This window comes from Hypanus sabinus, chromosome 10, assembly GCF_030144855.1.
Source record: "Hypanus sabinus isolate sHypSab1 chromosome 10, sHypSab1.hap1, whole genome shotgun sequence".
Lineage (NCBI taxonomy): Eukaryota > Metazoa > Chordata > Chondrichthyes > Myliobatiformes > Dasyatidae > Hypanus > Hypanus sabinus.
The window spans coordinates 21,016,795-21,305,152 of NC_082715.1; the positions used below are offsets into that span (position 1 = coordinate 21,016,795).

General features: G+C 41.2%; 1 long non-coding RNA gene and 3 other non-coding genes across 4 annotated transcripts; 1 reads left to right on the top strand and 3 right to left on the bottom strand.

Annotated features, from left to right (window-relative positions):
• Window positions 1–108,544: 108,544 nt before the first annotated feature.
• On the bottom strand, window positions 108,545–223,206 carry LOC132400259 (uncharacterized). Its single transcript, XR_009514198.1, has 4 exons — window positions 223,034–223,206; window positions 162,194–162,293; window positions 135,481–135,617; window positions 108,545–109,137 (listed from the first exon to the last, which is right to left on the bottom strand). It is a non-coding gene; the product is annotated as an uncharacterized LOC132400259 (long non-coding RNA).
• On the bottom strand, window positions 125,018–125,089 carry trnac-gca (transfer RNA cysteine (anticodon GCA)). The gene has a single exon. It is a non-coding gene; the product is annotated as a tRNA-Cys (tRNA).
• Window positions 186,984–187,145, bottom strand: LOC132401413 (U1 spliceosomal RNA). Its single transcript, XR_009514572.1, has one exon. It is a non-coding gene; the product is annotated as a U1 spliceosomal RNA (small nuclear RNA).
• A 44,639-nt stretch (window positions 223,207–267,845) lies between the features above and the next one.
• trnac-gca (transfer RNA cysteine (anticodon GCA)) lies at window positions 267,846–267,917 on the top strand. Its single transcript has one exon. It is a non-coding gene; the product is annotated as a tRNA-Cys (tRNA).
• The last annotated feature ends 20,441 nt before the right edge of the window (window positions 267,918–288,358 follow it).

A 288,358-nucleotide genomic window follows, 5' to 3' on the forward strand; every position in this document is an offset into this window, starting at 1 on the left:
AATTGTAGAATATTTTTCTAGACAAGACCCTGAACTTACTTGAAGGCCAATATTTCATTAAGAGTTTGAGAAGATTATGTCTATGACCTAAAACACTCCAAAACTGTTGCAGATGTGTCGTGGAGAGCATTTTGACAGGCTACGTCACTGCTTGGTATGGGGGAACTACTGCACAAGATCAAAAAAAGCTACAGAAAGTGATAAAATCAGTCAGTTCCATCTTGGATTCTAGCCTCTGTTGTATCCAAGACTTCTTCAAGGAATGGTGACTCAGGAAGGCTGTGTCCACTTCTAAGGACCCCCATCACCCAGGACATACTCTCTTCTCATTGTTACCATCAGGAAGGAGGCACAGGAGCCTGAAGACACATACTCAGTGATTCAGGAACAGCTTCTTCCCCCCGCCATCTGATTCCTAAATGGACATTGAATCTGTGAACACTACCTCACTTTTTTATTATTTCTACTTTTGCACTATTTTAATGCAACTATGTAATATACATATATACTTATTGTAATTGATTTACCTACATATTTTTTTCTATATTATCATATTATCATGTATTCCATTGTACTGCTGCCACTAAGTTAATAAATCTCACGACACATGCCGGTGATATTAAATCTGATTCTGATTTTACAAGACAATCAAATTTTTTTTGAACTACTTTGTGGCTCACCTGTAAGAATTTGGATTAATTTTATTTTAAATCATCACATATGCAATGCTTACAAAGATTTGAACCCAGATATTGATTGTTTATTTTCGAGGTCTACAAAACAATTCTGCACAGTAAAATGAATGAAGAGTTACAGTTTTATTACTTATTCAAAGAATACAAAGGATTACGCACAAAAGCAATGCTGGAAATCAAAAGCAATGCACACAAAATGCTGGCACCAGGTCAGGCAGCATCCATGAAAGAATTTATAGTTGACATTTTGGGGGAGTCCCTTCTTCAGGATCTTGCAAGCCTACAGTTTCAATTATATAATTTCCTCCATAATTTCCAATAGTGGAAGTATTGCTTCTCTAAATGGCATTAAATATGTATTTGAAATATTCCGCAAATAAAAGAAAAATTATCAAATAGATGAGGAGGTTCTCTTCCAGAAGTGGTGGAGGTACCTACACATTTTCTGGTACTGAAAGAGAGAATGCAAAGCAGAGTGAAAAGGGTCTCCATTCAAAATAGAAGCAAGATAGGAACATATAGATAAAATTGAAAGAAATTCAGTATCGTCTCTCCTCCACATTGCCTTTCCCATGTTTTTCTTGCAGATTTTCTTCTTTGTGTGAAGGATGTTAGGCTGCCCCAGTCTCTTCTAATCGCACCATCCTAAAAGAAAGAAATGAGAATATTTGCACCACTCTTGCTAGATGCTTAGTGCTCAACACTGGGATGATTGCAGAGTTTTCATGCGCAGAGCAACATAGGGTCAGTGTAAAAGTGAGAGTTCCAAGAGTGGAAAGGAGAAGGTGATTGAAAGGCGTGGTGACTGTAGAAGAATAAAGTGAACCAGGTAGATGTACAGTGAATAAGAACATTGGATTCTTGCTTTGGTCATTCAAGATTCAAGATTGTTTATCGCTATTCTTCACAGAATTGTAAAGTAGAATGAACTGATTGTTACTCAGGATCTGTTGCAGCATCAAAAACATATTAAACATAAAAACGCAATAAATATAAAGCAATCTGTTGAACCTATTTTAGCAATGCAGTCAGAGCTCAGGATCTAAATCCCAAGAATTAACTTCTAGTTGAACTTGTAGCATTGGTATGGAAGCATTGCTTGGATGACTACAGTTGCTTCCGGGAAAGAAAAATATCCTTTCTGTTCTCAACATCCTACAGCACAGCATCCAATACAAACCACAGGGGTTGGAGGGCCTTTCTGAACCTCCTGACAGTTCTTAATTATCAGTAGCTTTCTTGCTGCCTACAGCCGTATTATATCAAGAGATGCTGACTATTTTTAAATGGCAATAATGAGTGGTGTAGATGTTTGAATCATTTTAATGAGGTCACAGTATAATATTAACATGGACCATGAGACGTCACATTTTTAGACATGTCTAAACTACAATGATTTATAGAGATACCCAGCACCAAGTGGACAATGTAGAGTCCACCCAAGGTCCCATTCCTGCAATTCTGTCTGTTTATCAGCTCAAGAGTTAAACCTGACACTAATTCCAGCTTTAAATATGGAAGGATTGCGTGCTGTGAAAATTAAATCAACATGTACATTTTCTTTAAACAGCCTCTTAAATAGTTACTGAACAAAAATTCATATACCATACTGGGCCTTTTATAAGATGTGGTAGGAATGTCCACTGTTGTAAAAATGCAGCAAAGCATAATAATTGCACAATTAAAACTAATTCACAAAATCACTGTACCTTCATGAATAATATTGATTTGACCAGTCAGAGGTTAGTATGATTTTTTTTTGCTGATCACCTGGACATTTTGCACTAGGAGAAGTTTAGGATAGCTCAGAACTGTTTCATGGATATGCATCAAAGATGCTAAAAGAAAATCTAGAGAATGAAATTTGTACTGAGGGTTCCCTTGTAATAAATAGGTCCCCTTAAGGCAATGAGGCCTTATGAAAGATTAATTGTACAAGAAACTCTGACAGAATTTAGAATAGCCAGAAAATCTTAGTCTATTTTGCTTTCTGGGAAAAAAATTCCATTCATGAATAGTTATCAAATGAAATGCAATCTCCTTTCAAACCCTGCTGACCAGCTGAATATTTCTCCTATAAGAAAGGAGTGAACTCTGATGGGATTGTGCTATAGGTTTCCCCATATAGAACAAAAAGGAGAACTGGCGTAATAGGACCCCTTATAGATCAGTGTGGTCATTTATGTGAGGAACCAGGGAGATGGGTGAGGTCTTAAGAATACTTCTCACCGGTATTTGCTGTGCCGAAATTCACGGCTGCTCAGAAATTTGACTCAGAGAAGAGCGATGACCTAACTCATGGATATGATATATAAGAGGTGTTGTCTTTCTTGAGGGTGGATAAATCCCAGGGGCCAGTTCCTCCACCCTAGGAGGATGTGGGAAGTGATACTGAAGCCTTGGCAGAGATTTTTTTTAAACTTCCTTAGCTACAGGCGAGTTCACAAAAGATTGGAAGTTGGTGAATGTTGTGCCTTTATTTAAGGAGACTTGCAAGAACAAACTAGGAAATTACAAGACCATAAGACAAAGAAAAGATTTTGGCCATTCGTCCCACTGAGTCTGCTAATCAGTTCCATCATGGCCTATTTATTATCACACTCTTTCCTTCTCCTGCCTTCTCCCCATCCTTACTAATTAGGCAGCTATCGACCTCCATTTACAATATTCCCAATGCTTAGCTTCCACAGCTATCTGTGTCAATGGATTCACTGCCCTCTGGCTAAAGGAATTCCTGCTCTTCTCTGTTCTAAAGTGATGTCTTATTCCGAGGTTGTGCACACAGGTCTTAGACACCCCCACCATAGGAAACATCCTCTCCAAGTCCACTCTGTCTAGGCCTTCAATATTCAAAAGAGATCTCCCACCGCACCGCCCACCCCGAATTCTTATAAATACCAGCGAGTACAGGCCCAGACTCTCCTCGTTTCCAGGATCATTCTTGTGAACCACCTTCAGACTTTTTCCAATACCAACACATTAATTCTGAGATAAAGGGCCCAAAAATGCACATAATACTCTAAGTGGTCATACCGATGCTTATAAAGCCTCAGCATTACATCCTTGCTCTTATTCTTTAGTTCTTTTGATTCAATGAGCCTAACATCAGTGGTGGGTAAGTTGCTGGGTGGGATTCTGAGACAAGATCTACCTGAGAAAGAAAAGGACTGATTGGAATAGTCAGTGTGGCTTCGTGCCTGGAAAATATTGTCTTGCAAATGTGATTGTATTTTTAGAATGCTGACCAAGAGGACCGATGGGGGAAGGGTGGTAGATGTTGTCTACATGAATATTAGCAAGGCTTTTGACAATGTTCTGCATGGAAGGCTGGTCCAGAAGCTGTGATCACCTGGGATCCAGGGTGAGGTAGACAGCTGCATAAAAAAATGGGCTTGATAGAAGGAATCAGAGGTTGCTAAGTGCAAGATTGTAGCCAATGGTGTTCTACATGGACCAGTGTTGGGTCTCCTGCTTATATCATAAATAGCGATGATTTCAATGAGATTGTAGGTGGCATGATTAGTAAGTCTGTAGATGTCACTACTTGGTGTAAAAGACAGTGAAAATAGTTGTCTAAGATCTAGATCAGGTGGGAAAGTGGACAGAGATTACAGATAGAATTTAAATTAGATAACTGTGAAGTGATGCGTTTGGGAAGTTAAACCAAGGCAGGACTTGCATAGTAAAGGGCAGGGTCCTGAGGAGTGTACCACAACAGTGAGACAAGTACTGAACGTAGTTCTCTAAAAGTGTTGACACAGGTAAACAAAATGCTGAGGGAAGCATTGGCATAGCTTCATCATACAGGGCATTGAATACTAACATCGGCATGTCATGTTACCACTGTACAGGTTGTTGATGAGACTACACTTGAAGTATTGTGTGCAATTCTAGTCACCCAGTTGTAGGAAGAATGTTGTTAAACTGGAAAGGGTGCAGAGAAGCTTGAGAAGGATGCTATCAGGACTGGAAACCTTGAGTTATAAGACTGGATAAGGCTGGAACTGTTCTCCCTGCAGCAAAGGCGGCCAAGGGATGAGCTTGCTAAGGTTTGTAAAGTCATGAGTAGCACAGATAATAATGGGCACAATCTTTTTGCCAGCATAGGAGAATATAAAACTAAAGAGCATAGGTTTATGAAGAGAGAGGGAAAAGGTTTAAAGAGGATTTGAGGCAAGTTTTTCCAGAGGGTTGTGGGTATATGGAAACAGCTGCCAGTGGAAGTGCTAAAGGCAGGTATAATTACTGTCATGGTGAGCACTGGCAGTGGCTGTAGAGGAACGATAGGCTCCCATGTTGAGATAGAAGCAGGAGGTTATACATAGAAATTCCAACAGATTATCAGTGGCACGACTGAGTAACACTGTGAGACAATTCATTCTCAACACAAGCACCCACAACAGGGCTAAAAAGGGGTCCACATTAAATAATCATAGCATTTGAAAACCCCATGCCAATCACAATTATCTTGACAAGATTAACAGAGAGCACAGGAGCTTAATGACGGTAATTAGGACAACAATTAGTAAATACATGCACTCAAGAACACTAGCATTCCAACACTCTACCACTCGCCACAAAGGCTCAGCAGGGCTCATGACAAACTACGATGTTTAAAAGATATTAAGGCAAATTCATAGATAGATAGAGTTTAGATGGATATGGGCATCATAGTCTTCCAAGACATCATAGTCTTCCAAGAGTTTGAGCCGAAGAGGCTGCTTACAGGCTGTATAAGTTTCTAACCTTATGATATCCTTCTGATTTTATTTCACACTCTCACACCACTCCCAATGATGAACTGGAGTTGATTTTGGACCAACTGCTAGCTTTTCTTTGGAGCTTTGAAAGAATCCCATACACATAACCCAGCAAATAACCCTTGCATTGAGAGTGTATTTCAAACATTTCTCTAGATCTGCTCAAGAAGGGGCAGATTAGAACACAGAGGAGAGAGAAAAAGAAACACAATAGTCTGAAAGCTACTGATGCTGAAGTTGTAGTGGATAAACAGGAAAAGACATCTCAGTTTGAAACGCAGAAAACCTACAGCACAATACAAGCCCTTCAGCCGACAAAGTTGTGCCGAACATGTCCCTACCTTCGAAGTTACCAGGGTTACCCATAGCCCTCTATTTTTCTAAGCTCCATGAACCTGTCCGAAAATCTCTTAAAAGACCCTATCGTATCCACCTCCATCACCATTGCCGGCAGCCCATTCCACGCACTCACCACTGTCTGAGTAAAAAACTTACTCCTGACATCTCCTCTGTACCTACTCCCCAGCACCTTAAACCTGTGTCCTCTTGTGGCAACCATTTCAGCCCTGGGAAAAAGCCTCTGTCTATCAACGTCTCTCATCATCTTATACACAAACTTTTGCAAGAAAGTTAATTTATGGTAAAGAAGGCAAATGCATTGTTGGCATTTATTTCAAGGGGAATAGAACATAAAAGCAAGGACATAAAGGGGTGACTTTATAAGACAGTAGTCCAGCCCCATGCGAGATTTCATAGGAACCTACCGAATGCTGAAAGGACTGGATAAGGTGGATGTGGAGAGAATGTTTCCTATGGTGGGCACAGAACCATAGGGCACAACCTCAAAACTGAGGTGTGATCTTTTAGATCCGAGGTATGGAGGAAGGTTTTTTTTAGCCAGAGTGTGGTGAATCTGTGGAAGTTGATAGATTCCCGATCAGTCAGGGCATCAAAGGTAATGGTGAGAAGGCAGGTGTTGGAGTTGAGTGGGATCTGGGTTCAGCCATGATGGAATGGCAGAGCAGACTCGATCGGCTGAATGGCCTAATTCTACTCCTATGTCTTATGGTCTTAACACAAGGAAAAGAATATGGTGATTATATTGTGATGTTCCACTACATAATAATCCACCTATACTCGAGCAAAACCCACTGCTTCCTCTCAGCACACACAACTATTATAATCAGCAGTATTCTCTTAATTTTAAAGGCTCCTAGGTTATCAGGAGGACACTATCATACTTCATGAAATCACCTAAATGCTGGTATTTTGCATAACATAACCCTGACACAAACAGACATACGTGCATCAACCCAAGACCATGCTAACCATGAGCTGCATTAAAAAGATGCCACAAGCTCACTAAAATATATAGGCCTTGTAGGAAGCCTCGGTGAAACTGCTTTTGAACAGAATTGTGACCAGTTATCTAAGAAATAAATGAGGAGATGTGGAAAGACCTCTTGAGAAGGACTGTGAGAAAGATCATGTTAAAAGATGGAGGTGTTGGGGGAAGGGGTGAAAATGAACATCTCCTGAAGTTTCAGTACTGTTTAAACTGTGATTCTGCTTGTGACAATGAGAGAGTGATGAGTGAAGACAGAAGACTTACAAGGAATCTGAAAATGAGATAAGATGATGGATGATTTATGCAGTAAGTGCAGAGGAATACAGAGCAGGTAGAGAGACAGAATTTGCCGGTGACTTCCATTACACCGGAAAAATTAAACTTGATTTAACTTGCAGAAAAGAGCACAGACTGAGGAGAACAAAGGAATGCCTGTGATAGAGCAGAGTCTGAGAGCCACTGAAAGATAGATATTGGGGCAGTGCTGGGTGAAGGAAGGTGGAGGAGATATTATGAGAAGGGGTAGATTAGAAGAGGGAAGAGAGAGGAAAAGATGCAAACAATGTTAAAAAAATGTTGGAGGTCGAGGATATGAATTGGAAAAGCAAAATACTAGAGATGCTGAAAATCTGAAATAAAAACAGAAAATTCTGGATATACTAAGCAGATCATGCAGCAGCTTCAGAGAGAAAAAGAGAATTAATGTTTTCACATTGATTACCTCTCAGAGCTTGTTAATTTTGATATAAGCTAAAATGACTTCTTATGAAATGGTTGAATCTGTTGTTAAGTACTGAAGTACTCTGCTGGATTGGAAGGTTCACATTCATTTGGACACCTATCTACATGTTTAGTTTTCTCACACCGTGTTGTCCCAACCATGGTGATTTCTATGCTATTCATTACATCTATATGGCGCTATAAATGTCAGAGTGATGCATTGTTCCAGTCCTTAGCAGGGATAAACAGAATGTGTCTGTGCTGGGGTCAAATGGACACATTTAGCTGAGCTAAATGGAAGCTGAACCTATGAACACTACATTTTTAAAAATTTCTGTTTTTACACTACTTATTTTAATTTAACTATTTAATATACAAATATATGCTTACTGAAATTCTTTTTTTTTTAATGTTTATCTGGTATTGTATTGCACTGCTGTCACTAAGTTAACAAATTTCACTATATGCGCCAGTGATAATAATTCTGAATCTGATTCTGATTTACCTCTCTTGGAATGCACAAAACATCTATTTTTATGTTGCCCTAATGCAGCAATTCTAAACAATTATTTGGCGAACACTGGAAACAAAACTTTTTCATTTGTGCTGTTACACTCTATTTGTTTTCCCCTCCGTTCACAATAAATAGTTATTTTGTTGGAAAATAGATCTAACACATTGGCAGTAGCAATCTCTTCAGAGCTACCTCAGGTGCTTTTGAAGTGGCTTTTCACTTTGGTGTTGCTAAGATACTTCATGAAAGCCGTTATTTCTAACACATAAAACTGACAGAATCACTAGCCAGTTTTGGAGGTTTCTACCCTGTGCTCCAAGGATGACAAAGGAGCATTGAGTCAGTTGATTTTGGTAAGCACTTCCAGGAACATTACACTTCATTACATTCCAGTGAGCTAGATTTCCTGACTATGAAGGCGTCATGATAGCTCCTAGGGAACCTTGTCAACACTTCTCTCGGAATCACTTCCCAGGATTGCATATTTTCTTGTATACTGATGAAACGTATCAAAGTAGTTTGTAGCAACACACACAAAATGCTGGAGGAACCCAACCGATCAGGCAGCATCAATGGAAGTGAATAAACCAACCGAAAGCCCTTCTTTGGATTTCCCTCTTCTGCAGAATTACTCGTGTTTTTCATGGTTTAGGTACGACTTCTGCTTTTAGCGGTGGGGCTCAGAATGCAACACACAATGAAATTGATAAGCACTCCGTATTTGAGAAAGCGATACAAATTTGACTTTTTGGTCATTGTAGCTCTTGGCTTCATCGTTTAAATTCTTGAAACATTATGGCCTGGTACATAATTCATTGGCAGCTTGTTTACAGCAGGATGTGAGACACTAACCATGCTCCAGTAGCTCCCAGATAGAACAAGAGGAGAAAATATAGGTGGCCATAATAGATAATGAAAATGGCCACATGCCTCGAAATTCCCAGATCATTCCTGAATTTACAGAAACTCAGGAGACATGCAGTGTCCTGTGTTTGTGGCATTTGTGATTGGATGTCATCCTGGAAGCAGGTCAGCTTCCACAGAATCAGTAGGATTCAGTATAATTTACCAGAACAGTGATTCATCACTGACACTGATCCCTCTAAACTGTGTGGGTGCACAGCCTCTGAGTAACTGAATTGCTCCCACACATATAGCCTTTATTCCCAAGTAGCTGGACATTTTTATACAATGTTAATTTTGAAATTATGTTAATATAACTGTGAAATACCCAGTAATTAATTATATATTATTGAATGTAATCCAGAGTGCTAAGGTTTGCTAGTGCTGCATGAAGGAGTTTAAACTGGGACTCCAGGGGAACCAGAGCACCAGGGTGGATTTGAAGAATAAGAGAGGTATGACCATGTTAATGGGACTATACTATAGACCACACAACTGTCCACAGTTTTTAGAGGAGCACATTTGGAAAGAGATTGCAGACTGTTGCAGGAAACATGAGGTTGTTATGGTAGGTGATTTTAACTTGGCACATATTGACTGGGATTCCCATAATGTACATCAACTAGAAGGGATAGAGTTTGTCAAATGTGTTCAGGAAAGTTTCCTTAATGAGTAGCTAGAAGTCCTAACAAGAGGATGTGTGACACTGGATCTTCTGTTAGGGAATGAGACAGGGCAAGTGACAGAAGCTCATGTAGGGGAGCACTGCATCTAGTGATCATATTGCCATTAGTGTCATGGTAACTATGGAAAAGGATAGGTCTGGTCTGCAGGTTGAGATTCTAAACTGGAGAAAGTAATTTTGATGGTATCAGAAAGGAACAGGCAAGTGTGGTTTGGGATAAGCTGTCTTTTGGCAAAGATGTACTTATTAAGTGGGAGGCCTTCAAAAGTACTATTTTGATAGTACAAAGCTTGTATTTGCCTGTCAGACTAAAAGGTAAAGATAACAGGTTTAGGCAACCTTAGATTTCAAGAGATAGTGAGGCCCAGGTTAAGAAAAAAAGTGTATAGCAGGTATAGGCAGGTAGGAACTAATGAAGTGCTTATGGAGTAGAAGATATGTAAGACAACACTTAAAGAAATCAGGAGGGCTAAAAGTGTCATAAGTCAGGTGTTGAATCAGGACTCAAATGCAAGACACAGACACTGTAGTACCAGGAACTGGGCAGGACAAGGGATAGGGAAACAAGGAGCCTGGGGTAGACTCCAAGCCCAAGACTGGACAAGGACCCAGAACCTGGATCTTGCCTCAGGGTCAGACCCCCAAACCCAGGCAAGGGTGTGACAAGGCTTGGCTAGGGACTTGGGGTCTTGAGGCTTGGCTGGAGGCTGCAGTCCTGGAGATTGGGGAACTTGGAGGCTGGAGATAGGGGCAGACTAGGAACTTTACATCAACATGGAGCCAGGACTTATCCTCCAACAAGCCAGGACTCATCTTTGACAGGACATTGACATGAGACAGGACAGTACACAGACATAGCCAGGACTTATCCACCAACAAGCTGGGACTCATCCATAACTTCACATCAAGGTGGGGCAGGACCATCCATCAGGTAACAGCAAAACAGCCTGACCTCCCCAACAGAGGCAAAGACAAGACAGATCCCCCCACAAGGCAACAGCAGAACAGCCTGACTTACCCCACAGAGGCAAGGACAGGAAGAGACAAACACCAAAGAACAACAGACAGCTCCACCTCTGCATCAGGGCATCTCCAAGTAGCCATTACAGCCAGCAGCTTTGGATGGCTACAGAAACAACCAGATCCCCACCTAGCTCAGAGTGGCTGACAGCCACCCAGCTGGCCCAGGAAACAGCTGAATCCATAGCACCATGACCACTCCAACTACTACCAGAAAGGCTCCCAGAAGCCATGGTTCTCCAACACAGCCCCAAGGATGGCAAGAATCCATTCTAGCCTTCCACCAGCCATCTGTACCATAAATCTCTTAACAAGACAACCCCCAACCACACACAATACCAAGGCCACTTATATTCCTAATTACAACATGAGCCTCAGGTGTTTCTAGTTAAGTCCAACTGCAGCAAGGGACTGCCAGAAAACCCGGAGTCCAGACCACAGACTTCGGACTGAACTATCGCAAAAAGACATGAGGACGTGAGGACCCGCAGACAAGGTGAAAGAGGCTCCTAAGGGATTCTATAAATACCTTAAGAACAAAGAGATTGCAAAGGTTAAAATTGGTAAACAATGTTTAGAACCAAAAAAGATGGGAGAGATCTTTTGCATTTGCATTTATTAGGGAGGCACAGAATCCACAGAAGCGAGGCAAAGCAGCAGCAAGGTCATGAACCCTACATATATTAGGAGGAGGTGTTTGCTGTCTTGAGACAAATCGGGGTGGCCTGGCAAGGTGTTTTTTCAGACTTTGCTGAAATTGCTGGGGTCCGACCAGAGATATTCAAATCATCCTTAGTGACAGATGAGGTACCAGAGGATAGGAGGATAACAATATTGTTCCTCTGTTTAAGAAAGGCTCTCAAAATAAACCAAAAAAAATATAGGCCAGTGAGTTTGAGATCAGTAGTGGGAATGTTACTGGAAGATATTCTAAAGGAATGGATCTATGAGGATTTGGAGAGACATGGATTAATTAAGGATAGTCAGCATGGCTTTGTGCGTTGTAGGTCATGTCTAATGAATCTTAAAGAGTTTATTGAGGAAGTTACCAGCAAAGTGGATGAAGATAAGGCAGAGGATGTTATCTACAAGGACTTCAGCAAGTCCTGCATAGAAGGTTGTTTAAGTAAGTTTAGTCACTTGGAATTCAGGATGAGGTAGTAAATTGGATTAGACAATGGCTTGGTGGGAGAAGCCAGACAGTGGTAGTAGATGGTTGCTCCCCTAGCTGGAGGCTTGTGACAAGTGGAGTGCCTCTGGGATTGGAGCTGTGTCCATTGTTGTTTGTCATCTATTTCAATGATCCAGTTGATAGTGTGTTTAACTAGATCAGCAAATTTGCAGATGACACAAAGATTGAGGGTATAGTGGACAGTGAGGAAAACCATTAGAGCTTGTAGCAGGATCTGGAACAGATGAAAAATGGTTTGAAAATGCGAAATGGAATGCAGACAAATGTGAGCTATAGTTCTTTGGGTGACAGAGTACAGAGAAAATTTACAAGGTTGTTGCTGGGACTGAGTTAATTGGAAAGATTGAATAGGCTGGGACTTTATTTTTTGGAAGGTAGAAGGCTGAGAGAAGATTTGATAGAATTATACAAAATTATAAAGGGTATAGATAGGGTAAATGCAAGCAGGCTTGTTCCATTGTGTTTAGGTGGGAACTAGAGGTCATTGGTTATGTATGAAAGATGAAAAGTTTAAGGGGAACATGTGAGGAAACTTCTTCACTCAGAGGGTTGCAAGAGTGTGGAACAAGCTGCCAGCACAAGTGGAGGATGCGAGCTTGATTTCAACATTTAAGTGCAGTTGGATGGCAGGGGTATAAAAGTCTGTGGTCCCAGTGCAGGTCGATACAAGTAGGCAGCTTAAATGTTTTGGCATGGACTAGATTGGCTGAGGGGTCTGTTTCACTGCTGTACTTTTCTATAGTTCTATGATTTCATAAATTTTCTAAATAATAAATATACCACAACCTTTACTTTAAAACATTTTTGAGCTTCAATGTATTTACATCATCAGTGTTTCAAATTGCAACAAATTGTAACAATAAACACAGAATGGTAGTCAGTAACTCATCGTTAATAAATCACTGGGCCAATGAACATCGATTGGGTAATATGCATATTACGAAGACAAGCATTTCAGGCCGTATATAAATTTCCTGTTTAGATCAATGGTTGGTCTGCACAGCTGTAAAAAAATATTGCAGGGAATATTGGTCACAGGACAAAATATTCAAAAACCTACATTTAAAAATCCCTTATTTCCTCTGTGTGAGCATTGAAAATGTGGTTTAATTGCAGCTGAAAGGCTGCTTCCTCCATTTCTGGCAGCACAGATGGTAATTTGCAACAATGTAAATTCAGCACACATCCTGTTTCACAGGTCCCAATAATACCACAGGATTTCTGGTCTTTTTAAAAACTTTGCAAATGTGACATATGGAAGAGAAAACATTTTAAGAACTTGTGAAGCTAAAAAAAAAAATGGAACTACAGCTTCGTGCATCTGGTCGTATCAGCCTTGAGCTGAACAATGAATAACCTCTGGCCATCATTGCATGTACAGTAGCTACTTGCATAGAACAGCATGACCAGCAATGGCTATTGATGTCACTGACAGTTGAATCACTTCCAGCTCAGTTCATATTTAGTTCTGGATGAAACATCTGCTCTAGTGTGTGGAAAAGCTGAACTCTTTTAAACCTCTCCTAGATAGGTTTCCTGCTGTTTAACCTTAGACAACAAAACATTTGCCAAAAACGAGGAAGCTTGAGTCTGACACCTGTTGCATTTAGGCTACCACTGAATCTGTCAGGAGTTTTTACTTCAGTGTTTCGTGTACAGGTTTCCCCCGCTATCCGAAAGTAGAGTGTTCCTATGAAACCTTTCGTAAGCCGAAATGGCGTAATGCGAAGAAGCAATTACCATTAATTTATATGGGAAAGTTTTTTGAGCGTTCCCGGACCCAAAAAATAACCTACCAAATCAAACCAAATAGCACATAAAACCTAAAGTAACACTAACATAGAGTAAAAGCAGAAACGATACAATAAATACACAGCATATATAAAGTAGAAATAATGCATGTACAGTGTAGTTTCACTTACCAGAAACGGGAAGGTTTAGCCAAAACCGATTTGTAGAAAAAAATTGGCACGTACATGCATGCGCACACACCTGCCTGCGCAAGGCTTCACGGTCATGGTAGTCTTTCGCGGGGTAAACACAAGTGTAAAGTGATGCCTTTTTTTTGTAAAAGTGAAAACCCTCTTCGGAGGTGTAGCAGCTGCTTAGCCCCTCCCCCACCACCCCCGATCAGGTCACGTACAGCCATAGGAGCAGGCGGTGGATGGTCATATGAGCAGCTGGTGCATATCACAAGGTAAGATTATGTGACCACTGACACAAGGCAGACAATCACTGAAGAGTATTGATTATGGCTGGGGTTACTTGTCTTCTAAGGCACGGCCCAGAAGAAGGTAATGGCAAACCACTTCTGTTGAAAAATTTGCCAAGTACAATCATGGTCGTGAAGACCATGATCATATGACACGACACATAAGGATGATGATGATATGTGTAGCTTGTGTTACTAAAATCACAACTGCATCCATCATTGATGCCCCAGCAGAACAATACATCACTAATGCTTCAGAGATTGAAACAGGTTCCTGCACAATTCAGTAACATCTCCTGTTTGTACTGAGATCTGTGATATCAGCATCCAATAGGGAAGTTTTCTTCCATCGGTCATGTCATTTCAAAGCCAACATTCCAATGCTTTCCAGTCAGTATGTATGCAGAAACCCTTTTGGCTGATTTGGTCATTTTGGTAGCACTTTATACATTTCACGATCATCAATATTTTATGACATAGCTGCACAACCCATAACAGTATTACATGTACAAAATGCTGGTAGAACACAGCAGGCTAGGCAGCATCTATAGGGAGAAGCACTATCGACATTTCAAGCCTAGACCCTTCGTCAGGACTACAGTATTACATGTTCTTGTTTTAATACTGGTATAGCATTTGCTGGCTGAAACAGAATTTATTCTCCATCCCTATTTTCCCTTGAACTGAACGCCTTTGCAAGATATTTTGAACAGCAGTTGAACTCAGTGCTGTGTATCGGGGGTTCATAAATAATACAGATTTATGGCAGATTTTCTTCCTTTAAAAGATGAGTGACCAGACAGGGGTTTATGACTATCATAATCACTAGAGGTTCTGCAAATGCTGGAAATCTTGATTAACACATGCAAAATAAGGCAGTTAGCATGTTACTTTCACAGCTTGGGGTTCGGAGCATCCCAAAGTTGAATTCTGGCATCAAGCTGTGGAAGTGTCATGCTAATTGCCATGTAAGGAGTCTCTGTACATTTCTGCCTGTGTCCCCATAGAATGGGTTCCTTCCCACAGCCCCAAGACGTACCAGATAGGGTAATTGGTAATTGTAAATTGTCCTGTGATTAGGTTAGGGTTAATCAGATTTGTGGGGTTTCTGCGGTGGAGTGGTTTGAAGGGCCAGAAGGGCCTTCTCTGCTCTGTATCGCTATGTAAAGTAAATAAATAAATCAAATACTTGAACTCAGCAAATCATACAGCAACTCTGGAAGGAATAAACAGTTGATATTTCAGTCTGAAGCTATCACATATTATTTATTTTCTAGTGGTTTCATGACCACAATAAGCACCTCTCTGCATCTCACTCGGTAATTCCTCCTCCCAGCGCACTCCTACTCAATATTTCCAATCCGAGCACATTTCCAATTGATAATGTAAGATCCATCTACAACACAGCACATGCGCACTGAAGGACTCTACCTCATGAGCCCCATCTCTAGCAGTTTAACCTGCCATGGTGTTTTCAAATTGCCTCATCCCAACAACCCTAATCCTGTCTTACCTGAAACCATTGCAGGATGACTGCTAAGAAACAAATTGGTGGAAGCCCATAAGACCATAATACATAGCAGCAGAATCAGGCCCATTGAGCTTTCTCTGTCATTTAATCATGGGTGATTTTTAAATTTCTTCTCCTCACTCCCACTCCCCGGCCTTTCCCCCGTAACCTTAGATGCCATGGTCAATCAAAAACCTATCAAACTCCTCCTTAAGTACACCTAATGACCTGGCCTCCACAGTAACAAATTCCACATATTCACCACCCTCTGGCTAAAGAAAATTTTCCGCATCTCTGTTTTAAACGGACGTCCCTCTATCCTGAGGCAGTGCCCTCTTGTCCTAGACTTCCCCATGGGAAGCATCTACACTGTCTGGCCCTTTCAACGTTCAAAAGGTTTCAATGAGATCCCCCCTCATCCTTCTAAATTCCAGTGACTACAGACCCACAGCTATCAAACGTTCCTCAAATTATAAGCCTTTCATTCCCAGAATCACCCTCTGAACCATCTCCAAAGCCAGCACATCTTTTCTCAGATGGTAAGCCCAAAACTGTTCATAATACTCAAGGTGAGGCCTCACCAATGCCTCATAAAGCCTCAGCAACACATCCCTGCTCTTGTATTCTAGACCTCTTGAAATGAATGTTAACGTTGCATTTACCTTCCTCACCACTGTCTCCACCTGCAGGTTAACCTTTAGGCTGTTCTGCAGAAGTATCACCAAGACTCTTTACATCCCAGACTTTTGGATTTTCTTCCCATTTAGAAAATAATCTGCACATTTGTTTCTTCTGTCAAAGAGCATGCCCACGCATTTTCCAGCATTGTATTTCATTTGCCACTTTTTTGCCCATTCTCCTAATCTGTCTAAGTCCTTCTGCCTGTTTCCTAAACACTACCTGCCCCTCCACCATTCTTCGTATCATCTGTAAACTTGGCAACATACCCACCTATTTCATCATCTAACTCATTGATATACAGCTAAAAAAAAGTAGTCCTAACACCAACCCCTGCTAAACACAACAAGTCACTAGCAGCCAAACAGAAAAGGATCCTTTTATACCCATTCACTGCCTCCTACCAATCAGCCAGTGCTCTAATCACGCTAGTAACTTTGCTATAATACAATGGGCTCTTAGCTTGGTAACTTATCAGAGACCTTCTGGAAGTCCAAATATACAGCATGCACTGCATCCCCTTTATCCATCCTAGTTGTAATCTCCTCAAAGAATTCCAACAGGTTCATACGGCAATAATTTCCCTTAAGGAAACCATGCTGACTTTGCCCTATCTTGTCCTTTGTCACCAAGTACTCCATAACCTCATCCTTAACAATTGACTCCAACATCTTCCCAACCAAAGGAGGTCAGGCTAACTGTAATTTCCTTTCTGCTGCCTCCCTCCTTTCTTAAAGAGTCAAAGAGAACATGCCAAATTTCTTTAGCCTCCCAATAAAGTACAGCACATTGGTGTGTATGTGGTTGGATCAGGATGGGTCATTAGTGATGTTTGCTCCTAGGAACTTGTAGCTCTCAAATGGTTATTGATGTAAGCATGTGTACTGCTCACCTTCCTGAAATCAATGATCATCTCTTCCATTTTTCTGACAATGAGGGAAATATTGTTGTCATGACACCATATGACTAGACTCTCTACCTCCTTCCTGTATTCCGACTCATCATTATTTGAGATTTGGCCCACTATGGTAGTATCCTCTGAAAACACAAGAAAATTTGCAGATGCTGAAAATCCGAGGCAAAACACACAAAATGCTGGAGGAACTCAGCAGGTCAGGCAGCATCTATGGAAATAAATAAACAGTCGACATTTCGGGCCAAGACCCTTCATCAGTCCTCAGTCATCAGTCAGAACATGTTCTGGGAGCAAGGGAGGATGACTGCTTAGGGGTTATAAATGATTACTGTCACTACTTGAAGAAAGGAACAGGAAAATAAAATCAATGTACACCTACACCATTTGTGGCCACCTTTGGAAAATGGATAGGTAGCTGTGAGCTGTCTGAAACCATGGTGTTATTCATTTTAAGACACTTTGGTGATGAAATACATCAACCCCTGTCTGAGAAGTGACTTGGATTTGCTCTAGTTTGCCAATCGGCACAAGTCCACAACAGATGCCATCTCATTGACTCTTCACTCAAACCCTGGAACATCTGGACAGTTAAGATGTGAAGATCAGGGTGCTCTTTATTGACTACAGCTCACCATTCAATACTAACTTCCCCTCAGATCTAATCAATAAGCTTCAAGACTTTGGCCTCAATACATCCTTGTGCAATTGGATCTTTGATTTCCTCACTTGCAAACCCCAGTCAGATCTAATTGGCAACAACATCTCCTCTGCATACTCTGTCAGCACAGGAGCATCACACGGCCATATGTTCAGCCCCTGGCTCTACTAGCTTTACATTTATGACTGTGTGGCTAAGCACAGCTCCGATGTCATATTCAAGTTTGCTGATGACACCACCGTCATTGGCCAAGTCTCATTCAATGTCAGCAGGACCAAAAGCTGATTATTGAATATAGGAGGAGGAAACCACCATGACCCAGTCCTCATCAGGGGATCAAAGGAGGAAAGGGCCAGCAACCTTAAATTCCTCAGAGTGTTATCATTTCAGAGGACTTCCATAGTAGTGTGGTGGAGAGTATACTGATTGATGGTGTCACAGCCTAGTATGTAAACACCAATGCCTTTGAATGGAAAACCCTACAAAAGTAGTAGATACAGCCCAGTATATTAGAGGTAAAGCCCTCCCCTCCATTGATCACACTTACATGAAGCATTTGTCGCCGGAAAGCAGCATCCATCATCAGTGACTCCCACCACTCGGATCATGCTCTCTTCTCACTGCTGCCATCTGGAAGAAGGCACTGGAGCTTCAGGACTCACATTATTTAATTCAGGAACAGTTATTATCCCTCAACTATCTGGCTCAGAACCAGCAGGGATACCTTCATGTGCCCCATCACTGAATTGGTACCACAACCTATGGACTAACTTTCAAGGTCTTTTCATCTCATGCTCTTTTCATTGATTCTGTTATGGTTCTTGGATTTACTGAGCATGACCACAAGAAAACTAGTCTCGGGGTTGTATATGGTGACGTTATGTGCTTTAATAATACATTTTCTTTGATTTACTTCTATTTCCATTTTGTTATTTAATCTGCAAATGTTCAAATGGTTGAATAGTTCCATTAATTATCAGAGAATGTACACAACCTGAAACATTTAGTCTTTGCAGACATCTATGAAACAGAAGAACCCCAAAAGAATGAATGACAGAAAAATGTTAGAACCCCAAAGCCCCCCTCAACTTCCCCCTCCCCCACCCATTTCAGCAAAAAAACATCAGCCCCCATCACCCACCAAGCAATAGCAAAGCACCTAAAGAGAGACCCTGATCTAAAATCAACAAACCTATTGCTTACCCGACAGTTAGACATGCCACAGTCTCTCTCTCTTAACAAGAGACAGAGGGATGTCACCCATTTCACAGCGAGTGGGGAGATTAACAAGTCACTGTACAACGTCAGTCTGCCATGCCACTTTTTATTCCGAGATCCTCAGATTCGAGAATCAGCAACTTTTCCCCACCATCGAGAGAGAGAGAGAGAGAGAGAGAGAGAGAGAGAGAGAGAGAGAGAGAGAGAGAGAGAGTATGCTCAAATTTATATCAAATAAAAATATTTGGCATTTAAACTGTTTTCAATTCTCCTTCCATGAACATGAGTGTATAACTATAAATATTATTTTGAATGCTGCATCATGACTGATAAATGTTTGTTATGAATAGCCATTCATAAGTCTAGTCATTTTTAAATTGGAGATACATACATCAAGGAATGGGTACTCATCTACCCTTGTTTACTTACTTAGATCTACTCTGGCTGATACTTTCTCAAATAATTCTAATAACTTTTTCCCTCCTGAAGCCAGGCCTACACTTATATAAACTATAACTTTCCAGATGTTCTGCTATTAGCTTCATAATAATTTATTCTAACAGTTTTCCAATTATTGTCTTTAGGCAAACCAACTAAAGTTCCAAGATTTTGCCTCCCTCTTTTTGAATAAATCTTTTACACTGGCAGGTTTTCAATCTTTTGGCATCTCTCCAGAATTTAAGGAATTTTGGAAGAGTGTAAGAAATACAACATTATCTCTGCAGCCGTTTGCTTCTGTCAGGATCTAAAGATGCTAGCTATCAGGTCCAGGGGACTTTGCGACCTTTTACACCAAAATCTTTCCCAACACTAATTCAATGGTGATGGTGACAACACCAAATTCTTCAGAGCCCAAAAGAAGTCTAGATGCTGGAATCTGGCAGAACGAACAATCTACTGGAGGAGCTCAGTGGATCAAGCTGCACCTGTGGGGGGAAAGGGATTGTTGACGTTTCAGGTCAAAGCTCTGTATCAGGATATGTTGACAGGCCACTTCCTCCCACAGATGCTGCTCAGCCTGCTTTATTCCTCCAGCAGACTGTTGGTTGCTCTGTCTGCAGTTTTTTATATTGCTGGAATGTTATAAAACTACAGCAGAGCAACAGGCTGTTTGGCTCAGCTAGTCCATGCTGAACTATTATGCTGCCTTGGCCCCTTGTCCCATTATTCTGCACCCAGACCATAGCCCTTAATACCCTCCCCCCCCCACCCCCATTCTTGTACCTGTCCAAATTTCTCCTGAAATCAAACCAGCATCTACCGCTTCCCTGGCAGCTCGTTCCACAATCTCACCACACTCTGAGTGAAGAAGATCTATTTCAAGTTCCCCTTGAACATTTTGCATTTTACCCTTAAACTCATGATCTCTAGTTCTAGTCTTACCCAATCTCAGTGGAAAAAGCCTGCTTGCCTTTACCCTATCTATACCCCTCATAATTTTGTAAACCTCTATCGAATCTCCCCTCATTCCCCTACCCTCTAGTTAATAAAGCACTAACCTATTCAACCACCCCCATAACTTAGTTTCACAAGTCCTGGCAGCATCTCATAATTTTTTTCTGCACTTTTTCAATCTTACTAGTATCTCTCCTGTAGTTTCTTGACTAGAACTGCACACGGTAGTATGAACACTGATGTAAAATATCAGTTTAACTCCTCTGCCATTTCCTTGCCATTTTCTTAAAGAAGCCATATAAAGCTGTCAGACATGTTCTCCCCCTTATGAAGCTTTATCGACTTTGACAAAAGTTATGGCTTTCCAAGTCTTCTGCTGTTAACTTTTTAAGAATACCAATTTCCCCAGCAAATTCAATTTGAAATTTCAAACATGAGAACATCTACAATTACTGGAAATCCAAAGCAACGCACTCAAAACGCTGGAGGGACTCAGCAAGCCAGGCAGCAACTATGATGAAGTGTCTTGGCCCGAGGCGCTGACTGTTTACTCTTTACTATAGATGCTGCCTGGCCTGCTGTGTTCCTCCAGCAATTTGCTCAAGTAGAAGTTTCTCAGCTCGTCCCTCACATTGTGCCAAATTAGTATCTGATCTCCTGTCCCCCTTTTCATGGCGTGGCCAGAAACTACAAGTGTTGTTGTGCTGTAGCTATGGAATCCAGTACTGTGCAAAAGCCTTAGGTGCCCCAGATTTTTTAATATGGTTTCGGATGGTATGGCCTCCACACAGCTCTGATCTCAACATCATCGAGGCTGTCTGGGATTACCTGGAGGGACAGAAGCAGGCAAGGCGGGCAAAGTCTTCAGAAGAACTCTGGCAAGTTTTCTAAGATGCTTGCAACAGCCTACCAGCCGATTTTCTCATAAAACTGCATGACAGTGTAACTAAGAGAACTGATGCTGTTTTAAAGGCAAAGGGTGGTCACACCAAATATTGTTGATTTGGGTTTTTACTGTTTGCTGCTGTTTATAGATTATTTTATATAGTTAGGAACTTTTCATTTGATTATTTTTGAAAGCATCTTTGCTTTTCAGAATTTCTTTTGTTTGCTTAAGACTTTTGCCAATCCCTTCAAAGGCCCTCCAAATCACAAATATCTGAGGTAAATTTCACAGCCATTATGGGGTGTGTGTGTCATTTTCTCACATATTTGCTCTAGATCTTCAATCGTTCATTTCTTACTTTCAAATTCAGCACTTCATTGTTAAGCAGAGTTTCGAGATCACTGCATCTACACTGGTATCCCCATCTTCGAACATGTTTCACTCAATGGTTCATTATGAGCACCTACCCATGCTCACTGGATTGTTTGTATCTTGAAGTTTCTTTGCCAATGCAAGTGTGTATCTGAGAGAACAACCTCATATGGGGAGAGTATGGGAATGTATGTTAATTAGTTATGTGCCATATCGAATGATGTGGGCGATCACGATCTTCCCATGACCTTGATAGTTCTTGGCAATTTTTTCTACAGGGTGGTTTTCCATTGCCTCTCTTGGACAGTGTCTTTAGGTAGGATGTCTCCAGTGATTAGCTCATCACAAAAGAGCATGTGTAGGTGCTTGTAACGAGCTCAGATTTTTATCGATTGTAGTGCCTTTGTCAGGATGTACAGTACTGTGCAAAAACTCTTAGGCACATATAATAAATTCTTTAAAGCAAAGATGCCTTCATAAATAATGAAATGAGAAGTTCAGAGATTGTCTGCCAGGCATCAGTGGTTGCATAACCAGGACTTGTGATATGCACCAGCTACTCATACAACCATCTACCTGTTCCCATGACTTCATGTGACCTTGATTGGGGGATGCTAAGCTCAAGGGTAACCTGCAGGCTAGTGGAGGCAAGGAACACCTTATACCTCCTTTGGCAGATGTGTATCTCCACCCTGCCACAAAGAGTAAAGGATACAAACTTTAATAATGATTTAGGTATGTAACAGAAGCACACACAAGACATTTTAGCTTATATCATTTGTAATTTTGTAGCCCTTTAAATCATATATGGTACATTGGAAAGTTTGTTATGTACTCTTGGCAGACAATGCTCCTGTCACAAACATGCCTCATGGGCAATTGAAGCAGAGTTTTCCATTGTGTATGTGGCATGATATTAAATGTTAGACTAGGACAGCTGTGATACTTTGCTTTTTACAATGTTGTTCCCCATATGGAAAGGAATGAAAAGAGAACCTGGTTGACGTGGAACAGTGTTATAACCTGCGGCCTGGGCTTAATGAGTCAATCAGGCTGTTTTTTGTATTAACTTTGGTCCCATGCCCAAATATTACATTAAAAATCAAAAGGACTAATATTAAAGTGCAAATGATTTTGAGATGGGCTTTTATAACAACATCCTGCATTCTCCATCAGTTTTATGAAGCTGTTACAGCAATGATATAGTCCACAGCCAGAGACAGCAAGTGAACCATGAGGGTAAAAAAAACTAAAACAGCACTATAATAAACACAAGAGATTATGCAGATGCTGGAAATCCAGATTAACTGACATAAAATGCTGGAGGAACACACCAGGGCAGGCATTATATCTACAGAGAGGAATAAACAGTCAACGTTTTGGGCTGAGACCCTTCTTCATGACTGGAAAGGAAGGGGAAAGAAGCTGGAATAAGAAAGTGGGGAGAGGGGAAGTAATATGACCTGGCAGGTGATAGGTGAAAGCAGGTGGATGGAAAAGGAGAAGGAGGAATCTGATAGGAGAGGAGAGTGGACAATGGGAGAAAGGGAAGGAGGAGAGGGACCCGGGGTAGGTGATAGGCCGGTGAGAAGAAGTAGTAAGAGGTCAGAGTAGAGAAGGATAGGAAGATTCCTTCTCCAGAACAGATGTGGGGGCAGGTGAATTGGTGGGGAGGGGGATTCAAGTAAGAAGGTGGGAGGTGATTGTTGGAAAAGATAAAGTGTTGAAGACAAATTAGTCTGATAGGAGAAGAAAGTGGAACATGGGAGAAAGGGAAGGAAGAGGGGCACCAGAAGGAGGCGATAGGCAGTGGGAAGAAGAGAAGGGGGTTACAGTGGAACAGGAATAGGGGGTGGCAAAAGAGAGAAGGGACAGGGGGGAGAAATTACCAGAAGTTTAGAGAAATTGATGTTCATACTGTCAGGTTGGAGTCCACCCAGATGGAGTATGAAGATGTTGCTCCTCGAGCCTGAAAGTGGCCTCCTCGTGGCATTAAAGGAAGCCATGCACCTGCATAGTAGGTCAGAATGAGAATGGGAAGTAGAATTAAAATGGGTGGCTGCAGGGAAACCCTGCGTTTTGTGCCAGAGTGAAGGTGCTTAGCAAAGTGTCCACCAATCTACATCAGGACTCAGTAATGTGGAGGGGACCACAGCAACCTTCATGGTTAAAGGTAGCACAGATAAGTAATATAAGTAAAAACATAACTTTAAGATTATTTAAGATTAAAATAGTTGATGAGTAACTTCTAGAAATGGCTTAAAATAATTTTATGCCTTTTTTAACGTTGTACTGCAGATCACTGCTCTCTGCAGGAAGCACACTAATGGTAACCCAGAGATATCCCTTTCCTGTCTGGCCATGTGCATGCTCAGTTATAACAAAAAGGAAAGGAGCATTGCATAAACCAATATGAGACTGGTATAGCCATTATAAAATAACTAAATTGCTGAACTTTGTAAGAAAGTTCAGCAAACATTTTCTTTTCACTCTTGGATATCCCGTCCATTATAATTTTCCACCAAAACTTTCCCTACAGTAATAGGGAAATTAATAAAACAAGCCAACCTGGCTGAGAAGAGGCAGTCAGAGTATTTCCTGTTGATTGTGAAGAACTATTCTGAAGCTAACTAACTGGAAAGCTGTGAATTATTTTCCTCCTATTTTCTGTTGGGAACTTGCTGACTTCCTCGTTTCACATCTAATCTCTTGATTCACTTGGGACTGTCTTGTAGGAATTAAAATCAACAATATCAAGCACTACACCAGGCCACAGTTATAGACAGAAAAGAATGGAGAAATACACTCAGCCATCACTGCACCCCTACTTCTTAATGCAAATATCTGCTCAGCCAATCATGTGGCAGCAAGTCAATGCATGAAAGCATGCAGGCATGATCAAGAGGTGCAGTTGTTCAGATCAAACATTGGAATGGGGAAGAAAAGTGATCTAAGTGACTTTGACTGTGGTCTGATTGCTGGTGCCAGATGGGGTGGTTTGAGTATCTCAGAAACTGCTGAACTCCTGAGACTGACAAGCATAACAGTATCTATAGTTCAGAATCTGAATCAGATTTAATATCACTGGCATTTATCATGAAATTTGTTAACTTTATAGCAGCAGTACAAAGAAATACTTGATAAATAATATGTAGAGAAAAAAACTGAGTTACATTAGGTATCTGTATGCCTACTAAATAGCTAAGTTAAAATAAGTATTGCAAAACAAAAATAAAAAAAATAGTGAGGAACTGCTCATGGGTTCGATGTCCATTTCAAAATCAGATGGCAGAGGTAAAGAAGCTGTTCCTGAATTGCTGAGTGTGTGCCTTCAGGTATCTGTACATTCTTCCCGCTGCCTTCCTAAGGTATCACTCTTTGAAGATGTCTTCAAGACGACAGAGACTGGTATCCATGATTGGGTTCACTAATTCTACGTTTCTGCAACTTTCTTCAAACTTGTGCAGTAACCCACAGCCTCCCCCACCCCTGCCTCAATACCAGATGGTGATGTAGCCAATCAGAATGCTCCCCACGGTACACTTGTAGAAGTTTTCAAGTATTTTAGGTGACAAACCAAATCTCCTCAAACGCCTAATGAAATGTAGCTGCTGACTTGCCTTCTTTATAGATTTGTTGCGTCCATGTTAGGTCCTCAGAGACAGTGACACCCAGGAATTTGAAATTGCTCACTCTCCCCATTATGAGGATTGGTTTGTGTTCCCTCATTTTATCCTTCCTGAAGTTCACAATCAGCTCCTTGGTCTTGCTGACGTTGAGTGCAAGTTTGTTGCTGCAACATCACTCAACTAACTGATATATACCCCACTCCTGTATGCCCTCTCATCACCACCTAATTTCTGCCAACAATGGTTGAATCATCAGCAATTTTATAGCTGCTGTTTGAGCTGTGCCTACCCACACAGTTGCGGGTGTAGAGAGAGTAGAGCAGTAGGCTAAGCACACATCCCAGTGTTAATTGTCAGCGAGGTGGAGATGTTATTTCTAACCTGCACAGATTGTAGTCTTCCAGTTAGGAAGCGGAGGATCCAATTGCAGGGAATGGTACAGAAACCTAGGTTCTGTAGCTTTTTTGATCTATGAGATCACAGACATCGGCCTCCGAGATAGAGACCACAAGCTCATTGGATGATGCAGGGATCCTTATAGCGGTGGTTTTATTCTCCCTTTCAAAGTGAGCAATGAAGACGTTGAGCTCATCTGGTAGTGAAGCATCACTGTTATTCATGATGTTGGGTTTTGCTTTGAAGGAAGTAATGGCCTGCAAACCCTCCCAGAGTTGACGTGCAATTGATGTTGCCTCTAAACCCTCCCAGAATAGTTTCTTGGGTCTTGAAATAGTCTTTCACATGTCATACCTGGTTTTCTTATATAGAGCTGTATGTTGCCAGATTTAAAAGCCACCGATCTAGCCGTCAGCAGACGATGGACCTCCTGGTTCATCTATGGCTTTTGGTTTAGGAATATACTGTAAATTTTTATAAGCACACGCTCATTCACACAGGTTTTAATGAGGTCAGTGACAACTGTGTTATACTCATCCAGGCTCGAAGATGTCTCTTTGTACATAGTCCAGTCTACTGATTCAAAGCAGTCCTGTGTCTTCTTGATCCTCACTACTGGTGCTGCAGTCTTCAGTCTCTGCCTCTATTGCAGGGCATAGACATATAGCCACGTCTGTGACTTACCAAAGTGCGGGCATGGAATAGCACTGTAGGCACTCTTGATCTTAGTGTAATAGTGGTGTAACACTGTGTTATTTCCTCTGGCACTACAGATAGATAGGTACTTTATTGATCCAAAAGGAAATTACAATGTCACAGTAGCATTACAAGTGCACTGATAAACAAATATTAGAAGAGAAGTAAGAAAGAATAAAAAAAAGTTACCTCAAACAGTCTAATAGGAGAGGATATCACTTTCCTGGCTATAGGCTGACTCATCATAGAGCATAATGGCCGAGGTAAGAATGACTTCTTACAGCATTTTTTGGAGCAGATCATTGTCTTAGTCTATTACTAAAAGTGCTCCTCTGTTCAATCAAGGTGGCATGCAGAGGGTGAGAAATATTGTCCAGAACTGCCAGGATTTTCCATGGAGTCCTTTGTTCTACCACAGTCTCCAGTGTGTCCAGTTTGACTCCTATAACAGAGCCAGCCTTTCTAATCAGTTTATTGAATCACCTGTATTGATGCCCAGCATAGAAGATCGTACTGATGACACCAAACTGGTAGAACTTGTGAAGAAGAGGCCTGCATATTCCAAAGGACCACAGTCTCCTCAGGAAGTAGAGGTGACTCTGACACTTCTTGTACACAGCCACTGATTTGTTGATAATAATTATTTAGAGACTTTATCAAGCTGGCCTGGTTAAAATCCCCCAGAATGATGGTGAAAGCATCAGGGCATGTTTTGTGCATGTTGAGCACATCGCTCAGGCCCTCTAGATCCTATTTGACATTGGCCTGAGGTAGAATGCACACTGCTAGCTAAAAGATCACTGACAACTCTCACAGCAGGTAAAATGGCCAGTACATAATTACAAGGTATTCCAGGTCTAGTGAGCAATATTGGGACATCACTGACACATGAGTACACCACGAGGCTTTAATCATGAGGCATACACCTCCTATTGAAAGACTCGACTGCCCCATCTTGACAATGTATTGTAAATCTGTCTATTGCTGCATCTGGCACAGAAGGGGTTAACCAAGATTCCATAAAACAAAGGACATACACACTCCTAAATTCCCACTGATACAGCACTCTAGCTCTGAGATCATCAGTCTTATTTTTTACCAGAGACTGCATGTTTGCCAGCAAGATAGTTGGTATTGGAAGTCGAAAGCCTCGTTTTTTTTTAGCATGTCGATCCCTGTTTTGCGGGTGGCTTCTTACAGGGCCATGGTACCACACACAGTCCGGTCAAATTCTGTTGGTTTTAAGCAATGATAGATCATTCAATTGCATTAGAACTTCATCACTAACTGTACACATCATAGATGCAGTTATGGTTCTCAGCCATAACAGGCTAAAACAAAAATTTCTAATGTTTTCCATCGTTTTCAATGAGAGCTGTCACTTGGGGTGTCTGTGCTGTTGGCACCCTAGAAGAAAAGAAGTTATTTTTAACCATATAACCATATAACAATTACAGCACGGAAACAGGCCATCTCAGCCCTTCTAGTCCGTGCCGAATGCTTACTCTCACCTAGTCCCACTGACCTGCACTCAGCCCATAACCCTCCATTCCTTTCCTGTCCATATTCCTATCCAATCTTTTTTTTAATTACAAAATCAAACCTGTCTCTACCACTTCCACTGGAAGCTCGTTCCACACAGCTACCACTCTCTGAGTAAAGAAGTTCCCCCTCGTGTTACCCCTAATCTTTTGTCCCTTAACTCTCAACTCATGTCCTCTTGTTTGAATCTCCCCTACTCTCAATGGAAAAAGCCTATCCACGTCAACTCTATCTATCCCCCTCATAATTTTAAATAACTCTATCAAATCCCCCCTCAATCTTCTACGCTCCAAAGAATAAAGACCTAGCTTGTTCAACCTTTCTCAGTAACTTAGGTGCTGAAACCAGCTAACATTCTAGTAAATCTCCTCTGTACTCTCTCTAATTTGTTGACATCTTTCCTATAACTTGGTGACCAGAACTGTACACAATACTCCAAATTCGGCCTTATCAATGTCTTGTACAATTTTAACATTACATCCCACTCCTATACTCAATGCTCTGATTTATAAAGGCCAGCATACCAAAAGCTTTCTTCACCACCCTATCCACACAAGATTCCACCTTCAGGGAACTATGCACCATTATTCCTAGATCACTCTGTTCTACTGCATTCCTGAACGCCCAACCATTTACCATGTATGTCCTATTTTGATTATTCCTACCAAAATGTAGCACCTCACACTTATCAGCATTAAACTCCATCTGCTACCTTTCGGCCCACTCTTCTAACTGGCCCAAATCTCTCTGCAGGCTTTGAAAACCTACTTCATTATCCACAAAGCCACCTATCTTAGTATCATCTGCATACTTACTAATCCAATTTACCACCCCATCATCCAGATCATTAATGTATATAACAAAAAAACATTGGACCCAGTACAGATCCCTGAGACACACCACTAGTCATCGGCCTCCAACCTATCAAACAGTTATCCACCACTACTCTCTGACATCTCCCATCCCGCCACTGTTGAATCCATTTTACTCCTTCAATATTAATACCTAATGATTGAACCTTCCTAACTAACTTTCCATGTGGAACCTTGTCAAAGGCCTTACTGAAGTCCATATAGACAACATCCACTGCCTTACCCTCATTAACTTTCCTAGTAAACACTTCAAAAAATGCAATAAGTTTTGTCAAACATGACCTCCCACACACAAATCCATGTTGACTGTTCCTAATCAGACTCTGTCTATCCAGATAATTATATATACCATCTCTAAGAATACTTTCCATTAATTTACCCACCACTGACATCAAACTTACAGGCCAATAATTGCTAGATTTATTCTTAGACCCTTCTTAAACAATGGAACCACATGAGCAATATACCAATCTTCTGGCATCATCCCTGTTTCTAATGACATTTGAAATATTTCTGTTAGAGCCCCTGCTATTTCTACACTAACTTCCCTCAAGGTCCTAGGGAATATCCTGTCAGGACCTGGAGACTTATCCACTTTTATATTCTTTAAAAGCACCAGTACTTCCTCTTCTTTAATCATCATAGTTTCCATAACTACCCTACTTGTTTCCCTTACCTTACACAATTCAATATCCTTCTCCTTAGTGAATGCCCATTAAAAGAACTTGTTCAAAATCTCCCGTATCTCTTTTGGCTTTTTTTTAACAGAGAATAGTGCAAAAAACAAGAAAAAAATGGTGAGTGTCGTTTCTGTGGGCAATAGTGCCTTGTTAATGACTGAGGTCAGAGGAGAATGGCCAGACTGGTTCAAGATGGCAGGAAGCTGACAGTAACTCAAATAATAACATTTTCAACAAATGTGTGCAGAAGAACAACTGAATGAACAACTTATCAAACCTCAAAGTGGATAGGCTACAGCAGCAGAAAACTATGGATATACTCTCAATAACAGATACAAAATGCTGGAGGAACTCAGCAGGCCAGGCAGCATCTATGGAAAAGAGTAGTTGACATTTAGGACTGGAGAAAAAATGCTGAGGAGTAGATGTAAAAGTTGGGGGAGAGGGGAGAGAGAACCATCAGGTGATGGGTGAAACCTGGAGGGGCTGGGATGAAGTAGAGAGCTGGGATGTTGATTGGTGAGATGAGATGAGAGAGGGAAAAGAGATGGGAACTGTATAAAGGGTGGGTTACCGAAAGTTCGAGAAATTGATGTTCAGTTTGGAGGCTACCTAAATGGAGTATTAGGTTTTGTTCCTCCAACCTGAGTGCATCCTCATCACGGCAGGAGGAGGCCATGGATGGACATATTAGAATAGGAATGGAAGTGGAATTAAAAGGGGTGGCCACTAGGAGATCCCGCTTGTTTTGGCGGATGGAGTGTAGATGTTCGGTGAAATGGTCTCACAGATGTACAGGAGGCCACACCAGGAGCACCAAACACGTTAAATGACCCCAACAGACTCACAGGTGAACTGCCGCCTCACCTGGAAGGACTAATTAGAGCCTTGAATGGTAGTGAGGGAGGAGGTATAGGGGCTGGTACAGCACTTGTTCTGTTTGCCAGGGTAAGTGCCAGGAGAGACATCACTGGGGAGGGACGAGTGCACAAGGGAGTCATGTAGGGAGTGAACCCTGCGGAAAGCAGAAAGTGGGGGGAGGGAAAGATGTGCTTGGTAGTGGGATCCCATTGGTGGTGGTGAAAATTATGGAGAATTATGTGCTGGATGTGGAGGTCAGTGGGGTGGTAGGTGAGGGCAAGAGGAACTCTATACCTGGTAGTGTGGCGGGAGGATGGGGTAAAAGCAGATGAGCGTGAAATGGAAGCAATACGGTTGAGGGCAGCATTGATTGAGAAAGTACACTTAGTAACTTCTTTACCAGGTGAAGGAGATACCCTGAATGACATAGACACCACGGTCTTATGTGGTAAAGAATTTCACATGTGCACTGGTCTCTGAGTGTAACCAGAAAACACAAGAAATGCTATAGGATATCCATGGAAGAAAAATAGTTTGTATTTCAGTATTACTCTATTGAAGTCTATTGAAATAACCTATTTGAAGTATATTTATTATCACATTCTAAATGTTATTATAACTCAGATCTGAGAAAAAGCAAAGATAACATTACAAGGATGGCTGAACAATTTTATTTTCCTATGTACCAGTCCAAAGTAGATAGGGAGATGGGTTTCCATGGTTTATTAAACATATCATACAAAATGCTAAGTAACCCTTTGAGTTACTCTTTCTGGGAAGTTACCCAAGTTTGCACTGATGGTAGAGATTTTTGTTACCTAGCAAAAAAACCACAACAATCAGATGCAATGAAAAATATGTCTGATATGCTATCCAGCATAGTATGTGATGAAGGATAAAGTAGATATTTCTGGGGCTTCAGTAATGATCAGTGCAATTCCTAATATTTATTTAAAAAATCTGTTTTATTAAAGCAGCTAATTCATTGGAACACATTTCCTTCAGGGTTCCTCATGATCTTGATGCAGTGACAAATGCTCTTGTCTGCAGGATTAATAGTTTGCATTTTTTTTCAAAGGAGACAATGCTCTTGTCTGCAGCAATTAAAGGATTGCTTTGATGTTAGAGGAGTTTCTTAATTTGAAATTTTGGGCTGCTTCTGATGCACCATCAATAACTCACACTGAGACGTAAGGCGAGATATCGGCTTTTATTGACTGGAAGAAGGAACCAGGAGTGAGTGTCTATCATACTATGTCTTGGAGACTGAGGCCGAGCGTCAGGCCGCAGATCGCCTTTATACAGGGGCCTGTGGGAGGAGCCACAGGAGCAGTCAGCAGGGGCGTGTCCCGACAGGCACATAGTTCACCACAGCTTCAAGTTAAATTCAATCTCAGCTACCTCAGGACCTCCAGTTAAGGTGATGCAACCAAATGCGCGCAGCAGCTCTCTGGTAATTAAAAAGATAAGAAATACAACTAAGAAGATCAATAAAAATACCTTTTCTGAGGTATTTTGTGTTAATTTAGCAGGGAAGGAGTGAGTGATTACAAGGCGAGTCCAGGGGATGAGTGAGATGGTGTGTTGCAGATGGAGTTCTTGTCCTTACGATTGGCCCAAGTGCAAGGTTGGTTCGCTCTGGGCCAGAAGCTTATCTGAAGAGCTCGAGAACGTTTTTGGTTTGGGTGGTGAAATGTGGTCCAGGAGTAGGTCACTGGGCAGTGTGGTCTAGGCCCGGAAGCTTTTGCTGCCGCGGTGCCCAGGTTCCAGTGCGAGGTACGATCTGCTGCTTAGATAACTTAAATAATGGCCCAGATTGGAGCTGTTTTCACTGACTCCAGAGTGCCAGATCCTTTTACTGTCCATTGTTTGGTCAATTTAAACGCTGGCCCAGAAAGACTGAAAAGACAAGTTGTCGAAATCTAGGTCGAGAGCTGATTGTGTACGATCTCTGTGACCATCACTCCTCTCTCCATGGTGTTGAGGCTATGAAAACTGCCCCAGCTGCTGTGCTCCCCACCTGCTAATATGATGAACTGATAAGTGAGGCTTTGGGCCCACTCTGGGCTGCTCTGGGTTCAGATCTGAGGACTCAATTTTTGGCTTGGAATGTTGTTGCTCATTTCCATTGTTTGCATGATTTGTATTCTTTTTCATTCTTTTGGTCTTTTATTCTTATTTTTAATTTTTTTTTTCCAAATTAGGTTATTTTGGATTCCTTGCTTTTGGCTATCTGTGAGCAAACAAATCTCAAGGTTATATATTCTTCGGTAATAAATGTACTTGAATCTTCACTCATTCAAAGTTTAAAGTAAACTTATTATCCAAGAATGTATACCATATACAACCCTGAGATTAATTTTCTTGCACATACCTGCAGGCAAATAAAGAAATGCAATATAATCTAAGAAATACTGCAAAACAAAGCCACGGTCCCTGAAAGTGAGGCCACGAGCTGTAAAGCCAGCTCAGCACCGAGGTGAAAGAAGTCAGCCATGCCAGTCCAGGAGCCTGATGGCTGCAGGGCACCACAGTTACTGAACCAGGAGTATGGGAGCCAACACTCCTGCATCATCTGCCCAACGGCTCTAGTGAGAAGAGTGAGAGAAGGGTTTTCTGATCAAGTTCCCAGAAATGCGTTTTTGAAGTAATACAATCATACTTTTCCTTTTTTAGAGGATTTCTCTGAAAGCTTATTCCTGATTTTGCATCATACACTGGGCTGCTCTCTTCATTTACCTGATGAGGTAACCATGGCCTTTGGCCGGGACCAGATGTCATCAGGTGGTGCCTGACCTTCACAGAGTGTTTCAACCCTTAGCCACTACACTCTCCAGCTGGCGGGTCAGGAGTGGTGGTCAAGTTGGCTCCTGACTTGCAGCTCAACTCCTCTCACCTGTTTCATATCCAGCAGGAGGATCTTTCTGCTTCATTCTCCGTCCTGCAAGCTGCTCATTTCTTGCTCTTTTCATCAAGGCCTAGCACAGACAGCAACCTCCATGTCAACCTTGGTCATCCCTCTACAGCCAATCTCCACAGAGAATTGACATGTCTGCCATCCTTTGTCCCTGTACTCCTGGACTAAGGACTGATACTTCAGGGCCTTCTTCTTGTGGACTTCCTCACATCCTTCCTCCCACTGGTACTGTGAGCTCCACCATGGTGACTTCCCTGTCTCTGCCTTTAGAAAATAGTCCTGTAACCACCCTGTTTCCTCAGTACTCCAAGTGTGGTCTGCCCGATGCCTTCTATAGCGTTAGTGTTGCTCCTTGCCTTTGTATTCTAGTCTTCTCGAAATGAATGCTAACATTTCATTTGCCTTCCTTGCCACCAATTCATACCATCCTGCACGAAGGCTCCAACACCCAGAGTTTTGAATTTTCTCCGCCTTTAGACATTAATCCACCTCTTTATTTCTTATGCCAAGGTGCATGGTCATGCACTTCCATTCATTATATTCCATCTGCCACCTTTTTGCCTACCCTCCCCAATCTGTCTAAGCCCTGCAGCCACCCTGCTTCCTTATTACTGCCTGCCCTTCCACCTATTCCGTATAACCCTCAAACTTAGCCACAACACCATCGATCCCTTCATCCAATTCATTGAGTTACTATGTGAAAAGAAGTGGTCCCAAAACCGACCACTGGCATACTGGCAGCCAAACAGAAAAGGCACCTTTTATTCCCAATCTTTGCCTCCTGCCAATCAGCCAATCTTCTATCTATCCTGGAACCTTTCCAGTAAGACCATGGGCTTTTATTTTGTTAAGCAGCTTCATGTGCAGCAGCTTGTCAAAGGCCTTCTGAAAATCCAAAATAAACAACATCCACTGACACTCCTTTTTCTATCCTGCTGTGTTATTTCCTCAAAGAATTCCAACAGAGTTTTCAGGGAAGATTTCTCCTAAAGGAAACTCTGTTGATTTAGTCCTATTTTATCATGTGCCTTTAAGTACCCCAAAAGATCATCCATAACAATGGACTCCAACAGCTACTGAACAACTGAAGTCAGGCTAATTGGCCTACAATTTCCTCCCTCCTTTTTTAAAGAGTGGAGTTGACATTTGCTATTTTCCAGTTCTCTGGAACCATTCCAGCATTTAGAGATTCTTGAAAGATCATTACCAATGCCTCCACAATCTCTTCAGCCACCTCTTTCAGAACCGTAGGATGTAGTCTACCTGGTCCTAGTGTCTTATCTACCTTCAAACTTTTAAACTTCCCAAGCAACTTCTCCTTAGTAATATCAATGACACTCACTTCTGCCCCCTGACACTCTTGCATTTCTGGCCTTCTGCTAGAGCAGGGGTCAGCAACCTTTACCACTGAAAGAGCCACTTGGACCCGTTTCCCACAGAAAAGAAAACACTGGGAGCCGCAAAACCCGTTTGACATTTAAAATGAAATAACACTGCATACAACGTTTTGTTTTGCCTTAATGCTATGTATAAACAAACTATAATGTGTTGTATTTATGAAATTGATGAACTCCTGCAGAGAAAACAAAATTACATTTCTGCATGCAACAAAAACATTTTGAACTCCGAAAAAAAGACGTTGGGTTGAAGGTTACTTTTAAGTAAAATACTCAACGTCTATTTGAGTCCTTCTTGTATTTATGAAAAACGCCAAACTTAAATTTGCCGCCAGCAGCAAACCAAAAATAACGTCAGCCTGCTGTCAACCTGAAAAATAAAAGGACTATTTCACTGAACAATGAAAACATATGAATATACGTAAAATAATAGGCAATTAAAATATTTATCATACTTGGTCAGGTTGACTCACACCTGACAATGCAGTCGTATTCAGTAGGGATGGATCGATGCTTAGGGGAGTGACCGGGAAGGATAATGTGTTTTTTTCCTCTCTGAACTCACAGAAGCGTTTCCCAAACGATGTTTGCATTGCGATGATTGCAGAATGTAAATACTCCGAATTTATCATGTTGTGACCTTATTTGAACTCTCTCAAATTGGGGAAGTGAGACAATGTGCCTTTCTGTAAATCTCTGGCAAGCAACGTCAACTTGCGCTCGAATGCCAAAACATCCTCCAACACGTGCAGGGCTGTACGTCCTTACCCCTGAAGAGCTGTGTTCAGCGTGTTCAGGTGTGCTGTCATGTCTACCATGAAGTGTAGCTTTTCCAGCCACTCTGGCTGTTCCAGCTCAGGAAAGGTGGGCCCTTTGCTGCCCAGGAAAGTTTTCACTTCTTCCAGACACGCGACAAAGCGTTTCAGCACCTCCCCTCTGGACAGCCAGCGATAAAAACACGTTGTAGCGGTGTGCTACACGCAGTCAGTAAACTGCAGTCAAAGATAGCTTTATTCGAACTAAACAGCCTTGCTTTTAAGCCTCCCTCAACCCGCCCCCCATGGGCGCGGATGCTGCAAAAGACACGTACTCACAAACCCCCGTAGGCTTTCTCCCTTAGCCTGAACGCTGGCTAATTGTGAGCCGGTTCGGATGTGTCAGGAAATGGGTCGCTACAACGTCTTAATTAGATTGTACAAGATCACCATAATCTTCAAATTTAGAATTACATTTCAAAAACTAACAAACTAACATAAATACATTTTAATTAAATACTGACCAATTATTTCCCAAAGCAACAGGGAGCCGCAGCACAGACGTAAAAGAGCCACATGTGGCTCTGGAGCCGCGGGTTGCCGACCCCCGTGCTAGAGTCTTCCACAGTGAAGAGTGACTCAACATACTTACTAAGTTCCTCCACCAATGCTTTATCCCCATTAGTACCTTTTCAGCATCATTTATCAATAGTCCAATATCCATTCTCATGTTTCTTTTATTCTTTATATATCTGAAAAAATTCTTTTTGAATCTTCTTTTATATAATTGGTTAGATTAATGTTTCATTTGTTCTGTTTCTGTGGCTTTACTTTAGTTTCCTTCTGTGGGTTTTCCTATCCTCTACCTTCCCACTAATTTATGCTACAATATTTGCCCTCTCTTTGGCTTTTATACTGTCTTTGACTTATCTTGTCAGCCATGGTTGCCTCATACTCCCCTAGGAGTACATCTTCATTTGTTGCATGTATCTTTCCTGTGTCTTCAGAAACTCTGGACATTCCTGCCATCATCCAGCGAATGTCCCCTTCCAATCAACTTTGGCCAGCTCCTCTTTCATGTCTCTGTAATTCCCTTTATTCCACTGTAATACTGATGAATCTGATTTTAGCTTCTCCTAGGGTGAATTCTGTCATATTGTGATCACTGCCTCCTATGAGTTCATTACTTTAAGCTTTCTAATCAAATCTGGGTTATTAAGTCACACTCAATCAACAATTACCGTTCCCCTAGTCAGCTCAATCACAGGCTGCTCTAAAAAGCCATCTTGCAGCATTCTAGAAATTCTCCCTCTCAGGATCCAGCACCAATTGGATTTTTCCAAGCTATCTGCATTTGAAATCCACTGTGATTATCGCAACATTGCATTTTTGCATGTCTTTTATATCTCCCGTTGTAACTTGTAGCGCACATCTGGCTACTATTTGGGAGTCTGTATGTAATTCCCGTCAGGTCTTTTTATCCTTAAAGTTTCATAATTCTACCCACAAAGACTCTATATTCTCCGCTCCTATGTAACCTCTTTCTAAGGATTTGATTTCATTTTTTTTAACCAACGCAGTCACCCCACCTACCTGCCTGTCCTTTTGATCCAATGTGCTGTATATCCTTGGTTATTCAGCTGCCAACTTTGATCTTCTTTCACCAAGATGCAGAGATGCCCACAACATCATACCTATAACAGATCATCAGCTTTATTTTGCATACTGCATGCATTCGAATGTAACACTACCAGTCTTGGATTCATAACCCTTTTGGATTTTGGCCCCCTGTTACATTTTAACTTATTCCACTGAGTGAAATTTTGTCCTATCATCTGCCTGTCAAACCTCATGGTCTCACTACAATCTGCATACTTATATACCAACTGTCTTATCACTCCGGTTCCCATCTCCCTGCCAAATTAGTTTATAGCTTCCCCAAAAGCTTTAGGAAACATGCCCAAAATTATGCTGATCCATCTTGGGTTCAGGTGTAATTCATAAGATCACAAGATATAGGAGCAGAATTAGGCCATTTGGCCCATCAAGTCTGCTCTGCCACCTCATCATGGCTGATCTACTTTCCCTCTCAGCCCCAATTTCCTGCCTTCTCCCTGTACCCTTTATGCCCCGATCAGTCAAGAGTCTTACAACATGCTCATTAAATATACATAAAGACTCGGTTTCCTCAGCTGCTTGTGCAACAAATTCCACAGATTCATCACGCTGGAGAAATTCCTTCTCAGCGTTGTTCTAAAAGGATGCCCCTCTATTCTGAGGCAGTGTCCTCTGGTCTTAGACTCCCTCACCATAGGAAATATCCTCTCCACATCCACTCTATCAAGGCCTTTCATCCATTAACAGGTTTCAATTAGGTCATCTCTCATTCTTCGGCATCCTTGTGAACACAAGCCAAGAGCCATCAAATGCTCTTCATATGACAAGCTATTCAATCCTGGAATAATTTTTGTGGAACTCTTCTGAACTCTCTCCAGTTTCAGCACATCCTTTCTAAGATAAGGGGATCAAAACTTCTCACAATATTCCAAGTGAGGCCTCAGTAGTGCTTTATAAGGTCTAAGCTTTGCATTCTTGTTTCAATATTCTAGTCCTCTTGAAATTAATACTAACTTCGCATTTGCCTCCCTCACCACAGACTCAAACTGCAAATTAACCTTTAGGGAATTTGAATTCTCATGTTCGACATGGTTGTGTCATCTTGCTTTTAGAATACTTCTCCCTCTTTGGGATGTATATATCCTGTGCCCTCTGAATTGCTTCCAGACATTCCAGCCATTGCTGCCCTGCTGTCATTCCTGCCAGTGTTCTTTTCAATTAATTCTGGCCAACTCTTCTCTCATGCTTCTAATTCCCTTTACTCCACCTGCATCTGACTTTACCTTCTCCTTCTTAAACTTCAGGGTGTATTCGATCATATTATGATCACTTTCCCAAAAAAGGTTCTTTTCCCTTAAGCTCTCCAATCATTGCACAACACCAAATCAAGAATAGTTGATCCCTACTAAGCTCAAACAGGAACTGCACTAAAAAGCTATCTTGTAAGCACTCTAGAAATTCTCCTTGAAATCTTGCACTAACCCGATTTTCCCAAACCACCTGCAGATTGAAATCCCCCATGACTGTTGTATCATTATCCTTTTGGCATGAGTTTTCTATCTCCCATTACAATTTATAGACCACATGCTGACTACTTTTTGGGGGTCTGTATGTAACTCCCACCAAGGTCTTTTTACCCTTGCATTTCCTCAGCTTTATCCACAATGATTCAACACCTCCGACCCTATGTCACTTCTTTCTAATGATTTGTTTTCACTTCTGCCTTCCTATGTGTCCGTTCAATATGGTGTGCACCATTGGATAATAAGCTCCTAGCCTTTTTTTATGGTTCATATCTTCCCCAGAAGAGATTGCAATGATCCAGAAATCGGAACTCCTGCCCCCTGCACTAATTCTTCAGCTACACATTTATCTGCCAAATCATCTTATTTTTACCCTCAGTGGCACGTGACACAGGCAGCAATCCAGGGATAACTACCCTGAAGGTCCAGTTTTCCTGTATGAGTCTTTGTCCTATCTTTTCTTTATAGACATCTCAATCCACATCAATCTCTCACACTGTCTCAGCTTTCTCTTTAGATCCTTACGTACATCACTACTTGAGCTGAATGTGGCTACCTGCCTTCAGATTCAAATATGCATTGAAGATTAAATCTTAAATTCAGACCAGACAGACCAGGAAACAGGCACTTAACTGATTGTCTACAAGTGCATGAATCCAATCAACATAACCACTGCATGGATGCAACAGTAATTAACACTTGTTTTGGGTGTGATGGTGGCAAGATCCAGACATTTTAAACTGTTACATGTGTAGTTCAAGAAGGCATTGTAAATATGCATTTGTTATGATGCACCATCAATAACTCACTCTGAGACGTAAAGGCAAGATATCGGCTTTTATTGACTGGAAGAAGGAACAAGCAGTGGTTGACCACCATACTACATCCTGGAGACTGAGAGGCCGGGCCCAGGCCTCAATCGCCTTCATACCGGGGTCTGTGGGAGGAGCCACAGGAGCAGTCAGCAGGGGGCGTGTCCAGACAGGTATATGTAGTTCACCACATGTTGTCCAGCATTTTATTCGATCTTTAGCATATAAAATGTGTGTAGTGTTGGCCACAGGCAGACCTTTCTTGTCTTGTTGAATAAAAGAGGCTCCGTTAGGGTGCTCATAGCTACCAATACTTTTCTCCAGTGACTTCATTCACGCAACAACAATCACCATATGAAATCTTTCCCAATAGCCTTCAACTTTACATTGCTGACATATTGCCATGCCCTAAGAACCGCTGACAGATGTTATCGGTAATCTAATTGTCTCAGATTGTCTTCACCACTTGGAACTTTCTTTTTCCAACTCTTCTTCTTCACTAGTTGTGTTTCTTCCCACCCACTTTTGTGATACCTCTGAACTCCTGCCACTGCTTCTGTCTTCCTGCCATTGTTTCTGAGTCACGTACATCCAATGCATCTGTGTCTGCACAGCCAAAGAGGATGGCCAGAGATCTCTGTTTCTCATTTATGAGTCCTACCTATACCTACAATAATCACACTCAAGTTCCATCACTCACCTCCTTCTCAGATTGACAGCCATTTCTATACCGATTCCAGCTGTTATCCTAAGATGGAATGTTTCATCAGCTTCAATTCCATATTCAATCCTTTTCTTAAAAACTCTGCCTCCATGTAGTCCATCTTCTCAAACTTGTTTCATTTCTTTGGGCTACATTAATGACCAGAGTCTAATATAAACTTTTGTGGCTCCTTGGACTACACTTTTTACTTCCTATAAAACTGCCTTTCCTTGTTTCAACATGTACAAGATGCTGGAGAAACTCAGCAGGTCTGCCAGCAACTATGGAGGGGAATGAACATTTGATGTTTCAGACCAAGAGCCATGAAGGTCTTGGCCTGGAATGTTAACTATTCATTTCCCTCCATTAGTGCAGCCTGACCTACTGAGTTCTTGCTGCATTTTTATGTGTGTTGATCAAGATTTCTAACATCTGCAAAATCTGTTGACTCTCTGGCTTCATTCTTTTCAGTTTTATTCTCAGTTACATCTGTCTGATCTTCCTGCATTCCACAACAATGCATCTAATATACCTTTTGCCTCAACCGATGTTTTTCCTGCATCATCTTTGATAGGACCCTATCAAATTTCCCAGCACTTCCTGTCAGATTTGCATCAGTTACTGCATCGTCTGATGTACGTGTGATAAATAAGTGAATCTCAATCTATCATTTTAGCTTAAAGCATAATTATCAGATGTTCTCCAGTTTTATAATCCTAAGTTACACTGACTGCTGATGATATGGTTCCTTAAAGCCTTACAGTACTGTGCAACAGTCTTAGGTATGTACAGTATATATAGCTAGGGTGCTTGACTTTTACTGTGATAGTTTTATGTACTGCACTGTACAGCTTCCACAAAACATGAAATAAATTTCATGATGTATGAGTGATGATGGTTGGAAAAAGGGAAAGGGAGAGGGGAGGGAGTGGGAAGCACTGGAGAGACATTCTGTAATCAATAATCCAATAGTTTGCAATCAAATTACATTGCATGATGTATCAGGGCTGGATGTGTCTGCACCCATGCCACCACCTGCCTCTGGCACTCCTCATCTGCCAGCTGTCCCACACTCCTTCGCCATTCCCAATATCGTTTGCTCCCGTCAGATTACAAACTTGCACTCCGCTCCACATTGACAAATACAGTACTATACGAAGTTTTAGCACCTTAGCTAGCCTTACTTCCAGTGCTCCAGTGTAAGAGGATTCTGATCCATCCTCTTCGGCCTATTTGTCCGTTTACAGGCTATGCACAGTCTCGTCTTAAAACCGACAATTCCTTTCTTCCTGCAGATGTTTTTTGACTTGCTAAATTCCTCCAGCAATTTGTTTGCTGATCCGGATTCCTGCTTCTGCTGTCTCTTTGTGTCTCCTCAGGCAGTGGTCTGTCAAAATTAAATTTACAACCATGAAACTTAAGAATAACAGGTGCATAAACTTTCACGTTGCTACTATCTGGTTGAGATTTTAATCATGCACACACACAGTAAGTAAAGATATGGATCTTGAAAAGATAAACTTTGCTTGTCGTGTGTACATCGAAACAAATATTGATATGCGTCATTTGCGTCAAATCAAATCAATGAGGATTGTATTGGGGGATAGCCCATGTGTGCCATCATGTTTCTGGCAGCAAGAAGTGCTAAAATTCCTCATTGGGAGTGCTTGGGTGGCAGAAAATTGACTAGTGAGTTGTGTCTGTTGGGCTTTTACAGAGATTTTACAAAGTGGACCATCTATTGAACATTTAGACAGTGAATGGCTCAAGGTTATAATAACTCCCTCATTGTAAACCCTTCATTATTAATTCCTACCTTCACCACAGCCTAGTAACTAACCTTTGTTTGACAGAAAGAGAGTGATATTAACCCGATTTATGAACAAAAACCGCATTAAAAATTCCATTTTAAATTTCCAATATCTTTGACACTCTATTTACACAAGATTACATTTATAAACCACAGATGTTAAAAGGTATCAGGAGGAAACTTCGCCATTTGTTGCCAGTTTTTATTCAGATGAATGACCTAAATTAAAAGCTTCATCTCTGTGATAGCAGAAAAAAAGTGAGCTTTGAAAGTGTTTTCTTTTTCCAAATTGGGCTCGCCTTTGCTATTATGCCATAAATTAGAAAGCTGTTAGGAGAAAGTCAAATAAGGCAACAAAATGAGGAGTCTATGGAGACATGTCAGAACGAAGAGGATCAGCTGAGGAAACTATGTCATCTTCGGTATGTTGTTTGCTTTTCTTAAATTTACCATTTTGTTTCAGGTGCTGGTCGTCTTTGACTGTAGATATTATATTGAATTTGCTAGATTAATGCCACTGCAGAAGCTGTTCCATTGCTAAATATGTGTGATTCAGAGCTAGTCATCCATTTTGTATCCCAAAGTATTCCATACTCTGCACTTTAAATTTCATTATCCCTCCTAATCTGCTGATGATACGCAAATATTTTGAATGTTTTGCCTAAGACTCTACACTTACATTTTTATAAGACCACAGGTGCAGAATTAGGCCATTCAGCCCATCAAGTCTGCTCCACCATTCCATCATGGCTGTTTCATTATCTCCCTCAGACATTCTCTTGCCTGTAATGTTTTACTCTTGTGTTCTCCCCATAATTCTTGAAGCTCTTACTAACCAAGAACTGATCAACGTCCGCTTTAAATACTTGGCCTCCACATTTTCATTCCTGGTGTTCTTAAAGTTCTTTAATAATTGTAATTGGTAAGGTTAAGATTAGTTGTATTTGTCACATCAACAGTGAACCTTACAGTTGAATATACAGTACTGTTTGTGTCAAAGACCAACACAGTCCAAGGACGTGCTGGGAGCAGCCAGTTAGTGTCATCGTGCTTCCCACACTTTACTAACGCCGACCTGTACACCTGTCGGAATGTGGGAGGGAAAAGGAGAATCTGGAGGAAACCCATTCATTCGGAGGGATAACGTACAAACTGCTTATAGACAGCAGCAGGAATTAAACTCCAGTCTTCCGAACCTTGTGAAGCATCGTGCTAACCACTATGCTACCATGTGACAAAATTCCCATAGCAACTCTGCACCTCCAGATCTGGGGAGCAAAAACTTTAAATCCTCATCTTTTGACTTCTCGTTGATGTCTGACCTAGTTTACCGACGTTTAAATCATGACTGCCACTTGCTTCATATTCGGCTTACTCTTTTGCTAATGGCAACCGATCTCTGCAGGATTCATCACTGCTTTAAAGGCAAGTCTGCCTCCTTCATGCAGGTGACCATACCTTTTCTATATTTTGCATCGAAATACTGGAACTTGCAGAGAAATCTGGCATGACAGCATCTTCAGTCCCCAAAAGTGATCTGTCATAATGGAAGCTATATCACTGTATCCCTGCCCTTCTGAAATTACACGAAGTGCCCAAAAAAAAGTGATAAAACCCACTGGCAACAAATGTGTCCCAATTTCTTCTATGTTTGGATTTTGTTACCACACGTCATAAAACATGGGAGCAGAATTAGGCCATTTGGCCCATCGAGTCTGCTCTGCCTTTCAATCATAGCTGATCCTTTTTTTTCAGCCCCTCTTCCTGGCTTTCTCCCCGTAATCTTTGATGCCATGTCCAATCAAGAACCTATCAAGCTCTGCCTTAAGTACAGCAAACGACCTGGCCTCTGTAGCTCCCTGTGGTAATAAATTCCACAAATTCACCACCCTCTGGCTAAAGAAATTTTTCCGCATCTCTGTTTTAAATGTACGATCCTCTATCCTGAGGTAGTGCCCTCTTGTCCTAGACTCCCCCACCACAGGAAACGTTCTTTCCACATCTACTCTGTCTAGGCTTTTCAACATTCGAAAGGTTTCAATGAGATTCCCCCTAATCCTTCTAAATTCCAGCAACTACAGACCCAAAGCTATCAAATGTTCCTCGTATGATAACTCTTTCATTCCTGGAATCATCCTTGTGAACTTCCTTGGAACCCTCTCCAATGTCAACACATCTTTTCTTAGATGAAGAGCCCAGAACTGTTCACAATACTCAAGGTGAGGCTTTACCAGTGCCTTATAAAGCCTCAGCATCACATCCTTGCTCTTACATTCTAGAACTCTTGAAATGAATGCTAAAATTGCATTTGCTTTCATCACTACTGACTCTACCTGCAAGTTAACCTTTAGGGTGTTCTGCACAAGGGCTTTCAAATCTCTTTGCAACTCAGTTTTTGTATTTTCTCCCATTTAGAAAATAGTCTGCGCATTTATTTCTTCTACCAAAGTGCATGATCATGCATTTTTCAACAACGTATTTCGTTTGCCACTTTCTTGCACATTCTCCTACTCTGTTTAAGTCCTTCTGCAGCCTCCCTGTTTCCTTAACAATTACCTGCCCCTCCGTCAATCTTCGAATCACCTGCAAACTTGGCAATAAAACCATCTATTCTGTCATCTAAATCATTGATATACAGTAATAAGACAAGTATTCCCAACACCGACCCCTGTGAAACATCACTAATCACTGATAGTCAACCACAAAAGGATTCTTTTATTCCCAGCCACTGCCTCCTACCAATTAACCAATGCTTGGACCATGCCAGTAACTTTCTTGTCATGGCATGGGCTCTTAACTGGATAAGCAGTCTCACGTGTGACACCCTGTCAAAGGCCTTCTGAAACTCCCATATGTAATCATTGATAATATTTATGTGGGTTATTAATTTCCAAATTTTGTACCTGGAGAGGCAGAAGTATTTAAATTTTGCTATTCCTGCTTCATGGTGTTGGATTTTAAATGCCTGCTCAGTCCTGATCTCTAATTCTAACATTGGCTGTTTTGTGATGGCAGCTCAAGTGTAAACTGATCTCAAGAGAAGACAGGAGATGTAGAGATTAAGTGCAAAGATCTTCCCAATGGGACCAAATGGAGCTGAAGTATCAAAATGTAGCCTGTAAAATTAGGTCAGCAAGCTCATTTCATTCTTTCCTAGCATGAATTTGGCTTAAAAATGGCTTAAAATCAAATTAAAATTGACAATAGACAATAGGTGCAGAAGTAGACCCTTCGGCCCTTCGAGCCTGCACCGCCATTCTGAGATCATGGCTGATCATCTACTATCAATACCCGGTTCCTGCCTTGTCCCCTTATCTCTTGATTCCCCTATTCATAAGATACCTATCTAGCTCCTTCTTGAAAGCATCCAGACAATTGGCCTCCACTGCCTTCCGAGGCAGTGCATTCCAGACCCCCAAAACTCTCTGGGAGAAGAAGTTTTTCCTTAACTCTGTCCTAAATGACCTACCCCTTATTCTCAAACCATGCCCTCTGGTACTGGACTCTCCCAGCATCTGGAACATATTTCCTGCCTCTATCTCATCCAATCCCTTAATAATCTTATATGTTGCAATCAGATCCCCTCTTAATCTCCTTAATTCCAGCGTGTGCAAGCCCAGTCTCTCTAACCTCTCTGCGTAAGACAGTCCAGACATCCCAGGAATTAACCTTGTGAATCTACGCTGCACTTCCTCTACAGCCAGGATGTCCTTCCTTAACCCTGGAGACCAAAACTGTACACAATACTCCAGGTGTGGTCTCACCAGGGCCCTGTACTAATGCAAGAGGATTTCCTTGCTCTTGTACTCAATTCCCTTTGTAATAAAGGCCAACATTCCATTAGCCTTCTTCACTGCCTGCTGCTCTTGCTCATTCACCTTCAGTGACTGATGAACAAGGGCTCCCAGATTTCTTTGTATTTCTCCCTTACCTAACTCTACACCGTTCAGATAATGATCTGCCTTCCTGTTCTTACTCCCAAAGTGGATAACCTCACACTTATTCCCATTAAACATTATCTGCCAAGTATCTGCCCACTCACCCAGCCTATCCAAGTCACCCTGAATTCTCCTAACATCCTCATCACATGTTACACTGCCATCCAGCTTAGTATCATCAGCAAACCTCCTGATGTTATTCTCAATGCCTTCATCTAAATCGTTGACGTAAATCGTAAACAGCTGTGGTCTCAATACGGAGCCCTGTGGCACCCCACTAATCACCACCTGCCATTCCGAGAAACACCCATTCACCGCTACCCTTTGCTTTCTATCTGCCAACCAGTTTTCTATCCATGTCAACGTCTTCCCCCCAATGCCATGAGCTTTGATTTTACCCACCAATCTCCTATGTGGGACCTTATCAAATGCCTTCTGAAAATAGAGGTACACTACATCCATTGGATCTCCCTTGTCTAACTTCCTGGTTACATCTTCGAAAAACTCCAATAGATTAGTCAAGCATGATTTACCCTTGGTAGGTCCATGCTGGCTCGGCCCAATCCTATCACAGCTATCTAGATATGCCACTATTTCATCTTTAATAATGGACTCTAGCATCTAATTGAAGCTGACTATTTTTATTGTTCAGAACCTCAATTTGTTTCCATATTTCTAACACTTTGTATCAGTATCATGATCTCCAGGTCCTGTGGGCAGAGTGATAATACTCGCCTGACAGTCAGAGGTTTATGGTTTTGAGTGTATGTGTCCAAATTGGTGATAATATTCTTAAAAATTCTCTTGTGTAATTTAAAAATTCTCTAGAGTAATTTTGAGCCAAGATTATTATTGATTAATAAATGATACTTTGATTAAGGACTTTTTTTAAGAAACAGGATGAATTATGTTGCTTACTTGCACGCATTCATTGCTTTGCTATTGATAAACGTATAACAGAGACAGAGAGAAATACATGAAGCATGTAGAAAACCTGTTCAGAAATTATTCATTTTTAACCTGTTCAAAAGACAATTGAAAAATAAAAATTTTAAATAGTATTGTTATTATAACTATTTACTATCCAAATACTACTGTGTACACCAAATTTGTATAATCAAAAATCATGTGTTCTCACAACAGTTTAGTTGACGCCAAGCTGGTGCAAATTGTTTCTTGTGAAAACATTTCACCGCTCTTGGGTTGTAAAAAAATATTTTTCAGCTTCATTTAGCAGTAAAAATAATCATTATGTATCTTTATGTTATGGGTGGGTTTTAAAGAATTGGGGGGTGGGGGGTGGCACTGCATGCCATGCACCAATAAATGTTGTTCTGTGCCATCTTGGGTGTGCATGTCAGAGGTTTGACGGTCCGGGGTGACAGCCAGAGCACTGACAAGGTGGTCTTATTCTGAGACTGAAAAGCAACGTCTTGTCAGCCCTCCAAGCTGGTTGAAAAATCTTATGCCATTTTTTTGAATAGTAGTGATGTTATCCCTTGTACCCTTGGCTAATATTTCCCCAATCAATGTCAAACCCGTATGTCTCGATATCACTGTATAGCATTTGTGGCAAACAATGCTTCGAAAGGTAAGTTGGTGACACAAATTTCTTAGGTGCCAAGAGGCACTGAATGGTGCTATAGAAATACCCGGCTTACTTTTTTCTGGTGTTATTCCAGTTTTAAATGGCACTATGTGGTTGAATGTCATAGGCTAGGAATAACTCATTACAGTACAGTTCTCTGGCACATATGTTTACTGAGTCATAGTTACAATAAGATTAGTTGTGCTTGAATATACATTTGCAGGCCTTGCGATATCTATTTACAGTAGAATAAATACACACTTAGTTGCTGCTAAATATTTATGTGAATACTCTAATGAAAGGTCTTGGTCTCCAGATCCAAAAAGACAAGTCTTAGAATTCACAAGATGAAATATTGAATTTGACCACCTTAACTATTCTAGTGATCACCACAAAATTCTAAGTATTATATCTTCAAAGCAACACCAGTTTAGTTGAAGTGGTTCCAGATGTAATGCTGACTATTACCAGACAATCAGCGATTCAGATTCAAGGATTCAAAGTACATTTATTATCACAGTATGTATGCAGTATACAACCCTGAGATTCGACTTATCAGAAGTTCACAAGAGTCCAATTCACAAACTGTGTTGATGACACTTTGTCCAAGACCCAGGATTCCAGTACCATCGAGAGAGAGGGAGAGGGAGAAGGAGAGAGAGAGGGGGGGAGGAGAATGGTGGGGGGGGGGGAGAGAGAGAGAGAGAGAGAGAGAGAGAGAGCGAGAGAGAGAGAGAATCATTGTGAAAGCTTTTGTTCACATTCATCATCATCATTATGTGCCATGTTATATGACGTGGGCGATCGTAGTCTTCTGTTTGTTTTTAATCTAAGAAGTTCTAAAAGCTCTACAAAACTTTTGCCTGTCTGTCCCTTCCCTTGCTATAACTCATGAAAGTCAACCACAATCTTTTTCCATTAGTTTTCCTTGTCACTGCAAGATGTTGGCGCTTCCCTTTCCTCAGTGCAAGTCCCTGAGGTTCCAGCTGCTGTTTCCTGATTGGTGACATCAGCTCTCTTTTTATTCTGGCTTTTCGCAACAGTTCCTCATTTGTTGCGAATCTGTGGAAGAGATATCTGTCCTTCCACGTTATTTTTATCATTCTTCCCAAAAAACACATTTCTGCAGCTTTGAGTATTCCTTTATTTTGTTTTGATATTGTCCAACATTCACTTCCATATGTTAGTGTGAAATGAACGTACCACGGTAACTCTCTGAGTTTTGCACTCGTAGAAATGTTCACACACTCAAATGTGCACTTACCAATCCCAGTCCTTCTCCTAAGGACTAGCCTTCTTTGTTAATCAAACTGCGTAGTACAGTACAGGAGTTGGGATGTTATGTCTAAATTGTTTACGACGTTGGTGAAGGCTAATTTGGAGTATTCTGTGCACTTTTGGCCACCTACCTACAGGAAAGATGTAAATAAAATTGAAAGCGTGCAGAGAAAATTTACAAGAATGTTGCTGGAACTTGTGGACCTGAATTATGGGGAAAGGGAGAACAGATTGGGACTATTGCCTAGACCTTAGAAGATTAAGGGGAGATTTGATAGACGTATGTGAAATTATGAGGGGTGTAGATAGGGAAGTGTAAGCAGATTTTTTTTTCCATTGAGATGGGGTCAGACCCATGAGAGGTCATGGGTTAAGGGTGAAAAGTGAAATGTTTAAGGTGAACATGGTGGGGGGGACCTTCTTCACTCAGTGGGTAGTGAGAGTGTGATATGAGCTGCAAGCACAAGTGGTGAATATGCGTTTGATTTCAACACTTAAGAGAAAGTTAGATCGATACGTGGATGGGAGAGGTATGGAGGATTATGTTCCAGACAAGAACATAAGAAATAGGAGCAGGAGTAGGCCATCTGGCCCAGCATGACTGCTCCGCCATTCAGTAAGATTATGGCTGATCTCACCGTGGACTCATCTCCACCTGCTTGCTTTTTCCCTATAACCCTTAATTCCCCTACAATGCAAAAATCTATCCAAACTTGTCTTAAATATACTTACTGATGTAACCTCCACTGCTTCATTGGGCAGAGATGGCCTACTGCTGCTCCTATTTCTTATGTTCTTATGTTTTTAACTGGATGCAAGTTGATGGGACGAGGCAGATTAATGGTTAAGCACAGACAGGATGGGACATCTATCACGGCAAACTGAAATCTGAAGGTAATTGTGAATATTCATCAGGCTGGTTGCAGCAATTTAAGAAAAGACATGGTATTAAATTTTTAAAAGATTCCCCGATCACAAAGAATTAGCACCAGAACATGTTTATAATGCTGATTGTTTTTATACCTTACTTAATGGCCTTAAATTTTTAAAGGGTTGCTAATGAAAATCTAACATCAGAACGAATTTACAATGCTGATTGCTTTTATACCTTATGTAAAACTTTGAAAAGAGCAAAATACAATTACAGTATACTGTAACCTGTAAAAGAAACACAGTATCACAGGTGGAAAATAAAAGTCTGTGGTTGTTGGCTGTTGTTCAACAGTTGATTCAGGTATTCTCCCAAAGCTGCTGAGCTGCTTTTGTTATCCTGCACACATAATATTTTCATTATATAAGACCATTAGATATAGGAGCAGAAGTAGGCCATTAGGCCTATCAAACTTGCTCCACCATTCAATCATGGGCTGATCCAGTTCTTCCAGTCATTCCCACTCCCCTGCCTTCTCCCCATACCCTTTGATGCCCTGGCTAATCAAGAGCCTATCTATCTCTGCCTTAAATGCACCCAATGACTTGACCCCCACAGCTGCTCATGACAACAAATTCCACAGATTTACCGTGTTCTGACTAAAGTAATTTCTCTACGTTTCTGTTCTAAGTGGAGGTCCTTCAATCCTCAAGTTGTGACCTCTTGCCCCAGACTCCCCTACCATGGGAAATAACTAATCTGTTCAGGTCTTTTAACATCTGGAATGTTTGTATGAGATCCCCCTCATTCTCCTGAACGCCAGCGCTGCCAGAGTTTGTTACCGGTAACTTGTCCACCGATGCGGTGTGGATCACTTCTGCTGGGTCACAGTATGAAGATTTTTCTTCTACAGTTGCCAATAATGGAAGATGTGACAAGCCATCAGTGTTGCTGTGTTGTTTGGTTCCCCTGAACTCACATTTATTTTCAGTTTCCTTTGAGAGGCACTTCCTCACCTCTGTAGGTCTTTAGCATCACTGTGGTTTTCTCTAATGGTATCTTTAACAACAGACTGTTGTAGTCAGCCTCTGGAACTATAGATAAAGCTGAACCTGTATTTAGCTCCATTTTCAGTTTTAAACCAGGCACATCTATTGAGATCCAAATGATTTTGTGACCTGCTTCAGCTATACTATGAAGTTCTAAGCATGACAGTCAACTGCCAATTGTATTCACTTACCATCCATTAGATCCCACTGAGGGCAATAGAATCAAATGTGTGGAAGTTGTGCTCAACTTTTGGTCGATACCCTCTCCAAATATAATGTTTTGCTGTGGCTTGAAAGGAAAGCTGGTTCTTAAAGGCTCCAATTTATTCACTCTCCCAGAAACAAAATCCCTTTCCTCCCTTATCCTAGGGAAACTAAAAATATAGGAGTGGAATTAGGCTATTTGGCCCATTCAGACAGTTCTGCCATTTGGTTATTGCTAGTTTTTCTTTCTCAACCCCATTCCCCCACCTTCTCCCTATACCCTTTAACCCCCTTACCATTCAGAAACCTACCAATCTCTGCCTTGATGGCATCAATGGCATCCACAGCCCTTTATGTCAATGAATTCCTCACAATCCATAGATTCACACCTTTCAACTGAACAACTTCCTCATGTCAGTTCAAAAGGGGTGTCCCTGTATTTTGAGTCTGTTCCCTCAACTCTTCTGTTAATGGATGCATCCTTTCCACAACAGTAGGTTTCAATGAGATTGCTTTCTCTTCTGGAATCCTCTATACAGGCTGAGATACTTCAACTGCTCCTCACCTTTCAATCATTCTTGTGTACCTTCTCCAGACGCTCTCCAACGCCAGCACATTTTTCCTAAGATACAGGACCAAAACTGCACACAACCATCCAAATGCGGTGTGACCAATGACTTATCAAGCTTCAGTAGTGCATCCTTGTTCTTATGTTTTAGTCCCCCCAAAATGAATGCCTTCTTTACCAGCATCCCACTTTGCAAATTAACCAAGGGAATGCTGAACTAGAATTTCCAGGTCCTGTTTGATATCTGAATTCTAAGAAATAGGTTCCATCATTCTATCATCAAATAGCTCCAGAAACTGGCCTCTGTACTTCCCTCTGCAAATGGATCCTTTTCTTCCTAACCAGAATTCCACAATCTGTGCAGATTGGTAATAACATCTCCACTTTGCTGATAATCAATGTTGCCATACCTCAGGGGTTTGCACTTTGTCCACTGTTCTACTCTCTCTACACCTATGACAGTGGCATCTATAAATTTGCCTATAATACAACCATTCTTGGCAGAATCTTAGTTGGCGACAAGAGGGCACAAAGAATTGAGATATAGCAGCTAGTTGAGTGGTGTCATAGCATCATCCTTCCACTCAACATCAGTAGGACCAAAGAACTGACTGTGGACTTCAGAAAGGTAAGATGAGGGACGCACACTGGTACTCATAGAGGGGTCAGAAGTGGAGAGAGCGAGCAATTTCAAGCTCCTGGTTGTCAATATCTCTGAGGATCTAACCTAGACCCAACAGATCGATGCAGCTACAATGAAGACAAGACAATGGCTATACTTCCTTAGGAGTTGTGGAGATTTGGTATGTCACCAAACACACTTGGAATTTATTATGGACGTACGGTGAGAAGCATTCTAACTGGTTGTAAACACAAAGTACACTGCAGATGCTGTGGCCAAAGCAACACGTCCAACACGCTGGAGGAACTCAGCAGGTCGGGCAGCATCCGTGGAAATGAGTTGAGTTCCTCCAGCGTGTTGTATGTGTTGTTCTAACTGGTTGGTATGGATTGGGGGGGGAGGGGGGTGGAATTGAACTAAGCTGCAATTAGTTGTAAAATTAGTCGGCTCCATCGTGGACACTGGCCTCCATAGTATCCAGGATACCTTCAAGGAACGGTGCCTCAGAAAGGGAGTGTCTATCATCAAGGACCCCAATCACCGAGGAAATGCTTCTTCTCTTTGCTACCATCAAGAAGGAGGTACCGAAGCCTAAAGGTACAAACTCAGTGATTCAGGAACAGCTTCTTCCCTCTACTACCCATTTTCTGAATGGGCATTGAAGCCATGAACACCACAACACTACTTTTTATTTGCTATTTTTGCACTACTTATTTAATATAACTATTATATATATGTATATTTTCTCTAATTTGCAGTTATTTTTTTCATTATTATCAGGTATGGCATTGTACAGCTTCAACAAAGTTAACAAATTTCACAACATATCCCGGTGATATTAAACCTGATTCTAATTCTCATACAAGGTTGGACCTCTTCACAAGAAGTGTCCATAGGACCTGAATGAAAATTTAACACTTGAGCTTTTTTTGATTTTGATCGAAACCATCTATGGCCCGATAAAATACTTGATTCTCCACAGGATCAGTTATTTGATTGCTGTAAAGATCTGAAGCCCTTCGAAGCTTGAAGCTCTCAAACAAAGAAAGGTATGTTTTAAAATGTTAGTTTGAAAATCTGTTGAGAATGTAAAGGGCAGAATTTACAAGGTATGATGTAAGAGTAAATTTATCCATTATTCATTGGTGAATGAAAATAAAGTCTGGCCTAACAGCTTCTTTGGGGACCAAAAGATAAACAGCAGATTTTAGGATCTATCCTTTGTAATATATTATGGCCACAGAATAATATATAATATAGCATATTACTGAATATTATATATATAATATAATAATATTATAGAAAATCAACCATGTAATCACTTTCATTTTAAAGGAATAATTTGAAACTTTACTTTCAGTTTCTGAACATTGAACAAGTGCACATGTGTTAAATGAGAGAGTGCACTGTAGATTTTCAGCTCTCTGGTTATTGGAAGAAATAACAATTTCAGCTCAGAGTATTTCTTAGCATTACTGTCAGGAATACCAGTGTTTTCAGAGAGTTCAGTAAAAACTTCAAATGAAGTCAATAATCCTAGCTCTCTTATATTGCAGCTGATAATTTGTTTGAATTATCTCATAAAATCCCCCAGGTCCTAAGCCTACCACCAAATGAATGGTGAAAGACCATGATAAAGTGGATGTGGAGAGGATGATTCCTACGTTAGGAGATTCTACACTTTGTAAGACCAGAGGACACAGCCTCAGAGTAGAGGGGCATCCTTTTAGAATGGAGATGAGGTGGAATTTCTGTTGCCAGAGAATGGTGAATCTGTGGAACTTGTTGCCACAGGCAGCTGTGGAAGCCAAGTCTTAATGCATATTTAAGGCAGAGATTGATAGACTCTTGATTGGTCAGGGCATGAAGGATGTGAGGAAAAGGCAGGAGATTGGGGCTGAGAGGAAAATTGGATCAGCCATAATGAAGTGGCAGAGCAGACTTGATTGGCCAAGCAGCCTAATTCTGCTCTTAGATCTTACAGTCATATGATTGTAAATCATTTAGCATTCTGGAGCTTAGCCTAGCCATTTTGAATGGCCTAGATGTTATAAAAACAGCAAAAATCCATAAAATCTAGATCTCGATCAGCTGATCTTTTTGGTGCTGAAAAGCAAGTCAGGGTACCAGGAGAATTTTTTGCTCTTCCCTTTTCAAACAGTGATTCACTTGAACCGTGAGCAGAAGAGGCATCATTTTAATTTATAATCCATACTTAAGGCTTGCCATCCTTTGTACTGTTGTAAAGCTAATGCTGGATTGGACACAGCCTACTGCATTTTCTCAGTATAGTGTTACTGACAGTGTCATAAATAATGCTTACCACCCAGTACATGTTATTTGTGACAGCACCAGTAGCATTATACTGTGTGTATTTAACTATGTGTCATATATGCACTTTATGTCAACATCTTCAGGATTTTTTTATTATTTGTTAATGCTATTGTGTTAATATTATTTTATAGGCTTAATGTGATATATGTACTGTGTTTTGCACCTTGGTTCCAGAAGAGCATTGTTTCGTTTAATTGTATTCATGTGTATGGTTGAATGACAATAAAATTGAATTTGAGCAACTTGTACAAACCAGAACGACAGATGAATATTGAACCCTTGTTATTTTTCCTAATTCTCTTGGTCAACATTTCCACAGGATCTCTGCTCTACTGCCGTTACACCACTGGCATTTAGGGCAGCAATGAAGGTCCATTATCTCTGGCAGTGTTCAGGGCTTCCTTCATCATGTCAGTAGCTCAGTTTTCACTACCGGCAGTCATGCAAGTCCCAGAGGAGACTCAGGAATCCCATCAGACTCAGCTGGAGAGGTATTCGTCATTGCCGCTTCCGTAACAGTTTTGTTTTATCAGGATAGTTAGCTCGGAGCTGAACTCTCGAACTTAGAGGACCAATGGACCTCTCCTAGTCTGGCCCCTACCCTTTGACATGTTTGGCATGGGTGACCCTACCAAGAGCCAAAGCGTAAAGTCCAGACACAAACCAACATAGCTCTCCGGGTCATTGAGGCACGCAAGCCTCCAAACCCTACGACAAGAGTTTGGTCCTTTTGGAGGATCCACAAAATCTATCTAATAATTGATAATGATATTCTGTGGGTAACAATGACTTTCTTATTTACCATTAAGTTTGTAAAGGAAAATAAACACCAGAAATACAGTTAAGCACATAAAAAGCACATAGAAGCTAATTGCCACATCATTCAGCATTACGACTCCATAATGTTAACCTAACAGTCAGCTACTAACCTGCTTTGTATATGAAATGTAAATTCAAAGCTAAACTGAAAAGTCATCAGTTATAGATATCTTTAATTGTTACTGTAACATCATTGTAAATACAAATCACATTATGAAATGTTATTATAATCAATGACACCATTCTGGATAAAGCATTCCCTCGGATAAAGTTAGGTAAAGTTCCTCCCCATGCCAGTTTGGCACGTTAGGCAGCAACCTTGACGTTTATTTAGCATTTGCAAGTTTTACAAGGTTGAGTTGCTAACTCAATGCCCAACCCAGCACGAATTGAAGTCATCCAACGAACCTGCCGAATTCATACGCTGGATTTCTCGCTCTGATGTTTGGTGCAGATGCCACCACACCAGCGGCACAGAATTTCCTTCTGAAGGATTGGTGTATATTGGTATCCCTTGTTTCCAACCAAATTTCTAAAGTAAGTTACTATAATTCCATTCTATAATTTCCTGTTTCTATATAATAACAACTTTACAGTTTACAGTAGTAGCCACTAATTAGTTATACCTACACCAAACTGCTTACTTAACAGATTAAAGCCTTCTATTTATATGATGCTTTTTAGAAGCAGAAACTTCCCAGTGATCTTCATTCATAACCCCATCGCCCAGGACGTGCCTTCTTCTCGTCAGGGAGGAAGTCCGGGAGCCTGAAGGCACACACTCAGGTGATTCAGGAACAGCTTCTCCCTCTCTGTCATCACATTTCTGAATGGACATTGAACCCACGAACACTACCTCACTACATTATTTTATACCAAGAAATACAACAGAATCCGTGAGAAACTGTACACAGACCAGCAACCAGTGTGCAAAAGAAGAAAAACTGTGCAAATACAAAAAAAATACTATAAATAAATAATACTGAGACATGAGTTGTTGAGCCCTTGACATTGGGTCTATAGGCTGTGGCCAATTATCAGTTCAGTATTGAAGTGAGTGACGTTATCCATGTTGGTTCCGGAGCTTATTCATTGAAGGGTAGTAATTGTTCCTGAACCTGGCAGTGTAGGACCTAAGGCTCCTTCGTCGTGATAGCAGTAAGAAGGGAGAATGGCTAGGATGATGTGGTCCTTAATTATAGAGGCTGCTTTCTCATGGTAGCTCTCCTTGTAGATGTACTCAATGGTAGGGAGGGCTTTTTTTGTGATGGACTGGCCCATATCCATCATGTTGTGTAGGCTTTGCCATTCATAGAGATAGGGCTTTCCATACCAGGCCGTATAATTGATTCCGCTCAATAACTGAGCAATAGTGCAGAATTCCAAAGATTTACAGCTTTTTGTGTGAAGTAAAATAAACTCACATTTACCTGGCATTTATGCAGTCCAAAATTGTTGTGTATTGGGAAATAATTCTAAGAATATGGCATGATTTTTAAGAATATAAGCTCAAACTGTGAATATAATGCATTCTTTGAAGCTAAAGCAGGGCACAACTTATGCAGAGTCTTGGGAGTGTTTTTGAACAGAGATGCACAAAGTATATGTGAAAAGGCAATTTTAATTTATTTGCATTTGTAATGAATGGCATTGCAGTTGTTGGCTGGTTATCAACCACATCCTCTTTGAAGGCTTGTTGAGTACCGTCATTAATTTGATCCATTTTATACTAAATTCATTCAGACTAAAATAGAGAATTACCATGTATAATAATGTGATAAGGGTAAGTAGGTGGTATAAAGTTCAGCTATTTATTTAAATGTATACATAGAATATTTAATGTATTGGAATGCTTGATTTGAATGATTCCTATGCAAACAGCATAATCTGGTTACTTACCTCCTCCCCCTCCCATTCACCATGGTGGCTGAGCACATTAAGTAACTCATTCCCAGTCGGAATGAGAATGAGAATCAGGTTTAATGTCATTGGCATATGTTATGAAATTTGTTCTTATGTGGCAGCAGTAGATTGTAATACATAATAATTTTTAAAGAACTTTAATTTTCAGAAAGGATATATATATATATATAGTTATTTGAAAAGTTAAATCAGAATCAGACTTACTATCACCGGCATATGTCATGAAATTCAATAAGTAGCGCAAAAGGAGAGAATAAAAGTAATAAGGTAGTGTTCATGGGTTCAATGTCTATTCAGAAATCTGATGGCAGGGAGGAATAAGCTGTTTCTGAATCGTTCAGACTCCTGTACCTCCACCCTGATGGGAGCAATGAGAAGAGGTGAAGGAGGTTCTTAATGACTCCTATCTTGCATGCCTAGAGAAAGCTGTGTCTAACTTATCAAGTCCATAGAGAAGATATTGCATTAATTGCCTCAATTAAATCCTTTTATTTTTATTCTAAACTCCTCAGAGCCTGGGCAACTTTAGTCAAGAGGATCCTTGGAATCAAGTCTTTGCAATGTTGGATTCTTTGGGTAAAGAAATGAAAATTGCATAAACAGCTTCAAAGAGCAGAGTTTTTTTAAACGAGAATGGAAATTTTGCAAGTCAGCCTTAACCAGGTTTCAATACAATATTTATTGGAAGAAAGCCATGTTTTCACTTTGCCTTACAGTCACAGCACTGAATAGCGATGGCTATGAATCTGATTAGAAGAGAGGCCATTTGCTCATCCTTATGCCTGATCTTGTATTTTGATAAAGCTTCTGTTCTTTAAACAAATGTCCTAGAATAACAGCACACACCATTTCTGATGAATTAAAAGTTTCAAATATTTACTATTTTAATATCAGAGAATGTATATAGTATATACACTGAAATTCGAACTCTTCACAGACATCCACAAAACAAGAAACTCCATAGAATAATAGAAACGTCAAACATCAAAGTTTGGAATGGAGAAGAAGGTAAGGGAGATGATTGGGCAGTTCATCAGGTGGGAATAGAGGTTCCATCTGAAAGAGGGAAAACAAAAAGTGGAGGGGAGGGGTGAGTACAAAGTGGAGTGATTACTAGAAGTCAGAGTAATTGATGTTCATATCATCAGGTTAGAGACAGAATATGAGGGGCGCCCTTTCAAAACAGAGATGCGGAGAAATTTCTTTAGCCAAAGGGTGTTGAATTTGTGGAATTTGTTGCCATGTGCAGCTGTGGAGGCCAGGTCATTGAGTGTAGATTGATAGATTGATAGGTTCTTGATTGGACATGGTATCAAAGGTTATGGGGAGAAGACTGGGAACTCGGGTTGAGGAGGAGATAGAAAAAAAAGGGATCAGACACGATTGCATGGTGGAGCAGACGCGATAGGCCAGATGGGCTAATTCTGCTCCTATATCTTATGGTCTAAAACTGTTACGGAAGTAGTAATGAAGAATCCTTCTACATCTGAGTACAATGGTATTCCTGAGACTCCAGCTGAGACCTGCGTGACTGATAGTAGTGAAAACCATGAGGAAGCTCCTGACATGATAAAAGAAGCCCTGAATACCGCGAGAGATGGAGGACCTGCATTACTGCCCTAACAGGCAGTGAGTAAGTAAGTAATGGAAAGAAGCAACAAGTACAAAGGCAGCTAATTTTAAATCTGTTTGACCGGCCAGATATGCTGGAGTTAAATAAACCTATTACTTTTGCTTGTGCTTTCAACTTCTAACAGTTTAAATTTTTATCTATTCTGCCCTTTCTCTCACCATCCTTTAACTTCATTTCCCTAATTATCATTGTTGGAATGCCTAATCTCTCAAGAATGTAAAGCTATATCCAGGAGAGTGTTCATTACAGGATTAATTGACAAACGATTAGATTAGATGAGTATGATGAATTGGTGAAATAAAGGAGCAGAGCCATACTTCAGCAAAAGCAAAACAAATCCAGAGGCAAGTATAGAACGCAGAGAAACACTGCACAGTGTGGATGCAACTTATAATGAACTGCTGTCTGCCTGATATACCACTGAGGCCGAAATGCTAATTGAAAACAGCCGTACTAAAGTTCCTGGAATGTCGGCTGCAATACATCCTCCATGGTTTCTATAACAGCTTGAAAAAATACCTTTGCTAGGTACGCAATAAATTTATTATTCTTTACTTGATTTAGTATCCTGATATATAGAGACTTGGTACATTTCTCTGATTAATTATGGCAGTAAAATGGGACAGGGAGATAATCAAAGTAACTTTAGATGCCAGGAATACAAATTTTGTTCAAAGGCCTGATTACGCTGTGCTCTTACAATCTGTAGGTAATGGAAGTTCAGCCTTCATAACATAATGACCCTAATTTATGCAGAGGGTTCAAAGTATGTTTTTCCTGCAAAATAATTACTTTCACCAGGGCAAGAATGCTGTCCTGTTGAGGGTCAGTATCCAAGATGTCCTATTCAGGTAAACTGTTGGATAAAAGCGCGGCTAGTTTTCCTTGATACCATCTCTAGAAATGATTGAATTCAGTGTTAAGTACACCAGCTGTATTATGCCAAGCCATGCTTACTTTGAACTTTGCTGGAACAGAGTAAGAGGCAAAAGACAGGGAGGCCAGAATGGGAGAGGAATAGAGAGTTAATGTAGCAGGTAACTGGAGCCTATGTTTAAAATCGACTCAGTCTGCAGAGGCCTTGCCCAATCAGTATATAGAGGGTCTACAGTGTATGGTTTAGGAACAGCTCCTTCCCCGCTGCCATCAAAGTTCTGTACATTTCAGGAACTCATGAACACTATTTCATTATTCCTTTTTCTGGTACTATATAATTATTTTGTAATCTACAGTAATTTTTATGGCTTTCAATTATACTGCTGTAGAGATTAGTGGGGGAAATTGAATGGACAAGAGAATCCCTGCAGAAAACTCGCTTGAGAGAGAAAAAACAGAAAAGATTTAAAACAAGCTTGCTAACTGAACTGAACAGATGTACCCAGGACTGGGAGTGTTAGAAGGAACTCAGAATCAGGTTTTATGTCAAGTAAGTCAGTGATACTAAAGGTGATTCAGATTTGTCTTTAGTGATATTGAAGAGACGTGCACTGATTGCAGCAGTCTATGAACTTCAATAATCACTCTTGCTATTTTGTATGTGAACTGGCCATTCCAATGCGAGATCATCAATGAGAAATGATAACTCTGACTGTTTCTCTACAGATGCTGCCTTATCTGACTTAGTGTTTTCAGCATTTTACATTTTTTATTTCAGATTTTCATCAATATGTACCTTAGAAGTTGCAATGTTCTCATGAGACCACAAGACCATAAGATATAGGAGAAGAATTAGGCCATTTAGCCCATTGAGCCTGTCAAGCAATTTCATCAAGGTTGATCCATTTCCATCTCAGCCCCAATCTCCTGCCTTCTCCCCATTTCCCTTCAAGAATCTATTAATCTCAACCTTAAATACACTCAATGACTTGGCTTCCACAACTGCTTGTGTCAACGAATTCCACAGATTCACCACTCTCTGGTTAAAGAAATGTATTCTCTTCTCTGTTCTAAATGGACATCCCTCTATTCTGAGGCTGTGTCCTCTGGTCTTAGACAGCCCCACCATAGGAAACATCCTCTCCACCTTCCTCTATTGAGGCCTTTTACCATTTGCTAGGTTTCAATGAAGTCACCGGTCATTCTTCTGAAACCTAGTGAGTAGAGTCCCAGAGCTATCAAATGTTAAATGCTCATCATATGACATGCCTTTCATTTTTGTGAACTTCCTTTGAACCCTCTCCAATGCCAGAACATTGTTTCTTAGATAGGGACCCCAAAACTGCTCAGAGTACCCCAAGCGAGGCCTCACAGTGCCTTATAAAGCATTAACATTACATCCATGCTTTTATATTCCAGTCCTATTTTTTCCCATTTTTTTCTCCTCCTTTGTTTCCCATTTATCTTCTATTTACACAGAAGCTGATTACCAAGTCTTCACCACCCTATTTTAGTCAATAATGCCACTACATGCCATTGCACCTTGGTTATATGACAATAAACAGATTTACTTCAGTTTCTTTTTGTCCACTCTATCACGGACTCAACACATTTCATCCTTCCCTGCAACTTAAAACGGGTGAAATTTGGAATTCTTCATTTAGATAAAAAGCCTTGAAATGTTAAACTCCTCTTCTCTCGACAGATCCTGCATGAGATGATGAATACTTCCAGTAGTTTCTCTTTCTATTTCTATTACCAAAATATCCACTTTTCCCCCTTATGTATGTTATTACCCCAGACATCCGAACACAGAGAGGAATGAATTTTAACTTTCTCTCCCCTAGCCACCTTACAGTGACAATACCCGAAGAGGATGAGCTATCTTTAACATTAAAACCAAATGGAAGTGTTTACGTTATCATTACTGTTTCCAGTTTCTCCATCTAATGGGTTTGCCTAGGCAAGAGAGCCTTCATTCTTCCTCGTGCGCGTTCCTTGCTCGGTAAAGGTCTATATTTTGAGTATTTGTTCCGCTCAGTATATATTTGAGAAGCAAAACCAGGTTCATGAAACCTGAAATAAAAGCATAGGATGCTAAAAATACTCAGTAGGTCAAGCAGAAACAAAAAGAGCTATTGTACAGGTTGATGGTCCTTCATTGGCATACGAACATAAGAAATAGGAGCAAGAGTAGACCATCCAGCCCGTCAAGCCTGGTCCCCAATTCAATAAGATCATGGCTGATCTGAATATGGACTCATCTTCACTTACCTGCCATTCTCCATAACCCTTAATTCCCTTACTATGCAAAAATCTACCCAACCTTGTCTTAAATGTACTAACTGAGGTAACCTCCACTGAATTGGCCGGTTTTGTGTTCATGTTACAGCACCTGCTGCAGAATTATTCTGAACCTCTGCAAAATGGGTGGTTTCCTTAGATCATTTGCTGTTACCAGGAATGGGTCCCTGGGAGCTGCAATCCAGATCACAGCTGGCCTCCATCTGAGTGATGGAATGTCCAATAGACAGCACTGGTTTGACAGTCCTTAAGCTGCCTGCTGAGTTTGTCAGTTTTCAAAGCTAGCAAAGGGACAGTGTTTCAGATGTCTCTGACATGACAAACTTATGAACGTGTAAGAATGCTTCTTGATATACTTTAAATTATTAAATAAACACAAACAAAAACTGAAAACATCATACGACTGCTCAAAAAGCTTTGAAATGTTTTGAAAGTAAGTGGTGAATACAGCCCAGCCCAGTGACCATTGTGTACATTTGCATGGAGCACTGTCATGAAAAAGCACCAATCATCCAGCCATACCCTCTTCGCACTATTACCATTGAGCAGGAAGTGCAAAATCCTTAGGACCACACACCACCGGATTCAGGAGCGGTTATTATCGATAGGCTCCTGGAACCATGCAAGTAACTTCATTCACCATTGGTGATTGGCCATTTTGTCCAACGGTGATAGGAAACCTGTTTGGGAAAGTTTTTAAAGTGGAAAAGCCATTGACTGGTGCAGTTCTACAGTATCAACCTCAGAAGGCCAGGCCCAGTGGTACAAACAAGTGTCGCAAACTGGGGCTTCCTTGGTTACGGTGGATAACCATGACGTTTCTTGTGCCCTTTCATGTCCTTTGCTTTTCATGGAGTGTTGCAGTACTGCCTTTCTAGTTGTTGGATGTCATTGGAAATCACATCCGCCCACTCTGCTGGAGTTTTCTTTGCATGCTAGAACAGGAATGTTCATATCTCACCGGGTTTGAGGCTGCTGGCCCCCTTCATCTTGTTTCAGCGTGTCGAAGCGATGTACCGGGTTGTGGCCGCTGTCCCATGCAAACAGCTACTTGGAGCCACAGGTGAGAGCTGAGCGTCTGGTGGGGACCAGTGGTGAGGAGCTCACCCAGAATGGACATGACAAGCCCTTTCACCAGAGGGGATACCCCTCCCCATACACCCCATTACTCTGAACTAATTCTATACTTACAGATTCACTTTCAAAGACTCTTCCAAAAACTTATGTCCTCAGTATTATTTTTACTTTCATAGTTTACATATTGGTGTTTCTTGACCTTTTGTCTGTTCATGTATAGTTTTTATAAAAGTTATTGTATTTATTTTTTTCTTGTAAGAAAATGAATCTCAAGGTAGTATATGGTAACATATGCACACTTTCATAATAAATTTACTTTGAACTTTGAACCCTGCATACAAAGGATGCTAGGAAATGGATGTTGGCATGTTGTGTTTACATGCTACGTCCAATATGTTTCTCATAAAAATATAATGACACAGTTAAAGAGTCATAGAGCCCAGAAAGAGGCCCGTCATCCCAAATGGTCCCTGCTAATCATGATTCCCCATCCAAGTTAGTCCCATTTGCAAACATTTGGCCCATAACCCTCTGAACCTTTACAATCCATATACCGTTGTAGATGTGTTATGTTGTGTAACTTAAACATTAAACTAACTCAAAGGAAGACTTCATGTTTATTTTAAACGAGGCATGCATGTATTATGTGGTAGTTTGATAACAAATACAATTTCAGGTATTCATACATATAAGCCATAATTAATTATTTAAATGATCATGAATGCTTAATACTTGAGTAATATATATACAAGATTAGTCAAATGTTTCTTTTTTCTTTTTTTTGTAATTTATATTTTTATTGAAGTTCATCATTAAACAAACATTTCCATAAGATGTAGTTCAGACATTGTACTTATATATCATATAATTATATATATCACAAATCTCCACAAAGTATTTATCTGAGATATGCACTCATAGAAAAGAGTGGAAAGAAAAAACAAGCAGAAAGAAAGAACCATGTACAAGTAGGGAGTGATCTTTTTTTTACAACAGGTTCATTGATATCTGAGAATAAAATCAGGCCTATGAGGCATTATGTAGTTAAACCGTTTTTCCCAGTATGAATCAAATTGTTCCAAATTGGATAAAATTCTCTTACATTTGATTGGATTTAATAGCCTATTGACATTAAAAGAAATGAATTTTATCTTGTCCTTAGCCATCTGTATTTATCTGTCAATGTACCATTGAAATTAGAATAAAACTTAATCGAAACTTAATCATTTTTGTTGTTATTTGCGTTTCTTGGTTTTTATTTGTTCAGGGAGTCAAATATTTCTTAAATATTAAATATGCAACTGTAAGTTTTACATTTTAGCTGGTTTAAAGGTTGACTAAAACCAGTTAAATATTTTGAACTGAGTGAATTTAAAGCATACCCTATTAAATATTTTGAAATGAGTATACTGGAAGTATACAGATAGAAATTCAGTCTACCTTTCAGCTTCGTAGACATTTCTGTCCATTGAAATGAATGGGCTTGCTAACTTTGATCAGATTCAGCATACAGCAGGCAAATTTCCCAGCAAAAGTGACAAGAATTCCGTTGAAACTCACACATCCTGTTTGGAATATACACCGGGTCCGACAACAGTATGCAAAAGCCCTGTTAGAAGCAAATAGCCCCACAGGAGTTCAGAACTTCTACCTCTGCTCAGGAGTCACTAACTTCATGTGGATAAAAGCCGGCAATTGTGCACAGACCTGCCAACTTTTTAGTGGACATCTAGCTACAAATGAGAATCAGAAGCTGAATCAGGCTTATTATCACCGACATATGTTGTGAAGTGTGTTGTTTTGCAGCATCAGTACAGTGCAATACATAAATAATTACTATAGGTTATAATAAAAATATAAAAAAACAGCAGGGCAAAAAAGAGCAAAAATTGAGGTAGTGTTAATTGGTACATTGTCCATTTAGAAATCCGATAGCAGAAGGGAAGAAGCTGTGCCTAAAACATTGAATGTGTGTCTTCAGGCTCCTGTACCCCTCCCTGATGGTAACAATGAGAAGAGGGCATGTCCTGGATGGTGAGGGTCCTTAATGACAGAAACCTCTTTCTTGAGGCATCGCCCATTGAAGATGGCCTGATGGTGGGGAGCCTAGTGCCTATGATGGACCTAAATGTGTTTATTACCCTCTGCAGCTTTTTCTAATCCTGTGCATTGCCATCTCATTATCAGACAGTGATGCAACCAGTCAGAATGGTTAGATCAAGGATTAACCTATTTCTTAGTCCTCTTGTTGGTCAGAAAACAGATTTTTTAAAAAATTAATGCTGGTCCCAGATAATTGGACAAATTGTATAACAGCAAAATTTGCTAAATTCGCCATGATTGAGCCGACAGAGCACAAGACAGGTAGATGTCCATGTCTGAACCGCCTGCAATTGTATCCATAGGGGTCACACATCAGAGGTAGAGATGTTTTATCACAACACTTCTCTGTAAGAAACTTAAGAGAACTAAATGATTCATTAGAGTAGGCTGAAAAATTCTTAACAAACTTCCGGCATTCTCCTTTGGACTCCTTGTGACCACACAAAGATGTCTGTCAGCAGAAGAGACAGGAGCCAAGTGAGGAGGGGTTAATTCTTTCCCATAATATCCAGCCCTCTCAGCGGAGTAATGGTAGAAACTTAAACACTTGAAATTAAAGATTCGTGTAGAATTGACAAATTTCTTATTGTGGTTACTGATGAGCTGTATGTGAGGAGGATTATAGCTATTGTGACTCCAGAAATTGAAAGAGGCCAAATGATTACATGAATATATTCTGTTAATTATTAATCTGTGGGAGTCTGCCATCCACACAGGGCTGTTCAAGCTGATAATTTCTACAGAAGGAAAGGGAGACAATGTCCCCTTTACTTTAGTGAAGAGAGCCAGTGAGACTAACAGTGAGGGGCAAGTTTAGAACGACAGTAAAAACAGCAGAAAATGCTGGAAATGTGAAAAAAATTCAGAGAACATCCATGAAAAGAGAAAAAGACAGCCTCTGTAAGTGCTCACTGATCTTTCATGATTGGATAAATGTGACCCAATTTCAGCTGCCAGCTCACAAAACAAGCACTGCAAGATAAATGTCATCACTGGTGGGTACTAGGCACATACATTCAATGTATGCTGATGCAAATCACAACCCGCGGGTGAACTTATTAACTAACTAACAGACTAATTTATTTAGCCATTTGCATTCAGTGGGCACTTAATTAGGTATAGAAGGTCTTCAGCTATTGTGGCTCATCCACCTCAAGGTTTAGCGTTCTGTGTGTTCAGAGATGTTATTCTGCACACCACTGTTGTTATGCTTGGTTATTTGAGTTACTGTACCTTCCTGTCAGCTTGAACCAGTCTGGCCATTTTCCTCTGACCTCCCTCATTAACAAGGTGTTTATGCCCACAGAACTGCCGCTCATCGGATGTTGCTGTTTTGTTTATTGCACCATTCTCTGTAAACTCTAGAGACTGTTGTGCGTGAAAATCCAAGGACAGTAGCAGTTGCTGAGATAGTCAAACCACCCCATCTGGCACCAATAATACTTCCATGGTCATAACACTTAGATCACAATTCTTCCCCATTCTGATGTCTGGTCTGAATGCCAACTGAACTTCTTGACCATATTCCCAAATAACTGGGGTAGGCAAAGAAAGGCAGAAATGTGAGTGCATGCTAGCCAATAATATAAAGCAAGATACCAAAAGTTTTTCAATCCTACAAGGAGTGAAAGTTGATATTGGATCACTGGAAAATTATGCTGATGAGGAAATAATGGGGGACAAAGAAATGGCAGATAAACTTAATGGTTAGTTTGCATCTATCTTCACTGTGGAAAACACTAGCAGTGTGCCAGAAGTCCGTGAGTATCAGGGAACAGGAGTGAGTGCCATTGCTATTACAAAGGAAAAAGTGCTAGGCAAACATCTGCCTTAAGGTGGATAAGTCACCTGGGCCAGATGGACTACATCCCAGAGTCCTGAGAGAGGTTGCTGAAGAGATAACAGATGCATTGGTCATGATCTTGCAAGCATCACTTCATTTGGACATGGTCCCGGAGTAATGGAAGGTTGCAAATGTCACTCCACTCTTTAGGAAGGGAGGAAGACAAAAGAAAGGAAAATATAGGCAATTAAACTAACCTTATTTCTGTCGATCATTTCCCTGAGAACATCTGTTCTCAATTTATGCTCCCAAGTTTCTGCCTAATAGTATCATATTTCCCCTACCCCAAATAAGTGTTTTCCTAAATTGTCTGCTCCTATCCCTCTCCAGCTCTATGGTAAAGGAGATAGATTTGTGATCACTACCTCCAAAATGCTCTCCCACTGAGAGATCTGACACCTGAACTGGCTCATTTCCTAACACCAGATCAAGTACAGCCTCTCCTCCAGTTGGCTTATCTACATATTGTGTAAGGAAACCTTCCTGAACACATCTAATAAACTCCATCCCATCTAAACCCCTTACTCGAAGGAGAAGGAGATGCTGGTCAATATTAGGAAAATTAACATTTCCCATCACAGCAACTATTATTACAGCATTATTCCAGAATCTGCCTGCCTATCTGCTCCTCGATGTCCCTGTTACTATTGGGGGGGGGGATGCTTTAGAAGCACCCAGTAGAGTTATTTCCCCTTTCCTATTTCTGATTTCCACCCACTCTGACTCCAAAAGACCATAAGATATAGGAGCAGAAGTAGGCCATTCAGCCCATCGAGTCTGCTCTATCATTCAGTCATGGGCTGATCCAATTTTTCCAGTCATCCCCACTCCCCTGCCTTTTCTCCATACCCTTTGATGCCCTGGCTAATCAATAAATTATCTGTTTCTGCCTTAAATGCACCCAATGACTTGGCCTCCACAAACACTCGTGGCAATAAATTCCACAGATTTACCGCCCTCTGATTTCTCCATATCTCTGTTCCTTCTATCCTGAAATCATGCCCTCTTGTCCTAGACTCCCCTACCATAGGAAATAACTTTGCCATTTCTAATCTGCTCAGGCCTTTTAACATCTGGAATGTTTCTATGTGATTCCCCCTCATTCTCCTGAACTCCGGGAAATACAGCCCAAGAGCTGCCAGACATTACTCAAATGGTAACTCATTCATTCCTGGAATCATTCTCGTGAATCTTCTTGGAACCCTCTCCAATGTCAGTATATCCTTTCTAAAATAAGGAGCCCAAAACTGTACACAATACTCCAAGGGCGGTCTCACGAGTGCCTTATAGAGCCTCAACATCACATCCCTGCTCTTATATTCTATACCTCTCAAAATGAATGCCAACATTGCATTTGCCTTCTTCACAACTGACTCAACCTGGAGGTTAACCTTCAGGGTATCCTGCACAAGGACTCCCAAGTCCCTTTGCATCTCTGTATTTTGAATTCTCTCCTCATCAAAATAATATTCTGCCCATTTATTTCTTCCACCAAAGTGCATGACCATACACTTTCCAACATTGTATTTCATTTGCCACTGCTTTGCCCAATCCCCTAAACTATCTAAGTCTCTCTGCAGGCTCTCTGTTTCCTCAACACTACCCATTCCTCCACCTATCTTTTTATCATCAGCAAGTTAGCCACAAATCCATTAATCGCATTGTCCAAATCATTGACATACAGTCCCAACATTGAGCCTTGTAGAACATCACTGGCAACCGGCAGCCAGTCAGAATAGGATCCATTTATTCCCACTCTCTGTTTTCTGCCAATCAGCCAATGCATGACACATGCCAATAACTCACCTGTAATTCCATGGGCTCTTACCTTGCTAAGCAGCCTCAAGTACAGCACCTTGTCAAAGGCCTTCTGAGTACACCATGCATCTCCTTTGTCTACCCTGCTTGTAATTCCTCAAAAAATTGCAGTAGGTTTCTCAGGCAGGATTTTCCTTTCAGGAAACTATGCTGGCTTTGGCCTATCTTGTCATGTGCCTCCAGCTACTCTATAATCTCATCCCTAACAATCAATTCCAACAACGTCCCAATCACTGATGTCAGGCTAACAGGTCTATAGTTTCCTTTCTGCTGCCTCCCACCTTTCTTAAATAGCGGAGTAACATTTGCAATTTTCCAGTCATCCGGTACAAAGCTTCTTGAAAGATCATTGCTAATGCCTCCACAATCTCTTCAGCTACTTCCTTCAGAATCCAAGGGTGCATTCCATCAGGTCCAGGAGATTTATCCAGCCTCAGACCATTAAGCTTCCTGAACACCTTCTCAGTCATAATTTTCACTGCACACACATCACTTCCCTGATACTCTTGAATGTCTGGTATACTGCAGACGTCTTCCACTGTGAAGTCTGATGCAAAATTCACATTCTATTCCTCTGCCATCTCTGCATCTTTCATTACAATATCTCCAGGATCATTTTCTATTGGTCCTATATCTACACTCAACTCTCTTTTATCCTTTATATACTTAGAAAAGATTTTAGGATCTTCTTTGATATTCGTCACCAGCTTCCTCTTATAATACTTCTTTTCCTTCCTAATGACCTTCTTAGTGTTCTTCTGCAAGTTTTTAAAAGCTTCCCAATCCTCTATCTTCCCACTAGCTTTGGCTTCCTTGTATGCCCTCTCTTTTGCTTTTGCTTTGACTCTGACTTCACTTGTCAACCACTGTAGTGTCTTTCTTCCATTCAAAAATTTCTTATTATTTGGAATATATCTGCTTTGCACTTCCCTCATTTTTTGCAGAAACTCTAGCCATTGCTGTTCTGCTGTCCTTTCTGCTAGTGCCCCTTTCCACTCAACCTTGACCAGTTCCCCTCTCATGCCATTGTAATTTCCTTTATTCCACTGAAATGCTGACACATTGGAATTTAGTTTCTCCTTCTTAAATTTCAAAGTGAACTTGATCATATTGAGATCCCTAAGGGTTCCTTAACCTTAAGCTCTCCTATCACCTCTGGATCATTGCACAACACCTAATCTAGCCCAGACAATCCCCTAGTGGGCTCAACAACAATCTGTTCTAAAAAGCCATCCCTTACACATTCTACAAATGCTCTCTCTTGAGGTCCTGTACTGGCCTGGTTTTCCCAATCCACTTTCATGTTAAAATCCCCAACAATTATCATGACCTTGCCCTTCTGACACACTTTTTCTATCTCCTGCTGTAACTTGTAATCCACATCCTGGCTGCTATTTGGAGGCCTGTATACAAATGCCATTAGGGTACTTTTACCCTTGGTATTTCTTAACTCATCCCATAGAGACTCTACATTTTCTAATCCTATGTCATCCTTTTCTAATGATTTAATATTAGTTCTTATACACAAGGCTGCACCACCCCCTCTGCCTACTAACCTATCTTTCCGATAGACTGTATATCTTTGGACATTCAGCTTCCATTGGCATCCATCCTTTAGCCAAGTTTCAGAGATGGCCACAATGTTATACTTGCCACTCTAGCTGAATTTGCAAGATCATTCATTTTATTTATTATGCTGCATGCATTCAAGTATAACACTTTCAGTCCAGTATTTGTTGATTTCTGTTTTAATTGCACCATGCCTCTATTGCTCTGTAACTCATCCCACTGGCTGTGATTATGCCTTATCTCCTGCCTGTCCTTTCTATCATCTCTGTTGCATGCTGTCTTTGATTTATTTCTGTTTTCCCCTTCCTCAGCCCTATCTCTTCAGTTTCCATCAGTAAACAATCCCTCCATAACTTCCTCCTTTTCTGCAGCCTTGACACTATCCCTAATTAGCAATGCCTCACACCAACCTCTTTTGCCTCCCTCCCTGTCTTTTTGAAACTTCTAAAGCCTGGCACACTCAGCAGCCATTCCTGCTCCTGAGACATCCAAGTCTCTGTAATGGCCACAAAATCATAGTTCCATGTATTACTCCATGCTCTAAGTTCATCTGCCTTGCTTATGATACTCCTTGCTTTGAAATAGACTTACCTCAAACCATCAGGCAGAGTGTATCAACTGCTATCAACTGCCTATCCTTCCTCACAAACTCCCTACAAGCTGTCTCTACTTGTGCGCCAACTGTCCCATCCGCTGCCTCTTCACTTCAGATCCCACCCTCCTGCAAATCTAGTTTAAACTCTTCCCCAATAGCATTAGCAAACTTCCCCACCGGGATATTTGTCCTCCTCGGATTCAAGTGCAACCCATCCTTTTGCAAAGGTCACACCTGCCCCAGCAGAGATCCCAATGATCCATAAATCTGAATCCCTGCCCCTGCTCCAATCCTTCAGCCACGCATTTATCTGCCACCTGATTCTATTCTACTTTCTTTCTTTTTACAATATTTTTATTCAGAAGAAGAGGAAAAAACAAGATTTACAGAGTGCAACACATAGATACATCTCAACATAACTTATGTACATTCATATATTATGATAAAATTGATCAAAATGTTATAGCATAACAGATAAAGGTATACCACTCTGTAATCAAAAATTTAAAGATAGGTCATACATCATGAAAGAAATTTTTTATATAAAAAAAGTCAACCCTCTACCAACTACCAAAGAAAAAAGCTGATGGATGATAATGGATAAATTAGAAAAGAAAACATATTCGCTTAAGAAGAGAAGATGAAAATATACATAAAAGTCTGTGCACTGTTAAACTTTATAAATTGGAAAAGTAATTTAGGAAAGATCCCCAGATATCATAAAAATTTTGTTTTGAATTTAAGACTGAGCAGCAAATCTTTTCTAAATTTAAATACGACATAATATCACGTAGCCATTGAAGATGTGTAGGAGGGGTAGACTCCTTCCAGTTAAGCAAGATTGCTCTCCTTGCTAAAAGAGAGGTAAAAACTAAAACCTGCAGGTTAGAAGTATTTAAAGTTATATCTTCATCTGCAATAGTACCAAACAAGGCAGTAAGGGGATTTGGGTCAAATTGGACCCTAAAAAGTTGTGAGAAGGTATGGAATATTTCCCGCCAAAACTTTTCAATTTTAGGACAAAACCAAAACATTTGAATTAAAGAGGCATCAGCAGAGTTGCATTTATTACAAATTGGAGAAACATTCGGATCAAAACTGGACAACTTCTGTTTAGCAATGTAAGCTCTATGAACCATTTAAATTGTAGAAGAGAATGATGAGCACAGAAAGATGATTTCTTAACCCGTTTAAGAATTTTATTCCATCCATCATCAGAAATCTGACAATTTAGGTCATCCTCCCAAGCTTTTTTTATTTTATCTGAAAAGTCTTGTCTAGATTCAATCAACAAGCTATAGATACTGGTAATAGAACCACTAACAAAAGGTTTTAAATTTAAAAGATCATCCAGTAAATTTTTATCAGGACCTATAGGAAAAGTAGTTAATTGGAAACGTAAGAAATATCTAATTTGAAGGTATCTGTAAAAATGTGTTTTTGGGAGTGCAAATTTAGTTGACAATTGGTCAAATGAAGCAAGAGATCCTATTCCTGTACTTAATACTGTGTGGCACAGGCAGCAATCCCAAAATTTCTACCCTTCACGTCCTGCTTTTCAGTTTTCTTCTTTACTCCCTGTATTCTGCTTTCAGGATCTCCATCCTTTTTCTACCTATGTCGTTGCTACCAATTTGAGCAACGTCTGGCTGCTCACCCTCCCATTTCAAGATATTGTGGACGCGATTAGAAACATCACAAGCCCTGGCATCTGGGAGGCAAACTACCATATGTGTTTCTCTTCTGCATCCACAGAATTGCCTATCTGTCCCCCTAACTATAGAGTCCCTTAATACTGCTGCCCTCCTCTCCCTACCCTTCTGAGCCACAGGGCCAGACTCAGTTCTGGAGGCACGGCCACTGTTGCTTCCCCCAGGTAGGTTGTCTGTCCCCAGGCGTACTGAAAATGGACTACTTTTTGTTAAGGGAGATGGCCACAGGGGTGCTCTCCTCTACTGGATACTCACCTTTCCCTCTCCTGACAGTCACCCACTTATTTGTCTCCTGTGCCCTGGTGTGATTACCTGCCTGTAGCTCCTATCAATTAACTCCTCATTCTCTCTAATAAGCCCAAGGTCATCGATCTGCAGCTCCAGTTCCCTAACTCAGTCTCTTAGGAGCTGCACCTGGCACAGATGAGGCCGTCAGGGAGGCTGGAAATCTCCTGGATATTCCACATCTGACAGCCAGAACCGAAAACTGGCCTTGCAGTCGTACCCACTATTCTTAAGTCAGAGGGAAAAAAAAAGACATGAAATTAACGTACCTCCTCACCTTGCCTTGGCCTGTTCTCACTGATGAGCCGAAGCCCTACTACTCTGGCTCATACTCCTGTGACAAACGCTCTGCTAGGCAGAGTCCTCCTTCTATCCCGGAACCTTCTTAGCGGCATTGCTCGGTGACGAGCTCTGCGTCTGCGCATTCCTCCCAATCGAATCTCATTTAGCTGCATTCATGGGTGTTCAACGACAATTAGACTTGAATTGAATTGAATCCTGAGAGCAATGCCGTCTAGAGTTTAGCCATCTGTTGCTAAACTCTTGGTAGGGTTACTCATGGCAGGAAGAGTAATCCAACCAGGACCCTCAGCAGTGGAGCTGGTAGAAGAAGATGACACATCAGAATGGCTACGAAAGCAGAAGAAGGCTGCAGCAGGGAGGGTCCCCAGTCCATGCTACTGGACCCTGGCTCTGATCTTTCAAGGACCGTGTGGTGACTGCCCAAGCATAAGCCTTCCATGTTAAGCAAAGTCATGCATAGACATTCTTTTGTCTGGGGAATCCACCCTGATATCCTGGAGACAACCCCTTAGGCCAATGTCATACTCAACCCGAGTGTTCACAATACTCTACCAGCTCCATAAAGACAGCACCAGAAGTCTGATTCGACGTTTAAGGTAGCAGATCTGTATGCCAGGTCTGTGCTAGCTGTGCCACTAACCCCGTTCACAGAAATCCTAGCCTTTGCTTCCTTCTCCTTACTGTGCTTCATCATGTTTGTCCCCATCAAGTGAAAAAAAAAGCACTGGTCTCTTTTCAAGTCACGTGCGGCTCACAGAAATGAGTGTTTCACCTTGCAAACTTGTGTAAATCAGCTGACTCTCTGCAAGAATGCATAAATTTCCATCATGTGGAACATCACTAACAACCTAGTAATTCTAATTCTGATGTGTTATGAGAAACAGTAGTAGAACTGCTGGAGTCAAGTAAACCTCTAAACAGAAGAGATTCTTCAAATGCTAGAAATTTTAAACAACACATACAAAATACTGGAGGAACTCAGCAAGTCGGGCAGCAAGCAAACAGTTGATATTTCAGGCTGAGCATCTTCAATAAAACTTTAGTTCATTGATGCACAGATGAAGCCTACCTCTATTACCTTCTTCCTCAAAAACCACACCTGAACTTGACCATCTTGTTGACTCAAGGGAGAGACCAGCTAATTCCCATTCTCCCCACTTGCTTCAGTGAGGCAATTTATTTGGCAGCCGTGGCCCGCTGGATACGCTTAAACAAAACTAAAACTTAAAATGAACTGTTGTCTCAGACCAACAGGCCGGATGCTTGCTCCTATGTCTGCAAGTGAGATTTCTACCCTAGGATTAAACTTGTATAAGCAAGAGATTAAATAACTAGATTTTGGAACGAAAGCCTTAAACACCTTTGACGAAGGACTACACTTGAAACATTAATCTGTCTACTCTATATAGATTCTGTTTCCAGAATTTTGAGGTTGTTGAATCTGAATCAAATTTATTATCACTGACATATAACATGACATTTGTTGTTTTGCGAAGCAAAATAGAAGTCAATAAATTACAAAAAACAAATAAAAGGCATAACAAGGTAGTGTTCATGTGTTGGGCAGTTCAGAAATCTGATGGTGGGGGAAGAAACTGTTTCTCTATTGTTGACTGTGGGTCTTCTGGCTCCGCTACCTCCATCCCGATGGTAGTTAAAAAAGAGAGGGCAAGTCTGGATGCTAAGGATTCTTAGTGATAGATGCTGCCTTCTTGAAGACATCCTCAATGATGGAGAGGGTTTTGATAGTGTTGGCTGAGTCTCTAACACTGCAGACTCTTGCAATGTTATCATGGGTACTCAACTGATTATAATGAAGCACAAAGCAAAAGGGTGAGGTTGAAAGCCTTCAAAAAAATAGGTGGTTATAACTGAATATGTTCTTAACTGTTATCACTACAGACAGATCTGACAGGATGAAAGAAAAGTCTAAGAATAAGGGAAGATCATTCTCAATTCTCCATTTGTTTCAACAGGTGAATGGTTCTCATTTTTATTAAACAGATCTGTTATTCTCTAACTGGCCTTAAATGCCTTTGTATTTCTCAAATAGCAATTTACTGATATTCATTCAACATACAGTACTGTGCAACATTCTTAAGCTAGGGTGTATAGCTACATATACCTAGCTGTATAGCTAGGGTGCCTCAGGCTTTTGCTTGGTATTGTAGTAATTTTATGTATTTTTCTGTACCGCCACCACAAAAAAAACATATTTCATGACATAGGTGAGTGATTATAAACCTGATTCTGATACATGTCTCTGTTGAGATTGGGACGGGGGCTGACAGAGGGATCATGGTTGTGAAAAGGGGAGGGGAGAGAGGAGGAGAGACATTCTGTAATGATCCATAAACCAATTGTTTGGAATCAAATGGCCTTGCCTGGTGTCTCAGGGTTGGGTGTGACTGCCCTGGCACTCCTTTTCTGCCACCTGCCCCACACCCCTCCTGCACCGCCCTCATCATTCCCAACATCCTTTGTTTAACCAAGATTTATGAACTCGCTCTTCACTCCACATTAAAAACTGTAGTATTGAACAAAAATCCTAGGCACTCTAGATATATATATATATATTTGTGCCTTTTGCACAGTACTGTACATATAAATGTTATTTTCCTCTAAAGTTATATTGCTTTAGAGAAATACTAAATGCAAATATAACATAGTATAAGATCCCATTAAAATAATTGTATTTGACTGCAGCAGTAATTCTTCCTCTGCTGATGTTCCTGTCTTGTTTTGCCCAAGTTACTTACAGTCCCCTATAGATAATTCAAAAGTGACACCTATCACATTTATCTCAGTTGTATTGAATAGTTATTGAACAGCTGATTTGCCTCGTTCTTGATTTATGCAATTATGTATTATTACAATAATCCAGGGGATATGTGTAAGAACAGTTAAAACTAGGTACACATTTATCAGAATCAGGTTTAATATCATTGGCATTTGCTGTGGAATTTGTTGTCTTTACGGCAGCAGTACAATGCAATACATAATAATAGAATAAACAGCTGTGAATTACAGTAGCTATATACTGTATAAGTATTAGTCAAAGTTGTCACATTGTTTGTGGTCATAGGAAAAGACCTTATATCATTCATATGTGGTTTTTTTACTTGGGATGTAATACTCCTCAACTTCTGTGATCAGAGTGTCCAGGTTGAATCATGAATTTATTGATGCCCAAAGTATCTTCACCAATCACATGTAGAAAGAGAGACACTTCCAATTTCTCATCCGCCTCTCTGGCTCTACTCACCACTAAATATATATTGAACCTCTGTCTTAAGCATTTCCAGTCAGCAGTAGGATTGCTGGCAAACTGCATAGGTGTGGGAGGGCTTAGCTTCTCCTTGACAGACATTTCTCACCTGGATTGCTTGGTGAATTCAGTGAAACTGGAGCAACATGCTCTGTCACCACACTGACTGTCGAGCTCACTTGCTTCTGGTGCAGTTTTTTTTCCCCCCGTTGGAACTAACATCTTTCTCAGCCAAGCATGGTTCATTTACTCTCCGTATTTAGTCCTCACGCCGACTTCTGACACCATGTTATGCTTGTACTTAATAAAGACAAACAGCATGGGGAAAAGCATGAGCGCATATTCATTATTTACAGAACACTTCCATAATGGCTTCAGCCCAACACAAGTGTGCTGGACCAGCTCATGGCTTCAGCTCGACTCGAGCACGTACAACCAGCTCACCAACATCACTTCCAGTCCCGGGTGAATAGCCTGCACTACACACTGGGAAGTGAAGTTTCTTGCACACATAATAACACAGATGGCAGCGGGAAGAAGCAGTTCCTGAATCAGTGAGCGTATGGAGTGTATGAAAGGTGATGAATGGGCAGACGTAACACTTTGGATGCTGCAGGCATAGGTGCCGGGAGGAAAGTTAGTAAGGAGGGATGAATGAGCAAGAGAATCATGGATGAAAGAAAACCATGCCTTTAAAGAAAAGATCTGTTAATTAGAAAGAATCAGTCTTTGCACTAGTGCTATAATGTAAACCTCGTTAGAATCAGAATCAGAATCGGGTTTAATATACCTGGCACATGTGATAAAATTTATTTTTATGCAGTAGCAGTACATTCCATTCCATTCAGAAATTTGTTCTGAGATCTGATGGCAGAGGGGGCGAAGTTATTCCTGAATTCTTGGCTATTGCACACACAAAATGTTATTCACTGTGTTTGTCTTTTGTAAGTTCTGCAGCTACAGCACAAATAATTTTTGATCACATGCAACAAATTACGCAATGTATACTGCTCCGCCATCTTACTCAGAAATCAATTTTATGCAGCTTTTGATGCTCATTGTTTCTCGTCAGAAGTGGTACAGAGCAAAATCCACTGCATTTTTCCAAAATGTTTTTAATTAACTTCATTCATGACTTGAACTCCACATCCGGTAAAATCTGATTCATGTTTTTAACCACTGATGGTGGTAAGCTGTCAGCAGTTATAATCAACATAGATTGCAATAATTGTTGTTTTTCCTTTTTCATATAATATTTAACTGAATTACCCAGACAATTCTCATAAATTAGTCAACATTCATGCTAATGATTTACTGGTACTCTTCATTAAAACATTTAGAATTTTCCTTTTGTTAATTTAACAGTTAAGTTGGATGTTAATACATTTAAGGTTTAAATAGATAATCAGTTTATATTCCAGGATGAAGGAGATGTCTTCCTTTTTTTAAACAAAGGGGCTTCCCTTCGTCCACCATCAACTCTGCTCTCAAACGCATCTCTCCCATTTCCCGCACATCTGTCCTCACCCCATCCACCCGCTACCCCACTCGGGATAGGGTTCCCCTTGTCCTTACCTATCACCCCACCAGCTTCCAGGTCCAATGTATAATTTTCCGTAACTTCCGCCACCTCCAATGGGATCCCACTAGCAAACACATTTTTCCCTCCCCCCTCTTTCTGCTTTTCACAGGGATTGCTCCCTACGCGACTCCCTTGTCCACTCGTCCCCCCTATCCCTTCCCACCGATCTTCATCCTGGCACTTATCCTTGTAAGCGGAACAAGTGCTACACCTGCCCTTACACTTCCTCCCTCACCACCATTCAGGGCCCCAGACAGTCCTTCCAGGTGAGGCGACCCTTCACCTGTGAGTCAGCTGGTGTGGTATACTGCGTCCGGTGCTGCCGGTGTGGCCTTTTATATATTGGTGAGACCCGACGCAGACTGGGAGACCGTTTTGCTGAACACTTTCGCTTGGTCCACCACAAAAAGCAGGATCTCCCAGAGGCCACACATTTTAATTCCACATCCCATTCCCATTCTGATATATCTATCCATGGCCTCCTCTACTGTCAAAATGAATCCAAACACAGGTTGGAGGAACAACACATTATATACCGGCTGGGTAGCCTCCAACCTGATGGCATGAACATTGACTTCTCTAACTTCCGTTAATGCCCCTCCTCCCCTTCTTACCCCAACCCTGACATATTTAGTTGTTTGCCTCTTCTCCATCTTCCTCTGGTGCTCTCCCCCTCTTCTTTCTTCTGAGGCCTCCTGTCCCATGATCCTTTCCCTTCTCCAGCTCTGTATCACTTTCACCAATCACCTTTCCAGCTCTTAGCTTCATCCCACCACTTCCGGTCTTCTCCTATCATTTTGCATTTCTCCCTCCACCCACTACTTTCAAATCTCTTACTATCTTTCCTTTCGGTTAGTCCTGACGAAGGGTCTCGGCCCAAAACGTCGACACTGCTTCTCCCTATAGATGCTGCCTGGCCTGCTGTGTTCCACCAGCATTTTTGTGTGTGTTGTTGTTTGAATTTCCAGCATCTGCAGATTTCCTCGTGTTTGCTCTTAAAATCAGTTTATGTTATCCAGTGTTTCTTTCACCCTTAGCTTGCAACCTTAGCGATGATGAAAAAAACATTAATATTAAACCACATTCAATTCAAAACCACCAGCAATAGTTTACTTTTGGTGCAATATAATTAAACTTACTAGGATTTAGTAAACGGACGAAGTGCTAAACTGTGGGATCATCTGCATTATGGATATATAGAACCACACAGCAGTCCTGTGCTGCCATTGCTGTCTGTCAAAATTCAAGATTCAAGATGGTTTATTGTCATTCTTCAGTAAACGAGTGTAAAAGAGAACAATATAATTGTTACTCTAAACATGATGCAGCATAAAAAACACAATAAATATGAATATAAAAGCAATCCTATAAAATCCATCTGTTGAGTATGGACATAAGATTAGCTTATATACGTAGACTTATTGTATGTACATAAAGTGATGCTAGGTGTGGGAACACATGGTACTCTGTCAGGAAATGATAAAGCGACAAAGGCTGGAGGAACTTGTCTAGTCAGTAGTGCATGAGAGGATGAAGGGTGCCGAGGGGCTCATGTTGATTTAACAGTGCTGGGGTGAGTTAATGGGTGGAGATGTTGATCATCCTGACGCTGACACAAATAATCTGGTTGGTCATTTTGTTATTACATATAGGACATTGCTGTGCCAAATCCAGACATCTTGTTTCCTTCAAGAATATTACACTTAATTGGCTATAAAGAGTTTTAAAGACATCCTGAGGTAATGACTGCAAGCCTTTATTCATTAAACTGTTTAACATACCCTCTGCCAAGGTATAGTTTCTCCCTTTGTTTATATGAAATGAACATCACATCAACAACGAGGGCTGAGTACTTCCTGCTCCTCAAACTTAACTAGTCCTGAGGTATTGAATATCAATCTATTTGCCTTTAACTACTAACGAGGGAACAATAGTGATGATCAGCCATATAGGACTGGCAACCATCAAAAGTGGAAAACTTGTGACATTTGTTCAGCCCTATTTTCCAGAGGCTCGTGATAGAAATGCACTTGCACATGGGGAGGGATCTTTAGAACCCTGGAGTCTTTCAAATCAATAGAAATGACCACTTCATCTAGTAAACAGAATGACAAACAGGTTGAGAAAGGATTTATTAAGGATTGGTTTAATTCATAAATAAAGCCAGCTTTTCTTTGCTTGGTTGGTTTTCCACAGAAAATACCATTTTTTTTTAAAAGGATAAAATAAACCCACGCAACCAATTTTGATCTCTCAAATGGCAAAACCACCGAGACTGAGACCACAAATCCTCAAATGAGACAAATAAGCAATTGTAAAATCATGCCCTGACCTTAACGTCCTCCTCCTGTGTATGCCTCAAGCGAATGCAGGAGTCGTCATGTTGAGCTGTGGGCGGGAGAGAGTGGGCGCATGGGATAAGCATTTCTTAAAGGGCATCATGTTTTACAACAGGCACTTCAGCCCAATTTTTACAGACAGACCCAGATTTCTATTCACACTAGCCCTGTATGCCTCCATATCCCTCTAACCCTTTTCTGACCATGTACCTGGTTAAATGGTGCCCTGTAAAAGAGTCCAAAGTCCACAGTCAAGCAGTTTGCCATATATTTCATGGAAACAAATGACTACCATTTGAACACAAAAGAAGAGAAGAAGTTATAACTTTGTGACACTTATAATATGCATGGATTGCCATTGAGCCGCAGTACAGCCTTCTAAGTGCAATCATGTAAACATTTGTCATTTCAATGAAGGACGCAAAATCTGCTTGGCAATCTTCACACAACCAGTTAGTATGTACTTAATAAAATGCTATTGAGCAGCACACATAATAATATATTCCTTGACAAAATGAGAACAGGACCAATCAAGTGTGACAGTGGGAAAGTGTGTATGGAACCGAAGGGGATAGCAGAGGTACTTAATGAATACTTTGCTTCAGTATTCACTACAGAAAAGGATCTTCTCCCTATAGATGCTGCCTGGCCTGCAGCATTGCATCAGCATTTTGTGTGTGTTGCTTGAATTTCCAGCTTCTGCAGATTTCCTCGTGTTGGCAATTTAGGGATGACTTACAGTGGACTGTAGATATTAAGCATGTAGATATTAAGGAAGAGGATGTGCTGGAGCTTTTAGAAAGCATCAAAGTGGATAAGTCACTGGGACCAGATGGGATGCACCCCAGGCTACTGTGGGAGGTGAGGGAGGAGATTGCTGAGCCTCTGACAATGATCTTTGCACCATCAGCGAGGATGGGAGAGGGTCAGGAGGATTGGAGGGTTGCAAATGTTATTCCCTTATTCAAGAAAGGGAATAGAGATAGCCCAGGAAATTACAGTCCAGTAAGTCTTACTTCAGTGATTGGTAAGTTGATGGAGAAGATCCTGAGAGTCAGGATTTATGAACATTTGGAAAGGCATAATATGATTAGAAATAGTCAGCAAGGCTTTGTCAAAGGCAGCTTGTGTCTTACGAGCCTGATTCAATTTTTTGAGGGTGTAACCAAACACATTGATGAAGGTAGAGCCATAAATGTAGTGTATATGGATTTAAGGATATATAGTACATATTTATACATGCTATATATACTAATAAGTATACCTATAGCCCTCGATTTTTCTAAGCTCCATGTACCTATCCAAAAGTCTCTTAAAAGACACTGTTGGATCCACCTCTACTACCATTGCTGGCAGCCAATCCATGCACTCATCACTCTCTGCGTAAAAAACTTAACCCTGACATCTCCTCTCTAGCTACTCCTCAGCACCTTAAACCTGTGTCTTCTTGTGGCAACTATTTCAGCCCTGGGAAAAAGCATCTGACTATCCACATTATCAATGCCTTTCATCATCTTGTACACCTCGATCAGGTCACCTCTCATCCTCCGTTGTTCCAAGGAGAAAAGGCCGAGTTCACTCGAAGTGTTTTCATAAGGCATGCTCCCCAATCCAGGCCACAACCTTGTAAATCTCCTCTGCACCCTTTCTATGGCTTCCACATCCTTCCCATAGTGAGGCCACCAGAATTGAGCACAGTACTCCAAGTGGGGTCTGACCAGGGTCCTATATAGCTACAACATTACCTCTCAGTTCCTAAATTCAATCCCACAATTGATGAAGGCCAATGCACCATATGCCTTCTTAACCACAGAGTCAACCTGCGTAAAAGCTTTGTGTGTCTCATGGACTCAGACCCCAAGATCCCTCTGATCCTCCACACTGCCAAGAGTCTTACCATTAATACTATATTCTGCCATCATATTTGATCTACCAAAATGAAACACCTCACACTTACCTGGGTTGAACTCCATTTGCCACTTCTCAGCCCAGTTTTGCATCTTATCAATGCCTCACTGTTACCTCTGACAGCCCTCCACACTATCCACAACACCCGCACACTTTGTGTCATCAGCAAACTTACCAACCCATCCCTCCACTTCCTCATCCAGGTCATTTATAAAAATCATGAAGAGTAAAGATCCCAGAACAGATCCCTGAGGCACACCACTGGTCACCGGCCTTCATGCAGAATATGACCCGTCTACAACCACTCTTTGCCTTCTGTGGGCAAGCCAGTTCTGGATCCACAAAGCAATGTTCCCTTGCATCCCATGCCTCCTTACTTTCTCAATAAGCCTTGCATGGGGTACCTTATTAAATACCTTGCTGAAATCCATATACACTACACATCTACGGCTCTACCTTCATCAATGTATTTAGTTACATCCTCAAAAAATTCAATCAGGCTCGTAAGACACGACCTGCCTTTGCCAAAGCCATGCTGACTGTTCCTAATCATATTATACCTTTCCAAATGTTCATAAATCCTGACTCTCAGGATCTTCTCCATCAACTTACCAACCACTGACGCAAGACTCACTGGTCTGTAATTTCCTGGTCTATAAAATTATTAACATGCAAAATTATTCTAACTTCAAATTTTAGCTACTCAAAGGGCATCCAATTAATTTTAACAAGGAAAAACTTACTCAAGATGCAATTTTATTCCTTACATAGAAGACTAATTTGCAACTGATTTGGGTAGTTGAAGGTTCTGTAAAACAAGATTTGATAACTGGAATTCCAGAACAAGTATGAAACACCATTGTTTTCTGTTCAATCAGCAAGAAATTTACGCCTCAATTGATTTGCTCCATGAAGTTATATTTAGGCAAGTGACTAAGTGCGCCGTTACCACATCTGCTGACCAAATGATAACGTTAGGCATTTCCATGTGTTTTATGTCAAAACTGATGTAACACAAAACTGATTTGAGAAAATCATTCTTAGTAACAGACAAAGAAGAAATGATGGATGTTTTTTTTTTCCCAGATGGAAGGATCCAGAAATCTTGCATGGGTCTGGTGATGAATGAAGCTTGCTGATACATGATCAAAGCAGAACATACTGGTCCAGAAAATGTAGCACGATGATTATCAGAAACAGCCAGTTCCTTCCTTTATTTACATGGACAATAAATTTGTTAAATTATTCATTTGATGATATTAAGGAGTCAGTAAAAACTTACATTAAATAACAAAGGAAAATATACACATGTTGAGAGCTTGACATCAAAGCCAGAAAGTTCTGGAAAAGCACTGCAGGTCAGTTAGCATCTGTGAAGAGTATGGACAATTTATCATCTACTGTATATAGTTCATTTCTATCTTATCCTATTTTATATTATGTCTCTGGCTGCTAGCCATGGCTGATGAGCCCCAATTCCTGAAACAATGAGTTTTAAAGCACCAGAAAGCAGACTTCACCCCTTCCACAGTACCTGAGATTGCAGAGCTATCAGATACTGTGGTTAGCAGCACAGGGGCACTTCAGGGGACTGTCTTGTCCCCCTTCCTGTTCACTGTCTACACCTTGGACTTCAGATACAACTCAGAGTCGTGCCTCCTGTACAAGTTATTACATGATTCGGCAGTTGTGGGCTGTATCAGATAGGATCAAAAGGCTGAGTACAGAAAAGTTGTGGACAATTTAGTTGAGTAGTGTGGGCTGAATCACCTGCAGCTCAACATCACTGAGCCGAAAGAGTTGTTGGTGGACTTCAGGAAGGTGAAATCACCCTGGATTCCCACATCCAACAAGGGAACGGATGTGGAAGGTATCTGGGACTACAAATACCTGTGAACTCACCTGGACAATACCTGTACTGGGCTAGAAGTACAGGGGCACAGTACAAGAAGGTACAGAGCTGACTGTACTTTCTGAGGAGGCTCTGGTCATTCAGCTTCTGCAGTACCGTGCTGCAGGTGTTCCATCAGTTGGTGGAGGCCAGCATTCTATTGTACGCTGTAGTCTGCGGGAGCAGCAGGGTGAGAACAGCTAACACCAAGATCAATGAGCTCATTAGGAAGGCTGGTTCTGTTCTGGGGGTGGAACTGGATTCGCTGGTGGTTGTGTCTGAGAGGAGGATGTTGCAGAAGCTATTGAGCATTATAAACAATCCCTCTCACCCCCTCCATGACATACTGGACAAAACAGAGGAGCACCTTTAGTAATAGACTGATTCCACCCAGGTGCACCTCTGAACACCACAGGAGATCTTTTATCCCTGTGGCTATAAGACTCGACAACTTGTCCTGCTAAAGTACATAGGTATATGATTTCATTGCACATCTGTATTTCGCATTATTACTTTTTAATGCACATTTTGTATTTCTTCATATCTCAATGCTTACATTTTGTATTTTAAAGTATATATTTCTGACTGAGCCACCTTGCAACAGTAATTTCCTTTGGGATAAATAACGTTTTATATCAGCAGAAACAGTTCCGCCAGGCTTAGTAGCTAAGCCACACGTGAAGGCCAGGATCTAGACATGATTGTCAGAGGCTGTTTGAGACACACGCCAACGGGAGTATTTAATAGATAGTGGGAGCTTATTTCACCTAGCACCCCTGGCTATACTAAACTTACGGAACCATGTGGGAAAAAGGAAAACCTGCTATCACTTAAATTCTCTTATGAAAAAAAAACACCAATATAACTGGAGCATCTCTTGTGCAATATAGAAATGTTATGGAAAAAGCATTCATGCAAATTAATGTGAGAAAGGAAATGTCATGATGAATTACGATGTCTCCAAACAATAAAGTGTGATGTTCAGTTAATCCTGACAAATCTCTCAAAACAAAGTGCATCCCAATGAATCAGAGAACAAAATGAGAAAACAGGATGCGTTATTGCAGAAGCACAGGGGAGTGTGGCATTGAGAGCAAGAATACAAGGCAAATGCCAAGATGCAAGACAGGGTTTCCAGGAACTACTTGCAGCATTGCAAACAATATTTAGTAACCAATTCTTTTGAAAAGTCTCTCCTGACAATGGGAGAATTGTTTACTGAAGCAGAATCTTACTTTCAGGATCCAGATGCATACAAGCATCTTCCACCTAGAATAGTTGTTTTAAAAATGGATAACAATGAGGGGAAAAAAGTCAGGAAAACTTACCGAAATCAATGAAGATTCACAACAGATTTATTTCCCACATGTATATCAAAACTAATGGTGAAATGCGTCATTTCCTTAACAACCAGTACACCTGGAGGTGCTCTGGGGACAGCCCTGAAGTGTTTGGCAATATTATGGCTCCAGCATAGGATGCCCACAATTCTCAGCAGAGCAATACAGAACACAGCAAGCAACAAAACAATAACAGCAAAAAAGCACCTTTGCTCCCTCTCACCCACCCACCCACCTACACACATGGAAAATGAAAGTTCTAAATTTAACAATTGCAGAAACCGTTGACTGTATAACTTCAGCACTCTCGTGCAATGTGCAGGACTGTCCAAACATCTCCTGCTTCTACGATCCCTGTCTCCGTTTTGTCCACTTCCAGGTTTCTGACCATCCTCCCAGCCATTCCCAGGACCTTTCAGCTGTCCACCTAATTGCAGACTCTAGACGTGCCTGCTTCTGCAGCAGACCTGTGAACCAGACCGGTCACCCTCGTGGACTGGAGTAATGGACTTCAATCCATCCAGGGGAATTAAAAAGCTGAAACATTCTACAGGTTATATATGTTAACCGAAATGTTCAGAAAAGCATAACAAATGTTATATGGTTTAAATCGTAAACTGCCATCCCCCTTGTAAAGAATATGCCTTATAATCTTTGTAAATTACAGCAGTTTATAAAAATAAATATTGCTTCCCTGCGATTTTTTTTGTCTCGCTCATAACTCAGTTGCAATGTTTTGAAATTCACGCTGCAGCTAAGCTCCTTTGTGTAAATTAAGTTCAGCAGAGTGCAAGATGGATTGCAGAGATAAAGCTGTTTCAACATCCAGAGAACTAGGGCATTTATAAGGGAAGCACCTTTCCTTATAAAAGGTGCTCTTGCAACCAGGCTGTGATTTTACATAATGTGTATCAGTGAGGCTTGCAATTAGGAATAATGAATCCTGGAGTCCCACCTTCGAGCCAGCCATTTAGACATTGGTGCAGTGCGTTATCACAATGTGCATTTCGTGTTGTGCCAAACCATCTTCAGTATTAGTACAAGTTTATCTAGGCTAGTCCTCAGGCTATGATGGCCGTTCTTTCTAGGTACAGTATGAGACAGGTAGCTGAAATATTGTTGCAGTTTTGCCAATAGTTGTGCCCAACAGAAAGGGCAGATTCAGAAGCTCCATTCACAATAGTCTATAACTATTATCGAGGAAAACTTGTTCATGGTTCCCTGATGTGCATGACCAGTAGGCAATGCACCAACCTAGATTAATAAATACAGTCAATTTTCCTTCCATTGCCAATTTTTGCCCTCTTTTACTCTTACCCTTCTATTAGGTTTGCCCTTGACGTCTTCCACCAATGTACTTCTGTTCAAGCCTAGCTGTGAGTGTAGTAGGCCACTCATGTCATAGATGTCAAAACTCAGCGTGATATGTCTCCATCTAATATCAATACAAGGATTTTATGACATGAGCAAAGCCACTGAAGCTCAAGTATTCTGTTTAACAAAAATGAGCAGCAAGCATCATACTGAGACACTCTTGTAAGAAGAGGTCTCCTGACCAGACGTTACATGATATGTTTATATGCTAAACATCAAAGGTAACAGCAAAACAATTCTATAGTTACAGCATATCTACAATGCTTCCTTTGAATAGCATATAGTTTTCACGCACCTCCTTCTTCGCACCCACATGCCAGGTACTCAAAATTAACGTTAATCTCTACTGACTCTAGGCCGCATTCATGCGTATGCATACATCTGAAGTCTAAATGTTCTGAGATGTGCTTTAAATTCAATCTGCAAATATGAAGATTAGTAGCTGTTGAAATTAATATTTGCGAAATACCCTAATTCCAGAATACACCCTAACAATAGGGATTAGTGATAATGATCTGAAACAGGATCCATGACCAGATTTTCTTCTAGCAGTTCTTGCAAAATAAAAACTTACTGTGCACTCTGTTACGTACCCCGTAATTGGGTCACTTACCAGCAAAGATAGAGAGGTCTGTTGAAATCTTATTGTACTATTTTTAACAGTATTTATTGATAAAAATACACAAAAATAATATCAATGCAAACATATAGATAATATACGTCGTCACTACTAAATCTAAAAGTGTGGGTATAATAATAATCACTAAGAAGTAGCTCTGTCATTGTCTAGGGCAGGGGTCAGCAACCTTTACCACTGAAAGAGCCACTTGGACCCGTTTCCCACAGAAAAGAAAACACTGGGAGCCGCAAAACCCGTTTGACATTTAAAATGAAATAACACTGCATACAACGTTTTTTTTGCCTTTATGCTATGTATAAACAAACTATAATGTGTTGCATTTATGAAATTGATGAACTCCTGCAGAGAAAACGAAATTACATTTCTGCATGCAACAAAAACATTTTGAACTCCGAAAAAAAGACGTTGGGTTGAAAGTTACTTTTAAGTAAAATACTCAATGTCTATTTGAGTCCTTCTTGTATTTATGAAAAACGCCGAACTTAAATTTTCCGCCAGCAGCAAACCAAAAATAACGTCAGCCTGCTGTCAACCTGAAAAATAAAAGGACTATTTCACTGAACAATGAAAACATATGAATATACATAAAATAATAGGCAATTAAAATATTTATCATACTTGGTTAATGGGATTTCTGCTCCTGGACCTCAGCGCACAGCGTCTGCACATCAGGGCTGTATGACGTCACCTTCATCTTTACACAGGATCGCAAGCTGTCATCTGTGAAGCATGTGCGATGTTTGTTTTTAATAAAGTTCATGTTGGAGAACACCTGCTCACATACATATGTGGATCCAAAGATCGACAGGACTCCAAGCGCATACTTTTTCATGTTTACATAAATGTCGGGCACAGCATTCCATGTTTCAAACACAAGTTGGTCCGGATTTGGAAGGTTTTCAATATCACTCCATTTGTGATTCTGAGCAAGAACGTCCTTCTGACGGGCAACATCTTCAAGGTCTGCTGTCAAGCGTCTAAACTTGGACACCCATATGTCTTTGTCGGCTATGTCGGCCAGTTCCATCTCAAGATCAGGTTGACTCACACCTGCCAATGCAGTCGTATTCAGTAGGGAAGGATCGATGCTTAAGGGAGTGACCGGGAAGGATAATGTGTTTTTTTCCTCTCTGAACTCACAGAAGCGTTTCCCAAACGATGTTTGCATTGCGATGATTGCAGAATGTAAATACTCCGAAATTATCATGTCGTGACCTTATTTGAACTCTCTCAAATTGGGGAAGTGAGACAAAGTGCCTTTCTGTAAATCTCTGGCAAGCACTGTCAACTTGCGCTCGAATGCCAAGACATCCTCCAACATGTGCAGGGCTGTGCGTCCTTTCCCCTGAAGAGCTGTGTTCAGCGTGTTCAGGTGCGCTGTCATGTCTACCATGAAGTGTAGCTTTTCCAGCCACTCTGGCTGTTCCAGCTCAGGAAAGTTGAGCCCTTTGCTGCCCAGGAAAGTTTTCACTTCTTCCAGACACGCGACAAAGCGTTTCAGCACCTCCCCTTTGGACAGCCACCGGACTTTGTTGTGCAGCAGGAGATCAGAATATGCGCTTTCCATCTCGTCCAGTAACAAACGGAATTGACGGTGATTTAAACTTTTTGCCATTATTTTATTGACAATCTGAATGACAACATCCATTACTTCTGTGCATTCCGGAGGAAATGTTTGAACGCACAGTGCCTCTTGGTGCAAGATGCAGTGAAAAGTCAGCAGCTTTCTGTCCAGCGACTTCTGCAGTAAAGCCACAAATCCCTTGTGCATTCCCGTCATATTCGGAGCCCCATCAGTAGCTACTGACACCAGATGGGTGGTCTTTATTCCTTTGGCTCTTAAACAATTCAAGACAGCCTCACAGATGTCCTCCCCCCCGTGTTTGGTCTTTTAGAGGTATCAACTCAATCAGTTCTTCCTGTGGCCCGGCAGAGTTTACATACCGGCAGAACAACGCTATTTGTTCAATATCGCCTTTGTCTTTAGACTCGTCACAGGCAATTGAGTAGGCCACAGCTGAATTGATGTCTTTAATTTGCTGTCTTGTGATGTCTTCTGCCATTTTTATGGTTCTGTCTTTGACAGTCTTTGCAGAGAGGGGCATATCCCTGATTTTCTGCACAATTTCACTCTTGTTTTTAAAGTCCGTGAATAGATGTTCTGAAATCTTAATGAAAGATTCTTTTATATATTCACCATCTGTAAACTGCTTCCCGTGCCTGACTATTTCCTGAGCGGCAATATAACTGGCGTATGTCGTTGATTTTCCTGACTTCATCCATTTCTGGAAATGATTTTTGCTCAGATCAACCTTCCGCATCAGTTCCGAAACGGCTTTTTTTCTCTCATCTCCATCCGGATATTTTTGAGCAAAGGCTGCGTGTTTACTCTGGAAATGCCTTGCGACATTTGACTTTTTGTTGTTTGCTAGTTTCTCATTGCATATTAAGCATACCGGTAAACCAGTCTCGTCAACAGTGAAAGCAAATGAATCTGTCCACGTATCATTAAACGTTCTGTTTTCTTCAGTCACTTTTCTTTTTTTAGAATTCTCCATAGTTGGCTTACCTTGGATCGAAAAATTAAAGAAATCGCGCACTGGCGGGTGTCAGGTATTGGCAGTGGTGACGTATATTAATAGCGATAAAAACACGTTGCAGCGGTGTGTTCAGGCAGTCAGTAAACTGCAGTCGAATAACTTTATTCGAACTAAACAGCCTTGCTTCTAAGCCTCCCTCAACCCAGCCCCCATGGACGCAGATGCTGCAAAAGACACGTACTCACAAACCCCCGTAGGCAATCTCCCTTAGCCGGAATGCTGGCTAATTGAGAGCCGTTTCGGATGTGTCAGAAAATGTGTCGCCACACTTACATTGTACAAGATCACCATAATCTTCAAATTTAGAATTACATTTCAAAAGCTAACAAACTAACATAAAATACATTTTAATTAAATACTGACCAATTATTTCCCAAAGCCACAGGGAGCCGCAGCACAGAGGTGAAAGAGCCACAAATGGCTCGGGAGCCGCAGGTTGCCGACCCCTAGACTCTAGGGGGTAATGTATTGTCCGATGGAAATATAAAAGTCACTCAAGTTCATGCAGGCTGCAGCCTTTGGTTGGAGTCAAGAGAGAGAGAGTTTAAAACTTGCCCATTCCTTTTATGATGTCAATCCTTCGAGAGTCGTTGGGGCTGATTTCTCCTTTGTTTTAGCTCAAGCCATTCTTCCATGGTAAGGCCCACCAATTCCGAGGCAAATGGAAAAGGACGCACGTGGGCTTTCCACCGGCTGTCGCTAATACGCTATTATGGGATTTCTAGTGTTTCTTCTGGTGCGTCTAAAGGGGTTGTTCCCCAGATCCTCTTTTATCCTGACTCACAGGGTCTCAGATGTCAATCAGGTTGGAAGGATGCCACCTCTCAACCAGCCTGCTTTTAGTCATTCCCTGAGGGCTTCAAATAAATAGCACAGTACTCAATACACAATTCTGTCTCCAAGAGACAATGGCCGTTTCCCGTGGCTTTGTATCGCTGAGGGGCCAGGACATTCCAAGTGTCTCTCTCTCATTTCCTGGTGTCCTGATCAGAATTAATAGCGATCTTGCGATTCTCAAAAAGGAGGGGGCTACTTTGGACCCTTCAGCCCCTCGGAGTTGGGGCACAGGCGTAACAACAATTATTAATTGACATCAGATTAGGATATAGATGTTGTTGACATTAACAGTTGGAAATAATTCAGGATGTGTGTAGCTCAGCTGGTTGATGATTGGGTTGAGTTGTTCTCCGGTTTTGGCAGTTCATTTGCAAATGCGTTGTCACCATACCAGGAGGCATCACCAGTGTACAGTTAATTTGTGGCGTGTCCTCTGAATGCTTGGCCTTTGTATATCTGGCAGTCAGCTGATTGGTGGTCATTACAGAAATTGTGATGTCGAGAGGAGATCTTGTCACTGATCGGTTGCATGGTGCATTGTAGTCTGAAATTCCATCCACATTGGCTCATAAAGGTCTTTATATCTATTTACAGAATTGTTCATGGAAAACCATACTTCTAGGAATTCACAAAGAAGAGAAAATCTGCAGATGCTGGAAACCTTATCACCAGGTGGTTCTCCCTTCCTTCCCCCCACCTTTTAAGTCTATTCTTCAGCATTTTTTTCTCCAGTCCTGCTGTAGGATTTCAGCCTGAAAAGTCAACTACACTTTTCTCCATAGATGCTGCCTGGCCTGCTGAGTTCCTCTAGCATTTTCTGCTTGTTACTTCTAGGAATTCTTTTGCATGCTGCATGTTTGCTTGAGCCATGACTTTCACTGATGCCCAGTCAAATTTGTGTCCTTGATATTCATGGGTAGAGACTAGGGAGAGTTAGCCATGCTGCTTTACAGCTAGTTAATATTCACGGGTACTTGTGGACAGCTTTCTCCCAGTTTGTCCAATGTAATATTTGTTGCAGGCCCCTTATTAGATTCTGTAGACTACACTGGTCTTGTCCAATAGTTTGGATAGCTTGTCCCATGAAGATCAAGAGGGACACAAATTTAACTGGGCATCAGTGAAAGACATGGCACAAGCAAACACAGAGCATGCAAAAGAATTCTTAGGCTACGTCCACACTACACTGGATAAATCCATTACCAAAGCTTTTTCTCTTCATTTTTACCCTCCGTCCACACTAAAATGGTGTTTTCGTCCCCCGATACCAGAGATTTTTAGAAACGCCCTCCAGAGTGTGTAACTTTGAAAATGCCGCTTGGCCGGAGCAGTGTTGATGGAGTAACCAGAGAAATCTAAAAACGCTGCCATGATGTGCTGGAACAGATGGTGATGGCAGTGCGCCATTTCATTGTTTTCTTGAACGCAGCCTAACAATTTCAGAACAGACAGCAACGAGACTGAAGCCAGAAGAGTTAGAAATATACTCACCAAATACTTTGACCCATAACTTACTGAATAAATAAGTATACTCACTTTGCCCTGTTTTCTGTCCTTGCTCGTATGAAGGTGGTTTACCTATTTATGCAAGTACTTCTCTGACAATAGATGTGTAACAGCCCAATGTAACATAGTATGAAAATACAAGATAATACTGATGCAGACATGTTTTATACATTTAACAAAGGGTTTTATTAATGCAACAGAGTTCGTCAGTTTTTCAATGTTTGTTGTCAGCCGGGTCATATTGTCCATGAACTCCCTGTCGGTTGCCTCCATACGTTCCAGTAATTGTTCAACTTTTAAGTCCTCCTGTGCGAGAGCCGACAGCTGTCCGTCGTTTAAGTTTTTCTAGTCTGTAAGTGAACAAACACACACCAAATCTTTCACGGCGAGATTCAACACCAAACATTTCGCTTGTTTTCGGTAGATGTGTCCTGCGCATGTGCAGTAGGAGGAGATTCGCCGAAATACCCATTTTAATGTGGGCAGAGATATTTTTAAAAACACATATTGTTTTTACGCAAAACTGGCATTTTCAGAATTATCCGGTCTCGTGTGGACATTGCCTTAGAGGCATGGTTTTCCACAAACAATTCTACAAGCAGGCAAGCAGACCTCGATTCTATTTATGAGCCAGTGTGGGTAAAATTCCAGGCTACAATACACAGAGTTCGCCACACAACTGATCAGCAAGGAGATCTCTGCCCTACATCACAATCGAGTTCCGTTTTGAAAATTAGTTGATTGATAAGTACCTAAAGGCCAAGAATTCGGAGAACAGACCACAAACTGACAGCATACTGATGATGTCTCCTTGTATGGTGATGAAATGTTTGCCAACGAATTGCCAAGATCTGCAAACAACTCAGCCCAAATATGGACAGTAATCAATGCCTGTCATTGGCACAGATTCATGGTGAGCTGCTGCCTTGAACTATTACTGGCCCTTTGGTGAAAGTACTCCCGAAGTTCCACATGGCAAGCAGTTCTGGGGTTTAGACCCAGTGAAAATGAAGGATTCAAGCCTTACCAAATTGGGATGGCCATAGAATTATGGAATAACACAGCATGGACAGAGGCCCTTTGGCCCAACTGGTCTATGCCAACCGCAGAATTCTCCCTGTGAGTCCTGGTTGCCTTTTTGTGGCCCATAATCCTCTAAGCCCTTCTCTCCATATACAGTCATCATTATCATTATGTGCTGTGTCATTTGATGTGGCCTTGACCATAAAAAGCAAGGCTCCAGAGATCAAGACAACTAGGAGGTGGTTGTGGAAGCAGGGAAATGGTTGCAGAATTGCCTTGAGTCAGTGGACTGAGCTGTGTTCAAGGACCCATCGGAGGAGCTGAATAACCACACCGGGGTTATTACAGGCTTTATTAAAACAGCTGTGGATAAGTGTGTCATTGTGAAATTGTCCATAGTTTTCCCCAGTCAGAAGCCCTGGATGAACAATGAAATCCAGAACCTGCTGAGAGCCAGATCAGAGGCAGTCAAGTCTGGAGATCACGAATGCTACAAGAGGTGCAGGTATGATCTCCGGAAAGCCATGGCATGAGTGAAGTGGAGATTCCGGACTAGACTGGAATCAGCGAAAGATGCTTGATGGTTGTAGCAGGGTTTGAATGCCATAACCTCCTACAAACTAAAATCTTGCAACATAGGGGACAGCAGAGCTTCGCTTCCAGGTGAGCTCAATGCTTTCTATGCTCGTTTTGATCACCAGAACAGGGAGGAACCATTGTACACATCCATGTCTCCCAACGATCCTTTGATCTCAATATCTGAAGATGATATGCCGACTGCCTTCAAGAGGGAGAATCCAAGAAAAGCATCCAGTCCCGATGAAATACCTGGCCGAGTACTGAAGGCCTGTGCTTACCAACTAACTGGTCTGTTCACAGATACCTTTAACCTCTCGCTTCAGCAGTGTGTAGTACCCACCTGCTTCAAGCAGGTTTCAATCATACCAGTGCCCAAGAAGAGCACGGTAACCTGTCTAAATGACTGTTACCCAGTGGCACTTGCACCTTCAATGATGAAGTGTTTTGAGGGGCTGTTGTTGAAGGATATCAGCTCTTGTCTGAGTGGTGACTTGGATACGTTCCAATTTGCTTACCAAAGCAACAGGTCCACAGCAGATGCTATCTTGTTGGCTCTTCACACAACCCTGGAACATCTGAGTAGCAAATATGCATACATCAGGATGTTCTTTATCAATTACAGCTCAGCATTTAATACCATTATCCCCTCAGAACTAATCAGTAAACTCCAAGACCTTGGCCTCAAAACCCTCTTGTGCAATTGGATCCTGGATTTCCTCACTTGCAGACACCAGTTAGTTCAGGTTGGCAAAAAACATCTCTTACATACTCTCCATCAGCACAGGAGCACCATAGGGATATGTACTTTTGCTCCTGCTCTACTTGATTTACACTTATGACTGTGTGGCTAACATACAACGCCACATACAAACAAGATTGCTGATGACACCACTGTTCTGGGCTTTATTAAAAGTAGAGATGAATTAGCATACAGGAGGGCAAATGAACAATCTTTCACTCAATGTCAATAAGACCAAAGAACTGATCTTAGTCTTCAGGAGGGGAAAACCAGAGGTCCATGAGCCAGTACTCTTCAGAGGATCAGAGGTGGAGAGGGTCAGCAACTTTAAATTCTTGTGTGTCACTAACTCAGCGGACATGTCCTGGACCCATCATATAAATATAACTGTGAAGAAAACACGACAGCACCTCTACTTCCTCCGGAGACTGCAGAGGTTCGGCATGTCAGCAAAAACCTTGGCAAGCTCCTATAGGTGTGTGGCGTGAGGTGTGCTGACTGGCTGCATTACGGCCTGGTACGGGGACACCAATGCCTTTGAGTGGACAATCTTCTAAGTGGTAGTGGATTAGGCCCAGTACATCATGGATAAAACCCTCCCAATCATTGAGCACATCTACATGAAACATTGCCATAGGAAAGCAGCATCCATTATTAAATGCCATCAGGTGGAAGGTACAGGTGCCTCAGGACTCACGCCAGCAGGTTCAAGAACAGTTACTACCCCTCAACCATTAGGTTCTTAAACTAAATGGGACAACCACTCTCATTAAAGACTCTTACCTTGTTGTTTCATGCTCATTATTTATTGCCATTTATCTATATTTGCATTTACACAGTTTGTTGACCATTGATCTTGTTTACAGTTACTGTTCTATTGATATGCTAAGTTTGCCCACAGAAAAAGAATGGCAGGGTTATATGTGGTGGCATATATGTACAATAAATTTTATTTTTACTTTGACTTTTAATTGTTCTTGGTGAACTTTTCTACAGCAGTGGCTTGTCATTGCCTTCTTCTGGACAGTGACTTTACAATATGGGTGAACTCTGCTATTATCAATAGTTTTCAGAGATTATCTGCTGGCATCAGTGGTCGCATAACCAGGACTTGTGATATGCACCAGCTGCTCATACGACCATCCACCACTTCCTCCCATGGCTTCACATGACCCTGATCAGGGGCTAAGCAGGTGCTACACCTTGCCCGAGGGTGACCTGCAGGCTAGCAGAGGGTAGAAGTGCTTTACACCTTCTCCACCCTGGTAGCCCATCCCATGCACTCGCTACCCGCAGTGTAAAGAAGTTACTTCTCAAGTCGCTTTGAAATCGCTTCTCTCTTATCTTGTATCCGCACCCTCTAATATTGTACTCCCTGGAAAAAATGTTTCTGAGCAACACTGCGTAGCATAGCATACCATTGACTGAAGGAAAACATCTTTCTCATGGCATCTGTGCTGGTCTAAAAGAACACCACAATCTGTTCTCACATTTTAACAAGGTCTTGTGTCTTGCAGATCATAATTTTTTCAAATGTCCCTTCAAGAACCTTTTAAATCTAATTTTTATATCCCTCTCCTATTCCATGCAATGAATTCCAGGCCTTCCACACTACGGGTAATTCATTTGTTTATATGTTCCTTCCAACTCTTCCAAAATTTAGGACCCACACCAGCAGGTCCAGGACAGTTATTACCCAACAGCCATCAGACTCTGAACTAGTGTGGATAACTTTACTCACCTTAATGCTGAACTGACTGCACAAACCATAGAATCTCTTTGAATGACTCTACAACGCTGTGAGATTTGGAGTGGAATTTACAAGGTGGTTGCCTCCACACTCTTGAAGTCAATCTTTTTCTGGATCTCAGTTGGGGGTTCCCAACTTGGCATCTAAGGACCCCTTGCCTACTGGCTTTGATCCATGGCATAAAAAAAGGTTGGGAACTCCTGTTCTAGGTGATACTGTACATATCATGGGTTTGGGAAGTGTTGTTGAGGAAGCCTTAGCAAGTTGCTGCAGTTAACTTTGTACGTAGCACACACAGTAGTGCATCGGTGATGGAGAAAGGGAGTGTTCAGCCAGCAGGTTCGAGCCAAACAGGTGGTGTTCTGGACTGTGTAAAAAATATCTGTGTTTTGTTAGAGCTCCAGTCATCCAGGCAAGTGTACAGCATTCCATTACTCTCCTCCTGAATTATTGCTGGCAGACTTTGCCAGCTGAGATAATTAAACTCAGATTACCAAGAACTAATTTTACATACATAGCACCTTTCACATAATAAAATGGAAGTTCAACATTGAGGCGCTTCACAAGAGCACTCTTGTAAATTAATTGATACAAAAATACACAAAAAGGCCTGAGGACTCTTGACCAAAAGCTGAGGTAACATGGATGATTTGAAGGAGGAACTTCAAGGAGGAAACAGGAGTGAAGTGGATGAGAGATTAAGGAAAGGAATTCCAGAGTTTTGGGCCAGGCAAATGAAGGACTTTCTTGGTGGATATGGTTTACTGAATTGCTGTTTGAGCAAATTTCACTCAAACAGTCAAGAAAAGAGAAACATTTTTCGGTCTGCTTTTAATAAATTCAAGAGTATTTATTGGGCATACTTTTATGAGCCATTGCTCTCAGCAAGGAGCTTTGCCCATTAACGGTGCAAATTGAAACAAGAGTTCAAATTGCACTGGGTTTTCTGACTGTTAAAGTCAGCGGGCAGTACAGTCTCGATTTTTCAAATAAATTCCAGTGAGACATGGTTTCTGCTGACTGTGCACAATGAAGAAAAAAAAGCTAATCCTTATAATCCCTGTTGTCAAGTTAAGGAAAACATTGCCTACACGGTGAATGGGTGGCTGTATTATATCACTGTACAAACTGTAAACCATACCTTATCTGTCATTGCAAACAGAGCCTTAAAACAGATCCAGTTGCATCTCATTCAAATCCTATATTCAAAGCAGTTGAATGAATTCACTTTCATGTTGAAATTAGTATGATAGAATCATAGCATACTTATGGCTGAAGGAAAATATCTTCTTATGGTATTTGTGCCAGTCTAAAAAGAACAACGCAATCTGTTGTGTCCTAAGTTCCGCAGATCATAATTTTTCAAATGTCCCTCCAAGGAACTTTTAAATCTAATTAAGATTTATTCCCTCTTCCCCCCATTCCATACAATGAATTCCAAGACTCTCCTGCGCCCTAAGTGATTCTTTTTTTTGGTGTGTTTCTTTAAAACCTTCCAAAGTTTAGGTCCCACACCACTGGTTCAGGAACAGTTATTATCCAACAACTATTGGGACTCTGAACCAGCATAGATAACTTCACTCACCTCAATGGTGAAATGGTTCCAGAAACAATAGATTCACTTTTAGACCATAAGACATATGAGCAGAATTCGCCGCTTGGCCCATTGAATCTAATCTGCCATTCAATCATGGCTAATTCTTTTTTTCTCTTCCTCAGCCCCACTCCCTGGCATTATCCTGTAACCTTTGATGCTGTGTCCAATCAAGAACCTATCAAGCTCTGCCTTAAATACAACCAATGGCTTCCACAGTTGCCTGTGAAAATAAATTCCACAAATTCACCACCCTCTGGCTAAAGAAATTTCTCTGCATCTCTGTTTTGAAATGGAGGCCTCTCTATCCTGAGGCTGTGCTCTCTTGTCCTAGACTCACCCACCATGGGAAAAATCCTTTCCACATCTACCACGTCTAGGCTTTTCAACATTTGGAAGGTTTCAAAGAGATCACACCCTCCCCCATCCTTCTAAATTCCAGTGACTACAGATCCAGAGCTTTCAAATGTTCCTTGCATGATAACCCTTTCATTCCTGGAATTATCCTTGTGAACTCCTTCTGAACCCTCTCCAATGTCAGCACATCTTTTCTTAGATGAGGGGCCCAAAACTGTTCACAATACTCAAGGTGAGGCCTCACCAGTGCCTTATAAAGCCTCAGCATCACATCCTTGCTCTTACGTTCTAGATCTCTTGAAACGAATGCTAACATTGCATTTGCCTTCCTCACCAGTGACTCAACCTGCAAGTTAACCTTTAGGTTGCTATGCACAAGGACTCCCAAGTCCCTTTGCATCTCAGATTTTTGGATTTTCTCCCCATTTAGAAAATAGCCTGCACATTTATTTCTTCTACCAAAGTGCATGATCATTCATTTACCAACATTGTATTTCATTTGCCACTTTCTTGCTCATTCTCCTAATCTGTCTAAGTCTTCTGCATCCTACCTGTTTCCTCAGCACTACCTGCCCCTCCACCAATTGTTAACGATTCTACCACTGATGTTCTCAGATTTATTTATTTACTTAATTATTATTTGCATGATCTGTCCTCTTTTAGACATTGGATCTTTATTTTCCTGTAAATGCTTGGAAGAGAACAAATCTCAAAATTGTATGTGGTATACACACTTCAATAATAAATTTTACTTTAAACTTTAAAACTTTGAATTTTGAAAATTTGTTTTGTCTGTGTTCCTATTTTTGACTTATCAGCTAAGTGAAATAAATTCTATTGACCAGCCAACTTTCTCTTCTCTGTTCAAAAATAACGCAATCTCGGCTAATGTTTCCTCATTGCTAAAGTTTTCCAGTCCTGGTAACATTCTCATGGATTTGTGCACTCACTCTAGTGCTATCTCACCTTTGAAATGATGTGCGATCAGAAATGTATGCAGTACTGACACTTTGGCCTAGGGCATACAATTGCAGTAAAAAATTTCTGCTCTTATATTGCAAAAGAAACAAGAAGTATGTTTTTTTTAACCTATTTATCACTGTGACCCGTTATCTTTAGGATCTGTTAACTAACACACCAAAATTCATCTATTCCTTCAAATCTTTCAATAAGGTTCCACTTTCTGAATATGTTCTCCCCAAATGCATTACCTCACACTTCTCCAGGAGTTCCATTCGCCATTAATCACTCTTCAACTGATCTGTTCATCAATATTCTTCTGCAAACTAAAACATTCTTCTTCATGGTTAATGTAATTTTCACCAGTCGTTCTGCAATCTAAAACTATCTCCCTCATGGTTAACCTAATTTGCACCACTGCCAATTTTTGCATCACCTTTTGATTTCATTGTCACATGGAGCTCCTGCTTCTCAGTCTCAGCCATGGCAGCCTAGTGCTTAGCACGACACTATTATGGCTTGGGGTGTTCTGGAGTTTGGAGTTCAAGTCCGGCACTGTCCAGAAGGAGTCTGTACATCCTCCTCATGCAATGTGTAGGATTTCTCCATGTGTTCAGGTTTCCTCCAACCGTACAAAGTTGTGCCGCATATTGTAAATTGCCCTATTATTAGGCTATAGGGTTAATCAAGTTTATCAGGGGTTGTTGGGGTGGCTCAGTGGGTCAGAAGGGCCCGCTCCATTCTCTGTCGCTAAACAAACAAATAAATAAATAATTACAGTATTCCTCCAAGAGGACCACAACCTTGTCGTGGCCCGGAGGCTTGTATGCCTCAGCGACCATGTTTGATGGAGTCAGGACATTGTGCTTTGGTTCTTGGTAGGGTCACCCATGCCAAACAGGTCAATTGGTAGAGGCCAGACTAAAAGCCGTCCACTGGTCCTCCGGGTTTGGGATTCAACTCTGTGCGAACAACCCTGACTGGTAAAACTAAACTTCTATGAAAATAGCAATGACGAGACCAAGAACAGGCAGAGGTGAAGGAACTTCTACTGTTGTAATGGGCTGTAAGGATATACAGGACCAATTACTGGAAGAAAATGGAATTCCACTCCATTGTTCAAGTCTCAAAAAACACTCCACAGCTATTCCCTTGCTTTCTAAACTAATCTCTGATCCAGTTTTTGCTCACATCTCATGGGTTTTATTCCTTTTGACTTGTCTGACATGTGTGTGCTTGTCAGGAGTCATTCTAAATTCCATACAGATTACATCAAAGACACAACACTCATTTATTCTTCTGATGAACTTCCCAAAAATTCAAAAAAATGTTAGATATGATCTTCCTTAAAAACTCATTTCTGGCTGTCCTTAATTAATCCATGCATTTCTAAAGAAATTTTTATTCTAACCGTCAGGATGTATTCAAATAATTCATTTACCACTGAACCAAAAACAATTTGTCAATGATTAGTCAGTTAAATTCTTTCCTCCCTTTTTTAAAAAAGATACTACATTGGCAGTCCTCCATTGGATATCACCTGAGAGGATTTGAAAGTGAAGATCAGAGCCACAGAGCTTTCCTCCCTCACCTTCTTTAACAGTCTAAGATATATTTCATTAACACAAGAGATTCTGCAGATGCCAGAAATCCAGAGTAGCACATCAAAATGCTGGAGGGACTAAGCAGGTCAGGAAGCATCTATGGAAAGGAATAAAGAGTCCAGTCCTGATGAAGGGTCTTGACCCAAAATGTTGACTCTTTATTCCTTTCTATACAGTCTGACTGACCTACTGAGTTTCTCCGGTGTTTTGTATGGGATATACTTAATTTGGCCTTGGTGCTTCACCCACATTCACAATGCTGTTCATTTCATCCATTATATCACGTTATTCATATTTAACAATATTCATATCATCACCCTCCTTTTCAAAGACAGGTGCATAGTATTTAACACGAACCTCATGCATGTTTTCCATCTCCACATATAGCTTATCTTTTTAGTTTACTATTTTTATGTAACTTAAATGTCTTCTGATTTGCTTTGATTTGTCTGTGTCATTTTTCATACATCCTTCTTCAAAATTTCCCTTTTAATTTTATCCACCATTTTCTATATTTTACAGCTTCAAGTTCACATACAAGTTCAAGTTTATTGCCATCTGCCTGTACATATTTACAACCAAATGGAAACAACATTCCTCCTGACTAAGCTGCACCTGCAAATGTATATCATACATCATACCTAAACCAAAATATTACCATAAATAAGTCAATAAAGTATAATTCAAAATGTATGTTGTGTGCAACACAGGTAAAGAGTAAGCAGTAAACAGCTAGCTGCCCTAATGACGAGACCTTGGTGATGACAGGATGTTTATCAGTCTCACAGCCTGAAGGAAGAAGCTATTACTTATTCTGGCAGTCCTAGTCCTGATACTCCTGTACCTCCTTCCCGATGGTAATGGGTGAGGTGGGTGGCAGGGATCCTCAACAATGCTTTGGGACCTTCGTATACAATGTTTCCAGTGTATCAGAAGGACAGGCAGGTAGACAGAGAGAGTGGGGTAACTCTATTGGTAAAAAAAATTGAAATCAAATCCTTGGAGAGAGCTGCCATAGGACCAGAAGATGTATAATCATTGTGGGTAGAGTTAAGAAACTTGAAGGATCAAAAGACCCTGATGAAAGTTATTTACAGGCCTCCGAACAGTAGCCAGAATATAACTATAACTTACAATGGAAGATATAAATGGCACGTAACAAGGACAACGGGGTGATAATCATGCGGGATTTCAATATGCAGATAGATTGGGAAACTTTGATTGGTGTTGAACCCCGGGAATTGGAACTTGTAGAATGTCTACAAGATAGTTTCTTAGATCAGCTCTTGGTTGTGCCCACAAAGGGAGTGGAAATACTGGATTGGGTGTAATGTAGTGACCCAGATTTTAATAGGAAGCTTAAGATAAAAGAATCATTAGGAGGCAGTGATCATATTATGATAGAATTCACCCTGCAGTTTGAGAAGCAGATGCTAGAATTAGATATATCAGTATTACATGGAGCAAGGCAATTATTGAGGCTCAAGAAAGGAGCTGGCCAAAGTTGATTGGAAAGGAACACCAGCAGGGATGATAACAGAACAGCAATGGCTGATGTAACTGGGGGAGATTCAGAAGGCACGGGAGATATACCACCCAAAAATGAAGAAGTAGTCTAAAGGGAGGGTGAGGGAACCGTGTCTGGCAAGTGAAGTCAAAGACATATAATATAGGGCACAAAAATTAGTGGGAGGTTAGAGGATTGGGAACTTTTAAAAAACCACCAGAAAGCAAAAAGTATAACCATAAAGAGATAAAATATGAAATATGAAGGGAAACTAGCCAATAATATAAAAGAGGATGCAAGAAGTTTTTTTTTCAGGTGCACAATGAGTAAAAGAGAGATGAGAGCGGATATTGAACTGCTGGAAAATTACGCTAGGAAGGAAGTGATGGGGGACGCAGAAATGGAGTGAGCATTTCCTATTGTGGGGAAGTCTATGACCAGAAGGCACAACCTCAGAATTGAAAGACCCATTTAGAACACAGCTGAAGAAAAGTCGCTTTAGTTTTTGATTATTCAGGATGTCAAAGGTCGTGAGAAGATGGCAGGGGAATGGAGTTGATGGATATGATGGATCAGCCATGATGGACCGGCAGAGTCTACTCAGTGGGACGAATGGCCTAATTTTGCTCCTGTCTTATGGTCTTATGGTCATGCTTAAATCCCTTAATGCAGAGGCAGGTAGAATGAAATGAGAAGGAGAGAATAGGACAGAATAAGAAGTGATAGGTGGATCCCGGGGTTGATGGAGCTGGCACGGTGGGAGGGAGGGTGGAGGGAAGGTTGACAAATGATGGGCAAATAGAACCAGGTGATGAGGCGAGAGAGGACAGGAGGGATGAATAAAGAGAGAAGAAAGCTAAGTTGACAGGTGAGTGTGTGTGAGAGGAGCACGTTGGGGATGTGGGTTATGTTAAATTGGAAAATTTGATATCCATACTATTGGATTGTAAGCAAGCCAAGTGGACAATAATATATTGTTCTTCCATTTTGCATTTGGCTTCCCTATAGTGATGAACATGGCCGTGGACAGTGTAGCAATAGAAGAGAAACTCAAAACATCTTGTAACCCAAAGCTTGAAATGGCCATTGCAAAGAATGCTGGTGCACCAGATGCTCCCCAAATTGTCACTTAGTCAATGACTGGTTCACCTATGTAGCAGAGGCCCCACTGTGAACACTCCATGAAGTAGACCAGGCTGAAAGAGATGTAGGTTCTTCTAGAGGTGGTGAGTTGGGGGAGGGGGAGGATGGATGTTAAAACCTCCTTCAGTTGCAGGGGAAAGTGGCAGAGAATACAAAAGTGAGGTAGAGGGGAAGAAGGGTGAGTGAACCAGGAAGTTTGAAAGAGAGCAGACATTGTGGAAAGCAGGAAGGGGAAGGATCACATGGGAGCTGACAGGAGTGATGGAGATCGATGGGTAGAGGGTGATTGGTAGTGGGATCGCATGGGACCTGGCAGAAGTGTCAAAGAATGATGAGTAGATGCAGAGGCTGGAGGAATTGAAGGTGAGGACCAAGGGACCTTGGTTGTTCCTTTGCCCGGGGAGAGCTGATGGTTTTGGAGGCCAGAGAAATGGAGGAAATTTGTGCTAGGGCTCCATCAGCTATGAGGAAGCCCCATTTATGAAGAAAGGAAATATTTCAGAAGCTCTGCAGTAGAAAGCTTCGTCTTGAAAACTGATGCAAATCAATCCAATTTCCTTCTGTTGGAGAAGAGCCCAAAAACATTGATCACAGAGAGGTAAAAAAAACTAATGTTCTACATTTCTATGTAGATGTTCATGTGTTTGTGAATATATGTTTGAAAATGTATTTCTGTATGAACACATGGATGACTGTGTATTTGAGCATGTCCAATTAACTGTAATCTATTGGGCACCAGTGCCCTGACACATCATATATAATGGTTTGAGGCTTATATAGCAGTGCTCAGTTAATGCCGGAATGCGCTGTCAGTGCCAGGGTGGCCGGAAGCCAGTTAACTAGCAGGGTATTTCTGATTTTGATTGAACATTGTAAATGGGCGATTTAGTTTCAGCCACTTTATTAAGATGTTAAACAGTCGGGTGTGAAATTGCATTTTTTTGATATGTGACACAATTGTGCTCATTAACATAACACTTAATTAATAATGTCAATTATTCTTAACTTTAGAAATTCTGCCAAACACACCGATAGTGGCCTCGTCACTAACTGTTCTTTACTGCAAGGGCTAAAGTTCTATTGATTAAGATATTTTAAAAAGTCACTATGCATCTGGCATTAGCAATAGAACACACTGTTCTCTACTTTAAAAAAATGTTCATCCATTCTTTCAACTGTTTGAGTATGTGATGTTAATATCAAGTTGCTGAGTTGCCTGAACTTCTCTCGCTTCATTATACCAAGGATTTAAAATAAAATTAACCTCTTGAGAATTGTACTGCATAGTCAAAAATGTCGAACCAAAATTTTCAAATCTGAGTTAAGATTAAACATCATTCCAGGCATCCTCTTATTGCTTAAAGTTCCCAGTTACCTGGCGAAGCATAATAACAATTTACTCCTCAACTTGCTGTCCACTGCTTGATACTGGGTATGAAGTCACGTGATGCAATCTCAGTTTTTTAACAACCAATGCAAGGATACAATTTGGTGTCTGAAACAGGTAAACATGCATTAAAAACGAGCATAGCAAATTTTTATCAATGTTCAAAGTCCAAAGTTTTGATGACATTTCCTTTGATATGGATAATAGGATCATAATTCTCTCCTCCTGGAGAAGGTTCAGGAGCTTGAAGATTCGTACAGCCAGATTTGGGAACAGCTTCTTTCCAACTGTCATATGTCTGCTGAACGGATTCTGACCTGGATCTGGGCCATATCTTCCAAATATCCAGACCTGACTCTCGGCTTTTTTTTTGCACTACCTTATTTTCCCTTTTATATTTTCTATTTATGATTTATAATATTAAATTTTCATTATACTTACTATGGATTTGTACTCCAGAGAGCGCGAAGCACAGAAACAAATATCACTGCGATGATCGTACGCTCTAGTATCAATTGTTGGTGACAATAAAGTAAAGTAATAGCCTTTCCTTCCTCCCATTAGATGTATTCCTACTGGGAGAAGAAAACTAAAGCAATATATCTCGGTATGACTGGAGAAGGATCAGCAGAGCTCATATTTCTAGAAATGATATAATGACCTTACCTGACCAGAAAGGTAAAAATGAATTTCTACTGTTCTTAGATTTTCTGAGTATTCCTGCTGGAGAAAGTATCTCAGCATTGTATGTGGTAACTTGTATGTACTCTGATAATAAATTTTACTTTGAGCTTTTATCCTAACCGCTATGCTAACCATGCCCCTCCACCATTTAAAAAATTTAAAAATATCCTTAGTGAAGCTGTAAAATTTGACAGTGAAAAACTTCAGTCAAATCTGGGAAGGGGCACCTAGGAGATCCCATGATTCTGACCATCTTCAGGAATGGTAGCAGGTGTGACTGTTCTAACTACACAGCCGCCGGGAATTACTGGGGTTCTTGATCAGCTGAGTAAGTGGATAAGGAAATGCAAATGGAGAATAATTCATTTACATGTGAGATGTTGTATTTTGGAAAGTCAAACACAGATGGTTAAGGGTTGTTAAGAAGCTTTATGGAATGCTTGGTTTTATTAGCCGAGGCATTGAGTTTGAAAGTCAGGAAGTTATATTGCAACTTTATAAAACTCTGGTTAAGGCACATCTGGAGTATTGCATACAGTTCTGGCTGCTCCACTATAGGAAGGATGTTGATGGTTTGGAGAGGGGGCAGAAGAGGTTCGCGAGGATGTTGTCTGGTTTAGAGGGCAGGTGCTAACAGGAGAGGCTGGACAAACTTGGGTTGTTTACTCTGGAGCAGCGGAGGCTGACGGGAGATCTGATGGAGGTTATTAAGATTATGAGGGGCATAGATAGAGTGGACAGGGAGTATCTGTTTTCCAGGGTTGAAATATCTAATGTCAGAGGGTACACATTGAAGGTGAGAGATAAGATAGGTTCAAGGGTGATGTGAGGAGTAAGTTTTTTACTCAGAGTGGTGGGGGCCTGGAATTCACTGCCTGGTATGGGGGTAGAGGCTTTTAAGAGACGTTCAGAAAAGCACATGAATGTGAGGAAGATGGAGGATTATGGACATTGTGTACAAACAAGAGAAAATTTGCAGATGCAGGAAATCAAAGTAATACACACAAAATGCTGGAGATACGCAGCAGACCAGGTAACATCTGTGGAACAGAGTAAAGAGTTGACATTTTGGGCCCAGACTGAGGGGAGGCTGAGTGGAGATCAGATGGAGTGTGGGTCTCCACACGTCAACCATTTACTCTCTTCCATAGATGCTGCCTAGTCTGCTAAAGTTCCTCCAGCATTGTATATGGATATTGTGTAGGTAAGAGGGGCTAGTTTTTTAGTGTTTTTAATTTACTTTTTAGCTGGTTTAGCACAACATAGTGAGCCAAAGGGCCTGTTCTTGTGCTGTACCGTTCTATCTGACCGTCTGTCTTAATATCAGGTAGAACTTTCACAGTAAGTGGAAGAATCTTGGGGACTGCTGTAGAACAGAGGGACCTTGGAGCACAGATACATGATTCACTGAAAGTTGAGGCACATGTAGACAGGGTGGTGAAGAAAGGTCTTGAATATAAAAGTTGGGAGATTATGATGTGGTTGTTCATGACACTAGTGATGTCAGCTCTAACACTCATTTCTCAACCACCTGAATACCATAACAATCTCATTGAGAGTTTCATTTCTGTTATAATCCCTTAGCAATATCTCTAGTAATAACCTGATGTTCTCACTTCCATGGCTATTATTTCTGAAATGGAAATCTGTTTGGGTATTGCTCAAAGAACTGATTCTGTTCAACCATTAATTTGTTTACAAGCAGTGACCAATTGTGCTAATGCGGCATAAAATTAAAGAATAGAGCTCTGTTTACTGCCAGATTCAATGAAAGGAAACAAAAATATCTTGCCAGAAACTTCACGTTATTAGAGCTGTTTGTTTTGCAAGGGTATTAGCAACATTACAGATTTCAGTGAAGCTTTTCTTTTTTTTTGCTTGATTTCTGGAAATTTCTTTCATGCTGACCAATGTTGGCTCCTACTCAGTTTGCTATCAACAATCGCCAACCCCTACCCCACACAGTGACGAATGAGTGAATTTCTGTTTCTCATTTCTATGAGTGAATGATTTCTGGTCTCTGTCTCACTTAAAAAAAAACACTTAACAATTGATCTCAATAAAGTAATATCTGGAATCATTTCTATCAGCTACTAAAGAAAATATGTCAAAGAACTTGGAAATTTTTAATCAAGTACAGTATTGTACCAAATTCTTAGGCACATTTATATAGCTAGGGTGCCTAAGACTTTTGCACAGTGCTGTATTTGTCAAAGTGGACTGGAGAGCAAGTTTGTAAATCTGTTGTGAGCAAAGGCTCTTGGGAATGGGAAGGGTGGAGTGCTGTGGGAGGGGAGTGGGACAGGTGGCAGAGGAGGTGCGCCGGGGCAGGGGATGACATTGGTGCAGACATACCCATCCCTGAGACAGCAGGCAAGGTCATTTGGTTCAAAGCAACTGGTTTATTGATCAATGTCTCTCTGGTGCTTTCTGCTCTCTCCCCTCTCTTTTCCCTTTTTCCCAACCATGATTCCCCTCTCCCTGCCCCCTTCCTACTCTAAGTGCACAACAGAGACCCATATTAGAATCAGGTTTATCATCACTCACATATGTGCCCTAGCTATATACAGTATATGTGCCCAAGACTTTTGTACAGTAGTGTATACAGTATTGATAAAACAGTTCTTGATTATCAGGTTTTAATTTCTTTTACAACTTTATTGTTCTATTTTACATTAAGGTTTCCTCTCCCATTGTCAGTACAAATCTTCCAAATGGTTGTGTTTGTTCATAGCTTATACTTATCCCATCCTTTTTACACAACTGAAAAGCTTCTGTTTTTATCTACTATGGAAATACAGAATTATGTATTTTTGCAGTCTTTAATGATGAACAGCCAGAATTTCCAAGTGAGTAATTCATCTTGGTCTCTTCTTGTAAAACCAAGATGAATCATTGCAGACACCAACCTTTAACCAATTCAATTCACCATATTTTACATCAAGAAACAAGTATGAGCATCGGGCATTATAGGAGCTATGGGGTGTCCTAGTGCGGCATGGCAGTATTGTGGTTAGCAAAATGCTTTACAGCACTAGTAATCATGGTATAAATTCCAATGTTGTCTTTAAGGAGTTTGTACATTCTTCCCATGACCACATGGGCTTCCTCTGGGTGCCGCAGTTTCAAAGACGTAAGGATTAGTAAGTTGTAGGCATGCTTCGTCAGCCCCAGAAGCATGGAGTCAGTTGCGGGGTGAAGAATTACTTTGTTATGGATGATAACAAGGAGCGGGAAGCAGCACACTCATCCTCCTATTGCAGGTCTGACGGCTGACCACGGTCCTATTGTTGGGTGTTTTTCTCCTCTGGTTGTGGGAGCCTTAAAGAGAAAGCAAATACTAAGTGTGGATCAAACTTACTGTTGAATACAAATCTCAAGAGGCTGAGACAATAAAGTTGAAAGTCACAACTAATTTATTTTGAATGCAGTATTTTTTCCACAGAACAAAACTGTGAGAATACCCATGTGCTTCACAGGCCACTTTAATAGGTACTTCCTGTGCTTTATAAAGTGGACACTGAGTGTATAGTACTGTGTAAAAGTCTGAAGTACAGTACATGTTAAAAAGAACTGTGTAGCAAAGATGCTTTCAAAGACAATGGAATGAAAAGATTCTAAATATCAATACATTTACTATACAGAACAATAAACAGTAAAAACTAAATCAAATCAATATGTTGATACTGTGCTTTTAAAACTGCATCAGTAGTTTTAAGTATACTGTTGTGCAATTTCATAAGAAAATCGACTGGTAGGTTGTTCCAAGCATCTTGGAGAACTTGCCACAGTTTTTCTGTAGACTTTGGCTGCCTCACGTGCTTCTGTCACTCCAAGTAATTCCAGACAATCTCGAAGATGTTCCGGTCAGAGCTCTGTGGAGGCCGTACCATCTGAAACCATTTAAAAAAAACCTAGGATGCCTGAGACTTTCACAACGTATCAAATGTTTGTGGTGTTCGGCTGCTGTAGCCCATCTACTTCAAGCTTCAAAGTGTTTTGCATTCTGGGATTCTCTTCTGCCCACCACTGTTGTAAAGCATGTTTATTTGATTTACTGTTGCCTTTCTGTTGTTCACACCATTCTCTGTAAACTCTAGAGACTGTTGTGCATGAAAATCCCAGGAGATCAACAGTTTCTGTGATACTCAAACCAGCCAATTTGGCACCAACAACAATTCCACAGTCAGTCATTTCCATTTGATCTGAACAACTGAATCTCCTGACTATGTCTGCATGCTTTTACTCTTTGAGTTGCTGCCACATAATTGACTGATTAGATATTGATATTAATGAACAAGTATACTGGTGTACCTAATAAAATGGCCACTGAGTGCACTGTATATTTTTAAAATTGTTTAAGGTTAAGCCAGATCAACAGAATAGATAGTTGGTACATGTGACATGCATTGCTTTGGGCTGAATTTTCCCCTCAGGATGAAGCAACAAGAATGATTGAATGACTGTTGTAGCGAAGGTACGATTAATAGGTGAGATTTAAATGGTGTATCTTACCTTTGGATAATGTAAAATGTTGTCTTTATAGCCATTAATATTTTCGATAACTCAGAATTGAGCATAAACATCTAGAAACTGTTATCTGCAATACACGAAGGGTCTCGGCCCGAAATGTCGAGAGTGCTTCTCCCTATAGATGCTGCCTGGCCTGCTGCGTTCCACCAGCATTTTGTGTGTGGTTCTACAATACTCTACCGATATTGTAGGATCCGAGCCAGTAATTTTAATAATCCTAAAATTTGTCTGTTTCCCTCCTACTGAATGTCTGCCATGATTTTGTGGTAGTGCAGTTGAGCTTGTAATGGGATCATGATAATTTTCTTCATATGAAATAAATATTAGGTTTTATCAGAATATCCCATGTCTAGGATTTGGTATTCCAAAACAATAGTGTAATATTTAGTCTTCTTGTGCTCAGCAAAGAGGAGATTTTGGTGGTGTTAAAGCACATAAAGATGGATAAATCACCAGGGTCTGACCAAATATATCCTTGTGGGAAGCTCAGAAAGAAACTATGGAGGCCCTGGCAGATATACTTGCTTTGTCTTTACCCGGAGGTGAAGTTCTGTAGGACTAAAACGTAATGTTGTACAAATATTTAAGAAGGCCAGCAAGAACGAGCCAGGAAATTCAGGCCAGTGAGACTGATGTGAGTGAAGGATAAGTTATTTGAACTGATTCTGAAGGATAGGTGCCACAATGTGCACTGGCAATATCAAAACCCAAATGTGGAATAAAGGCAGACTCAGATGTAGAGACGGTGACCAGAATTTATACATGAGATCCAACAGAACTTCAATGGCTCAGCCAAGTGACACCACAAGACATAACACTCTCAAAACTAGGATCCTGCGATTAGTGCTAGTTGGGTGTTCACTTAAGTGAAACAAGAAATACAGAATCCACCAGCCTATCAAAATAAACTTAAGAAGTTTATACGTAAAACACCAAGAGACACCAAGAGACATTATAAAGAACGAGTCACTCAAGAAAAGTACAAGAAACTCTACAAAAATACAAAGGTGGCTCTTACTAAACAACAATCAAGCAATTCAAATGCTCTAGAACCTTGGAGCCCAATACTCTCTGGCATACTGCATGGGTGCAAAAAGCTCATTACAATCAATTCTATCAGCACCTGGGTGTTCAAGATTCATTAAGGATATTCAGGATGGCTTTGTGTTTAGGAAATTGTGTCTCACAAATATGACAGAATTTTCAGAAGTTACCCAAGAAGTAACTTCTAGGTTGAGGCATAGAGATAGGGAAAAGTTTGTTAGGTGTATCTAGGAGGGTTTCTTAAATCAATATGTAGAGAGTCCTAGAAGACGAGGAACTGTACTGGATCAGATGTTGGGTAATAAGCCGGGTCAGGTGAATGACCTTTCAGGGGCTGAGCAGTTAGGGAACAGTGACAAGGACTCCTTAAGTTTTAAGATAAATGTAGATAAGGATAAGGATGGACCTTGTGGTAGGGCAAATTATGAGAGCATTAGTCAGGAACTAGAGAGGGTTAATTGAGAAAAGCTGTTTTTGGGCAAGTCCATATCCAACATATGGAGGGTGTTCAAAGACCATCTGCACAGAGGACAGGACAGATATGTTCCATTCAAAAGGAAGGACCAGGATGGGAAAGTAAGAGAGCCTTGGATGTTGAGGGAGGACTTACACTTCATGAAAGTGGCTACACAATTTGATAGGGTGGTTAAGAAGGAATATGGCATGCCTGCCTTTGTTTGTCAAGGAGGTGAGTTCAAATGTCAAGAAGTTATGTTGCAAATTTATAAAACTCAAGTTTGGATGTATCTGGAGTATTGCAGACAGTTCTGGTTGCTCCATTATAGGGAGGATGTGGAGGCTTTAGAGAGGGTGCAGAAGAGATTTACCAGGACGCTGCCTTGATTAGAGGGTGTGTGCTATAATGAGAGGCTGGACAAACCTAGATTGTTTTCTCTAGAGCAGAGGAAGACAAGGAGAGATCTGATGGGGGTTTATAAGATTAAGAGAGGCATACTGTAGAGAGAGTAGATAGACAGTATCATTTTCTTGGGGTTGAAATGCCTAATACTAAAGGGCATGCACTGAAGGTGAGAGGGGCAACTGATGAGTTTGTGAAGTGTGCTGCCTGCAGTGGTGACAAACGCAGGCACATTAGGGACTTTTATGAAGTGTTTAGATAAGCATATGAATGTGAGGAAAATGCAAGGATATGGACATTGTAAAGGCAGAAGGGGCTAGTTTAGTTGGTCATCTGATTACGAATTTATTTGGTTTGGCACAACGTTCTGGGCTGACGGGCCTGCTCCTGTGCTCTACTGTCCAAGCTCTAATTGATTTGTCATCATTGTGACAATTAGAAAAGTATCATCAATGGAATGAATTTCAGAGGTAGATTGAAACATGCTGATTCTAATAGAGTGCATTTGGTGCTTCTGAACAAGAATGAAGTTTTATCAAAGATTTATTTAAGGCTTGGCAGATCTGAATGTAAGATAAGGCAAGATACATTTCATAAGAACTGAACCAGAAAATGTAAAATAAGTAATACAATTGCCTAATAGTTGAAGTATGTCTCTGTAATAATTGATCTAACTCTGGCATTCCTTAGAAGCCATGTGGTATTAGAGTCTGCTGAGTTAATCCTCTTTACCACATACTTGTTTCAACACTAATGTCAAATACTTAATTCATACCTTCACTTTAGAACAAAGAACATAGAATATTACAGCACAGTAAAAGGGCCTTTGGTCCAAAATATTGTGACAACCTTTGAGCCTCTTCTATCCCTTTTCTCCAACATAGCTCTCCATTTTTCCATCATCAATGTGCCTATCTAAGAGTTTCTTAAATACCCCTAATGTATCTGCCTTTACCATCTCCCTTAACAGGGTGTTCCACACAACCACTACTCTCTGAGTGTAAAAAAATGCCTTTCATTTTGTTCCTTTGCTTTGGCTTTGCTATTGAGAACAGTGAAACGTCTACCGTTCTACTTTCTGGGTGAAACAATGGAGCATCCAACAAACCACAACGCTTATGAAAACCTCACAGTGGCAGCAAATTTGTAATCTTATCATCAATTAGGCCAGACCCTCAATCAAAATAATAATAGTAGAAAACAATGGTTTTGGCTGCCGATTAGTGTTTGTTGGAACAGTGTTCTGTTTTCAACTGTGGATGGCATACAGAAGGCTAGAAATTGCCTTCCAATTTTTAATAACATTAAAACAACAATGTTACTAAAAGCTCCATAAAGATTGGGATCTTCAATTACAAAGTTCACTGGACAGTGCTGTTGGGGTTTCTTAAGTATCACAATGAAACTATGTTGTTCTTAGCACTGCCTGGAGTTTATATTTTATTTAGTGAAACAGCACGGTAACAAGCCCTTCTGGAGCAATGAGCCTGCACTGTCCAATTACGTCCATGTGTCCAATTAACCTACTAACCTGTATATCTTGGGAGGAAACTGGAGCACCTGTGTGGTCATGAGGAGAACATATGAACTCCTTACAGACACTGGTGGAAATTGACTCCAGTCAGCCAACACTGTGAAGTGTTATGTCATTATGTCACTGTGCCACTCAACTCTCACAGCTATGATCTCTCCAACCAGCTCTTAAAATATCAAACCACAATGCAAGCAACAGTCTTTTAACTATGGGGGATGTAAAGCAGATGCCACAGTGATGGGAAGGTGGTGGGAGAGTGATCCCAGAGAATCTGGCCGGACTAGTGAAGAACAAAACACACGGATCATCACACAAAATGCTGGAGGAACTCAGGCAGCATCTCCAGAGGGATTTCAACTGTCAATGCTTTGGGTCTGGACCCTTCATCAGGGCTGGAAAGAAAGGGTGAAGAATACAGAATAAGAAGGTGGGAGGCGAGGGAAAGAAAGAAAGGAAAACTAGTTAGATCATTATAATGCCATGTTCCCCTCCCTTCTGTAAGACAGAATGGCCATGCAGCTCTGTGAAGCATCTGAAAGTGCTTCTTGGCAGCAGACTCCAGTGCCCTACCTGGACTCACTGCCTGTGGTGCCCACCCACCTGTCTTTACATGAGGTGGAAGCAGTGAGCCTAATGCATGATCACCACACCCCCCCACATCCTGGACTCCAGGGCTACCATTTCAATGGTCTTGAACAGCTTCGTGAAGAGGCCCGACTAGCCCCCAGTAAAATCAGCGCGGCCGATGATAGATGGTACCCCCTTCCCTCTGGGTTATTAACTTCAGAATCAGAATCAGGTTTATTACCACCGGCATACGTCATGAAATTTGCTAACTTTGCAGCAGCAGTACAATGCAATAGATGATAAATATGGGAAAAAGCTGAATTACTGTAAGTATATTTATGTATATTAAATGTTAAGTTAAAATAAATAATGCAAAAACAGAAATTATGGATTCATGTCCATTTAGAAATCAGATGGCAGAGGAGGAAAGCTGTTCCTGAATCACTCAGTGTGTGTCTTCAGTCTTCTGAACCTCCTTCCTGATGGTATCAATGAGAACAGGGCATGTTCTGGGCGGTAGATGTTCTTAATGAGTGACACTGCCTTCCTGAGGCACCGTTCTTTGAAGGTGTCCTGGATATTACGGAGGCTAGTATCCTTGATGGAGCTGACTAAAGGCTGATTAATACTACGGGCTACGCCGTAGGCCTGATTTATACTTCTGTGAAGGCTCTGCACCATAGCGAGCATGCGTTGGTGGTGGGGTTTCTATGTCACTGTGTTGAGTTTCTTCGTGAGAGACGTGGATGAGGAAATGCATTTCAAACGTTTTCTCATGTTGGCGGGTAGATTTGATATTTGGTTCATCTATTTTGCATCGGTGTACAGACATGGTGGAGAAGATGCAACCGGAAATGCGTAGGAGGAAATGTGATGCTACCAAGTGGACCAATCACAGTTGTTGCAGTCTGAGTCGCCACGACAATTGAGTTAATTTTTGAGGAGGTGCATGTCACCCTACGGCATAGGGTATGCGATACCTATGATGTAGATGTGACGCAGAAGCATAAATTAGGCTTAATTTTACAACTCTTTGCAGCTTACTATGATCCTGTGCAGTAGCCCCACATACCAGACAGTGATGCAGCCTGTCAGAATGCTCTCCATGGTATATCTGTAGAAGTTTTCGAGTATTTTAGGTGACAAACCAAACCTCCTCAAACTCCTAAAAAAATATAGCCAGTTTCTTGCTCTCTTTATAGTTGCAGCAATATGTTGTGACCAGGTTAGGTCCTCAGAGATATTGACACTCAGTTACTCAGTTTTTTCCTCTTCTGATCCCTCTATAAGGACTGGTTTGTGTTCCCTCGTTCTACCCTTTCTGAAGTCCACAATCAGCTCTCTGGTCTTACTAACGTTGATTGCAAGGTTGTTGCTACAACACCACTCAACTGGCTGGTACATCTTGGTCCTGTACGCCCTCTCATCACCATCTGAGATTCTGTCAACAACAGTTGTATCATCAGCTAATTTATAGATGACATTTGTTTTATGCCTGGCCATACAGTCATGGGGGTAAAGAGAGAGAAGAGCAGAAGTTGCGCTAATTCTGAAGAAAAGTCGTAGACCTGAAATATTAATTTTGTTTCTCTATCTACAAGTGCTTCTTGACCTGCTGAATACTCCCACCATTTTGTTTTCAATTACTGACTTGTAATTGAAACGAAAGTCTATTGGAAAAAATGCTTGCCGAACCAATGTAATATCTACCACCATAATATAGCCTACTGTCAAAATGGACTGCATCTCTGCTGGTGGAATTGGAGCTACAGTCATTACCTCCATCACTGATAAAGCACATTTCTAAAATGTGCTCCCATATTTGGGAGGCTGCTCCAGAGAGTGTGTTAATTTTTTTGGAGCATCTCTAGTGATTCACAAGGCATGAAAAAAAACTTGAAATGTAGGGATAGCTATGAGGAAAGCAACTGAATTTAATGTTACTCTGATCTTAATAAGTATTAATTTCACCAAATAGTGGAGAAAATAGTTGCGTGATGCATTGAATACCACACATGAATGGGATTGAAGTGATTTATTCTTGCTCTGCATACATTTTTCCATTAGGGTGGGGTGTTGTTTATGACCATTGGGATTTGTTCTACCACAGTGTGATGCATTAGTATGGGCCAACAGTCAAGCCGGTAAGTTTTTCCACGTTTATCTACTCAAATTTGGATTACTAACAACTAAAATAACCTTTTTTGTACGTAGGATTTGTTATTTTTTTAACCAGGTATTTGGAGTTTGGACTAAATTTTGCTTGATGACACATTGTTCCAGTTCTTTACATCCAGAAAGCTGAGTTGGAAAAGCCAAGTAGAATGCCAGTCTGAGCTTTGTTGGTATTTGGCATTTTCCTATATGTACTCCCAGTCAAAAAAAAATACTGTTCCTTCACTTTTTCTGGATGACTTTACCATTCTAATCATGAGTGCATTATGAATGTGTGAATTTCTTCAGCGATTGGTTAAAAATGGACACAGTTTTTGCTACGTGCTGAGGAGTGCTATATTGTCAGGATGACTGAATAGCAAACCTGAGTCACAGACTGCTCAGGAATTATGACCACAGTGGTGAAAGTCAAGGCAGAGTGTTATATGTAAAATACTTGACCAAATATGCTTCATGAAATTCATGGAAGAAGAAAAATAATAATATAACACAGGAAATGGTGATGCAGTATATCATTCTCGTGCTGTCCAAACATGGAACTCCCCATGGTCTTGGTCTATATAGATAATGTATCTTAATTCAAAAAATCTAATCAAATTAGTCAGACGGCATCTCCTGTTAATGAAGTCATTCGGATTAACCTTAGTCAATCCTTGCCCATCGAGCTGCAAATAAACTTGACCCTTAGATTATTTGGTTATTTTTCTAATAACTTCCTTACCACTGATGTTACAATCAGAAATCAGGATCACGTTTATCAACACTGACATATGTCCTGAAATTTGTTGTTATGTGGCAGCAGTGCATTGCAATATGTAATAATAAATATTAAATAATTGCATACTATATGAGGTCATTCTTGCTCTGTGCACTTGTAAAGCTACTGTGACACCTTAGTTTCCTTTGGATTCAATGAGGTATCTATCTATCTATCTATCTATCTATCTATCTATCTATCTAAAAACTGTAAGTTATGATAAGTTAAATTTAATAACCAGTGCAAAATGAGAAAATAAAGTAGTGAGGTAATGTGCATGGGTTCAATGTCCACTCAGAAATCAGATGGCAGAGGAGAAGAAGCTGTTCCTGAATCATTAAATGGGTGCCTTTAGGATTTTGTACCTCCACCCTGATGGCGGCAATGAGAAGAGGGGATGCCTTGGGCGTTGGAAGTCCTTAATGGTGGCTGCTGTCTTTTTGAGGCATTTTTTCTTGAAGATATCTTGGATACTGGGGAGGCTAGTGTCCATGATGGAGATGTGAGTTCTGTCTCCTCCAACTTTTCAGGAAGTGAAATCCAGGTTTTCATGAAATCAAAAAAGAATTCCCAATGCTGGAATTTTCATTAATAATTGCATTTCTGTTCACTAACCCTTCCGAGCTATTTATGGGAAGATATTTCTTTTCTCTCTTGATTTCATTGACAGACAAGTAATCTTTCGAGTACTGGACTTTGGCAGCATCCCCAGCTTTCTGTGATTCAGGCAGCATTGACAGCAATCATATCTCAGAAAGGTCTTCCATTAATTTACTGAACAGGGAACATGTCCAATCCCTCATGTTCAGCTGACTGTGGATTTCCATTAGATCTCCCTTATGGTGAATGCCATGTCCTGGCTTACAAAGAGGATTTGTTCATCCTAAGCCAGCACTTCCAGGAGGGATGAATACATAAAACCATAAGACTTTGGAGCAGAATTAAGCCATTCAGTCCATCCAATCTGCTCCATCATTCCATTTCGTACCCTCTGTAACCTATTTTCCTGGCTTCTCCCTGTATCCATTGACACCGTTAGTATTTAAAAAAACCCTTCTACCTCTGCTGTAAATATGCCCAATGAGATGGTCTTCACAGCCATATACACCAATGAATTCCACAGATTCACCACCCTCTTGCTAAGAAATTCCTCCTCATCTTGTTCTAAAGGATGTTCTATTCTGAAGCTGTGCCCTCTGGTCCTTGACTCCCTCACTACAGGAAACATCTTCTCCATGTCTACTTTATCTAGGCCTTTCAATATTTATTAGGTTTCAGTGAGATCCCCCTCTCATTCATGAACCTCCTCTGGACCCTGTCTAATACCAACACGGCCTTTTATAGATAAGAGGCCCGAAACTGCTCATAATATTCCAAGTGCATTCTGACTAATGCCTAATCAAGCCTCATCCGTGGTTCAATGGCTATTTTCCAACTCCTTGGTTCCTGCAAACTTATTGCCTTCTTACCACTGCTGCAAGTGTCACTGAAGAGTTGCCAAAATGAGAGCAGCCATTTTTTCATTATGGGATGTAGACATTACTTGATGTGGTAGCAATCTCTAAAAACCCCTGAATAGTAGTGTGGGTCTAGAGTTACTACCAGCTGGACTGTGTTAGGATGACATATTTCCTTCCTAGTGTAAGAGTAACTATAATGACAAAACTAATAATTTGTTGCAGAAAACTATTATCATTTTATTTCCAGATTTATTTAATTTAAATTCCCATGTAGCTGTGGTGGGATTTGAACTCTCTGAATCAATTGTCCAGAACTTTGGCTGCTAGCCCAATATTTTAACCATTATGTTACTACACTAGAATTATTGTGGAAGTATTGCCACTGGTCTGAAAATGAGATTCCAATGCCTGCATTAGTCTAGGGCCACCCTGCAGTATATAGTCGGTTGTTGTAAGCTGTGTAGGCTAGCATTTAGAGACAACTGCTCAAGGAAGACCAGCCTTCAGCCTGGGATACATAGAGTATGAGCTGAAGAAAAGTAGGTGCAAAAAGAGTAGATCTTGCAAGGTAACAGAGATCATCCCAGCAGCCTCAGGGATTGCTTTTTCAATAATAAGGAGCCCAAAGCTCAGAGAAAGTGGCCCTCTCCACCTCCTGATTCTGAAACAAACATTGCCTACCAAAAGTCTGCTGAGAGAGCCCTGAAAGTGCATGCAAAATCACTCACACTCTCCTCTGCGGGGCGAACTGTGCTGATCTGAACAAAACAAATAGTGAATCCCTGATTCCATTATTATAATGAAGGAATGAATGAAATTAATTTATTTTGTTCAGTACAAACATAACAATGTCTTAGCAAAACTATCTTCAGTGATATGGAGCTCATGCTGAAATATTTTGAAAGGAATGTGGAATTTATTTCTGCTTTGCTAGATTGCATAAGGAATATCACACATTGATATGGTGGTTGGATTCACTATCTACCAGACTCTTCCTTTGGATCCCCAGCAGATTTTTTTGGCATACAGAACCATCTGCATGTAATTTATTTCAGTAATCATAATGCCAACTATTTTCCTCTAAATTTAGAGGCTCTTCCCCTCTCATGCAAAACCTTTGAATCTCTGGAAATAACTTGGAAAATGAGTTGCTTGAGCAGTTGATGGTTGGGTTGAATTGTTCTCCGATATATTATGGTGACAAGATGTTTGCAAATGGATTGCCATTATCACAGAGCAATTCAACCCAGCCTTTGAATCCTTGCCTGTTATCGGTGTGTTGTTGCTGCACAACTGCCACAGGGATTCAGAGGTCTACAGCCTGTTCTACCCATCCTTCCTCTATCTTCTTTGCTATTGAGAACCAACTCTTCTTTTTTGTCTTACAAAAATCTGATTAAAGCATCTGAAACATTAACTGCTTTGCTTGCAGAGTTGCTGCCTAACCAGTTGAATGTTTCCATAAGTTTCTACTTTTATTTCAGATTTCTAGCATCTGCAGCACAAAGTATTGAGTTTCATTTGAAATGGGGAGTATGCCTTTAAGGCTAGCATTCTCAGATTCACACCAAATTTTCAGAAGTCCTATCAAATTGAGCCTGGTCCATTTGGGACCTGTATTTGGGACCTTTATTGCTCGATTTTGGGTGTGAAGTACCCTTGTGATATTTCCATCATATTTTTGGCTAATTTCACCATCTCTTTTTGCTGGGAATTCTATGAAGTGCTAACATTTTGCAGAACTTATGTTCAAAAGAGGGTGAAATCATATTTCTGGGTAATTGTGTGAAAAGCTGAAGTGGAAGATAGAAACCATGTGGCACTCTGTACAGAACAGCTGGGATTTGATAGAACAGCTGTACACTCTCTGAATCAAGAGTAGTGAAGAAAAAAGATGTAAGCTAGAGAGAATGTGTCCAATGTGGCAAGAGGTGCAGAAAGAGAAATAAAGGGAGTGCAAAAATTAAATTGATTTTAATGTTTTAATTTTCAAAACATAAAAGACAGAATGGCACTCTACATTAAAATATTTAAATTTCAGGATCAGATAATGGATGGTTGACAGTGAATAACTTTTACTGGTTAATAAAAGTGCCTTCAAAATGATAAGTTCATCATGTAGTGAGATTATTTTGCATTATTGTTCAATTTGAGGACCATAAGAAATAGGAAAGAGAAGTAGGCCATTTCAGTCCCTAGAGCTGTTTATGTCATTCAGTAAGACCATGGCTGATTCAAATTTTCTCAGTCTAATTTCCCACCCTCTTACCATACACTTGATTCCTTTGCTGGTTAAAATATGTGCCTCAACTTTGAATATTTTCAAGGATTCACCTATGATTTCTGAAGCAAGTATTTTTATCTAGCTCATTACTCTGCCAGCATATTGTGAACCAGAATCAAAACCATATAAAAATATTAAATGCAAAGAAATATCAGAATAGAACCTCAGGCACATAACTCTTTGAAGGTGGTAGGACAAACTGATGAAGCTGTTAAACAGTTTTAATAAAGTGTCCTTGTCTTCATTGATATTGGCATTGAGTCTTCTTCATATAGTTCACTCCGAATCAGGATGCGGACTGGAAGGTATCATAGTGGGAATTCTGAACTCTTCCATGGAAAAAGCAGGGGAAGCCTGAAGGATTGAGAGAGTGGGTAGTTTGTGAGGTGGTCTGCTCCTTATGTAGGGCCTCTAGGCGTGGACTCAAGTTCCTCAATGTCATCCTGTAGATTGATTTTAAATTTAGAAATATAGCACTGTAACAGGTCATTTTGGCCCAAAGAGCCCGCTACACCCGATTGCACCCATATGTTGAAATCTGTATGCCTTTGGAATGTGGGAAGAAACCAGAGCCTCCAGAGGAAACCCACATGGTGACATGGAGAATGTACAAACTCCTTATAGAGAATGGCACAATCGAGTTTGCGTTGCTAGCTCTGTAATTGTAATACGCTGCCATGCTACTTTTGAAATTGCTTGTCCATGTTAGGAACGTATAAGCATATAGGGCAGGTATTATCTTGTTAAAACTCAGCAAGGGTATTGCTATCAGGGCATATTCTGTAGATGCAACATAGCAAATATTAATTTGACTTCAACAGCAACCAATCTCCAGACCTGAATATGGATTGTGGATTGAATTCAAACTGCAGCTCGGAACAATAAGATGCAAACCAGGGAACTCACAATTGACTGATATATGTTTGCATATGCATGAATGCAATCAACACCCCATTGCATGAATAGAACTCAGATGGCAGCACTGAAAGGAGATATCCAATTGACTGAGGCTACGTCCATACTAAACCGGATAATTTTGAAAATGCCGGTTTCGCGTAAAAACAAAGGGGCGTCCACACCAAGCGTTCTTAAAAATACCTCCATCCACATTAAAATGGGTATTTTGGTGAATCTCCTCCTATTGTGCATGCGCAGGACACATTAACAGAAAACAGGCGACATGTTTGGTGTTGAATCTCGCTGAGAATGTGCGCATTTGTGCAGTTACAGACTAGAAAAACTTGAAAGGAAATTGCCAAATGACAGACAGCTGTTGGCTCTTGTGCAGGAGGACATAAAACTAAAAAAAAACAAATACTGGAGCATATGGAGGCAATTGACAGGGAGTTCACGGACAGTATGACCTGGCTGACAACAGACATTGAAAAACTGATTAACTCTGTTGCATTGTTGAATGTATAAAACATGTCTGCATCAGTGTTATCTTGTATTTCCATACAATGTTACATTAGGATGTTACACATCTATTGTCAGAGAAGTAATTGCATAAATAGGTAAACCACCTTCATACAAACAAGGACAGAAAACAGGACAAAGTAATGTACTTTCTGAATACTTATTTATTCAGTAAGTTATGGGTCAAAGTATTTGGTGAGTACATTTCTAACTGCTCTGGCTTCAGTCTCGTTGCCATCTGTTCTGAACTTGTTAGGTTGTGTGGGGGGGTTGCGTTCAAGAAAACAATGAAATACTGTGCTGCCGCCACCATCTGTTCTGGCACATCATGACAGTGTTTTCAAAACTCGCTATTTACCCCATCCACACTACTGTACTCTGCCCAATTGGCGTTTTCAAATTTACACACTCTGGACGGCGTTTTAGAAAAGCTCCATTTTTGGGGGTGGAAAACACCATTTCAGTGTGGATGGAGGGTCCAAACGAAGAGAAAAAGTTTCAGTTACGGATTAATCTGGTCTAATGTGGACGTAGCCCAAGATGTCTGCATAGGGATGAATGCTATCAACATCCCATTGGATGAATGTGAATCAGAGACCACAGTAATTAACATTCATTTTGGGTATATTGGTGAGAAGACCCAGGAATTTGAAAACTACATGTATCTCAAAAGAAGCATTATGAGGACATTGTAACTACAAAAAGAAATTGATCTGTTACCTTTGTTCTTTAACATATAAAAATGTGCTCTAATGTTGGATCAGGGAACCTCTTTCTTGAGTAACTCCAAAGGCTGTCAGCTTGTGTGTGGGTCCCAAACAAAAGACTACTTTATATATACCAGCTGTGTCTCTCCAAAAACTGTGTTCATGTTACAACATCGCATTTCTTCAAGGACACTCTGAACACATTAAATCGTTTTTCTTTTTATCCACCTGATAATCCCTTCCCTAGACAGACTCAGAATGGTAGTGCCTGTCTTGGGAGCTTGATGTCAAGCATGTGAATTTTGAGACCTGCGTAATGGTAATGATTGAGGGTAACAATTATTAATACTGAGAAAGGAATACTGAGTGGAAAAGAAAAAGTATTATATTACATTTAAAGAACAGTTGCATTGAATTCTGGGAAACATTTTGGGACCAGAGAGAAGAGATTCATCTCCTGTAGTAGTATATGTCTATATGTATTTATCTTCCATCACTGTAGTAGAATTAGGAAGGATTTTCAATTAACGAAGTTGGTTCTGATTTATTTAGACCACATGTGGCTGATGTGAAATTTAATTGAGGTGCCCTGTATTATGAGGGGCTTGGGTAGAAATTAAATCCACCTATGTGGAGGTGAATAACCAGAAAACAGATGTTTAGCAAAGGAAAAATAGCTCCCCCAGCAAATATTTATGATCCAGAATGCTTTGCCTGAAAGGCTGGTGGAAGCAAAGTCAATAATATTTTTCAGAACATAATAGTGTAAAGAGAAAGTGTAGGTGGTGGAGGAAAACAAGCAGATAGTTAGAGTATTGGGATATTACTTTCAAGAGCCATTGGGTTCTCACTGCCTGCTTTTGTTCTCCGAGATTCCTTGTTTCCCCGAATCCATGATTCTGCTTAAACTGGTCCTCCAAATATCTTTACCTATGTTACATTTTCTCTGAAAGTCAAGATCAACCCAACAGTTTGCAGGGCTCCAAAGGACTATAATATTGTCATAAATGCAATGTACTCTTTAGCCACTGGATATATTCCACATCTGTTTTAAGTTTTATTTGCTATGCTTTGTAAGCAATATTCCAGTCAAAAATTAACAATTCCAGTTACGTATGAGTTGTTTGCCAGAACAAATTACACATGTTATTTAGCATTTATTTTGCTCTTGAAACAGCTGATATTAACTCAATGTGCCACATAATCAGCACACTGAATACAACTATAAAAGATGTCATTAGTTAACACTTCCATTTGTAATTTTAGACATCATCTACCTGTTCATATATCAGGAACACATATCTGTAACTTAAAGCAAGGGAATTGTTAAATCAGCATGGTATTTATACCCACTCTCCAGTCTGAAGCTGAGCAAATGCAAGAAGGTTTTACTCTCACTAATATATTTTATGCCCCTTTATATAATATTTCAAGCTAATGTGGAGCATGGAAGTAATGAGTAAAATTGCTATTCTTGTCATCACTGACTCAGCCGACATCACTTTATTCTCTAAGTGAAGTTGTGGGCTTGACTTCTGTCCAAAGAACCTGAGCACAAAATCTCCATTTGATTTTAGAAAATAGAACATAGAAAGTGGCACAGGAAGTGGCCTCTTGGCCCACAATGTTGTGCTGTGCTGAATCAGCTAAAAAGCAATTCAAAAACAACCAAACACTAACCCTCCTAACTACACAATGTCCATATCCCTCCATCTCCCTCACATTCACGTGCCTATCTAAACGTCTCTTAGAAGCCTCTAACTTATTTGCCTCTACCACCATACCAGGTAGCACATTCTAGGCATCCACCACTCTCTGAGTAAAATGCACACATCCCCTTTGAACCTACCTCCCTCAACAAATAAAGGGGGCACCTGGATTTGAACCAGGGACCTCTTGATCTGCAGTCAAATGCTCTACCACTGAGCTATACCCCCAACTTGCTGGAAGACTTTCAAAGTGCTATCTTACTAAAGGAACAATGCACACAAAATGCTGGAGGAAGTCAGAAGTTCTTGCGTTCATTACAGAAAGACACATTTTTCAGGAGGATGGAAAAGATCTCATTGCTTAGTTCAAATAGGAGTAGAGAATCTTACTGATGTTCTGCCCAACATTTATTCCTGAACCGGATATCCAAACGTGGCTACCGTGGTCAATAGACAATAGGTGCAGAAGTAGACCATTCGGCCCTTCGAGCCTGTGGAGGATATGACCATTTATGAATTAGCTGACATCTTTCCTGCTGCAGCTATTGAGAATTACATCAATGCAGGCACATTGCGTTAATATGTCCTGAGATCATAAAAGGTGCTTTGATAAATACAAGATCAGCTTTAATCTAGTCCATTGGGCCAGCTCTAACATTCAATCTGGCGAAAATAGATCTCAATCCCATTTTCTTAACTTCTCCCCATAACCTTTGATGCTCTTACTAATCATTACCATATCATGCTCTTTTCTCACTGCTGCATCCAAGTAGAAGATACAAGTGCCTCTGGACTTGTACCACTGGGTTCCAGAACAGTTACTATGCCTTAACCATCATGCACTCAGATAAAAGAGGGTAACTACACTCATTCTATTTCTGGTGTTCCCACAACCAATGGTCTCACTTTAAGGATGCTTTATCTTGTTATTTCATGCTCTCATTATTTATTGCTATTTATTTATATTTGCATTTGTTTAGTCTGTTGTTCTTTGTTGTTTAGGGTTATACGTGGTGATTGTATGTACTCTGATAATAAATTTTACTTTGAACTTTGAACCTAACAATCTCCGTGCTTAATATACCCTGTTCTCCATAAACATTGGTAACAATGAATTCTGCAGATTCATCACCCTGGTGAGCTAAGCCTTACTTCTCCCAGACAGAATGTATCCTATTCACAAAGCTCGTTTGCAAAGCAGGACTTTAGACAACATTTGTTTTAACCTCAAGGTGATTAGCTCTGGTCAGTTGCATTTCAAGAACTGAAGACTGACTTCCCCTTATGACCAGAGGTCACAACTGTTAGTTGGAAGTTTACCTATCTGTTTGTGATCTTACAAGTAGCAGATGCTGTATTTAGAAAGCAAGATTAGTAAACAATCAAGAAAGAGAATTAAATAGAAACATAGAAAATTGCTGCAGGGCCATTCGGCCCTTCGAGCCTGCACCGCCATTCAATATGATCATGACTGATCATCCAACTGAGAACCCTATACCTGCTTTCTCTCCATACCCCCTGATCCCTTTAGCCACAAGGGCCATATCTAACTTCCTCTTAAATATAGCCAATGAACCAGCCTCAACTGTTTCCTGTGGCAGAGAATTCCACAGATTCACCACTCTCTGTGTGAAGAAGTTTTTCCTCATCTCGGTTCCAAAAGGCTTCCCCTTTATCCTTAAACTGTGACCCCTCGTTCTGGACTTCCCCAACATCGGAAACAACCTTCATGCACCTAGCCTGTCCAATCCCTTTAGAATTTTATATGTTTCAATAAGATCCCCCTTCAATCTTCTAAATTCCAGTGAGTATAAGCCAAGTTGATCCAGTCTTTCTTCATATGAAAGTCCTGCCATCCCAGGAATCAATTTTCTCTGTACTCCCTCTAAGGCAAGAATGTCTTTCCTCAGATTAGGGGATCAAAACTGTACACAATATTCTAGGTGCGGTCTCACCAAGGCCTTGTACAACTGCAGTAGAACCTCCCTGCTCCTGTACTCAAATCCTTTTGCTATGAATGCCAACATACCATTTGCCTTTTTCACCGCCTGCTGTACCTGCATGCCCACCTTTAATGACTGGTGTACAATGACACCCAGGTCTCGTTGCATCTCCCCTTTTCCTAATTGGCCACCGTTCAGATCATAATCTGTTTTCCTGTTCTTGCAACCAAAGTGGATAACCTCACATTTATCCACATTAAATTGCATCTGCCATGAATTTGCCCACTCACCTAACCTATCCAAGTCACCCTGCATCCTTTTAGCATCCTCCTCACAGCTAACACCGCCGCCCAGCTTCGTGTCATCCGCAAACTTGGAGATGCTGCATTTAATTCCCTCGTCTAAATTATTAATATATATTGTAAACAACTGGGATCCCAGCACTGAGCCTTGCGGTACCCCACTAGTCACTGCCTGCCATTCTGAAAAGGTCCCGTTTACTCCCACTCTTTGCTTCCGGTCTGCCAACCAATTCTCTATCCACATCAATACCACACCCTCAATACTGTGTGCTTTAAGTTTGCACACTAATCTCCTGTGTGGGACCTTGTCAAAAGCCTTTTGAAAATCTAAATATACCACATCCACTGGCTCTCCCCAATCCACTCTGCTAGTTACATCTTCAAAAAATTCTATAAAATTCATCAGACATGATTTTCCTTTTACAAATCCATGCTGACTTTGTCCGATGATTTCACCTCTTTCCAAATGTGCTGTTATCACATCTTTGATAACCAACTCTGGCATTTTCCCCACCACCGATGTCAGACTAACCAGTCTATAATTCTCCGGTTTCTCTCTCACTCCTTTTTTAAAAAGTGGGGTTACATTAGCCACCCTCCAATCCTCAGGAACTAATCCAGAATCTAAGGAGTTTTGAAAAATTATCACTAATGCATCCACTATTTCTTGGGCTACTTCCTTAAGCACTCTGGGATGCAGACCATCTGGCCCTGGGGATTTATCTCCCTTTAATCCCCTCAATTTACCTAACACCATTTCCTTATTAACATGTATTTCCCTCAGTTCCTCCATCTCACTAGACCCTTGGTCCCTTACTATTTCCGGAAGATTATTTATGTCCTCCTTAGTGAAGACAGAACCAAAGTAGTTATTCAATTGGTCTGCCATGTCTTTGTTCCCTATGATCAATTGACCTGTTTCTGACTGTAAAGGACCTACATTTGTCTTGACCAATCTTTTTCTTTTCACGTATCTATAAAAGCTTTTACAGTCAGATTTTATGTTCCCTGCCAGCTTTCTCTCATAATCTTTTTTCCCTTTCCTAATTAAGCCCTTTGTCCTCCTCTGCTGGTCTCTGAATTTCTCCCAGTCCTCAGGTGTCCCCTTTTTTTTTGCTAATTTATATGTTTCTTCTTTGGACTTGATACTATCCCTAATTTCCCTTGTCAGCCACGGGTGCAGTACCTTTCCTGGTTTATTCTTTTGCCAAACTGGGATGAACAATTGTTGTAGTTCATCCATGCAATCTTTAAATGCTTGCCATTGCATATCCACCATCAACCTTTTAAGTATCATTTGCCAGTCTATCTTAGCTAATTCATGTCATAGCTTCAAAGTTACCCTTCTTTAAGTTCAGAACCTTTGTTTTTGAATTAACTATGTCACTCTCCATCTTAATGAAGAATTCCACCATATTATGGTCACTCTTACCCAAGGGGCCTCACATGACAAGATTGCTAACTAACCCTTCCTCATTGCTCAATACCCAATCTAGAATGGCCTGCTCTCTAGTTGGTTCCTCGACATGTTGGTTCAGAAAACCATCCCACATACATTCCAAGAAATCCTCTTCCTCAGCACCCTTACCAATTTGGTTCACCCAATCTATATGTAGATTGAAGTCACCCATTATAACTACTGTCCCTTTATTGCACGCATTTCTAATTTCCTGTTTAATGCCATCCCCAACCTCACTACTACTGTTAGGTGGCCTGTACACAACTCCCACCAGCGTTTTCTGCCCCTTGGTGTTATGCAGCTCTACCCATATCGATTCCACATCCTCCAGGCTAATGTCCTTCCTTTCTATTGTGTTAATCTCCTCTCTAACCAGCAATGCTACCCCACCTCCTTTTCTTTCCTGTCTATCCCTCTATCCCTCCTGAATATAGAATATCCCTGGATGTTGAGCTCCCAACCTTGGTCACCCTGGAGCCATGTCTCTGTGATCCCAACTATATCATATTCATTAATAACTATCTGCACATTCAATTCATCCACCTTGTTACGAATGCTCCTTGCATTGACACACAAAGCCTTCAGGCTTGTTTTTACAACACTCTTAGCCCTTATACAATTATTTTGAAAAATGGCTCTTTTTGCTTTTTGCCCTGGATTTGCCTGCCTGCCTGCCACTTTTACTTTTCACCTTACTACTTTTTGCTTCTACCCTCATTTTACACCCCTTATTAAATAAATAACATTAAATATTGTTGGGATACAGTGCAGAACGGGCTCTCCCAGTCCTTTAAACTGCACCACCCAGCAACACCCAATTTAATCCTAGCATAATCACAGGACCATCTATAATGACCAATTAACCTACCAACCAGTACACCTTCGGGCTGTGGGAGGAAACTAGAGCACCCGGAGGAAACCAACATTGTCGTGGGGGGAAGAACATATCAACTCCTTACAGGCAGTGATGGAAATTGAATCCCAGCTGATGGCACTGGTACTGCTAACCACTATGCTACCGTGCCACCCAAAAAAATGACAAGGCAAGGAAGTGAGGATCCATCACAACAGCAGCATTAAATGAAATCAAAATAAAGTTAAAAGCAATTGAAATAATACTTAAAATGGCACCAGAAAAATGTAAATTGAGACATAAAAATCACATTAAATAATGATGCATTAATTATGGAAACATCTCATGGAATAAATCATATATTCAAACAATAATGCTATGAATATTTTATTGAAGTTATCTTCCCATCCAGCTAGCCACATCTGATATTGCTATATGTAGTTTATTTAATATTTATATATTTGTGTCAAATGGTTGTTGTGACGTGACTAGTGCGGTAGTGTTGTGGGTAGGGCTTATAACTCTCACTTTTAGCTTCCACCGCTGGCTAGCACTTACAAAAAGCAGAGTTGAATGTCTAAGTCTCTCCCTGGGAGTAAACCTAGGCAGCAAATCCAGAGTGGACCCCCCAAGACAGCTGGACGTCATTGAACATCCTTTTGGCAGCTCCTGCAGCCAAGCTGGTGCCAAACATATTTATTCATAAGCTTTTATTTGGACTACACTGGTGAGGCCAAAAGCGGGATCTTGATGACAGGACATCTCAGGATCTCCAAACTTTTGGCCCAGGTTTGTGATGATGATGATCGTTCATTGTCCTTCAAGACAGAGAGATGCCACCCATTTAATATTTAAGTAACACATACTAAATGCTGGTGGAACACAGCAGGCCAGGCAGTATCTATAGGAAGATGCGCTGTCGATGTTTCGGGCTGAAACCCTGACAGTGCTTCTTCCTATAGATGCTGTCTGGTCTGCTGCATTCCACCAGCATTTTGCGTGTGTTGCTTGAATTTCCAGCATCTGCACATTTCCTCATGTTTGAATATTTAAGTAACATTGTTCTTCTCACTGTTACCTTCAGGAAGGAGGCACAGAAGCCTGAAGGCACACACTCAATGATTCAGGAATAGCTTTTCCCCTCTGCCTCCGATTTCTAATTGAACAACTGAACCCATGGAGATTACTTCTCTATTTTGATTTCTTTTTTTTGTACTTATTTTAACTTAACTATTTTATATATATATTTACTGCAATTCAGTTTTTTCTCCATATTTATTTATCATGTATTTCACTTTACTGTTGCTGTAAAGTTAATAAATTTCAAGATACATGCCAATGATATTAAACCTGATTCTGATATTGTACGTATATTCTTCAATTAAGCATTCTTTGTTTATATAATTCATTATGTGTAATTTATAAGAATGTAAAAAATACTGTATGTGAATGGCACACGTCATTACGTCTCCACGTCATATGAGAGTGGCTCACTAAAGAAAAACTAAGTAGACCATCCCAGCTCCTGTGCTTTTCTTTTGATTTGTATTTGGTTTTACAAAACATGGTAGTGGTGACGAGGAAGTTCCAAAACAAATCTGAGACACCTACTTACTTGTTGTAGCACACATATTTTTCTTTGGAAGTGGGGAGACATTGAAGCTTAAAAAATTTGGAGCATGTTTTTCATTAGAAGCTGTGACAGACACTCAAGTAAAAAAAGATGCAGAAAATGGACAAAATTAACAAGCAATATGTATTCATAAACATGGATGATGTACACTGAATGAATTGAGTAGTATTTTGAAGCAAATGAACTAGCTGATGAAAAACAAGTTCCAGAGTTGCTGCATGAAAGAGGTGGAAAAGCATAGTTTGCTTAGATTTTTAACTGGTTCAACCAAACCAGCTGAAACAAGCTCTGATGTTTCATGAACATAATACAGGAACATTTAGAGCCAAGGCCATTGTTGATTGCAGAACACTTTAGGTTTCAGATGCGGATTCAAAAGGAAGGAGTGTCCATTTCAGCATACGTGGGTGAATTGAAGAAATATTCTGAGCCCGGTCAGTTTAGTGATGAGCTTAATAGTGCACTGAGAGGTCACATAGTTTGTGAAACCTGACAAGGAAATGTTCAAAAATAGCTCTGAACTTTTAAAGAACAGATGAAATCATTGTAATGGAAACAGCAGCCACAGAGACAGTCAGGAAAGAAAGCGAGTGTGAACAAAATTGCTATGTCTCAATAGAAACCTGTCTGGCCAAACATATAGTGTTACCATTGTGGTAGGTCTCACATTCATCAGGCCAATATAGAATTAGACGGGAAACTTGTAGAAAATGCAACAAAGTTGGACTCATATAAAGAGCATGTTGGGCAGACAAAAATACATAGACTGCACAAGGAAGAGGAAAACATAAAAAGTCAAGTTGAAGTTTCAAAAAGAGCACTAATCTGCATGCTGTTGATGAAAAATCTGATAATGATGAGAGTAACGGACAACGGGGTAACCTTGAGAATTATATGAACATAATAACAAAAGAAATAGGAGTAGGAGTAGGCCATCTGGTCCATTGAGCCTGCCCCGCCATTCATTAAAATCATGGTTGATCTGTCTGTAAACTCAACTCCATCTACCTGCCTTTTCCTCATAACCCTTAATTCCCCTACTATGTAAAAATCTATCTAACTGTATCTTAAATATATTTAGTGAAGAAGCCTCAAATGCTTCCCTGGGCAGAGAATTCCACTGAGTCACCAATCTATGGGAAAAACAGTTTCTCCTCATCTCCGTCTTAAATCTTCTTCCCTGAATCTTGAGGCAATGTCCCCTAGTTCTAGTCTTACCTACCAATGGAAACAATTTTTCTACTTCTATCTTATCTATCCTTTTCAAAATATTGTATGTTTCTAAAAGATCCCCTCTCATTCTTCTGAAAACAAACAAGAGACAAGCAATATGAAGTAAGTGGTAAATTAATTAAACTGGAATTGGACACTAAATTAGCTGTTTCAGCCATTCCATAAAATGAGTTTAAACAACATTTCAAAGATACTGAACTGAGGCCTGCAAATACCAAATGAAGAACATACTGTATACTGGAGAGAAGATAACTCCTGTGGGAATGACATTTGTAATAGTGAAAAACAACAAACATCAACCAAAAAACAAGTTGCATTGGGCTTGTATGTGGTATCAACAGGAGGGTCAGCATTGTGGCGTTGTATTTTGCTGAAGCAACTAACACTTGATTGGAAATCCATCTTAAACTTACATGCCAAATTACCTGCAATAGAGTCAACTGAAAGCAAATTAAGAAAGATATTCAATGATGTCACAACAGTGTTCAAGGATGGTACAGGAAAACCCAAACATATCAAGGGTAAAATAGTGTTAAATAAAAATACCACAGCCAAGTTCAACAAAGCATGTCTAGTTCCTTACATAATCCATGACAAAGTAACCAGTGAGCTAGATTGCCTGTAGGCTGAAGGAATTCTTTCCCAGGTTGACCAATGCCCCTGGGCAATGCCAGTGGTCCCAGGAACCAAAGAGAATGAGTCTGTCAGGTTCTGTGCAGATTTGAAGGTCACTATCAACCCAGAACTGAAAGTAGATCAATACATCAAAAAAAAACGTGAGGTAGTGTTCATGAGTTCAGTGTCCATTTAGGAATCAGGTGGCAGAGGGGAAGAAGCTGTTCCTGAATCACTGAGTGCGTGTCCTCAGGCTTCTATACCTCCTTCCTGGTGGTAACAACAAAAAGAGGGCATGTCCAGGGTAATAATGGACATTGTCTTTCTGAGGCACAGCTCCTAGAAGATGTCTAGGATATTATGGGGACTGGTAATCAAGATGGAGCTGACTAATTTTACAACTTTTGTAGCTTCTTTTGGTCTGGTGCAGTAGCCCCCCCCCCCATTCCCCCCATGTCAGACAGTGATGCAGCCTGTCAGAATGCTCTCCATGATACATCTATAAAGGTTTTTGAGTGTTTTAAGTGACAAACTAAATTGCTTCAAACTCATAATGAAATATAGCCATAGTTTTGCCTTCTTTTTAACTGTATTGAAATGTTGGGACAAGGTTAGATCCTCAGAAATCGTGACATCTGACATCCAGGAAGTTGAAATTGCTCACTCTCTCCACTTCTGATCCCTCTATGAAGATTGGTTTGTGTTCCCTCATCCTACTCTTTCTGAAGTCCACAATCTTAGTTTGGTCTTATTGACACTGATTGCAAGGTTGTTAGAAATACAGAGACATAGAAAACCTACAGCACAATACAGGCCGTTTGGCCCACAAAGCTACACCAAATGTGTCCCTACCTTAGAACTACATAGGCTTTACCCATATCCCTCTATTTTTCTAAGCTCCGTGTACCTATCCAGGAGTCTCTTAAAAGTCCCTATCGTTTCTGTCTTCACCACCACCGCCTGCAGCCCATTCCACCCCTCCCCTCTCCTCATGTCAGGAAATATGTTATCCCACAAGAGTAAGAAATCCTCCACAGTGTTTAAACCTCAGGCCTGAAATGGGATAATTTACAATTTACTATGCTGTGGATGTCTTTTTGTAGTACACTTTATTTATATAACACGACTAGAGAGCAATACAGTATGTTACGTATTTGAGATGAGATGCGTTTGATATTGAGTTGGAGTTTATAATTCAGCAGGGAGGAGTGTTGTGTATTTAATATTTGAGTAATATTTGAGTAATATTGTAAGTGCATTGTTTGATTAAGCATTCTTTATTTGTTTACAAATGTCTAACTCACTATATCGCTATGCCATACAGCTGCTATATACATACAGACGTTGTCCCATTCAGGCATAAGGGTTTAATCACTGTGGAGGATTTCTTACTCCTGTGGGATAAAGTCTTTTCTGACAAGTGGGTGGGTGAGTAGGGGTCACTTTGATTATATAATTCTTTATAGGTTATATGTAAGAATTACGTGAAGTACGTCATTACACCACCATTTCATACGGGAGCACCTCACAAAAGAAAAACTAAGTAGACCATCATCCCGGCTCCTGTGTTTTTCTTTCTATCAGGTTTTGGAGTTACAAAACATAACACTATGCAAAACTGTTCCACAGCAATTAATCAAATGAATGATTGCTAAAACTTAGCAAATTCCATATATTATTATGTTACAATTACATTCCCTCAGAACATGTAAAACCTTATCAAGTAAATGTCGACACTGGAAGAGAGTCTCCAGAGGTTGGGCAGTGTGAAGGAAGGAATTTAAATCTGGAGGAAAGTGCATTTGTAAATGGATTGAGAATGATTAAGTATTTTAGAATAAGGCACTTCCAACCCACTGACATTCAGCTTAATCCCTCTATAAAAATAATGTTTCCCCAAGCAACATGCACACAATTCAGGAGAAGAGGGTGACGTTCTTATTGCATTTGTGCTGGGGGAGGGGTTTTTGGGACTGTGGTGTTAATGATTGTGTTGCCATTTTTTGTGTGGGGCTGTGGGCTTTTGTTGTTTCTCTTTGAACTGACCCCCATGATCTTCTTTGTTCCATGGTGGCTATCTGGAGAAGACAAATCTTAGAGTTGTATACTGCATACCTACTTTGATAATAAATGAACATTTGAACTCAACAGCTCAGGCAAAATATATGGAGAGCAATAAGCAGTTGACATTTTGGGCCAAGACCCCTCAGCCACTCCTAATGATGGGTGTCAGCCCCAAAAGCATTAGTGAAACAGATTCTTTTTCTGCAACAATCTCGTAGTTTTCTTTACTGCCAATGCTTAACATTTATGTTGCCATTACTAGTACGGACTCTTATTCCAGATGCATTTACTTTTTGAATTTGTGTTCCACAGCTGCTGCAGTGAATGCTTTTGGACCAATATATCAATTCATGTTCAAACTTAACGGTACAACTATAGATATCAAGGCTTTACAGAAGCAGCAGGAATTAAGAGAGTTGAACCAAATCAAAAGCAAGATAAAATTAAAGATAAAAAAGGAAGCCATGATGGCATAACAGTTACTGCAGGTAATCATTGATAGAGATTCGATTCTCACCTCTGTCTGTAAGAAGTACGTATGCTCTCCTCATGACCGCGTGAGTTTCTCCCAGGTGTTCTGTTTTCTTCCCACATTCCAAAGGTAGACACATAGCAAATGCAGCTGGCAGCAGGATCCTTCAACTGTGTTGATTGCTGACATGAAACAATACAGTTCACTCTATGTTTCTGTGTTTCAATGTACATATGACAGATCAAGGCTCATCTTTAATCTTTACATTAAATATAAATATTCAGTACTCAGAGCTGGTCTTTCATGTGTTAGAATTTAGAACATTTTAAAGGAGCAGATTGTAGTAAATTGGGGGCTTGCTGGGTGGCGTGGCACGAAGGGCCTATTATGCACTGTACCTCAAGATACAAATAACTAACACCGACAAGATATGATGGACTTTAATGAATGGTCCCATTCTACTCCAATGTATTTTTGAATATGGCATCATCCAGAAGGGATTTGTGGCATGAAAGGATATGACTGTGAGACGTGACACTGATCAGACAATCATATTGCAGAATTCTTTCAGATAGGTCAGCAGGGATTAAAATGTCACATTTTAATCATGGTACAGAAAATAAAATGCTGATTGTAGCTTGGACATAGGATTAAAGAAGATTAAAAATAATATAATGATTACTTATGATTTTAATAACCACCACATTTTCAAATAATTTTCATAGAAAATTAAACTCTATAAGATTTGGGTGGAAAGGTGAAGATACATCTTTATCAAAGGAGGTGTAAGATGCTAGCCTGCAGGTCAGCTTCCAGCACCTGTGTAACACCCCATGCCCCTGGATCAGGGTCATATGAAAATACGGGAGCAGGCAGTAGATGGTCATATGAGCAGCTGGTGCATATCACAAATCCTAGTTATGTGATCACTGACACCAGGCAGAGACTCTCTGAAGAGTGTTGATAATGGCTGTGGCCTCTTGTCTTGAAAAGGTGCTGCCCAGAAGAAGGCAATGGCAAACCACTTCTGTAGAAAAATTTGCCAAAAACAATCATGGTCACTGTGAATGCTTACGTCATATGATGGTGCTGATTTGTAAGGTTAGTTTTCAAGGCCTGAGTAATTATTCTGCATTTATTATACTATTGGTAAAAATCCATTTAATCTGGATCAGGTATTTAAAACATTTTATAATAATAATGTTATTCATCAGCATAATACGTTTAAACTCACCTAAAATCACTTGATGAATTGCAGCTGTAAATATTATGGGGAAACAGGCAGTGCATAATAGCAGGTTCTGGAAGAAGGATAGCAGAAGCAGTTGCTAATTTTGCATAGTTGTGATAATGAAAGATGACTTCTGGCATCACTAAAGTGCAAATTCTGGACCAATGTCATTTGTCAACACATCAAAATTTAAATGAGTATTCATGCTGTGCTCAGAAGAATTCTTTCATATTTAGTGCCAAGTTTTCACAAGTTCCCACTTTATATTCTGGGCACCATGGCAGTGTGACGCTATTACATCTGAAGCAATTCTGGAGTTCAGAGTTCAACATCAGTGCTGGTCTGTAAGGGGTCTCCCCTTGGAATGTATGGATTTTCCCTGGGTGCTCCAGTTTCCTCCCACAGTCCAAAGATATAATGGGTAGGTTAATTGGTTACTATAAATTGTCCCGTGATTAGTTTAGGGTTCATCTGGTTTGCGGGGCTGTATCACTAAATAAATTAATAAGTAATTTCATTCCCGATCAATAAAAAAGCATGAAAATAATAAAAAAAACAACTCAAGCAGAGAAACCTCAGAAAATCCTGTAGTAAGTTTCTGGCAATAATGCTCATTGGTTTCATTGCCTTTCTTTTCAAATGCTCAAATATTTAATCTTATTAAGAAGTTATGCAGCAGATTTGTCTTCGTCTGTCTCTACTGACGACCAATTTTGCCTCTTTTTCTACACTGTTAATTTGTTCAAGCAGCACTGCGATCTTGTGATTGTTTAATGAGGTGCGATAAATCTCATAATTATCCAAAATTCTTTCTAGCCTATTTCAATTACTTGCTGGATTACCTGTCAACTCTGTTTTGCTGGGATTTGCAGAACTGTACAATGGCTGCATTCCCAGAGTTTTATATTCTAGTTTTTCCATTGAAAATGACGCAGTCACACAGACTAGGAGACAGCTGAGCAAAACCAGCTTAGCTGTCTGGAATTTGCATGGGGGTTGTCTGGCAAAAGGCTGGTAAAACCCCAAGAGAAACAATTTAAGTAATGGCAGGAGATCGTGGAACTGCAGGACCAAGATCTGTTTGATCAGTTTGGAGTAAGGTTAGTTGACAAACATGTGACATCGATTGTTAGCTCATTTGCCTTCAACTTTTCCTCTTAATATATAAAAAAAACATTCTGGCACATTCAGAGCAAGTTGCTTTTGATTTCAATACTTTGCAACACTGGATACTAAGATCATAAGGAGCAAGCAGAGGAAGATTTCAGAGCTACAAAGGAACAATTGGATTAAGGACAAACCAGGTAGAAGTTCAGAAAAGTATTCAATTTCTCAGGCTCCTTCTTCCTTTCAGGTAGGTTGTGGACAACCTGTGCCTCAACTTCACTGTAACACATACAGTACACAATACTGGAGGAATTCTGAAGGTCCAGCAGCAATCTATATGGAATGTCCAGACCTTTGGGCCTAGACCCTTGATCAGGACTGGAAAGAAAGGGGGAAGGAGTCAGAATAATAAGTTGGGTGGAGGGGAAGCAGTACGTTAGAAAGAGATAGGTGAACTCAGGTGGGTGGGGGAGGAGGGATGAAGCGGGAAGCTGGGAGGTGATAGGTGCTAAAAGTAAAGGGCTGAAGAAGAAGGACTCAGATAGAAGAGGATAGTGGCCAAGGAAGGAGGAGGACAGCCAGGGGAATGTGATAGGTGGGTGAAGAGAAGAGGTAGGAGGGGAACCAGAGTGGGGAATGGAAGAAGAGGGAAGGGGGAGGAGGAAAAATTACCCGAAGCACATCAACTCCATTTGCAAACATGAGGAAATCTGCAGATGCCGGAAAGTCAAGCAACACACACAAAATGCTGCTGGAACGCAGCAGGCCAGGCATCATCCATAGGAGAAAGCACTGTCGACATTTTGGGCCAAGACCCTTCATCAGGACTAACTGAAAGGAAAGATAGTAAGAGATTTGAAAGTAGGAGGGGAAGGGGGAAATGCAAAGTGATAGGAGAAGACCAAAGGGGGTGAAGTGAAGCTAAGAGCTGGACCGGTGATTGGCAAAAGGGATACAGGGCTGGAGAAGGGAAAGGATCATGGGACGGGAGGCCTCGGGAGAAAGAAAGGTGGAGGGGAGCACCAGAGGGAGATGGAGAACACTTTTAGCTTCATCCCGCCCCCTCCGGTCTTCTCTTATCATATCGCATTTCCCTCTCTCCCTCCTACTTTCAAATCTCTTACTATCTTTCCTTTCAGTTAGTCCTGATGAAGGGTCTCAGCTCGAAACGTCGACACTGCTTCTTCTTATGAATGCTGCCTGGCCTGCTGTGTTCCACCAGCACTTTGTGTGTGTTGCATCAACTCCATTAGTTGCTTTTTGATAAACATCCTTTGACATGCACCTATTAATCAACTAGTGACATCAATACTGAAATATTATATTGACCCATCATAAACAGTCACCCAGGAGTGCAAACGTGTTTTCCTCCTTCACTACCACAAGGCCCAGCTCTGATCCTGGAGCTCTGAATTTACCTGCCAGAGAAATATTCTTTTGTGTCTAAATTGTTGATTCCCCATTGAAATTTTAAGCACCTAAATTGGAATTTGGCTCTCTACGTTCGGTGAAATAGAATCCAAGTTCATGTATCCAGTCCAAGTAATTTATTCTTTCAACCTTCCGAGAAGTACTGCTGATAAAAACAGTAAGTTATTTGTGGTACAACTGGTGCCACATGAAGGCATTTCACTTTGCCAGTACTTAATCAGCTTATAAGGGAGTTTTCTACATTGGAGGTTCAAGAATTATGATTAGTCTAGAATTCCTCTTCTGCATTTCCATTTCAGCTCTAGGACATGCCATATGGCATATTCCCCTTAGCTTTTAGAGGAAGCTCTGTAGTGAAGCCAAAGTCATGAAGATCTTTAACATGGATATTCTTACCATGTAGCTGTTTGTTGTATGAGGCCATCCCCATTAGGCTACAGCATAGAATTAAAACCCTGGTTGGAAGTCTAAATATCCTCCTGGGTATTGCTTGTCAGTGGGAGATTGAGGTATTCACTGAAACTTTTTAGCTAAATACATTAAGCTTTTAATCATACAAAACATCTACAACGAAAAGAACGAAGATAAAATAACTGATATCACACTAATACTTCAGCTAAAAAAAGACCAAGATATAGGAGCAGAATTAGGCCATTTGGCCAACTGAATTGGCTCCGTGATCTCAGAGTATTACTTTATCCATAATGTTGTTTCTGGTTTCAGCTATTTGATATTAAAATTGGCCTCAGAAAAGGGCAACATCTTTGATATGCTTAATGTAATAATATTACAGAGAGTGGATAAAATACGAATGTAGTTTTTGTTATGGATGCCATCTACTTACTCTTGTAGCAATATTGTTGTAGCTTCATATCCAACTGCATAAATGAAGTTGGTCCCTCCAAACCAGAAACAATATTAAATTTTACTTAGAACTGGAACTCAAAAATCTATCTCTTTTGACTTTTATGAGCTGCCTCCCAACTTACTTCAACTACTTTAATTAGCATTTTTTGTTCTAATATTCTATTTTAGACTTCATCTTCCTGATTTAAAAAAATGGTTCCATGTTCTTCATTCAGTTACTTCTTCAGAAAATAAGTAACATTGCACAAGAAGTAACTGAATGAGTGGGTGGTGGGTGGGTGGGGGGGGGGGAGCTACATCCCTACCAAAGGAGATAAAGGCACTCCTACCCTCCACTAATCTGTCAACCACCCTTGGGCAAGGTGTAGTATCTACTTAGCCACACCACCCCCGCCCTTCATGTGAAGCCAAGGGAATAGGTAGTGGATGACCAGCTGGTGCATATCAAAAGTCTTGGCTATGCAATCACTAACACTGGGCAGACAAGCTGAAGGGTATTTATCATGGCTGGGGTCACCCGTCTTTAAAAGGCATTGCCCAGAAGGCAATGGCAAACCACTTCTGCAGAAAAATTTGCCAAGAACAATCATGGTCAAGTCTATGATCGCCCACGTCATATGACACATGAGTTCCAAAATCTTGCCACATTTTGGTAAAAACTTGTTCCTGAGAATACTTTCAAATATTACACCCAATTGGACGCTGGTTAATTTCCATGGCAGAACAGTAAGAAAGTTGTCTTCAGCTCTGAAGGTTTTTTTTCTTAAATGTGGTCTGAACTTTAAAAGCAAACCCTTCAATCTGACAGGGTGAATACAAACAAAGGCTTCACAGTGTATAATACATGACATCCCTGTGTGCCAGTGGAAAAAGTTCCTGTAAATCCTTGCTCCGGACATTGAGGTCCTTATTCTCCAAAGCTGGAGATTGATCTTACAAAAGGAAGACTGAACTTCAACCCTTATTCTTGAACTAGATGTAGCCCTTTGCACCAGTGGGCATGTTTACCACTAGAAAGAACAGTGCTTTACTACAGATCAAAATTACATGATTTACAATTCCTCCACTTCATCTCGACAAACAGAATAGTGATTGATGCTCCAGAACATGCATTTTTGAGGTTCCTGTTTAATTCTGTGTATTAATGAGGACAGTAGTTGCTTGGAAATGTTAAAATGTACTGTAAAAAGGATGTAGATTTTCAGATTTGCTCTTAAAAGGGCTCACTGCTGTATAATTATGACTCTGATATTTTACAAGTTATACTGCATTTTTTAAAAAAAAGGTTATACAGTACACTTGTGAAACTGAGGTAAAGAAAACACAACAAAACATATTGCTGCAAGGAGATTTGATTAAATGAGTTCTTAAAATCTGATGGTAGTGACTGTTTTGTAAAATGTCAACAAAAAAAAAGAAAACCAATTAAGTGAAATAGGCTTGCTAGCTCACTTTTTGATTTCCTTGTGTCATATTTATTGTATCTGTTATGATCTGATTTCATTTATCAGTTCATTATTCTAACAACTTGGAAAATAAATTGTTGGCCCATGAGCCAGTCCTCATGAAGCATCAGAGGTGGCAGTTGCTCAGTGTTATTTCAGAGGACTTGTCCAATGGCCCAGCACCTAAGTGCAATTATGAAGAAAGTATGGCAGCGCCTCTATTTCCATAGGGGTTTGCAAAGATTTGGCATGAAAGCTAAAACTTTGACCAACTTCCACAGATGAGTGGTGGAGAGTATATTTACTGGCTGCATTACAGTATGGTATGGAAACACTAATGCCCTTGAACAGAAAATCCTACAGAAAGTAGTAGATATGGCCCAGTTCGTCATGAGTAAAGCCCTCCCCACCATTGAGCACATCTATGTGGAGAGTTCTCACAGGAAAGCAGCTTCCATCATTAGACCATAAGATAAGGGAGCAGAATTAGGTAATTTGGCCCATCGAATCTTCTCCACCATTTCATTATGGCTGATCTAATTTTTCTCTCAGTCCCGAACTCTTGCCTTCTCCCTGAATCCCTTCATGCCCTGACCAATCAAAAGTGTATCAATCTCTGCCTTAAATATGGGCTGAGTGCAGGTAGGTGGGACTAGGTGAGAGCAAGTGTTTGGCACGGACTAGAAGGGCCGACATGGCCTGTTTCTGTGCTGTAATTGTTATATGGTTATGGTTATATGGTTAAATATGCATTAAGACTTGGCCTCCTCAGCTGCCTGTGGCAAAGAATTCCACAGATTCATCATTATCTAGATGGGAAATTCCAACCCATCTACGTTCCAAAAGGACGCACCTCTATTCGTAGACGCTCCCACCACAGGAAATATCTTCTCCACATCCACTTTATCAAGGCCTTTCACCATTCGATTGGTTTAATGAGGTTACCCTTCATTGTTCTGAATTCGAGTGATACAGGCCCAGGGCCATCAACTGCTCATTATGTGACAAGCTATTCAACCGTAGAATCCTTTTTGCCAACCTCCTTTTAACCCTCTCCAGTTTTAGCACATCCTTTCTCAGATAAAGGGCCCAAAAGTGCTTACAATGCTCCAAGCAAGACTTCATCAGTGCTTTATAAAGTCTCAACATTACATCCTTGCTTTTGTATTCTAATCCTCTTGAATGAATGCTGGCATCACTCTTGTCTACCTCTCCACAGACTCAACCTGCAAATTAACCTTTAGGGAATCCTGCACAAGGACTACCAAGTCCCTTTCCACCTCAGGCTTTTGGTATTTTCTCCCCATTTAGAAAATAGTCAACCTTTTCATTGCTTCTACCAAAGTGCGTGATCATACACTTCCTGACACTGTATTCCATCTGCCCTTTCTTTTCCCGTTCTCCTAATGTCCAAGTCCTTCTGTAGCCTCTCTACTTCCTCAGAACTACCTGCCCCTTCACTGATCTTCATATCATCTGCAAACTTTGCAACAAACCCATCAATTCCATCATTCAAATACAGACCCTTGTGGAACACAACTAGTTACCATCATACAACCAGAAAAGTCTCCTTTTCTGGAGACGGGGGGTAGCCTCCAGCCTGGTGGTATGAACATTGAATTCTATAATTTCTGGTAATTCCCTCCCATCCCCATCCCCCCATCCTAGGGCCCTCTCTGCCCCTCTCCCCTTTCAACTTTCTGCTCCTTTATCTCTACAGTTCTTTCATGCTTATCCCCTCCCCCCTTTATCCTTCCTCTGATTGGTTCTCCAGCTGGTGCCTCTAGCCCTTCCCTATCTCTATTACTGGGCTTCGGCCCTCTCTCCCCCACCCCCCCACCCCCCCCCCCCCATTCCTGATGAAAGGTCTCGGCCCGAAATGTTGGCTACTCTTTTCTCACAGATACTGCCTGACCTGCTGAGTTCTTCCAGCGTCCATGTACGTATTCAAAGTCTCCTTTTGTTCCCACCAATTTTTCTTTGTCTTTCTTGCTTGGTACTTCTTCAAAGAATTCCAACAGATTTGACAGGCAAGATTTTCCTGGATAAGGAGGCAAAAATTGTTCACAATACTCAAAGTGAGGCCTCAGCAGTGCCTTATAAAGCCTTTGCATCACATTCCTGCTGTTATATTCTAGACCTCTTGAAATGAATGCTCACATTGCATTTGCCTTTCTCACCACTGACTCAATCTGAAAGTTAAGCTTCTGAGTGTTCTGCACAAGGACTCCCAAGTCCCTTTGCATCTCAGATTTTTGGATTTTCTCCCCATTTTGAAAATAGTCTGCACATTTATTTCTTTTACCAAAATGCACGACCATGCATTTTCCAACATCATGTATTATTTGCCACTTTCTTGCCCATTCTCCTAATCTTTTGAAGTTCTTCTGCAGCCTGCCTGTTTCCCCAACACTATCTGCCCCTCCACCAATCTTCTTATCATCTGCAAATTTGGAAACAAAGCCATCTGTTCCATCATCTAAGTCATTTGTTTACAGCATGAAACGAAGCGATTCCAACAACAATCCCTGAGGAACACCACTAGTCATTAACAGCCAACCAGAAAAGGATTCTTTTATTCCTATTCACTGCCTCCTACCAATCAGCCAATGCTCTAACCATGCCTGTAACTTTCCTGTAATACCATGGGTTCTTAGCTTGGTAAGCAGCCTCACATGTGGTACCTTGGCAAAGGACTTCTGAAAATTGAAATATACAATGTCCACAGCATGCCTTTTATCTGTTCTACTTGTAATCACCTCAAAAGAATTCCAACAGCTTCATCAGGCAAGATTTTCTCTTAAGTAAACCATGCTGACTTTGTCCTATCTTGTCCTGTGTCACCAAGTACTCCATAACCTCATCCTTAACAATTGACTCTAACATCTTCCCAACCACTGAGGTCAGTCTATAATTTCCTTTCTGCTGCCTTCCTCCTTTCTTAAATAGTGGTGTGGCATTTGCTATTTTCCATTCCTCTGGAACCAAGCTACAGTCCAATGATTTTTAAAAGATCATTACTAATGCCTCCACAATCTCTGCCACTACCTCTTTCAGAACCCAGGATGCATTCATCTGGTCAGGGTGACATGTGCCATAGGTCTTTCAGCTTTTTGAACACTTTCTCTCTTGTAATACCAACTGTTCTCACTTCTCTTTCCTCACACCCTTCAACAACTGGCCCACTGCTTTCCACAGTGAAGACTGATGCAAAGCGCTCATTTAGTTCATCTGCCATCCTCTTCTCCCCTGTTATTATTATTTTCTAGCAATCCTATATCCACTCTCATCTCTCTTTCATTTTTTATATACTTGAAAAAGCTTTTTGTATCCACTTTTATATTGTTTGCTAGCTTGCTTTCAGATTTAATATTTTCCCTCCTCATGATTCTTTTAGTTGCTTTCTGTGGGTTTTTAAAGCTTCCCAATCCTCTATCTTCCTGCTAATTTTTGTTTTGTTATATGCCCTCTCTTGTGCTGTTACATTATCTTTGACTTCCTTTGTCAGCCAGGGTGTACTATTTTGTGATTTGAGTATTTCTTTGTTTTTGGAATACATCTATCCTGAACCTTCCTCTTTTTTCCCAGAAACTCAAGCCATTGTCAGGATTTACTTGCTTCCTATCAAATTTCGGGTTGAACTCAATCATATAGTGATCACAGTCTCCTATGGGGTTCATTTACCTTAAGCTCTCAAATCACCTTTGCATCTTTACATAACACCCGTTCCAGTACAGCTGACTATCTAGTAGGCTCAATGACAAACTGCTCTAAAAACCACCTCACAGGCACTCAACAAATCCTGTCTCTTGAGATCCATTACCAACCTGATTTTCCCAACCTACCTACATGTTAAAATCCTCCATGACTATCAAAATATTGTCCTTTTGACATGCCTTTTCAATTTCCCATTGTAATTTGTGGTCCACATCCAAGCTACTGTTTGGCTATCTGTATACAACTAATATCAGGGTCCTTTTACCCTTGCAGTTAGTGACTTGACAAAGATTTAATGAAGAATTAAAAAAGAACCAATGGTGTAGATTGTAAGTGCAGAAAATGCTGGAAGTGTCAGCAAGCCAAGTAGCATTAATAGAAAGAGAGATGGAGCTAACCTTTGCAGTCAAATACTCTTAGTCAGAACATAACTTCTGCAGAAGTTCTTCAGTGTGAAATTCTGACCATGACAGATTTACTAGAAAAGTTGTGCTCCAAGGATCTATCTTAGGCCCAATACACTGATACAATCATGAAGAAGGCATAGTGGCAGCTCTACCTCTTCAGGAGCCTGAGGAGATTTGGCATGGTACAAAACTCTATGTATGTACCTTCTTCCTGATGCCAGTAGTGGGAAGAGAGAATGACTTGGATGGTGAGAATTGTAGATTCAGCCTCCACCATTATGGGCACAACCTATCCCACCATCGAAGATATCTTCAAGAGGCTGTACCTCAAGAAGATGGCATTTATCATTATGGACACTCAGTATCTATGATAATGTGCTCTTCTTGGTTCAACCATCAGGTAGGAGGTACAGATCTCTGAGGAGCCACACTCAAAGATTCAGGAACAACATTTTCCCCTCTGACATCAGGTTTCTGAACAATCCATGAAATCATGAACACTATCTTATTACTTCTTTTTTACAGCATATTAATAATGTTTCATACAACAAGAACATTTCTATTAATTAATTTCTTTATATTTTATTGATTGTACAATATGCAAGCACAAAGCACATGCCCACAATTTTTTAAAGAACGAAAAAGAATAATGAAATAATCTCTCCTTGGCTTTAAATGTACACATGGATTCAACTGTCTCAAGATACAATTTGGAAATGCTTCCTTGAACATTTATATTTAATTTAAAACAGTCAACAGATAAATTTACAGTTTCTCAAGGCTCATTAAGACATGGATCACCCAATGTTATTTACAGCTGAGTAGACTGCACAGATTTAGAAAGTAACCCTTACTTTTATCCTGACAAGGCAAATTCATCAAACCCACTTACACCCAGAGGTGGTCCGGCATAATGGCTAATAGTACATTGCTGGAAAGATTTCAAAGATTTGAATCACATCTAAGGTTTAAAGTCAGCACAAAGCTTTCCCCTCAAGAATTCATTTCACTTGGAAAAATTGGCAGTTAATTACCCTTAAAAAATCTTCAAATATCTACCAAGCCATAGAGTTTGGTAAAGCCTGACTTTCCATTGTCCTTGACTGGAACATTTGGAAAACTTGTAATTTAACCATTTCAATTCCAAAAAGGAACTTCATTTCTTAATATTCACTCTAAAAATTCCAGGTGCATTATTTTCTGGGAAAAAAACAACAAAAGAATGGTGATCACTTTAAGGATGAGCATTTCTTGATCATGCTTGCCTCTTCTTGAATAGGGTGATCCCTTCTTAAATGGTTGCAATCCTCTTGGAGCTGGTGTAATCTGATGGAAAGTTCAGGATGTAGAGCAAGTGGTGAAGGAATGGAGATACATTTTCCTAATGGGGGCTGACTTTAGGTGGAACATGCACGATGTCAACAATACTTGACCAACACTCAAGAATGCTGGTAATATCAAACTCATTGGGATTTCAGGAGAAGCTCATTGAGTCGAGTCATGGGGTACACACAAATGAAGATGGTCATTGTTGATAGAAGCCGATCAACTACTTTTTTGACCCCAACTTTGGAGTATCCTGCCTCCATGGGGATGACCACCCTCCCCCTCCTGACTGTGACAGCAGGTCAGGTTAAGAGAAGACATCAAGGCAAGGCTGCTAGACCAGATGCTATCAAAATCTCTGAGGATCTAACCTGGTCCAAACATATCGATGCAGATATAAAGAAGGCAAGACAGCGGATATACTTCATTAGGAGTTTGAAGAGATTTGGCATGTCAACAAATACACTCAAAAACTTCCATAGTTGTAACTTGGAGAACATTCTGGAAGGCTGCATCACTGTCTGGTATGGACGGGCTACTACACAGGACCGACAGAAGCTGCAGAGGGTTGTAAATATAGTCAGCTCCATCTTGGGTACAAACTTACAAAGTACCCATGACATCTTCAGGGAATGGTGTCTCAGAAAGGCAGTGTCCATTGCTGAGGACCTCCAGCACACAGGGCATGCTCTTTTCTCACTGTTACCATCTGGTAGGAGGTACAGAAGCCCAAAGGCACGCATTCAATGATTCAGGGACAGCTTCTTCCCCTCTGCATTCGATTCCTAAATGTAAAATGAACCCTTGGACACTACCTCATTTTTTTTAATATACAGTACTTCTGTTTTTTGCACAATTTTAAATCTATTCAGTATACATATACTGTAATTGATAATTTATTTATCTATTTATTTATTTATTTATTTATTTATTTATTTATTTATTATTATTATTATTATTATTTTTATTTTAATTTTTTTCTTCTATATTATGCATTACATTGAACTGCTGCTGCTAAGCTAACAAATGTCATGTCACATGCCAGTGATAATAAACCGGATTCTGATTCTGATACCAGCCCCAGGGTACTGAAGACCTGTGCAAGCCAGCTGTCTGGTATTTTGCAGCACCTATACAATCTGAATCTAAGTCAGGAGAAGACTTCCTGTGCCCAAGAAAGTGACTCCACCTGAACTTAATGACTACAGACCAATTGCCCTCACACTCATGTGGTGAATGTGCTGGAGAGGCTGGTTCTGACTTACTTTGGACCACTGGCGAGATCTTCATTGGACCCGCTACAGTTTGCCTACCAATCTCATCTGGGAGTGGATGATGCCATCGTCTACCTGTTGCAGAGAGCTCATTCTTACCTGGATGATGTTGGTGGCATTGTGAGAAACACATTTTTTGATTTCTCTAGTGCCTTAAATACAATCCAGCCACTTCTTCTGAGCAAGAGGTTGCAAAGGATGGGTATAGACAAATCCACTATCTCCTGGATTACTGACTGCCCGACAGATAGACCCCAGTTTGTACGGCTGGGTAGTTCTCTGTCTGAAATGGTGGTGAGTGGCACTCGAGCGCCTCAAGGGACTGTCCTGTCTCCATTTCTGTTCAAACTGTGTACCTCAGACTTTCAGTACAAACCTGAGTCTTGTCACTTGCAGAAGTTCTCTGATGACACTGCGGTGGTTGGGTGTATCAGAGATGGGCAGAAGTCAGAGTACAGAGTACTGGTCGACAAGTTTGTGGAGTGGTGAGGGAGGGATCACCTGCTCCTGAATGTGGCCAAAACCAGGGAGATGGTGATTGATTTTAGGAAGAAGAGGACTGTGACGAGTCCTGTATACATTCTGGGAGAACACAACACACTTGACTGGAAAACCAACACCAAGGCTCTTTACTAGAAGGGAATACAGGCTCTATTTTCTAAGGAAGCTGAGATCCTTCAATGTGTACAGCAGGACGTTGGAGGTCTTTTACAAGTCTGTTGCAGTGAGTGCAGTCTTCTTTATGGCTTTATATTGGGGTAGCATCATTGGTCCCAGAGATGCAAAAAGAATAAATAAACTCATCAAAAAGACTGGATCCATCTTTGGCTACAACCCAGACTCTTGAGTTAGTGGTGGAGAGGAGGTTACTAAACAAACTGTTATCCATTATGGACAATCAGGAACATTCTCTCCATGACCCATTGAATAAGCATTTTTAAACAGGCTCCTTCAGCTCTGCTGTCATAAGAATCGTTACAAAAATCTTTCCTACCAAATGCAATAACCATATACAACAGTTCATCATTGTGTGACAGGAAAGCACACATCACAATACAATAGTCTGTTTTACTATTTCGTACATTATTGCACATTGGTAAATTATTATTGTGTATACTATTATTTGGTAATTTTATGTTTATTATTATTGCTAAGTGTGATTTTAGATGCTGCTGCTGTAATGAAATAATTTCCCACTCAGGATCAATAAAGTACTTATTATTATTTTATCCATGGAACTACACCACAGGATCACCATGGTGTGATGAACTAAAGCTAAGAATCTTCTGTTGTGTTGTCAGTTGCCTTCCCTCCATGACAACATTTTGAATTGGGAATGTCTCCACTCAATTGTGAAATGTTCAATTCAATTCACACCTCCTTGGACAACGTAACAGTCCATACCTACATACAGAACATCCAGTCGACACATAGGCTTGGGCTAATGAAGCAAGTAACATTCACATCCCGTAAAGGCCAATCTTGAACTATTTCTAAAGTGTGAGCTTAATGACATTGCTATGCATTCAAATGCACCATGTACATCACTTAGCTTGTTTATGGTTACCAAGGGAAGGGGCTAGCGTTTATGGTGGGAGGGGAAATCATCATTTACCTGAAAATTAATTCCAGTCTTAAATCTGGTTAATTCCTGTCCTGGGGTTGGAGGTGTGTGTGTGATTCTGATTCACCCCTGCCTTTTCAGTATCTACTAGGCAGGAGTCAGGAATGGTTTCCACTTGCCTGAATGAATAGGGTCCACATGATGCTTGCTCCACACAATGCAGTCCCAGACTGAGGAATATAATCAAGGATTGTTTTTAGTAGCAGAATAATGTTTAGGGTCAAAAATGAAGAAGGAGAGTGCTGGAAGGAAATGTAAGGCTGACATCTGGCTCAGTAAGCCGATTTATGAATCTTTGTTGGTAGAACAAGTTACTGACTATTTTCAGTATCTTACCAAGTGAATAATGGAGATACTGGGATATTGTATTAAAGTTCTTAGTTCATGAAACTGTGATGTCTTCCCCTTCCTTTTCAGTCCTCAGCCTGGTACATCAACTGTTTATTCTGTTCCATGGATGCTTTCTGACCTGCCGGGTTCCCCTAGCATCTTGTATGTGCTACTCTGGATTTCCAGCACCTGAACACTTTCTTGTATCGATGAAATTTAGATGGCAAGTCTGAGTCAGAGTGTGCTCCCTTGCAACTATGATAATACAAAGACGTGTGGAAGCTGTGTATTCCAACTGAGATACCAATTGATGGAACAAGTTACTTCGTTAAAGACATTGGAACCCTGTCTATAGGACAGAGAGAATAAAAAGTCTAGTTCTTGCGCTGGCTGTGGTAGACAATTATAACAGTTTTGCTTTTTATACAAAAAAAAGTCATTGGCTTCCCAGGGAGTCAAAAATGAAGCAGTTTTATGACTTCATAATAAAATGGTAAGTTTCCAGAAGAATTAAATATAGTAATATAAAACAGATATATCATTCATAAAGAGGCAATTATAGATATAATGAAATTCTTACCACAAATTAAACTGCCAAGCTGTAAAGACCATTAAACAATAAGACATAAGTGCAGAATTAGGCCACTTGGCCGATTGAGTCATCTCCGTCATTCAATTGTGGCTTATCCTTTTACCCCTCCTCAGCCGCACTCCCTGGCCTTCTCTTCAAAACCTTTGATGCCGTGTCCAATCAAGAACCTATCAAACTCTGTCTTAAACTGTAAGGTATCTCAGTGTTGTTCATGAATTCTTGGTTTTCATCTTGGTCTTGTCATGTTGGTCAAGATGTTAAACCAAAATTGCATGAAAGTTTCATCTCAAGGAGTTGTTTATGAACTGTGTGACTTTCTTTACCCTTTCTGTACAACCTAGACCTGTGCACAATGTTCCAGTGCTCCACAGCGCTTCATAGGAATATATGACGAGACTGCAGATGCTAGAATTTATAAGTTTTGGATACAAGTGGCTGGGTGGATGAAATTTGCAATCCCACTGCTGTATAAGGAGTTTATATGTTCTCTCCGTGACCACGTGTGTTTTCTCTGGAAACTCTGGTTTCTTTCCACATTCCAAAGATGTACAGGTTAGTAGGCTAATTGGCCATATTGCTGTAATGGGGTGGTGAGAACCCATTGGACCAGGATGGCCTGTTATTGTGCTGTAGCTCTAAATAAATTAAATAAATAAATTAGTCCACAGTTACATATACAAAGCATACAAGTCCTATTATCCTGAAAAGGGAGGGTGAGCAGCCTGACGTTGGTACCAACAACATAGGTAGGAAAAGGGAGGAGGTCCTGAAAATAGAATACAGGGAGTTAGGAAGGAAGCTGAGAAGCAGGACTTCAAGAGTAGTAATTTCGGGATTGCTGCCTGTGGCACAGGACAGTGAGGATAGGAATAGATTGAGGTAAATCTGAGGCAGAGAAATTCATGGCAGTAGAATTGGAGCAAGGGGCAGGGATTCAGATTTTTGGATAATTGGAACCACTTCTGGGGCAGCTGTGACCTCTTCAAAAGGGATGTGTTGCACTTGAATCCGAGGAGGACCAACAACCTCATGGGAGGGTTTACTAGAGTTGTTGAGAGTGGTTTAAACTAATATAGCAGGAGGATGAAAACCTATGTGGTACAGCTGAGGATGAGCCAGCAAGTTTATGAGTAGATGATGTAATATATATGTAGCATCCATGCCCCCAATTTACTCCCGTTTGCCTAGGGTGAACTGCCGTCGCCCCTCCAGTAGTGCAATACCTCAGTGTAAATACGGTGTAATGCCCCCCAGTATACACTCACAACACAAATATCAGATAATACACCAAAGGCGAGTAATTAATTACAACTTTATAGTTACTTCTTAGTGATGGGTTAGTAGAAACAGATAACTGAAAAGCACCAAATCAGTAAGTTTATCAGTTTGTGCACATAATACTGTAATGCATTGGAGCTCGCACCTCCAGTTCCATCCACAATGACCTTCTGAGCCTTCAACCACTGGCCTAACCATCGACTTTCAGTATCCTCCACCTTGGAACCGCTGTCTGCTCCTCACATGCCCATCTTCCTCGCTCGCCTCCCGAGAAAAGATGGCGAACGCCCGCTCAGTTCACACATACAAGGTAGCAAAACAATTCTCCATTGGTTAGTTTCCCCCCTTATCTGCAGTTATAACCCAAACATTCCAGCTACAGAAACCCATTACAGCATTAAGTGACATTACAGAGAAGCCATTTTGTTAGCCTGAACAGTTAACACTGCAGTTAATGGTACTGAGTGCCCTACATGTAATATGAATATAAAGAAGGAAAGGCCAATGAGTGGGTGCAATTGCAGACAGAGCAAAGAGTTAAACTGTACCACAGAGGTAAAATTCAAAGGGCAAAAAATGCAGGACTGAAGGTTCTGAATTGAAGTGCACTCAGCATTCAGAATAAGGTGTATGAGCTCATGGTGCAATTAGAGATTTGCTAGTATGACGTTGTGGGCACCTCTCTGTCATGACTGAAAGAAAGTCATAGTTGGGAGTTTAACATCAAAGGATATATTTTGGAAAGAAAGGACAGGTAGGATGGCATAGGTGGTGGTATTGCTCTATTGGTAATAGATGGAATTACATCTTTAAAAAGAGGTGACATAGGGTCAGAGAATGACAACTCTTTGTGGGTGGAGTTAAGAAACTGCAAGATTGAAAAAACATTATGGAATCATAAACTCAAGGAAATCTGCAGATGCTGGAAATTCAAGCAACACACACAAGATGCTGGTGGAACGCAGCAGGCCAGGAAACATCTATAGGGAGAAGCACAGTTGATGTTTCGGGCCGAGACTCTTCATCAGGACTCTTGGGGTCTTGGCCCGAAACGTCGACTGTACTTCTTCCTATAGCATTCCACCAGCATTTTGTGTGTGATGGGAATCATACATAGGCCTCCAAATAGTAGCCAAGATGTGGGGTTCAAATTGCAATGGGAGCTGGAAAAAGCATGTTATAAGGGTAATGAGACAATTGTAATGGGGGTCTTCAATATACAAGGGGATTGGGAAAATCAGGACATGTCAGATCACAAGAGTGGGAATTTGTTAAATCCCTATGATATAGCTTTTTAGAGCAGCTTATGCTTGAACCTACTTGGGAAAGGATATCTTAGATTAGGTGTTGTGTAACCCAGACCTTATTAGGGAGCTTAATGTAAAGGAACCGTTAAGAGTAGTGATAATGGCATGATTGAATTCATACTGCAATTTGAGAGGGAGAACATAAGTCCCATATAACAGTATCACAATGGAATAAAGGGAATTACAGAGGCAAGAGAAGGAGCTTGGAGAGGGATACTGGTGGGGATAGTGGCCCAACAGAATTGGCTGAAGCTTCTGGGAATATTTCACAAGGCACATGATAGATATGTCCCATAGAAGAAGTTCCCAAATGGCAGGGCTGGGCAACCGTGGCTGACACGGGAAGTTAAGGGCTGCTTAAAAAGCCAAGGAAAGGGCATATAAGGTCACAAAAGTGAGTGGGAATTTGGATGATTGGGAAGCTGTTAAAATCCAACAAAAGTCAACTAAAAAAGCTATAAGAAGGGAAAGATGAAATATCAGGACAAATTAGCTGATCATATAAAGCAGGATGCTAAAAGCTTTTTCAGTTATATTAAGAATTAAAGAGAGGTTGAGAGTTGATATTGAACCACTGGAAAATGATGCTAGTGACGTAGTAATGGAGACAAATAAATGGCAGATGAACTTAAAGGGTACTTTGCATCATTCTTCACTGTGGAAGACACTAGCAATGTGTCAGATGTCCGTGAGTGTCAGGGAGCAGAAATGAGTGCCATTGTTATTACAAAGGAAAAACTGCTTGGCAAACTCAAAGGTCTTAAGGTGGATAAATCACTTAGAACAGATGCACTACATCTCAGAGTCTTGAAAGAGGTTGCTGAAGAGATAATGGATGCATTGGCCAAGTCATTGAGTGTAATTAAGGCAGAGATAGATAGGTTCTGAATTAGCCAGGGCATCAGAGGGTATGGGGTGAAAACAGGGGAGTGGGGATGACTGGAAGAATTGGATCAGCCCATGTTTGAATGGTGGAGTCGATGGGCCAAATGACCTACTTCTGCTAGTATATCTTATGGTCTGATGGTCTTAACAAAACAAAATCCGATGGCATTGCAGGAAAGTTACTGGCATAGATAGAGAATGGCTGACAGACAATGCTGAATCTTTATAGGACACTAGTCGGGCTGTACTTAGAGTATTCCCAACCGTTTTGGGTCAATTATCTCAGAAAGGATGTATTGTCATTAGAGTGAGTCCAGAGGAGATTCACAAAGACGATTCCAGGAATGAAGGGGTTAACAAATGAGAAACATTTGGCAGTTTTGGGCTTGTACTCACTGGAATTTCGAAGAATGTGTGGGGATCTCATTGAAACCTACCAAATGTTGAAATGACTAGATAAGGTGGATATAGGGAGGATTTTTTCTCTCATGGGGATTTATAGAACTAGAGGAAACAGCCTCTAAATTATGGGATGATCTTTCAGAACAGAAGTAAGGAGGAGTTTTTTTTTTAGCCAAGGGGTGATGAATCTGTGGAATGCTTGGCCACAGGCTGTGGTGTTGTCCATAGGTATATTCAAAGCAGAGGTTGATAGATTCCAGATTGGTCGAGGCGTCAAGGGATACAGTGAAGGGGCAGGTGTATGGGGTTGAATCAGATCTGTGATCGGCCATGATGAAATGGCGGAGCAGACTCAGTGGGCTGAATAGACTAATTCTGCTCCTATATCTTATGATACTTGGGTTGTTTAGTCCGTAATTCGTATTCTGTGCTCATTTGCTGCTCTTTAACAGTTTGCATACTGCTTATCTATGAACATCAGAAAATGCTTCTATCCCAAAGCAATATTTGTGGAAGAAATGGAGAAGCCCCCCACCCCCACCTCCATTTATCACAGTGTTGCATGAAACCTTGATTCTCCTGAACTCAAACAATTCCAAAAATTGTCTTATTGCTTATTGCTCTCCTTTTATCCCCAAAGTCTTAGGGGTTGAATGGAATTCAAGGGAAGGACGACTAACTGGGATAGCTAAAATAATGACATCTGATAATTGGAGTTTAGTCCCAAAAATGAACCAGTTTTACAAACTAACTTTCATCCAGTTTTAATTTGACAAGAACAAGAATATTACATTGTAGAATACATGCACATTTAGAATGCTGATATGTGTTTGACCTTCATTTCTGGGTCCCAATACGCCTCATCTTTGATGAAATTCTGAATATGGCAGCATAACATTAATGCAGCACAAAATGCTGGTGGAATGTAGCAGGCCAGGCAGCATCTATAGGGAGAAGCACAGTCGATGTTTCTGGCCGAGACCCTTTGACAGGACTAACTGAAAGAAAAGATAGTAAGAGTTCCCTCCCATTACTTATCCTTGGCAGTGGAACGAGTGATACACCTGCCCTTACACTTATAACATAGAACACTACAGCACAGTACAGGCCCTTCAGCCCTTCATGTTGTGCTGACCCATATAATCCCTAAGAAAGAAAGTACTAAACCCACACTACCCCATAACCCTCGATTTTTCTTTCATCCATGTGCCTGTCCAAGAGGCTCTTAAATACCCCTAATGATTTAGCCTCCACCACCATCCCTGGCAAGTCATTCCAGGCACTCACAACTCTCTCTTCCTCCCTCACCACCATTCAGGGCCCCAGACAGTCCTTCCAGGTGAGGCGACACTTCACCTGTGAGTCAGCTGGTGTGGTATACTGCGTCCGGTGCTCCTGGTCTGGCCTTTTATATATTGGTGAGACCTGATGCAGACTGGGAGACTGTTTCGCTGAACACCTACACTCTGTCTGCCAGAGAAGCAGGATCTCCCAGTAGCCATACATTTTAATTCCACATCCTATTCTCATTCTGATATGTCTATCCATGGCTTCTTCTACTGTCCAGATGAAACCACGCTCAGGTTGGAGGAACAACACTTTATATTCTGTCTGGGTAGCCTCCAACCTGATGGCATGAACATTGACTTCTCTAACTTCTGTTAATGCCCCTCCTCCCCTTCTTACCCCATCCCTTATCTATCTATCTATTTATTTATTTGTTTATTTGTTTGTTTGTTTGTTTATTTATCCCCCCCTTTTTTTCTCTCTGGCCCTCTCACAAACACTCTTTGCCTATTCTCCATCTCCTTCTGGTGCTCCCCTCCCCCTTTCTTTCTCCCTAGGCCTCCCATCCCATGATCCTTTCCCTTCTCCAGCTCTGTATCACTTTTGCCAATCAGCTTTCCAGCTCTTAGCTTCACCCTGACCCCTCCTGTCTTCTCCTATCATTTCGCATTTCCCCCTTCCCCTCCTACTTTTAGATCTCTTAGTATCTTTTCTTTTAGTTAGTCCTGACGAAGGGTCTCGACCCAAAACGTCGACTGTACTTTTTCCTATAGATGCTGCCTGACCTGCTGCGTTCCACCAGCATTTTCTCTGTGTTGCTTGAATTTCCAGCGTCTGCAGATTTCCTCGTGTTTGTGTTTGCGTTAGCATATCGTTAATTATGTGTTACTTCATTCTGTTTCAGAATGAGAATTAGGTTTAATATCATTGGTATATGTTGTGAGATTTGTTGACTTCATGGTAGCACCACAAGACAATACATAATAATAGAGAAAAAAACTGAATTACAGTAAATATATATATATATTGCTAGTGAATGATCAGCCATGATCTCAGAATGGCGGTGCAGACTCAGGGAGCCGAATAGTCTACTTCTCAACCTATTGTCTATTGTCTATTATATATAATAGTTAAACTAAATGAATAGTAGCAAAATGGAAATTTAAAAAAAAACAGTAGTGAGGGGTTCTATGGGTTCAATGAGTTCATGGGTTTAATATCCATTCAGAAACTGGAATGCAGGGGAGACGATACCGTTCCTGAATCATTGAGTGTGTGCCTTCATGCTTCTGTACCTCTTTTCTGATGATAGCAATGAGAAAAAGGCATAACCTGGGTGATGAGGATCCTTCATGATAGATGCCACCTTTTTGAGGCATCACCCCTTGACGTTGTCCCGGGTGCTACAGAGGTTAGTGCTCTCTGCAACTACCCAAGAATATATCGGCAGTAGATCATTGCATCATTTAATTTTAATAGAAAGCTGCCCCATTAAGTGTAAGGTGTTAACTATATTTTTGTGTGGTTTGCGTATCCAAGTGTGAAACAAAAGACTGAAGGCCCTGTGTTCCATAATGATCATTGCAATCTGTCATCAGAGCTCAATACCTCATTTACATCATTAAGTTTAAAGTGGAACCATGCTCCACTTCCAGCTCTGTTTTGCCTCTATTGAGAACACATGCTGAAGAATGAAATACACTGATAGTATAGTAAGACGAAAACCATTCACTGGATACATGGATGACCATTACTAGTACAGGCATACACACAGAATAGAGTTTCTAAATATATCTGATTGGCATAGATTAAAAATTGAAACAAGATTTCTCTACCTCAAATGCCTTGAAGTTAGTCTTTTTAGATATTGAATTTTCCTAGCATGAGCACAGATCTGCTTTTCATTATCCAATTTATTCAAGAATGATATTCACTAAGGCCATAAAGAACACTACAACTGATGCTAGAAATATGAGTAATTTTTGTCTGGACAAATAAAATCGGAAATTTATCTGAAAATGTAATTTTTTGTTTATTTCGAATTATAAGAATAGAGGAGACCTAAGATTTAGGTTTATGCATCAGTAATATTATCATTGAACTGTGGCCAAACAAAGAACTGAATTTTTTACAATTTTCTGCATTGAAATGTGAAACATAATAATGATTTAGGAAAGGCAATGGTAATGATTTTGCCCAAAAGGTACAGATGTAAACAGTAAATACTGAAAAAGAGATCAGGAGTAAGCCCTTCATTAATCAATAGATTATAGCTAATCCTCGATCCCAAAAACATTCCCATGATGCTGTGAGAGTTCTAAAAAGTATGTGGCAAATTCTACAAACCATCAGTTTTTCTGAGGTCCTGTTCCAATTTTCATTATTTCCTGATCATCTATGTCTTCATTTCAAGTCCAGTTAACATAATCCTACCTGATAGATTAATTTATCCTTTTGTCTTTACCATTCATTTTCATCTAGCTTGTGTCATTCAGTCTCTTAAAGTCTTCGGCCTATAACAGACTTTTCTTCGCTGTGCACTTCCCCATGATCTTAGTAAGTTAAAATATCTTCATCACTGAATGTTTCCACTTCTGATTAAAGGACTGAAATTCTAACCCCACTTCTCTCTCCGCAGTTGCTGCTTGACTCAATGAACATTTTTAACAATTTCTGTTTTTATTACAGACTTCCAGCATGTACATTACTTAAGCCAGGGTGCTAAGTGGTTTTGCATGTCTGAAAAAGATACCAAACTTAGGTACCAATTATTTAAAACTCTAGTTATTGTAAGAGCTTAATCTTCCAAGGTCCATATTAATATATTACAAACGATAACAAAGATAAGAAAAGTTCGTAAAAAACATGAAAATAAACAAACATCATTCTTATTTCATGGTCTTTATGTAAATTCATAGAGGCATGTAAAAATAAACAAGAAACTAGCAGGAAATAGACTCTAAAGATCCAATCCATTAACCGTACACTCTGTGCACTTTGTGAAGGTCAGTGAATTGCGAATGTATGAATTTACAGGGTGAGATGGAAAGATTAAGCAAGTGTGCAAAGATCTGGCAAATAGAATGTTATGTGAAAAAATAAGGAATTGCCCATTTCGTCAGGAAAAATATTGAAAGCCTAAGAGAATCATAATAAGTGTCTTAATGATGAGGTGATTGCAGATTTAATGGAGGGATCTTTGTATCCTTGGACATGATTCACAAAAGTCTATAACACAAGCACTTAAGACAGCTAATAATATGTTATCTTTTAATTGGTAGGTGAATAGAAAGGTAGGGAGATTAAACTTCAGATACATGAAGTATTGGTGAAACATTGTTCTGACTTTTAGTACTAGGAATTTCACCTTGTGCCAAGTCTGATGCAACCATTACATAACATGAAAAAAATCTGCCTTAAGGTTAATGATTCTCTCCATCTGAGACATGCCCTCCCTGCATTTCTACTGTCGAGGACGGGGTACAGGCACCTGAAGAACCACACTCAACAATTCAGAAAGAGCTTCTTCCTCTCATATTTCTGAATGGTCAATGAATACTACTTCATTACTCCTTTTCCTTCCACTATTTATTTATTGTAATTAACCATATAACCATATAACAATCACAGCACAGAAACAGGCCATCTCGGCCCTCCTAGTCCGTGCCAAACTCTTAATCTTACCTAGTCCCACCTACCCGCACTCAGCCCATATCCCTCCACTCCTTTCCTGTCCATATACCTATCCAATTTTACCTTAAATGACACAACTGAACTGGCCTCTACTACTTCTACAGGAAGCTCATTCCACACACCTATCACTCTCTGAGTAAAGAAATACCCCCTCGTGTTTCCCTTAAACTTCTGCCCCCTAACTCTCAAATCATGTCCTCTCGTTTAAATCTCCCCTACTCTCAAAGGAAACAGCCTATTCACGTCAACTCTATCTATCCCTCTCAAAATTTTAAATACCTCAATCAAATCCCCCCTCAGCCTTCTACGCTCCAATGAATAGAGACTTAACTTGTTCAACCTTTCTCTGTAACTTAAGTGCTGAAACCCAGGTAACATCCTATTAAATCGTCTCTGCACTCTCTCTAATTTATTGATATCTTTCCTATAATTCGGTGACCAGAACTGTACACAATATTCCAAGGCATTGGCCTTACCAATGCCTTGTACAATTTTAACATTACATCCCAATTTCTGTACTCAATGCTTTGAATTATAAAGGCCAGCATTCCAAAAGCCTTCTTCACCACCCTATCTACATGAGACTCCACCTTCAGGGAACTATGCACTGTTATTCCTAGATTTCTCTGTTCCTCTGCATTCCTCAATGCCCTACCATTTACCCTGTATGTTCTATTTGGATTATTCCTGACAAAATGTAGAACCTCACACTTCTCAGCATTAAACTCCATCTGCAAACGTTCAGCCCATTCTTCTAACTGACATAAATCTCCCTGCAAGCTTTGAAAACCCACCTCATTATCCACAACACCTCCTACCTTAGTATCATCGGCATACTTACTAATCCAATTTACCACCCCATCATCCAGATCATTTATGTATATTACAAACAACATTGGACCCAAAACAGACCCCGCTAGTCACCGGCCTCCATCCCGATAAACAATTATTCACCACTACTCTCTGGCATCTCCCATCTAGCCACTGTTGAATCCATTTTATTACTCCAGCATTAATGCCTAACGACTGAACCTTCTTAACTAACCTTCCATGTGGAACTTTGTCAAAGGCTTTGCTGAAGTCCATATAGACTACATCCACTGCCTTACCCTCGTCAACATTCCTCGTAACTTCCTCGTAACTTCTTCAAAAAATTCAATTAGGTTTGTCAAACATGACCTTCCACGCACAAATCCATGCTGGCTACTCCTAATCAGATCCTGTCTATCCAGATAATTATTAATAATAGCTAGTATTAATTATAATTATGTAATTATTAATACTAATTAGTAGTAATGTTATGTCTTGACACTGTGCCACAAAACAACTATTTTCACATCAATTAAGACAGTGATAATAAACCTGATTCTGTCTTGTCCTGAAGTTTTGGATCGGAAATAAGGACAGTATTAAGTGATCAGAGTCACTGTTAGAGGAGTACAGGTTGTCACTGCAACACGTTCTGTTTCTCATTTGCTTCAGACTTCCAGCACCTATAACATTTTTATGCTTTTCAAGAGATCAGCCACTTATCAGATACAGGAATGGAGCTTGGTGTGATCTTGCTGCTCTTGTAGCTGATCTACTTCAAGGTTCAATGTATTGTGCATTCACAGATGCTTTTCTGCACACCTGCGGTGTAACATGTGATTACTTGAGTTACTGTCACCTATCTGTCAGCTTGAACCAGTCTGACCATTCTCCTCTTGCCTGTCTCATTAGCAAAGCGTTTTCACCCACAGAACTGCCATTCACTGGATGTCTTTTTTTTGTTCCTTGCACCATTCTTTATAAACTCTAGAGACTGTTGTGTGTGAAAATCCCAGGAGGTCAGCAGTTTCTGGGATACTCAAACTGCCTGACACCAGCACTCATTCCACAGTTAAGGTCACTAGATCACTTTATTTTTGCTATTCTCATGAATGGACTGAGCAACAACGGGGCCTCTTGACCATGTCTGCATGCTTTCATGCTTTGAGTTGCTGCCGCATGATTGGATATTTGCATTAACGAGCAGGTGTACAGGTGCATCTAACTAAGTGGCTGCTGAGTGTTACTCCATGCTGCCTGTCCTGCTGGGTCATCCCAGGTTTGAAATTATTTATTGAATTTATTGTCATTTTGTGTACGTGTATGTACAGCATCAATGTATAACTTACTTGCAACAGCATCACAGGTATATAGCATTGAGTAGGCAGCATTCCCTCTCCAAGAGGACCAAAATCTTGCTGTAGGGTTTGGAGGCTTGCGTGCCTTAGAGACCCAGTGAGCTATGCTGGCTGAAGTCATGGCTTTACGCTTTGGCTCTTGGTAGGGTCACCCATGCCAAACAGTCAAAGGGTAGAGAACAGACTAATAGTGACCCACCAATCCTCCAGGTTTGAGGGTTCACCTCAGGACTAACAACACTGTTTGGGATGTAATGTTTGTAAAACAAAATTGTTATGGAAACAGCAATAGAAATTTCTTCTATATCTGAGTGCAATGGTATTCCTGAGTCTCCACCTGGGACTTGCATGACTGACAATAGTGAAAACCAAGATGTAGCTACTTACATACTGAAGGAAGACCTGAACACCACCAGAGGTGGAGGACCTTCACTGCTGCCCTAAACCCCAGCAGCGTAACAGGCTGTAAGTGAGTAAGTCAGCATTCCTAAGAAAAGCATAAATTGAATATAAATGATACATATTTTTTGCAAGAAAAATTAATTACAGCAAAAACAAAGTCCATTTTAATAAAAAGTGGTGAAAGTGACCACTGAGCTGCTAAACTGTAGTGACTTAGGTTTCTCATTTGTTTCAGATATCTAACAGCTACCATTGTGCATCTGATAGTTCCAGCCATTTTTTAAGTCTCTCCTTGGTTGTCATGCAATTCATACCTTTTTCAGATAGATTAGCTGTCATTAATTGGCCTTCAGCAGTGTTTCCTAATTGAAACCGGTTGGCATCATCCATTTTCTCTTGACTGCAGTCATCCACTATTGTTTTTTTTTAATCTATCTATTTCCTTCTCTGAACATACCTATTTACTAATTTTTCCCTGATTCAACAAAGGGTCATGAGCCAAAATGGTATCTCTTTCTTCTCTCCAGAAATGCTTACTTTCTGACGAGAATCATTTCCAATATCTTTTGTTGAAACATTTGTTGATGGAGTATTCTGATGTTGTTCTTGAAGTTGCAGATACGGAGATTTGAAAGGAGGGGGGCGCTCTGCAGAGAAACAGGAAGTAAATGGGTTCTTACGAAAGCAGGTTGGAGGGTAAAGGCATGGCAAGATTACCTCAGAAGGGCAAGATTAAGGAAAATAGCAAAGTTTACTAAAGCCAAGGAATAAGCAGGGGAAGAGAAAGGATCTCCAGGAATCAGGGAAAGGTTGAACAAGTTAGGTCTTTATTCATTGGAGCATAGAAGGTTGAGGGGGGACGATAGAGTATTTAAAATTATGAGGGGGATAGATAGAGTTGACGTGGATAGGGTTTTTCCATTGAGAGTAGGGGAGATTCAAACAAGAGGACATGAGTTGAGAGTTAAGGGGCAAAAGTTTAGGGGTAACATGAGGGGGAACTTCTTTACTTAGAGAGTGGTAGCTGTGTGGAACTAGCTTCCAGTAGAAGTGGTAGAGGCAGGTTTGATTTTGTCATTTTAAAAAATTGGATAGGTATATGGACAGGATAGGAACGGAGGGTTATGGGCTGAGTGCAGGTAGGTGGAACTAGGTGAGAGTAAGCATTCGGCACAGACTAGAAGGGCTGAGATGTTTCTGTGCTGTAATTGTTATATGGTTATATGGTTATGGTAGGGCACAGGGACCATGGAGTACAAAGCCTGTAATAAATCTAGTCAAGAAGGAAATAAAATCTTACAAAAGATTCAGAGAGCTAGGTAATGTTAGAGATTTAGAAGATTATAAGGTTAACAGGAAGGAGCTTAAGAAGGAAATCCAGAGAGCCAGAAGGGGCCATGAGAAGGCCTTGATGGGCAGGATTAAGGAAAACCCCAAGGCATTCCACAAGTATGTGAAGAGCAGGAGGATAAGGGACAGTAGGAAAATGTGTATGGAAATGGAGGAAATAGCAAAGGTTCTTAATGAATACTTTTCTTCAGTATTCATTATAGAAAAGGATCTTGGTAATGGTAGTGATGACTTGCAGCAGACCAAAAAGCTTGAGCATGTAGGTATTACGAAAGAGGATGTGCTGGAGCTATTGATAAGCATCAAGTTGAATAAGTCGCCAGGACAGGATGAGATGTACCCCGGGCTACTGTGGGAGGCAAGGGAAGAGATTGCTGAGCCTTTGGCGATGATCTTTACATCATCAATGGGGATGGGAGAGATTCCGGAGGATTGAAGGGTTGCGAATGTTGTTCCTTTATTCAAGAAAAAGAGCAGAGATAATGCAGCAAATTATAGACCAGTGAGTCTTACCTCAGTGGTTGGTAAGTTGATGGAGAATATCCTGAGAGGCAGGATTTTTGAACATTTGGAGAGAGGTATAAAAGGAGTAGGAATAGTTAATATGGCTTTGTCAAGGGCAGGTTGTGCCTTACAAGCCTGATTGAATTTTTTGAGGATGTGACTAAACGCATTGATGAAGGAAGAGCAGTAGATGTAGTGTTAATGGAATTCAGCAAGGCATTTGACAAGGTACTCCATGCAAGGCTTATTAAGAAAGTAAGGAGGCATGGGATCCAAGGGGACATTGCTTTGTGGATCCAGAACTGGCTTGCCCACAGAAGGCAAAGAGTGGTTGTAGACAGGGCATATTCTGCATGGAGGTTGGTCACCAGAGGAGTGCCTCAGGGATCTGTTCTGGGACCCTTACTTCTTGTGATTTTTAAGAAAGACATGGATGAAGAAGTGGAGTGATGGGTTAGTAAGTTTGCTGATGACACAAAGGTTGGAGGTGTTGTGGATAGTGTGGAGGGCTGTCAGAGGTTACAGTGGGACATTGATAGGTTGCAAAACTGGGTTGAGAAGTGGCAGATGGAGTTCAACCCAGTTAAGTGTGAAGTGGTTCATTTTGTTAGATCAAAGATGATGGCAGAATATAATATTAATGGTAAGACTCTTGGCATTCTGGAGGATCAGAGGGATCTTGGGGTCTGAGTCCATAGGACACTCAAAGCAGCTGCATAGGTTGACTCTGTGGTTAAGAAGGTGTACAGTGTATTGGCCTTCATCAATCGTGGAATTGAATTTAGGAGCTGAGCAGTAATGTTACAGTTACATAGGACCCTGGTCAGACCCCACTTGGAGTACTGTGCTCAGTTCTGGTGGCCTCACTACAGGAAGGATGTGGAAGCCATAGAAAGGGTGCAGAGGAGACTTACAAGGATGTTGCCTGGATTGGGGAGCATGCCTTATGAGAATTGGTTGAGTGATCTCGGCCTTTTCTCCTTGGAGTGAGGGAGGATGAGAGGTGACCTGATAGAGGTGTATAAGATGATGAGAGGCATTGACCGTGTGGATAGTCAGAGGCTTTTCCCCAGGGCTGAAATGGTTGCCACAAGAGGACACAGGTTTAAGGTGCTGGGGAGTAGGTACAGAGGAGATGTCAGGGATAAGTCTTTTACTCAGAGAATGGTGAGTGCGTGAAATGGGTTGCCAGCAATCGTGGTGGAGACGGATATGATAGGGTCTTTTAAGAGACTTTTGGATAGGTACATGGAGCTTAGAAAAATAGAGGGCTATGGGTAAGCCTAGTAACTTCTAAGGTAGGAACATTTTTGGCACAATTTTGTGGGCTGTAGGGCCTGTATTGTGCTGTAGGTTTTCTAAGTTTCTAAGCTTCCCCACTTTCTACAGTCTACCAAAAGGGATAGACTGAAGTATGAGTGAGGAGACAGTTAAAAACTTGAGGAAAAAATGTCACTCAGAGGGTGCTTGAAACTTGGAACACACTGTTTGAGAGAGTGATAGACCGTCTATTTAAGAAGCATTTTGATGAGCTCTTGGAAAGCAAGACATAGAGGGTTTTGGGCTGAGTGCAAGCAAAAAGAATTAATGATGGAGAATGGGTGGCCAGCATTGGGCTGAACTCTTTGATGTACACACCATTCTCCAGAGACTGTCTCTAAGCTTCACAGATGCCTCCATTTATGGACTTTTGAAGTAACATTTCCAAATGCCTGGATAAACATCTGTTGACACATTATTATAAAAGAAGAATCACAGAAATCTACATATTAGAGACACTGTTTGAGAGAAACCATAAATGGTGCAACAGCTACAATGAGAAAAAGTAGCTGATTGATATCTACCCCCAGCTGACAAGCAAGAATATTATGACTGAACTTTCACATTTCTTCAGCTACAAGTCAGCTCTATGGATTTAAACATTTACTTTTTAGCTGCTGATTGGCAGCAGTTTGGCTGCTAACATTTATTTTATCTCCCTTCAAATTGCTGTTTAACCTTTTAATGCAACATTGGTTCTGACCGTCCTTTCATCACAAACTCCTCTGACTTTTTGGTCATACAACTGCTTTCATGTCTGCAAATAATTCCTCTCTGCCTCTGAGCCTCCTTCTGCTAAACTTCTATAGAAATTCTCTTTACTTTGACTTCACAAATTATTCACTTTTTGTCAAACACTGATTCCTTTAAAGCTTTTTGTTGTAAAGTTAATACTTTACTTACAATGCATCAAAAAATTAAGGCAAGCAATATCAATAACACTTTCAATATTAGCTATATGATATTATGTCTTAGATATAACAAAGATGATTAGTAATCTATGCAAGTGGTAGATGTGTACACCACAGACTGCAGCTCTCTGTTTAATTGTTCACTTTATTAGTTTTAATTTTAATGTTTTTTAAAGTTATGCAATGAATTAATTAATTTAATCTTAGTGATAATATATCTGGAAATATATTACTAAGTAATTTGCTGGAATTAGTGGTTGACATTTCATAAAGTAAAATATTTCTGCCACCAAGAGCACTTCACAATACTTAAAAATATTCTTATTCAACAAGTTTCGAGGCTGAAATTGATCGAGCTACTTGCAATAAAACTATGGATACACAAGCCGGTGCAGTACAATATAGAGAGCAAACTGCTGCCCATGTATCAAATTCCTCCTCTACACAGAACTGATGAACCTGCAGTAAACTCATAATCCAGTTCTTGCCCATCTGCTAAATCCAGGATGTCTGTGGGTCATCTTTAATGCATTCAGAGTCCGCCCTGCATAGACAAAGAAACACATACAGATGTACACACGCATTCACGCACATGCATAAATGCACACACACACGCACACAAAACATTCACGAACCTACAAACCCATTTACACATAGATACACTTTAAATCTGTTTCTTGCAGCATCTCACAAACAAAAAAAATCTGCAGATGCTGGAAATCCGAGCAGCACATGCAAAATGCTGGAGGAACTCAGCAGGCCAGACTGCCAAAGGGTTTCGGCCCAAAACATCGACTGTACTTTTTTCCATAAAAGCTGCTGGCCTGCTGAGTTCCTCTAGCATTTTATGTGTGTTTCTTGCAGCATCTGTTAGTTATCTGAAGCTATGTTTTGCTCTTCGTACACCTTTGAATATCAGGGAAATGTTGATTTTAAAGGGAAAAATTGCATTTTTCCTATAATCTTTTCCACATGCTTCTGCCAGATTGATACTCCAATAAAGCTTTTATCTATATCCATGATAGCATTGCTCAGAAATGCTGGGATAAACTAAAACACACAATGGGTATATGTCAAGTTTTAAACTGATACCCAAGTTTTACATTTTTTGCAGTAATAAATGTAATTTTTTTGCAAGTATTTCTTTCATGTTTTGCAATTCATTCAGTGTAGCTATTTGCAAAGTGCCGAATTTAATGATTACCTGAGGTACATATGTACATGTCACCATATACAATTATCAGACCATAGGATCATAAGGTATAGGAGCAGAATTAGACCATTTGGTCAATCGAGTCTGCTCTGCCATTCAATCATGGCTGATCCGTTTTTCCCTTCCTCAGTGTCATTCCACGGCCTTCTCCCCGTAACCTTTGATGCAGTGTCCAATTGAGAACCTATCAAGCTCTGCCTTCAATACACCCAGCAACCTGGCCTCCACAGCTGCCTGTAGTAATAAATTCCACAAATTCACTACTCCCTGGCTAAAGAAATTTCTCTCCCTCTCTGTTTTAAATGGTGGCCACTCTATCTTGAGCTAGACCACCCCACTCTAGAAATCATTCTTTCCACATCTACCATGTCTAGGTCTTTCAACATTTGAAAGGTTTCAATGAGTATCCCCCCTCATCCTTCTAAATTACAGTGAGTACAGACCCAGAGCCATTAATATGATAACCCTTTCATTACTGTGAACCTCCTCTGAACCCTCTCCAATGCCAGCACTTTTTTTAGATGAGAAGCCCAGAGCTGTTCACAATACTCAAGGTGAGGCCTCACCAGTGCCTTATAAAGCCTCAGCATCACATCCCTGTTCCTGTATTCTAGACACCTTGAAATGAATGCTAGTATTGCATTTGCCTTCCTCACCTCTGACTCAACTTGCAAGTTAACATGCAGGGTCTTCTGCGCAAGGGCTCTCAAGTCCCTCTGCGTCTTAGATTTTTGGATTTTCTTCCCATTTAGAAAATAGTCTGCACATTTATTTCTTCTACCAAAGCGCATGACCATGCATTTTCCAACATTGTACAGTACTTCATTTGCCACTTTCTTGCTCATTCTCCGAATCTGTCTAAGTCCTTCTGTAGTCTAGCTGTTTCCTCAACACTATCTGCCCCTCCACCAATCTTCATATCATCTGCTAACTTGGCAACAAAGCCATCTATTCACTGAGATTCATTTTCTTGTGGGCATAACAATAAAACCAAGAAACATAATAGAGTCCATGAAAACTCACACCCAACAGGATGGATGAAAAACCAATGTGCAAAACAAACTGTACAAATACTGATAGAAAAATAAATATAGTAATAAATAAGTAATAAATATTGAGAATGTAAGATAAAGAGTCTTGAAACAGGAATAGTTTAGTGATAGGGTGAGTGAAGTTGTGTGAAGTTATGCCCTCAAGATGAAGAACCCAATGGTTGAGGGGTAATAACTGTTTCTGAACCTGCTGGTGTGGGCCCCCAGACTCCAGTACCATCTTCCTCACGGCAGCAGTGAGAGGAGAGTGTAGCCTTGATGATGGAAGTCCTTGATGATGGAATCTGTTTGCTGTAACAGTAAGGCACTGGAGAGGCCTCACCTCGAGTATTGTAAACAGTTTTGGGCCCTGTCATTCTAGAAAAGATGTGTTGGCATTGGAGAGGGTCCAGAGGAGGTTCACAAGAATGATTCCAGGAATGAAAGGGTTATCATATGAAAATGTTTGTTGGCTCTGGGTCTGTACTCACTGGAATTCAGAAGGATGTGGTAGAACCTCATTGAAACATTTCGAATCTTGAAAGGCCTAGACAGAGCAGATGTAGAAATGATATTTCCCATGGTGGGAGAGTTTAGGACAAGAGGGCACAGCCTCAGGACAGAGAGGCATCTTTTCAAAACAGAGATGAAAAGAAATTGAAAAATTTCTTTAGCCAAAGGGTGGTGAATTTGTGGAATTTGTTGCCACATGCAGCTGTGGAGGCCAGGTTGTTGGGTGTATTTAAGGCAGAGATTGCTAGGTTCTTGATTGGACATGGCATCAAAGGTTATAGGGAGAAGTCTGGGAACCAGGGTTGAGGAGAAGATAGAAAAAAAGAATCAGCTATGATTGAATGGTGGAGTGGACTCAATGGGCCAGATGGCCTAAGTCTTCTCCTATGTGTTATGGTCTACTCCATGTAGATGTACTCAACGATGGAGAGGTCTTTCCCCATGATGGACTGGGTTGCATCCATTACTTATTGTAGGATTTTCTTATTCAAGAGCATTGGTCTTTCCATACCAGGCTATGATGCGACCAGTCAATATACTCTCCACCACATATCTATTGAAGTTTGTCAGTTTTAGATGTCATATTGAATCTTCAAAAGCTTCAATGGAAGCAGAGGTGCTGCTATGCTTTCTTTGTAATGGCATTTACATGCTGGGCTCAGGACAGATCCTCTGTAGTGATAACACTGAGGAACTTAAAGTTGCTGGCCCACTCCACCTCTGATGAGGACTTGCTCATAGATCCCCAGTTTCCTCCTTTTGAAGTCAATGATCAGCTCCTTAGTCTTGTTGACATTGAGTAAGAGGTTTTTGTTGTGTCACCACTCAAGCCAGATTTTCAATCTCTCTCCTGTACTTTGAGTTGTCACGACCTTTGTTTCGGCCAATGACAGTGATGTCGTCAGCGAACATAATTATGGCATTGATGCTCTGCTTAGCCTCACAGTTATAAGTCTCAAGCAAATGGAACAGGGTACTAAGCATACAGCTGGAGGTGCATCTGTCCTGATGGAATTCGTGGAGGAGATATTGCGGCCTAACCTGAACTGACTGGGGTCTGCAAGTGAGGAAATTGAAGATCCAATTGCACAAGAAAGTAATGAAGGATTTTGATTACTTTTGAGGAAATGATCAGCAGTGGTTGAAAAGGCCATCCTGATGTTTCTATTTTTCTGATGCTCCAGCATTGAGTAAATAGCCGATGAAATGGCATCTGCTATGGACCTGTTAAGATGGTAGGCAAATTGGAGCTGATCAAAGTCACTTCTTATTCAGGATTGATACAGTATGTTTCATCACCAACATCTCAAAACACTTCATCACAGTGGATGTAAGTGACACTGGACAATACTCACTGAGGCAGGCTACCACTTTCCTCTTAGGCACTGGTACAATTCCAGCCTGCCTGAAGCAGGTGGGTATCTCAACTGTCAAAATGAGAGGTTAAAGATATCTGTGAATACTCCAGCTCGTTGATCAGCTTAGCATTGATGCACCATCATTAACTCACTCTGAGACGTGAGGCGAGATATCGGCTTTTATTGACTGGAAGAAGGAACAAGCAGTGAGTGACCACCATACTACATCCTGGAGACTGAGAGGCTGGGCTCAGGCCTCGATCGCCTTTATACAGGGGTCTGTGGGAGGAGCCACAGGAGTAGTCAGCAGGGGGCGTTTACAGACAGGTATATGTAATTCACCACATTCACCTCCCCTGTGTTTTAAAAGAGTCCCCATGTGGCGAAGTTTCTTACAGGTTAAGTCTATCAGGTGGTCGAATCTGTCGCAGCAATCTATGTAGCACCGGCTGTGATTGCATAGGTGCCAGTGGTGCTTGCACCGAAGACGGAGGTTGTGCTGGTTCCGGCCTAACTGGAGGTGTCAGCACACTAGGCGTCAGTGATCCCTCACGCATGTGCGAGGCACCTGGTATAAACGCGTACGAAATGCCCGGTATATGAGTGTCGTGAGGAGTCTGTGTAGGGCCTGGTGTGCGCGGTGTCACCTCGGGTACAGGGTTCATAGTTACCGGAGAGTGTTCAGAGTAGTGGTCTGCTGCACCTGCGGGCACCAGGTCGCGGACGGAGACCGTGTCTTCCCGCCCATCAGGTAAGACCACGTAGGGATACTGGGGGTTCGCATGTAGAAGGTGAACCCTCTTGACCAGCGGGGAGTATTTAGTACTCCTCACACGTCTCTGGAGCAGCACTGGCCCTGGGGACATCAACCAAACTGGTAGGGTGGTCCCAGTGACAGACTTCCTGGGAAAAGAGAATAGGCGTTCGTGAGGAGTGGCATAGAGTGCGGATAGAGTGGAGTACCTCAGGGAGGACCTCCTGCCATCGAGAGACCGGCAACCCTTTTGACTTAAGGGCTAAAAGTGTGGCCTTCCACACTGTGGCATTCTCCCTCTCCACCTGTCCATTTCCCCAGGGATTATAACTCGTGGACCGACTAGTAGCAATGCCCCTAGCTAGCAGGTACTGGCGCAGCTCATCACTCATAAAGGAGGACCCTCTATCACTGTGGATATAGCAGGGATATCCAAACAGAGTGAAGAGCTGGCACAGGGCTTTTATGACGGACGTGGTAGTGGTGTCGGGGCAGGGAATGGCAAAGGGGAACCGCGAGTACTCGTTGATAATATTGAGAAAATAGACATTGTGGTCGGTGGAGGGAAGGGGGCCCTTAAAGTCAACACTCAGTTGCTCAAAAGGGCGGGTGGCCTTGACAAGTTGCGCCGTGTCAGGATGGTAGAAGTGCGGTTTGTACTCAGTGCAGATTTGGCAGTCCCTGGTCATCGTCCTGATGTCCTCCAGGGAGTACGGCAGGTTCCAGGCTTTCACGAAATGGTAAAATCGGGTGGCCCCCGGATGGCAAAGATGTGCATGAAGGGCGTATAGCTGGTCAAGCTTTGCGCTAGCACACATTCCCCGGGATAGGGCATCAGGGGGCTCATTGAGTCTGCCAGGATATCATAGGTGCAGGTGGAGAGTTCTATTCTCCACCGCAAAATCTTATCATTTTTGATTTTGCTCCACTGTTGGTTGCTGAACATGAATGCAACCGAGCGCTGGTCGGTCAGCAAGGTGAACCTTTTGCCGGTGAGCTGGTGCCTCCAGTGCCTAATAGCCTCCACTATGGCCTGGGCTTCTTTCTCCACCGTGGAGTGCCAAATTTCAGAGCCTTGAAGGGTACGAGAAAAGAATGCTACTGGCCTGCCTTCCTGATTGAGGGTAGCAGCCAGTACGAAATCGGAGGTGTCACTCTCTACTTGGAAGGGAATGGTCTCATCCACCGTATGCATCGTTGCTTTGGCAATGTCCTCTTTAATGCAGCTTCAGCATCCACGCAGGCCTCAGCAGAGAGGGGAAAAGTGGTAGACCTGACCAGGGGGGTGGGCCTTGTCTGCGTAATGGGGGACCCATTGGGCGTAATAGGAAAAAAAACCCAGGCACCTTCTGAGGGCTTTGAGAGTGGTGGGAAGAGGGAGTTCTAACAGGGTGCACATATGGTCTGGATCAGGGCCAATGATCCCGTTTTCCACGACATACCCAAGGATAGCGAGGCAGGTGGTTCCAAACACACACTTGTCCCTGTTATAAGTAAGGTTTAGAGCTTCGGCCACTTGGAGAAATCGTTGGAGGTTGGCGTCATGATCCGAACAGTCGCAACCACAGATGGTGATGTTATCCAGATAGGGAAATGTGGCCTTCAGTCGGCACTGGTCCACCATCCGGTCCATTTCCCTCTGGAAGACAAAGACACCATTCGTGACACCGAAGTGCAGGAAGTGATAGAGCCTGCCGCCCGCCTCGAAGGCGGTGTCGGGGCGGTCCTCTGGGCGGATGGGGAGCTGGTGATAAGCGGATTTCAGATCTACTGTCGAGTACACCTTGTACTGAGCTATCTGGTTGACCATATCCGCGATACGGGATAGGGGGCACGCGTCAAGCTGCGTGAACCTATTGATGGTTTGACTATAGTCCACGACCATCCTATCTTTCTGCCCAGTCCGAACAACAATCATCTGGGCCCTCCAAGGGCTTGTGCTTGGCTCAATGATCCCCTCCCTGAGCAGCCGCTGCATCTCTGACTGAATGAAGGCCCTGTCCCCCGCGCTGTACCTCCTGCTTTTAGTTGCCACAGGTGTACAGTCAGGGGTCAGGTTGGTGAACAGTGATGGGGGAGGGACCTTGAGGGTGGAGAGACTGCAAGTGGTGTCGGTAGCGCAGCTGTCGGCATGGTGCTGGGTGGGATGTGTGGGCCTGTGTGTGTGTGTGGTCAGTAGTGATGAAGTCCCACAAAACTGAGGATTCCTGACAGTGAGCGGTGGGAGGGGCCCGTCATATGCCATAGTTACACTTTCGAGATGGCTCTGGAAGTCCAGCCCCAATAGCACAGGTGCGCACAGTTTAGGCATGACCAGTAGCGCAAAGTTCCGATATTCTGTGCCTTGCACCACCAATGTCACTACACAACCCACCCGGATGTCTGTGGAATGCGACCCAGAAGCCAAAGTGATCCTCTGACTTACTGGCCGTGTCACGAGTCCACAGCTTTGCACTGTGTCTGGGTCAATAAAACTCTCAGTGCTGCCCGAGTCAAACAGGCATCTAGTCCTGTGCCCCTCCACCAGGATGTCCATCATTGACCTTGCAAGCTGCTGTGGGGCGCTTTGGTCGAGGGTTACAGAGGCCAGAGTTGAGCCGTCTTGGTGCCCGGTAAACACCGGCGGGTCGGGAGTGGGGCATGCTGACGCCGACAAAGATGGCCGCCCACATCCAGGCAGGCAAGATGGCGGCCCCCATGTCTCACACGGGTCAGGAGCAGGGCATGTTGACGCTGACAAAGATGGCCACACACATCTGGGCTTGCAAGATGGCGGCCCCCATGTCTCACACGGGTTGGGGGTGGGACATGTTGATGCCAAAAAAGATGGCCGTCCACATCCGGGCATGCAAGATGGCGGCCCCCATGTCTCACCCGCAGCGCTGCACTCTGCTCGTAGTTTAGACTTACAGACCTTGGCGAAATGGTCCCGCTTTCCGCAGCTGGAGCAGGTCGCTTCTCGCGCCGGGCAGCATTTTCGGGGGTGTTTTCTGACTCCGCAGAAATAACACAGCACGGGCTTTTGACGGGCCGCAGCCGTGGTCGGGTTCGGGGAGCTCGTGGAATCGCGCCTGGCAGCGGCGTTGGCGAATTTGCTCGTGGGAACCGGCGGGGAAATCGCACGACTGGACAGCGTCACCGTTGTGCAGAGCAGCTTCCAGCGTGTTGGCCGTCTCGATCGCCGAGTGTAAGATAAGAACGGCTTTTTCCAGCGACCTCTGACGCATGTACACTGACCTCAGTCCTGTCACAAAGGCGTCTCGTACTAGCAGCTCTGCACGCTGTTCTGCCATGAGCGTTTTGCAGTCACAAGTTCGGACAAGTGTCTGTAGTGCTCGGAGAAACTCGGCGCTCGATTCTCTAGGCCACTGTCGCCGGGTAGCTAAACGATGTCTTGCATAGATGGTGTTCACCGGCCACAGGTACTGTCTTTTGAGGGCGTCCAGTGCCCCTTCGTAGGTCCGCAGGTCTCTGATAAATGAATAAACTTTTGGGGCGACTCTCCAGAGGAGAATTCTGTGCATAACGGCGGGTTCAGTTGCATGAACCTCCTCCAAGTATGATTGGAAGCATGCAAGCCAGAGTTCAAAAGCAAGAGCTGCTTCAGGGTCTTGGGGGTCCAAATCCAATCTTTCCGGACGTAAGACGGTTTCCATGTTTTAAAACTTCCAGTCAATAAAATTGATGCACCATCAATAACTCACTCTGAGACGTAAGGCGAGATATCGGCTTTTATTGACTGGAAGAAGGAACAAGCAGTGGTTGACCACCATACTACATCCTGGAGACTGAGAGGCCGGGCTCAGGCCTCGATCGCTTTTATACAGGGGTCTGTGGGAGGAGCCACAAGAGCAGTCAGCAGGGGGCGTGTCCAGACAGGTATATATAGTTCACCACAAGCTCTTTAGTATTCATCCAGTATCCTGTGTGGGTTGGATGCTTTTTGTGGGTTCACCCTTCTGAATAATGCCTCAGAGACAGAAATCAAGTCATTGGAGGCAGCTGGAGTTGGTGAAGATTCCTCCACGTTTTGATGGCTGAAGTGAGCATAGGAGGCATCGAGCTCTTCTGGGAGTGATGCCTTGTCACCGACGTCACTTGGTTTCACTTTGAAGGAGGTGATAACATTCAAGCTGAGCCACAGCTGCTGAGCATCCTTCAAGATAGGTCATGAATTGCCACTTCTGGAGATTCTGGAGATCATACCTAGACCTCTTGCGTCTTACATGGGCACTGGACCTGAATGCTACTGATCTGGCCCTCAGCAGATTGCAGATCTCATGGCTCGTCCAGGGCTTCGGTTTGGGGAAGACTCTGAATGCTGTTCTGGAGACACACTCATCTAAGACTGTTTTCACAGCATCCATAGCAACATGGTGTATTCATTGGACTCCGGTCATGAGTCCCTGAACACGGTTCAGTCCATCAACTCGATGCAATGCTGTAGCCACTTCTCTGCCTCACACAGCTACCTCTTTGTTGTTCTCATCTCTGGAGCCTTGATCTTTAGCCTCTACCCTTATCCAGTAGGAGAAAGACAGCCATGTGATCAGATTTCTCAAAATGTGGCCTATGCTCTCCTAATCGTAGTACAGCAGTGGTTGAGTGTGTTGGGACCCGTGGTGCTGCAGGTTATATGCTGATGATAACTGGGCAGAAATTTTTTCAAACAAGCCTGATTGCAGTCCCCCAACAATGATTTGAAATACTTCAGGGTTGGCTGTTTGTTAATGGCAACATTCAATATTTTATGTGCCTGAGTGCAGTCAGGATCACAGATTTAATCGTTCGATGTTCCATGTCAGGGAAACAAACAAGAGTGCAACAAGATTGCTGTGTTCGTGCACTACAGAGAGTTTACATGAAACATAGACCCCCCACCATTTGCCTTTTCCAAATCAGCGGTTCTGTGTATCCAGAAATGTGCAGGACTTAAAGATGTATCTGCCATGTCTGGAGTGATTCATGTCTCCATGAATCACAGAAAACAGCAATTCCTTATCTTCCTCTGATACAGCAATCTTCATTTAGCTCTTATTTTCCAGTGACTGTACATTATCTAACAAGATGCTGGGTAGGGGAACTTTCATTCCTTGACATAGTCTGGCTAAGAGTCCTTCCCTCCTCCCTCTCTCTTCCAAACATAGTGATGTACCTTTGTTGTTATGGTCCGGTTTGGAGCCCGAATTCCGGGTCATGATCCAGTCCGTGGACTCCAGACTCCGGGACTTGTAGCCATCCCTTCTTTCACCCTTAAGCCCAAATAGGATCATCTTGGCTTAAGGAGGTGCATCTGAGACCCATCGGCTGGCAGGTGTATATAAGGGGCTCTGGGACTGCATGTAATTGGGGGTTGTCCTGTACTTGCTGTTCTGCCTTGTTAGCCTGTTTTGACCCTGGCTTGGAGTACCCACTATTAATCATCTAGTTCTGTAAGTCTGTTCTTGTAGTTACCCTAGACTGAGCTCCCTTCTGATCCCTTGCCTCTGTTGGGTAAGCAGGCTGGACTGTTGTTGCCTGGTGGGGGGACTCTGACCCTTTCCTAGCCCTCTCTTCTGATAGGTTGTGCCCCACAACCTGCCCAGGTGCTCTGTGTCTTGCCCAGGCCCCTGTGTTCCTGCCTGGGTGGCTGGGCCCTGCCCAGGAGTTATGTGGCCTGCCAAGGGGACTATCCTCCCAGCATTCCTTGTCCCATAGATCCATCCTTTAGCCTAACCAGGGGTCCTGCCTTTGCCATGAACTCTCTGAACCCCAGGATCACCTTTGCATGCCATGGTCTCCCCATCTTGTTCTATCCTTTAGTTGTTCCTGTCCTGCCCCTAGTACTTCAGTGCCTGTGTCCTGCAGTTGGGTCCAGTCTCCACGTCCCCTTGTGACATTTGTTGGCTAAAAGATGCTGTACCTGCATTTTGGGATTTAGATCCATTGAGCCCTTCAGAAAATTGTGAAATTGCTAGTTCATTAAGACGGTTCAATTGTGTTGCTTAAAGGGAAATAACAAGCTTCAGATTATAGTGAGATTAATTCAGTACAAATACAACTAGGAATTTTGTTAGTAACCTGTAACACATCACTATGGCTACCAGTGCCATTCTGGCCATCTAAGAGATGATGGAAGGCATGATTTATTGAACTCGGATGCAATGCTCTTCAATGTCTGGCAATCTTGAGTCAAAATCCTTTCCATTTTTAAGCAGAGAATTGGATAGTGTTTCAGATAGTGATGGAAGACTGAGAATGGGGTATTTCAATATAAGTATATTCTTGCAAAAAACCTAAAAATGAGCAAAATAAGTTTGCTAAATGTATATAGATCTTTATCACCATTGCAAGTGCATTATAAAAGGGCAGAGTAAAATACTTAAGTATATTATTTAATTGAAATATAGAATGACTGTGTCATCTTTGAAAAATTAAAATTATTAGCATTGTAATTTATTATTTCACTAAAGAGGTAAATTAATTTTTCAACCTAATATTTTAGAATAAAATGATATCATTTTACACAACCATGATTATTCACACAAATAAGCAATAAGGACAACTTGCATTATGTTGAATGACATAAACTCTTAAGAGGATAAACAATTATTATGTAGCAAAAAAGTATTCATATATGTTGAAATACATAGAAACCTGGAAAACCAACAGCACAATACAGGCCCTTTGGCCCACAAAGCTATGCCGAACATGTCCTTACATTAGAAATTACTTAGGGTTACCCATAGCCTGCTATTTTGCTAAGGTCCATGTACCTATCCAGGAGTCTTTTAAAAGACCCTATCATACCCGCCTGTACCACTGTCGCCAGCAGCCCATTCCACGCACTCACCACTCTCTGCGTAAAAACCTTACCCCTGACATTTCCTCTGTACCTACATCTAAGCATCTCAAAACTGTACTCTCTCATTTTAGCCATTTCAGCCCTGGGAAAAAGCCTTTGCCTATCCACACGGTCAATGCCTCTCATCACCTTATACACCTCAACCAGGTAACCTCTCATTCTCTGTCACTTCAAGGAGAAAAGGCTAAGTTCACTCAACCAATTCTCATAAGGCATGCTCCCCAATCCAGGCAACATCCTTGTAAATCTTCACTGAACCCTTTCTATGGTTTCCACATCCTTCCTGTAGTGAGACGACCAAAACTGAGCACAGTAATCAATGTAGGGTCTGACTAGGGTCCTATAGAGCTGCAGGTTACCTCTCAGCTCTAAAACTCAATCCCAAGATTGATTAAGGCAAATGCATCGTATGCCGCCTTAACCACAGAGTCAACCTGCACAGCAGCTTTGAGTGTCCTATGAACTCAGACCCCAAGATCCCTCTGATCCTCCTCACTGCCAAGAGTTTTACCATTAATACTATATTTTGCCATCATATTTGACCTACCAAAATGAACCACTTCACACTTATCTGGGTTGGACTCCATCTGCTACTTCTCAGCCCAGTTTTGCATCCTATCAATATCCCGCTGTAACCTCTGACAGCCCTCCACACTATCCACAACACCTCCAACCTTTGCATGATCAGCAAACTTACTAACCCATCCCTCCACTTCCTCATCCAGGCCATTTATAAAAATCACGAAGAGTAAGGGTCCCAGAACAGATCCCTGAGGTACTCCACTGGTGACCGACCTCCATGCAAATATGATCAGTCTATAACCACTCTTTGCCTTCTGTGGGCAAGCCAGTTCTGGATCCACAAAGCAATGTCCCCTTGGATCCCATGCCTTCTAACTTTCTCAATAAGCCTTGCATAGAGTACCTTATCAAATGCCTTGCTGAAATCCATATATACTACATCTACTACTCTACCTTCACCAATGTGTTTAGTCACATCCTCAAAAAATTCAATTAGACTTGTAAGTCACAACCTGCCCTTGACAAAGCCATGCAGACTATTCTTAATCATATTATACCTCTCCAAATGTTCATAAATCCTGCCTCACAGAATCTTTTCCATCAACTTACCAACCACTGAAGTAAGACTTGCTTGTCTATAATTTCCTAGGTTATCTTTACTCCCTTTCTTGAATAAGGGAACAACATCCACAGCCCTCCAATCCTCCAGAACCTCTCCTGTCCCCATTGATGATGCAAAGATCATCACCAGAGGCTCAGCAATCTCCTCCCTTGCCTCCCACAGTAGTCTGGGGTACATCTTGTCCAGTCCCGGTGACTTATTCAACTTGATGCTTTCTAAAAGCTCTAGCACATCTTCTTCTTTAATGTCTACATGCTCAAGCTTTTCAGTCTAATGTAAGTCATCCCTTCAATCGCCAAGATCCTTTCCATAGTGAATACTGAAGCAAAGTATTCATTAAGTATCTCGGCTATCTCCTCCGGTTCCATACACACTTTTCCATTGTCACACTTGATTAGCCCTATTCCCTCTCGTCTTATCCTCTTGCTCTTCACATACTTGTAGAAGGCCTTGGGGTTTTCCTTAATCCTGTCCATCAAGGCCTTCTCATGGCCCCTTCTGGCTCTCCTTATATCCTTCTTACGCTCCATCCTGCTAGCCTTATAATATTCTAGATCTCTATCATTACCTAGTTTTTTGAACCTTTTGTAAGCTCTTCTTTTCTTCCTGACTAGATTTACAACAGCCTTTGTAAACCATGGTTCCTGTATCCTGTCTCATTGGAATGTACCTATGCAGAACTCCATGCAAGTATCCCCTGAACATTTACCACATTTCTTCCGTACATTTCCCTAAGAACATCTGTTTCCAGTTTATGCTTCCAATTTCCTGCCTGACAGCCTCATATTTCCCCTTACTACATTTAATACTTTCCTAACTTGTGTGTTCCTATCCCTCTCCAATGTTATGGTAAAGGAGATAGAATTGTGATCACTATCTCCAAAATGCTCTCCCACTGAGAAATCTGATACCTGACCAGGTTCATTTCCCAATACCAGATCTAGTACAGCCTCTCCTCTTGTAGGCGTATTTACATATTGTGACAAGAAACCTTCCTGAACAAACTTAACAAACTCCATCCCATCTAAACCCCTCACTCTAGGAACATGCCAATCGATATTTGGGAAATTAAAATCTCCCACCACAACAACCTTGTTATTACGCCTTTCCAGAATCTGTCTCCCTATCTGCTCCTCGATGTCCTTGTTACTATTGTGTGGTCTATAAAAAGCACCTAATCGAGTTATTGACCCCTTCCTCTTCCTATCTTCCACCCACAGAGACTCCGTAGACAATCCCTCAATGACTTCCTCCTTTTCTGCAGCTGTGACACTATCTCTGATCAACAGTGCCACGCCCCCACCTCTTTTGCCTCCCTCCCTGTCATAATTCATCATACCTCATAATAATTTAAGAATAAATAATGTCATAGAAGGAGAGCTGATATTTTATTGAATTTCAATAAACACCAGTAAAATGGTTATAATAAAATATAAGAATGTATGTATTTAATTTTAGAAATTTGAACTGACATTGATGTTGATCAGACTTTTATTGGGAAATGGTGAAATGATAAACTGACACATTTGTTAGAAGAATTAATGGATTCCATTTTTACAATACAAATGAAAGTCATTAACTCAACACCAGAGTTTACTTTGTTTCTAAGAAGTCTAAAACCATTCACTTAAAAAGAAATGCATTTTTATGGCATGTTATATTGGCCTATTCATTGCAGAGGCGGCTGCACTTCTGAGTTTGCGAGAGGCAATTAATTAATTGGACGAGATCACTGTCACTGTTCAGTTTTAGTGTTAAGGGAAGGAAATCTGGAGAGGGCTTGGTGTAGGAAAGAAAAGTCAGTTCAGGAATGGGCAGTATGCCAACTGCAGATAAACTTTAAAGCATACTATGAGACAACATCCACAAGCTCAATGTGTTGGAATGTTGTCATAATACACTTGATGGAATAAATTTCCATTGTAATAAATGAACGATATTTTGCTTTAATGATCTAGAGGCTGAAAAATTCTGTTTGTGTGCACTGCTAGTATAATTTTGAGGGAATCCCAGTGACTAGTCATACTCAGTCACGTCTACACATGTAGGTTGGTACATATCTCTAACTCATCACTAGATTCCTTTTCCTCAGCAGGTAGATTGTCAGAGTTTATGCACGCTGAAACGAAAAACTGAAGAGCCACTCTGGGAATGGAAAGGATTAAAACTTCATGTTTGGCAAGGGGCCGTTTGAGGTGCACTTAAAGTACTGATGAATGCATTGAAACAATGGGAGCTTGACCCCGGTGAAGTGCAATCCAAAAATTATATTTGGACCATTATTAATTTAAATGCACTCACACCATTCAGATGTAGTGAAACATGTGAGGAAATGCCAGAGTAATGCTCGCCAAGGTGAATGAGAGGGGATCTCATTGAAACCTATTGAATATTGAAAGGCCAAGCGAGAGTGGACCTGGAAAGGATGTTTCCTATAGTGGGGGAGTCTTGGACCAGAGGAACCAGACTCAGTATATCCCTTTAGAACAGAGATGAGGAGCCAGATGGTGACTTCTCTTTGGAAATCATTGTCATGTATGGCTGTGGAGGCCAAATCATTGGGTATATTTCCAGTTAGAGTAAGAGGAAGCATGCTTAGATGCAGCAGCTTCTCAGAGGCCATTTAAAGGTTTGTTCCTTTTATGAATGTCTTTTTTACAATTGCAAGACAATACTGTGTATGTTTTGCAGCTTGGTGCCAGAGGAATGCTGTTTCATTTGGCTGTATCCATGTACGGATGAATGATAGTTAACCTTGAATTTAATTGATATTTAAAGTGTTACAATACGACAACAATGAATATAGAATTGAGACAGGTTTTTTTTATAAACAAATAAACATTTATTTAAACTCTTCTCAATAAAAATGAAAAGTAAACAAATGACTAACTTAACCGGAAGTTAACTGCTATACGGCAACTCGAATAGTTCTTAAAGTGATAAATGTGAAAGTCCAAACGACTTATACAGTCAATTAGGAGAGACTTTCCTGGAGTAACAATTTCCTCGATGATGTGACTTTACTGCTGATCCTAGATGAAATATGCCTTGCTCGATTCATGATGAAGGAAATAAAAATCGCTTGAAGGAACTGACCTTTTCCTTGGTGAATAACACTACACCCAATCCTTTCTGCTCTTACAAAGCAGGGGCTATCTTGGATTCAGGTTACTATTTCTGGAGCAAAGATCCAATAAGGTTGATCCTGTATTAAATTGCCAACAAGACCAACTTTACTTGATCCTTCGGGTTTCCATACTTCAGTAAATTCTTCACTCTCCAATAGACTTTAAAATTAAATTAAGGATACATCAAATATAACTGGCAGTGATTTTCAAAACTGCCAGCACAACGACAGTAAGAATTAAAACACCACTTTAAAACAAAACTGCATTATGAAACCAAATATGCAGCATAACGAAGTAATGGATGACTTAAACAATGTCCCAACAAAAGCCCCTGCATCACAACAGGCTTTCCCCATTTTATACCTGTTGAACAGGCCATCACATGACCTCACACTGGTGGGAAAATACATCATCCCACCATCACAAGACCATTACATCATGCTCACCAGATACTCAATTACATCATGGTCATAAGACAATCACAATATACCCACGAGGTATGTAACAAAAGCAGAGGTTGACAGGTTCTCAATTAGTGGGAACATCAACGGTTAACCCAAGAAAGCAGAAGAATGAAGTAGAGAGGGATAATAAATCATCCATGATGGAATGGTGGAACAGACTCGATGAGCCAGATGGCCTAAAACTTCTTCTATATATTATACTCTTATGGTTTTACTTGTTTTCTTCACCTGTTCCAAGGATGGGGTGTTTATGTGTATCTTCTATGCTTCTTATTATTTATTGCCTGATTTTTAAAGCTTTAATTGTGTGAACAAGCTCCTGTATATTTAACAAACGGTGAATTTTTTTAAATTAATTTTTTATGAGTTTCTCCAAGCTAGGACAAGCCCAATACATGTGAACAAGAGAGGCCCCGCCCCCTTTACACTTATCACAACAGGGGCAAATATCAGGATAGAACCACGACAGTTTAGTTTTTACAGATGAGCCCTGTATGCCACCTTGAACTGTAAAAGGCAGTGGTGAGCACATAGAGGAGTTGAATTAACTGACTTGAGGATTGAATCCCAAACCTCATTGGAGAAAGAATAATTTAAATTATGCTACCAGGCAGATTTAATTTTGTCGAAGCAGGCTCGCTTCAACATCGTTACCATATCTCGAATAGTAGAAATTAAAACTTTACCCAGTGGATTCATATGAAGAAACAAATCCACAACATTTTTAACGGGTACCTCAGGAAAGGTTGGTATTAAAGGGTTGATAAAGTGTCTAATTTGGAGATATCTAAAGAAATGAGTGTTAGGTAAGCCAAACTTTACAGAGAATTGTTCAAAGTTGCAACAACAAATGGTGACTTAAGGCAACAAAGGGCAACTGAAAGCTACAACTACAATATGAAAATCTTGCTGTACTGAAATATTGTGTATATTGCAGAATAAAGCCTCTCAATACAGACTATAGAATAACTGTAAAATTTGGTCCCATGGGCACTGTTATTTGAGCAGTCAAGGACCAAATTTATTATGATCTGGCAGCTCATGCAGGTACCCAGGTCACCATATTGGCAAAGTCATTGTCATTTGTAGCATTAAACTCTGCTTGGTGTGCAGGATGAGGAGATTATGACAATTTCCCCCTCTAAGCTGCATGGGTACACAGTTATGCTGTAACTGAAATGCTCCTGTGTACATAGCTTTCATTTCTGTGCAGCTGGAATTTTCTTACATATAATGCTATTATAATTTTGAAATCTATTTTTAATATAGTTGTGAGAAATCCTGTAATTAATTATGTGTTAATAAATATCCATAAATTTTCTAAATAATTCATTTACCACAACCTTTACTCTAAAATACTTTTGAGCTTCAACATACTTACATTGTCAATATTTTAAATTTCAACACTGTTACAAACTGTAACAATAAACACAGAATGGAAGTCAATAGCTCATTGTCAATAAACTGTCATCTCGTTGAATGCAACATGAAGACTTTATTTTACTGTATTTTACTGATTAAGAGTATTTGATTTCTCATTTTTCATTTTAGGTATACATAGTATGGATATTACAAAAACATTTAAATTGCCATGCAGTTTTCAGTCCTTGTAAAAACTTACTGCTCAGAGAAATGGTTGGTTTGTGCAGCTGTAATTAAAAATGAGAGGGAACGTGACTTTTACCAATGTACACCTCTGATGTAGTACTAGACTAGAACTCACTACATCAACATGTCCTATCACAGCCTTCCTTGGGCTGCCAAAAATTTGCTACCAGCAAACTGGACCAATCATCACTATCATTATGTAACAACCTGGGAAAGGTTGTAATGGTTTCTGTGTAGTGCAGTGCTTGGGTTATGTTTAGAGATAATAGGGGCTTTGGAATGTGCACTGGCCAATGAGGGGAGATGTTTTCCTTTCTTGTCTGCCTGAGAGAAGGTCTTGTGATCTTTTGTTCGGCAGAAAATGGAGAGAGAAGAGGCCAGAACGAGGAAGCTGTTGACTGCAGGATGAAGTGGACTTGGAATGGGGCCAGGAGTCGATGCCCGGGGAGAGATCAATGGAGAACGAACAGACAGGAAAACAGTGAGTTCCAATGTTGTGCATGAGACTGTTTCATGAGAATGGACCCTTTTTCCTTATTTTTTCTTTACTAACCATATAGTCAAATTAAGAATTATAAAGCTCAATCATTCAATTGCATATTATGTACTGTTTGTTATTTTGTGGTACTGATTCATAATGGGGGAACACGTCACACAGCATCCACCCAAATAAGATTTCTTAAGTTTGGCCAGGCCGGCAATTGGCTTCCCCTAGATTAAGTCACTACCCGAATCTAGGACTACAATGATGTGTTGTGTCATAAGACATGAATGATCAGTCTTTATGACCAAGATTATTCTTGACAAATTTTTCTACAGAAGTGGTTTACCTTCTTCTATGCAGTGTCTTTGCAAGATGAGTGACACCACCCGTTAATAATGCTCCAGAGATTGGCATCTGTGGTGATTTTATGGTGACCATCACCCCTCACACTGAATGTAGATCAATATAACATCATGAGATTTAGGAGCAGTCTTAGAACCTTTGGCCCATCAACTCTGCTCTGCTATTTCATCATGGCTGTTCCAATTTTCCTCTCATCCCAATCTCCTGCCTTCTCCCCATATCCCTTCATGCCTTGACCAGTTAAGAATCAATCAATCTCTGCCTTAAATACACATAAAAGACTTGGCTTCCACTTCTGCCTGTGGCAAAGAAATCCACAGATTCACCAACTTCTGGCTAAAGAAATCCCTCCTCATCTTCTTTCTAAAATGATGCCCCTATATTCTGAGGTTGTGTCCTTTGGTCTTAGACTCTCTCACCATAGGAATCATCCTCTCCACACTTAATTCTACCAAAGCCTTTCACTATTTTATAGGTCTCAATAAGGTCACCCCTCATTCTTCTGAATGCTAGCGAATACAGGCCCAGGGCCATCAAACACTCTTCGTATGACAAGCCATTTAATCCTGCAATCATTTTTGTGAATTTCCTTTGAACCATCTCCAGTTTCAGCACATCTTTTCTAAGGTAAGGGGTCCAACGCTGCTGATAATATCCCAAGTGAAGCCTCACTAATCTGAATATTCCATCCTCGCTTTTACAGTATATTGTAGTCCTCTTGAAATGAATGCTAACATCACACGGGCCTTCCTCACCACAGACTCAACCTGCAAATTAACCTTCAGGGAATCTTCAGCAAGAACACCCAAATCCCCTTGCACCTCAGTTTTGTGTAATCTTCTCTATTTAGAATATAGTCAACCCTTTCATTACTTCTACCAAAATACATGACCATGCACTTCCCAAAACTATATTCTAACTGATATTTCTTTGTCCATTCTTTTAATCTGTCTTAAGTCCTTCTGTAGCCTCTTTACTTCCTCAAAACTACCTGCCCCTCCACCTATCTTCATATCTTCTGCGAACTTTGCAACAAAACCATCAATTCTAACATCCAAATCATTGAAATATAATGTAAAAATAATCAGTTCCAACACAGACCCCTGTATAACACTATTAGTCATCTGCGGTTGACTGGAAAAAGTTCCCTTTATCCCCACTGTTTGCCTCCTGCCAATCAGCCACTGCTTTATCCATGATAGAATATTCCTTGTAATACTATGAGCTTGTAGTTTTTTAAGCAGCCTCATGTGTGGCATCTAGTGAAAGGTCTTCTGAAAATGCATGTGCACAACATGAACTGATTCTCCTGTGTCTTTTCTACTTGTGACTTCTTCAAACGATTCCAACAGATTTGTCAGGCAAGATTTTCCATTGAAGAAGCCATGCTGACTACAGCCTATTTTATCATATGCCTCCAAGTATCCTGAGACTTCATTCTTCATAATCGACTCCAACATCTTCCCAGCCACTGAGATCAGACTAATCGGCCTATAGTTTCCTTTCTTCTGGCTCTCTCCCTTCTGGAAGAGTGGAGTGACATTTATCATTTTCCAGTCTTCTGGAACCATTCCAGGATCTCGTGATTCCTGAAGGATCATTATTAATTCCCCATTTTTTCAGAACTCTGGTGTGTACACCATCTGGCTCAGGTGACTTATCCATCTTTAGACCTTTCAGTTTCCCAAGAACCTTCTCTCTAGTTATGGTAACCATGTTATGCCCCCTGACACCTGGAACTTAATATGCCCTCCCTTTGGCTTTCATGTTGGCTTTTTTTCAGTATCAGGGGAGAGTGCAAACACAGTTCCCAGTACCACAAATTTTACAGTTGATTATCCTGCATTTAGGATATCCCAGGCGTCAGCACACCTGAAGTGCAATGGGATCGGGTCATACTGAAATCTCGGCCCTCCTGATCACCGATGGTTGCCTGCCGGGTAAGTATATCATGTTGATTTTCACTTCTCTTGTTAGCCACAGTTGTGTCATCTTCCCATAGAATACTTCTTTCTCTTTGGGATGTATATATACTGTGCCTTCCGAATTGCTTCCAGAAATTCCAGCAATTACTGCTCTGCCATCATCCCTGCTAGTATTCTTTCCCAATCAATTCTGGCCAATTCCTCTCTCATGCCTCTGCAATTCTCTTTACTCCACTGTAATACTGATACTGACTTTAGTTTCTCCTTCTCAAATTTCAGGGTGAATTCAAAATTAGTATTATAACTTGTCGTTGAGGGTTCTTTTACCTTAAGCTCTCTAATCAACTTTGTTGCATTGCACAACACCCAATCCAGACTAGCAAATTGTCTAGTGAGCCCTAAGATGCCATCTCATCAGAAATTCCTCCTCCTGGAATCTAGCATTGAACTGAATTTACCAATCTACCTGCATATTGAAATCCCCCATGACTATTGTAACATTGTCAATTTGGCATGCATTTTCTTTCTCCCATTATAATTTGAAGGCTACATCCTTACTCCTGTTTGGGGGCCTGTATATAACTCTCATCAAGGTTTTTTTTTTCCCTTGCTGTTCCTTAGCTCTATCCATAACAATTCAATGCCTTCCAACCCTATGTCACCTCTTTTTAATGATTTGATTTAATTCCTTATCAACAGAGCATTGTCGTCCACTCTGTCTTTCTGCCTATCCTTTCAAAACGATGTGTATCCTTGGACATTAAGCACCCAGCTGTAAGCTTCTTTCAGCTTGCAGCACAAATGCCAATCTCTAACTCTTCTGAAAATTCATCTACCTCCAGGTTAGATGATATCTTTGCAAACCTTTCTGGTGGGAAGCATTTCAGTAAAATGGACTTAGTTGAGCCCTACCTACAGATGGAGATGGAAAAAAGGGTCTAAAGTGTTTCTCACCATAAACACTCACAAAGGGTTTTATGACTATAATAGGCTATTTTTGGAGTAGCATCTGTACCTGCACTCTGGCAGAAAGCTGTGGACCAGGTTACTCGGTGTCTAGGCACTCAGTGTTACCTGGATGACATCATTGTTACTGATAAGGATGACAAGGAACATATCCAAAATCTCAAGACTGTGACTCCTTAGCCAAAGGCTGGTGAATTTGTGGAATTTGTTGCCATATGCAGCTGTGGAGGACAGGTCATTGGGTGTGTTTAAGGTAGATATTGATAGGTTCTTGTTTGGATATGGCATCAAAGTTTATGGGGAGAAGGTTGGAAACTGGGGTTGAGGAAGAGATAGGGAAAAAAAAAGGATCTGCCATGATTGAATGGTGGAGTGGACTTGATAGGCCAGACAGCCTGATTCTGCTCCTAAGTCTTATAGTCTTTTGGTCTAAAAGATTAGAAGATCATGCGCTCAGAGCACAATGCAACCAACGTGAATTCTTTAAACCAAGTTTCTCTTACTGTGGTCACACCTTCAACACACAAGGTTTAGTCAAGTGTGCTGAGAAAATGCAAGGAGTGGTGGATGTCCCAAGGCCAAAGGCTGTGTTACAGTTGTGGGCTTTTTTAAGATTTGTCAATCACTATATCAGGTTCCTACCAAACTTGGCTACTGTGCTCCATCCCTGAACTCATTACTACAAATCAGGAAGAAATAGTAATGGACAAAGCAGTGTGAGGTAGCTTTCCAAAAGACAATGGAAATGGTGACAACAGACACTTTGCTCACACATTTTGATCCACATCACCCAGTGAAGCTTGCTATACATCGTACGGGATGCCAACACATCTAGAAGAAAGGTATCCAGAGAGCTGAGAACCACCTCCTGTAGGCCCATAGTCAATACTGACATCCAGCACAAGAGACCCCAGAACCTGAGATTGTTTCACACCCACATGTCTCTCCTTCCAAACAGAATGAACCCCCATCAGGGAAAACATTATCCCATAAGAGTTAGAAATCCTCCACAGTGATTAAATCTTTAAGCCTGGATAGGATCATTTAAAATTTACTGTGCAATGGTGTCTATATAGATTTGGAGTTTATAGCTAAGCAGGGAGGATTGTTGAGTATTTAATATATCAGTAATATTCCAGTAATATTGTAAATATATTTTTGCTTAAATATTCATTATTTAAATAATTCATTGCAGTTATATGTAAAAGTATGTAAATTGCACATGTGATTATGCCACCATGCCCTATGTATGCACCTCTCTAAAGTAAAAATTAAGAAAGACTCCCATTCCGGACTCCTTTGTTTTTCTTCTAGTTAATGTTTTAGACTTACAAAACATATCTCTACTCAGTATTTGTTCAGAAATCTGTGAAATATATAAAAGGTATGCTAATTATTTTATCACTCTTGCGTCATTGCTTTGCTAGTATAGTCGATGTGTACTCAGTGGCCACGTTATTGGGTAAACCTATATACCTGCTCATTAATGCAAATACCTAAACAGCGAATCACGTGGCAGCAGCTCAATGCATAAAAGTATGCTGGCGCAGTCAGCCGGCTCATTTGTTGTTCAGACCAAACATCAGAATGGTGCAGAAATGTAATCTCAGTGAGTGACAGACTGGGTGGTTCGAATGTCTCAGAAACTGCTGATCTCCTGGGATTTTCACACACAACAGTCTCTGGAATTTACAGAGAATGGTGTGTGAAAAAAAACCAAGTGAGCGGCAACTCTGTGGTGAAAATGCCTTGTTAATGAGAGAGTTCAGAGGAGAATGGCCAGACTAGTTCAGACAGGAAGGCGACTACAACTCAAATAACTATGTGTTACAACAGTGGTGTGCAGAAGAGCATCTCTGAATGCACAACACATTAAACCTTGAAGTGGATGGGTAGCAGAAGGCCACAAACGTACACTCTCTGACCACTTCATTAGGTTCAGCAGGTACCTAATAAAGTGGCCACTGAGAGTGTATATCCTTGCAGAATTAATCCGTTTATACACGATGACACATTGTCACAAGCGTGAGTCATTCTGAAAATGATGGAAAAAGCTGATTGGCATATTCAGAAGAGAAATATTGGGCTCAAGTTTGATATATGAACGCCCTTGACAATGACTGACTCACTGGCATTGTTTCCATCTGAAAACATAAAATATGATTGCACAAACTTTGCTTAAGGAAACTTAATCTTGCAAGTCCGAAAGCTGCCAAAATGTGAGATTGCAATATGTTTTCTCTTTTTTAAATATTATTTTTAATGCGCTCCACCCATTCGGAGGACAGACCACAGTTTCAGCAGAAGTCCATAATGCACAAGTACATCACTGCTAAATAATCCCACAGTATGAGAAAATTAAATCAAATTATGTTCCTAGTTATAAAGTACTGCAGGTTATAACCATATTTATATACGTGGGATAACAGCAAATATCTGCCTTTAATAAATAGTTTAGTTGTATGATTTATTGTATAATAAGGTAACAGTAAATTGTGAATATATATGTAGAGAACACTGTTGTTTCTTGTTGCATTATCATGCGAGAGAAATCACATAAAGCTACAGTGGCCTAGCACAATGCTGTTACCGTTTGAGACGTCAGAGTTTGGAGATCAATTCTGTTGCCATCTGTAAGGAACCTGTATGTCCTCCCTGTGAATGAGAGGGCTCCCTCCTGATGCTGTGGTTTTCTCCCACAGTTTAAGCAGCATCACTTAGTAGGTTAATTGGTCATTGTAAATTGTCATGTGATTAGGCGGGGGTTAAATCAGTGAGTTGCTGGAAGTGCGACTGAAAGGGCAAGAAGGGCCTCTATGTGCTGTATCTCAAAATAAGTAAATAGATATGAAAAAGTCTGCCTACGGTGGAAATTCAAAGCAACACACACAAAATGCTGGAGGATCTCTGCAGGTCAGGCAGCATCTGCAGAAAAGAATAAACAGGTGACGTTTCAGGCCAAGACGCTTCTCCAGTCCTGAAGCAGGGTCTCGGCCCGAAACGTCAGCTGTTCACTCTTGGCTATTGATGTTGACAAACCTGCTGAGTTCCTCCAGCATTTTGTATTGCTGCAAATAAATAAATAAACTGCGTTCAATGTTCTATGCCGGTGACATTAAACCCATTTCTGATACTGCTTCTGAGCTCACTGCTCAATAACTTGATCTTTATTATGTTTGCATTTAATGTCGGAAATTGAATGGGAACAAACATACTTGCTTACTCCTGTGCTCAATATGGAGTAGAACGTTTGCAACAAAGAAGGGATGCACCAAAAGACTAAGTGTAATCATAAACCAGAACTGCAGGACTAAAGGTACATAGTCCACAACGTGAGGAGAAAACTCCAGTGTTAACCTTCCAAAATGTAGTTTGGAATATTAATCTGCATTATGATTTCAATTATCTGGCAGTATCCATCATCAGAGATCCTCACTATCCAAGCCATGCTTTTTTCTCACTGCTGCCATCAGTTAGAAAGTTCAAGGGCCTCAGGGCTCGCACCACCAGTGTCAAGTACAGTCAGTACCCCTCAACCAGCAGGCCATTGAACAAAGGGAGATAAATACACTCTTCTTTTAAGATGTTCCCAGAACTAATAATCTCACTTTAACAATGTGCTATCTTATTATTTCATGTTCTCATTATTTATTGTCATTTATTTATATTTGCCCTCAGGAAAATAATCTCAGTGTTGAATGTGGTGACATACTGTATGTACTCAGATAATAAAATTTGCTTTGAACTTCAGATTACTCAAGAAGACAATGACTAAGATACTGTTATATTTATACATACAAAAAGAGTGCACTGAAACCCTGAAACTCTGCTCCTTTTTATGTACTTTCCTGAAAAACAATTTCCTTGTGAAGATGAGGACAGATGTTGAGGTGAAAGAGAAAGTGGCATTTATAAACTTTATGCGCAAGTTGCATATAGATAGCAGCGAGCGACTCAGTGCTTGCCTGAAACAGGATTGTTCCAGACAAATTGCAGAGGGCTGAGCACACAATCCACGCTGGCACTTGAGTGTAGCACTGAGGCAGTACTGCACTGATGGAGAGGTTTCTCCAAGAACGGAATGTTAAACTGCTGGTGAGCAGTGTGCCAACTTATGCTTTGTTCTGATGTCTCTGCCTGGAAAATTTGCAGTGCACAAGAGCCAGACTGGTGCACATGAGTGAACAGAATCTGCATCAGGAAAGGCTCATTGCAGATTGCTCAAGGGAAAATAAGTACGTGTGTGTGTGTGTGTGTGGTGCTTGGTGCGGGAATTCTGGGCATGGAAAATTATTGCTGGGTCAGCATCATAAGAACAGGCACTTCGCTGAGGTCAGAACAGGGATTGGTCTGGAAGATTGAAAGAGAGGTCAGGGCAAGTGATGGTTTGTGGGCTCTGGTACCGGGAAGGAGGAAATAGTCGATAGCTTGGAATTTGGATATAGAGAGGAGATAGGCTAGTTCAGCAGGCTGTGGTTAAGAGATGGAAGGGGAGATTGTGAAATTGGTAGTTGGTGTGTGGAGGTGGGACCAGCAATGGGATATGAACTGGAAGAGTTCAAAGTACAAAGCAAATTTATTATCAAAGTGTACGTAGGTCACTATATGCTACATTGAAATTCATTTTCTTGGAGGCATTCGCAGTAGAACAAAGAAATAAAACAGTACCAATGAAAAGCTACACAAAACTGTGCAAATAAATAAATAAATGCCCAGAACATGAGTTTGTAGGATTCTTGAAAGTAAGTCTGTAAGTTGTGGGATCAGTTGAGAGTTGAGGTGAGTGAAGTTATCCACACTGGTTCATGGGCCTGATTATCAAAGGATAATGACTGTTCCTGTACCTGGTGCTGTGGGACCTAAGGCTCCGGCATATCTTTCCTGATGGCAGCCGTGAGAAGAGACCATGGCCTGGATGGTGGGAGGTTCCTTGATGATGGATGCTGCTTTATTGTGAAAGTGCTTCTGATAGATGGGCTTCATGATGAAGAGTGTTAGAACAGCTACAGCTGGTGAGTGGTGGTGTTCAGACAGGAGGACCAAGTAATCACATTCCTTACTGGGGACCAACAGGAGGAGGATTCTATCTTCCAGACATTATAGACATAAGTTATCATGAGATACATGATGAAAACAGATCATTTGACCTACTGAATCCAAGCTGACCATTAATGTTTATGTTCATCCTGCATCATCCCCATTTTAACATAATATCTCCCTGCATTCTCATTAAATCCCAGTCCCAGAATTTGCTGCTCATCTACACACCTGGATCAATTTTCCAATGGACAATTAATGTACAGACCATGCCCCCCCCCCCACAATCTTCTGCAGCACACACAAAATGCTGGGGGTACTCAGCAGGTCAGGCAGCATCTATGGAAAAGGATTAACAGTCGTTGTTTCAGACAGAGACCCTTTTCAGGACTATCTTTAAGATCTAAGGGTAAATGTGAGCACCCTGAGGAAATGCACACAGTAACAGGGAGCAGTTGTAAACACAGATTGAAACTGGATATCCCATGGTGTGGAAAAGTGGCTCTACCAGCTGCTTCATTGTGTTTCTCTAGCCTTACCAGTAGGAACTTTCTCAAGCAAGTCCCCGTTTGGAAATTGCAAAGGCACCCACACAAGCACTGCGAAGGTATGCTTCTACACAAGTTGCTAGCACATGACGTGGGCTTCATGTGCGTGGATTAAAATCCCAGCATTAATTTTAACAAATGTTTATACCAGTTAATGAAGAGAGCTAAGCAATATAATATTGATGATGTCTATTGACGAACCATTGCAGCATTGCAATATGCTTTGATTGATAAATGTTAAGTTTTTTTATATGTTCAAAGAGGGCTCCCTCCTGAATGAATTTTACATTTGTGCAATTAAGCATTGTGCTTCCTACAAGCTCTAAATACTTAAAGCTAGATAAGAAATGGAAGAATAATTAATGTGGTGCCGTCATCACAACTGGTACTTATTACAGTTTAATATGCCATAGAATTTTCCATGCTGCTCTCCTATCTTATGGAATGCATTAAGGTTACTAAAAGTATAGCTTTATAATGATAGCATCAATAATTTAGAGAACAAGATATTTTTTTGAACTATGCTAACATGAAGGAATGTTCCGTGTCTGAACGGTTCCATCATTCATGGAAGCTGCACCAGTCTAAGCAACAAGTGATAATACAAAATAATGGGAACCAGATTTCAGCTACTGAGATAAATGTTGTCTCAGAGGAGAACTCATGTAGAGATTACAAGAAATTGCAAGGAAATTATTTAACTCTTTAAGTTCTAAATTTTCTTTGCAAGCTGTTTTTGACCATCCACCTATTGCACACTGCAGATTTAAGGACTATCACTTGTCTGCACCATGTCAAGGAATGCAATGCCCACTGTAAGCATCGTCCTGCCAAATTAAATCAGACTATAGAACTGGAAAGTTACTTTATTCTGTTGTCATATCAGTAAATACGATATACATAAGATAAACAATGAGCTACAAGGCTCAAATTCCACACACAATGTCATTAGACAAGAAATAAATTTGTTGGAAGCCTTTATTGGAAATTTAGGCATGGTTGAAACCAAAACCCTAGTGGCTCAGGTGCTACTGTGGAATTCCTCAAATTAGCACCAGAGAAGTGATGAAAGGAATATTTGGTAGAACTGTATAGTTATGATTTGGAATGCACTGTCTGAAAGAATAATGGAAACAGATTCAGTGTTATCTTTGAAAAGGGGATTTACAGGATTCTGGGGTAAAAACCAGACATTCAATATTTCTTTTAAAGTCCTGTTGCGGATGCAATTTGACCCTTTTAATCTATTTTCAAAGTGGCACCATACTGCCACCAACAATAGATCAATGAACTCTCCTCATTTGACTCTCTCCTTTCTTTGATTTTTCAGTTCATTTTCAATGTAACTCAGCAATTAATAATTTATTCCATAAATAGCATCAACCTGCTCCTACGTTTGGAGAACATTTTAAAAAACAAATGTATGATATGTAACATATCAAAGGTTTCAAAGATGCATTTAATGTCAGAGAAATGTATACAATATACATCCTGAAATTCTTTTCCTTCATAAACATCCACGAAAACAGAGGAGTGCCCCAAAGAATGAAAGACAGTTAAATGTTAGAACCCCAAAGCCCCCCACAACTCCCCCCACTCAAGCACAAGCAGCATCAAAGTGATGATCCTCCCCCCACCAGCAAAAAAAGCATTGCCCCCCTCCACCGAGCACTTAAGCATGTAGCAAAGCATCAATAAAGACAAAGACTTGCAGTACCCCAAAGACTACTCGTTCACCTGGTAATTTGACATACCACAGGCTCTTTCTCTGCTGATTTATGATGTTAAAAGTTTGTTGCTTTGCTTTTTCTGAGCTCTATGCCCAAAGAATTCGGGTCTCTGGGCACACAGGCAACAGCCAGCTTGCTGCTTTCGATTTTCCTTGTACTCCCACAACACACCAGTTTCCTGTGGAGACACTGAACTTGAGTTCACCCACTTTCAGAGCCAGGAAATCCCGGAACCCTGAAGGCGTGCTAGTCTTTCTGAATATATTGAATATTGAATATCAGCCAGTTGTGAGACCTCGAGATTGGACCCTATTCCAGCAAAGAACTGAAGTCAGCATGTAACTCCAGGTTAGGGTCTTCAAAAGAATCTTGAAAAGGGAAAATAGAGGTTTTAAAGATAGAAGTAGAGCTGTTTCTAAAAATGCAAGCAAAGTAGTCGCCGTTAGGCGACATCATCCTCCTAACCTCCTAAACATCTTATATTGAAGCAAAATGCTGGGAATCTGAAATAGAAACAGAAAATACAAGAAATATATGGTTCTAGTGTAATTCCTTTGCATTTAAATACTATGAACTTAAGTGACTGAGAGCACCTAGCAACAATTCTGTTCCAGGGTTTCTGCTATTTATATCACCTGCTGGCTGATTGTAGGAAGCACACTCTTTCTTACCTTTGCTGAAATGTTGTTCCAGAAAGCCAGTGTTCACACCTCACTTTTACAAAATTTTACATGCCTTTTAATAAATTATCCTTTCTGAAATTATCAAAGTTCTCAAGATAACGCAGTAACTGCAGCAAAAAATTTTTTAGGCAAATTGGTCATTACCATAATCTTCAAAGCATTCAGCATGGAAACAGATCTATCCTAAATGATGTCCTTCAACCACTCGTTTGCACTAATTAAACATTAAACCTTTCTTTTCCCCCCAAGTTCTCCTAACATTCCTATCAACTCCCTATAGACAACACACAAAAAGATGCTGGAGGAACTCAACAGGTCAGGCAGCATCTATGGAAAAGAGTAAAGAGTCGACATTTTCAGCCAAGACCCTTCATCAGGACTGAGAAGGAAGGGAGAAGATGCCTGAATAAAAAGGTGGGGTAGAGGGAAGAAATTAGATTAGAAAGATGATAGGTGAAGCCAGGAAGGTGGGAAGGTAAGGGGCTGGAGAAAATGTAATCTGATAGGAAGGGAGAGTGGACCGCAGGAGAAATGGAAGGAGGAAGGGACCTGGGGGGAATTAATGGGCAGGTGAGAACAGTTGAAAAGTCACAGTGGGGAATAGAGGAATGGGGGGGGGGGAGAAATATTTGTTAATCGGAAGGAGAGATCGATATTCATGCCCATCAAGTTGGAGGGTACCTAGACAGAATATAAGGTGTTGCTCCTCCACCCTGAGGGTGGCTTCATCTTGGAACAAGAGGAGGCCATTGATGAATACGTTGAAATAGGAATGGGAAATGGAATTAAAATGTTTGGCCACCAGGAAGTCCCCCTTAGAACATGGAACATAGAAACAGAGAAAACCTACAAAACAATACAGGCTCTTCGGCCCACAATGCTGTGCCGAACATGTCCTTACTTGTGGTGCAAGGTGCAGAGGTGCTTGACAAAGCGGTCCCCCAATTTAAGATGGGTCTCACCGATGTAGAGGAGGTTTCATCAGGAGCACCGGACACAATAGACGACCCCAACAGATTCACAGGTGAATTGTTGCCTCAACTGGAAGGACTGTTTGAGGTGGTGGAAGGGGGATTGGTTGGTTCTTTTGTCAAGAAAGAAGCAGGGGGTGGGAGGGGGGCTTTGAGGCCTTCTTGATGGGGGACAGAAGCATATAGGAACATGGTTAAGATGAGGCGGTCAGGGCCAAGGAATTGAAAGTTAGTGAGAAGATCAAGAGCATGAGAAGTGTTGCAGATGTAGGTGGGAGAGGACTGAACCAAGGAGCAAAGAATGGAATCAGGATATGAGGACATGAGTTCAATAGGGCTACCCGGACAGTCCCTACCCTCGGCCTACTCTTGTGCAGGAGGTAGAAGCAAGCAGTGCAGAATTAGGAAGCTATGAGTATGGTAACAATGGAGGGAGTTCTCCAAAGTGAATGAGGTCAGTGATGGTGTCAACTCCCTACAGATTTTACCACACACTAACACACAATTTGTGACTAATTGCTCTGGTCAGTTAATTGACTAATTCGTGCGTCATTATGGTTAAGCATTTGTCTGTCTGTAATCCAAGAGAAATACTTGGAAACGAGGAAAAGGGTTACGATACTGTAGAATAAAGCTGCTGAGCTTTGTACTTAAAGTGAAAATTCTACTGAAATGTCTTTTGCAGAGTAGCAAGTGATGAGAAGATAATTTGCTGTAATTTAGCAGTGAAAAGGGGAATAGTTTCTTGGATCCAAAAGCTTTCTGTGTTCCTTTAAAAACCGTTATGTTCATATGGCATGGCATACAGAGGCAGTTGTATGTTGTGTTACTAAAATGTGAATATGCCATGACATTTAACGTCTACATAATCAGATGTTGTCCTCTTCCTTTAACAAATGATACAGATAATTTTGGACTGAAATTAATTCTAGATCTATTTTCTATCAGCCCCCGAGTATCCAAGAGGTGGGGTTGGTGGTTGGGGAAGTCAATGCTTTTGATTCGTTTTGTGCAGAGGAAGGGGAGTTTGAGAGTTGATAATCAGGATGCCGTTCTTTTTTGTATGGGGGGTGGGTTTGATGTTTCTCTTTGAATGAGTTTCATGTTCCTTCTTTGTTTTGTCTAACAAAGTTGTATATGGATACATATTTTAATAATAAATGAAGCTTTAAACATTTGATGTTAATCAGTTCATCCACTCTTTCCACAGTCACCTCTGTCAAAACCCTAGCTGCAAATCATCAAGTCGTTCTTTCCAATTCCATTGATTTCAATAGTGTTTTACTAGTATTAATTCATTTGCTTTCACTATTTACTCCATACCTGTAGTCATCTGCTATCCCCAAAAGTTTATCACTCTACTGAATGAAGAAACAAAATATCTGAAAATTTCTTTCCCATTTCTTTATTCCCCATACACTTAACAATATGTTTTTTTTATCTACTGCTACATTAAGCTTCCAATAATGAACACAGTTGAACTACTTTTCTTGCTGCCTTTTACTTTAAAGTGCTGTAATACTTGTAAACTAAGAGTTAATTATTAAAAGTTAACTATTGCTGATTTACTGCCAAATATTTTGATGTAGGTTCCCAGTCTACCAAAGCTAAATAATGCCCCATGCCTTCCGAGTTCACTTTATTCAAAGTGAACCAAGATTTCATTAGAGCACATTGGGAAGTCGAAGGATGTCTTATATTAAGACTTTCACCTCACTTAGCAGTCTGGATGCACAATACAAAATCAGCGTGTAAACCCCTACAGTGATTTTAAATGCCTGGGCTACATAAGAAGCAGCCAAAAGGAAGCATTTATCTTCAAAGTCCTTCAGGTAGCCACATTCAATCTGTACACTATTCCTTTCATCAAGATCATTTAAATTCAATGCAAAGCCAAGTTTGAGATTCAATAAACAATGCATGCAAACTAAATTTCCAGTCACGTATTTCACAATCCATTTAGTATCCGGGGAAGCCAATAAAAACTTGAGCCGGTGAGCTGAATTGCAGGATAATTACGCAAGAGGAAGACATTCCTTACGTGAAACACAAGTAATCTACATTATTGGAGCCATCTAATTTATATCATAGCAACATGTTTTTGTCTCCATGATGAATAATACATAGCAATGCGATAAGGCAACCACTTGCATATTAATTCTGCTGCATGGCATGCAAACCTTTGTTGTTTGAAAAGCCACAGATGGCATCAGGGAGGCTAGTCATATCTCAACAACAAACTCCACAACCTGACATTCAATGCCAGTGAGACCAACGGATTGATTGTGGACTTCAGGAAGGGGAAGTCAGGAAAACATACATTAGTCATTGAAGGGTCAATGGTGGAAAGGATGAGCAGCTTCAGGCACCTGGGCATCAACATTTCAGAGGATCTATCCTGAGTTCAACACATTGAGGCAATCATGAAGAAGGCACAGCAATAACTCTACTAGATTTGATACGTCACCAAAGACTTACAAGTTTTTACAGGTGTATAGAGAAGAGCCTTCTGACTGGTTCTATCACAACCAGGCAGACAGCTTGCAATGCTCAGAATCACAAGAGTCTGTAGTGGACTGTAGACTCAACCAGTTCCATCATAGACACAACCCTCTCTGCCACTGAGGCCATCTTGAAATGGAGGTGCCTCAAGAAGATGGCATCAATCATTAAAGACCCCACCATCTGGGACATGCTCTCTTTGTGCTACTCATTTTGAAGCAGAGGTTCTTCAAGAAGATGGAATCAATCATTGAAGATCCCACCATCTGGGACAAATGGTACAGGAATAAGAAGACCCACACTCATGTCAAGTCAAGTCAACTTTTATTGTCATTTCAACCATAACTGCTGATACAGTGCCTAGTAATGTTCTTCAATGTATGAAGAACAGTTCCTTCTCCTCTGCCATTTTATTTATTTTTGTAACTTATAGCAATATTTATAATATATTCGCCATGTACTGCTGTCGCAAAACAACAAACTTCATGCCATCTGTGAGGGATAATAAATATGATTCAAATTCTGATTCTGAAACCATGTGAATAACACTATGCTTTGCAAGTAGAAAAGCATTTCACAACCTTGAAATACTTTGAACATTCTGTCACAGATTTGGCAAACATTCCTGTCCTTCAAATTACAGCAGAGTATTTAAGTCCATGCTGATGAAGGAACACAATGCTTTGTTCATAGATTGTGGTGATAAAATCAAATAAATCGGACATGGATCAAGAATAGTTAAAATCAATTAGACAGGTTCATTATAAGATCAAAGGATCAAGAGTAGGATTAGGCCATTCACCTATGATTCTGCTCTGCCATTCCATCATGGTTGATTCATTTTCCCCCTTAACACCACTCTCCTGCCTCCTCTCCATAACCATTGGCATGCTTACTAATCAAAACCTATCAGCTTCTGTGTTAACTATACACAATGACTTAGCCTCCACAGTCATCTGTGGCAATAGATTTTACAGATACATCATTCACTGGCTATAGAAATTCTTCCTTATCTCAGTTCAAAAGAGACACTCTTCTATTCTGAAGCTGTAATCTCTGGTCCTAGACTCCCCCACTAGAGGAAACATCCTCTCGATGTCCACTCTGTTCAGGCCTTTCAATATTGAATAGGTTTCAAGGGGATCCCCTTCATTCCAGTGAATACAGACCCAGAGCCATCAAATGCTCCTCATATATTGACCCTTTTATTTCCAGAACTATTCTTGTGAACATCCTCTGGACCCTTATAGAATTATAGAGTCATAGAGAAGTACAGCACAAAAACAGATCCTTTGGCTCATCTAGTCTATGCTGAAACCATTTGACTGCCTACTCCCATTGACTTGCTCTGGGACAATAACCCTCCATACCGCTGCTACCCATGAACCTATCCAAACTTCTCTTAAACATTGAATGCACTACTTGTGCTGGCAGCTCGTTCCACACTCTCACAAGCCTCTGAGAGAAGAAGTTTGTCCTCATGCTCCCCTTAAACTTCTCACATTTCACCCTTAACTCATGACCTCAGGTTGTAGTCCCACCCAACCAAAGTGGAAAAAGCCTTCTTGCATTAGCCCTATCTATACTACTCATAATTTTGAATACCTCTATCAAACCTCCTCTCAATCTTCTATGTTTGTAAGAATACAGTCCTAAACTATTCAAACTTTCCTTATAACTCAGGTCCTCCAGATCAGGCAACATACTTGTAAATTTTCTCTGTACTCTTGCAATCTTATTTACATCTTTCCTGTAGGTATGTGATCAAAGCTGCACACAATATAATAAATTAGGCCCCGACAACGTCTTATACAATTTCAGCAAAACATCCCATCTCCTGTACTCAGTACTTTGATTTATGAAGGCCAATGTGCCAAAAGCTTTCTTTGACAGACAGACAGAAAGATAGACTTTATTGATCCTGAGGCAAATTGGGTTTTGTTACAGTCGCACCAACCAAGAATAGTGTAGAAATATAGCAATATAAAACCATAAATAATGAAATAATAATAAGTAAATTATGCCAAGTGGAAATAAGTCCAGGACCAGTCTATTGGCTCAGGTTGTCTGACATTCTGAGGGAGGAGTTATAAAGTTTGATGGCCACAGGCAGGAATGACTTCCTATGACACTCAGTGTTACATCTCGGTGGAATGAGTCTCTGGCTGAATGTACTTCTGTGCCTAACCAGTACATTATGGAGTGGATGGGAGACATTGTCCAAGATGGCATCCAACTTGGACAGCATCCTCTTTTCAGACACCATTGACAGAGAGTCCAGTTCCACCCCCACAACATCACTGGCCTAACAAATGAGTTACGAATGACCCTATCTGTCTGTGACGACACTTTCAATGAATTATTGACCTGTATTCCCAGATCCCTTTGTTCTACCACAGTCCTCAGTGCCTATACCGTCCTCATACTGCTCACTATGCAAGACCGTATCTAAGTGCAAAACCTCATACTTGTCTGCACTAAATTCCATCTGACATTATTCAGCTTATTTTTCCAGCTGATGTAGATCCCTCTGCAAGTCATGATAGCCATCCACATTGTCCACTACACCCAATCCTGGTGTCATCATCAAGTTTGCTGATCCAGTTAACCACATGAGAGAAACAGAAAACCTACAGCACAATATAGGCCTTTCGGCCCACAATGCTGTGCCGAACATGTTGTCACACTGAGATGAACTGTTGTATATGCTTATTGCATTGGGTAGGAAAGATTTTCTGCAACAGTCCTTGTGACAGTACATATATGTGACCACTGGGATGCCCACTCTAATTCATTGTTGAGTCATTTTCTCAATCATGTGAAAGAGTGACTTTTTGAAAACAGTCAGAATACAGCACTCCCCTGCCAACCTGCCCCAAATATACAATACTGTCTCTGATTATGTAAAGTCACTGGAAATCATGCAACACTTTTCACATCTTGGAAGCCACCCCTCAGTGACGACAGACTGAGGAAGTTTTCTGATCATCCAATAGAAAGCTTCATGAGAAGTTATGTGTGTGTAACACTCACCCAACAGGCTGGTATATGTCTAGGGGAAAAGGAGATCCAGCCACTCACCAACCCCACCTCCTGTACACGCAGGTGCTGTGAGAATCAAGTTTATGCCTCGCGCCTGCACACAGTATCAACTTCACACCAGATACCGTTATGAAATACACTTTAAAGGGTTTACTAAAACTAAAATACTAGGCAATACAATATATATGAAAGAAAAGAAAAAGTAAAAGGCGTCAACTTATCAAAGTTCAGTCAATTTAGTTCACATCGTTGGAGCTCAACCATCGAACCATTCGACCCCTCGTCGCTTGCCTCTGACCTCCACGTCTTCGCACCCGGGACCACCCCTGGTGGTCAACCAAGCAGTGCAGCGCACGTCCACCTTCCTTGGCATCTTCCTCCTGACTCTCTCGAAAACCCGCAAACCCCCCCCCCCCCCCAAGTTCCCAGCCTCACAGGACAAAATAACATTCCCCATTGGTTAACAAATGAATACAATCCCCATATCAGCAAGTCTAAAGCTAAACAACTGCGAAAGAAACACTTATCAGACAAGGAAGCATTCCTACTCTTAACAAACCAAAGAAGCCATTTTGAGTCACATACACAAGACATTGTACATGTGTCAGAGAGAAAATCTCACTTACTACATGCACTAAGGCTTCTCTTCAATAGTGTACTTCCATCAGACTTGAAACTGAGGGACACATTGGGAAGTGATTGGAACTAAGAACCAGAGGGTGATGTGGTTAGGGTAAGGGATGGGAACTGAGAAGAAGAGGGTGAGGAGGTTAGGGTAGGATATGGGAACTGAGGAGATGAGAGTGGGGAGCTTAGGTAGGCTGTTCACAGGATCACAGAAGAGGATGACCAAGAGGGAAGATTGGGATGTGGGTGGATGGGATAAGATCCTGGGAAGCAGGTGGATAGATTCAGTTGTAGTATGACTGACGTTTTAGTGGATGGCATTGAACAGGAAAATGATTTGGAGGAATTTTGGGCAGCTACCTGAGGACATTGAAGAAAATTAAACTTAAAAAGCAGTAGCCCCATCTCTTCAAAGCAAGTTGCATTTGTTGGTCTTCATTGTACAATAGACTTCCTTGTACGCAATGCCAAACAAGATATCACGGTGTATACCCACTGACATTAGGCATCATAAGCATAAGGGACTGGTTCAAAGATCTAGAAGGCCACTACAGATGTACAAGTGTTTTAAGAAATTCTCTCACGTAATGTATAAACAACTTGTGGCATGTAATCAGATTTCCAGAGCAGAGTTTATTGTCTTTGTACATTAGGAAAAGTAAGAGAAAATTCAGTAATGGTGATTTTCCGCCTTCATCATTCCAGCTAGGAGACTCTGCTTCTAAGAATACTCATTGAGAAACCAACCCTGCTAGTTTTAGGGGGCAACTCAGTCATATGACAACCTGTGCCAGTGAGCCAGGTTCAATTTCCACTGCTGTCTGTAAGGAGTTTGTACGTTCTCCATGTGACCACATGAGTCGTGAGTTCTCCAGTTTCCTCCCACATTGCAAGCGTGTCCAGGTTAGTAGGTAGATTGGTCGCATGGGTGTATTTGGGAGGTACAGGCCTGCTGAGCCTGGAGAACCTGTTACTGTGCTGTATCTCAAAATAAAATTTTAAAATGTCGGTTAAAAATATTCTCTCGATGGTGTGTCTGTTATCCGCCAGTAATGGATTCAAGCTGTACAAAATAGTGTTGTATCAGGCCAAGACCCTTGTTCTGGTCTGGAGAAAAAAGACGAGAAGTCAGAGTAAGACGGTGAGGGGAGGGGAGGAAGAAATACAAGGTGATAGCTGAAACTTGGGAGGGGGGGCAGGTTGGGGTGAAATAAAGAGGTGGGAAGTTGATTGGTGAAAGAGATAAATGGCTGGAGAAGGGGGAATCTGATAGGAGAGGACAGAAGGCATGGCCATGGAAGAAAGCTACTAAATCCAGTTACATCTGTTACGAATGAGGAGCAACTCTGATGGGCAGAAGGGTGCAAAGTCGCCCCCCCCCCTTTTTGAGAATCGCAGAATCACTACTATTTTGGGTCTGAAACCAAGGAAATGAGAGAGATAACAGCAAAGGCAGTTGTTATTGACAAAGCTCATGAAAAATTAATGAGAGGAGAGACACAGCTCAGTTGCACAATTTGGAATGTCTCCTTTTGACAAAAGAGAGATTACTGCTATTGTCTTGTGGAGAAGGATTGTTTATTGAGTACCGTTCTATTCATTGAAACCCCTCAGGGGGCAACCAGAGTGGACTGGTTTGATGGTTGCATTATCCCAACCTGATTGACACCTGAGACCCCGTGAGTGGGGATAAAAGTAAGATTTGGGAAACACCCCTCAGACGCAACAGGAGAGACGCTACGAGTCCGGTGGGGGTTTGTGTGTGTGTCCACCCTTGCCTGGGTGACGAGTCCACCATGGAAGAACGGTCTAGCTAAAGGACGGAGGGTTCATACGTGAATGGCCACAACAACAACGCATTGACAGATCAAGATCGTAAAGGAAAGTCGGCAAGTCAATAGCTGTTACTGTTCTCTCTCTCTCTCTCCAACAATTCAAACACTGTGACCAACAGCTACTGCAGCCTGCATGAACTGAGCTGAACTTTATATTTCCATTGGACAATTCATTATCCCCTAGACAACGATACAGCTTATTTCTTATTGATTATTATTATACCTGCACTTTTAGGTTTAGTATTGATGATGTATATTATCTGTATATTTGCATTGATATAATTTTTGTGTATTTTTACTAATAAATACTGTTAAAATAGTATCATCAGACTTCAACAGATACTCCTATCTTTGCTGGTAAGAACCCAGTTACGGGGTTCGTAACACATAAATTTAATAATAATGTGTTTTGCAATATACAGTACTGTACAAACATCTTAGTCAGATATATATAGCTAGCGTCATCTTCCTGACCCTAGGGTGCCAAAGATTTTTGCAGTGTACTGTGAGCAGAGAGCAAGTTTGTAAATCTGGTGGATCAAAGGATGCTGGAATGGTGAGGGTGGAGCACTGCGGGAGAGGTGGCAAGGAGGATGTACCAAGGGCTGGCAGTGGTGCCGGTGCAGACACACCCAGCCCTGAGATGCCAGGCAAAGTCATTTGATCACCAAACAATTGGTTTATTGTTCACTCCAGACTGTCTCTCTGGTGCTTCCCTCCCCCTTCCCCTGTTCCCAACCATGATTCCCCACTCCCTGCCACACTCCCACTCAGTCCACAATAGATACCCATGTCAGAATCAGGTTCATCATCACTCGCATATGTCATGAAGTTTGTTTTGTTTTGGTGTTGCAGCAGTACATGTGATACATAAAATCACTACAGTACAGTACTAAAGTCTAAGACACCCTAGCTATATGCTCTGTGCCTAAGACTTTTGCACAGTATTGTAGGTTGGCTCAGTTCATTGAATTTTAGCCACAGGTCAATTTGGGACTGGGGTGTGAGACTGGAAGTCATTCCGGAATTCCTTATAGATGGCATAGCAGACACTGAACGTAACACCTCACCTGCATCAGCATTTTCTAAAGGGGTGCAATCAAGAGAAGAGTTCCTCAGCATTTACACACACAATGCTGGAAGAACTCAGCAAGCCAGAAAAAAGTACAGTCAACGTTTCGGGCCGAAACCCTTTGGCAGAACTGGGGGAAAAATGAGGCTGAGGAGTAGATTTGAAATGTTGGGGGGAGGGGAGAGGGAAACACCAGGTGACAGGTGAAACCTGGAAGGGGGAGGATGAAGTGAAGAGCTGGGAAGTTGATAGGTGAAAGGGCCAGAAGGCCATGGCAAAAAGAAAAAGGTGGGAGGAGAAGCAGGGAGAAGCTATGGATGGGCAAGGAGATAAGCTGAGAGAGGGAAAAGGGGATGGGAAATGGTGAAGGGGGCATGGGGAGCATTATCGGAAGTTTGGAAGATCTATGTTCATGCCATTAGGTTGGAGGCTACCCAAACGGAATATGAAGTATTGTTATTCCAACCTGAGTGTGGCTTCATCATGACAGTGGAGGATGCCATGGTTGGACATATCGGAATGGGAATGGAAAGTGGAATTAAAGTGAGAGGCCGCTGGGAGATCACAGTGTTCTACCGGATGGAGCATAGAAGCTTGACGAAACGGTTTCCCAATCTACGTCGGATCTCACCGATATACAGGAGGCTGTACTGGGAGTCCCTCCAGCACTTTGTGCATATTGGCCAGATTTCCGGCATCTGCAGATTTTAACTTGTTTGTGATTTAATTCCTCAGCATTGATTGGTCTAATGATATTAGAGTTTAGATTGCACCGTCCTACATGGTATAGTCAAAGCATGGGGAGTCAGATCAGAATCAGTTTTAATGTCACTGGCATATGTCATGACATTTGCCATTTTATGGGAGCAGTACAAGGCAATACATAAAGAGCTATAAATTACAATAAGAAATATATTGTTAAAGCAAAAACAATTAAGTTGTGCAAAAAGAAAGCAAAAATAGCGAGGCAGTGCTCATGGGTTTATTTATTGTCTGTTCAGAAATCTGATGGTGAATGAGAAAAAGTTGTTCCTAAAAGGGAACAAGTTGTTCCTAGCAGGGAAGACAGTGGAACAATAATGGCAGGTATTTCTGGGAATAATGCAGAAGGTGCAGGATTGGTTCATTCAAAGAGGAAGAAAGATCCTAAGGGGAGTAAGGGGCAGCCGTGGCTGATGATGGAAGTAAAGAGCAGTATAAAAATAAAAGCGAAGAAGTATAACATAGCAAAGATGAGCGGGAAACCGGAGGACTGGGAAGCTTTTAAAGAGCAACAGAAGATGACAAAAAAGGCAATACGCCAAGAAAAAAATGAGATACGAAGGTAAACTAGCCAAGAATATAAAGGAGGATAGTAAAAGCTTCTTTAGGTATGTGAATAGCAAAAAAATAGTTAAGACCAAAACTGGGCCATTGAAGACAGAAATGGGTGAATTTATTATGGGGAACAAGGAAATGGCAGATGATTTGAAAAGATACTTTGGATCTGTCTTCACTAGGGAAGACACAAACAATCTCCCAGATGTAATAGTGGCCAAAGGAACTAGGGTAATGGATGAACTGAAGGAAATTCATATTAGGTAACAAATGGTGTTGGATAGACTGTTGACTCTGAAGGCTGATAAATCCCCAGGACCTGAAGGTCTGCATCCCAGGGTTCTTAAAGAGGTGGCTCTAGAAATCGTGGACGCATTGGTAATCATTTTCCAATGTTCTATAGATTCAGGAACAGTTCCTGCTGATTGGAGGGTGGCTAATGTTGTCCCACTTTTCAAGAAAGGAGGGAGAGAGAAAACAGGGAATTACAGACCGGTTAGCCTGACGTCAGTGGTGGGAAAGATGCTGCAGTCAATTATAAAAGAGGAAATTACGACACATTTGGATAGCAGTAGAAGGATCAGTCTGAGTCAGCATGGATTTATGAAGGGAAAATCATGCTTGACTAATCTTCTGGAGTTTTTTGAGGATGTAAGTATGAAAATGGACAAGGGAGAGCCAGTGGATGTAGTGTACTTGGACTTCCAGAAAGCTTTTGATAAAGTCCCATATAGGAGATTAGTGGGCAAAATTAGGGCACATGGTATTGTGGCAGAGTACTGACATGGATTGAAAATTGGCTGGCTGACAGGAAACAAAGAGTGGCGATTAACGGGACCCTTTCGGAATGGCAGGCTGTGACCAGTGGGGTACCGTAAGGTTTGGAGCTGGGACCGCAGCTGTTTACAATATACATTAATGATTTAGATGAAGGGATTAAAAGTAACATTAGCAAATTTGCTGATGACTCAAAGCTGGGTGGCAGTGTGAAATGTCAGGAGGATGTTATGAGAATGCAAGGTGACTTGGACAGGTTGGATGAGTGGGCAAATGTATGGCAGATGCAGTTTAATGTGGATAAATGTGAGGTTATCCACTTTGGTGGCAAGAACAGGAAGGCAGATTACTATCTAAATGGCAATGAAAGCAAGCATGCAGGTACAGCAGGCAGTGAAGAAAGCTAATGGCATGCTGGCTTTTATAACAAGAGGAATTGAGTATAGGAGTAAAGAGGTCCTTCTGCAGCTGTACAGGGCCCTGGTGAGACCCCACCTGGAGTATTGTGTGCAGTTTTGGTCTCCAAATTTGAGGAAGGACATTCTTGCTATTGAGGGAGTGCAGTATAGGTTCACAAGGTTAATTCCTGGAGTGGCGCGACTGTCATATGTTGAAAGATTGGAGCGACTGGGTTTGTATACACTGGAATTTAGAAGGATGAGAGGGGATCTGATTGAAACATATAAGATTATTAAAGGATTGGACACACTGGAGGCAGGAAGCATGTTCCCGCTGATGGGTGAGTCCAGAACTAGAGGCCACAGTTTAAGAATAAGGGGTAGGCCATTTAGAACTGAGGTGCGGAAAAATGTTTTCACCCAGAGAGTGGTGGATATGTGGAATGCTCTGCCCCAGAAGGCAGTGGAGCCCAAGTCTCTGGATGCATTCAAGAGAGTGTTAGATAGAGCTTTTATAGATAGCGGGGTCAAGGGATATGGGGAGAGGACAGGAACGGGGTACTGGTTGTGTATGATCAGCCATGATCACAGTGAATGGCGGTGCTGGTTAGAAGGGCCGAATGGCCTACCTGCACCTACTGTCTATTGTCTATTGTCTAAAACATTGAGTGTGTGACTTCAGGCTCCTGTACCTCCTGTAATAAGAAGACAGCATGTCCAGGGTGACGTTTGATAAATTAATGATGAGTGCTGCCTTTTTGAGATATTGTTTTTGGTGATGTCATCAATGCTGGGGAGGTGAGTGCCCATGATGGAATTGGCTAAGTTTGCTAACTTCTACGGGGGTACATGAGCAGAAAAGTATATATGGTTATGCAAGCACAGTGGATTCTGGTTTATTAGGGCACAATGAGACGAATACATTTTGGCCCAGTTAAGCAGCTGCCCAGTAAGCCGAAGTTTCATGAAAATGTACAAAAAAGACAAGCTACCATTTAACCAAGTCACGAATTATGTATTTAAATGAAATACAAAATAAATTAGAACATTAATAATACTACTACAGTACTGTAAAACTGTAGTTCCTAATAGTTAACAATGGAGGAATTAATCCAGTGTTATGCTGCCGTGTTCTTTTGATTGACTGTAAATGATCAAAATCAGCGCACCCAGTGCAGATTATGGACTGCCTTCTTAAATGCTTAAGACGATTGCATCCTCCAAGTCCTCATTTTCATTACAGCATTCAAGTTCTTCATAGTTCCTGACTTGCTGAAGTAGTGAACTCCTTTTGTTTACAGTCCCAGCCATTTCTGGTATCTCCAAGACTGAAACCGCAGTGAGCAAAACAGCTCAGAATTAGTTTACCTCTTATTTCTTGCCAACTATCAGTGAACAAAATCGCTACAATTTGAACACAAACACAAACTGACGCTATTTAAAAACTGTTCACTCTAAGAATGTAATGTTTAATGGCCACATACACGCATGCATCTGACACCAGTTAGAAACTACAGCAACAGTCTCCGTTCATTGATTCTATATTGGTTATTGGACTTATTAATTATGTCCACAAAAATGAATCTCAAGGTTGTATATGGTGACATATTTGCACTTTGGTAATAACTTTACTTTGAACTTTGAGCATACCTCCACCATCAACCGACATTAGCTGCAATGTAAGCCACCTATTATGTATACTCGACTTGCTCACCTTGGATTATTCCAATAGAACTACCCAAGCTCTCAATCTGTTTTATCAAGAAGCTCCAAGGTTTCAGGTGTTTAGATAGCTACCATACAGGTGTTCCATTCTACCCCAGCTTGGAACTTTAACATTTACTCATTGCTGTTGCTTCTTCCAAAGCCTGGGATTTCCAGCATTCAGAATCAACTTTCATGGAAGGTCTGCTATGGCTCAAGAAAGAAGATCCCAGCCACCTTCTCAAGTTCAGTGTTAGACAAAAAGAAGCAGTAGTTTTGCCAGTGATATACCCAGATCTCAAAAAATGCATACATACTAAAAGAAAGGATTTTATCTCACTTCCAATTACATCCTCCAATCCTTCGGTTTCAACATGTGGCTTGTATCATGAAGACAGCTAGCAAAGTCTGATAAACACGAGAGATTCTTGTGTTTATTTTACAACTAACACAATTATTTACAACTAACAAAGTAAGTCTCACTTAGACTGTTCTTTTGCAACCCATACCCTTTTTCCTGTATTTACTTGATTTTCATTTTTCAACTTTTTACAGTAAATAATATAATGATGTCAATGCTGATGCAAGGTCTGGCAAAATTTACCACAGTATTGCATCAGGAGTGATCTAGCTTCTTCAATGTTTACAAATATCCTTCCTTTCTGAATTGCTTCCATCTTTTCTTTGACAGAGTGCAACTCATCTGCATCTGTTCCTGGCCCAAGATAACTACTTCCTTCTGTATGCATGTACTTTTGCTTTACATCGATCTTGATATTGTTCTTGTATAGTTATCTGACCATTTCCAATAACACAGAAGTTTCTTCTTCTCTATTTATGGCTTCCAGTACATGATTTTGATAGCATACAGTACATCATGCTAGCTTTAATAGAACTTTGGTGGAAATTATGAACCAAGGTAATCTTGTAAAAGAGCAAAGATTCTTGTATCAACACAAACACAATAGATCCTGCAGATGCTGGAAATCCAGAGCAACACATACAAAAGGCTGAATATCATAAACCAGCAAGTTGTTGTTATGTCTCCCACTCACTGTGAAAATGGGGGACACCTCCCTCTCCCTTGCCAGGGAGAGAGAGAACCTGTGTGGTGTCGAATTTTAAATGAAATGCAAAGCTTTTGGGATAACTTTAGTCTGCGTCTTTGCTATTGGTCAGCACACGCTTGGGCTCGGTGATTGTACCGATGCACATTTATTTTTGCTGGTGGGGGAAGGGGGATCGTTGCTCGCTGCCCTTATGCGTGGGAGTGGAGAGCTGGGGCAGGACTTTAGGGTTCTCATGTTTAACTGTTGTTTATTCTTTGGGGCATTTCTCTGTTTTCATGGATGTTTCGTGAAGAAAAAGCAGTTCAGGATGTATATTGTATACATTTCTCTGACATTAAACTTGACCTTTAAACCTTTGAACCTTCGAGAAGCTCAGTAGGTCAGATGTATCTATGGAGGGGAATAAATAGTTGATGTTTCAACCAAGACCCTTCATTGGGTCTTGTAGGGTCTTGGCTGTTAACGGTAACTATATATTCCCTTCCATAGTTGCTTCCTGACCCATTGAGTTCCACCAGGTTTTTGTTTATGTTGATCCTGGTACGTATGTATTATCAAATATTGCTGACATTTGTTATGTACAGGGTGGCTAGTGCCCATGATGGAGCTGGTTGAGTTTTGAAATTTCTACAGCTTTTTCTGATCCTGTGTAGTGGCCCCTCCATAGCAGATGGTGATGCAACTAGATAGAATGCTCTGCACGGTACATCTGTAGAAATTTGCGAGTATGTTTGGTGACATACCAAATCTCCTCAAACTCCTAATGAAATTTAGCTGCTGAAATGCCTTCTTTGTATTGCATCAATATGTAGGGCCTAGGATAGATCTTCAGAGATATTGAGACTCATGAACTTGAAACTGCTCACCCTTTCCACTTCTGATCCCTGAATGAGGACTGATGTTTGTTCCCTTGCCTTCCCTTTTCTGAAGTTCACAATCAATTCCTCTGTCTTACTGGCATTGAGTGTAAGGTGATGTCACTCAACCAGCTGATCTATCTCACTCTTGTACACCTCATCACTATCTGAAATTCTGCCAACAATGGTTGTATCTTCAGCAAATTTATAGATGCCGTTTGAGATGCATCTAGCCACACAAACGTGGATGTAGAGACAGTAGAACAGTGGGATGAGCATGTATTCTTGAGGAGTGCTAATGGCCAGTACTGATTGTCAGTGAGTAGAAGACGTAATTTTCGATCTACATAGACTGTCGGCTCCCATTGAGGAAGTCAAGGGTCCAGTTGTAGAGGAGATGCCCAGGTTTTGGAGCTTGCTGATTAGATCTGAGGTATGATTGTGTTAAACACTGAGCTGTAATCAATAAACAGCAGCCTGAAGTGGCTATTGCTATTGTCCAGGTGATCCAAGGTTGAGTGGAGAGCCAGTGAGATTGCATCCAGTGTAGACCTATTCTGGTGATAGGCAAATTGCAGTGGGTCCAGGTCCTGGCTTAGGCAGGAGGTGATTCTAGCTATGACCACCTTCTCAATGCACTTCATCACAGTAGGTATCAGTGTCACTGGGCATTAGTCATTCAGACATCTTACCCTGTTCTCATGGGTACTCGTGTGACTGTTGCCCTTTTGAAGCAAGTGGAATCCTCTGACTGCAGCAGTGAGAGATTAAAGTTCTCCTTTAGCACTTCTGCCAGTTGTTTGGAACAGGTTTTCAAAGCTCTACCGGGTACCCCATTAGATCTTGATGGCTTGTGAGGGTTCACCCTCTTGTAAGATGTTCTGACATCAGAGTCAGAGGTCACAGGGGTCCCAGATACTACAGGGCTTTGTACAGGTGTAGTTTTATTCTTCCTTTCAAGCTGAGTATAAAATGTTTTCTTCTCATCTGGGATGAAGGTCCTTAAACACTCATGATGCTTGGTATCACTTTGAAAGGAAATAATGGCCTGGAAAACTCAGCAGGTCAGGCAGCATCCGTCTTGATTTGACCACAGCATCTGCAGTGTACTTTGTGTTTAGTAATGGCCTGGAAACTGTGCCAGAACTGATGTGCATTGATTCTGTCTCTAAATTCAATAGTATTTTTTTTTGCTATTAAAATAGCCTTCCATAGGTCGTATCTGGACGTCTTGTATATTTCTATGTCAAAAGTCTTAAAAATCACAGATCTAGCCCTCAGCAGATAACAAATTTCCTGGTTTATCCATGGCTTTTGGTTTATCCGTGTCCAATATGTTCTCAAAGACACACACTCATTCACATATGTCTTGATGAAGTCAGTGACAACTATGGCATATTCATTCAGGTTTGAAAATAAATACTCTGAATATTGTCCAGTATACCAACTCAAAGCAGTCCTATAAGCACTCCTTCACCTCCCTTGACCATACCTTCTTGGTCCTCACCTCAGATGCTGTGGTCTTTAGTCTCTGCCTATATGCTGGGAATAGAAATACAGCCTGGTGATCAGACTTTACAAAGTGTGGCTGTGGGATGGCATGTTAAGCATTCTTGATGGTGGTATAATGGTGCTCAAATGTCTTTTGGTTCCACAGGTGATAAGTTGGTAGTAATTGTTCAGAGAATTCTTTGAGCTGGCCTGCAATGATGGGAAAGGCATCAGGGTGTGCAGTTTTGTGGGTGCTGAATCAATTACTCAGCTCCTCGAAAGCTAGCCTCACATTGGCCAGACATGGAATGTACAGTGCTAAGAAGAATTTGGTGGAAACCTCCTTTGGCAGATAAAATGGATGATATTTAACTGCTACATGTCCCAGGTTGAGTGAGCAGAACTCAGACAGAACTGCCATGTTTGTGCATCACGTGAGTTAATCATAAAGCATACTCCACCTCCTCTGCCGTTAAAAGACTCTATTCTCCTGCCCTTGTGGAGAATGGTGAAGCCATTGAGCTGCAGTGCTATGTCTGAAATGGCAGGGGATAGCCATGTTTCCGTGAAGCAAGGTATATAGCAGCCCTTGATGCCCCACTGTTACAGCAATCTTGCAATCTTCAGTTTTATTTTCCAGAGACTGTACATTTGCCAGCAGGATCATTGGGAGTGGATGCCTAAACCCCTTGCACTTCAATCAAACTTGTAGACAAGCACGGCCTCACTGCTTCTATTTCCTTCAAGAGGAACTGCACTCGCAACCAAAGTCTGCTGCCCGAGGTTCTCCAGTTTCGAGTATCTGCTCACTAAAGTAGCCATAATATGATAAAGAATACCCATGGCTCCATGCCCAGACAGCATTTCAGAAAATCTGATCACTTGGCTATCCTTCTACCTGCACACAGGCAGAAGCTACAAAACAAGGCTCCAGTGATTACGTTATCAAAGGCATTGCCACGGGAGGCACAGGAGCATCTATGGGATTGCTTCGAGTCGATGGACTGGGCTGTGTTCCAGGAATCATCAGTGGATCTGAACGAATACACCACGGCTGTTGAGGATTTTATAAAAACAATTGTAGACAAGTGGGTCCCCACAAAATCACTCAGGGTCTTCCCCAACCAGAAGCCCCAGATGAACCATAAGATCCACAGAATACTGAAGGCCAGATCAGTGGCATTCAGGCCTAGAGTCCAAGTAAGATACAAGAGGTCCAGGTACAATTTCTGGAAAGCCATCTCACAGGCAACTCCCTTGTCCACTTGTCACCCCCATCTCTTCCCACCAATCTCCCTCCTGGCACTTATCCTTGTAAACAGAACAAGTGCTACACCTGCCCTTACACTTCCTCCCTCACCAGCATTCAGGGCCCCAGACAGTCCTTCCAGGTGAGGCGACACTTCACCTGTGAGTTGGCTGGTGTGGTATACTGCATCCGGTGCTCCCGGTGTGGCCTTTTATATATTGGTGAGACCCAACGCAGACTGGGAGACCGTTTCGCTGAACACCTACGCTCGGTCCGCCAGAAAAAGCAGAATCTCCCAGTGGCCACACATTTTAATTCCACATCCCATTCCCATTCTGATATGTCTATCCATGGCCTCCTCTATTGTCAAAATGAATCCAAACTCAGGTTGGAGGAACAACACCTTATATACCGGCTGGGTAGCCTCCACCCTGATGGCATGAACATTGACTTCTCTAACTTCCATTAATGCCCCTCCTCCCCTTCTTACCCCATCCCTGACATATTTAGTTGTTTGCCTGTTCTCCATCACCCTCTGGTGTTCCCCCCCCCTCCTTTCTTTATCCTGAGGCCTCCCGTCCCATGATCCTTTCCCTTCTCCAGCTCTGTATCACTTTCGCCAATCACCTTTCCAGCTCTTAGCTTCATCCCACCCCCTCTGGTCTTCTCCTATCATTTCGCATTTCTCCCTCCCCTCACTACTTTCAAATCTCTTACTATCGTTCCTTTCAGTTAGTCCTGACGAAGGGTCTTGGCCCGAAATGTCGACAGCGCTTCTCCCTATAGATGCTGCCTGGCCTGCTGTGTTCCACCAGCATTTTGTGTGTGGTGTTGTTCACAGGTGAAGTGGCAATTCTGGACTAAACAAATCAATTAAGGTTGCTCCACAGTTGCAATAGGGCTTGAATGCTTTTACTTCTTCCAAATCAAGCAACAGAGGAGACAGCAGGCTTATGTTCCCAGATGAGCTTAATGCCTTCTATGATCAGTTTGACTGCCAAAACATGGCTGAACCTTTATAAACTCCCACAGCCCAAATGACTCTATGATTTCAGTCTTTGATGTCAACATGCGAGCATCCATCAGGAGGGTGAACCCACTGAAAGCATCTTCCCCAACTGGGTACCTGGCTGAGTATTAAAGATCTGTGCTGATCAACTGGTTGGAGTGTTCGCCGATATCTTTAACCCCTCACTGAGATACCCACCTGCTCCAAGTAAGCTTCAATTGTACCAGTGCCAAAGAATAACATAAGAACATAAGAAACAAGTGCAGGATTAGGCAATCTGGCCCATTGAGCCTGCTCCACCATTCAATAAGATCATGGCTGATCTGGCCATGGATTCATCTCCACCAACATGCCTTTTTCCCATAACCTTTAATTCTCCTACAAAAATCTATCCAACCTTGTCTTAAATAAATTTACTGAGGCAGCCTCCACTGCTTCATTGGGCAGAGAATGTGTGTTGCCCAGTAGAACTTACATCCTCTGTGATGAAGTGCTTTGACAGTTTTGGTGATGAAACACCAAACCCCTGCCTGAGAAGTGACTTGGATCTACTCCAATTTGTCTACAGCAAATGTGTTGGCTCTTCACTGAATGTGGAACATCTGGATAGCATACACCAGGATGCTCTTCATCAACTACAGCTTGGCATTCAAAACAATCAGGATCAGAAGTACTATTGAAACACCAATCCCCTTGAACGAAGAATCCTACAAAAAGTAAAGCCCTCCCCGACACTGAGCAAATCAACATGGAGAACTACTGTAGGAAAGCAGCATCCATCATCAGGGACTCCCCCAGGAACCTCAGGACTCATACCACCAGGTTCTGGAACATCAACTACCAGGCTCTTGAGCCAATGGGGAAAACTTCACTTGCTCCATCAGTGAACTGTTCCCACAACCTAGGGAGTCACTTTCAAGGACTCTTCATCTCATGTTCTCTATATTTATTGCTTAGTTGTTTTCTTTATTCTTTTTTTATTTGCTCTGTTTATTGTCTCTTGCACATTAATTGTTTGTCCACCCTGTTGGGTGTGGTCTTTCATTGATTCTATTATGGTTCTTGGATTTACTCAGTATGCCCACAAGGAAATATATCTCAGAGTTGTATATGCTGTCATATACGTACTTTGATAATAAATTTACTTTAAATTTGTACTTTGAACTGTGCCCATGGATTTCAGCTGTAGTAATCCTAAATAGGAATATTTGGTTACTCCCATTGGAGCTGCATGCAGACAATCTAAGAAGAATCCAAAGTTGCAGACAGACCTTCAGCAAATGAACTTGCCACTTATCTCAAATGATCTTCCAATTCCCATTTCCAAGTTTATAGCTGGTCACAGTCCCCAGTTGAAATGAACTTGTAAATTCTTTTGCTGAATCAAACATTGTGTGTTTTCTATGGCATTTGAAGATTTTTTTTTAACATTCTGTACATTTCAGAACCCATTTTAGTTGGAATTGCTTTCAGCATTCCCATATAACATTGTACTATGCAAATACATCTTCATCATTACTATCAAGTTCCACTGTGCTCTTTGGTCCAGAAGCATTTCCATGCATTCTATCTCCAAAACAAAAGGATCAGATTTACTTTTCCATTCATCAAGCTTTCCAGTCTAATCAGTTTGAGAATGATCATCCATTTCTCCTTCTTTCTCTCTTGCACTGATGTTGTTTCTACTTGTGGGATATGATACAACAGTTCTTGTGCACCTGTTCTGTACACGGTTACTCTTAACACAGTGCTTACAATGAATTAAATTAACACTTGCATGTGGGCAAAATCAAAACAACGGATCATGGACTTCAAGCCTTATTTCAAATCTATTCACTCACATGTTGAATGACCTGATAATTTCACTTATCTTTTCTTAATTCTACTGATCGTTACTTTGTAATATATGTATGGGTAGAAGTTTTCTCTGCACTGATGTGAACACTGCAGATTAAGTGGATATAAATAAAGAGATGCAGAGAGGTACTTGAGCAAATAAGATCTCTAACACATTGTGCGTGGCTGAATGCATCTAGCACACATTAAATGTTTACCTTCCTTTTAAGAATAGCAGGATAATTTTAAGCAAAAACCAATCTACTAGAGGAATTCAGCTATCCAAGAAGCATCTGTGGTGTGAAAAGAATCATCAACACTTTAAGAACAGAGAGCAAAGGACATACACGGTGGCTACTTCATTGGGTACAATAAAATGGCCATTTAGCGTCTGTTTGTGGTCTTCTGCTGCTATAGCACATCCACTTCAAGGTTTGACGTGTTGCGCGTTCAGAGATGCCCCTTTGCACACGACTACCATAATGTGTGGTTATCTGAGTTACTGTCACCTTCCTGTCAGCTTGAACCAGTCTGGCCATTCTCCTCTGATCTCCTTCATTAACAAGGCATTTTCACTCACAGAACTGCTGCTCATTTGTCACTCCATTCTCTGTGAACTCTAGACAGTTGTACATGAAAATTACAGGAGATTGATAGTGTCTCAGCTTCTCAAAGCACCCCATCTGGCAGGAACAGTCATTCCATGGCTAAATCACTTAGTCCACATTTCATCCCCAGTCTGATATTTTGTCTGAACAACAATTGAACCCCTTGACCATGCCTGCATGCTTTTATGATCTGAGTTGCTGCTACATGATTGGCTGATCAGATATTTGTATTAATGAGTTGGCGTACAGATGTGCTTAATAAAGTGGCCACTGAGTGTAGTATTCTACACACAGTTCCAGCCCTTCAGCTGATTGAAACCCTGGATCAGACCATTTTCAAGGAATATTAGCCATCCATAATGTTGATCCCTCCTAGGAAGTGGACAATGGTGAAGCAGAGTTGCAGAGTGAGCAATAGAACCATTTAAGTTTAAATTCCGTTCTACTTTTCAGAATTTTCATGACCTAACTGAAGTCAGTTACAAAATGTGCATAGAGTTGGATTTGAGACAATGCATGAATTTGAAAAATGCTTTATGATGCTGCTTTCATGAATGCATTCTTCAAGTTGTTGAGAAGTAGTGAAAATCTGTCAATGATGAAACATGTGGAGATAATTCCAGCTCCCAGCGGAATATTGTCTTGCATTTCCTTGCACTCTCAACAGCTGCAGTGAAGATCCTGATTACATGGGCTGTCGGTGAATTGCTGAAAGCATGATGCGGGGCAAATTCACTCCTTTAGCATATTATTAATTTTAACTCCCAACTGCATGGATCTTTGCAATGTTAATGAAGTTATAGAATAGCTGTCCGGCTTCTCCCATTTGCGCAACCAGGAACTGGACATTAACCATATGGGATCAGTACGTTCCATCAGTGCATGAGAATAATTGTTTTGAAAACCGTAATTGATCCCATGGCAAAAAGCACAATGAAGCAGTCTTGTTTCATTCCAGTATAAAAGCAGAATTCAGCTGTTAATGTCTTCTCGTACTTCATGGGATGACTTTAGCAGAGAATTTATTATCAGTGTGCTCACGTGTCACTACATGCAACCCTGAGATTCTTTTTCCAGAGGGCATACTTAGCAAATCTATAAAACAGTAACAATAAACAGGATCAATGAACAACAAGCTGTGCAAATGCAAATATAAATAAATAGCCAGAAATAACGAGAACATGAAACAACAGGATACAGTACAGAGTCCTTAAAGTGAGACCAATGGTTGTGGGAACATCAGAAATAGAATGAGTGTAGTTATCCCCCCTTGTTCAAGAGCCGGATGGTTGAGGGGTGGTGATGTTCTTGATCCTGATGGTGCAAGTCGTGAGCAACCTGTACCTTCTACCTGATGGCAGCAGTGAGAAAGGAGCATGGCCTGGGTGGTGAGGATCTTTGATGATGGATGCTGCTTTTCTACAGCAACATTTCATGCAGACGTGCTCAGTGGTTGGGAGGGTTTTACCTGTGATGTACTGGGCTGAATCCACTACCTTTTGTAGGATTTTTCCACTCAAGGGCATACTAGGCTTAAATGCAGCCAGTCAGCACACTTTCTAATACACATCTCTATAGAAGTTTGACAAGGTTTTTGATGACATGCCAAATCTCCGCAGACTTCTGAGGAAGTAGAGGCACTGTCGTACTTTCTTTGCAATTATATTTATATGGTGGGTCCAGGACAGGGCCTCAGATAGGGACACCCAGGAATTTAAAGTTACTGACCCTCTCCACCACCAGTTGTCTGAGGAGCACTGGCTCATGGACACCTGGTTTCCCTTGCTCAAAGTCTGCAATCGGTTCCTTGGTTTTACTGACATTGAGTGAGAGGTTGTTGTTATTACACCCCTCAGCCAAACCTTCAATCTTCTTCTTGCATGCCGATTCATCACCACCCTTGATACAACCCACAATAGCGGCACCGTCAGCAGACTGTATATGGTGTTGGAGCTGTGCTTAGGAACACAGTCACAGATGCAAAGAGAGTGGAAAAGTGGTCTAAGCACACATCCACCATGGCGCTCCTGGCATTTATAGGAAAATAAAGAAATGCAAAATAATTTATGAAAAATAATATACATACACGAAGACTGACAAACAATAAATGTACAAAAGAAGACAAGTTGTTAATACCATTAAATTATTACAAATAACTAAAATTATTAAAGAATTATTAATGAGATCGTTAGTTGTAGACTCATGAGCTGCTGAGTGTTTGAAAGTGGTATGTGGAATCAGTTCAGCATTGAAGTGAGTGAAGTTATCCATACCGGTTCAGGAGCCTAATGGTTGCAGGGTAATACAGGTTTTCCCTGCTACCCGAAGGTAGAGTGTTCCTATGAAACCATTTGTAAGCCGAGATGTCGTAAAGCCAAGAAGCAATTACCATTAATTTATATGGGAAAAATTTCTGAGCATTCCCAGACCCAAAAAATAACCTACCAAATCATACCAAAAAGCACATAAAACTTAAAATAACATGAACATATAGTAAAAGCAGGAATGATGTGATAAATACACAGCCTATATAAAGCTGAAATATTGTATGTATGGGTGTAGTTTCATTTATCAAAATCAGAAAAGCAGCAAGCCAGAATCGATTTGGAGAAAATAAATTGTCACATACACCCATGCGCATGTAAATGCCTACACATGTAGATGCATACTCACGCACACGCATGCACATACAACTTCCCACACAAGGCTTCACGGTCATTGTAGTCTTTCTTGGGGTAAACACACGTGTAAAGCGGGCATCTTTTTTTTCATAAAAGTGAAAATCCTCTCTGGTTAGCGAAAACAGGTAGTAATGTCGGTCTTTCATAACAGTGAGCTGTCGTAAAGCGAACATTTGAAAAACGGGGGCCACCAGTTCCTGAACCTGGTGGTATGTACCTAAGGCTCCTGTACCACCTTTCCAATGGTAGTAGTGATTAAAGAACGTGGCTTGGATGGTGGGGGGTTCTTCAATGAGCGATGCTGTTTTCTTGTGACCATGCTCCATGTAATAGTGCTCAATGGCGGGGAGGGATTTTCCTGTGATGCACTAGGCTGTATCCCCAGTTTCTGTTTGATTTTCCATTCTGGGCTCTTGGTGTTTCCATGCCAGGCTATGATGCAACCAAATGTGATACTCTCCATTGGATACAAGTTTTAAGTGGCATGCCAAATCTACACTAACTACTAAGCAAGTAGAGGTACTGTTATGCCTTCTTGGTGATGGCATTTTAATGTTGAAACCAGGACAGATCTTCTAATACAGCGGTTACCAACCTTTTTTATGCCACGGAACCCCTATCATTAACCTAGGGATCTGTGAGCTGCAGGTTTGGAACCCCTGCTCTAATATGATAATGCCAAGGAATTTACAGTTATTCACCCTTCAGAAGGAAGATCATTTTTAGCCAGGTTGTCTAGATACCAAAGCAAACACAGAACATTACAGAATAATTTAGTACAGTGGTCCCCAACCACTGGTTTAGTAGTTCAGAATGCACCTGCTGAAGGTCCTGGAACCTTCATTAGAACTGAGAAATAGAGAGACCCTTTCTTATTTCTCAAGTATGGTCCTAGTCCTGAGGAGTTAACTGTTCCTTTTTCCATAGGTGTGTCTGACCTGCTGAGTCATTCCAAGGTCTTCTGCTTTAGTTCAGTTTTCCAGCATCAGAAGTTATTTTTCAATGTTCTCTAAATGTCACCCTGGCTTATCATGTTGAAAGTCTTTTGTAACCCAGTGAAAACTTCAAGAAATGTTGGCTGCTGCTCATGGCCTTCTTTCATGCATCAAATGCAATGAGAAGGACATGCCAGTCAACACTCCTCCATCTCTGAGCCCACACAAGGAAACTTTATCAGCTGGGACTTGGGTCAGATAAATAACATCATAAGGAGCATAGAGAAGGTTAAAGAGGGAATGATAGAAACAGAAGGGTGAAGGTTTAAGATTAGAGATTTGAAAGGGACAACAACGGTCATTGCTTCATGCAAAGGTTGGTGCGTGTTTGGACTGTGCTGCCAGAAGCAATGGTTGAGGCGAGCAGATTGGCAAAATTTAAAAGCCATCTAGGTAACTACATCGGGTTTTCAAGACCGAACCTCCAAATGTGGGTGGAAGGAATTAGGCCAGCTGGCAACACAGACCACATGAAAGGCTGAAGGACACGTTTCCACGCGTAGGATTCTATGATTCTATTGACATTTTTTGAATAAAGCTCTTTCTAATGCTCAGTGCAATAAAAATGCCTGGCAGACACATTAGTACCTTCCTTTGTTTTCTTCAGGTTTTTGATTTGCAGTACTTTTAGCAGTCGGACAAAGTTCCTCTTTGATTCCATTCAGATATCGCAAAAATTCCTCTCTTAATATAGACTTTTTCACAGAGGCCTTGCCAATTCCTTTGGGCATATTCTTTAACGACTTTCTAAAATGTGACCTTGGTTTCTTTGAATTTGAGAGATCCGTAATTAGTTTGTTGTCATAGAAGAGTTAGTTAAGTTAGCTTTTTTCTTATTCACAAGTAAAAGCAATATGTGGTTAGACATTGCAGGTCATTTTATCCTTTGTTCCAAAGTATACTCACGCAGTAGCCAATGTCTGATTGTTGATATTTTCCCAGAAGGTGTCAGAATCAGTGGGGTAAGGTTGTTCTTTTCCATACATCACTGTCAAGTACCACTGGCTAACTAACTTTGCCACTTCCTTCGCTAGAAAGGCATTGGATTGCCCAAGTAGAAGGATACTGAAGAAACTTAATTCTCTTATCTGCTTTCCTGTGGAACAACGGAGATAAGAAATACTATAATGTTCTTTCAACATTACTTTTTGATTAAGTGAATATATCTTCTTCCTATTTTAACATTTTTAAAAACGTAATTACATAAATGAATGGCTAAATTTGCTTATGTTTCACACACACCACGTGTGCACTCACGCTCACACGCGTGCACACACACGCACACCACACACATAAAAAATGAATAATAAGGACATTTAGATGGTTGTCTAATATAAACCAGCATGTTCAGATTGTAGATAATACATACAAACAGCTGCATTTCAGTAAGATATGATCTAATGAACTTAAACTGCTATACAGAGGAAGCTAATTTTATGGTCTATGGTTGTGGATTCCAAGAGAAAAAAGTTATATGCTGTTGTAGACTAAAGACTTTCATTGAGAAGTTTAAGCATCATGGTAATTGCATTGGAGTTTGCTTTTGGCAATTTTGAAGCCCCAATATATGCATTTTAAATGCTGAAATCCTATTGAGGTAATTATCCATTTGCAAACATTAGAGAATGTAAGCAGTTCAGAATGCAACTAATTGCAAGTGGAGTGAATTCTAGCCTCTAGCTTGATTTAAGATGCTGGGTTGTTATGTTTGTCAAGCAGAATTGAGAAGCTTCTTCTAAAGGAAAAAACATTTTGACATTCTATATCAGAAGCACAGCTCCAAAAAAAATAATCTTGCTCCTAAAGTCTATCAATATAATTTTATGAACAGAATGAAACTAACTGCAAGTGGAGAGGGATCTAGACTATATGGATTTAAATTTCCAGACTGCTCTTTCATTAGACAGGGCTGAGAAACTTTGTCCATCTGAGGATGAAAAAAGTTTGTCATCCTGCATTGGAAACACTGTTCATAAACATCATTTAATCTTGTTACTCGAGTCAATAAATGTTAATTTTAAAAGAGCAAAAAGTGTTCAACATCAATTTGTAAAATATCTAACAATATACAAGATAATATTTGACTTTGTTTTGCAATAAATACACTAAAATTGACATGGCATTGTATAGTTGTATTAAATGTTCTATGTTCAAATTGCAAAGGAACGGAAAGGGGGAATTTGATCTCCAGTGCCCGAGTCCAAAATATCACTCAGCAAAGGGCTGGGTGGAAACTGGGCACGCCAGATTACACATCCTGAACAGACTGAATTTATCTTCTGTTTGAATAAATAAGAGAAATAATTACGACATATTTACCGTAGGTTTGAAATTTCCCCATTCTTACATTTCTCTTTGTGCTAAACCAAAATAACATCCAGTTTCATGTTAGAGTGAACAATTTTATTACGGTATATCCCAATGCTTGAATCATCTGCCAAGTCACTGTGAGCTCATGAACTCCACTGACATCCAGGCGTCTCTTAAAGTGACACTCACAGTAAATGAAACCTGCGGGCACATAACAGATGAAGCAGTCTACTCTATGTATGTGAGGTAGGAATCTGTCCTTCAGAAACAACTGAGGTTACATCCACACTACACCGGATAAATCCATATCCGAAGCTTTTTCTCTTCATTTTTACCCTCCGTCCACACTAAAATGACGCTTTCGTCCCCAGAAACCGGAGATTTTTAGAGACGCTCTCCAGGGTGTGTAATTTTGAAAATGCCACTTGGCCAGAGCAGTGTGGACAGGGTAACTGGAGAAATCTAAAAACGCTGTCATGATGTGCCGGAACAGATTGTGGTGGCAGCGCACCACTTTGTTGTTTTCTTGAACACAACCTATCAATTTCAGAACAGACGGCAACGAGACTGAAGCCAGAAGAGTTAGAAATGTACTTTGACCCATAACTTACTGAACAAATAAGTATACTCACTTTGCCCTGTTTTCTGTCCTTGCTCGTATGAAGGTGGTTTACCTATTTATGCAAGTACTTCTCTGACAATAGATGTGTAACAGCCTAACGTAACATTGTATGGAAATACAAGATAACACTGATGCAGACATTTATACATTTAACAAGGGGCTTTATTAATGCAACAGAGTTCATCAGTTTTATAATGTTTGTCGTCAGCTGGGTCATACTGTCCGTGAATTCCCTGTTCGTTGCCTCCATACACTGCAGTATTTGTTTTTTTTTTACTTTTAAGTCCTCCTGCGCGAGAGCCAACAGTTGTCTGTCGTTTAAGTTTTTCTAGTCTGTAACTGGACAAACATGCAGCAATTCTTTCATGGTGAGATTTGATACCAAACATGCTGCTTCTATTCGGTAGATGTATCCTGCACATGTGCAGTTGGAGGAGATTCACCAAAGTATCCATTTTAATGTGGAGAGAGTTATTTTTAAAAACGCATAGCATGGACGCCTATCATTTTTACGTGAAACCGGCATTTTCAAAATTATCTGGTCTAGTGTGGACATAGCCTGATTTTAAATGGTAAATATTATTAAATTTGCAAATTATCTATTTGGAGATAAAATACCAGATTAAATAAAGTAAAAATTGGAGAGAATAATGGAAGCTTTACTATTTATTTCTAAATTATTTTCTAAATAGTTATTTTCTAAACAGATATCAAGAGAAGCTGATGGGTGCAATATGGTAAAATATAGGGGTGGAGGTGGAATCTATGATCTGCACCCTGGATAGTAGATTATTGGCAAGCGTTAAGGATCAGAGGAACTTGGTATAAAAGCTCAAAGATTTCTGAAGGTGGCCTCACAAATTTTGAAGTTCAAAGTGAATTTATTATCAAAGTACATATATGTCACCATGTATAATACTGAAATTCATTTTCTTTCAGACATACAGGGTAAGTCCAAGAACCATTATAGAATCAATGAAAAGCTACACCCACCAAAGGCAGACAAGCAGCCAATGTGCAAAAGACAACAAACTGTGCAAATACAAAATAATGATAATAAATAAATGAGCAATAAATATAAATAACATGAAAGTGAGTCAAACTATTTTTCATCACCCACTGCACAGAACATATACTCAATGGCCATTTTTTTAGGTACACCTGCATACCTGCTTGCTAATGCAAATATCTGATCAAATAATCATGTGGGAGCAACTCGGTGAATGAAAGCATACAGACCTGCTCAAGAGGTTCAGTTGTTGTTCAGATCAAACATCAGAATGAGGAAGAAATGTGATCTACGTGGCTTTTATAGTGGAATGATTGTAGGAGTCAAACGGAGTGGTTTGAGTATATTGGAAACTACTGATCTCATAGGATTTTCACTCACAAGTCTCTAGAGTTCACAGAGAATGGGGCAAAAACAAAGCAAAAAAGCATCTAGTTAGTGGCAGTTCTGAGGGCAAAAATGCCTTGTTAATGAGGGAGGTCAAAGGAGAATGGCCAGGCTGGTTGAAACTGACAGGAAGGCGATGGTAACTCAAATAACCATGCATTATAACAGAATTGTGCAGAACAGCATCTCCAAATACACAATACATTGAACCTTGAAGTGGATGAGCAACAGCAGCAAAAGATCGCAAACATACACTAAAAGATCACTTTATTATGTACAGGATGTACCTAATGAAGTGGCCACTAAGTGTAAGAGCAGGAAAGTCTTGGTACAAACTGATACAACATTGGTTAGAGCACAGGAAGATTGTATGCAGTTCTGGTCACTATTATAGAAAATATTGTATGTAATTGCACTGAGGAGGGTGTAGTGGAAATGCAACAGAATGTTGCCTGGAATGGAATATTTCCCTTATGAGCAGAGACTGGCTAGGCTGAACAGGGAAGGTGGGGGCATAGTGGGGGAGAAGGCAGGCGTGATTTGATAGAGGCATACAAAATTCTGAGAGACGTAGATCAAGTAACCAGTAAGGAATTTTTACACATAGAAAATGTATCTCAGATCAGAGGACTTAAGTATAAGATGAGGAATACGATCTTGAGAGGGTATCTGAGGGAGAATTTTTTCATTCAATAGTTGGCTGCAATCTGCAATGTGCTAGCTGAGAAGGTGGTAGAGACAAATACATCCACAACATTTAGCTCCTGTTTCACAAATGCGTGGCAGGCCACAGATCAATTGCAAGTAAATGGAGATAGGATGGAGGGGTACTTTATGGTGAACATTACCACAGTGAAGCAAAAGGGCTGTTTTGACCCTATATAACCGTAACTCCATAAGACTACAAAAGGTGGAAATCTGAACTAAAACTGGAAAATGATGGAAATGTTCAGTGGATCTGGGAAGTGAAATAGAGATAATATGGATGTTAGCAATGACTGGTGTAGGTAGGGCTACATGGAAAAAAGGCTTGGAAAGCTCAGGAAAGCAGAGAATTCCTTCACTCAAGTGAGAACAATGGGAATGAAAATGAAGACCAGAATCACTGAAATAAGAGCTGTTCTGTGCACGTCGGGGAAATGTTCTTTGGGATGTTTAGGAAGTGAAAGCAAACCAAAAACTTAAAGTTCACATTTCATCAGTCAATGTAAAGTTATCATCAAAGTAAATATATGTCAACATATACAACCCTGGGATTAATTTTCTTGCTGGCATTCACCATAAAAGCAAGAAGCACAATAGAATCAGTGAAAGACCACCCTAACTAATGTGCAAAAGACAACAAACCGTGAAAATACAAAAAGAAAAAAAAATAAATGAGCAATAAATATTGAGAACTTGAGATGAAGAATCCCTGAAAGTGAGTCTATAGGTTGTGGTAACATTTCAGTGTTGAAGTGAAGTGAAGTTGAGCTGCGTTATCTCCTCTAGTTCAAGAGCCTGAAGATTGAGCAGTAATAACTGTTCCTGAACCTTATGGTGTGGCTCCTGAAGCTCCCGTACCTTCTTCTGATGGCAGCAGTGGGAAGAGAGCATGGCCTGGATGGTGGAAGACCTTGATGATGGATCATGCTTTCCTGCAACAGCACTCTGTGTAGATATGCTCAATGCAGAGGAGGACTTTACCCATGATGGACTGGGCCGTATTCACTACTTTTTGTTTGTGCTTCAGTTCAAGGGCATTGGTGTTTCCATACCAGGCTCTGATGCAACCAGTTAATATACCCTCCATCACTTATCTATAGAAGTTTATCAAAGTTTTAGGTAACATGCCTAATCTTCACAAACTTCTGAGAAAGTAGAGGAGGGATGGAAGAGGTTCTGGAAAATGCATGTGGTTTGTGTTTATTCAAAACCAGGATGACAACATAGACCAGAACTCTATGCAGTACTGCAGCTGAGTTCTGACCAAGGCTCTATAATTCTGGAGCATAATCTTTCTGTTCTTGCATTCAGTGCACTGAATAACGAAGGCCAATCTCCCATTATCCTCCTTCAGGGGTTTTTGCACTTGCATGTCAATGTCCTTCGGTTTCTCAGTACTTTCTAGGATCTTAACATTCGTGGAGTCTCTTTAGCACTCCTAAAGTATATCTCCTCTTCTTCAGTAATAAAAATCATTTGCCATTTTTCAGTCTATCTCAGTAACACATTGAGGGTGGTTGAAGACTATCTTTCATACAGTCAACATCTCCACAAATCTTGTGTCTTCATGTTGTCAATGAGCTTGCTGATCATTCCTCTTGCATCCATATCCAAATAATACACGTTGTGAATCTGATTTGCTAATTTGCCCTGGACCCCATGGACCTTAAACTTGAGGTACCATATGGAAGGCCTTCTAGAAGTCCACATTGCCCTATCAATACACCTCAGAAAATTTTGCTTGGACATGATCGTCTCTGGAAAATACTATGTTGGCTACCTTTGGTCAGTTCCTGCCTTTTTAAGTGATCATTAGTCCTGTCCCTCAGAATCCCACCCGATACCATCCCTAGTACTGATGGTAAATTCAGAAGTCTGTAATTGCCAGGCTTTTCCCTGCTGCCCTTTTTAGGATGGAAGACCACATTTTGCCAATCTACAGTCATCATCATCTGGTACTTGTGGCTGGAGAAGATGTAAATATTTCAGTCAGAGTTGCAACAACTGCTTCCCTTGCTTCCTGTACCAGCCTGGGATAGATCTCATTCAGTCCAGGAGGCCTGCAAAAACATCGAGGCCTGCTCATTATTTATGGAGACTAGATTTGCACCTTCCTCTTTGCTGAAGCTTCCAGCTACTAAGTCTGTTTTCTTTGCAAATGCTGATGAAAAACATTCATTTCTCCGATACCTTTTGGCTCCACCACAGCTTGCCTTTATTGATCTATAATGGGCCCTATGCTTTTTCCAGTTCTTCTTTGGTCCTTAATATGCTTGTAAAATGTGTGTGAATTTACTTTAATCTTATCTGCCAGTGAAATTTTGTTGTCCTTTTTTCTGCCTCTCCATGATTTCTTTTTAAGCATCTTCCTACTCTTTTTATACTCTTGAGAGAACTCACCATAGTTTTCTTGGCCAAGTTTTCTTCCTTATCTAGCATTCTATATCCCTTAATGTCCAGGGATCCTTGTACTTGTTATCCTTGGCTTTCACTCTTACAGGAATATATTGTCCCTGAACTCTTTTTATCACTTGTTTCAAAGCTTCCCCCTGCACAGTTGTAAATTTACCCACAAGCAGGTGCCCCCAGTCTACCTTTGGCAAATCCTATCTCACTTTAATGAAATTGGATTTCCTCTAAGATAAGATCTGGTAAAGTTCAATGAGTTAGAGAGCACAGGAAAGTGGAACACAGAGTCAGTCAACAACAAGCACAATGATAAAGAAGGCAAGGGCATCTTTCTATCACTTATCATTAGGCAATGGCAGCATCTGTAATGGCCCCTCCAAAGAGTTCAAAGAGAATTGAAACCTAAGATAATGGCAGGTGAGGGTGCCAAGATAGAATCAGAGAGCTCAAGAAAAGGGAGAGAGGCATCCAAGATGGCTAGATGAATTTGAGGAAAGGTGGAAGTTGAAAGCAAAGGTGAAAAAATTGAGGAGCTCAGCACAGGTTCGGGAACAGTTATTACCCCTCTGCCACCAGGCTCTTGAACCAGAGGGGATAACTTCACTCAATCTCACCCATCCCATAACCTAACTGCTCCAATAACTTAGAGAATGACTTTCAAGGACTCTTCATCTCATGTTCTTGATATTAATTGCTCATTTATTTATTTATTTATTTATTTATTTATTATTATTATTTTTATATTTGCACAGTTTATTGTATTTTGCACATTAGCTCTTTGTCTGTCCTGCTGGGGGAAGCCATTTGTTGATTCTATTGTGCATATTGTGAATGCCCACAAGAAAATGAATCTCAGGGTGGTATATATGTACTTTGATAGTAAATTTACTTTGGACTTTGAAGCAAAGCTGTCATCAAAGTAGTGGAGAAAGTATAAGGGACCATTGTTTGTAGGTTTGAAAAATGGGTTGCTTCACTGAAAAGACAAGCATAACTGGGTTCTCTTCAAATATCCATGGATGCACCTTTGGTCTGGAGAAAGAGAGAAGATCCAAAAGAGAAGTTGTTGAGAGTGAAAACTGGTTCTGCCGGATGAAAAAGGATGGTGGCGGAGGGAAGTTGGTTAGGTTTGTTATTCAGAAAGAAGCAGAGAGCCTTGGGAAAGAGGCGCAATGGGAATGGACATCCATGGTGAACATGAGACAGTTGCGGCCAGGGAACTGAAAATTGTTGTAGTGGAGAGCATGTGAAGTGTCATGGATGCAGATGGGGACAAACTGAACCAAAGGGGTTAAGATGGAGTCGAGATATGAGGATACATATTCTGTAAGGCAGGAACAGGCAGAAGCAATGGACCCACTGTGGTAGTTGGTTTGTGAATCTTGGATGGAAGGTAGAAACAGGCAGTGAAGCCAACAATGAGTTTGGAGGTTGTGGAAGGGATATTGCTAGATATGATGAGGTCAGTGATAATGTGGCAGACCGTGGTCTGATTCTTCTCGGTAGTTCAAGAGTAAGTAAAAAGAGGTGTCCAAGATCTTCCATCTGGCCTTGTCAAGAGAGAGTCCAATCTGCCAGACTACCATGGCAACTCACTTGTCTACAGGCTTGATGTCGAGGCCGGGATTAGTGCAAAGAATGGGACAGCAGTGTGCCAGGGGGGGCGAGGTCAGGGCAGTAGCGGGGGAGTGGTGAAGTCAAGATGGTTGCTATCCTGGATCCTGATGAAGGGCCTCAACCTGAAATATTGACAGTTTACTCTTTTCCATAGCTGCTACTTGGCCTGCTGAGTTCCTCCAACATTTTTTATGTGTGTTACAATCCTGTTGCCAGTTAGAGAAGACAAGGTCCAGAGTTGGCAGAAGGCCAGAGTGTGGTGTACTAGAGAAGGAAATTGTGAAATTGGACTGGTATTTCTATGTGCATTCCATGTTAATACCCCTGATCTTGTACTGGAGTCAAGTGCATGTCTAATGGCATCATTACAGACTTAACACTAATTCCTGTTGTACTGACTTAAACCGGGGCTGACAGTTCCAAGTGACCCTCACAGATCAGGATCAGTGGTACTGGGACTACATTGTGGAAAACAAATAAAACTGCAGATCCTGGAATCTAAAACAAAAACAGAAATGCTGGACAAACTCAACAGTCACACTATTCCCTGACATGAAACATTAAGTGGCTTCTCTCTCCACAAATGCACCTCTGGACAGGCATCCCAGACATTTCTCTTTCTGTTGCAGGAGAACATTGAACTCATTTTTTCCCTTATAAAGGGATGCCACTGGCATTGACAGTTAGGGACGCTAACTGAGCAGCTTTAGATTTGACTGATGGTGCTTATACATGAAAACTTAGACCAATAATGTGTGTATTGTCCAACAATTAGTTGCTGAGATCCCCATTGATTTGGTGCCTCACTGATGACATTACTGGAGAAACTCCATTACTCATAAGACCATAAGATATAGGAACAGAATCAGGCTAATAGGCTCATTGAGTTCTCTCCACCATTTCATCATGGATGATCCATTTTTCTTCTCACCCGGAATCTGCTGCATTCCCCCGTATCCCTTCATGCCCTGACCAATCAAGAATCTATCAACCTCTGCCTTAAATATACATTAAAAATTGACCTCCATAGCTGCACGTGGCAACAAAGTCCACAGATCCATCATTCCCTTGCTGATGATGTCATTATGGCTGTTGCTGTCTATTGAGGATAGGTCAGGAGTTCTTGGCCTGGAGTCAAGTATTGTATATCCCATCTGCAAAGAGCCTGTTCCCAGGTCATTATCAGAGCTGCCATATCCTACCAAGGCTTCACTATCTGTTTATCAAGGCTGCCTGCATGCTTATTAGAGTGAATAATAATAAGAAGAAAGCTGGTAGATGGAGACAAGTCCCTACCCGAGGAGGTGAGAAGCATTCTTCCCTCAGCTAGGTCACCCTTGGGCACCTGCTTAGACTCTTACCCCAATCAGGGTCACATGATGCCATGGGAGCAGGTGGTGGATGGTCATATGAGCAGCTGGGGCATATCATAAGTCCTCATTATGTGACCACTGATGCCAGGCAGACTAACTCTGAAGAGCTTTGATTATGGCTGGGGTCACCCATCCTGTAAAAACGCTGCCCGGAAAAAGGCAATGGCAAACCCACTTCTGTAGAAAAGTTTTCCAAGAGCAATCTTAGTCAAGACCAAAACCATCGTATGACATGGCACATAATGAGGATGACAATGGCTGATGCTGAAATCTGGAGCAGCACACAATGTACTGGAGAAACTCAAACAGGTAGGCAGCATATGGCAGTACAGGTTTGGCATAGACATGTCAGTCTGGGAATTGGAAGTGTAAATGAAATGGCTTACACACCAGGAGATCCAGATTGAGGCCAAGAATATGTTAGAGGAACAGCACATCCATTGTCACGGGGCTATCTCGAAGCTAGTAGTATTAACATTAAATTTTCAAACTTTCAGTAACAGCTCCCTCCACTGTCCTTCTATTCCCTTTTCTTCTTTTCCAATAAGAAGGTTGCACATTCGATTGCAGCAGCTTCTATGAGGGCAAGCAAAGGTGTTATTGTCTCTTTAAAATGTATTTACTACAATCACAAGACCCTGCTGGACATAAATAACTTAAAGTACTGCAGGTAGATAGAGAAACTAAAGGAGCAGGACTTGGTTCGGATTGTGCTGCTGCCTGCATCAGAAAGACATCAGAGAGTCAGTGTGTAGTCTAACAGCAAGTAATCATTTTAGTTGCTTTTCTTGAGCTTGCAAGACCCCATTGGACATGGTAATGAGGAATGCTGCAAGTCTGGCTCACTGATTTAGTGGTGGACGGTGGGGAGCTGCGTGGCCTCCGTTGGAGTGAGGACTAGGCCTCAAGCCGCAGTGTCACCTGTCTACAGCCACCCAGGAGGGAAGCATCAGAGTCGGTACGCTTTACCGGAGGTGGTGTGATGCAGTGTCCAAACTGGAGTCGGTGCTGCCCCTAGTGTTCGCACAGCAGAAGACAAGCCATATTGTGTTTGATTGTAGGTTGCTGCAACAGTCATGGACTCAGGGTCTTGGACTATATTTTCTTTGTGTGACTGCATTTTACTGATATCTTATATGTGCTATATATGTCTTATGCTGTGTACACTGATGGTACTGTGTTTTCCCACTTGGCCCCGGAGTAATGCTGTTATGTTTGGCTGTATTCATGAGTGTCCATGTATGGTTGAATGACAATTAAACTTGAAGTTGTCTTGAACTTGAACTTTCTCCCACTTCCTGACCACCCCCCGTCCCATAGCCCTGTCTCTTTCCCCTTCCCCATCAGCTCTATCAGCCCATTAATGCCACACTCCTCCCACAAGATCTTCTTCCCCACCTTCCTCCCTTGATTCCATTCTCCACCTTCCTCTCCTATCAGATCCAATCGTCTTCAGCCTTTTGTCACTTCCACCTATCACCTTTCAGCTTTTTACATTGTTTTCCACATTTCCCTCCACACACCTGCATCAACTCCTCACCATGATCCTCCGCTGGCTGTCTCCCCTCTTTCTTTTAGTTCATATGAAGAGTCTGAACCTGAAATGTCAACAGCCGTTTCCCTCCATAGAGTAAATGTGGAAGCTGCCTCCATCTCCTCTATGGACTCATAGCAGCCAAAGGGGTGTCTGCCTTTTATGGTAATATCTTTCCGAAAGCTGTGTTGTAAAATGCTCAGCTGCTTGTCATTTCAGATGGCCCTATTTTGTTGCTTCCTTCTGTTGTAAATGACCCTCACCTTGGAGGATAGCTGAGGGAAGAAGTGCCTTACACCTCTTTTGGTAGAGGCATGTTTCCACTCTGCCACCCACTAGCTTCCACTACCTTTGTGCAACAACAGCTGTGTGCAGCACAGCAAAGATGAGGGTAATCCATTTTCAAGGCAGGAATGTTTCACCATATTGACAGAAAAATGGCAGACCTTGATTTCTTGTAATAATATAAAGTAGACACTACCTGTACCCAATCAGATTAATTCCCAGGAATGTAATTAAGTATTTGTAACAATACAAAAGCATACTGAAAGAATAAACAGACAATGTTTTGATTTGCAATGCTTCTTCAGGACTGGAAGCATCTTGGCCTGAAACATTGACTCTTTATTCCTCTCCATTGATGCTGCCTGACATCCTGAGTTCCTCCAGCATTTTGTGTTTTGCTCTGGATTTCCAGCATCTACAAAATAGTTTGTGTAAAGTATTCTGAAATATTGCAAGGAATTTGGTTAAAGAGCTGGTCAGAGCAGAAGACTGATGAGTCAAATCTTATCACATGATTTGTTGAGCACTACCTCAGATTGTACATTTTAAAGGTGAAGCATCTACCATCAGAGATTGTCATCACTCAGACCATCAGGAAGAAGGTGGAAGTGCCTCAGGACTCACACCACCAGGTTCAAGAACAGTTACTACCCATTAACTACCAGGCTTTTGAAGAAAAGGGAATAACTAATCTCACATGTGCATCCATTTAGATGTTCCAAAGCCAATGATCTCACTTCAAGGACTCTTTATCTCATTATCTCATGTTCTCACTATGTATTGCTATTTATTTATTAATATTTGTGTGATCCTCTCACAAGGGCTTTTGTATACAAGCTTGGCTCATTAGTTAATTCTGCTAAGAGCCCCGTTACTCAGTGGTGAGAAGTTCACCTTCCTTAAGCAACAAACGTCTAGAGTCAGTATGATTTGAGTTCAACCAAACAGGAAAGTTGGAATGTTCTGGGGAGGGATGTACATTGTAAATACTGTCCCATGCACAGTTATTGTTCACCAGAAACATAACGTATCATACACCACCAGGTTCAAAATTACATAGTAAATATTGTTTACTAGTATTTCAATTTTAACAAACAGTTAACAGAAAAAGAAAAGATATATATAAGGACCATTACACGTAAGCCAGTCTAAATGTGCACAGAAACATTGGAGCTCGTTTCTGGACTAGTCAGGTTGCTTCACTTTGATTACTCTTGCACTGCAATCACATTCTACTGAAGGACTCCAGCTATAGTTCAAACTTCCCTCAAAGACCATTTCAAATAAAGCAACTAACTCAGGATTATTGACCCTTCCTCCTTGGAACCATTCATCTCCACAATGCACTTCTTACAACGGGGTCTCTTCTTCAGGTGGGATCCTCTGAGCTTCTTCCCTTGTGCTCTTTGCTGCAGCTGCTGCCAAAAGACACCAAATCAGATTACTGTCCTTCAGAAATTTGATCCCACCCAGATCTCTTGAATCTTCCATAGTGTCCCACTGGGCAAAATGCTACACAACATTCCCAATTCTGACAAAATGGCTCCTTATCTTTGGCCGAAGCCAAAACACTTGTCTATGAAGTTTACTGCATTTGCAGAAAACTGCTAAAATAAAAATACCTTACACAATAGTAGTAGAAAACATATCCAGGGCATTACATATTGTCTTCTGCACCCTGGTTGATCTTTCATTGATCCTGTTATAGTTACTGTTCTATAGATTTGCAGAATGTTTTTTGTCTATATGGACTTCAGTAAGGTCTTTGACAAGGTTCCACGTGGAAGGTTAGTCAGGGAGGTTCAATCATTAGGTTTTAATATTGAAGTAGTAAAATGGATTCTACAGTGGCTGGATGGGAGATGCCAGAGAGTAGTGGTGGATAACTGTTTGTCAGGTTAGAGGCTGGTGACTAGTGGTGTGCCTCAGGGATCTGTACTGTGTCCAATTTTGTTTGTCATATCCACTAATGATCTGGATGATGGGGTGGTAAATTGGATTAGTAAGTATGCAGATGATACTAAGATAGGTGGTGTTGTGGATAATGAAGTAGGTTTTCAAAATTTGCAGAGAGATTTAGGCCAGTTAGAAGGGTGGGCTGAATGATGGCAGATGGAGGTTAATGCTGATAAGTGTGAGGTGCTACACTTTGGTAGGAATAATCCAAATACATGGTAAATGGTAGGGCATTGAAGAATACAGCCGAACAGAGTGATCTAGGAATAATGGTGCATAGTTCCCTGAAGGTGGAATCTCATGTGGATAGGGTGGTGAAGAATGCTTTTGGTATGTTGGCCTTTATAAATCAGAACATTGAGTATAGGAGTTGGGATGTAATGTTAAAATTGTACATGGCATTGGTAAGGCCGAATTTGGAGTATTGAGTACAGTTCTGGTCACCGAATTATAGGAAAGATGTCAACAAAATAGAGAGAGTACAGAGAATATTTACTAGAATGTTACCTGGGTTTCAGCACCTAAGTTACAGAGAAAGGTTGAACAAGTTAGATCTTTATTCTTTGGAGCATAGAAGATTGAGGGGTGACTTGATAGAGGTATTTAAAATTATGAGGGAGATAGAGTTGACATGGATAGGCTTTTTCCATTGAGAGTAGGGGAGATTCAAACAAGAGGACATGAGTTGAGAGCTAGGGGGTAAAAGTTTAAGGGCAACATGAGGGGGAATTTCTTTACTCAGAGAGTGGTAGCTGTGTGGAACAAGCTTCCAGTAGAAGTGGTAGAGGCAGGTTCGGTATTGTCATTTAAAGCAAAATTGGATAGGTATACGGACAGGAAAGGAATGGAGGGTTATGGGCTGAGTGCAGGTCAGTGGGACTAGGTGAGAGTAAGCGTTCGGCATGGACTAGAAGGGCTGAGATGGCCTGTTTCCATGCTGTAATCGTTATATGGTTATAATATGCCAGCAGGAAAATGAATCTCAGGGTTGTATGTGGTGACATGTATGTACTTTGATAATACAATTTACTTTGAACTCTGAACTTTATCTCACTCTCTCAACTTACACCAATTACATTCTGTTTATTTTGTCATGTAAGTTCTGTATAATTTAAGTTCACATTAACTGAGTTTTGTTACGATTGTAATGCACTGTGATACTGCTGCAAACAGCTCATTTTCATGGCATTTATGCTCTCACTCTGTATACAATTACCATGAACATAAACTTGAGCTTGACTTTGAAGAAAGATTCATCGATTGCCTGGTTAAGTTGCTATGGAATATGATTGCAATGGAACTGTACTTAAGGGTTCATTAACATGTTCAAAGATTTCTCCATCCCCAAGCTGCTAACCCTTGGTTGAACTCTCAGTTTGAGGAGCTTAGAACTAATCTATATAAGTCACTGCATTGCACAAATAGGGCATATGTTGATGGAAGTGCTTAGTTGAATGTGTTTGAAGTTATGTGATTTTGAAATTCCAACTGTTTGCATTGTGACATTTGCACTTGACAGTAAATTTTCATGTGTTCTTAGAATTTACTTCAACTTTGTCTGATGTAATCAAATCTCAGAAACTCGTGTAAAAGCAAAGTCTTCAATAATTGCTATAAGTGAGTGGTAAGTTTATGAAGATCTTAATTACCGAGAGTAGACTGCTCAGTAGGTTCTGTTTATTGGACATGCAGAGGTCATATAGATTTCCTGAAATTATACATTGCTGTTGTCACGTAACAAGCATTTCTGCAGATGGTCCACTTGACCACAACCTTGCTACTTCAACCATGAAAGCATCATAGCTAGCGGATGTGATTTCCAAATATTTAGTAATTTTCTGGTCAATACTTAGGCAAATTGTGATTACATATATAAGTTCAGTATTTTTCAGATTAACAATGGGCATGGCCTTCTGCATGGAGAAGGCAAACATCTTAAAATCAATGCAAGAAATGTAATACATTGTTTGATCTGAGCACTTGAAACACTTGGGCTAATGGCCATATAGATATAAACCATGTGGAACCAACATGCCATGTGCGAAATGTCTGAGTGAGATGACTGTCACGAGTAAAATGAAGAGCTTAGCAGCGTTACACAATCATTTAAGTTGTAGTTTTGATCTTGTCTCCAAAAATATTCCACAATGTTTCAATGGTTTTATTTTAGTTGTAAGGGTACATATATTGCATGTGATAGAATTAAATTCAGTTTGGCTCTGCAATAAAGAATTTAAACAATAACAATTTGAATTCCTATAATACCTCAAATATGCTGAAACATCATCTGTTACCCAACAAAACAAGACACAGAAGTAGATATTAGGACAGATTCCTAAAGGGTTTATCCAAGTGGGATTTTGTAGGGGACATCTTAAAGAGGAGTTTTAACTGATTTGCATTGCCACAGATTGCTGTGGAGGGTACAGCATATTTAAAATATAAGTTGAAAGGTTCTAGATTAGTCGGGGGATCAAAGGTTACAGTGAGAAGGCTGGACAATGGGGTTGAGAGGGAGAATAAATTAGCCATGATATAATGGGAAAACAGACCTGATGGGCTGAATGGCCTAATACTGCTTCTGTGAGTTATGGTATTATGGAAATGAAATGGAATAATGCATAATGAAAGTTCTAAAGGGACAGACTGGTTGAAATTATGGCCTCAATGGTAAAGTGGGTAATTTCAAGAGAAAAAAAAAGCTAGAAGTGGAGGATTGCAAAAAATCTGGATGGCTTGTAGGGCTTGTGGGTTTGGATTTGGCAGGCTTGTTGAAAGGGCCATGAAAACACATGGGATGCTTAAAAATTGTGTTGTGCTCAAAGGCATGGAAACCTACGGCAGCTAGCTTTGACAGGAGAGCAATATCTGCAGTGGTTTAAGATATGGGCACAAACACAAGAAAGTCTGCAGATGCTGGAAATCCATGCCAACACACACACACACACACACACACACACAAAATGCTGGAGGAACTCGGCAGGCCAGGCAGCAACTATGGAAAAAAGTAAACAGTTGACATTTTGGGGTGAGATCCTTCATTAGGTCTGGAGAAAAAGATGAGAAGACATGAGAGCTTTAGTTGAGCACAGGTTTAAAAAGACAAGGAATCTTCAATGGTTTTTGATTCGGAGCAAGAAGGCTGCTAGTGGACGGCTGATTTCTGGAGCAAAGGCAGTTTTCCTACTTGGGTAAAAGAGAGGCAAGACTGAGCAGGCACGTGACATCAGCCAGTAGAGCACAAAAGGTTTAAAAAGAAGACCGCCATATCCAGCGGGCAGCGGAGTGAGAGGTAACAGAGAGATAGGGCTTTGGCTCAATGGGCTTAGGTGGTAACTGGACAAGGCAAGGTAAGTTTAACTGTGTTAATGGCAGAATGGAAGTATGTGTGTGAGGCCAGTTTTCTGTGCTCACTGTCAGATGTGGGATGTTCTGGAGTCTACCAGCCTCCCAAACAGTCATATCTGCACCAGGTGTGTCGAGCTGAAGCTCCTAAGGGATGGCCTGGTCAGGGAGAGCAAGGAGGTGCTAGAAAGGAGTTATAATCAGGTGGCCACACCGGGGCCACGGGAGACAGACAAGTGGATCACAGTCAGGAGGGGGAAGGGGAAGAGTCAGGTACTAGAGGGTACCCCTGTGGCTGTACCCCTTGACAATAAGTACTCCTGTTTGAGTACTGTTGCGGGGGGACAGCCTAACTGGGGGAAGCAACAGTGGCTGTGCCTCTGGCACAGAGTCTGGCCCTGTGGCTCAGAAGGGTAGGGAAAGGAAGAGCAAGGCAGTAGTGATAGGGGACTCTATAGTTAGGGGGTTAGACAGGCGATTCTGTGGATGCAGGAAAGAAACTCGGATGGTAGTTTGCCTCCCAGGTGCCAGGGTCCGGGATGTTTCAGATTGTGTCCAAGATATCCTGAAGTGGGAGGGAGAACAGCCAAAGGTTGTGGTACATATTGATATCAATGACATAGGTAGGAAAAGGGAAGAGCTCCTGAATAAAAGAATACAGGGAGTTAGGAAGGAAGTTGAGAAGCAGGACTGCAAAAGTAATAATCTCAGGATTACTGCCTATGCCACGTGACAGTGAGAATAGGAATAGAATGAGGTGGAGGATAAATGTGTGGCTGAGGGATTGGAGCAGGGGGCAGGCATGCAGATTTCTGGATCGTTGGGACCCCTTTTGGGGCAGGTGTGACCTGTACAAAAAGGCGTGTGACACTTGAATCCCAGGGGGACCAAACCAGTGAGGTTTGCTAAGGCTACTGGGGAGAGTTAAAACTAGAATTGTTTGGGGGTGGGAACTGAAATGAAGAGACTGGGGAAGAGGAGGTTGGCTCACAAATAGAGAAAACTTGCAGACAGTGCGAGAGGGAGGATATGCAGATGATAGAGAAGGGATGCGCTCAGACCGAAAGTTTGAGATGTGTCTATTTTAACAAAGCGGATGAGCTTAGAGCATGGATCAGTACTTGGAGCTATGATGTGGTGGCCATTACAGAGACTTGGATGGCTCGAGGACAGGAATGGTTACTTCAAGTGTTGGGTTTTAGATGTTTCAGAAAGGACAGGGAGGGAGGCAAAATAGGTGAGGGCTTGGCACTGTTGATCAGAGATAGTATCATGGCTGCAGAAAAGGTGGACACCATGGAGGAATTGTCTACGGAGTTTCTGTGGGTGGAGGTTAGGAACGGAAGGGTCAATAACTTTACTGGGTGTTTTTTATAGGCCGCTCAATAGTAACAGGGATATCGAGGAGCAGGTAGGGAAACAGATCCTGGAAAGGTGTAATAATAACAGAGTTGTGATGAGAGATTTTAATTTCCCAAATATTGATTGGCATCTCCCTAGAGCAAGGGGTTTAGATGGGGTGGAGTTTGTTAAGTTTTCTTGACACAATATGTAGATAATCCTACAAGAGGAGAGGCTGTACTTGATTTGGTATTGGGAAATTAACCTAGTCAGGTGTTAGATCTCTCAGTGGGAGAGCATTTTGGAGATAGTGATCACAATTCTATCTCCTTTACAAAAGCATTGGAGAGCGATAGGAACAGACAAGTTAGTAAAGCTTTTAATTGGAGTAAGGGGAATTATGAGGCTATCAGGCAGGAAATTGGAGACAAATTGGAAACAGATGTTCTCAGGAAAAAGTACGGAAGAAATGTGGTAATTGTTCAGGGGATGTTTGTGTGGAGTTCTTTATAAGTACATTCCAATGAGACAGGGAAATTATGGTAGGGTACAGGAACCGTGGTGTACAAAGGCTGTAATAAATCTAGTCAAGAAGAAAAGAAAATCTGACAAAAGGTTCAGAGAGCTAGGTAATGATAGAGATCTAGAAGATTATAAAGCTAATAGGAAGGAGCTTAAGAAGGAAATTAGGAGAGCCAGAAAGGGCCATGAGAAGGCCTTGCCCGGCAGGATTAAGGAAAACCCCAAGGCATTCTACAAGCATGTGAAGAGCAAAAGGATATGACTTCAAAGAATAAGACCTATTGGTGTGACAGTGGGAAAGTGTGTATGGAACTAGAGGAAATAGCAGAGGTAATTAATGAATGCTTTACTTCAGTATTAACGATGGAAGAGGATCTTGGTGATTGTCGTGATGACTTGCAGCAGACTGAAAAGCTTGAGCATGTAGATATTAAGAAAGAGGATGTGCTGGAGCTTTTGGAAAGCATCAAGTTGGATAAGTCGCCAGGACTGGACAAAATATACCTCAGGCTACTGTGGTAGGCAAGGGAGGAGGTTGCTGAGCCTCTGGCAATGATCTTTGTGTCATCAATGGGGATGGGAGAGGCTCCAGAGGATTGGAAGGTTGCGAAAGTTGTTCCTTTATTCAAGAAAGGGAGTAGAGATAGCGCAGGAAATTATAGACCAGTGAGTCTTATCTCAGTGGTTGGTAAGTCGAAGCAGAAGATCCTGAGAGGCAGGATTTATGAACATTTGGAGAGGTATAATATGATTAGGAATAGTCAGCATGGCTTTGTGAAAGGCAGACCATGCCTTATGAGCCTGATTGAATTTTTTGAGGATGTGACTTAACGCATTGATGAAGGAAGAGCAGCAGTTGTAGTGTATATGGATTTCAGCAAGGCATTTGATAAGGTACCCCATGCAAGGCTTATTGAGAAAGTAAGGAGGCATGGGATCCAAGGGGACATTGCTTTGTGGATCCAGAACTGGTTTGCCCACAGAAGACAAAGAGTGGTTGTAGACAGGTCATATTCTGCATGGAGGTAAGTCACCAGTGGAGTGCCTCAGGGATCTATTCTGGGACCCCTACTCTTCATGATTTTTATAAATGACCTGGATGAGGAAGTCCAGGGGTGGGTTAGTAAGTTTGCTGATGACACAAAGGTTGGAGGTGTTGTGGTTAGTCTGGAGGGTTGTCAGAGGTTACCGCGGGACATTGATAGGATGCAAAACTAGGCTGAGAAGTGGCAGATGGAGTTCAACCCAGATAAGTGTGAAGTGGTTCATTTTGATAGGTCAAATATGATGGCAGAATATAGTATTAATGGTAAGACTTTTGGCAGTGTGGAGGAATCTTGGGGTCCGAGTCCATATGACACTATCTTTACAAAGATTTTGAGATTTACAAGGATGTTGCCTGGATTGGCAAGCATGCCTAATGAGAATAGATTGAGTGAACTTGGCCTTTTCTCCTTGGAGCGACAGAGGATGAGAGATGACCTGATAGAGGTGTATAGGATGATGAGAGGCATTGATAATATGGATAGTCAGAGGCTTTTTCCTAGGGCTGAAATGGCTGCCACAAGAGGACACAGGTTTAAGGTGCTGGGGAATAGGTACAGAGGAGATGTCAAGATTAAGTGTTTTACTCAGAAAGTGGTGAGTGCGTGGAATGGGTTTCCAGCAACAGTGGTGGAGGTGGATACAATAGGGTCTTTTAAGAGATTTTTGGATAGGTACATGGAAGTTAGAAAAATAGAGGGCTATGAGTAAGCCTAGTAATTTCTAAGGTAGGGACATGTTCGGCACAACTTTGTGGGCCAAAGGGCCTGTATTGTGCTGTAGGTTTTCTATCTTTCCATATAGGGTAGGAGATTGGAGGCCTTCAGAGATTTTTTCGATAGTTAACATCTGCAGATTAATAAAAGATCATCAATCTGAAGGACTAGTTCTATTGCATGACCTTTCTGGAATTGTCTCTTTTGAATTTCAGGTTTCCAATGAGCGTAGAATTTTATTGGTATATTCAACTCCAGCTGCAAAGAAGCCAGAGATAGAATTTAGAGCAGCTGATGAACAGAGGGAGGGACGGTGACCACTGTTTCAGTGGTGGAAGTAGGCAGTCTAAACAAGGAGTGAAAATGTGGAGGAAAATACAGCTTTGTGCCAAAAACAACTCCACAGTTGCCAATGGTCTCGCTCTGATTCAGACAATTTCCTGACATTAGGTCGAACACCAGGGAGTGTGGTCAAAAGCAACAGTATTAGTCTTTGCCAAGAAATAGATGACAACGTGGTCATGGACTTTGTTCAGGACTGGAGATGGGGAGAAGCTTGCAAGTGGACAATTGTGGAATCATAGAATCTTTATTTCTCCAAAATGTATTTAAATTTTTTTTTATCTTTAAAGATTTTTTCAAGTCTTTAAATCTTTAAATTTTTAATGCGGTGCTATATTAGCATAATAGTTAGCATGCCGCTATTACAGCTCAGGGAATTCTGGAGATTGAAGTTTGATTCTGGCCGTCTGTAAGAATTTGGCACGTTCTCACCAAGATTGCTTCGATTCTCTCCAGGTGCTCTGGTTTCCTCCCACAGTCCAAAGGAGTACCAGTTTGTAGGTTAATTGGTCATTGAAAATTGCTCTACAATTAGGCTAGGGTTAAACAGGTGGGTTGCTGGGCTCTGCAGCTCATTGAGAAGAGGGTGTGATTCCAAAATTACAACAGCATTGAAGATTTGGAGGGATTTAGCCAAATGGGCAAGGGAATGAAAGTGGAACAGAAAAGGTAACCATATAGATATCATAAACACAAGAGATTCTGCAGATGCTGAGGAATGTAGGCAGAGTGCTGGAGGAACTCAGCAGGTCAGGCAGCTTCTGGGGAGAGGAAGGAATTTATCAGGTCATGGCCCAAAATATCCACTGTTTATTCCTTTCCATTGATGCTGTCTGACCTATTAAGTTTCTCCAGCATTTTGTGTGTTCAACCAAATAGATATTCTTGGTCTTTCTGACAAAAGTAACCATTGAATTTCAAGCCCTTGTTGTTGAAGGTAAAGTCAGCAAAGTTCAAATTAGGAAGACTATTCGCAATGGAGAAGAAAAGACAGAGAATATGTTTGGATCATCATTGGTTTTATTGGAGAAGAGCAGGACCTTGTTAATGATTAACAGGACCCAGTCAAATATGTTACACTTGTTTTCTGCCAGTAATGTTCTAACTACTATCTCATGGACGTAAGGCAGTAGAGCTGAAGGGTGAAACTAGAAGGATTACTTAATGTGAAAAGGTATGATGATGACAAGGCTATAAAAGGCTTTGGAGGGGGTGTAATTTAGCAGATCAATAACTAAACTCAAGATATTTATTTCAATAAATAGCTAAATAATGAATGGTGCATTTCAGTTATTTATCAATTCAAAATCAAAAGTGAAGAATATGTTGTTCTCCACATCCCTTTCCACATCTTTAGTACAATTTTATTAATGATAAGTGACAGATGTGTTTTGACAGGGAAATTGATTAGTTATGGGATTATTTTTTTTTAGCATTAGGCTTCATACAGAATCCACTCTCACCAATCCTCATTAAAACAGATTTAGATCTCAGTCCAATTTTAGGGTTTTAATTCAGTTTCTATTAACAGGACACACACAATAAGTACATTTCACACACACCTAAGTGATTATTTTGCATGCTACAGTGTAACAAAATTATCTATAAATTAAAATTTTGGCTCAGTGAGAATATTTTTCGTTGTCCGGCGCACCCAATTCAAGACTCAGTTCCAACTCATAACCTATTGGTGCTCCTGTCCAGAATTGAGGAAAGGGCTATTATGGCAGAGGTGCCTCTCTTGTTTGAAACATTAATCCAGTCCCCTCTGTTCCCAGGACATTGCTTTGCTCGCCACTTAAACTCAACCTTTGGTCATTGACCAGTTGTGCACAAATTGACTGTTGAATATCCTGCCCAGTAACAATAACTACAAATCAAATCAAATTCAGATTTAATTATCTTTCAACCATACATGAATGTAGCTAAATAAAACAGTGTTCCTCTGGGGCCAAGGTGCAAAACATACACAGCACATTCAAAACACTGAGTTAAAAACAGTCAAGCAAAAAAAAAGCATATATGTAGCCCAAGACCCTAAGCGACATGTCTCGCAAATTGATGGTACAGTTCCCGACAGTGGGCAGCCACTGCTATCCAGCCTGTCATTCTACCAATTGAACACTGGAAGACAGCATCAATGGGCGAGGCCAGCCCCCAGCCATGCACGGATGTCATGCTGCACCACCTCCGGCGTCTCTTCTCCTGGATTGCAACAGAGGCAAACCCACGACTTGAAGCCTAGTCTTCACTACAACCGAGGCTACGGAGCTTCCCCACCACCTGTCACACCAGCAGACAGGGGAAACTGGGGTGCTATCTTAAACTGGAAGTTTTAAGATGGGCTGAGGTCATTAGAGTAGTTAGGCAAATGTAGGTCTTTCAAACATAAAACTCATCAAAGATCACCGATATAAAACAGTACAACTTTCTTTTAAATTAGTTTAAAAGTAAAATGAGCAGCTCAAGCTCAAGTGAATAACAAGTCACTGGTCCCTATATTTCTACGATTATAAGCATTAGTCGTAATTGTGTTCCTTTGCAGCCCTGGCTCCCTGATCAGCTTAATTATGTTTACAATAATTCTTCACTTGCCAATCATAAAGTACTCAAAAGCAAAGGAAGCCAGTCACACGTGATGTATTTCCTGCATATTGTGCAAATTCCCTGCAGCGTTTTGCCAAGGGTCAATAGAGAAAGTCTTTTGTTCTAAGCTTCCAATTAGTGCAATGGTCAATTTGAGCCTACAGTGCATACTTCAAAGAACATCAACTGCTTCATCCGAATTAGTGTAATTCATGAATTTGCTTTGAAGGTAATGAAGTGATTTTGGTCAAAGCAAAACCAAACAGATTAGAGTTTGCTGAGTTTAACATTTTGATATCAGATGGTAATGTGAAAAGAAGATAGGATTGTTTTCTTGTTAGATGTTCTGTGCACACTGAAAGACTGAAAGCGGTGGTAATTAAGAGGCCAAATTGATCATAAAGAACAAACACAAAATGCTGGAGGAACTCAGCAGGTCAAGCGGCATCTATGGGAAAGAGTAATCAGTTGATATTTCAGGCACTGCTTCAGGAAATCAGTTGGCAGAGGGGAAGAAGCTGTTCCCGAATTGTTGAGTATGTTCTTTTAGGCTTCTCTATGTCCTTCCTGATGGTAACAATGAGAAGCGGGCATGTCCTGGGTGGTGGGGTCCTTAGTAATCAATGCCACCTTTTTCAGGCATCACTTTTTGAAGATGTCTTGGGTACTACAGATTCTAAATGGACATCCCTCTATTCTGAGACTGTGTTTCTGATCTTATGCTCATTCCCTATAGGAAACATACTCTCCACATTCAAACTATCTAGACCTTTCAGTATTTGAAACATTTGAGTGAGATACCCCAACTCCATTCTTCTGAACTCCAGCAAGTACAGGCCCAGAGCCATCAAACACTCCTCATATATTAACCCTTTCATATCCAGAATCATTCTTGTGAACCTCCTCTGGTTCCTCTGGTTCTTCTTTTAGGTAAGGGGCTCAAAGCTGCTCACAATACTCCAAGCTTGGTCTGAATAATGTCTTTTAAAGCCTCAGTAAACACTCTTACTCTTATATTTTGGTCCTATCAAAATGCATACTAATATTGCATTTGCCTTCCTAAGCGCTGTCTCATATGCAAGTTAACCTTTAGGGAATCCTGTATGAGAACTCCCAGGTCCCTTTGCACCTCTGATTTTTGAATTCTGTCCCCATTTAGAAAATAGTCTACTCCCTTATTTCTTCTACCAAAGTGCATGACCATACACGTCCTGCACTATATTCCATCTGCCACTTCCTTACCTATTCTCCCAATCTGTCTAAGTTATTCTGCAGACTCCCTGCTTCCTCAACACTACCTGCCCCTCCACCCATCTTCATATGGTCCGCAAACTTGGCCATAAAGCCATCAATTTTGTCATCCAAATCATTGACATATAACATGAAAAGAAGCAGTCCCAATTCTGACCCCAGCAGAACATCATTAATTGCCGGCAGTATTGTACTTTATATCCACAATTTACCAAAGATATAATAGCTGCACATTTTGTACAAGTGTAGCCATACAACTAATTCCAGATAGCTTAACGTTAAGGCACATGCAATCAAGATGCTAGGTATGTTAAGGCATGCTGCAAGGAACCTTGGCTGCACATCATAACTTGGCCATAAAAATGACCACGTGCAGTCATGCAGTTAACCACACGTGACTATGCACGTGGTCATGTATTTAGCTATATGTAGTCTTTCAGGTGTCTGCTATATGCAACTAGCCATGTGCAGTCTTCTTCCTGTGTCTTGCGCATTACATGCTTAGGCGATCATGGCTCTCCACATCGAATGATCCCTCGCAGTGTCAATGATATCGTGCACATTTTGATTTGTTAGTTCTTTCACCGTGTCAATATATTTTCTTCTTTGCCTTCCTCTTCTGCCTTTCCCAGGCATACGGCCTTGTAATGTAAGGTATTCTATTTCTCCCTTTCTGACGACATGGCCCAGGAAATTAAGTTTCCTCTCATTTAATGTTCTTATTAAAGATCTTTTTGTATGGGCACGTTGAGTACTGTCTCATTAGATACCCTATCTCCATATAATATTTTCAGCATTCTTCTAAGAAACCACATTTCGGTTGCTTCCAAGTTTCTTTAGAGTTCTGGTGTTATAGTCCATGTTTCAGAAGCATACAGCAAGATTGACCAAATGTTACATTTTAGTAGTCTAAGCCTTGTTGTCATAGAAATGTTTCTGTTGGTAAAAATGGGTTTCATTTTTTGGAAGTTGGTTTTGGCAATGGCAATTCTTCTTTTTATTTCTACTTCTAGCATCTTGTGATATAAAGCTAACCACCTAAAAAGACAGTTACCCGTGTGTAACAGTTCAATTTGTTATATGTGGCAGCGCAGTTAGAAACTTACAATCATGCAGTTAGCCAGTATGAGCTGTGCAGTCAAGCATTGCACTTGTGCTATATCTGCAATGTAACTACGCAGTTAGCCACCTGTAACCCTGAAATTACATACAGTACATGCAGAAAGTACAGTAGCATTTACACGTCCACTGTGATGAAGTGCTTTGAGAAGTCAATGAAGAAACATATCAACTCTTGCCTGAAAGGCAACTTGTATCTGCCCCAATTCGCCTACCGTCACAACAAGGCAACAGCAGGTGTCATTTCTTTGCTCTTCAGTCAATCTTGGAACATCTAGGCAGCAAAGATGCACACACCAGGACGTTCTTTATCAACCACAGCTTGGCATTCAATACTATTATCCCCTCAAAACTAATTGACCTTGATCTCAATACCTCCTTGTGGAACTAGATCCTTGATTTCCACATTTGCAGACCCCAGTCAGTTTGGATTGGCAACAACATCTCCTTCATGATCTCCGTCAGCACTGGCACACCTCAAGGATACATGCTTAGCCTCCTGATTTACTCATTTTTTGCTTTATTGTGAAGCTAAGCGCAGCTCCAACGCTACACTTAAGTTTGCTGATCACATCGCCGTTGTTGGCCAAATTGAAGGTGGTGACAAACCAGCATATAGGAGGGAGATTGAAAATCTGGCTGAGTGGTGCCACAGCAGCAATCTTTCACTCAATGTCAGCAAGAACAAATGGCTGATTATTGATTTCAGGAGCAGGAAACTGAAGGTCCATGACCCAGACTTCATCAGGGGATCAGAGGTAGAGACGGTCAACAACTTTAAATTCCTTGATGTTATCATTTCAGGGAATCTGGCTTGGGCCAATGGAAAGTGCAATTATGAAGAAAGCTTGGCAGTGTCTCTACTTCCTTAGAGGTTTGTGAAGATTTGGCACGTCTAATCTAAAATCTAAAATTTTAGACCATAAAACATAGGAGCAGAATTAGGCCATTTGGCCCATTGAGTCTGTTCCATCATTCAATCATAGCTGATCCATTTTCCCCTCCTCAACCCCATTTCTTGGCCTTCTCCCCGTAACCTTTGATGCCATGTCCAATCAAGAACTTATCAAACTCTGCCTTAAATACACCAATGACCTGGCCTCCACAGCTGCACAATTTTACAAATTCACCATCATCTGGCTAAAGAACTTTCTCTGCATCTCTGTTTTAAATGGACACCCCTCTAACAAGAGGCCATGCCCTCTTGTCCTAGACTTTGATTTGATTTTGACAAGATTTTGTATGTTGTATCCAAATTGCCACTCATATAGGTCTGCTGTGTCCTGGAATATTCTGTTAAAGGTTATTAGACCAATAAAACTCCAATTACATATTGTTCTTTTGTTTAAGAAGATGAGAACATAGTATATTGCTTCTCCCAACCCTCCTTCATAAGGATTATGTAGTCATTACTGAGAAGTCCTAGTTAAAATCTTTAAGAAATTCATGAATTATATTCTGTAGCATCCTGTAAACAAAATAATTGTTGCTATCTTTCCGCAATTTGCAGAGAGGATTCCAGAACAGGACTGTAATAAAAACTATTGCACTTAACAATATGGATCAATAAGTCTAAATTGTCAGAAGGTTCTTCGCAAACTCTGAATTGACTGTACTTGTACTGCAACTACTAATATGACCTCAGCATGGTAATCTCTACTATTCAATTTCAATGTTTATAAGAGTAATAAATTTCATTAGAGATGATCAGAAGCATTCACATCAATAGTTCAGTGGTTCGATTTGATATCAGAGAATGTTTACAATATACAATCTGAAATTATTACTTTTTGCAGACAGCAATGAAACAGAAAAAGAACAAAGAATGAATGACAAAATGACAGTACCTTAAAGCATTGACAACACAAAATTTACCCTGAAATAATTTTTTTGTTTGTTTTGGGAATAAGCAAATGTACAGCTATGTCTCATTGTAAAATATGCAGAATTTTCATGGGTGGTAGAGCACAACAAAGTTACCATTTGGTACATTACAGAGAACATTTGACCCTTATGAAAACTCCCCAGCAAACCTTCCTCTGAAACAAAACACTTTATAACTTCCTGATGAAGGATCTCGGCCCGAAACGTCGACCGTGCTTCTCCCTACAGATGCTGCCTGGCCTGCTGCATTCCACCAGCATTTTGTGTGTTGCTTTACAGCTTCTGTTCTGTAAAACCAGCATTTTAATTTTATGTATATATAAATTTTTGTTGAACCAAAGATGCAACATACATTATTCTACTGAACATCACATCCAAGTACAGATGTGACAAAAAAAGATTACAAATCCACTTAAGCTGGTAATTTGATTTACTGACAAACAGAATAACCAAATTTTCAGCAGTTAAAATAAGGAATTCCTTGACACACAAACGATAGGCTCTTCATCTTGAAATAAAAAGTATGTTTGAAATTTCCTCATTCCAAAATGACTGCCAAGGTTCAGTGTTCAATCTGCAAGTAATTCATCTCAGAGTAATTTATGGTATAATAGGAGAAGGTGGTTGTTTAAACCTTTCAGACAGTAATGAGGTATCACTGCTTCCACATTTACCAGAGCTACAGGGGAATCCAAGTTTATTGTTTACTAAGACTACTGTTTCTGCAAATTTAACATTAGTGAATTAAAATAGAATTCCTGATCAAAGTGTTTACTTCTCCATGCATAAATCATGGGAACAAAATAGTATATATTTAATCTCTTGAATGGAACTTCTCTGTCTGCAAACTGCCAAAGTTATTTAACAGCAAGTTGAAATCATTGCAAAAAACTTTGCTGCATCTGATCACCCAACCATGTTTGCTGCTGCCTGACCTGGGAGGTAAGCCTTTACCTTTTTCTGATCTACCTGGATGGCTGGTTGAGTGCTGTCCTGGTGGACTTTGGTGGAAGATTAACTACTCACTATTTCTACACTGCTCTGAATGGTTGCATTAGCGTCTGATTTAGAGGGGCCACTGCACAGGATAGGGATTAAAAAAAAACTCCAGAGGGTGACAAGCTCGGCAAGCTCCAAAGCAACACACACAGAGTGCTGGAGGAAGTCAGCAGGGCTGGATGTGAATCGATAGTCGACATTTCAAGCTGAGACCCTTCTTCTAGACTTAGAAGGAAGGGGGAAGATGTCAGAACGAAACAGTGGGGGGAGGGAGGGGGAGGGGAATGAGGCTAGCAGGAAGGTGATATGAGAAGCCAGGTGGGTGGGAAAAGTCAAGGGCTGGAGATGAAGGAATCTGAAAGAAGAGGAGAGTGGACCATAGGGGAAAGGGAAGGAGGAGGGACCCAGGGGGATGTAATAGGCAGGTGAGAAGAGGTAAAAGGTCAGAGTGGAGAATAGAGGAAGAAGGAAACAATATTCATGCCATCAGGTTGGAAGATACCCAGATGGAATATAAGGTTTTGCTCCTCCTCCCTGAGAGTGCCCTCATCTTGGCACAAGAGGAGCCCATACACTGACATGACAGAACAGCAAGTGGAATTGGAGATAAAACGCTTGCCCACTGTGAAGTTCTGGCTCCATTATGGGCACTAGCATCCCCAGCATTGAGGACACCTTCAAAAGAATATGCCTCTAAAAACAACATACAGGATGGATGTGAGTTTGGTTTAATTTTTTTTTCAAAACGCAATGGTTCTACAACCATTACATTACAATCTCCAAAATTATCCAGAACCCAAGGGGAGAAATAAGATAAGATTAGCTTTACTTGTCACATGTATATTGAAATATGTAAATACAGCATGAAGTGCGACATTGGTATCAATGACCATCACAGCCTGAGGGTGTGCAGGGGCAGCCCGGAAATGTCATCATGCTTTTGGCACCAGCATGGCATGCCCACATCTTATTAACCCTTCCTAACCCATGCACCTTAAAAATGTGGGAGGAAACCAAAGAACCTGGAGGAAACGCATGCATTTGCAGGATGAATGTACAAGCTCATCACAGATCGTAGTGGCAATAAACTTGTTTGCTGAGTTTAGAAAGCATTATGCTAATGGCTATGCTACAATGCCACCGTGTGAAATGAAATCATTTCAAAAAATTTTGCCTGTTGGGGAAAGCACTTGAGAAAAATCCAAAATAATTTGAAACCTTTAACAAAATATAAAGCTTCTAAGTTCTTCATAGGAACATTATTACTCATTTGATACTGTGATGCCTTGAAGGATCTTCCTGAAAGGGAGAAAAAAAAAGAACTGAAATACTGAGGGGGAAAATTCCTTAACACTTTGACCCCTGACGGTAGCCAGCAATGATAGACCGATTCTAAATGAAAATGTCCCTGAAGTGGGGAAATGCAGTTGTTTTGAAACCCTGCTGTTTGAGGAGATTAAAAGGACGGAGAGGAGAGTGGCACTGGTGAATTGAAAAGAGAAAAGAGAGTTGGGCTTCATGGTAGTCCAGCAATTAGTGTAAAGCTTCATATTGTCAGCGACCCAGACTCAATTCCAGCTGCTCTCTGCGTATTTTGTACGTTCTCCGCGTGACCACATTGGTTTCCTCCAGTTCCTGCCCATATTCCTAAAATGTACAGGTTAGTAGGTTAATTGGTCACAAGGGTGTAATTGGGAGGCACAGTCTCACTGGACTGGAAGGTCCTGCTACCCTGCTGTATCCCGAAGAAAAAAAATCTGCATTTTAAAACCTGGTTGTGAGTCAATGCAAGTCAGGGAGCACAGCTGTTTACGACAGGGCAAAAGCCTTACTGAACACTAGTGAACTACCAGCCTTGAATGACTGCACTCAAGCCTCTGGAACAGGAGCTGAGCCTACACCTTCGGATCCATTCACTAGTATTTCTGACTGAGCCACAGCTGAGAGTTTCCCAAGTTCAGCTGCAAACCAAGAACACTTTTCTTCATAGACACAAGAGATATTGCAGAAGCTGGAAAGCCAGAGCAATACACACAACATGCTGGAGGACCTCAGCAGGTCTGGCAACATCAGTATTAGAAATAGAGAAATACAGAAACTAGGATTAGTGCTAGGCTGCATTGCCTCTTGAACCTGCTCTGCTATTCATTTTAAACATGCTTGATCATCCAGATTCTATTTCTTAATCCAGTTTCTATCTCATATCCCTTGATCCCATTAGAGCAGGGACTTCCAAACATATTTATGCCATGGACCGCTACCATTAACCGAGGGGTCTGTGGACCCCAGGCTGAAAATTCCTACATTAAACCTAAAAGCAATATCTCCTCCCTAACTCCATTCTCTACACCCAAGTACATTTAAAGACATTCTTTAGAAAATCCCCATCATCCAGCTCATTCCTTGTCTCATTGTTACCATCATGTGGGAGGTACAGAAGCCTGAAGGCCCACACTCAGCGATTCAGGAACAGCTTCTTCCCATCTACATCCAATTTCTAAATGGACATTGAATCAATGAACACTACTTCACTACTTTTTTATTTCTACTTTTGCACTAATTTGATTTAACAATTTTATATACAGTGACATCCATTTGTCTCGCGAGACCATGGATCTGCGCCTGGAATGGTTTCCAGGGTGCAGGCCTGGGCAAGGTTGTATGGAAGACCGGCAGTTGTCCATGAAGCAAGTCTCCCCTCTACACGACACCGATGTTGTCCAAGGGAAGGGCAAGAACCGATACAGCTTGGCACCGGTGTCGTCGCAGGAGTTGCCAGAGCGAGGTTGAAGACAACGTCAGACTGCCTCAGGGACCAGCTCCGGATTTGTCCTCAGGGTTTACTCCCGAAGCCTCTCCCATGAGTGGGTATGGCCACAAGGCAGTGGAGGTTTGAAATCAAAGTTTCCCCTCTCTTAGATGGACTGCCTTTCCAAGCTGACAAACTCAATCTACTCGAATATATATATACTGTAATCCACAGTCTGTTTATTTTTTCCTTCTATTATTATGTATCACATTGTACTGCATTCTCAGAATCAGAAACAGGCTTAATATCACTGGCAAAGTCAACAGATTTCATAGCATTTGCCAGTGATATTAAACCTGATTCTGTTTCTGAGATTTAGTATTCTCTGGAAGGAAGTTCTCCTCAGCTCAGTCCTACACGACTTACCCCTCGTCCTTAGTCTGGGATTCCCTTATCCTGGCCACACAGCCACTGGGAGCATCCTTCCTGCATGCAGTCTGTCAGGCCCTGTTTGAATTTTGTCAGTCTTTGTGGTATCCTTCTCATTCTTTTAAACTCTTGTGAATATAAACATCCTTGAGCCAATCTCTCTTCATATCTCAGTTCTGCCATTCCAACAGTCAGACTTCTGCCTTATCTGGTTAAACTTCAGCTGTTTTATAATAAGGACTGAGGTTAGGGTCAATTGAATCTGAGAAAGTGATGACATAGACCAAAGCTTTCCTCAGTCAAATATGGTAGCAAACTTGTGGACGGTTTTAGAACAGTTATCGTCCTGTCAGAATGAGAATGAGAATCAAGTTTATTATCACTGACAAATGTGGTGAAATTTACTGTTCTGCGGCAGTAGTACAGTGCTATAGTTAGAATTACTATGAGTTACAATAGGAATATACAGTATATAAATATAACTAAGTAGTGCAGAAAGAAAGCAAAATAGTGAGGTAGTGTTCAGTGGTTCATGGACCATTTGTGAGACTGATGGCAGAGGGGGAAGAAGCTGTTCCTAAAAATGTGAGTCTGTGCCTTCTGCCCCCTCCCTGGTGGTAATAACGAGAAGAGGGCACGTTCTGGGTGGTGGAATTCCTTATGTATATCTGTGACAACAAAGAATGCAGTTGATGGTTAGAGAAAATGAGTTTTGATTTAAACAGTCAAAGGACTAGATCTCTCAGCCCTTACAGAACTCAGTTTCTAATTCAGAATCTCCTAAATCCACAACTTTCAGCAATTTCTAGCACTTGAATTTACATTCTACATCATTGAACTAAACTCGGCTATAAAGATTGAAATGACTGAATGAGACTGGTGGTAAAGGAAAGGGAGACGTTGTTCAGAGTGAGCAGAAAATGTTGATTAAAATATACTAATTAGCTACTTTATTACGGACTTCCTGTACCTAAAGTGACCACTAAGTGAACGCCCATGGATTTTTGCTGCTGTAGGCCATCCACTTCAGGGTGATCACTTCCATGTGTTTAGCATTCAGAGATGCTTTTCTGTGACTGTTTCAGTTACTGTCACCTTCCTGTCAGCTTGAACCACTCTGGCCATTCCCCTCTGACCTCTCTCATTGAAAATGTGATTTGGCCCACAAGTGCCACTCACCAGATGCTCTTTTTGTTTTTCGGACAACTCTTTGTGAACTCTGACATGCGTTAAAATCCCAGGATATCAGCGGTTTCTGAGATACGTGAACGATCCTGTCTGGGACCGAACATCATTCTACGTCCAAAGTCACTTTCTTCCCATTCTGATGTTCAGTCTGAGCAACAACTGGACCTCTTGACCACGTCTACATGCTCTTATGCTTTGAGTTGTGGCCACACAAGTTGCTGAGTAGATATTTGCATTAACGAGCAGGTGTACAGGTATACCCAATAAAATGGCCACTGTGTACAGTGTTGTGCAAGCCTTAAGCACATAAAACACAAAGTACGTTGCAGATGCTGTGTTCAAATCAACACGTGCATGACCTCCCCTGCTGCCATGATGAGGCCAAACTCAGGTTGGAGGAACAACACCTCATATACCATCTGGGTAGTCTCCAGCCCCTTGGTATGAACATAGATTTCTCCAACTTCCGGTAATTCCCTCCCTCTCCCTTCCCCCATCCCACTTTCACTTGCCTCCTCTTCTAGCTGCCTATCCCCTCTCTCATGATTCTGCCTTCCTCTACTACCCATAGTGCTTTCCCCTTACATTCCTTTTTCACCTTTCCTGCCTATCCCCCCCCTGCTTCCCCTCCCCCACCCCTTGATCTTTCCTCTGATTGGTTTTCCCCCATCTTCTTTATAGGGCCCTGCCCCCTCCTTCTTCAGTCCTGACGAAGGGTCTCGGCCCAAAACGTTGACTGCTCATTTCAACAGATGCTGAGTTCATCCAGCTTGTTTGTACGTGTTATTTTAAGTACATATATATAGCTAGTGTGCCTAAGACTTTTGCACAGTACTGTAGTAATTTAATGTATTGCACTGAACTGCTGGAAAAAAAAACAAATGTCATGACCTATGTGACTGATGATAAACCTGATTCTGATATGGGTCTTTACTGTGGACTGAGAGTGGGAAGGGGGCAGGGAGAGCGAAATCATGGTTGGGAAAAGGGGAAGGAAGGGAGATGGGAGGGTGCAGGAAGTACCAGAGAGAGACATACTGTAATGATCAATAAACCAATTGTTTGAAATCAAATGACCTTGTCTGGTGTCTCAGGGCTGGGTGTGTCTGCACCAGCACCACCCTGCCTTTGGAACTCCTCAGCCACCTGTCCCACACCCCTCCCACAGCACTCCATCCTCACTATTCCCAACATCCTTTGTTCCTGCCAGATTGCTGTCTGCTCCACGATGACAAACACAGTACTGTGCAAAAGTCTTCGGCACTGCAGTGTTTCTTCAACACTTCCTTTCCCACATGGTTGCTGCTCAAACCCATTGGCTTCCTTCAGCAGACTGTTCAAGCACAGATATTTTCTGGCTTTGAGAAATCTCCTTGAAATAGAGAGCATGTGGAACTTGGACCAATTTCGTTTTCTTTTGTCGTTGTTTGGAGTGCAGAATAAGCTATTAATCTGACCAACAATCAATCTGCTGGAGGAATTCAGCAGGTCGGGCACGATCTGTGAGAGGGAAGGAACTGTCGACATCTCGGGTCGAAAACAGCAGATTGTTTGTTGCTCCAGATTTGAGCATCTGCATTCTTTTGTGTCTGTGCTGTTAAAATGCCTTTGATACAAAGACTTGGCACTTCGGCTATTTATATTTGGTTTATGGAAATCATATTCTCATCACAATTTTCACCCAAACATGACAGTTCTTGGCAGACTGTGCATGTGTGTGGGTTCAACCACAGTTCTATAGTAGATCCAACCAGTAGACCCCGATGGTCCTTCTTTGCAAATACCCACCTCACATTCTGATCAATTACTATAAATCAACTATAAATTACTACAAAATTTGTTTGCAGAACTATGTTCTGAAACTGCATCAAAGTTTTCTGCTGTCATTTTCTCTTTGCTGTCTCCTGACAAGAGATAGCAGACATTTCTCAATTTTGCAAATGCATATTTTGCAGCTTCCAAGCGGTTCTGCTTTTCTTATGGAAATATTAACTTATTATTGAATTGGTCCTCCTCAGTTTATTGGCCAAATGACTGTATTTACTCACGTCTGCATCTGCATCAGAAATGCGTATCGGTCATGGTGCGTGCTCACAGGTCTGGACCCCACTGCAAAGGAACAACAGGCTTTCTCTTTCACAGGACTAGCTCAACCCAGGCCCAGTAGACAGCAGGCGCACAACTATAGCTAGCCGTAGAGACCCACGGGCTCATGTCATGTAGCACATGCGCTACTGTTATCAGTCCCTGAATTAAAAGCTCTGCCAAATCTGGAGCTCCCTGGATGACTAGCAATATAAAAGATAAGACAAAAGAAGAGAAGCTGAAGTCTGACACCGAGAATTTAGTGGTTTCGAAGCCCTGCAAAGTGTTTCGTTGAGAGGACCTTGTTGTGGCTTGGAGATTTGTGTGCCTCAATGACCCAGAAAGCTACATTGGCTGGCATTAGGGCTTTATGCTTTGGCTCTGGGTAGGGTCACCCTTGCCAAACAGGTCAAAAGGTGGAAGCCAGACTAAGAGTGGTCCTCTGGTCCTCCAGATTCAGGGCTTCAGCTCGGGCTTAACAACCCTGACTGATAGAACTAAACGGTTATGGAAACAGCAATGGAGATTCCTTCTACATCTGAACAGCCAAAGACTGACAGAGATGGAGGGCTGTCATTGCTGTCTTAAACGCCAGCAGCGTAATGGGCAGCAGCAAACTTTTGAAAGTGTAGGAATGAAATTTAATAAATGCAGAAGGGACATAGTAATTAAAATCAAAAGAAAACCCAAGGTCGTTTTATAAGTGCATAAAATACACGAAGGTAACTAAAATTAACTAAAGCCTTTTAGATATCAAGAACATTGCTCTCGATTATGGAAGAAAACTCACACAAAATGCCGGAGGAACCCTGCAGGTTGGGCAGCATCCATGGAGAGGAATAAAGAGTTGATGTGCTGGGCTAAGTCTTTTCCTCAGGTTTGGAAAGGAAGCAGGAATAAACCAGATTAAAAGCGTGGAGGGAGGGGGAGGAGTGAAACCTGGAAGGTGATGAGTGAAGCCAAGTAAGGGGGAGGGTACCTGAGTGAGATGGGGGGAGCGCAATGAAGCTAGTAGCTGGGAGATGATAGGTGGAAAGGGTAAAGGACTGAAGAAGAAAAAGAAGAAGAAGAAGAAGAATGCATCTGATTGGGAAGGAGAGTCAACCATGGGAGAAAGGGAAGAAGGAGGCAAAACTCAGGGAGGTGGTAAGGCAGGTGTGGAGAAGAGAAGGGGTAAGAGGGGAGTCAGAAATGGGGAATGAATAAGAAGGAAGGTGGAGGGGGAGAAGTAACTGGAAATATGTGATCATAAGTCCATCTTATCATTCTCTTATCCTTGAAGCTGGTGGTATGAGTTTTCAGACCTTTATATCTCCAGCAAAAGGAGTGGGGGAGTAGACATAATGTCCATGGTGGCTGTGTTCTTTTACTATGTTGGTTGCTTTTCAAAGGCAGCAGGAATTGTGGGATGAGGTAAGGCTGATGTGCTGAGCTGTGTCCACAGCTCTCTGTAGTTTCTTGTAGTCATGGTTAGAGCAGTTGCCTTATACCAAGCAATGATGCTTTCTATGGTTCATTGATACAAATTGCTGAGGATCAAAGGGAACATGTCAATTTCTTTTAGTCTTCAGAGGAAGCAGAGCTTACTTGGCCATGACATTTACATGATAGGATGAGGACAGGCTATTGGTGATGTTCGCTCCTAGAAACTAGAAGCTGTCAACCATCTCGACCTCCACGTCTTTGATGTAAACAAGGGCATATGCATCCCCATCCCCCTTCCCGAAATCAAGCAACATTCTTTTGTTTTGCTGACATTGAGGGAAACATTGTTTTCATCGTACTCTGTAAGTAGGATGTCTGTCTCCTTCCTGTACTTGTCATTATTTGATTGATCACAGTTACCGTTTACAGGGCGAGTGGTTTAGAGCTCAGGATGGTGGATCTGTGGAACTTGCTATCACAAAGGACTGTGGAGGCCAGCCACCCCTTTTTCAGTGATATCAGCGGATTGTTTCATCCTATTGTTGGGGAAATGTGTCTTGGTCTACCTCTGGTGCATTCTTCAGCAGATCAAAGGAAGCATTATGGAAGCTGAGCAGAGGCCATTGTGGTGAACTACGTGTGCCTGTCTGGACACGCCCCCTGCTGACTCTGCGTCTCAGAGTGAGTTATTGATGGTGCATCAGCCATATTTCTAGCATGCTTACTTCTCCCAAGCAGCCTTGGGAGGATATGGAGGATATCCTTCATATGGAGGATTTTAGGTTACATCACACTGTGCCTTGCATCTCTGTGCAATTTGAGAGCAGCTGTTTGCTTAGAAATGTGTTTAAGATTATTAGTGTTAAACATGCTGCATAGTCATTGTATACTACCTCTGAAATTCATTCCAGTGGAAGTTTAAAATCAATTATTTAAAAAAAAATGCAGGAATTTAAAATACACCTATCTGAAACCAACAGCTTGCTTTAAAACCTGTCTTGTTCACTGGTGCCCTCTAGGGAAGGATTCCTGCTTTATTTACTCTCTTCAGTTTCTTTGTCTACAACTTTCCTCTGAAATATGGCACTAAGGCACACAATTGTCAAGATGGCTCACTTTCTGAAAGATATTTAGGGATGTTCAAAATAACTTTTGCATTTTTGGTGATGCCCACGTTTCATCAATAAGAAGAAAATGTCAGAACAAATCCTATTTACTTACAGTTTAAGTTTAAAATTCAAAGTTCAAAGTAAATTTATCACCACAGTATGTATATGTTACTGTATACTACTTTGAGATACATTTTCTTGCAGGCATTTACAGGGAAAAAAAGAATAGAACAGTTACCCATAAGCAAACAAGAGCTGACAAATAACTATCGCGCAAAGGAAGACAAGCTAGAAATAAAAATAATACTGAGAACATGAGTTTTAGAGAGTCCTTGAAAATGAGTCTGGAGGTCATAGAATCAGTCTAGAGTAGTGATGAATAGTAGTGTTTAATGAACAATATTATGAAATTTTTCTTTGACTTATCTACACAGACTGCTTTAAAGAATCTATACCAAGGCTCAGACTCATAATTTAAGACACACAGATGCAGTTTAATGATTCTGATGCTGCCTACTCTCTATGTGAGTGGAGCAAAGAATGATTTTTTTGTCAAAAGTTGACAACTGATCAAAAAAAATTCTTTGCAACTTTCCCCTGAACAAGGTATGACTTCAAAGTTCAAAGTACATTTATTATCGAAGAGCAAAGTACATGTATGTCACCATATACAACACAGAGATTAATTTTCTTGTGGGCATACAGGGTAAATCCAAGAAACACAATGGAATCAATAAAGACCACACTCAACAGGATGACCACGTGCGAAAGACAACAAACAGTGCAAATATAAAAGAGAAAAATTATGTAATAAATAAATAAGCAATGAGATTCAAGAACATGAGATAAAGAGTGAATCTGTAGGTTGTAGAAACAGATCAGAGATGGGGAGAGTGAAGTTGAGTGAAGTTATCTGTCTTGTTTTAGAGCCTGATGGTTGAGGAGTAATAATTGTTCTTGAACCTGCTGGTTTGGGTCCTGAGACTCCTGAACCTTTTTTCCTGATGGCAGCAGTGAGAAGAGAGCATGGCCGGGAAGGTGGGGGTCCCTGAGGATGGATGCTGCTTTCCTGCATCAGTGCTCCATGTAGATGTGCTCATTAGTGGGGAAGGCTTTACCTCTGATGGACTGGGCTGTATTCACTACTTTTTGTAGCATTTTTCATCCTTGTGCATTGGTGTTTCCAAACTAGACTATGATGCAGTCAGTCAATATCCTCTCCATTACACATCTATAGAAGTTTGGCAAAGTTGTAGATGTCATTCTGAATCTTTTCAAACTTCAAAGGAAATAAAGATGCTGCAGTGTTTCCTTCATAATGTTCTTTACGTGCTGGACACTGGACAAACTCTCTGAAATGACAATGAAAACACTGAGGAATTTAAATTTGCTGACCCTCTCCACCTCTGATCCTGCGATGAGAACTGACTGATGGACCTCCAGTTTGCTTCTCCTGAAGTCAATAAACAGATCTTTGGTCTTGCTGACATTGAGTGAGAGATTGTTTTTATGTAACCATATGATTTTCAATCTCCCTCTTAAATACTGATTTATCACTCCCTCTGATTTGGCCAACAACACTGGTGTCATCCGCTAACAAGTATGGCATTGGAACTGTGCTTAGCCTCACAGTTGTAAGTATAAAGCAAGTAGAACAGGGGGCTAAGCACACAGCCTTGTGATAGTAATGAATGCCAAGCTATAGTCAATGAAGAACATCCTGCTGTATGCATCTTCACTGTCCAAATGTTCCAGGGTTGATTAAAGAGCCAAGGAAATGGCATCTGCTGTGGATCTGTTGCTCTGGTAGGCAAATTGGAGTGGATTTAAATCAGTTCTCAGCCAGGAGTTGATATACTTCATCACAAACCTCTCAAAGATCCTCATCACAGTGGATGTAACTGCTACTGGATGATAGTCATTGAGGCAGGTTATCACTTTTTTTCTGAGACACCAGTATAACTGAAGCCTGCTTGAAGCAGGTGGGTACCTCAAAATGTCAAAGTAAGAGGTTAAAGATATTAGTGAACACTCCAACCAGCTGATCGGCACAGATCTTCACTACTCGGCTAGGTACCCTGTCTGGGGTTGGATGCTTTCCATGCTCTCACGTTGGCCTCAGAGACTGAAACCACATGGCCATTGAAGGCTGCGGGAGTTTATGAAGGTTCCTCCATGTTTTCAGAGAGGAGCACCACCATGTTTCCTCTGAAATTCATTAATTTATATGTAAGAAGTTCATGTTGTCATGAGTTGACTTATTTGTTTCGTGATTCCATTCTGATTTTACAAAATAGAAGCAAGTTTTAATTTTCCTGGCCCAAAGGCTAGAAGTACATCTGCCCCTGAATATGACTGAGCATTCAATTTTTATCTACTATATACCATAAATTTGTGTTATATCACGAACAAAGTCCCCAGAAAGACCCTAAGGTTACTGGATATGGAAGTGTTTTATTCAACAAAAATGAGCAGCAGGCATCATATTGAGACCCTGTTGGAGGAAGAGGCCTGCTTGACTCAATACTACATGTGGTGTTATATGCTAAGGATCATAGGGCAATTCTGTAGTTACAAAGTATATACAATGCTTCCTTTGAATTACATATCATTTTCACAAATTTCCTTCTTCACACCCACACCTCAGACACCCAGAATGAAGGTTAAGCAGCATCGGCTTGTTTTCAATTAATTGTCATCCCAAGCACCAGGAAACTAATTCCAGGATATGCCCTAACAATTTGTAATCATTAGCGATGTTCCCAAGAATGCAATGTTGAATTTGCATGTATCTTTCACAGTCACCAGCAAAAATCTATTTCATTATTTCTCCACACAATGGATTTAAACTCAGTTGTCCAGGAATGATGACTGGTGTTTTCTTTGCTTCAGCCTATTAGTTATATCGTCCCTTGAACTTTCTCATTAAGATAAACAAGTCTTCAATATGGTGTTCATCACTTGCCACTGTGCTTTTATTTTGCAGCCATAACAAAAATGGAAAAGTTGGGCAACACATTTATTATGGATTATGCTGGCAGTAGAGAAGGTCTGCGGCACCCATAGCAACCATCAATTAGCACGTTAATTGTTGGAAGGTGGGATTTGGTTTGAACACATTGTTTCCTCTCCAGTTATGGAACTATTTAATGTGCTGAAAATAAACACTGCGTAATATCTAAAACATCCACACAGTATTCTGACAAAAGATCATGGTCAGCGTACAAAACAAGTCATTTACTGTTAATAAAAAAATTGATACAGCATTTTTCAGGATCTCCAGATGGCCCAAAGTGCTTAACAATTAATTAAGCCCTTTTGTTAAGTGAAGTCTCTTTTTTTCCATGGGAAACACAAAAACCAGGTGGCCAATAGGAACACGGCAAGATCCCAGAATCGGAGGAGATAGTGAAAAGTCATTGAATCAGTTTTGTTTGCATGGGATTGCTGCTTTTAGTCTCTGCTTTCCAGGTTTTGTTAATCCGAACAATGAGGATCTATAGGTTGGTTTCAAGCATGCAGGAATCCAGAAACAAGGCCGTAAGCAGTGGATGCACTTAAAATACATTTAGGAACATAAAACAACTATTTAAAAAATGATAATTTTATCACAATACCTGAAAAGCATCCAATCAATTAAAGGCATTTTAAAAGCACTTTTACATAACTAATACTAAACACAACCAAGAAAAATTAAGGCAACACCCACAAGATGCAGGAGGAACTCATCAAGCCAGGCAGCATTGATGGAAAAGAGTATAGTCCTTCATGAAATCAATTATAGGGCATGTTATCCAGTAGGTCTAACAGTGCAGAATCAGTGGAGTGATTCAGCAGGGTAAATGATGGGGAACTAAACAATAGTCAGTGTTGAGGGTAAATGATAAGGAACTAAGCAAGCTCCAGTGCTGGTTCTGGAGGACATTGAAAGATAAGGTGCCAGCATTTGATCTATAAGTTTGGTTCTTACTTGCTTTTGACATTTACTTGGTGGCATTTACTGATAAAATCCAGGCTAATGTGTTCTGTGTGATGTCTGAGAGTTAGATATGAGCCAGGACACCAGGAATAATTACCTTAGTTTTCTTTGAAATAGCAGCTTAGGAATTCTATACCCACGAGATAAGGAAAATTGGTTCTTGATTTATTATCTCATCCAACAAATAACAATCTTAATAGTGCAGAATTCACTCAATTGCGCACAAGGGAGTCAGCTGGATTTTTATACCCAGAAACCAAGGGCGTGGGACTTCATTTTACAAAGGCAAGAGCATAATTTTTCACCCAGTGTTTTCCACTTTCTTGTCAGTCTACCACTGATAATGGCAGTTGTCTGTGCCTGTTAGAGGCTACACTGGTTGAACGGAAAAAAAACCTGACACTGAATTCTTTTGCCAATCCTGAAATCAGTTGCTATGTGACACTCTGCCTGATAGATTTCGTAATGATTTTAATGACTCGAAAGGGGCACTCACAATCAAAAACAAAAAATAATTGACCAAAACTGCATCTCCAAGATTCTAAAGTTCGGTTATAAAATTGTTGAAGCAAGGGAATGCACAGAATTGAAAGAAGATGTCTTCGCTAAAAGGTTCTCCTTTTGATTTCGGGAATTAAGTGGTATTATTTTTTTCAGTATGTACTCAGAGCCACAAAAATTCAGTATAAAGCAGAATGAATTAATAGTGAGATTCATCATCATCACTATGTTTCGTGTCATATGGCAATGGTAATCATGGTTCCATGACCATGATTATTCTTGGCAAATCTTTCTACAGAAGTGGCTTGTCAATACCTTTTTCTGCGCAGTGTCTTTACAAGATGGTTGAACCCATCCATTAACAATACTCTTAAGAGATTGTCTGCCTGGTGTCAGTGGTCACATAAACATCCAATACTTGCTCCCATAGCTTCACGTGACCCTGATCAGGGGGTTAAGCAGGTGCCCAAGGGTAAGCTGCAGGCTAGAAGAGGGAAAGAGTGCCTGACACCTCCTTTGGTAGAGACATATCTCTACCCTGCCACCCAAATAGTGAGATTAAATTCAGCAAAATGCCAGAGTAAGTACTACGTAAGTACTCAAACATAAACTGCAGATGCTGGAAACCCGAGATAAAACAGGAAATGCTGGAAATACTCAGCAGGTCCGCCTGCTTCTGCAGGAAGAGAAACATTAATGGTTAATATTTCCGGTTGAAACTTTGGACATACATGGAGTGACCATGGAAATAAGCTGTAACAAAGTTGTCTGATCAATGAGTGGGTTTATTTATCTAGTTACTTAGAGATACAGCACAGAACAGGCCACACCACCCAACAACCCACCTACTTAACCCTAGCCTAATCATAGGACAATATACTTTGATCAATTAACCTATCAATTGGCATGTCTTTGGACGGTGGGAGAAAGTACAGCACCTGGAGGAAACACACGAGCTTATGGGAAGGACCTCTTACAGAGGTCTCTAAAACGCAAACACGAGGAAATCTGCAGATGCTGGAAATTCAAGCAACACATAAAATGCTAGTGGCCTGCTGGGTTCCGTCCACATTTTGTGTGTGTTTCTTACAGAGGATGCCAGAATTGTATTCCATCCTCGGAAATGCCCCAAACTGTAATCATGTCCTTCCAACTATTATGCTACCAGGACACCCCTATTGGTGAGTGAGAATATATATGAAATAAAAACATGGACAAAGGAATATAGATGTGCTGAGCAGAATCAGATTTATCAAAAACACGGGAAAGTCTGCAAGATGCTGCAAATTCAAAGCAACACACACAGAATGCAGGAGAAACTCAGCATTTCAGGCAGCATCTGTGGAAATGAATGAACCCGTGACATTTAAGACTGCGACCCTCCTTCAGGATTGAAAAGGAAGACGCCAGATTAAAAGGTGGGAGGAAGGGGAAGGAGGGTAGTTAGAAATGCAATAGGTGAAGCTAGGTGGGTGGGACTGGTGAGGGCCTGGAGAAGAAGGGATTTGATAGGAGAGGAGAGTGGACCATAAGGAAAAGTGGAGGAGGAGGAGGAGAGTTACTGGAAGGGCAAATCAATGTTCATGTCATCAGGTTGGAGGCTACCCAGACGGAATATAAGATGTTGCTGAAATATGTCAAGAGATTAGTTGCTTTGCTGGCATACTGATAGTTCAAGGTGGGCATGTCCTCCAATGCCAGAGGGAGAAAAAGATAACGAAAACATCACTATCTGAAGTTGAAGCATTCAGTAGTGAGCACAGGGGGCTGCAATATATCCTGTTGAGCGTTTTCAGCTTTTCTTTTGTTTTTACTTAAGGATAAATATTTATTAATGCATCCTTTCCCTTTATTGTGAATGTGGAAACACAGCTACCATAATATTATTAACTGTTCATCTCTGCGGAAAAGGCAAGAAATATGTTGAATATTTTCACACAGTACCTGAGGTATATTCACAGACAACAAATCCTGTCAAGACACTCCAACACATGGAGATCAGAACCTTAATATTTACTTTAAAGTTAATTTTCCCACTGCTCTTGCTTTTGAAATGGTCTAGGGAACAGTTCTGCATTGTATGTGCTGTCAAAAGTCTTTCTTTCAATATCCAAATGACCAGGAATTGTTTATCATCTTGTCGTTGATTTTGCAACCAGCAATCTGGGAGCTTAGCCATTTCTGCATTATAACCAGTGAGATCCTTTCTTCTGCCTGTGGTGTTTATGTTCCTACGGTGATGTAATTAGCACATTACATGTTTGACATTTACATCCTCTTTTCTGCTAAATTATAAGGATGATGTTGTCCTGTAATCTCTCTCTGCTTGGTGACAGAATACTAAAGTAAAAGGATCTCATTTGAGGCTTGTGTGTATCTGTTACCCAAACTGAACCTGATTTAACAAAACTTAATCCAGACATTAAACAAAGAGACATACAAGTGGAACCATTTCCATTGACTTTTTTAAAAAGAGGATAAGGGATACAGTTAAAATAGAGAAGTTCAATATCTAATGCTGATTATGATCCTTGTGCATAAATATTAATTTGGATTTGCTGTCATTAATTGTAATCTTCTTGCCAGGCAGAATTATCCTGTTCCAAAGGAGAAAGAAATATCACAAAATTCTTCTTTGGGGGCAGAAATGTGCTTTATCCACTTGCTCTGGATGCAAATAGACTGATAGCATTTAAATCAGTCATTTAATTCAGTAAGTGTTGAGCAGAACATCAGAGAGATTCTCTACTCCTATTTGAATTGAGCAATGAGATCTTTTACATCCTCCTGAAAAATGTTTCTTTCTGTAATGAACACAAAAAATTCTGACTTCCTTCAGCATTTTGTGTACATTGCTCCTTTAGTAAGATAGCACTTTCAATATATTTCTTTAAGTTGGGGGTATAGCTCAGTGGTAGAGCATTTGACTGCAGATCAAGAGGTCCCTGGTTCAAATCCAGGTGCCCCCTTTATTTGTTCTATGTCCAAAAAAAGTGAGGGAGGTAGGTTCAAAGGGGGATGTGAGCTTTTTACTCAGAAAGTGGAGCATATCTAGAATGTGCTACCAGAATATGGTGGTAGAGGCTTTTAAGAGACATTTAGACAGGTACGTGAATGTGAGGGAGATGGAGGGATATGGACATTGTGTAGTTAGGAGGGTTAGTGTTTGGTTGTTTTTGAATTGCTTTTTAGCTGATTCAGCTCAGCACAGCATTGTGGGCCAAGAGGCCACTTCCTGTGCCACTTTCTATGTTCTATGTTCTAAAATCAAATGGAGATTTTGTGCTCAGGTTCTTCAGACAGAAGTCAAGCTCACAACTTCACTCAGAGAATAAAGTGATGTCGGCTGAGTCAGTGATGACAAGTATAGCAATTTTAACCCCTTGTTCCAACCATCCATTATGTGCTGTGCCGTATGACGAGTGCGAATGTGATCTTGACCATGGTTGTTCCTGGTAAATTTTTCTACAGAAGGTGTTTACTGTTGCCTTTTTCTGGGCAGTGTCTTTACAAGATGGGTGACCCCAATCATTATCAATACTCTTCAGAGATTGTCTGCTTGATGTCAGTGGTCACATAACTAGGACTTGTGATATGCACCAGCTGCTCCCATGGCTTCACATGATCCTGATCGTGGTGGTGTGAAGCAGGTGCTACCTTACCCAATGGTGACCTGCAAGCTAGTGGTTGAAACGAGCGCTTTGCAGCTCCTTTGGTAGAGATGTATCTCCACCCGAGACACTTCCTCCTTGTTCATGGAGTGCCAAATATTACCACACCCAAGACAAAGTGACTCGACTTCTCTCTCAGAAGGGGCCTTGTAAAGGAAGTGATGCGGTGCTTTGTACGGATTCTTTGCAATGTGTTTAACAGTATTTTCAGTTCACTGGGGTTATGCAGTTCACCGCACTTCATTATAATCCTATGAACATCTGTGGAAATAACTTTGGAAGTGTGAGGGCAGCCATTGAGCTGCACTAGAGCTTTTAATTGCAATTGATAGTTACACCAGGTGGAGGAACATCAATACTACAAGCAACCTGACTCACTCTGAGGCAGCAACCTGGGAAAGGGTGGAATCAAGGGGAGAGAATAAGGTTTGAAACTCTAGCCGGAAAAGAACAATTAAAATCCTTCCAGTGATTAAATTGGGGATCATAATGTCCACCCAGAGATATTCAGAATGCCAGACTGTCACATGGCTTGACAGTTCAATAGTATTCTACCGCAACACACACGAAACACTGGAGGAATGCAAGAGACCAGGCAATATCCATGGAGAAAGAGCAAACAACTGATGTTTTGGTCTGAGACTCTTCATCAGTCCTGATGAAGTGCCTCTGCCTGAAACATCAACACTTTGCTCTTTTCCGTGGATGTTGCCTGGCCTGCTGCGTTCGGCCTGAATTGTGTGTGTGTTGCTTTGGACTTCTAGCACCTACAGGTCTCCTTGTGTTTGGAATAGTATTCTACCTCCCGTTGACATCAGTTCATGGCAGTACCCATGATGGGGGCCACATATTGGTATCTCAACTCCTGTATTTGAGAACTTATTTAAAACGGCTCTTGGAGCTGTTAGTGATTGTGTGAAAGGTCTGAGAAATTCACAGTTTGATGGGCATAATCACAAGGTAGAGTTGAATCAGCATCATAGAAAAGGTGATCCATAATATCTAGGAACATCAATTTGGATGAGACGGGAAGCAGTGGAAACTAGAACTGATCCATGGAGGGTGAAGTAAAGTGGTGAGTAAGACAAGAACTAACTCCTGACTCAGCTTCAAGGCAGTGGAAGGGATAGGACAAGAACCAGATGAGGGAAAACTCCCTGCATTTGGCAATGGAACAAATGGGATTATTGAGAGGTTGAACAGAGGACAAAGACAGAGGTGGAAAATTCCATATAGTCACAGGCATCAAGGAAGTAAGTTTTTGACTTTAGTTAGAGCAGTCTGGGGCTAACACTTGGATACAAATCTATTTGAAGAGGTTCAAAGATAGAAAGAGGGAAGATTGCCAGGTGATTGGCAAGGAAGATTAAGGAGGTGATGACATACTTAGAGAATCTGGAGATGGAGTGGAAGTGTTCCTGGAAGTTTGAGGGAAATAAAATCAATGTTTCTTTGTGGGTGGAGGGGGATGGTGATGAAATGATGACCACTTCTATTTGACGTTGCTTGACATATGAGCAAATTTTTCAATGCACTTACAGATTTTTCCCCCATAGTCAGTTTGCTGCATGAGCACTACACTCTGCAACTGTAACAGAATATTAAAGAATGAATGCAAAACATTTGCGCACCATTGGGGCACTTTGCAAATACTTTTGGTTATCTTGTGTGCATTATCTACTCCTAGAATAATAGTCTATACAAATTTAACTACTTCCTTTTCTGACTATGAGTGCAGTTGTAAAACAATTGAATGCGTATACAGCTTAGAACCATGTGATTGTCAAAGAACAAGAGCTTTGATTCAAAATTATGATATTTGGTGCAATTTGATTTTAAATTGTTCCCTTAATACCAGTTTGGCAGAGAACCTCAGCATGTATACAAACGTATTTTTCCCTGCTGTAATCTCCCTTCAGCCAATTCTATCTGCAAGCCTAAAGGAAAGCTTCTAATCCACTGTTAACAGATTCTTGTACAATAAGAAGGACTCTTGGCTTCTTAATTTACCTCATTGCGATCTTGCTGTTTATAGTTTACCTGCACCACTCTTCTTGGGTGGCTTTTACACTTCATTTTGCATTTTTACTGATTTACCTTATTCTGATTTGATAGCTATAAACAGAACGCAAGACAAGCTTCTCACTGTATCTTGGTACGTGTGAGAAGAATAAATCAATACCAACACTGCCTACTATTCTGAGCAAAGGTTGGAAAGTACACTGACCAAGCCAATTGGTAGATTACAAAGCGGGACACCAATGAAGCAGATGGGGTTGTGAGAAGCTGCATGTTCCTGTGAGTAATTGAATTTCACAAGAGCCTTATACCCTCCCATCCACTTGCAGTTGAATACTTGTGACCCTGACTCAATTATCTGGCTTGGAGATTATTCAGTACATATGACCTGTTCTTTGTGGAATCTGAAAACAAGAAGGAACTGTCCCTCCCTCATTCCTTTCTCCCCCAACACACTTCATTACACCACTCCACTTGATATGATCAGAGACCCACACAGATCTGTCTGCAAAAGGCTGATGGCATGCATTTAAAATATCGACCTTCAGAGTGAAAGCTGCCAAAGACTTTGTCCCTACATATTGCCATGTGCCTTCAGGTCTTGGGTAATGATTGAAGTTCCCCGGCTTCGTTGCTTCATCATCACTGAGGCCTGACACAGTCATTCTGTCAGAAACCTCAAAGCAGGTAGTTATCATAGAACCCACAGTTCTTTGGGAAGACTGGACTGAGGAGGCGTTTGAGTGTGAGAAAGACAAATACCAGAAGGTGGTTGAGTGGAGCCAGAGACACGGGTGGAGGGCATGATGTGAGACTGTAGAGGTGGGGTGTAGAGGTTTTGCAGGCTGCTCGCTCTGCAGAAGGCAGACAGACAGACATACTTTATTGATCATGAGGGAAATTGGGTTTCATTACAGCTGCACCAAGAAAAGTGAAGAAATATAACAATATAAAACCATAAATAATTAAATAATGATGAGTTAATCATGCCAAGTGGAAATAAGTCCAGGACCAGCCAATTGGCTCAGAGTGTCTGACACTCCGAGGGAGGAGTTGTAAAGTTTGATGGCCACAGGCAGGAATGATTTCCTATGATGCTCAGTGTTACATCTCAGTGGAATGAGTCTCTGGCTGAATGTACTCCTGTGCCTAACCAGTACATCATGGAGCGGATGGGAGTCATTGTCCAAGATGGCATGCAACTTGGACTGCATCCTCTTTTCAGACACCACTGTCAGGGAATCCAGTTCCACCCCCACAACATCACTGGCCTTACAAATGAGTTTGTTGATTCTGTTGGTGTCTGCTACCCTCAGCCTGCTGCCCCAGCACACAACAGCAAAGATGAAAGCACTGGCCACCACAGCCTTGTAGAACATCCTCAGCATCATCCATCCGATGTTAAAGGACCCCAGTCTCCTCAGGAAATAGAGATGGCTCTGAACCTTCTTGTAGACAGCCTCAGTGTTCTTTGACCAGTCCAGTTTATTGTCAATTCGTATCCCCAGGTATTTGTAATCCTCCACCACGTCCACACTGACCCCTTGGATGGAAACAGGGGTCACCGGTGCCTTAGCCCTCCTCAAGTCCACCACCAGCTCCTTAGTCTTTTTCACATTAAGCTGCAGATGATTCTGCTCGCACCATGTGACCAAGTTTCCCACCGTAGCCCTGTACTCAGCTTCACCTCCCTTGCTGATGCATCCAACTATGGCAGAGTCATCAGAAAACTTCTGAAGATGGCAAGACTCTGTGCAGTAGTTGAAGTCCGAGTTGTAGATGGTGAAGAGAAAGGGAGACAGGACAGTCCCCTGTGGAGCCCCAGTGCTGCTGACCACTCTGTCTGACACAGTGTTGCAAGCGCACGTACTGTGGTCTGCCAGTCATGTAATCAATAATCCATGACACCAGGGAAGCATCCACCTGCATCACTGTCAGCTTCTCACCCAGCAGAGCAGGGCGGATGGTGTTGAACGCACTGGAGAAGTCAAAAAACATGACCCTCACAGTGCTCGCCGGCTTGTCCAGGTGGGCGTAGACATGGTTCAGCAGGTAGATGATGGCATCCTCAACTCCTAGTCGGGGCTGATAGGTGAACTGGAGGGGGTCTAAGTGTGGCCTAAACATAGGCCGGAGATGCTCTAGAACAAGTCTCTCCAGGGTCTTCATGATGTGGGAGGTCAATGCCACCGGTCAGTAGTCATTGGAGCCACTGGGGCGTGGCGTCTTCGGTACAGGAACGAGGCAGGACGTCTTCCACAGCACAGGAACCCTCTGGAGACTCAGGCTCAGGTTGAAGATATGGTGAAGTACTCCACAGGGGGCACAGGCTTTGAGCACCCTGGAGCTGACACCATCCGGGCCTGCAGCCTTGCTTGGGTGGAGACGTTTCAGCTGTCTTCTCACCTGTTCAGCTGTGTAGCCCACCATGGTGGTTTCAGGTGTTGGAGGGGTTTAGTCACGAGAGCAGGGTGGGGGGCTGTGAAGAAGGATAGGAGGGAAGAGTGGAGTATGTGTTGGTTGGGGGCAGACAACAGATGAATCATGTTGGGGATGGGCAGGGGTCACAGTGTCAAATCTGTTGAAGAACAGGTTAAGTTTGTTGGCCCTGTCCACACTGCCTTCAGCTCCTCAGTTGCTAGTTTGTTGGAACCCAGTGATGGTCCTCATCCTACTCCAGACCTCTCTCATGATGTTCTGCTAGAGTTTCCACTTCCTCCTATACCTGTCTTTAGCCTCCTGATCTTGGCTTTCAGGTCTCTCTGTATTGTCCTCAGCTCCTCCCTATTTCCATCTCTAAATGCCCTTGTTCTCTCCTTGGCATTACGGGGACTGCAGAGAAAAGAGCCAACAGCTGCTAAGTGAGCCTAGGTTACATCACTGATCATGTGTCTTATCATCAATGCCAAACCTGATCAGCAGTTTCATCCTATCTTATTTTTGTATTTATAAAAAAATGTTCGTCAAATGATATGATTTAAGTTTCAGAATAGTATATGAATGAGTTAAAATGATTTCTTCAAAAAACCCAGTCGATAGGTTTGAAGTCAAGATTAAATCTATGTAAGTTAATAACCTATATGGTGAGTGTCCATTGTGAAACCTTTGTGGGGGAGTCTTTAAAGTGGAAAAGCTCATGCATTGGAGCAGTTCCACTCTTTCAACCTCAGAGTCCACTGGTACAAACAAGCACTACAAATTGGGGTCTTCCTTGGTTGCAGTGGATGACTGTGACGTCTTCTATGCCTTGTCATGCCCTTCGCTCTCCATGGAGTGCAGCAGTATCGCCTTCCTGGCCGTTTGATCTCACTGTAAACCTTATCTGTCCAGTCCGCCGGAGCTGACTTCGCATGCTAGGGCAAGTAGGTCCCTATCTCACTGGGGTATGGGGCTGCCGACTACCCCCACCTGGTTTAGCTCACCTGTCGAAGCAGTGTACCACGCACCAAACTCCCACAAACAGGAAGATTGCTGCACGCAAAAAGCTTCTCGGAGCCTCAGGTGGGGTCTGTGGGGAGTGTCCGGTGGGGACTAAAGGTGAGGGAGACACAACAAGCCCCTTCACCAGAGGTCCTACCCCTCCCTTAACACCCCATGCATCCCAATAATCAATATAATGTTTTACAAACACATGTAAGGCATTGTATATTTTCAGAGGATTTCAACATTTTCCAGCAGTGATATATTATTACATTTTCAGTGCACAATTGCTTCATAGCAGCCTTGAACAATGTCTGAGTAAAAAAATTAATAATGAAATATTGATAGAAATTGACTTCTTGCTCCATTTAGTATAGCAATATTAACTTTTCCACAAGTTATAAATAATTCACCTGTTGAATAAAAGAAATTATTGATCATGTCCTAGTTGCTTTGTGAAGTCTGATAACTATCATCTGCTAAGTAATGGCCCAGATTTTGCCTTGCAAATAATATTGAGGAGAGTAGTGTTCACTACGTCTCTGGAGAGATTCAAAGTTCAGGATTGTTCAATGTCATTTCCAGTATGCAAGTGTAAAGGAGAACAAAATAATCTTACTCTGGATCCAATGCAGCAAAAAAATCACAAGACATAAAGAAAACAACCATAAGAAGTACACAATAAAGACATAAGAAAGCTTATAAATACATAGATTGTTCGTATCTCCACAAAATGATGCTAGGCACAGGAGAGTCTGTACATAAGGTGGCCGACAGCAAATTATAACATAGTGAAGGAGCGGGTGTGTGGGGGGTTGGATTTGTGATTGGAGGTGTTGATCAGCCTTACTACTTGGGGAAAGTTACTGTTTTTGAGTCAGGTGGTTCTAGCATGGATGTCAGGTACCTTCTTCCCTGATGAGAGTGGAACAAACAGACTATGGGCAGAGTGGCTGGGATCTGTCATGATGTTACTGGCCTTTTTCCAGCATCCTCCTGTATATATCTCAGAGTAACCCAGAATCAGCTTGCATGCAGCTAAGTGCACAAGTCTAGAAGGCTCTGTCTTTTTGTTGACACTGTCAACCATTTATTCATGAAATCCAAGCTATCTAAAGATCTAGTCCAGTCTTGACACAAAATGTTGACTGTTTATTCCTCTCCACAGATGCTGCTTGACCTGTTGAGTTCCTCCAGCATTTTGCTGTTACTCTAGATTTTCTGCATCTCTGTATGACGTTCACCAGATGTTGTGGAGGCCTTGAATGCCTTTTGAGGAGATCTTGTTAGCAGTGGGACTGAACTGGGCCTTTATAAGGCATTGATCAGACTGCTCTCCGAGCACTGTGAGCAGATTTTATCTAAGTAAGTTTGTGCTGGCATCGGAGAGGGTCCGGAGGAGGTTCATAAGTATGATTCCGGGAATGAAAAGGTTAACATATGAGGAGTGTGTGATGGCTCTGGACCTGCATTTATCGCCATTTAGAAGAATAAGATTTCATTGAAATACATCAAATATTGAAGGGCTTATTAAAGTAGATGTGGAGAAGATGTTCTGAATAGCGGGAGAGTCTAGGATCCGATAGTATAGATTCAGACTACAAGGATATCCCTGCATAATGGAGATAAGGTGGAATTTCTTTTGCCCGTTGTTGGTGAATCTGTCAAATTTATTGCCACAAACAGCTGTGGAGGCCAACTCACTGGGTATATTTAAAGTGGAGGTTGACAGGCTCTTGATTAGTAGAGGTTATATGAAGAAGGCAAGAGAGAGGGACTGAGGGGGAAAATAAATCAGCCATGTGGCAGACTCAGTAGGCTGAAAGGCCTAATTCTGCTCCTATAACTTACAGTCTAAAACTCCAGAAGATAGCATATCATTGTACTTAATGCTCCTTCTGATATCCTACTTCCTCCCCAGACCACAATCTTTCCTGAATTAAATACCATACATAATTATTTCACAGCCTCAGCCCCACAACATCCCACTTGTCTCTCCATGTCATTATTCTTTTGCCTTTCAGGAAAGCTGGGAACTACAGTGTTGTATTTGGGAAGGAGGCCTAGCAATACTGTAGTACTAATAAAGGTGCACCAACTCAGTTTTATTGTATATAATGTAGAAAGTACAGTAGATTGAGCTGGGCTTTGCATGCAGTGAGACACTCTCTTCAAGAGGTCACAGTTTGAAGTTTAAAGTTCAAAGTAAAGTTATTATCAAAGTACATACAGTATATGCCACCATATACTACTCTGAGATTCATTTTCTTTTGGGCATTTACGTAAAATACAAAGAAGCACAATAAAATAAATGAAAAACTGCACCTAACAAAGGCAGACAAACAAAAAATATGCAAATAAATAACACATGGGGCAATGCAGAAAGAAAATAAAACTAAATAAATTAATAAGCAAGCAAGCAATACATATCAAGAACATGAATTGAAGAGTCCTTGAAAGTGAGTCCCTAGGTTGTGGGATCAGTGTTGAGGTGAGTGAAGTTGAATGAAGTTATCCCCTCTGGTCCAAGAGCTTGATGGCTGAAGGGTAATAACTTTCCTCTACTTTGGAGGTGTGGGTCCTGAGGCTCCTGTACCTCCTTTCTGATGGCAGCAGTGAAAAGAGAGCATGGCCTGGATGGTGGTCTTCAGTCAAGGGCAAAGAAAAATGATAGGTTAGGATCAACCTTGCCAAAGTTTATGGTAGGATATGGCTTAAGTTGCAGAGAACAGAGGTGAGGACCTTAATTGGTTGTCTGACTGAAGATGGCTGATATAAATACACAATGATTAGCGCAGTGGGAGGTAAAATTAAATTAATTAAGTAGTGCAAAAGGAGAGCAAAATAGTGAGGTAGTGCTCGTGGGTTGGTTCATTGCCCGTTATGATGGTGTTGTGAAAATCTAGTTCCAAAAACATTGAGTGTGTCTCTTCAGGCTCCTGTACCTCCTCTCTTTATATTAGTAGTAGGATGACAGCATGTCCTGGGTGATGGAGGTCCTTAATGAAAGATCATCATTTGAAGATATCTTCAATGCTGGGGAGGCAAGTGCCCATGATGGAGCTGGTTGAGCTTACAACTTTCTGCAGCTTTTTCCAATCCTGTTCAGTGATCCCTCCATACCAGATGGTAATGCAACCAGTTAAAATGTTCTCCTTGATATATTGTAGAAATTGACTAGAATCTTTGGTGACATGCCTAATCTCCTCAAACTCCTATTGAAATGTTACCATTGGCATGACTTCTTCATAACTGCATCATTAGGTTGTGGCCAGGATAGATCTTCAGAGATGTTGAGACCCAGGAACTTGAAACTGCTCACCCTTTCTACAGCTGATCCCTCCATGCATTCCCTCAACTTTCCCTTCCTAAAGTCCATGGTCAATTTCTTCATCTTACTGGTCTTTCTCGACCAGCAAGAGAAATGCAAGAATGTCATGGGACTCTTCTGCTGGGACTTAACGTAGACTTGATGGGCTGATCGGCCATAACAATGAACACTTGGAATGTGAAGACCAAAAGTGTTATTGCTAAGATCAAATCAGTGCTGCAGAACAAATGATGTGTCAGCTCAGCATTTCCCTAGCAATTATTACATAGCAGCTTCATGAATGCGCTATTGAATTCAGATTTAGTTACCACATGTACATTGAAACTTACAGTGAAATATGTTGTTTGCGTTAACAACCAACTCACCTAGGGATGTGCTGGGAGCAGCCCACAAGCATCATCATGCATTCCAGCACCAACATATCATCCCCACAGTGCTCGGCAGAACAACGCAGAATGCAAGAGGCAACAAAACAACAGTAAAATTGTGTTGGCCTCATAATCAGAGGGAAGAGCTATTGATCTGGAGACACAAATATGAATCCCAGTGCTTCAACGGGATAATTTAAGTTCAAGTAACCAAGCAAATCTTGACTAAAAATCTGATGCTGCCAGTTTGCTGTCAAAAAACACCTGCTTTTCAGTTATAGAAAGCTAGTGTTCTTACTTTGTCACACACATCTTTGAATCCAGACCTATCAATAAGATTGACTCTAAACTACCTTCTGAAGTAGTCCAGCAAATCTATCGAGGGCACTTAAGTTAAGCTAGACAATAAGCACCATCCTTACATGGAAACATCTCGTGATTGTGCCAATAAAAAGATGCCTGTCACAGTTAGCCAGATGAGCTATGTCAATCGCTAACAAAAGAAGATCTGCAGATGCTGGAAATCCAAAGCAACACACACAAATTGCTGGAGGAACTTAGCAGGCCAGGCAGCATCTATGGAAAAGAGTACAGTCAACATTTCGGGCCAAAAACCTTCAACAGGACTGGAAAAATGGATTGGAGGTCAGAGTAAGAAGGTGGGGGAAGGGAGAAAGAGGTACAAGGTGGTAGATGATAGGTGAAACCAGGAGGGAAGAGGAGGTGAAGTAAAGAGCTGGAAAGTTGATCGGTGAAAACGATAAAGTGCTGGAGAAGGGGGAATCTGATGGGAAAGGACAGAAGACCATGGAAGAAAGGGAAAGAGGAGGAACACCAGAGGTAGGTGATGGGCAGGTAAGGGGATAGATAAAGTAAGAGAACCAGGAATGGGCAATGGTGAAGGGGGGGGGGGGGAGGAGCAATTACTGGAAGTTTGGGAAATTGATGTTCTTGCCATCAGGTTTGAAACTACCCACATGGAATTTAAGATGTTGCTCCTCCAACTTGAGTACGGCCTCATCACAGCAGTAGAGGAGGCCATTATTGACATGTCGGAATGAGAATACGAAGTATAATTGAAATGGGTGGCTTCCAGGAGATCCTGCTAGTTCTGATGGATGCCAGATTGGTAGTCAGCGAAACAGACTCCCAATCTATGTCGAGTCTCACTGATGTACAGGAAGCTACACTGGGAGCACTGGATACCATAGATAACCCCAACAGACGCACAGGTGAAGTGTCACTTCACCTGGAAGGTATGTTTGGGACCCTGTGGTAGAAGGAAGAGGTGTAGGGGCAGGTGTGGCGCTTGTTCTGCTTGCAAGGATAAGTGCTAGGAGGGACATCAAAGGGAAGGGACCAGTGTCCAAGAGATTCACATAGGGAATGATCCCTGTGGAAAGCTGGAAGTGGGGAGAGAGAAAGACGTTCTTGGTGATGGGATCCTGTTGGAGATGTCAGAAGTTGCGAAGAATTATGCACTGGACAGGGAGGCGAGTGGATGCTAGGTGAAAACAAAAAGAAGCCCATCCCTGGTGTGGCAGCAGGCGGATGGGATGATGGCAGACATGCATGAAATGGAAGAGAAGCAGGCAAGGGCAGTGTTGATGGTGGATGAAGGGAAATATCTTACTTTGAAGGAGGACATCTCCATAGTTCTGGAATGAAAATGGGAGCATATGCAGCAGAAACAGAGGAACTGAGAGAAGGGGATGGCATTTGTGCAAGTTAAAGGGTGAGAACAGGTAAAGTTCAGGTAGCTGTGAGAATCAGTGGGTTTATAAAAGATATCAGTAGATAGACTGTCTCCAGAGATGGAAACGGAGAGATTGAGAAAGGAGAGGGAGGTGTTGTAAGCAGACCCAGTAAACTTTAGTGCAGGGTGGAAGTTGGAGGCAAAGTTGATTTTATGTGTACAGCTACTTTAATCAACAAATGACCCCAAACACACTCAGATTTAGGCACTACCAAGGCTTTTTATAGGCCTCATACATCTGAGTAAGAATTCTTCATTTAGCTCAGCTGAAGAGCCACATCTTCACTCTGTTTTTAATATGTGCTTACTCTGTGAAGAACACTATTCTGAATTAGACATCTGATGATCATACCTTTGAAAATACCTTTGAAAATCACAGGAAACATCTGTGGACAGCTGTAGGAAATCTCCTGACCACAAGGTTCTGTCCAGGTTACTGTTTCCTGTTTCCAAATTAGGAATAGGGACTTGCATAAAACTAATAAATTTCAGACATAATACAGTGGATTATGGTTAATTAGGCCACCGGTTAATTGGGACAGTCGCTTCTTTGGTACAACTCTTGAAGAACAAACACTAATCAAGAATATAGCCAGGATTTCCTTTGTTTACTTGGAACCCTATGCTGCTTAATTGGGACGGGAGACTGTTGGCAAACAGTTGGTAACAAGCATCAGTCATACTTGTGTGACCATTAGACACAACATTACGATTAGACCGATCAGTTTTTAAATAGAGTTAGTTGCATGTGTTTGTGTTCAAAAAGCAGTGACTTTTGTCACCGATAGCTGGCGAGAAATAAGCAGCTAGACAATTAGGAACTATTTTGCCCACTGCAGTTTCAAGTATTCAAGTTGGAGTTAACATCACTACTTCAACAAGTTAGAAACTACAAAGAATTTGAAGTTATCGAAAATTACCTTGAAAATTACAATAAAAGTTAAGGTTTGGAGGGTGCAATTGTATGAAGGCAATTCATTATCTGCATTATATTCATTATGTGCTGATTCTGATCACTTACAGTTAATCAAATACACACAGCAGTTTAAACTGGAGGAATTCCTCTGTCAATAACTATTAGGAACTGATACACTTCAAATGATCTCTGAGTGTATCATTAAACCCATCACTGAACTGACAATGCACAGTCAATTTCATCAACTCAGCCACATATGCTGAAATGGACTTCCCTTCTTTTAGCTTATGAAACATAAGGCTAGCCTCCACATTAAACCGGATAATTTTGAAAATGCCGGTTTCGTGTAAAAACGATAGGCATCCACACTATACGTTTTTGAAAATATCTCTATCCACACTGAAATGGAGATTTCGGAGAATCTCCTCCTGCTGCGCATGCGCAGGACACATCTACCGAAAACAAGCGACGTGTTTGGTGTCGAATCTCGCCGTAAAAGTGCGCGTTTGTGTAGTTACAGACTAGAAAAACTTAAAAGACGGACAGCTGTTGGTTTTCACACAGGAGAACTTAAAACTAAAAAACAAACAAATACTGGAGCATACGGAGGCAACAGACAGGGAATTCACGGACGGATTGACCTGGCTGATGACGAACATTGAAAAACTGACCAACTCTGTTGCATTAATAAAGCACCTTGTTATATGTATAAAATATGTCTGCATCAGTGTTATCTTGTATTTCCATACAATGTTACATTAGGCTGTTACACATCTATTGTCAGAGAAGTACTTGCATAAATAGGTAAACCACCTTCATACCAGCAAGGACAGGAAACAGGGCAAAGTGAGTATACTTATTTATTCAGTAAGTTATGGGTCGAAGTATTTGGTTAGTATCTGGCTTCAGTCTTGTTGCCATCTGTTCTGAAATTGTTAGGTTGCGTTCATGAAAATAATGAAAGAACGTGCTGCCGTCTGACAGCCTTTTCAGATTTCTCTGGTTACCCTGTCCACACTGATCTGCCCGAGCAGCATTTTCAAAAATACCCACCCTGGAAAGCGTTTCTGAAAATCTCCAGTTTTGGGGGACGAAAATGTCGTTTTAGTGTGGATGGAGGGTAAAGACGAAGAGAAAAAGCTTCGGTTATGGATTAATCCGACGTAGTGTGGATGTAGTCTAAAGCTTCCTACATTGACAGAGTCTAAGGCTAGGGGGTACATCTTCAGAATAGAGGGACGCCCATTTAGAACAGAGGTGCAGAGGAATTTCTTTAGCCAGAGAATGGTGGAATTTATTGCCACAGGACACTGTGGGGGCCAGTGCATTCAGTGTAGTTAAGGCAGTGGTTTGTTAGATTCTTGTTAAGTCAGGGCATGAAAGGTTATGGAGAGAAGGCAAGAGAATGGGGTTGAGAGGGAAACATGAATGGGGAGGGGTATTGAGAGTTATTAGTTAGGTGCTGGTCGATGGGACTAAGCTGAATAACAGTTCAGCATGAACTAGCTGGGTTGAATACCCTGTTTCTGTGCTGTAGTTCCCGATAATTCTACCTTACAGTCATATTAAGGTCAATGGAAATTTAAGCAATGTCCTTCAAAGGAGAGAAACTTTAGTACTAGTATTGCAATAAAAATGTGGAAAGACACAGAGTTATCAAAGTTCAATACTATTAAAAAAAAATCAGACTGATCAGGAGCATAAAGGGAGAGTAGTTGCTAATGAATTATTTTTCACAAATCCTAACACTTATTTTCACTGCACTCAACCCAACCCAACACAAATAATTACGAGTGATTCACTCTCAGATTAGCTCAAGCCTTTTATGCTCACTTTGACAGCCAAAACATGGAAGCACCTTCACATACTCCCACAGCCCCTGATGACTGTGGTTTTAGTCTTTGAGGCCGATGGGAGAGCATCCTTCAGGAAGGTGAAGCCACAGAATGCATCCGGCCCAGAATGAGTAGTAAAGACCTGCGCTAACTGTCTCGGTGAAATATCTCTAACCTCTCCCTTTCGCAGTCTGAGGTTACCCCCCTGCTTCAAGTAGGCTTCAATTATACCAACGTCTAAGTCAAGTCAAGTTTATTGTCATTTTGACCATAAATTGCTGGTACAGTACACAGTAAAAACGAAACAATGTTCCTCCAGGACCCTGGTGCTACATGAAACACAAAACTACACTAGACTATGTGAGACAGCACGAGGCTACACTAGACTACGTAAAACATAAAAACTGCACTAGATACAGACCTGCAAAGGACTACATAAAGTGCACAAAACAGTGCAGGACAGTACAATAATTAATAAACAAGACAATAGGCACAGTGGAGAACAAGTTACAATATTATAATAAACAATGTAGATGTCAGTCTAGACTCTGAGCATTGATGGCTTGGGGGAAGAAACATGTAAGACTTTGAGTCTGAGGTGTGTGCTTTTGAACGTAAAGAGGAGAAGAGAGAACATCTGGGACTTTGATTCTGCTGGCTGCTTTAATGAGGCAGTGAGAAGTATAGACAGAGTCCATAGAGGGAAGACTGTTTTCTATGATGTGCGCAGCTATGTCCACAACTCTCTGTAGTTTCTTGCAGTCACATGCAGACAGTTGCCACACTAAGCTATCACGAATCCTGATAGGACTCTTTCTATCTGAAGTAGTGGAAATAGCCCAGTACATCACAGTTAAAGCCTCCCCACCACTGAGCACATCTACACAAGAGCGCTGTTGCTGGAAAACAGCATCCATCATCAGGACATGCTCTCTTCTCACTGCTGCCATTAGAAATAAGGTAGCGAAGCCTCAGGACTCTCACCACCAGGTTCAGGAACAGCTATTAACCCTCAGCCATCAGGTTCTTGAATCAGATGGGATAACCACTCAACCTCACTTGTCCCATCAATTTACTGTTCCCACAAACTATGGACTCACTTTCACAGACTCTTCATCTCATGTTCTCAATATTTTTTGCTTATCTATCTGTCTATTTATTATTTTTTTCTCTTTGTATTTTTACAGTTTGTTACCTTTTACACATTACTTGTTTGTGTATCCTGTTGGATGTGGGCTTTAATTGATTCTATTGTGTCCCTGTAGTTACTGTGATTGCTTGTAAGAAAATGAATCTCAGGGCTGTAGTTGGTGACGTATATCTACCTTGATAATAAATTTATTTTGAACTTTATTCACAGTGAGGCAAAACATATCTGAGTAATATACTTTGACTAGTTGGGCCAGTAATCATTATATTAACATGAGCATTAAATCATTTCAAATTAATTTGAGAAAAGTGATGATGTAACAGAATTGAGATTAAGAGTCATAGAAAGATACCACATGGAGTTCATGCCTACCATCAACCACCCATTTACACTGATCGTACTGTACATTCATCCCATTTTTATATTCTCTGCACAGCATCCTTACCTTCTCTCCACTCCCTACAACTCATCTATACACTGAGAGCAAATTACAGTAACGAATTAACCTACCAAACCACAAATCTTTGAGATGTGGGAGGAAATCAGAAGAAAATCCATGTGGTCACTGGGAGAATCTGAAAGTTCCTCACAGACAGCATCCAAGGTCAGTATTGAACCCACGTGTCTAGAGCTGCAAGACAGTGTCTCTGCTAGCTGTACCACGTCCCCCACCCCCCAGTCTAGGTGCAAAGAGCATGCACCCCACTGTGCATAAAGTATCAATTCAACAACCACTATATCAGTTTGCCAAGAAGTTTATTTAGAATCGAACGCTACGATAATCCAACAGTGGTATCTTGTCTGCAGGACTCCTGGATTTACCTGGAAGTTACCAAAGAGGTCATAATTACACATGGTTATCCCACCAGGAAGTATCAAGATCTTCCCAGTAAACTGGGATTAAGACAACATCAGCTCCCAGAATGGAATTTATGCTTCAACTTGTAGCTCTCAAAATGACAGTGGGGTGGGGTGAGAGAAGGAAAATTTTGTTAAAGTCCCCTGTTCTACTCCACCTAAGAATTATGGATCAAAAAAGTTGAAATAAAAAAGCTAGCTTCACATGTTCCTAGCAAAACAGACCTAGGAACCAAACATTTCAAAATAATAAATTACCCAGAAGATGTTCTTTCTTGTAAGAATCTTGAATCATTCACCCTATAATCAACTTGCAGTCTCTTATCTCATTCCGTGTGATTTGCTTTCTGCAAGTCATGGCCCTGTGGTTACTAAACACGTAAGGGTTCCTATGAACAGGTTTGATAAATGTATATGTTCCTACAAGCAAACAGCAGACAGATGTAATGATATTAGAGATTTACTGGGTTCAACAAGTCAAGGCTTTAGGAGACTATAACACATAAAGTAATATATTTTTTGCAATATTCTAAAATAGAAGTTTCAAAAATACGATTTCAAAGAGTTACGATACATTTACAAACATTATTATAACCTGATAAAAGGGTAAAAAGTTGCGCGTTTAAGTCCAATAGTGGAACACATTGTAAAGTAAATGGAAGACAGTCTTTTTTAAAAGGATTTCTATCTATATTCATAAGATATAGGAACAGAACTAGACATTTGGCCCATTGAGTCTGCTCCACCATTTCATCGTGGCTGATCCAATTTCCCCCTCAGCCTCAATCTCCTGTCTTATCCACATATCTCCACGTATCCATGCAGGAGGATGGGAACAAGTGCAGAGAGACAAAGGGGTGTAAAATGAGGGTAGAAGCAAAAAGTAGTGAAGTGCAAAGTAAAAGTGGCAGGCAGGCAAATCCAGGACAAAAATCAAAAAGGGCCACTTTTCAACATAATTGCATAAGGGCTAAGAGTGTTGTAAAAACAAGCCTGAAGGCTTTGTATGTCAATGCAAGGAGCTTTCATAACAAGGTGGTTGAATTGAATGTGCAGATAGTTATTAATGAATATGATATAGTTGGGATCACAGAGACATGGCTCCAGGATGACCAAGGATAGGAGCTCAACATCTAGGGATATTCAATATTCAGGAGGGATAGACAGGAAAGAAAAGGGGGTGGGGTAGCATTGCTGGTTAGAGAGGAGATTAACGCAATAGAAAGAAAGGACATTAGCCTGGAGGATGTGGAATCAATACGGGTAGAGCTGCATAACACTAAGGGGCAGAAAACGCTGGTGGGAGTTGTGTACAGGCCACCTAACAGTAGTAGTGAGGTTGGGGATGGCATTAAACAGGAAATTAGAAACACGTGTAATAAAGGAACAGCAGTTATAATGGGTGACTTCAATCTACATATAGATTGGGTGAACCAAATTGGTAAGGGTGCTGAGGAAGAGGATTTCTTGGAATGTATGTGGGATGGTTTTCTGAACCAACATGTCGAGGAACCAACTAGAGAGCAGGCCATTCTAGATTGGGTATTCAGCAATGAGGAAGGGTTAGTTAGCAATCTTGTCGTGCGAGGCCCCTTGGGTAAGAGTGACCATAATATGGTGGAATTCTTCATTAAGATGGAGAGTGACATAGTTAATTCAGAAACAAAGGTTCTGAACTTAAAGAAGGGTAACTGTGAAGGTATGAGACGTGAATTAGCTAAGATAGGCTGGCAAATGATACTTAAAGGGTTGAAGGTGGATATGCAATGGCAAGCATTTAAAGATCGCATGGATGAACTATAACAATTGTTCATCCCAGTTTGGCAAAAGAATAAACCAGGGAAGGTAGTATGCCCGTGGCTGACAAGGGAAATTAGGGATAGTATCAAGTCCAAAGAAGAAACATATAAATTAGCAAAAAAAAGTGGCACACCTGAGGACTGGGAAAAATTCAGAGACCAGCAGAGGAGGACAAAGGGCTTAATTAGGAAAGGGAAAAAAGATTATGAGAGAAAGCTGGCAGGGAACATAAAAACTGACTGTAAAAGTTTTTATAGATACATGAAAAGAAAAAGATTGGTCAAGACAAATGTAGGTCCTTTACAGTCAGAAACAGGTGAATTGACCATAGCAACAAAGACATGGCAGACCAATTGAATAACTACTTTGGTTCTGTCTTCACTAAGGAGGACATAAATAATCTTCCGGAAATAGTAAGGGACCGAGGGCCTAGTGAGATGGAGGAACTGAGGGAAATACATGTTAGTAGGGAAGTGTTGTTAGGTAAATTGAGGGGATTAAAGGGAGATAAATCCCCAGGGCCAGATGGTCTGCATCCCAGAGTGCTTAAGGAAGTAGCCCAAGAAATAGTGGATGCATTAGTGATAATTTTTCAAAACTCCTTAGATTCTGGATTAGTTCCTGAGGACTGGAGGGTGGCTAATGTAACCCCACTTTTTAAAAAAGGAGTGAGAGAGAAACTGGGGAATTATAGACCGGTTAGTCTGACATCAGTGGTGGGGAAAATGCCAGAGTCGGTTATCAAAGATGTGATAACAGCACATTTGGAAAGAGGTGAAATCATCGGACAAAGTCAGCATGGATTTGTGAAAGGAAAATCATGTCTGACAAATCTTATAGAATTTTTTGAAGGTGTACCTAATAGAGTGGATAGGGGAGAGTCAGTGGAAGTGGTATATTTAGATTTTCAAAAGGCTTTTGACAAGGTCCCACACAGGAGATTGGTGTGCAAACTTAAAGCACACGGTATTGGGGGTATGGTATTGATGTGGATGGAGAATTGGTTGGCAGACAGGAGGCAAAGAGTGGGAGTAAATGGGACCTTTTCAGAATGGCAGGCAGTGACTAGTGGGGTACCGCAAGGCTCAGTGCTGGGACCCCAGTTGTTTACAATATATATTAATGATTTAGATGAGGGAATTAAATGCAGCATCTCCAAGTTTGCGGATGACACGAAGCTGGGCGTCGGTGTTAGCTGTGAGGAGGATGCTAAGAGGATGCAGGGTGACTTGGATAGGTTAGGTGAGTGGGCAAATTCATGGCAGATGCAATTTAATGTGGATAAATGTGAGGTTATCCACTTTGGTTGCAAGAACAGGAAAACAGATTATTATCTGAATGGTGGCTGATTAGGAAAAGAGGAGGTGCAACGAGACCTGGGTGTCATTGTACACCAGTCATTGAAAGTGGGCATGCAGGTACAGCAGGCGGTGAAAAAGTCAAATGGTATGTTGGCATTCATAGCAAGAGGATTTGAATACAGGAGCAGGGAGGTTCTACTGCAGCTGTACAAGGTCTTGGTGAGACCACACCTGGAGTATTGTGTGCGGTTTTGGTCCCCTAATCTGAGGAAAGACATTCTTGCCATAGAGGGAGTACAAAGAAGGTTCACCAGATAGATTCCTGGGATGGCAGGACTTTCATATGAAGAAAGACTGGATTAACTAGGTTTATACTCACTGGAATTTAGAAGATTGAGGGGGGATCTTATTGAAACGTATAAAATTCTAAAGAGATTGGACAGGCTAGATGCAGGAAGATTTTTCCCGATGTTGGGAAGTCCAGAACGAGGGGTCACAGTTTAAGGATAAAGGGGAAGCATTTTAGGACTGAGATGAGGAAAAACTTCTTAACACAGAGAGTGGTGAATCTGGAATTCTCTGCCAGGAAACAGTTGAGGCCATTTCATTGGCTATATTTAAGAGGGAGTTAGATATGGCCCTTGTGCCTAAAGGAATCAGGGGTATGGATAGAAAGCAGATACAGGGTTCTGAGTTGGATATTCAGTTGAATGGTGGTGCAGGCTCAAAAGGCTGAATGGCCTACTCCTGCACTTATTTTCTATGTTTCTATGTTTCAGACCCTGGCCAGTCAAGAATCTATCAACTGCAGTCATTGAGTCTGTCCTGTGCACCTCCATCACTGTGTGGTTTGGAGTTGCCACCAAGCAGGATAGAACCAGACTACAGCGCACATTGAGGAATGCCAAGCGCATCATTGGAGCCTCCCTGCCCTCTCTTGTGGACATGTACTCTTCCAGGTTGAGGAAGAGGGCAGGGAACATCA